This window comes from Labrus bergylta, chromosome 11, assembly GCF_963930695.1.
Source record: "Labrus bergylta chromosome 11, fLabBer1.1, whole genome shotgun sequence".
NCBI lineage: Eukaryota > Metazoa > Chordata > Actinopteri > Labriformes > Labridae > Labrus > Labrus bergylta.
The window spans coordinates 13,514,931-13,800,436 of NC_089205.1; the positions used below are offsets into that span (position 1 = coordinate 13,514,931).

A 285,506-nucleotide genomic window follows, 5' to 3' on the forward strand; every position below is an offset into this window, starting at 1 on the left:
TTTCAGCTCCCATTATGAATCAGTCCAGAGGGTTTATGGCTCAATCTGCTTTGTCTTCTCTCCTGCTGTTCCCTGAGGGCTTCATTTAAGAAAATGATCACAAACTTAACACTACAGCTGTTTAAATGGGAGATCTCTTGCCACTGAATGAAATTAAAAGCTAGTGAAATAGCCTTATGCACGTGCCATTTAAAAACCTGTTACCTGAGGTGCTCATGATTGATGTGCATAATCTTTTTTTTTTTTATAAAACTGGAAAAAACACTAATTCTGTCATATTAGAGTCGGACAAAGGATATACAGCTATGCTAGCAGCTTTCGGAGGCTGTATTCAGACACAGTGGTGCTATTACCAGTAAGCTGATCTGACAATGATACAACACACTGCTGTTTAGCAGGTAGAATATTTACCACTTTCACCATCTTACTTTAACAAGTTAGCTTACTACTTAATGGAGAACTAGATGAAACCACTTTTCCGTCCCTTGAGCCATCTACGGATATATATTAACACACATCAAGCAGACGCTACAAAGTCCCTCTGGCCCGGAAAAACATCTACAAAAAGAAATCCTTAATTCCCTCTGCTATAACAATTCTGAGCAAAGTCCAATAGACCCACCCCCTTTTTAGAAGCTGTTGTTTTTATCCATCTATGTTGGTGACAGTATATGAAATACTGGCTTAGAGATCAACAGAGGAGGAAACACAAGACAATGTTAGAAACAACATCATCTAATCTGTCCATGGCTTGTTCTTGCTTCTGCACACTCACAGTGCAAGAATTGTTATTATACCTCTGAATCCAAACTGGACATTTGCAACAATGCAGCTATGTGCAAGATACTGATGCTCACTTATTGCTTCTCATCTGCAGTTTATACCCATTTTATTTCTAAAACCCTCAGAGATAGACACGAACTCACAGAGCTTCAACAATAGCTAGATATACAAGATATATATATACGGTACAGCTGTACTGCATATATGTACGTAATTCTATTACACACTAATTCAGCGAAGTCAACAGATGAAGTATGGAGATGGAGATTGAGATGGGTGGGTAAAAGAGAGTTCAGAAGGGTAAAAAAAAAGAAGGTAGGGAAACAGAAAGGCAGACAACAATACGCATGTGTTTGCTGATTGTATATTTCTTCATGCCTGTCTCAGGCCACACTGTGCCCACGCAGAATACCCAATGACCTCTGATGCCTGCATCCACCCCCTACAGTTCTCTCTACCCTTTCTCACTCACTTTGTTCTTTCTCTGTTATTATCTCTCTTTTGAAAATCTGTAACCTCTCATCATTTTCTTCTCTGGGTGCTGATTGTGGAGGTCAATTAGGTATATATATATATATACACAATAATTGACAGAGAGAGAGAGAGAGAGAGAGAGAGAGAGAGAGAGAGAGAGAGAGAGAGATGGGTGCATTTGGGACTCACAGCTGGTCTGCCCTGTGTGGCAGTAGGGGAGAAGGTAAGCCCCAGTAGTTGCCAGTATACAACTATCTGTGTACAGCTCTTCAAATTATTTAATCAAATAAAACCAACTACACACTGATCAACACACACCCACACATGAGCAATGTGTGTGGCGGAGTCATGTGCTAACAAATGATATCGTGATGATATCATGATGGCTGGTGTGAGTGATTACAGCTGTGATATGGAAGTCACTGTTGATGGATATATCACGGGGAAATGATTACAATGATAACGAGTCTGCTGATAATTACACCGCTAATGATAATGATGATTGCCCGTCTGTTCTCTCTCACTCTCTGATTTGTATGCGTCGCACTTTTTTCTTTAGAGACATTTATGCTAAAGCAAAGAGGGTAACGTAAAGAGCGGAAGAGAGCTTTAAGTCTCAACACTCACATTAATCATTCCACATGCATCAGCAAAGATGCATGCTTTTATATGGACTATAAATAGAGGAGCTGTCTCTGTGGCATCACTGAATGCCCCACCCTTACCAACACAATATTAATGAGCATGATGCATACACACTGCTAACATTTACACGCAGCTACAATAGATGTTAAAGAGGACATTATTATTATTATAAACATTGCCACCTCTTAAAACAGTCCCCTGTGGTCTAAATGAAACATCTGTTCTAAAATATAACATGAATCAAGCACCAGAAGAGGTTTGTGACCCTGCGTAAACCAGCTCTCTCAGAATGCTCCGTTTTGGTGTGTGTGTCTCTTTAAATGCAATGAGCCCCCCCCAGTTTTCCCGGTAGACATCACTCCTTCGCTAGAGAGAATAAAAATGGCGGACCAAAAGTTTTGCTCTAGGCCGGGGGGGGGGGGGGAGCCCAGAGGCGCTGTTTGTCAACAGGCATGGCAGGTAACTGCTTGGTGTCCCAGACCAGTAGGGGGCCCTGGAGGACTTACGAACTTAAACCAAAGCAGTGGCTCAAAATGTGCAAATTTTAGAATGACAGCAGGAAACCTCCCTAAGGGGGCCCCAACTGACAGCACTCACCGTCATTGCCCTGCTAACCGTTGCATACATTATTGCAGTGAAAACCAAAGTTTGGCAATGAAAGTAAACATCAAAATGAAGAGGAATGATCCATCTACAGGAGAGAAAAAATAAACAGGAAAAAAAAAAGGGGTAAGCGTCGGGACACTGGCAGACAAAAAGGTGATGAACGCTGGTTGGAAGGCCCCCCCAAATTGATTTTTGCCTAGAGCCCCATCATATTTTACAATCTCCACTGGTGGAGTCTATGGGTGGATATCCCAGGGGAGGAGAGGGACTTTATTTCACATTTTGTGGGTCGGTTGACACTCAGGTTACCCAAATATACTGTATCTTCAAACACACTGTTAAAGTGGATTTTTAATAATTTATTCCGTTTAAGGTTGCCTTCTTTTTAAGGAATAAAAACATTTGAATTAAGTCTGGGTTTGGATGAAATGACCAGCAGGTTGTCTGTATGCAAAATAAACGGACAGAAAGAGAATAATGCAAAATCCAGCTCCTGTAACTGTAATATTTACATAAAGATAAACTGCTGATAGAAGACAGATACCCCACCCCAACTTCAAACATATGTGTGCACTTTCTGCTTCTGTGTTTGCAGAGCTGCTGTGAGGAAACACACCTGTCCTGCAGGAAAAAGAATGAATAAGCAGAACCTTATCCTCTGTGCACACACACACACATTTTTTCCCCCTGCTGATGCAGACATGATACAGTACACCTCTCCTTCAGCACACACAGGACTTACCCGGAAGAATCACATGGGGCCATTTAAGCAATCCTGATTGGCCACTGTTGTACACTACACTCACACAAAGAACCTGTGTCACAGGTAAAATGATAGGGTTATGGGACAGAGGGAGTTTGGAAAAGCCCTCTGCTGCTGTGGCCCCTTATGCATACAGAAACACACCCAAATACACACACCACATTATTTAACAAAGTAAACACCTGGTGGCTTGCTCGTGCTCCCCAGACCCGGATACACCTACAGGAAGCATGCGCACAGATATTTACCCAGAGGAGAATGGGCTTAGCTCCTCTCTCTTTATACAGGAGGATAATGTATCCAACAGCAAGTGACATTAACCAGATTTTTATGTCAGGTCAAATCAGTAAGCACTACAAAGGCTGGAAGTGTCGAAGAAGCCCTTCAAAAACTGACAGCTGAAACGCTGTATCTGTTTTAAAGTGACAACACTTCAACAAGTTGAAGCACTGAATTGTGTGACAGTCTGGTTTAAGAGATTACATTTAAAGCTAAATTAAGACTAAAATGTCCCATCAAAAATGAATCAAAATGTGTCAGCTTTGATATCCTTCTTTTTACAGTTTGGATCATCTTTGAATTGAGTGTAAGTAGACTAAGAAAAACATAAGACATACTTTAATTAATGTACATGACTCTGCCTTTAGCTGATTCTTCTTTAACAATATCTTTTTTTCCACAATTACTTTTCAAATTTCGACCATTTCCATATGGCCGTGTGGAACAAGTCAAACTGTTTGACTTTTTATTTATCTATAAAAGTATACCAAGATTATATACGTATAGATGAACTTTCAGCAGGAATTAATACCATCCTAAATCAAACGGGCAGCTTCAGCCAGTAAAGGCTGAGAAAAATGCCTAAAGTAAATCAATTATATCTGCGCTCCGGCCGTTTAATTTTCCTGAAATAAATGATTGGGGATTATCTTAATAACAGTCTTTCAACAGTTTAATTAGAAAAGGGAGCTGGACTCACTTTGTATCTTAATATTTCAAAACACCTCTGTGTGTATCCTCACGTATTCAAGAGATAACAGTGTTTTCAAGCAATGTGCTGTGTAGGCAGCAAATGCATTTGTTTGTCCTTTGGGTCTTAAGACACAAACAAAGCATGAGTAATGACTGCTGTCAAACATAATGGGTTAGAAGGTACGCAGCAGTTTTTCCGTGGCTGTAAGTGACATCGCTGTCCTGATGACACCTCCGCACCAACGCCAAAGACAAACATTCACATTTGTGATGAACTACCATGGCTGGTATTTGGCTCAGTTTGGCTCAAGTCATCAAGAATCTTTTAATAAGTTGGTCCAATGTAAACAAAGAGCAGGAACTACAACATTTTCTGTACAATCTGTACTAGGATTATGCAATATGAATGAAACACGGGATGTTCTATAACATTGTTCAGTATTCTGATGACAATATGAAGATCTGTAAACGAGAGTATGTTGAAGAGTGCATATTAGCTACAACTCACAGTTTCAATGTGTTTTTGCTGTTCTTCATGTTTTACATAAAACCTGTTTCCAACATGTCCCTTCTAAATCCAAAATAAATACAGAAAGCATTTTTCTTCACCAATAAATTGGAACCAATTAATCTTAGGGTAACTGATAGCTATATCAGTAGCTGTATCTTAAGCTTCATCTGACTGCATCAGAATGGTGCAAAAGTATAGCTATTATACTCTGGGTTCGATTCCAAAATGTTCAAATGCTGAATGAGGAAGGATTGCTTGATTATGTAAAATAATTGTTTTATTTATTGCGATAAATTCAGACTTTTTCAATGTGTTTTTATTGTTGAAAATGATCATGCTCATTGTGATAGCAATGATATTGCAGAATATTGTGCAGCCTGACTCTGTTGATCTCAGACTGTAAAAGAATGCACTTCTGGGGCTAGTTGATGATCTAGATATGGAAAAACTTACCAGTAGCAACAAATGTCCATCACAACCTGCATATCAACCTATTAAACCCTGAAAAATATGCACTTATTTTACCAGAAATCTATTCCTAAACAGCAGCCCACACAGTAAGTTGCACTACACCGCCGTTTTGAGTCTAAAAATGGCTGCTGCTAAAAACTAATCTTTCAAAACTCTGAAGACCCTGACTTCTGATCATTTCTAACCTCTAAAAACAGAACCTACATATGAATGCAGAATCTGTGGGCAAGTGACACGATTGTTGGTCTCATAAGAGTTTTAGTTTCTGTTAGTTGTTGTAGTTATTCTGCCAACTAATGTTCCCGTGGACCTTGACTGCATACAGGAAACAGACCACGTGGAGACCAAAAGAAGGACACACAATGCTGTAATCCAGGAAACCATCAGCTCACTGCCCACACAGAATACCCACTGACTGCTGACCCCTGACCATCAAACCCTATAAACTATCATTCCCTCCCATTCCCCTGTCTCACCTGCTTCGTTCTCCCCCCTGCTGCTCTCTCTTCCTACACCATCCAACCACTGTAATCACTTGCTCCTCTGGTTGCTGTTACATGATTGCAGAATACAATTAGGAAAAACAGGAGTGCTTGTGTGACTGAAACAGCCTATTTCCATTGATCTCATGATGATTTAGGCAGACATCAGTATGCAAATATAACAAACTGCTCCTAGAAGTCGTTTCTGGACTGTTAGTCAGAGAGTAAATATTGAATATCACAGAAAACTAAGTTTGCGTCAACAATAGCGTGTTTTAGGTATTCATCTTGTCTATTCTGTCCGAGAACTCCTTACATCTGTGCACATTTGTCCTATGGTCTTTGCTGTAAGCAGAATTATGTGTATTGGTTGTTAATGTCATACACAAGGTTAAACATAAGCTAAAGCCATTCAACAAAGTTTGAACTGGAATCTAAATGGTTCTTGGCCAATTTGCAAATTCATGTATTGGAGCCTGTGTTGGGGAAGGAAAAGAAGGCCAGAAAAAATAAAAAAAATATTCTGACATTTAACACAAAGGTTTTTAATGAGTGAGCAGGAAATCCTAAGAGTTGAGTCTGTAAAACTGAATCATAAAAGTATTCCATTTCACGCATTCTGTTTTTTTGCTTATTAACTTATCAGCCAGCCGACTATTCCTGTCAGTTCCAATGTCGACTGTGCTTTTCCAGCACGTTTTAAATTAACTTCCCTGAGTGTTACACGTCTGACAGACTGTAGGAACTCGGCACAAAGTGAACTGACACTTGTCATCACTACACTAATGTGCTTTTAGAAAGCGCTGAAAACAGCTTCACTTGCAGACAGCATAACAGTGTTAAACCCTCCTTCTGAGCCTGCTCTCACTTCTCTCTACAGCGTGCATCTGGCAGGAATTCACAACCCCCAAAACTATACATACACTTATAAATAGATGTTTGAATCTAACACAGGATGCATTAACTTACCAGGTGCAATACTGCCTATTGTACACTAATGTTACTCATACTGAAGCCTAACATGGGCCTTTAATGTGCTGTGTGTTAAGAAGTCTCTGCACCAATGCAGCATAAAGTGTTGCATGATAGCAGTTAGAATCATTTGGGAATTTGCCAACTGGATTATAAATTAGTGGTTCTCCCAATCCCCTTTGTGTTGCAAACAATATTTGGCTCTCAAGTTTGCATTATTCATGTAGATCAGATTATTCATCTTAACTAATTCACGGCAATTGGGTACCCTACACCAAACTTGTATTCTGGTGTCCTTGGAAGTACTGAATGTAGAAACTGTCTCTGTCTCACCTTAAATTTGTGGACGGACTTCCCCTCCTCCAGACGCTGGGTCCACACCGTCAGGCCCTCCTTGTTGTATTTTATAGTCCAGCCCTCCTCGCACAGACACTCCGATTCAAAGCTGGCGAACGCCCGGTCGTCCGGGATGGTCACAGTCTGGTCAGACATGGCTACTCACCGAGGGGTGGAGGTGGGAGGAGAGTGTTGGGCTAGTAGGAGACAAGTTGGGTCGGTGGGGGGGGGGAAAAAAAAAAGAAGGGAGGCCGAGAGCTATAGTCGCCTGCGTCCTCCTCTTCTGTGGGAATAACTTGTCTAATTCAATTTCCTCCTTGCAAGAAGCTTTTGGAGGCTGCGCCGTGTCTTGTGACGATAACTGTGCGCGTGTGTGTGTGTGCGCGCGCGCTCGGGGAGGTACAACAGCCGCAACCCAGCCTGCACAAACTAATCAAACACCGCACACAGCTGAGAGAACAAGAGGCAAAAAAAAGTGTCCAAAAAATGAGAATGACGAATCAAATCTTAGTTGCTCGCGGGTGGATGAATAAGTTTGCAAGTCAGGCTCAGCAGTCCTCAGAAACAGCCGCTCTTCACACAAGCATATGTTTCTGTGTTTCCGACACTCGCTCCCCGTTCCTCTGTCTTTCTCTCTGCCTCCCTCTTTGTATCTCCTTTCGTGCTCTCTCTCTATTTCTATCGCGAACGTGGTCTTCCACGGGCTTACATCAGCATGCAGCAGCTCTCCATCTCTGCAACGCTACTGAAGCAGGTGGTGTAGGAGATGCGGGGAAGAAATAAGAGGAAGAGGAGGGGTTGAGGAGGGGAGAGGAGGAGAAATCATGCTCAACGAACAGGCAGGAGACGCAGCGACTGCCACAACGGAAACGCCTCCCTGTGCTGCCTTCAAGTGCTCCCCCGTAATATTCTAATCTCTGCCTGGAAAACTTTCTAGGTTGAAATACCAAAAGAGGATTTTCAAAGAATATCCTTTAGCTGCATGTTGACTTGCTTTAGTGTTGCTGCTTCACACGGTAAAGGTAGCCAAATAAATCTGTGATACGAACATTTTCTACTTTGGCTGATATTAGGCTACACAAATTGTAGATGCATATAGCAAAAATATCGGTTATGTCATGTAACATAGGGCTAATTAATATGATACCATTAAGAAAAGTGACATTTAAAGGTAGTTGTGGCTTCCATGTTGTGTTGGCTGATTTAGTTTAGGTTTTTTTAAATAAATAGTCCTACTTTCTAAGCTTACCTTTTGAATGTAGCCTAATAAAGGCCTAGTCATTCTTAATGAAGTTGAGGATAAACATGTGGTTGAAAGGTAGGCTAATCTTTCATTTAACAATACTTTAATTACGTTTCTCTCTAAATTTGTAGCTCATATTGCTGAACTGAAAACTTCCTACGTTTTTTCAATTAAGACATAGGCTATGTGCCTATTTATCACATTCCCGATAGTATTTGAATGCACCCCACCAATCCAACCATACACACGCGCATGTATTTTGTAGTGTAGCGGGGTCGCGCGTTGCTCCTGTTGGCTGACCTGTGCAGTAGGCCCATAGTTTATGTGACAGTCCTCTCTTGTGGGCTTAAATGAACTGAACTTTACTGCAATTTCCTTTTCGGCTACAACAAGGCAAAACTCGCCCGTACTTAAAAAACTAAGGTTTTCAAATATTTCTTTCTGGGCTAGTTTAACTTGTGTCACGGTCTTGAATAGGCTAGACATTCTCTTAATCTGAGTTATTTTTCACGAGTCTTTTTCAGTTTCTTGGCTGTCTCTGCTATTATCTCGGCGTGTGTAAACCCAGGCCTCCTTCACTCCATTTCATTTGTGGGTGTTCTCACGACGTCTAGATGTCTTAATAATCTGTAGGCTTATTGCAACTCGTATAGCCAACTTTCTTTATATACAAAGTCGTGTATTGATATAAAACAGGTATTGCATGTCTTTTTTACACGTGCTAAAATGTTAATCTTGTGTTGGGTTACAGGTTGGCTACTATGCGGTGTCCCAAATGCCGTTACACAGTCTAGAAATTATTATTTCTTAAGGAATTTGATGAATCTCTACAAAGATGCAGTTTCAGTCTCTGCTTTGTGCAGGATTGTTGCAGCTTTTTGAGTAAAACCCTGAAATAAATCCAAGAGTATAAGCTTACCTTGAGCTATGACCTCATGTGATGGGGGAGTGACTTTCCTCTTCAAGATAAAGAATAAATAACACAACTAATTCCTACATTGCAGTGGTCAACAGAGACAGAATCATAAACTCATTGGTCCAGCTTGAGATTTTTTATCTGTGCTAATTGCTGCTCTGTTTGATGCATTATCTTGTTCTTCACATCAAAATAGACACATTTGACTGGGAGAAAAAGAAAAAAACTGTGTTCATAATTTATCAAGGACAGCAGGCCATCAAATATAAAATCTGAGAAGAAGTCCACCTTTCCTTATAGTTTGCTGTCTGTACAGTTTTGTCTGGACGTCATTCCCCCGCTTTTGGAACTCCCTCAGTAGCTTTTTATTTGCAGGTTGAAAATGAAGGTCTTCACGTATTGACAGAGGTGTGGGTGAGAATGAAAGTATTGTCAGAGTCAACCACACTGACACCACAGTAGCATGCATAAGATGTGCTGTTAAAGGTGGAATTGGATTTTTGATAGCTTAGCAAGATGTCCCATGATTCATGACTGGTTAGGCGCAGCAAGCCTGCTGCCAGTACACAACATTCCCACCTAATAATTTACAGCTCTACTCCATTGCAGGAGGCACTTGCATGAATGTCAGATTGGTTCTGCTAGTTTTTCCAGTCAAACGAAAATGCCACTTTGTGAATTTCTTTCTGGAATATAGTACTAATATTAACCTCATTAGCTAGTAGTAGTTGTTAATGCAAATTCCATTGAGTAGAACCATCATGCAATACAATAAAGTCCACAGCTGTAACACTTAAACAGGTAGGATAGATAGAAGAATGATTCATCCTAATGTTATAGCTAATGTAGATTTTAATGTTAATGGAATTTATGGACGATCACCGTAAACAATCTATCCAGACAATCATTTTTTTCTGCTAACATTGAAGACATTTGAAGAAATAAGGACATTGGCTTCTGCAGTTACTATTCAGCAACAAACCTTAATGCCATGTGCTTTTACCGCCATCTGGCGGCCATGACTAATGCACTGTCAAAAAAACACTTGCATCATCACGTTTTCTGTTTAAGAAAGGACGAGAAAACCAAACAACCATGACCGTGTCACGAGATGGGCTGAATACCAAGTTAATCATGAAAATAGAATACATAGAACCTGGCAAAAACAATAATTTAGGAAAGCTGCAAACATTTATAAGCCATGGGAATAATTTTAGTAGCAGTAGTAATTGCGCTTGACACACTGAGCATGCGCAAAGATGACTGACTGCAAGCTTCCTTAACCTTTCTGTCTTGAAGCCTTTCATTGAACTTTTTTTTGCAGAAATGTCGCCCCTAAAAAGCAATAGAAACATGACAAATCACTGAATCATGTGCACCTCATTAATTACAGTTCAAGACATTAAACACGGAAGCACGCCTCAGTAAAACACCATTTCCCAGAATGCACCGCGCATTCTAGTGACATCTACGCGACGATGAGGTGAAGCAGTTGTTTTCGTTGCCATAAGCTACCTGTTTCTTGAAGTGTAGCGGCAGATACATCGCTAGTTACGCGGTGTCCCCGATCTGTAGGGAACCCGTTACCATCTGGAATTACTTCCTGACTGAGCCTTTCATCCCTGCCTCTTTTTCGGTGAGTTTACCGCCATGTTATCATCAGTTCCCACCAGGCTAATTGCGCGAAGGTCGCGCAGCCTGTCACCATGCAGCCGTGTGCTCCAGACCAGCGCAGGCGGTGCCGCATGTCAGGGCATCCGAGAGACACCTACGGAGACTAACCGTAACCCCATCGTGTCCACCTCCCGGGTCTCCAGAAGGGGTATTTTGTCTGATGAAAGTGCTGGTTGTAGCACCAATCTGAATCCGTCGATGCAGTTCCACAACCTCGCCCCTAGATGGCTGTCCAACCTGGAGAACCGCCGCAGCTCCTGGGCGGCTCTGGCCAGCAGAGGGCGCGGCAATAACCAGTACTGGGAGGAGAGCGGGCAGAAAGGTGGAGGTGAGGGCAGGGGAACAGGTGGAGGAGCCAACCGGACAGGAGTGGCCTCTGTCGGTGTTCTCTCTGCTGCAGCTGTTGCCTTCTGCCTGAAGAAGGATTCAGATAACAAAGGTATGCCCAATCAGCAGACATGTGCTGTCTGAATTGCTATTATTGTTTCGACTAGTATTGAAGCCATAAACGAGTTTTGTATGAAAATATTTTTAAATTAATTACAAAAATAAGTCACGCAATAGTTTGGCATTTCTAAAAAAAATAGATTTGAATTGTCATACTTTTCAATTGAGTTAGGAAAAAGCATAGCAGAATTGGATATACACAAAAGATATAATTTATATATCCATAATGAGATACTGTGTTCACAGCTTCAACTTGTACTTTGCTGTAAATCTTATTCATGTTTCTTCTTTTGCAATAACAAGGCGATACACTTCTGGAGGCAGCAAGGACCAATAATTCTGAAGATGTGGCAAGGTAACATAAACACACCCACTCAGTAACAATCTGAATGAATGCATTTTACTATTTGTGTATTTAATGTTTGTCTACTTCTACCCCAAACATGAAGTGTTCATATCCAGTACTTATATTAGTTAACTTCATGCATTTGCATTTATACATCACACATGGCGAACCATCCCTGGATCCATCAGATAGGTAGCTGGGAAGTATATGCGTTAAAACTTTAACTAATATGTATAATATTTTGGGGCTTTTGCTGCCTTTATTTGGAGATAGGACAGTGGATAGAGTCAGAAACCAGGGAGAGATAGTGGACAATGTGGACAACATGTGGGAAAAGGAGCCACAGGTTGGATTTGAACCAGGATGCCCGCTTGGAGGACTATAGCCTCCGTACATGGGGCATGTACTCTAACCACGAGGCTACCAACGCCGCCCTTATAGTGCAGGCTTTTATTACTCAATTCTATAAAATTACCCAACTCTTATTTGCGACAGGTTTTCACACAAGAAAGGCCTTTAATTATTTTCAAACAACACTCGTTCACAGAAAATATGAGAAAGAACATTTAATTTCATTTAACTTACACTGGAAAGAATATTTAACAGAATGAGGATATGGAATAAACAAATTAAATTACAAATCACTAATTTGACCTTGTTTTGTAAGTCAGCGTATCTATGCCAACCTGCTGCTCTGTGGGGGGGGGGGGGGAGAGGAGAGAGAGAGGAGAGAGAGGGAGAGGGAGAGAGAGGGAGAGAGAGAGAGAGAGACCCATACTGATATAATCACAACTGAGTGCTGTGCTGGCCTAAAGAGCTGTGTAAACATATCAGAATGTGTTAATGTGGTGTTTTTAGAATATGTTTAAGTGTTACAAATTTGCATTAGAGATGGAAAAAAAACATACATACATTTATTTCCATATCTAAAGCTAGCACAAGCAACAGAGTTCTCCCCATCCCTCCTGTCTCTAACTGAGGTTTGCATGTCTTTAGTCTTCATTCAGACAATTAAGCAGTAGACTCTGAGAGGCAGTGCTCACTTTCTGTTGATAGACACAATATCCAGTTGACCTTAACCTTCAGGATACATGTTGATGGTCATCTATATTTTTTGTGTCTTGCTGCTTTTTCTCCTTATTTTTGTTCCGCAAACTAATTCAACACTAAATGCATTTGGGCCTAAAATAGAGACCTGCCTTTATTTAGTGAAAACTTGGGAGTGGGCCTTAAGTTGGGATGGCCTTTTATTTGAAGTTTGATTGTAGTTGAATGAGAAAGCACTTGGCCGTTTAATGTTAATCTTACCTGGACTTAGTTTTATGACATTTAGTTGTATAAAAAAAAAAGAACTGGTTCCACTTAAAGTGGGCATCAATGTAATGCAGTATAATGTCTCGTAAATCTGTAATGAGCTTTCCTGTGAGAGCTTTTAGCATTTTCTGGCTGCACAGCTCTTGTACGTCGATCATGTTGTGCCTTTAGTTTTGTTCAGACGTCATAGCCTCTGATCAGTCATGGCTCTTCAGCTGAGTCCTGTTTCTAGAACAACCCCAATAATCTGCAGTGAAGAAAGCCCATGCTTTTAAATCAACAGCAGTTGTAGTACAACCAATAACCACTAGGTGGAGGAAGAGAATCATCTGTGTGATTTAACGTCTCTCTGAGGAGCAGGTGATTACAGGGTGGATGTCAAACTCTGACACTCCTATTACAGTACACACACCTATTTCAACAGTGTGCCTAGATTTGTTTTTGTTGTTGTTCTTTATATTTTTTCAGCTTCTTTGATAATATTTCCCTCACATCCTTTATGTATTTCTACCACAGCTTGAATGACAGCCTTTCTCTGGGGCTAGTCTTAAACTAAGATATACTCAGAGCCAGTTTGAGCCACACAAAAGGATTGTGCTTTACAAATATTTAATAACTTTAAAAGCAGACAATGTGCCAAAGATACAACCATAATATTGCTACTTTTTATTATATGAATTACAGATAGACATATGTTTCTTCATATTAGTCAACTGCTACATTAAGGCCTTTATTCCACAATCACTGTTGCCTTGTTACCTGTTCTGAACTATATGTTCAGTGGTTAAGTAAAGGGTACTTGTATCATTTATTTGAGGGCAGCGTACATGTGTTTATCCACGTGTGTCCCTCTTTGTAGTGTTGGGTTACCTGCGCCCTGTGGCAGATGGTGTAGGTGTGAGTGCAGTGAGACAGACAGCCACACAGCCAGTCAGCATTTACCAGATGTGTTAAGTGCTTTGGTTAAGTTTGTAGAAGTGGTAGAGTGTCAGTGTGTGTGTGTGTGTGTGCTCACAGGCAGCTGAGGATGGGATAGAGGTCTTATTTCACTCATGCTTCATAAAAGCAGCTGTAGTGAAGTGTGGGGAAAGTTAGCATTTTCTTTTCTTTCACACTTCACTTTGGGATGTGTATTCGATGTCATGACAACTCAATATTTTCAGTATTTGGAATTTTTATAGAATAAGATGAAATAAATAAGTTCATCACCAGTTTTATTTCAACATCGTACATTTTCCCTTAATTTCTGTGATCTTGTAACTCACATTCTCGACAGATTACCTTGATGCTCACTTGTCTTTTATCCAAATTGGAAAGCAATTGACAATTACAGTTCTGTCAGATACGTTTGCTCAAGCACTTACAATGTACAGTTGGCAAAAATTAAAAAAAAATTGACGAGCAAAACGTCAAATCTGTAGAGATCACAGAACATTAATCAAGTTGTATGATTTACTGAATTGAGCCTTTTATTTTCTTATGTTGCACATTTCATTTACGATGCTTTATCAGCTACTTTCAGGACGTATTTGTTTGTTGCAACTCATGTCTATTTTTTTCAACCCAACCTTCTGGTTAAGTTTAGTAAAGTAAAGGGATGCTCGAGCTGCCCTCACTCACAGAAGCTGTGAAGTAGCTTCAGCACTGAGCTTCCCCCCCCCCCTGCGCTGATGCTACGTGCACACCAGGCAGTGAAAACAGAACCACGGAGTGTCAGAGCTGAGTGCAGACTAGATAGAGGCCACTCTGTTGACTGTAAACACACACACTGTCTGCCTGCTCAGCATTACAGATGACAGACGGATCACACACACACACACACACACACACACACACACACACACACACACACACACACACACACACACACACACACACCTACCTACCTTGTCACTCTAGTACCTGCTTGGTGTCCTAGCCTCAGGCGGAAAGCCCTACACACACCTGGCTCAGAGAGAGAGAGAGAGAGAGACATTAACTGGTCAGGGAGTAACTGTTTCACTTCAGATAAAGACAAAGACGACATGGTTTCATGCTGGTGTGTCTAACAAGGCATGTCTGTGATGCCATCACATATACAGCTATCCACTATATTGCTGATTTAGAAGAAATGTGTGTTTCAATGTAGTATGCAAATATGAAATCACTGTTATTTAAACATCTCTGTATTCTCCTTTTGTTTTAAGATACTCTTTTAAGATACTACAGATCCACACCACTACTTTATGAGCAGTTGTCAGAGGTGTCCTTTACCATATGTTGATGTTAAAGCAGATTTCAAATAATAACCATTTCTTTTTTCTTTTTCCGTTAGGCTGTTGAAAGAGGGGGTTGACCCAAATCACCGGCACCGTCTTGGTTGGACTCCTCTCATGGTGGCTGCAATAAACCGACAGCACAGGTCTGTGTGTTTTGTGTGTGTGTGTGTGTGTGTGTGTGTGTGTGTGTTTTACAGCTCTGAGATGCCCTCCCTGGTGAGCATATGTTACAGTAATGTAGCGATTCCGGTACCGTGCAGCTGTCTGCATTAGTTACCGTGTGAGCATATGTCATCCATGTCCACCGCTCGAGTTGTTACAGTAGGTCTTCAGAAGTGCAAAGTGCGACTTTCAGACCAACAGACGGTCTTTACCCGGTCCCCCATCTCTCTGTCGGACAAATTAAATTAGCCTCCTGGCCCCCAGAACACACACGACACAGAGGGGCCGAGGTTAAGGCCGGGCCAAATCCAATTTACAGAGCTTTTATTTTCTCCATCAGGACTGTGTGGCCACTTTTTGTTTAAGGGCCGTATGTGTCCGTGAGAAGCATAATGTGATATTTGAATATGGAAAAAAGCCTCAAATGTGCTTATGTTAAATCTAGGGGGTTACAGTTTATCCATCGTAAAGCTCGTGACATAGTTAAGCTAAACTGGAAACATAAAGAGATCGCAACACAAGAAATAAGAGACAAATGTCTGTCGGAACATGGAAGTTTCCTCATTGTGAGTATTGTAGTTATATGGAGAATTATGTTTGTAACTTGTTTTAATGTGAGGATTAGATTCTATTCTTTAAATGTCTCAAATTCTGAACTAGTTGATTGAAAGAAAGCTAAATGATTTTTTCTAATAATATGTTACTAGTTCAAGTTATTTATGCAGAAAAAAATGAAAAAACATAATTCCGGTCTGTAGGAAGTTGCTGCTTCTTTACTTGACTGTAAAATTGATATTGTTCCTCCTCTGCCGTGTCAAATAAGGTTATATGCTTTGATTTTGAAAAAAAAAAAAGGTGTTATGATGTTTTACCTCCATTATGTCGTCATATTTATATGAGATGTGTGGAGGGGTCGCCAGTGTTTAAAATATTGTTGCATTCATGTATTTTTGGATATAAATTCAGTTGTGTGTGTGTGTGTGTGTGTGTCACTGCACTTGTCTATTTCTTGTGTGTGTGTGTGTGTGTGTGTGTCACTGCACTTGTCTATTTGTCGTGTGTGTGTGTGTGTGTGTGTGTGTGTGTGTGTGTGTGTGTGTGTGTGTGTGTGTGTGTGTGTGTGTGTGTTATGAGTGCTATAACTCAGCGAGGCAGTGACACTCCTCTGTGTTTAATCCCGTCTGTAACCCCCCAGTGAGCCGTCACTGCTGCAGGGAAGACAGAACATCGGTTCACACACATCAGTCACACAAAGACATACACAGTCATTGCCACGCACACAAGTGAGGATGCATGTGTGGATACAGACACACACACACACACACACACAGACAAGGGGAGTTTATACCAAATATCTTAGAAGCCAACTGGCTATTACTCAGTCAACCACAACTTTATTTGCAGGCGATAAGTGAAAACACAGGGAACATCCTTCATGAAAGAGGTTTAGCCCGTAGCTACAGTGTCAGCATGGATCTTATTGTTAAATCCCCCCGCTCCCTCTTAGAAGTGAAAACTATGAGATTTAAGCTCAGTGTGATTTCAGGGGAAACGTTTTCTAGGTGTAGCGTCCAGCCTTTCCTGTGCTCAGAGGTCGAGGTGCGTCTGTGTGAGGGAATCAGGGGTGGAGTAGAGGGCTGTGTGAAAGAATTAAGGGTGAGACTCTGGGGGCTTGTGTTTGCTTAGCTTTGATGTGAGGCTAAATCAGGGAGGCGCAGGGCCTGGCCCACTGTTTGCACTCTTTAACACACAATACCCATCTCCATCTCTCTTAGAATCCGTCCATTCCCCCCTCGCCGTATTCACGTGCACAATGAGCGCTCAGCCGAGTGTAGCGCCTGTTGACCGTTCCGACCTGTCGGCCGAGCGACTCGAAGGGAGAGGGGGGGGGGGGGGGGGAAGCAATGAGGGAAAGCAGAGCGATGAGTGGCTCGTTGAGGAAAGACAGAGGGGAAGAGTTAAGCTTTGGAGAGAGTCATGTGGAGTAGGATTATGGTTTTGGGTCGGGATTAACTGAATTGAAAAGTGAAATTCAGCAGAGAGCTCGTGGTGAAAGGCTCTAATGAGATGGTCATGGTTTAACATGATTGGGATGGTAAGAAGTCAGGATGACTGACAGAATGTGTGAACATTTATGGGATATCATTATTTCTGTCTTTTACTCTTCCGCGTACCCTGAAGTAATATTGCCCCAGTTAGGGAATGGTGATCAAATAAATATTAACTTGAAGGATATTATGAGCGATGCAACATTAAAGCCTCATTTATGGGTTATCATGTCATTTTGAAGCATTTCTCGTCTTTTCCAGGCTTTTGTTCGCACTGTCCCAATTTTAAAAAAATAATAATGTTGTCAGCATCTAATTTAAATTGGGTGTATAATTTTCCACAAATATTCAACATTTTGCATTCTGCTATTTTCTGCCAACAGTGGGCTTTCAATGTTTTGCAAATCATCACATTGTGTTTTTTTTTTTATATTTTGCACATCAGCCCAACTTTTGATGAAATAGGGTTTCATAATATCCCCCACTCTATAAAGAACGTCTAACTGTACTGTTATCAACATTTGCTTCAGAATGTTTTTCACTTGGAACAAACTGCAGCAGCATAGCGTTACACCCTGACCAATCAGATTATTCGGCTGAAATAAATAAAGTGCCGTGAGCTTCTCTTCCTGGCATCTATTTGACCCCAAGTGTGCACCAGGTGACATGAGGTCCAATGAGGTCCAGCGTCTGGGCCAGGTGGTCACAGACATGGATGGTCAGTTCGGCTCGGGTGTCTATTATAGCATGGGAGAGACGGAAGTGTCTGTTTCCTGTCTTCCCTCCGGGGCAAGGATGAGAAACTAACACCTGCTCCCCGCAGTAACACAGGTCACCTGCTGGCACGAGCTAGAAGGTCAAAACTACCAACCTCAGCACCGGCTTGTTAAGTGAACATTAACTGAAGGTTTTGACACATGTTGGATGCTTGTAAGCAAGCAGGGAGAATATACTCTTAGCTGTTAGGGTGACGCCAAGGTTTTTAATATCACGGTAATGTAGTATCAACTTTTGTGCTCCCTCCTTATTTAACTAAAGCCCATGTTTCTTCGTTAAGCTATGAAAGTAAAATAATCTTGTAATTTACTGATAATATTGTTTTGATACTCCCAGGATCACATTACCAAGTATGTAATTTTAGCTTTTGGCCTAGTCGTTCAAACTGGGAGTTTAACTGAATTAACCTCTGCATGCCTTCAGTTTGGCCTCAAATTAGTGCTGCAGCTCTCCTCCTAAACGTCCCAAATAAAGTTAGCCACTTGATCATCAGTTGATTAGTAAAACTATCAACTGTTTAAAAGAGCTCATTAGTTTTAGCACTATCTGTGTAATTAAATCTCTCCCTCTTTCATCTTTTTAGCCGCACTTCCCTCTTTCTATCCACTCCTCCTCCCTCTCCTCCTCCTCTCTGAAGTTTTGCTCTTTAACTCGTTTCTTTAGCCCTCAGTGTTTACCTTTCTGATGCCATTAACCCTTTTCAGACCGCCACATTTCTTCACACAGTCCTGCCCAGCCTCGTGTGACCAACTTTAGTTTGGGTTTGTGTGCGTCTGGATGTGTCTCAGAGGATGCGCCCACATGTTTGTAGAAGTGCTTGCAAGGGTGAGAAGAGAGCCCACTGTGGGTCACGGCCCCACTGCCCCCCCTGCCCCCCCCCCCCCCCCCCCCAAGCCAGAGTGATACAGTAACAATGGGGGACCCCCTGATAGTCCTTTATGCCCCCTCAGCAAGGTCAGACACAAAGACCTGGCCAGGATCGTTCTCAGCAACAGGAGCACATATGTTCTGTAGTGGCTACAAAACTACAAGGAGAATGAATCTTGAGACAAAGGGGGGAACTGGGCGTTATTCTGCATTTTCTTTTGTGTAAGTAATATGCAGGAGTATTTTTTCTATCCTGTTTTACTGTACTATAATTTCTTAGCCTGTACTGTATATCACACAATAGTTCAGGACTATATTCAGGGTGAAAACAATGATTTGATACATTAATCACCAACTACCTTAATATCAGACCAGCATTCAACAATGTTTAAATAAGAGACGTTCATTTTTCCGGCTTCCAGCTCCTCAAATATAAGGATTTGATGGTTTTCTTTTCCGTATGTAATAATCTAAAGTCCTAAGGTGGTATTTTAACTCTGTCTCGCTGCTCTGTATAAATGAACAAACAAAAGATGGTGAGGGATGTTGCTGATCCACCGTTTAATGCTCATGTGAGCAGTGTTTAGCTGGTTATGGAACAGAATGAAAGTAATCCTGATGCCTCTTTATGAGCTACAAAAGCAAACTTGTCCGAGCCAGATTTTAAATGTATTACATTAAACCATTGCCTCAGATGTCAGGCAAAGTGCTTAACAGCAGCAGAAACATCCACTTTTACTTTCTCCAATCTTTCCTTTGCCTTTGACATTAGAAAGCATCATGAGATCTTTGTTTAAAAAACAAAATAACACTTCTTATTCATGTGAAGGACAAGTACAGCAAAGAGCTAAGACATCCCCGTTTTTCTGTCGGGTGAAAAAAAAAAAATGACGCAAACAGAATGTTTCTCATTTAAAAAATCTGTGCAAATACTAACAGTGCCGGATCAACATCTGTGTATATTCAGAATCTGAATAAATGGTAGACGCCTTTCTGTTTGTGTGTGTGTGATGCAGACATGTTACACGTCAGACATGCTACCTAAACGCGGCATGCATTGTCTGGTTCTGTGTAAAAAAAAAAAAAATTAAAAAAAAATTAAGTGGGAGTATTGGTTCGTTAGCTGCATCATTATTTCTGCATCTCTGTTCAAAAAGAACTTGTGTGTCTTTTGGTTTTCCACATATTAAACAAGTGATTAGAATTGTTCACAGTGAGATCTGGGAAGTGGGCATGGTCTCTATTTTTTTCTTTTTCTTTTAATGCCTGAAATGTACCTGAAACATTTCAGAATAATCTGGATTCATAGAAATGTTTTTTAGTCTATTGTCAGAGGAACGATGATTGTTGGACTATCTGCTGAAGGCTTGTTTATTTTTACACCTCACCTTCAGATTAACTCTGACATTAGAGTTGTGCAGAACTTTTCTCCATTGTGCCTCATCACTTTTTAAGGGTCTGTTCTTTCCTGGAGGGAAGCTGGAGCCTGTTCAACATTTATAACAATTTAGCTCCATTTCAGACACTGCAGACCTCTGCTATAACCATGTAGCTGAACAGCACTCAGTCACAGGCTTAATGTCAGCCTGCAGAGTTCTGGCAGGGTTCATGTTTCGGCCATGGCTCTGCCTCTGCCTCTCGGTCAGCACAGACTAACGGGCCAGCTTTTGTGTGTGTGTTCATGTGCACGTCTGTGTCTCAATGTCAATGCCAACACTCACGTTCATGGGGGGTAAATGTAAAGTGTGTTCTGTAGACAGAGAGACGGTACCTGGAATGTCCGTCGGGTCACAGTGAGTGGTGTTGCCGAGGTAGTTGTGTTTGTTCTATAAGGCGGTACGCTCCAATGAAGGGCTTCACCAGCACACACAAACACACAGACCCCTTCTCCCCTCCAGTGGCACCGGAAACAGGCCCGACCCTTGCCCCCTTCCATGTGCACACGTGTACATGTTACGAAGCAGACAAGTGTGTGAATAAGAGCGTCATCCCGATCTGGGCGGGGGGAGATTGTATGAACTTTCATGGATGCAGCCTGGCTCTGTTGAAGGTGGCAAGTGGTAACGCTGTTTGGGCTGTAATGGCCATTCGGTAGGGTAGGTAAGATATAGAAGTTGTGCATATGGGTATGGTGGACGGTGGGAGCTGCCACTGAGGGGAGTGACTCTGAGAATCAATTGGATTTACAATCTCTTTGCTGAACATGATAAAGAACCTTCACTTGTGATTGTTTCACTGTAATTCACTTTTCATTGTAAAGAAAAACGAAACCTGACAGAGTCTTTATCAGAATTGAAGGGAATATGCTTTATGTTTATATATGTTGATATGAATGAACATGTTGTAATATAAGACTTTACCCGTACATTTGTTAACATTTATGCTGCAAATACTGAGTTCTCACAATTGAAAGGCTGCCTGTTGGCTGGTTGATTAGTGCGGTACAAGTTTGAGTGATTGCATGTATTTAAATGTGTCTCTGTGTCTCCTGTTGTCTTCTAGTGTGGTGAAGGTTCTGCTCGAAGCCGGTGCCGACCCGAACACTGGAGATCACTTCAACAACGTTTACGACACCTCACGGGAGAAAGGCATCCACTCACTGGAAGGTGAAGAAAGAAGAAAAAAAAAATAATAAACACTTTGAGCCTGTGTTTTTGGGTGTGCAGAAACCACATGTGTGTGTTTGTGTGTGTGTGTGTGTGTGTGTAGTAACAATATTACACATATGAATCCTAAGTGTTGAGCCAGATATTATGAGACATTATGATTTGCATAAAGATTTGCATATATGTACATGTTTCATTTCTTCTGTATAATTTATTTTATATGTTCTGTGACAAGAAGTCTTTTTTTTTATTTGTTTTTCTTCAGAGCGGCAAAAACAGATAGGATGACACACACACACACAAACTCCTCCTCCCCCCCCCCAGTCTGTGTTAGGTTTCTGCCGACATATTTATATGGGATATGTATATTGCAGACATTTATATGGCTGTCAGGTTTGGGTCCACGTGGGGCCGGCGTAGCGTGGGGAAGCGTTTCCCAGACGCACACTGATGGATGGGCTAGGGGGGCCTGTGCGACGCTTTATTGGGTTAGCTATGATTATCCTGCCCTGTCTCTCTCTCTCACACATACACACACACACTGCAGAGAGACTGCCAGAAGAAGAAAAAAAGAGTGGGATGGGTAGAGGAAGGGAAAGACTGATGAAGGAAAGAAGAATGAGAGGAGGAAGGCAGTGAAAGAAAGCAAGGGGGCAAAGAAGGAGGGGCGACAGACGGAGTGAGAGAGAGTTTAAAGATGGAGGAGAGGAAAGAAGATTTGGATGTTGCGAGGGATGATAGAGGGAGGGAGGCATTGAAGGAAATGGGTGGGATGATGAGGGAGGGAGAGGAAGTCAGGAAATGGATGAGACACAGTTATCGGGATAGAGGGAGCAGGGAGGGAGGAGAAGAAGAGGGTGCGAGTGATGATAGGAGCTGATGGGTAGGGAGGAGTAGAGGAAGGTGGCGGAAAAAAATAGAAATGGATGATGGAGGAGTGGCACGAGATGAGTGCGCTTATGAAAAAGATAAGTAAGGAGAGAATGATAGACTATCTCTATTATCTGTAAGGAGCGAAGCAGAGCAGACCCTAAAACTAAACGCACTTTATTCAGATCATGTTGGACAGTTTGAGCTTAAATATGTGAAAATGAACAACTGCTCTGGAGCTGGAAACAGCAGGAACAATCTTGTAGTCTGCAGTGTTATTATTACAACATGCTACGAAGCCTAACCATTCGTTGTGAATCGATTACAGAGAGGCTTCCAGAAATAAAAGCTCAAACAATTATTCATAAAGTTTGTAACTCATCTCTCATCTCTCGTTCGGATTTGGACGTGTTCTTGTTCTTTTCCGTCTGTAAAGGGGAAAAAAAGTTTGGAAGATTTTGTCGAATCTATGTTAAGTTAAGTAAAAAGACATCAATCTTGGGCAGCTGATAACATAGCATTTATATTGCGCGCTCCATGTACAGAGGCTACGGTCCTCTGAGCATGCAGCCGGGGGTTTAACTTCAACCCTCGGCACTTTGCCTCACGTCGTTCCCCACTCGGTCATCCACTGTCATCGCCACATTAAAGTCAAGACGCCACAAAAGCCTTGGTTGGATTGAAATACAGAAAAGGAGAGTCAGATAGAGAGGGGATCAGACGTAAGTGCTGGTAGCCACAGTAATAACAACAACATATCATTTATTGAGAGATCAGCTAAATATTAGCAATTACAACTATTATATTAATACAAGTATGACATGTGGTAATGGGCCACAACACTGTAACAGAAGCACTCAAAATCTTTGTAAATTCTATAAATCAACTATGTCTACATCAGGCTTTTTGTGTGTCTTGTTTTTCTTTTTTAAATTCATCTTCTGTTTGAATCTTTTCTCGTCTCTTCACTCACTGTACTCTCTCACGTCTCACAGTCCTTGTGTCCAGAGAGGATGAATTCAGCAGCAGGCTCAGCAGCAGGGCTGGCTTCCGTGGTTGCACAGCGCTTCACTACGCCACGCTGGCTGATGACACACTCGCTGTCCGCATGCTGCTGGAGGCTGGTACGTCGAACCCCAACACACACTGAACCTAACCCCACCTTAAAATCCACCTCTGAGGGGCTGCATATCAATAAAAGACATAGAGTTGTTCCTTGCACATTTAACATAACAAAAACTCTGTATTTTTTTATTACAGCTGTGGTATGAGCCAATTCTCAAACATACATCAAATATTGAAAAAATGATGAGTTTATCACATTCAGCGGTAGCTCAAAGGTTAAGCGGGTTGCCAAAGTTTCATTAGGCAAAACTGTGAAACCCAAAATTGCTCTAGAAGGCACAAACATGGAGGTATGCCTATGATTAGATTAGATTCTGATGAGCAGGCTGGCACTTTGCAAAACAGCCTCTGCCATCAGAGTGCGTGTGTTTGTGTGTGTGTGTGTGTGTAGTGTAAATTGATTTAAGTGGTTGGAAGACTGCAAAAGCGCTACACAAGTGCAGCACATTACGTTCATGATTTTATCCCATTGATGGGCTCCCCTGACAGAATGAGAAGAGGTAAAGGAGATTTTTCAAGTCCCAGTGATTTAACACAGTGTTTATCCTATCTGTGATATTTGACTGACAGTTACTTTGCTCATATAATCTGCGAAGTGGGTTTGTTATCAATCCTGTACATTCATGTGGTTGTTACAGAAAACAATTTTAAGTTGGTGGAGATCGGCCCAAGACTGAAGAATACTTTTCACTCATAAATGTAAACAATGAAAGGCAGGGTTGGTAATTTCCTCCAGATACACTTTTTAAGATTTTGTTTGAAATTGTCTTGAGGTCCTGACAGAATTGAATAATTAATGTGCTCTGAAAATCCATCATCTGTAGCAGTTGTAAGCATGTAAAAACGTTGACCAATGTCTGCCACGAGGTACCAATCTGATGAACTAATCATGCCTCCCTGTTCGTTCTCTACTCCTTGGTGCACTAACCCACACTTAAAGCGGGTCACAGATGATGGAGAATATACTGTTAATTTGCTATTGGCTGTTTTGACTCGTAAAATAGTCCAGTGTATTTCTGGAGCTACAGTGCTCGGGCATGTAAGTGAGGGCCGTGGCTTTTGAGGGAGTACAGAGGGGAGGGGGTGAATGTATTGTGTGACAGATTTTCTTTGTATTGTTTTATTTTTGGGCATTTCAAAAGTACTAGTTTTTAGTATTTCTCTGACAATGTATCTTTATCTAAATGTGTCCCCTGTGATCCATCATGTTTTAATGTAGTTGCTTGTGCTTTCTTGAACTGCTCTCTGTTATTGGATACTAGTGTTTCTGCATTGTTGGGCATGCACAAATGGTTAATGGACTTGGACTTGTGTCGTGCTTTTCTGGTCTTCTGACTACTCAAAGCGCTTTTACACCACAAGTCACATTCACACCACATTCACAGTCTGATGGCAGAGTATACTACGTAAAGTGCCCAACTGCCCTACAGTACTGCTCCATTTACACGCTGCAAGTGTAGCAGTGGGAACAATTCGGGGTTCAATGATTTGCCCAAGGACACTTGGACATGTGACCCGACGAGGCCTTACCTTCCAGTTGAGTGATAACTGACTATACCGCAGAGCTACATCCACCTGTTAAATAGTTATATGTATTTCATAGGGGGATGAAGATTCAAAAAAAGTTAATTTGAGGAAAACAAGCGACTAATATAAGCACAAGTTTTATCCAGGCACATGTCAGGCTCCTTGCTTTCATGTTCGCTTTCTAAACTAACTGTTTCTTATAGTGCTATCAGAGCTGGAGGCAGAATCGTCTCCATCAGCTTTAATAAGCCTCCATGTATCATCATCTTAGTGCTTCGACCCCGAGTAATATAAACAGTATTACAAAGCTCATTTGAAATTGATCACTCGTTCATACCCCCCCCCCCCCTCCATTCAGCCCCATTACGCTCGCACCTGTCGTTGACTCAGCTCCACACACACACTCATACACCCTCGGGGCAGAATATCCCCCTCAGTTTCCAGACGAGCAGATCTTAACCAGGCCAGGCCTAGTTGAACTGTGACCCCTGAACAGAACATGCCCTTGGGGTAACTCCATAATCACAGGATGTGTGTGCCTTTGTGTGTGTGTGTATGAGAGAGAGAGAGAGAGCATCTCTGTGTTTGTGCACTCAAGCTTCCTTTTTATTTATAAAAATATTTAAATATTCATGTATGCTTTTTATCTTTTTGATATGTTTACGCACGCCTTGTTGAATCACATCTTGGTCATCTGAAGTTTTTAGACTGATCCGTTTTTAGTCTAAAAACATTTTTTTTGGGGGGGGGGGGATCATCCGCCCAAACCAATATCATTATACACAGTCTCACACACACACACACACATACAGAGACTTGTATTAATGTCTTGTTTATGTTTATGATGGATGGTGCGTCCAGAGCTCTGTCTGCCCGTCTCACCCCTGCATCTGTGAGTGCTCTGTACGCTTAAACAAATCACTTGGTCTAACTCGATCAAATGTTCTGCAGACGCATTTTTGAATTAAAAAGGTACGAAATTTCACAAAGCAGAGACATTCGTTATAAGACAATCGTATTAAAGATGCAGCGGGTTTTTATTTATCCAACTGGGCCGTTGCTGGATTGGCGCCACTGTCACGCCCAATCACAATCATGACATCACATTCTCTCAGCCATGGACATATATCTGTCCATGTGCCGTGTGAGTCTGTCACTCGGTGCAAAAATCCAAGGCTTTGAAGTGAATGCTTGATTGTTTTCTTGACAAATCTTTGTGCCATGTCTTCTTCGTAGACTCTTCTTAATCTTCTTTAACATCATCACAAAAAGTCATATAATGTGACACAGCTTCAGGACATCCATTTGGATTAGTGTGTGTGTGTGTGTGTGTGTGTGTGTGTGTGTGTGTGTGTGTGTGTGTGTGTGTGTGTGTGTGTGTGTGTGTGTGTGTGTGTGTGTGTGTGTGTGTGTGTGTGTGTGTGTGTGTGTGTGTGTGTGTGTGTGTGTGTGTGTGTGTGTGTGTGTGTGTGTGTGTGTGTGTGTGTGTGTGTGTGTGTGTGTGTGTGTGTGTGTGTGTGTGTCGTCTTCCCTACATGTATGTGCATCTTGTGTACGTTCCTGTACCAAGTTGTGTGTATTCTGTACCTTGTTATTTCCCTTGTGTTTGTATCTGTCAATGTTACTCTACTAGCCGTGGGTTTGCTCTTTTGGCCTTAGCCGGCCCTTAACTCACATGTCCATCCATCACAGTCTCCAGGCCCACCCTCGGGCCTCTCCTCGGCCTACAGTCCCTCACATTACCTGAAGATCCTCTCCAGCTCCTCCCCAGGCTCCACATCAGGCCCGCAGCCAGGGGCACTCGGTAATAGACCGCTCAGTAGGTGGTGGGAGGCCAGAAGAAGACACACATGCTCACAGACACACACTTCACAAAAAACAAGGACACACACACACCCACAAAGAGCAGCAGGGGCTCTCTCCCACCAGCTGCAGTGAAAGAGAGGGAGGAGGAAATAGGAAAGAGGAGGGGACTCCTAATAGGCATAACTAAAGCACTCCTAATGAAGGGATCCTGTGTGTGTGTGTGTGTGTGTGTGTGTGTGTGTGTGTGTGTGTGTGTGTGTGTGTGTGTGTGTGTGTGTGTGTGTGTGTGTGTGTGTGTGTGTGTGTGTGTGTGTGTGTGTGTGTGTGTGTGTGTGTGTGTGTGTGTGTGTGTGTGTGTGTGTGTGTGTGTGTGTGTGTGTGTGTGTGTGTGTGTTGATCCTGTTATAAAGTGCTATGGCCCAGAGGGTTGGCCTGATATTAAAGCCCTAAATGATGCTATTTATTATGTCCACTGTCTGCGTGTTACTGTGTGTGTGAGGGTGTGTGGGTGCTTTATTGCTTTCCTCCCTCATGTTTTTGGTGGTTGTGTGTGTGTGGGGGGGGGGGGGGGGTTTTAGTGGTGTATTGTTGTCAGGATCGATAGCCGTGTGAGCAGGTTGCAAAATTTAGGAGTTTATCGATAAACGTTATCACAGTGATTATTAGTCTCTGTGGTCAAAGCAGCAGGAACAGTCTGCATCTGTGTTGATTAAACAACCTGATACATTTTCTCTGAGTGCAGCTCACTCAGAAAAATTTTCGATGGGTTTTTAACCTCTTAATCCACCATTCCACCAATGACCTTAAAGACCTAAGTCTGCCCTGCTAGACCCAGTTTCAAAAATATCTTTAGCTGTTTTTTTTAACTGGAAATAAGTCGTACTGTTTTCAAACGCTTTCCCTGTAACTGTATGAAGGCCTCTTGCAGATTGTTGTAAAGTGCCTCATAGCTAGACCAATTGAATCCCCAGTAAGATCTGAGTCCAAATGAATCCAGCCTAATGGACCTGCTGTAACAGTTATGTCCTTTTGACAAATGTTGGGTCTGGATTAATGTTGTTTTTAAATCTTTAATTAATGTGATAAGCGTTTGAGGAGTAGAGACATTTTTACAATCATTTCAGAAGGTTAAATGCTGTACAGTGTTCACAATGCCAAAATAAACAACAGCCTAAAACGGGCAAAGTTTGTATTTAAAATCACAGAGGCCAAAAGAGTATCAAACAGATTGACAATTTGTAATGATGCCAGAGCATTTGTGGTCAATTACACCCTCTCCCAGATGTGAGACACTTATCCCAACACACCAACCGGTGCTGCAGCGATGGCAACGTGCAGCCGACCTAATAAACCTCTGCACTTTTCTTATAAACTCCATGAACAGAAACATGGTAAAGCTAGGATGAATATTGGAGATGCTTTTGAACAATGGAGAGATGATAGAAAGCAAAAAGGTTACAACACCAATGCAGAGCTGGTTTAATACTGAAGCTTCTGTGTCGGCGACATGGCTACCTGTGTGCGCATCGGCTCAAGGGGGAGGGGGGAGACAGCTGCTTCCAATGTTCTGAATTCGGACTACAGTAGCTATTTTCAACTCTTGTGTCAGAGTTATATATTCCTCTAAGTGCAATGGCACTTGCTTTTTGCATATGTAACTGATTTTGCACACAAAAAAAAAAGCGTTCAATTCTATTTTGTCTGACGCTGATGTAGTGTGAACCTGCACTGGGTTTATGTGGAGGCACGTGTGGTTGGGTGACTCCGGGTGATTGGTGGCACAGGTCAGGGCAGGAAGGCACTGCTAACCACCCCTATTGACAAGCCCATCACAGTCCAGTCCTGGCACACTTCACACATGCTGTGACATCATGCTTTTTCCTCAATCATACCCCGACCCCTCTCTTCTAACTAAACCTTTCCTCCATTTGACCCTACCTGCTGTGTGAAAGTGTGCTGGTGTGCCTCAAAAGCCCACAACCTGCAACAACCTGCAGTGTGTATAGATTGTATCATAATGCAGGGTCTTTGTTTGAGGGTGTCGGGGTCAGAGAGTGTGATTTTGGCACGCGTTGCAGATATGAAACCCCCTGTAGGGTCATTGCATTGCCCTCTTGCTTTAATGCGGTGACCATTGTGACCCTGGTGACCTCTCTCCCCTAGCTTCTCCATCGACGTCTTGACCCTCCCGCTGAGGTCTTGTTCATTTTCTTGCCATACCAAAAAACTCTAAACAGGTTTTGTTTTGTTTACAGGTGCAAACCCTCTGCAATCCAACGGTTTGGGACACACGGCGCGGGCCTACGCTAAGGAGGGAGACGTGAGTGCAGTGCTGCAGGAGTGGGAGGGCAAGGTACATGACACTCATCACAATCATACACACACACGCACACATAAACGTTAATGTTAATGAAAACAACATTATTTCCCATGCACGCTGATTGTTTGGATACTGCAGTTGTTTCCTGTTGCCTAGACTGAGTGACTCGGCAGAATTGACTCAGCAGACATCTGCGTCATTTCTTTGCTGTCATGCACGCAGACACACACTCCTCAGGAGGGCTGTGTGAGGCCGGTGATTGACTGACAGGTGCTTTTGAGGATGAGGAAAGAGAAAGCTGGTAGGGGTTAACCAGGGTTAATATGTGCTGAGGAGTTAAGTTTAATTATGTACATTACTTTTATCACAACTATTAAATGGATGTTGATACAAACTGGAAATATATGTGTGATATTGAGATTTTAGAATTTGGGGTTGTCACTGAGGGGTCTGCTGTATTTTAAAATAAAGCCTGAGTTTCCGTAGTTATCTAGCAGCGTGACAGCAGGACAGAGCTGAACAAGATGGAGGGAGAGAATGAACCGCCTGCCTCCACTGCAGGGTGGAAACCTGGAGTAAGAGGAGACAAAGAGGAGAGGATGAATGAGGCTTTGGGAGCCTGTACGAGAAACAAGGAGAGGAAAAACTAAGGGGGGGCAAATGAGAAAATGAGACATAAGAATAAGGACAACAAAGAGATTCAGGGGAAGAAAGATAGAACCAGTAGAATTGGTTGATGACAAATGTTTTGTTGCAGAATTAGCTTGTGTTAAAGATTCAAGCAAATGTTATTAAAATGTCCATAAATCAAATCAAATGTATCCCACAGGTTTTTACAATTTGCACAACTTTTGACCTTTGATAAGGAAAAACATGTTTGATGAGTTTTTAGGTCTGTCTTTCTCCCAGATTTTCCCTTTCAGTGTCCACACTATCTTGGTTTATAGATGATTTCTTCCCTCAAAAGTCTCTCTCCTCTTCCTCATTCGTTGACTGTCTCATCTGTTTTCTGCATGTCGCTCTAGTTCCAGGAGGCACAGGCTCGGCGGGAGGCAGAGGAGAGGAGAAGGTTCCCCCTGGAGAGGAGGCTGAAGGAGTATATCATCGGACAGGAGGGGGCCATCAATACTGTGGCCTCAGGTAAACACACAGACCCAAGACACACACACACACACACACAGGTAAAACTGTATTGTATAAGCAGCTAAACAGATGCATACACAGCAACTTTATATGAGAAAAAAAATACATAAATACAAGCAGCCCTGTCCCCCTCCTCCTCCTTTTTTCTTTCTTTCTTTTCAGCATATTTCTTTTTATTCTGCTCCCCTCATTTTCCTCTCTCGCTCTTGCCTTCCCTCCCACAGTAGGCGGGTTCAGACAGACCGGCAGAGGCTGTAATTGGCTAATTGTGATGAATGAGCTGTCTGTCAGGCATACACAGGTGCTGTGTGTGTGTGTGTGTGTGTGTGTGTGTGTGTTTGTGTGAGACTAGGCCAGGCTTGGAGCCGCCAGTTAACTGGATTACAGCGAGAGGAGACATACTACAGACCCCCCCATCACCCTCACCCCAACCCCTCCTCCCCCTGTTTTCTCTTCCTCCTTTTGCTTTCCCCCTCTCCATCTCTATTCTCTCCCCTCTCTTCATTCCCTTCCTCCATCCCTCTCTCTTTCTTCCACCCTTTCTATTCTTCACTTTGTGGCCTCTGTTTGTTTGTTTGTTTTTTGTATCCTCCCATGGTTGACCCACCATGCCGGGCCGTCCACCTGCCTTCATTTGAAAACTCAAAAGAGTCCGGGATGGACAAGTGAAAAGCTAAATGATGGAGACAGGAAGAGGGAAACAGATGACACAGGTGTAAAACAAACCGAGGCGGTGGGGGACAAAAAAAGAGACGTGGACGCTGATGAGAGACGATGGCAGAGTAGCTGAGAAGAAGAGAGCTCAGAGCACCGACAGAAAGACGAAGAGAGCGGGTGTAATGCATGAGGAAGAGGAGGGTGGATGAGTTAGAGCACAATAACACAGCAGACAGTAAAGAGCTGATATTACACCAGGCATCCACGGAGGCCATGTATTGATCCGTAGCTGTGTGTGTGTGTGTGTGTGTGTGTGTGTGTGTGTGTGTGTGTGTGTGTGTGTGTGTGTGTGTGTGTGTGTGTGTGTGTGTGTGTGTGTGTGTGTGTGTGTGTGTGTGTGTGTGTGTGTGTGTGTGTGTGTGTGTGTGTGTGTGTGTGTGTGTGTGTGTGTGTGTGTGTGTGTGTGTGTGTGTGTGTGTGTGTGTGTGTGCGTGCGCGTCTGTGTGTTTAGATTCTGCAGTGAAGAAAGAGGCTGTGTGTTATTTTTATGATCTCAGACAGATTTGTGTAAATAATCAACTCACTCCCAAAGCAGATATTATAATGTGTAATGTTCATGTGAGTGCAAAAACTGCAACGTTTACAACAAACAGGAGAACAACAACTCGGATACTTCTAAACTCTATGGGGAAAAAAAACATGACTACATTATTGGCAATTACCAAATATACGATTGCAAGCTAAAATACAAACATATGTACTTCTTAAAGGGTGGTTGAAAGTGTCTGTATGGGTTTGCTGTGAGTGAAAGAAGAACAAGGGAAACATGGGACTTATTGTCTTTGGAGGGGGTGATGAATGATTGTTGTTATCATGGCAAATTGTCCTGAAAGCCATAGAAGACATCAGCAAAGTGATAAAGGAACAGCCTATTGATCTCTTTAGGAGTATTACAGTGAATATATCACACACACACACACACAGAGAGAGCATGTGAGTTGTTGTAAAAGAAGAAGTCAGACTAAAGATTTATAAAAGCACACATTAAACATTCACAATTTGTTTGGTTTATTGGGTATTTTTTTCTAATACAAGGTGAAGGGAGCAGGAAGTCAGAGATGTAGAGATGGACCAGGAGAGAAAGAGGAACATGCAGATAAGAAGACAACAAATGAGAAAGGGATGTAGAGATAAGTAGAGAGGAGGGCGGGACCAGATTATGTCACAAAAGTAGCAGCGCATACAACCACATGTTTTTACTAGAATAACTAAAAAAAAAAAGCTAAGATTGAAACCCCTCATTACTTTCCCGGACTACTGTGTTCATTTTTTATATGATATTATCAGTCTGTTAAATGTCAGAAAATATATATTTTTTTATTGTGGAAATAGCAAGACATGACTGCATCGTTCCCAGTTTGATGATAGCCAGACATCCTTTGCTGGGTGTTAAAACACATTCTCCATTCAGTTCAGTTTATTTCAGAAGCTTTTAGAGATGCAACAATGTAACGGTTAAACATCTGTATCAGATGATGTTGGCCCTGTTGACAAACATTGGCCCTTCAGTGAATAATATGGCATGCACCAATGTCAGTAACTGATGTGTATCTGTTGTGTCACATCAATTTAAATGCTGTCAAGTTATTTCAGATCACTGCTGGCTCAGAGAAGAGGGTTTATATTGGGCAAGAGAAGTCACCTGTTGGACAAAGTCTGATTTGTTTTTAGAGTCGAATGTGAAAGAAAATGTCAGCAGGGTGGAAGTCTTACACCATCTCTGGGAAAGATCGGTGACATGCAGTTTAAAGACATGTTCCACAGACAATTAAAGAAGAGAGACTACTAACAACAATTTAGATACAGCAAATAGCTCATAGCTCATTTAAAACAAATAAATCACAAAGAAGACATAAAGAAATGTCACTATCTGCAATCAGATAGTTTTTGTTTTAAATTGATATCAGTATTGTCATTGATTTTCACAAGCAATAATCTCTCGACTTTTTATTGGCATGAAAGGTTAAGGAATATTTTTGCCAAAGCACAACAGTACAAAATGATCTGTTTTGTTTTGTGTTTGTTTGTTTTCCTCTCTCTCTTTTTTTTCTACTCGACCGACCTGGCCAAACACAATCACAAACACATTACAAGACAATAACCCACCATGGGAAAATCCCACTTATACATGTTTAAGGTTTGCAGAAATCATCTCTTACTCTCTGTTTCCCCTTCCTAATGAAAATCATGAAAATGACTATAAAAAAATGAAATAAGAACTCAAGTTGTGGTCTTGAAATCTGTTTTATTTAAAGACAAACTTTCTGAACAACAAAGATCTTCAGCTTTGAGTGGTAAAAATCAGAGAAATTTGAACTAATTATATTTTAAGTAGCAGGACATTGATTTTTTTTTTCTTGACTAATTACTTGAAAGGCAGATAAATCAGCTGATTAATCCGCCCTTAATTCAGTGTCTGTGCTGCATGATGTCAGTGCAGAAAAGGATGGATGTCCTGAACGTGTTGCAGATCAGAAGTTTAGAAAATAACTTTAAAAAGTTTTTTGTTTTAATTTTTTTGTGTGCTGTCATGTCTTCAAAATGACTGTTTTCACCTGAACTCCATGTGAAGAACAGCTGGCCTGCAGCAAGATATACACACACACACACACACACACACACACACACACACACACACACACACACACACACACACACACACACACACACACACACACACACACACACACACACACACACACAGGAAGGAGGTTAGATTGATCCAGGTTTAGCTCTCAGGGCTAAGAGTTATTGAAGAGAATCATCCCTCTGTAATCATGTTAGAGCCAACCAGACCTGCCCAGTACACACTGCTCCCTGTGAGTGTGTGTGAGAGTTAGTGTGTGTGTGTGTGTGTGTGTGTGTGAGAGAGAGAGAGAGAGAGAGAGAGAGAGAGAGAGCTTTCATTTCTTTTGTGTCTCTTTCCTTTCCTTGTTGTTGTCAGGGTCCTCTGAGAAATGTCAATGTGCCCTTCTGTCAAAGTCGCTCTCAATCAGCTAAAACACAAACACACACACACACACACACACACACACACACAGAAGGTTACGCTGTCATTCACACAGCCGTTGATAAAGCAGACGGAGCTTTGGAGCCCCTCTTGTCACTATTCATCTGCCTGTCCATCTCTGACACACCGGTTTGTTTCTCTACCTCCTCTGTCTCCTTATCTCCATCACTCCCCTCTCTTTCCCCTCTTTATCTCACTTCCTTACTCCCTCTCTCTCCTCTCTTTATCAGTGCTCCTCCTGCCGCTGCTCCCCTCATCTCTCCATCTCTCCACCTCCTTCATTCTGCATCTCCCGCTCTCATCCTGCCAAAAGTCTGTTCTCTATGATTATCAGCTATTAGAAGCTGGTTTAACACTCGCGCCTAATGTCTGTAAAGTATTTTAGCCTCACAACAACACACAGACACAAACCAAGACACTTTATCACCTACTGGACACATTTGAATGCTCTAGAGTAATAATAGTTTGGACTTTCTATTTTTTTCTGGTTGTAGTTGATAACATGAGAAGAAATAGACATCTCCTACTTTTATCAGTTAGTCATATTTAGACATATATACTTAGAACTTAGGATTTTAGGGACAATGGAAACTCTAGAAGAATAAAGGATAAATCAAGTGTTTTTATAAGGTTTGTGTTCTGGCATTGTTCAAAATGATGATGATATGACGTGTCAAATAAACCTCTATAAAAGTGTGACTATAAGCTATACGATACATTCATGTGTCCCCTCTGGGAAATTGGCCTCAGACTCCTGTGCTGCCCCCATGAAGCTGCCTCTACAGTAGAATCATAAAAAATAGAAACAAACAACAATTCACATTTAACAGGGATACATGTATATAATCCACAAACAACACATATTGCACATTACACACAACAGACAAAGAGCATCATGATGCCGTAGCACAACCCATACAGCCTTTGATCAAGGTGGGCACAAATGAGTGTTTAATACAAATACCATAAAGTATTCAGGTCCTTTTACTGTTTGGCATGTGTTCAACAGTACTTCATTTCTCCTAAATAATAAAAAATAATCATTTCTAACAGCTGACGGTGTTCTAGTCTTCACCCCAAAGTCTTTGACAATCACTATTTTGTTGCTCTTTGCTCCTTCCTCTGCTGTCAGGCTGCTGGCTATCCTCACAGCGGAAAAGTCATCGACATCAACTTATCTGAGGGTAGCTGAATCACCCAAAGCTCTACCTGATACATCAAATGTATAAATTGATGGCACATGTACATGAATGAGTTTGTATTATTAATGCAATTCAGGCAGTTTTTGTCACTGTGTTTATTGAACACATTCATATCCCATTGATTGTAAAAATGTGATTTACTTGCAGCCATGGATGCATGCAGGATCCATGGCCCAAAATTGTAACTACAAATCGCAAACTCGTGTAAAGAAAGTTTCCATACAACATTAATAATTTGACTTCCCATTAGGCTTTACTTGTATCAGCATTTATCCTTCATTTGACTGATGGTTACTAAAGACATCGTGTCACACTGTTGAAATATTTAGTATTTCTAGTATTTACAATCAGGAAGGAGGCTGCAGAGTGCAGGATATAAGACTGATCACACCTCGTCTCAGTGGTTAAGGTGTAACCGCCCTGCAGCACCGTGTCTGCCATTATCACTTGTATTTAAGAAGTCCTGACGTGGACGCAGGGCTTAAACAGGAAATTGTGGTCATTTCTGTGTCAGCTTCGTCCAACATTTAAACACTTAACTTCCATGAATATCACAATCAGGATAAACACATCCACTTCCTATACCTGCATATTGATTTGAGAGCTCTGGTTTTGGCTCTGGCCTCTCAGCAGTTTCAGGTATGGATGAGTTTGTGTCTGCTCCTGAAAACCACTGCCAAATACACTCTTTCCTCCCCTTCGGCCCACCTCATCATCTTGTCTTTGTGTATGTGTGAGTGTGGTTGCTGGGGTGATGGCAGGGCTGGGTAGGCACTCTTCTTTAAGCAAGCGTGTTTGTCTGTGTGTGTGCGAGGCTGCGATCCATGCTAAACTGATTTTGCCATGGCCGCGCCAGGGAGGCTAACACAATTACCGCCGGCTAATGGCCCCACTGACTGAGGGGGGAAGAGAGGCGTCGTGGGTAGCTTTCTGGAGGTCTCTCATCTTGCTCTCTTGCTCTGTTTTCTCTCTGCTTTTTCACTCCAAATGTCTCTGACCCCTTTCTCATCTCTGCTCTCTCGCTCTTTTATCATAGTTTCTGGGATACCCTCCGCCCTCAGGTCACCTCGGTTCAGCCGAGACTTAGAATAATTACAGCAAAAGCAAAGTCAACAAATGCAAATGACCACAATACTAATCCTTTTCTTTTTTTTCCCCCTTCTAGCCATTAGGAGGAAGGAGAATGGTTGGTACGATGAAGAGCATCCTCTTGTGTTCCTCTTCCTCGGCTCATCAGGAATCGGTAAATCACTCTCGCATCTTTCACACCCCACACTTCCTCTCTAGTTTGATCTCATCAACTGATAGTTACAAAAAAAAACAGATCTCCACAGTGTGCCAAAAGCTGCTGCCAAAATAAACAGAGCACTTGAGTAAGTGAAGTTTTTGAAGTTTGGTGAATGAGCGTGGAGTGAACTTTCCTCCTGCCAGTCTGCTGAGTTCAAAAGAGTCCGAATACACAAGACCACAAAAGCATGCGTCACACTGTCACAAGTAAACACAAGTGAACACAAGTTGGTGAAACTCCTTTCAGTATTCAGCTAAGGGGGATAGATCAGAGTTTAGACTTCCTTTAAAATGATTTCGAAATAAAATGGTTAAATTACATAAACTAGATAAAATTCAGACTAAATGAGAAAGAAAAGTTGCTCTGGTTAGTTTGCCGGGTAGTTAAGTTAAGTAAATTATTAGTTGATGTTAGTACTCTCATTAATATGAAAGATAAGTTTGGTAGTTACACAATGTTTTTCATTTATATAACGGTGATGACAAAATTGGGGTGCTGTTGGCCGTCTTGTTAGAGTGTGCGCCCCATGTACAGATGCCATAATCCTCAAAGCGGGCGGCCCCGGGTTCAAATCCTACCTGTGGCTCCTTTCCTACATGTCATTCCCCTCCAAAAATATTTATACATTTTTAAAAGTCACAAAATCAAAGTCCAACTCTCAAAGCTTCTGATTGGCTCTCTTGTCTGTCAATCAACTTTTTTTTTTGCGATAATAAAGTTAATCAAACGATTTTCAACCTGAGAAAAAACAAACAAATCTGGAGATAATTTTTGTAGAGTTGAGTCAGCAAATCTGATGCTTATGTGCTTTTTTTTAAACACTTCTAGAGAAAGCTGCGTATAGACAACGATAAGCATTCAGCATGTGAAGCCAACTTAAGTATTATGGTAAACAGTATTCTTGGTCTGCTGCATAAAACATGTGCAGCGATAAACCACTCGTACTGTATGCATAATTAGAAAGAAAACAAATAAACAGATAAGCCATCTCTGATATCCTCATATACTAGATGTGCCACCAGAACAGAGAAGATTAGCTAAGTTGTAACCATAATGTTGACTGGAAACATGCAGCTGTTTTATTTTGTGGAAAGGGAAGGCGTCTCTGAGCTGCTGTAGATGAATGAAGAAAGCAAATAGATATCTGGGGCAGATCCACATAGTGCTAAAAAAAAAAAAAAGATGTTTTATTCACTTAATGTTCAGCACTGGTGTTGAAGTTAGCTGTCGTACAGACACACTCCTGATGACTGATACTCCGTAACAAGAATAGCAGCTCCCTGAAAAAAATGGGGCGTGTCTGTGACAATGCCAGTTGTGAATAGTGTCTTGTATTCTAGTGCCTTATTTTTGCCAGTGTTCTTTTATATTAAAATGCAATCAAGACATTTTGAGTTGACCAGCAGTGGTTTTATCAAACTTAAAAAATGTCTAATTCTTTTATGAAACACAGAACACTGAGAGTGAAGGAAATTCAAAGAAACACTAACACAACATCACACAGCATTTTAAGTTTATACAATCTACAAGGGACACTGAGGATGAATCATAACTGTCTAAACTCAGTCTGGACCTTTCTGCTACAACAGACTGACACTCCTCCTATCAGACGATACAAAGAGATATAAAATGTTTTTTTTGTGCTTTGAAGGAAGATGTACGTTTTAGTCTATGTTTTTTATTCATTATTTATAGAAACTTGAGGGGACATCTGTAGTTTTTGAGAAAAGCTGAAATCAACTTGAACAGGATAAAGAAGCAGAAGTGTGTGTGTGTGTGTGTGTGTGTGTGTGTGTGTGTGTGTGTGTGTTGTGTGTGTGAGTTAGAGAAGGAGTGGAGGAAAAAGAGGGAGACAGCAGGATATTACGGGTCGGATGGATGGCTAAAAAAGAAGGGAGAATGTGAAATGACAGGCCAGATAGATAGATGGAGGAGAGACGGTGTTCATATTCTCTGTTGCCTTCAGCGACAAACAGTGGCCATAAGACATCAATATTAAACACAGCAACAAGACACACACAGTCTATTCAACACACCCATATGCATACCAAACACAAGACATCAATATCATATATGAGCATTTCTATGCAGAATATTTTACTGACAAAGACAATGTGAGCTTGTGGAGAGGAGGAGATGATTAATAGCTTTAGAGAGGAGAGAGAGAAATAGTCTTCGAGTTCCTGAAACCTTTGCACACTGGTGTGGGTTTTTTTTTGGTTTTTCTAAACAAAAAAATGACATGACTTCTCTGTTTTCACAGGAAAGACAGAGTTGGCCAAACAGGTGGCTCGCTACATGCACAAAGACGTCAAAAAGGTTTGATATGTCCAATCACAAAACACACACTTTACAATAACACACTTGTTAATACACACGCACAGACACACACACACACACATGTTCCGTCAATAGATGAAAAACAGGTCCTCTCATAGATATATGAAACACAAACATTTAATCTTCAGGCTCAAAGAAATGAAAGGGAATTCAATTTGTGCTGGTTTCCGTGGTAACTATCAATAGCATGTCCAGTACAACAATACACACTGATGCAGTGTTAGTTTGTGTCTCTCCTGGGGGATATATGGTTAAATACAGAATGTGATTTCAGGGATTTATTCGTATGGACATGTCGGAGTTCCAGGAAAAACACGAGGTAAGAAGCTTTTGATCTTCTCCAAATACTCCCGTGTGAAGTTTAGGGGGGAGGGGGGGGGCAAAGTTTTTTGTTTTTTTTCTTTTCTAACATCTGAATCACATAATGTGTTGAGTATGTCTGTGTCACAGAGGTTCATTTTACAGTGTCTGTTACTGTGCTCAGATGACTTATTGGATGAATTGTGTTCATCTCCTCATAATGCTGCATAAACTCAAATGAATGTTGTTTTGTTCCTCTTAGTGAAGTCTTGTGATTCATACTTTAAATCAAGTTAGTTCAGAGTTCACACAGAGTTAAGTAACAACAGTTTCAATCAAATCCAATCATTTCACTGTAGGTTTTTTTTTTTTTTTAATTCTGTTTATTTTTTTTTATTATTGTTCCTAAGTCTGGAGCAACAGAAAGCTTGGTAGTTGAAGAGTGAACCTTATGATATAACTGTTGGATCAATCGTGCCCTCTCTTTGTCTTTCAGGTGGCAAAATTTATCGGTTCTCCTCCGGGGTACGTGGGACATGAGGAAGGGGGTCAGCTGACCAAACTGTTGAAGGCGTGTCCCAACGCTGTAGTCCTCTTTGATGAAGTAGACAAGGCCCACCCGGACGTTCTTACCATCATGCTGCAGCTCTTTGATGAGGTGAGTATTACATCCATAAAATACTGAGGGGAGAAAAGTTCAGTAATGAATTGACCTCTGTCATTCCTGCTGCTTCTCTCTCAGGGTCGCCTCACAGATGGTAAGGGAAAGACCATTGAGTGTAAAGACGCCATCTTCATCATGACTTCTAATGTTGCAAGCGACGAAATCGCCGAGCATGCTCTGCAGCTTCGCCAGGAGGCCGAGCAGGTCAGCCGCAGAAAGCTGGCCGACAACCTGCGTGAGAGAAACACACAAACGTTTACATATTTAAAAACACAAACTCAATACTTGGATGTACTCTCATTAGCTCGTATTTGTTACATTCATCAAACCCTACTGCGGCGAACATTTAAAATTAGAATCTGAAGTTGTGAATGAAAGTCAAAATTTCAGGTAATGGTCCAAGTGTCAGTGGTGGTGTCTAAAGTGGGAACCAATTAAAACCACTCGGACACATTGTGTTCTGTTCCATGTGATGTATTGTGAAATGATTGGTCAGTTTTGTGTTGATTTGCTGTCAGGATTTTCTGGATTTGGTGCCACACTGTGAAGACAAACAGAGCAATCAAAAAAGAAAAGTTAGGTAAAAAGCATCATGAGTTAAATCAATGCTTTTTTTTTTTCTCTCCCCCAGAGGACGTACAGAAAACTGATGACATCAAAATCTCTCGGCAGTTTAAAGAATCTGTGATTCGACCAATCCTGAAGGTAACATGAAGGTTACAACACTAACAGGAGTCAAAAAAAAAAAACACACAGATAGATTATAATCCACCTTGTTTTTTAATATGTGACTTAAGGTAAATGTTGCAGTTTTAAGTTTTTGCTTTGTTGTCATTGTTTATTATTTTCTCCCTCTCCCAGTCTCAGTTCCGGAGGGACGAGTTTCTCGGGCGGATAAATGAGATTGTGTACTTCTTGCCGTTCTGTCACTCAGAGCTGCTGCAGCTGGTCGGCAAAGAGCTCAGCTTCTGGGCTAAAAAGGTAAAAACACACTGTGAGCACAGGCAATAACATTCCAAATATCTATCTATTTGACAAAAACAGATGACATACATGAATTAAAAATTGTTCCTGTTAACTGCAGTTTGTAAAAATGTATCAGACCTGGTTGCACAAAAGCACTCTATTCAAAATATAATCGATAAAACTAACCTTAACCTGCATTATATAATCTCTATACCTGAGACCTAGCTCTAACAGGCTCGCCTTTCTCTGCGAGTCATAGGATAAGATTCCGTCCTTTAAAGCACCCTACATTTATAACATGGGTGTCCTGGAGGGAGAGGGAGGCCCTGCTGCAGCCGCCGAGCTGTGCAGGAACTATCACAGATCGATATAATGTGCCACTACTACTCACTGTAATGTGATTAAAGTGTTTAACATGTGGAGCCTTCATCAATACTTAATTATTAATATTCCAGCTGCTGTCTGGACAGCCTGCAGCCGACTCGTAGGGACCTGACTCATGACTCTCCCTCTGTGCATTGTGCGTCTGTGTTTTATCGTGTATTTATTTCTCGGTATAAAGTTATTTAAAGGTGTGTCTCATGAAAACTGTGATCCGTATTAGATAATGAAATGCTAAGTGCTCTCATCATTGCCTTTAATGTGGTATCAATACTGCTGTAATATTTGTGTTTATTTCTCTGGAGTGAAACATGACATTGTATTTATTGAATGGAGTGTTAACATCAGCAGCTAAATGAGCAGCTCAGAGTGCTGCTATTGACTTGTGTTTGATTAAAACGCATCAAGGGCCTGTTGATTAGCGCTGTCAGACATGCTGCATGACAGTCTCTCCTCACAGCATTTGTCTCTTTCTAACAATCTCATTACTCCTCTTCATCGTCCTCTTTGAGGTTTGACTGTTTATGAGACTGCTCTCACTCTCGTCCCTTTTTAACATCAACTCGCTTTGTATTTCCGTCCTATCCTGCCATTAGGCTAAGCAGCGCCATGACATCACTCTTCAGTGGGATCGCCCAGTTTTGGACCTGTTGGCGGGCGGGTATAACATGCACTACGGAGCACGATCTATCAAACATGAGGTAACAACTTGAGAGTTTTTGAAAACAAATTCAGAACAATCTGGGACTTGATTTCATGTTGTAATACATGATACCTAGCCATAACAACGTTTTCCACATTTTCCACAGTAAGCCTTCAAAACAAGATTTTTATCAGATGTGTAGAATATGTTGAATGGACCTCTAAATCTGAAAACATGGATTGAGTACTTAAAGTTTAAGAACATGCTATGACTGTGGTTTGGTGTACCGTATAAAAAAAAAAAAATAACATCCCTAAATCTCATCAATAAGAAGTTTTGGTCAGGTGTGGTGAGAGTTATTCACTTTCTTACACAAACAGTAAAATAGAGGAAAATTGAAAGCAGATAAATCCATAATGAGTCTGACAACGTTGATGTTCATTTGTGAGATGTCAAATATTCTTTCAGCCTACAAACATACGATACGTTATCAGGGACACTCTCAATACAAAGACTGATTTTTGTTATCAGAGTTGTCCAATATCACCTGTGGCCTCGTGTCCACCCAGCAGTTTTTTGGTTGTGCTCTGAGAAGAAAAGCACTGCACGTCTGTCCTGTCTCTATGACAACGGCGGCTATATGACCGACACTGCTCTTTCGCTTTTTACCATATGTTTTTTTTTTATTATTATTATTGTAGATCGTATATGATCAGACACGCAGAAAAGAGGATGTGGGTACAAGACACGATCCGTAGGCAGCAAATCCACAGGGAATAGCCTACATTTGAAAAAGAGCGGTGGTTACATCAACAGAGCCTTTATGAAAAGTAGAACAATTTCAACTTGAGCACTCCGAGCGGCCACACAAAAAAGGCGAAGTGCTCGGAAAAAAGACGTTGGGCACAGATCCCTCGGGTTGAGGGAAAAGTTGGGCTTTTTCCCCCGGACAGCCGCCTGCTGCTGTGAACGCTTTCTACTCATTGAAAACAATTGAAAAAAAGACGCTGGTGCTCTTAAAAAAAAAACCGCTAGGTGGACACGGGGCCTTAGATGTTGTTTTAGGAATAAAACAACCAAACTCAAGAAGAAGAGACGTCGAAAGCAGTGATGAATAGTTAGTGTATGTCTGGATGCTAACATGCAGTGTTATGTTCTTCATTCTGCTGTACCACTAACCTCACCGCGGATCCCTCAGGTCGAGCGACGAGTCGTCAACCAGTTAGCTGCAGCGTACGAGCAGGAGCTTCTACCCAAAGGCTGCACCCTGCGTCTGTCTGTCCAATCAGAGGATGAAGAGGAGCGGAGTGCGCCCAGTCTGCGCCTCGAGGTACTAGGAGAGGATAGCTCTTCGAGAATGCTGGACATTCGACCACCGCTCAGTCCTGAACACTAACACACACACACAAGAACACAGAGGAAGTACACAGATATTTATGCCCATATGTACAACTACACCATACCATCATCATCATCATCATCGTCGTCATAACCTATCATCCAGTGTCAGGAGGATGGATAGTTTTTGGTTCTTATTACCAATAAAAGTACCTCTGATAACACATCACTGCCTCTTTGTTTTAGTTAACACAACAAGTTACAACAGCCAACTTTGCAGCACACTTTCTGCCAACACGGTGCTGTATTCAGTCAATTTAGTTCACCTACAGCTGGACCTTTTACGTTTATGCATCAATGGATGTTTATATCAGTTGGGACTTGATATCAGGAGGAGGAATATGTCACAAGAGATTGTCAATGTAGCATCGAGGCCTCGACAACATCAACATCAAACATGTTTTCATCAGTGTGTTGAGTCATCATATCAGCTGAAAACAACTATTTGCTAATGCATGTTTGTAGTGGTTGAGCTTAGCTGTGACATATGTATTGTCTACTGTATTGTGTAGAGCACTAAAAAAATAAAAAATAAAAGCCAAAATATTTATTTAAAAGAAATATATGGAAGATAAAGGCGATGGCAAGAGTGGTAGTTATGTGATCTGGAAGAGAATGTCTTAGAAAAAAGTCGATGTTTATAGTAGAATATGAACTAGCAGAAACACTTAAATCTCTTGAATATTAAGTTTCATTTAGAAAAATGACATGTTTGGCCAGTATTTGTCCATGTTCTGTGACAGAACAGGGAAGTATGAACGACCAAAGACAGTTGTCCTCAGATTGTTATTGTGTTCACTTAAATGCACATTTCCTTACAGCAGACCTTCACTGAGAAATGCCTGTAAACACAACCTGCTTCTTCATTTCATTCTAAGTCGAGAATAAAACACCAAGCAGAAATGCATAGCAAGCCCATTGAATGATGGGTAATATAACTGCCATGTAAATTGTGTCTGTTGATACATGTTAATGTGAAGAAACCTCGTCCGTCATGACGCCGTGCTCTGGTGCTTTTCAGGCTAGTCTGTCAGACGTTTAGAGAAATTTGGAGTCATAAAGAAATAATATTCAAAGTGTTTTTTCATAAATGTTTTAAGAGCATGTTGACGAGAAGCAAACGGTAATCGAGCGACATTTTTCATTCTTGTATCCCAACCTCCACCCTGTAAATAAAGTCATCACAACAAAAAAGGGAATTCCTCTGTTTTTTGTGCTGTTTGTGTTTCACTGACACGCCTGATGGATGGATGTGTGTGTGTGAGGGTTTAAGAGAGAGACAAGTCCCTGGGTGGGAATTCTGCAACAATAACGCTTGTCCACCATGTAAAGCAGCATGTCAGAGGAATTTCCTTGGAATTCTGCTCTGTGTGGGGGTCTGTGTCAGACGTCAGAAGGGAATGCAGCGCACTAAATGCCACAGAAATGTAAAGGATATCACACAACACACACACACACACACACACACACACACAGCAGGAATGACTTCCCTATGGGGAGGGGATTAGCATGCTGTAGAAAAAGACACATTTCACTCTTACTGTGCTCTGTCTGGACCCCCCAACAACAGCTCACAGTCACACACATATACAGTCTGTTGAGCTCCTTTTTACAGCTGTTTTAGAAAGAACGTGTCACTGCACAGTTTTCACATCTTTCCCCTGTTGTAGCAGTTTTACATGATCACACAGGAGGCTTTTTTCTGAACATCAGGAATGAGAAGTTGGCTGATTCATAGACACTTTGTTAACAAATTAATCATCTATTCTTATTTTTTTAAAAGCCTAACATTTCATTGTTGCTGCTCCTAAGAATAAGAATTTGCTGCATTCATCCTTTTTTTTTTGTATCAGAGTAAATCAAAAATTTTGTTTTCCATTGGGTCATTCTGGGCTCTTGCATTGTGACACTTTTCAATATTCTTTCATATATTATATAAATGAAAAAATAACAGATTAATCTCTGATAATAATTAAAGAAAAAAACCTTACTTGCTGTAATTTAATCAAATAATGATTTCCTCAGTTACATGTCTGTGGTCTCAAAGCTCAGAAAACTATTAAAAAGACCTGCTTGAAATCCTCTTTCATGAATTCCCAATATCCTTTAGGACTTTTATAGTTTTAATCATGGAAATCAATAAAGTTTAGTGGCCTTTACGGTCGTGCACATCATCAGCGAGCCACAGCAGAACTGTCCTTTATATTTTGTGCATCCTGCATTTGATTTGTTCAACTATTCCTACCATCTCCTACCATGTTTGTCTGCTACCTACCCATGGGTCTCCGCTCACTCTGTTGTGTTTCATAGCTTTCATTGCAGACAAAGTGTCTGACATGTCTTCTGCATGTGGTTAAGTCTTGACACGCCCACAGAAAAAAAGGAAACAAATGTGAGGAGATTTTTTTTTTTTTTTTTTTAAAGTGGGATTCTTGAAGTGGCTGCATCTGGACAGTAGATCAGGTTCAGTTATGATACCTCAAGGCTTTTCCCATCTCCTCTAACCCTCAAACACATCTACGCTTTATGGGTTTAGGAAGTCAAGCTGGCGGGTGTGTGCGTGTGTGTGTGTGTTGTGTGCACACGTGTGTATCCATTTACCCTCCCCGAGGAGGAAGATGAGAATAAGAGGAGGAGGAGAAAGAGAAGAGGCTCTTAGTCTGTCCGTCAGGCTATTTCTGACTGCTGCCATTTCTCTGATTAGATTATGGAGAAACAGAAACCTGGCCCCGCATCGTCCTAACCTCCCTCTCACTCTATCTCACTACATTTCCCTCACCCCCTCCCTACCTCCACCTCATGCTCCTCTTCTTTCCCTCTCCTCCACCTTTCTCTCAGTCCTTACCTCTTACTCTCCTGTCCATCTGTCTGTCTGTCTCCTCTTGTCCTGGTGCTTCACTTCGCCTTCTGCTGCTGGTGGACAAAAAGGAGGCGAGGTCACGATGCAAGAGGGAGAAAAACAGAGGATTGATAAAGAGAGGAAGAAGGTTGAACAGAAGAAGAAGACCAGAAAGAAGGGATAAATTAAACATATTTCACTAGTGTTACCTTGTGGTATTTTGATTAGGAATGTTAACTGTATTTGCATTTTGTGTGTCCTACAATAATATTGAATTTGAAATTGATGTGAGAAGAAACTGTTTTGGACCAAGCTATGGCGGGGGGGCCCTGGTCGGGTTCAAGCCACTGACAGCACTAGGGGTGGGAATGGCCTGGTACTGTAACTCACAATAAGATATGTAATGGGTGGCCCAGGTAGACGGTTACATCAGGATACCGCTATTATTGGATGATTGATGCAAGACAATCATAAAATGACAGGCCTACATCATGATATCTGACTTACTGGAACATTTGAATTGTCCCGAAAAAAAGGAAAAGTGCAGCATTAATATATGTATGCAGCTTTGGTCAGTTTCACCTCTTGCAATGCTTCACATTTCAACAATATCCCTCGATAATAATTAACCGATATGTTTCTGATATTTCGCTGTATCAAAATGTTGTCCCACCCCACACAGCAGCCTTGTTTTTTTTTTTCTAGACTGAGAACCTTTGTTGAGTGTGTTCACTCCCCACCTCTCTCCCCTTTTTTTGTTGTCTCATCTCTGTTAAGCTGTCTAATAAAGTAAAGAAAATGTCCTAAAAATAATAATGAAAAACATCTCACAATAGAGCCTTTCTTAAGCTTCAAGGCACTTGCCTACTTTGCAGAGTTGATCAGCCATACTGGTAACTGATAAAACTGACACCATACTGTGTTTAACCAAGTTAAGATGATAAAACTTCCACATATTTTATCTATATGAGAGATCTACTGCCTATGAATACTGTCATAATGTGTTTGATTTCTGTGCAGTGGCACTGCAGTCCATTGAGCAGTTCAGAGAGGTGCAGCAGCAGCAGCAGCAGCAGCAGCAGCAGCCAGGTGGAGGTGCTGAATGATGAACGACTACTAGCGGCTCTCGCATTATCATATCTGTCCCTGCTCTTAACGGGGGATTTTCATCCGTGTCCCTCCGCACTCCACTCATCCCTCCCTCCATTTCTTTCCTCATTGTGTTCCCCCAGGAAAGCGATCGATTTCACCTCCATTACCTTTCTCAGTGCTCCTCTCTGCTCTCACTTAAAGATGCTCCTCGTTCATGCAGCTGGAAAGAAGAACAATAACAACAACCTGCCCTGTTATTTGTTTGAAATGTTTGAAATGAGACTCCTGGCTCTTGTGTTATTTTGAGGCGGATTTGGGGATGGACCGGTGTTGTTTCTCTGTGTATGTGTGTGTGTGTGTGTGTGTTTGAGGGGGGGGGGACACACCGAATGCTGTCCGGTTACCCACAAGGCAGTCACGTGAAAGTCCCCTGGGAGAATTTGCATAAAAGACGCATAAAGAAGCCCACCAAAAACACACCAGTCTGTCCTCCTTTCTTTTAAAGAAAAGGAACAAATCCATTTCGCCTAATTCGAACCTTGCTCAGGGACAGCTCGCGTGGCAGATTGCAGCCTAATTAGTTTAGAGGGAATTTAATTCAATTAACTTTCCACAGCTCCGCGCGCCCCGCCGCTGGGCTGCTTTCAGAGCGCGGGGCCAGAGCTCGAGATCTAATTAGCGTGTTTGGAGAAGCTCTCCTGCGCGCGGCCATCCCTCGCCGCTCCAGCTGTGGCGTACGTGCGCGTGCGTGTGTGTGTGTGTGTGTGTGTGTGTGTGTGTGTGTACTGTGGTCTCCTGGGACCTGTTTTTTTATCCTAAAAAGCTTCTTTTTTAAGTAACATGCCGTTATCCATTAGGGTAATACAGGTCTGGTGCTGCAGTGGAGGGATGTACGCAGCATGAGAATCAGCGCAGCTGCTCTGCGTCATGTTCTGGCTGCTCAGAGCGGGTTTGACTGATGTTCCAATGGATTTACAACTGGACGAGTGCAAAATGATGCATTATTATTAATGACCAGCCTTTGAGCTGGACAATTCTTTTCTTACATTAGACAATGTTGCATTTTGATTCTGTCACATTTTTGTAACCAAATAGGCACAGCGGTTCCTCTACAGGCGCTTTTACAGGTTCCAGTGATGATTTATGCAGCTTTTATGCACCTTTTGCTGCAGTTTAATAACACTGTTTATGAAAAATTGTTGCAATATGATGACATTTAACATGTCCAATAAAGCACAAAATAGCAAACAATTTGGGTATCTTTTCTCAATATTCAGCTGAATCTGGGCATGTTTGTAGGAGTTATTTCATAAGGTTATTTTTTGTAATTATTATTAATGCATAAAGACGCCTTTCAGTTCACTTGGTGCACTTTGTCCAGACTTACAGCCTTAACGAATACAGTCAACGTGGCCTAAATGTAAAAAGAAACAATGGTTTAAGGTAGTCATATTTAATATATTGACACTGTTTGGATCAGTTATTTCCTGTCCTTAGAAAACGAGCTGATTTTGATGTGGTGTATCAACACAAACGGAGGAGTTGAATGTTCCTACAACACACTGACTGCCTCTAACCCGGTTAGGCGCGCGCCGTCGTCTCGAGCCGGGGCGTCATGGTACATTCCGGTAATTGGGGATTGAAATGCGGGGACAGGCGCACCGACGGGACCACCACCCCCTGCAACGGGCCCCACCACCACCACCACCACCGCCTCCTTCACTTCTGCACCGGCTCTCATCCATCACCGGGCAAATCAAAGGCACCACGTGCCTCTGTTGCTGGAAAGACGCGGGCCGGATGTTAACGGTGATCTGTGATTTCTGATTTCATTTTATGTGCGATCAAATCCACCTCCGATGCGAGAGGGTCTGAAGGGGGGCGATGACATAACACATTTCAGCAACACAGCATGCGGGGCTGTGTGGATCACACAGGCCTGTCGGCTTTTACATAGTCAGCAGTCTTGAATGAAGTTAACGAATTACAAGGAACGATTGATCCTAATAATCACATTCGATTTCAAGGATACTTAGATTAAAAAACACTTTTCGGGTTGTAATTTCACAGCAATAGATACATTAATATGAAAAGTAAACCTGTTGAGAGTTGTGAACCTGAAAGAGGGAATTCGATCATTACTGTTTTGCTCACAAGCGAAATGTGGCAATCAAACCAACATTAGAAAAGTCATTAATAACGCAACACAGCTTTGCAATCTGTATCTTTACTTAGCTCGCTGTGGGTCTAATCACTTCTTATGCATCATAGCAAAGTGTCCTATCAAATTAATGTAACCTTTTAATACGGCAAATTATTTTAATTTCAATATCATTTTACGCAGGCTATTATCAGAGTTGCTGCTGGTTATAAAAGGTAAACGAATGCCATATAGGCTCATTTAAGGGTCTTATCAACAGCCTGATCGGAATAAAATGTAGATTTATAGTTAATTGCTGAAGCTTTGTGGTTTACATTAGCTGGACGAGCGGGTTTTAATGCATCGTAGGTTAATTCAATCGTTATTTTAAAAATATGTCGAGCAAACCATGCAAACGATTTCGTTACAGAGAACACAGTCTGCAGTCTCTGCAGGGACTCAATTTGCCTGGGCCTGATTTTCTTTTGTCCTCTGGTTGCATTTTTTTTTTTTTTTGTTGCAGCAGATAATAGCTCTGCTCACTTCATGACATGCAATATGAAACACATTTGATACGATAGAGAGGACTCCTCGTGCAGCAGCAGCAGCAGCTAACCTATATGTACTCAGATGCCGGTCGGTTGCAGGAGCATACAATCGTACAATAATAATAATTTAAAAAAAAACAACAATCAACCGCACAAAATGACTTTACTGTTACTTTATTGTGAGCTCACAATTCGTTTCGCCTTCAGCTCCCTCAGGTTCGCCCAGAGTCAAATCACATTTTCAGTGTTCGGCCGATAATTTATTTTCTAAATGAGAAAAAAAATAAAAACTTGATTTGCACGATCAGACCATTATCACTCATTGTTAACTCTGAATAATACAAAATAATTAGCCCTATAATACTCCATTCTCCCAATGTACGCACACATTTACGGACGTGTAAAGAGGAGGTTACACCCATAAGGACCAATAGCTGCATCACTCTGAAGCAAGAAGAGAAACATGTTCCTCTCTGAGCTCTAGTGATGGATGAACCCGGCAGGCTGTCTCTCTCTCTCTCTCTCTCACTGACAGCTTCACTCGGTTTGCAGACCACCACCGCGTGTCACGGGACAGATACCGGACTGGGCCTCCCGCGTGGCTTTTCTTTCAGCCAGTGTGGCCAGTGTCCCATCCTTAACTCATCCCTTACCCCTTGTCTCTACCAATACACCTCTCTATCTCTCCATCAATACCATCCATCAAAGAGACCAGTCACTCAAACACCTCCAACACACACCGCTTGTTCGTTAAGACCGATCTGCATGCAGCCCTGCTGAGCTCCAGCCGGTGTCTTATGGATGCAAGACCATCGAAAACAATTACAGTGGCAGGGAAGATGGGAGCAGAGAGAGGACAAATGTCGAGAATGAATTTACAGATCATGGCCCTGTCGTGTTTGAAATGAGCAGAGGAAGACAAAAATTATTCATGGGCTCATGGCAGTTTGCTTCCCCCCCCCCCCGAAATCAGAAATTGTTTCATCACTGAAAAAAAAAATCAAATCTGCAAAGTGCTTGATTAACAATCCCCTCGATTTCCAAATAAAAACCTTTGAGCTAGATGTAGGTTGTAAAGTGATGAAAAGAGACACTCGATGAATCAACGATCAATTGAAACGACAAAATAAACAAAATTCAGATTAAACAAAATGAACTTGATTTTTTTTCGATTTAGTGCAGTTTTTCTGTTTCAATTAATGTTTTGCTATCTTTATCGCCGACATGGTGACATTGCCTTTTAATGTCCACTGAGTCATAACTCATAACTAAAGAAAAGGGCAGAATAAGTCATACAGGCCTAACCCAGTCCTCCATTGGCCTATAATCCCTATAGTCGTGGTTCCCCTCTCAGCAGCCCACAGGAGCCTCTAGGGGACCATTGTGTCCCCCTCTGTTGACTCAGACGTCATGAATGCCAAAGATCTCCGTTACTGTTTCCGTCCATGAATGTAAAAGTCCAAAGTTAAAGCCTCCGCATGCAGAGGAGAAGTCTCCCCCTGCGCAGGAGCACTAAGGGCGGATTAGTGGCCTGGAAGAGAGCGCTCCCCTCTTTGAAGGGATTAAAGTTTAAATGCTTTAAAGCGGTAGAGCTAGGGTTGCTCCTGGATGCTCTTTTTTTTTTGGCAGCAGAAACGGCCTGCAGAGTTTAACTTTGAAACAGTTTAAGTTTCTCGGTAAACTCACCTCTGAACCCAGCAGACTGGACGAGGACACACACCAGTCGACACGGCCTGGGAGCTGCTGCTTCATGTGGGAGCCTGAAAAGTCAGAGGGCTTATGAATGCACCATTTTTATAAATGGATTCAATAAAGTATAGTGAGCGAATAGGAGATCTTAACAGTGCCCTTATGTTAAAATGTGGTGCTGCAGTTAGAGGGATGTAAGGCACATTTTTATGGAGATTTAAAATTAATAATGTTTGTTTCCAATTGACCGATTGACATTTTTCTTGTACGAGTTTAAAAAATTCATGTGCACTGGTATAGCTCTTTGCAATTTACCTAAATGTTTGATTTCATGTTGCATTTAAAGCCAATGTTTCTAGATTTATAGCCAGTTATAGGCTAAAATAGATTAATTGTTATTTTTTAGGGGGAGGCAGGTGAATACAATCTCCAAATCCTTGTTGAGTAGATGCACTCAGGTGCAAAACTCATATTTCTAAAATTGTACATACAATTGGGGTCAATATTTTTGGATGAGTTGTTAGTTATAAGAAGTCTATAAGATTAAGCATTTGACAGGCCGATTCAAATGAACGTCCTTCAAAATTACAAATAAAAACGTGTTAATTACACAAGCAGTTCAGATGTTGTTTTGACATGTCTGAGTGGACTTCATCTTCATTGAGACTAAAACATGCGTCAGACCCTCCGAGGGAGCAGCAGGCAGGGAGTGATCACCATCAACAGAGACGGACATCAACAGCTCCGAACCCAAAGTTTCAGAAATCGTTCAACAACCACATAATAAAAGCCTTAAATGAATCTTATTATTAATACTTGTTTTCTAGTTGATGTGAGTACAGAGCGGATAATGCACGCATGCGCTCGTGTCTGGTGGCTTAATGGCATTAAGGGAGTATCTCCTCTGGTCAGGCTGAGAGAAAGTATCTCCTCTGGTCAGGCTGAGAGAAAGTATCTCCTCTGGTCAGGCAGAGAGAAAGTATCTCCTCTGGTCAGGCTGAGAGAAAGTATCTCCTCTGGTCAGGCAGAGAGAAAGTATCTCCTCTGGTCAGGCTGAGAGAAAGTATCTCCTCTGGTCAGGCAGAGAGAAAGCGAACTTAATTAATTTATCTCGTGCATGTTCAACGTAATCTTTGGTTTGTGGCTTAGACTAGGCCTATACAAGACTATTTGTTGAAATTCATCCACAGGATAAAAAGCTCTTTAATATAAAGAACAATGACGGAAAAAGAGCATGCAGTTGTGTGTTTTTTTTTTAAAACACCAGATTTGGAAACCGCATGAAGCGAGCCTGCTGAATTCAGCCCTTGGTGTGTGTGTGTGTGTGTGTGTGTGTGTGTGTGTGTGTGTGTGTGTGTGTGTGTGTGTGTGTGTGTGCGTGTGTGTGATGGGGCCGTATGGGATATGACTTATCACATTGTGACACCGAACAATAAACTTAAACCAATTTATGAAGCGTCAATGCGTTTATGGTTAGCCTGTCGCGGTGGCTCAGTTGTCTCCGCTGTTCCCTCTCTCGTCCTATATATCAAACTAACGCTCACTCTGGTGACATCTCCGTGAAAGTGATCGGAATCAAATCAAAGCTTTTAATCTCAGCAATCACCGTCACATCTGGACGTTTTCCCCACATAAAGACTTCTGTAGCTGAGCTGCACTTACACGAGCTGTTTGAGGGGCTCCTGGCCGGACACAAAGCATAACTTTGTGGTTCAATTGTCACCTGCTCATAAACTGCAGTAGCACACAGTAAAAGTTGAACAAGCCTGTAGTATTTATGCGTGAACCTGTATCACATAGAGAAAAAAAGAAGAAGTCTCGTAGCCTACATGACCATGTCAGAACAGAGGAAGAATATCTGCTTCTCCTTGTGGATGTTTCCAATATCGGACAATTGTGAGCCCCAAACCCATCGCCTCTTTTCTCTTCCTTATCTTTACATATGAAATATCTACATGCTTAATAAGCGTGTTATGATGTTTAACCTAACACATCATTCATATTCTGAAACCTCCAAAACTACAAAGCATGGGTAATATTTTTCCCCCTTAATTGGCCCAAAAACACTCAAATTTTATTTGGGGAAAATAGTCTACAGAGGCTACAAATATAGACTACAAATATAGACTACAAATATAGACTATAGGTTACAAATCGATATAAACAGGGAATGGTTTATGAGCAGTTTAAAGGTTTGTGGACGGAATAGGCAACCAGCGTGGCAAATGAGCTAAACCCACAGGTGCTTATCTTCCTTAAAGTGGAATATAGCCTACATGGGGAAACATCATAACTCAGCCAAAATCAAAGGAGGAAAAGAAGTAGCACGTGCTGGTTTTGGCTGAAAAGGGTTCTTAAATGTCCACTTGGAGTTTGTAAATTATTTTTAATTAGGCTGAATGTAGCCTAACGAACGTAATTCTAATCTAAATGCTATTAACGGGGCTACATTCGTTCTGAACTTTGGTCGTATTTGGCCTTAAAGAAGAGACTGGACTCACTAGAATGGTCTTATAACTGTGTTTTTAGACTCATTATTTAACTCTGTTGACACCTGCGAGTTCGTGATGCTCTGCAGCGCGGGGGCGGTGCAGAGAGCAGGGGGGGAGGGGAGGGGCGGGGGGGGGGGGGGCCGTCCGTGTCCACGCTCACTCACTGGTGGCATTGTCATGGAAACTAGACCACCGCCTCGCTATTGTCTCGCGCTCTGCCAAGTTTATTATAAACACCGCGCGAGCCGCAGCGCGCTGTCAAACGGGGCGCGAGAGCAGAGCGAAGCAGAGTCCAGAGGGCGAGAAGTAAAAGACCCGGAGTCAGAGAGGTAAACCAGGAAACAACACAGAGTGAGGCTGAAGAGTAAAGAGTGTTAACATCTGGATTATTTACAAAGGAAAAGCCGCGTGACTGCGAGAAGAAAAAAACAAAAAAAACAAAAAAACACCGAAAACCGGAGGAGTTTTGAAAGACGAGTCCACAGTCCTCAGGGAAACCGGAGAGAAAGACCAACTCTGACTAATTTGAACAATATCACCGCTGTCTTGTGAAGCATCAAAAAAGGCTGAAGAGTCACCGAAGCGTCTCAGACTCAGAGTCCTCTTCGTCATTTCTTTTGCACCCCGGTGTTTTCACCGGTTGAGCTCCATGTATAAAATGGATTACTCCTACCTGAACTCCTATGACTCCTGCATGGCAGCCATGGAAGCGTCGGCCTACGCGGACTTCAGCTCGTGCAGCCAGGCCAGCTCCTTTCAGTACAACCCGATCCGGAGTGGACCCTTCTCCAACCCGGGCTGCACCCCGCTCAGCACGGCCAGCTGCACCTTAGGAGCTCTGCGGGAGCACCAGCCCACACCTTACTCCTCAGGTACAGGGCACTCTATTTTATTTCTCCCGAAGGTCCACCGCGATTAAAACAGATGTTTTAGCATGACGACATTAATGAGCGATGAGGTCAAATTAAAGTCCTATAGGCTATAAAAAAAAGGAAAAAATGCCTTTATAATATGTTTTAAATTGTTACATGGTTTACATCTAGACTCTTGATTATTTAAATATCTAAAAAGTGGATGCCTTGATTGTCGCACATGGATCTGTAATCTAATAGATTTTAATTAGATTTCGATTGAATAGGCCTGTAAAAAAACGGCCTGCTACATTTGCATGGAGAATCAATGTAATAATTTATATCTTAATGTATGTTCATTTTTAATGAGGCGTTGAGATCCTTGGATAATTTCTACCTTCTACACTTGTTTGAACTAAAGCAAATACATGATGTATATGCATATATGCCTACGTAAAACATGATAACTAAAGAAATAGGCCTGAAATATAAAATAAAAAAAATAAAAAAAGTTTTTAATCAATTACAAAGACAACCATAATAAAATTATAGATAAATAATAATTATATAAAACATCGTCTATGAAAAATTCTAGGTGGACTTAATTAATCAAGCGCGCGCACACCTGTGACGTGCAGGCCCATGTAACGAAGAATTTGGGTCTACAGCTATTTTTTTAAATTATACAACACTTCAATCACTATCATTTCATTAAACAAATTCTTCCAGGCTGACGGATAATGCTCCATTCTGTGACAAAGACATATTTTTCTGCAAACACTGAAACTGAAAAAAAAAAAAAAGTTAATGGTACATGGACTGCACCTATAATCTTACTTGTTTTTTAATCACTTCTCTAAATCAACATCCAAAAGCTTTGAAGCTTAAACGTATTTGTGTAATTCGATCAAACTATGTCAAAGAACCAAAAACCCTAATTCAGCATTGTCAAATAGGTCGGCCTACATGTTTTTGGCTAAAGGAAAAAAAAAAAAGAAGATCTAAAAACTATTCATTATTGTAGCACATACTGTCTTTTTATTATTTTATGTCTCATAGGCTCGGACCTTTAGTTTATCATATTTTTTTCTCTCTTTGTCAGTTCTTTCCGGCTGTTAACATAATTCATAAATGAATGAATAAATGAATGAATCTGTTCTCCACAAATAAGTCACTCAAATAAATAACACAGCAGCTTGTTATAAAGGATTTGTATTTATCTTTTAATGCAATTAAATGGGCAATAATTCTGGATGATCGCCTGTGAAAATAACTTAACTTGTGTTTCAGATATTTGACTTTGCCTGCCTTGCTTTATTAACACTGAGCCTCTTTTGTTTCGGTGTAACTGTAAACCTTGTGGTCTCTGCTTTTCTAATGCATCAGTCAATCTGTATTGATTGATTTATTATCTGTAAATTTACTCTGAACCAATAAACCAAATATATTTATCTCTTTTAGTTCCTTACAAGTTTTTCTCGGACCCCTCTGGCCTGAATGAGAAGAGGAAGCAGCGGCGCATCCGGACCACTTTTACCAGCTCCCAGCTGAAGGAGCTGGAGAGAGTCTTTGCTGAAACCCACTACCCTGATATCTACACACGAGAGGAGCTGGCACTGAAGATAGACCTGACCGAGGCCCGTGTACAGGTGAGAGGATCACTACAAGCAGATTTCCCTAAAGAAAAGCTTTAATTTCTTTGTAATGACACTTTTATTCTCATTTCCATTCTTTTCTAATCACATAATTATTTTTGTCTGTGTTAACCAGGTGTGGTTTCAGAACCGACGTGCCAAGTTTCGTAAGCAGGAGCGTGCAGCCAACGCCAAAGCCAACAACTCTGGGGGTCCCAACGGCAGCACCAGCAGCAGTAGCAGCTCTGGAGGGAAAAAGAGTGGAGAGCCGAGATCTTCATCAGATGATGATGAATCCAAAGAATCCACCTGCAGCCCGACACCCGACAGCACGGCCTCCTTGCCGGGCTCAGCCAATGGCAACCTTGGCAGCCCCGCCAGCCTGAGCCCCAGCCCTGTTCCTGCCAACAGCATCTACAGCAACGCCTCCAGCTCTCCGGTTCTCCAGGGACTGAAGCCGCCCAGCTGGTCCAGTCTGGGGCCGTCCAACCCGGCCGTGGCTCAGCCTGCCGTGCAGACTCAGGAGATCCTGAAGGCCTGGCAGCCGGCGGACAGTATGACCGGGCCCTTTGCCGGAGTACTGTCCTCCTTCCATAGAAAACCCAACCCTGCCATCAAGACGAACCTGTTCTGAAGCACAGAGGGAGAGAAAATGAGAACCAAACATTATGTGGTACTACAGGATCAGTGTTGGGACAGTCTGGCCGAGTCCAGTGGTTCTAGTCTGATGTAGTCCCGCAGGGCCCTCTTACCTTCTCTAAAAACCTCTACTGTTAAACTGATTCAAAGCTCAGATGAACTCAAATGTCTGGTCATCATCGCCCACTAAACTATCAGGTGTGTCAGTTCCTTTCCTACAACACTTTTACTCTTCACATTTACCCTAAAACCAGAGCTGCTCAAATAGCTAATAGAAAGAGTATCGTCAGCTCTACATAAGATGTTAAACTCTTCATGCTCAGGCCATTTTAACTTCACATTTTTGAGTGTGTAGCCGAATCAGAACTGCTTTTGGCTGAAAAACCACATTCCATTGACAACACACATACAAATCTCCTTTTTTCTGCTTTTCTTTCACTCAAATTCCCACACTGGCTGCATTGCAAACTAACCCCATCCTGCATGGCGGTCAGGTACGATGTTAAAGCAGAAATCCAAACATCATGCTCCAGTTTCTGCTGGGAAAACAAAACAAACAAACTTTTACCCTCAAGCACAACTTCCTCTAAGCCCTCTGACACACAGTACCACCGTAAGACAACAGGGTCCCCCTTAAATCTCTTTGCCTAACAGAGCAGAGCAACCAGAAATCCAATTAAAGCAGCCGGGTCCAGACCAGACACATCCCCAGTTCATCCCTCTTCCTTGTCCTTCTTTACTGTATCAAGTCATGAATCCTTCACAAACATCCTCTATGTGGTCCCCATCCCTTCACTCCCTCTGTCCCATCATGCCTTTCTCTAACAGTGGGCACTTTGTTTAAATGCACCAAGGCAAGGAAAACTATAACGGACTTGGTATCATGGTACTACTTCTGGTTTCTCACTGTCGTTGAGAGTTTTTGGATGATTTTTCTGCTTGATTAAGAAAAATGACTGTCGCATCAGTTTTGTGCTTTGAGCTCAAGCCGACCTACAGCGTGTCCCCCACTCTGACTTTTTGATCAGTTTATGAACGCTGCCACAATATATATTGGGCAATCTTTTGCCGAAAATTCCACGAGCCAGTCAGACATTGGCTGTAGAGAGAGACAGCATCTCTACAAAGTTGCTTGTGTATCACCCGTTGTTTCTTTTGTGGCAAATCACTGAAAAAAAGACTGATTTCTAAGCTGTTTTTTTCCAGAAGAGTTTGCTCCAGATATCTCAAAATGGGGAACAAAATGTATTTATTAATATTCTTTAATATGTCGGTGAAAAACCCACAGATTTCGCTGGACTGCTCCTTGAAATTTTGTGACTGTAAATCCCGTATTTAGTAATATAAATATTAGGTAGGGTTTTGATTTATTTCTCTCATGTTGCTTTACAGATTGATTTCATTGCAGAGCGCCTGTGTCCCAGACCAACATGTTCATGAAATCTAAGAATTGACGGACGCTCTAGTGAATGAGAAGTTATAGCACTACTCTGAATATTCTAATAAATCTACATTATGGAAGCACTACACGAGGAGTTTAATGATCTGATTTCTTGTGTGTAAAAAGTGTGATGAGTGTGATGTGTGCAAAAGTCAGACCCCAAAGATTGTTAAATCTGTGGAAAATTTGAGGTACACACTTGTGATATTATGGTTAACTTTAACCTTAGAGGACTATGACTTATTAAAATATTACCTCACACTTTCCCTTTCCTGTATTGAGGTGGGTCTACAGCTCACGGATTGTAACTGTCTCATCCCCTCAGCTTTCCCTGCAGGCGATAACAATAAACAAAGAGTGAAAACAGAGTACACAATTTACAGGGTAAGGAAAGATGTTACATTTTAATAGAAAAAAAATGGCATGGTTCAACAACATACATTAACTTAACATAACCGAAAGAAAAGAGACGCCATGAAGGGAAAAAAAGAAAAGGAGTGTGTTAGAGACCATGAGCCTCTTTTTCAATCTCACACACACGCACACGCACACGCACGCACGCACACACACACACACACACGCACGCACACAGATAAGGCCAAGAAGGCTCAGAAGACTAGATTGTTAACAAGATTGCAAGCTGAATTTTCTGCATTAAGGTTGCTTGGCTGTTGATGATAAAACAAACTGTTTAACAAAAACCACAACACACAAGTAATCAGGAGCCCCCAAAAAAAAAATGGGTCACAAAAAAGAAAACGAGGATCATTTCCAGACATGAATTAAACGGTTACAATTATTTAAACACGTTTAGACATGTGACGTGTTAAAAAAATGTTTGTTTAATGCAACAACACATTCATTTAGAGTTCTGTTTTCTGGCAGTGTCTCATAAGACGTCAATAAACTGGCTCATCTGTTTAGCTTCTAGTCACAAAGGCAGAAAATGAGGCAGGATTTGAATGAAGAAAAAGGCAGTATGAACACTGACAGGTTATATAACTCAGGTTTTAACTGCCTAAACAACATATTGATAAACCAAAGTATAACTCCTTTGACTTGATTGTGTGTTGTTCTGATAGTTTCCAGTTAGCGTCTATAGCAGAGGTTTATGGAGCAGCAGCGCCTTCTGCTGGTGAAACCAGCGAATAACAACAGCCCTTACATCATCTGTATCCTGAAGAAACCTGACATTTCTGTTTTCAATGTATCATGAGAGGTGAAATCTTCGTCCACTAGGTCAAGTCTTTAGTTATATCACAAAAAGAAAGAAACCAGACTTTTTCCAGACTATTTAAAAAAAAATGTTTTGGTTTCTACATGATTATGATAATAAAAAAACCTTGTTAAATCTTTCCCAGAAGAGCATTAGCTTATCTATTTGGCTATGCTAACCAGTTGCCTAAACACCGCTACATTCACACACTGTGATGAGAAATGATTGAAAAATGTGACCCATCAAAGCTGGGTCTTATTATTCTAAATAAAGATTTGTCTTCTTCTGTCATGAAATGTTTACGTCCTTAAACGTGAATGTTGAACCGAGGTGAAATATGCCAATTGAAGCTTGTCTGGTTTGGTTTGTTTGCTCCAAATTCCCTTTATCATTGAGTAACAACAAACAAAACTATAAACACATCACAGAAACAAGGGTTGAAAATGCAAAACACAGGTGGTGTGTTTTCAAGGCTGTGGTGTCACACAAAAAGTCCTCGGAGGAGTCTTGTACTCTGTCACTCCTTAGTTGAGGTTTCTCAGGACAAAGAGAGGAAAACAAACATTAGCTTGAAGACGCTTGAAGTCAGATCTGATGGAACGAAAATACCTCTGAAAATAACAGTTTCTCATTTGACATCTCGACACTAGTTTTATAGCTGAGGGTTATGTAGTTATGCTCGATGGACTGTGTTGATAATAATTAAATAAGGCCGCCTATATAACAAAAACAACACACATACAGTACATGTGAAAAAAAAGGATGGTGGTTCAACAAGTGTTTTTTTTAAGTACAAATGAAGTGCAAATTCTCTTGTAGAAGGCACAGTCTGGCATCAAATGGCACGGTCTGCCTCAGTTCAGTTCAGCTCAGCTGAGCTTTAGCCTCTTGGTATGGTAACAGGACCAGTTTGGACCAGTCAAAGACCAGTTTGAAAGAGTTTATTTCTGTTGCTGCTGCGGCTGCTGCCTGAGGCTCTCCAGCAGGATTCTCTTGTGGGCAGGGTCAAGCACTCCCGCCTCCTCAAGGTCCTCCTCAGTGATGTCACTGGAAACATAACACAGGAGGTGAGAACATTTCTCAAAAAGAAGAGACAGGATTTCAAACAAAACCCATTTACCAAAATAGTGAAAATATCAGAATAACTTTAGGATTACAGGTGGATGAAAGGACACACTAATCTGAATGGATGTGAACATGTTGAAGTGTCTTTACCTGAGGAACTCCAGGTCGTCCCAGCCGTTGTGTAGAAGACCCTGCTCATACCTCTCCAGTCCGAGTCTCTGCAGCCACTCCCCTACTGATGACTCGCCAACAGACAAAGACGAGCTGCTGCTGCCCCAAAGTGCCTGCAAAAGGGAAATACAACATACGATCACCTAAAACATGCTAAAACAAAAAAACCTGAAAAAAAAAAATATATATATTAACATCTCATCCGTAGAAAAGAATGGAATTTAAGGGTAGATCTCACCTCCTCCGGCATGTCCTCTGCGATACTTTCTGTGATGGGATTTCTGGGCGGGAAAGTGCGGCAGGCGTCCAAACCTAAACCCATCGGCTGCCCTCTAAGAGGCGGTGGTGCGGACGGAGCTCGTGGAGGCTGCCCAGGAAATTCACTCTCACTCAGTGTCTTTGCCATCTGGAGCACAGAACACGACTGGTCGTCCAGCGCTCCTCCTCCACCACCACCACCTCCTCCTCCTCCCCCTCCTCTTCTAAAACCTTCTCCAAGTGCCAGTGGGTTAGCAGGACTGGCTGCTGGGATCCTGACCTCGGCTAGGTCTGGGTAAATAGGACGGGGTTTGGGAAAAGGGGCCTCTGCAACCATCTCCAGTGCTCCCTTAGGTAGAGGAGGAGGGGGGAAGTCAGGAGGGGGGCGAGTCAGTGTTGTCCCAACTGTTGCTACGATACCAACCACCTGTGCTCCTGCTGCACAGGTACCTCCATCGTCCTCTGAGGAGCCCTCTTCGCTTATAGCGCGCACTGGATGTCCAGTCATGGGCCTGCGTGCGTGACAGGATCCTGAGGCCCCATAAGGGGGTTTGGTGCGAGCTACAGCAGAGGGAGGAGGGGGTTTAGCTATCTGAGGGTTTGCAGAGTTAGGAGATGGGAGAAGCTCAGGTGAAAGAGCAGCTGCTGATTGGTTGGGAACACCTTCCAGGATGTAGTAGGCGGGATTATTGTAGCTGTTCTTGCAGATCGATGAATCCCCTTCAGGTGCTTCCTGTTTAGGCCTTTATAATACACACAAAACAAGAACAGGTGTTTGATGCCCTAAGCATGATCCAGCATGATCCACACGTTTGCTTGGTTGATAAAACATGTTGAGGGTTTTTATTTATTGTGTTACTAATTAGAGCATTTGGTATCAATGTGTGTAAAGTTCATTTTTTGCCTTACCTTGCAGCGGTTTCCTCCTTGCAGCTCCTTTCAGCCTCCTCGCTGACCTTTCCAAGCTCTCCAAGCTGTTTACGAACCACAGATGGCCTGTATTGATGGCACATTATAACTGTGTGAACCTCCCTGGTGCAAGTTGCAGGATATTTTATCAATGAAGACAAAATGGAGGGCATCTACACACTACATTCTACACAAGTTCCAAAAACATATACTTAAAACCAAAAAAAAAAAAACACAATTTCACTAACACTGGCTTTAACTTCAGAACAATGCAGTTTGGAAGCTTTAATCTAGAAGATGTACTTCAAAAGAAAGACGCCCAAAAAATGTTTATTGCTGGATTTGGTCTCCACCTAGACTTTTTCTGAACAATGATGCATGCATTTCAAATCATTTGGTTATCCATATCTACATTTAGAACCCTTTGTAAAGGACACATGGGCAAACATACAACCTTTTATCAGGCTCACATTCATTTTATTTTCTTTCAACCATCTATTATGGAGATATCTTATCTATTGAGAGAGGGAAATCTATTCTACCTATATGTAAAGCATGTTGATAAGACATTTAGGTCTGTGAAGAAGGTGTGAAAATGTCGAAAAAGAGAAAAGCGTACTGACTTGACATATTCATGTCCCACTCTGGATACCAAAGTGGATTTCCCTTTAGGTCCACCTGTCTCGTCCTTGTCCACACTGATCCACTCTGCAATACAATAAAACAGTTTAGATTCTAAAAGAACAATGAAAAAAGTTCAGCTAAAAAACATGAAAAGAAAAGCTGTGACCTTTGGGAAAATGATCTTCAAACAGAACATAAACATTTTTTTTTTAACTAAAAGACATTTCTGAAGTCGAAGAACATTGGAGACATTACTGAAGTAAATCTTTACAGACATTTTTTTTAAATGTAGAAAAAGAGGGTTTTATTTGAGCAGCTTCTTCAATCATTGTGTTGAAATATAACCAGTACAGCTTACCTAAAAACAAATACATTTCTCTACATCCTTAAAACTGAAGCACATATTGCCTTGATTGAAGACATGACCTCTTTATTTATCAACACTTGTAACATTGATTGATTTCAACCTGCCATATTTGTACAATACAATTTACATGTTGATACTATCTCTTGAGATGGTAATGGTGTTTGTATAACTCTCAATCTTAAACTCCCCTGTCTGTATGCAAAGAACAGTTTATTCTCCCCACAGTAAACTATATTGTTACAACCTTACCGTAGAGTCTCTCCCTGGTTCCCATCCTCTCGGAGGGGACTCGGACCCTCATGGACCCCCTGATATTTCCTGTTTCCTCCCCACGGTGAGACAGGTAGGTGTGGAACTGCTGTGCTGTGCTGCCAATCATAGACTTCAGCGCCAAAACACACTCTCCTAACAGGAGAAAAACAAATAAACAGCCATTTGACAGACAAAATGAGACAAGGTCAGCTTGTCATCGCCTAAGAATGGCATAGCCACACCACAATCATGAACGCTCTCTTTATACCGTAGGACTCGTATCCATCCAGTGATTTCACAGTAAGCAGCAGATGTTGGTCCTGCAAGTATTCAATCTCTGAGAGAAGAGGTTTGAGCGTCGTTAGCTGCTTGTTGGACCAGCCCACACGCAGGAAGTTGACATTGTCGCTGCTCTGACTGTCGTTCTCGTAACTCTTCTTAAACTCTACAGATGAGAAACAGAGAGAGAGGGGGGAGAGAGAGATGCAGGGCGGTGTGGATGGGAGAGGAAACAAAGGGAACAAGGCGGGAGGCAAAAAGAGGAGGGAGATGTTTCTATTGCATTTCATTCAAAGGTACATGGTCAACAGGAGGTGGGGGATGCAGCACAGGTAAAACATGGATTTGAGCTTTAAAGGTATACTGACTGCCTGAGATAGGGAGGGAGGGAGAACATACAAGAAGAAGAAACAGAAACAATTTTATTACATCTATTAAATCCACCATGTCTGTGCTGTATCGCCAGGTGGATTTTGGTGGCTCTTTCCCTCACCTTCGAGACAAGTGGAGTAGAATTCAATGAAGAACTTGGTTCTGCTCGCCGTCTTTACTATGGCCTCGATGCTCTCAAACTCGATGTAGGCCTGCTCTGATGACTTTGGCAGACCTGCAGAGAGTGACAGTAGGCCAGGAAGGATTGAGGGGGGTTGGAGGAAAATAATGATAGAACAAAAGGAGACAAATCTGAGTAAGGTGTGTAGACTAAACATCTGTTTGTAAGTGTGATATTTTTCTAAAGTAGAAATGAGGATTGAGTAAAAAAATAACAGGCTTCAGTTTCTTTCCTCTGGTCTGCTCAACTCATTGCTTATTTCTGGCTTCTGTTCAGCCATGAGTCAATGACTGGACTACCAGAGGTTACCAAAAATGTCTGGATTGGAGGAGGAAAATAAACACATCATCATCAAGTTATTCTAAAAAGCACAAAGTTCCCTTGTTTTGAATATCACTCCCTATGGCCAAACAGTGTTGTCTCTGCCGTGTTAAAAAGAGTACAGAGGAGGAAGAAGCTGAGAGGGAGAGGGAATAAACAAAGGAAACAAAGAAAAGGTTTTTTTTACTGAAGGAAGTTAACCTTTCTTGGAGACAAACTGGGACGTCACCCCAACCTCGAAGGTACCAAACACAGGGGAATGATCACTGGTCACAATATCATCTGTACAGCCTGAAAAACAGAAGAGCAAACACTGAAATTTGTTGTTGATCAACCATACTAACTGCTGTACGACATGAGGAGGTTTGTAAAGTCTCAGTGACATTGCTCGTAGTGATCTCTGTTACAGTGTGTTTAATCAATTGTTTCTTGAATGAATATCTCACCATAGGAGTTGCAAACAATGTGTGTCTCTGGGTATGACTTCCACAGGATCCTGTCACACCAGGATGGAACATTAGTCCTCATCTGGGACAGACACACAAGAGGAAGTTATCAAGCACAAACTCACAAAAATAATGCAAGAGTGTGTTAGGAACAGCTGGGTTTAGATCTATCTAGGTGTCGAAGTAAAGTAAACCTACCCCTGTAGCCTTTTGTTTTTGCCAGACATATGTGTCCCTTGAGCCACGTTCATAACGGTAGGTTGGCGGGAATGAGATCTCCTCCTCCGCTGCATACAGTTAGACACACAGTCACTTGATTTTTCAGGTAAAAAGTGCATGTGGAAGTATATATAATACCCCAAAAAAAAGACAGATGATTGACACATTATTTTGAGCTGTTGTGAGATTTCCCATCATTTATCTTCTACTAACCGAAGCGTAAGAAGACTTTGTTCTTCTCTCTCTCCAAGTTGAGCTGGTCCACCTTGAGCAGGGGATCAAACTCCTTCCTGTTAATGTAGTTTAAAATCTCCTACACATGGACAAAGAGAGAAACAACCACTAATGAAGGCGTCTGCTTTATATCATCGCTCTGTAAATGTCTCAAGAGTATGAGCTTTACCTGTATGTCCATATCCAGCCTGTAGTTGAGGTCTCCCAGCCAGAAGAGGTGTGTGAAGCGGAGTGAGATGTCAAAGGAGCTCAGCTGTTTGTCTCCCAGTGACAACAGGCGGAGGATGTCTAGGTAGTTCTGGTTCCTCCTGTAGGACACACACACACAAAGGTCACATGTACCAGAGACAATCAGAGGAAAAAGAGAAATATGTGTTGTGTTTAAGATGTTTTCCAAAACAGATGTCTTAAGAGGATATTGCAATGTAAGGGTAGGAAAAAGAGCCTGAAATACAACGGCCATATTAATGTTTGTGTAGGACTGTGGTGAGTACCTGGCAATCTTCTCATTCCCTGATGTTAAGTGACAATTCACAAAGCCAAAGGACGTCCCATTGAACATGAAGGACACGCCCACTGCTCCTTTGTTACCTAGGAAACCATCAAGACATACAAACTTATAACCAATACCAAAATGATAAACAGCTATTTCAATCTTTTTACATTAAAAAAATAATAGAATTATCTGAGCATTGGAAAACGTTTATGCTGATACTGGTTTGTACTAATGTCATTCATAACTCATATCGGAATATACAGGTATATATGCAGAAAATATTCTATTGTATCATCAAGATCATAGTAGATTTTTCATTGTGTTGTTTTTGTGACTCACGTGGAGTGTCAAGAGACACTGCTTTGGAAATCTTGAAGATAAATCTAGTATTATTTTCTTACTTGATTTTACAAATACCTAAAGATGTCTACGTAATTCTAGCCACATTATTTAGTGTGATTAAAAGAGATCCTGTACTAAAGCCATAATAAAGCCTTTTAGTACCCTTTTTGTCAATGGAAAAATAAGTGTATGTGTTGAACTTATGCCAGTATTCAAGTATTTCTCCAGATTTCAACCAGGAAGTTAAGCATGTGAAGAAACTAAAGAGTGAATACTGATGTTACCGAGTGTGTTGGCGATGCCCGTCTTGACACTGGACATCCCCACATGGCTGATCCTGTTCTCATGTTCAGGCTTCACCAACACAGCTATTTTTATGTTCCACAGAGTTTGTACTGCGATCTACGACCAAAGAAGACAACAGACAAGAAAGAAGATTAAGTAAACCCTTATGCACAAAAGTAATGGCTATCTTTCTACATCTTTTGCTTTGCAAATTTCACTAATAATCCAGTTTTTAAATCTATCTAAAAAAAAAGGTACAAGCAGGCACAAAATACCCAATAAAATACAATACCAGTAAATTATTACAAATAAGCATAACAGTCCTACATTTAAAACCATTATTTCTGTGTGCTTTTACCGGTTTATAATCCAGTTCTGTCTGCTCCTTCAACATGGCACGCAGCGACTCCACCCACTCCCGATCGCACACTGAGTTTTCTTGGCTTCCGAACACATAAAGGTCATGGGGGATGGTGACCGTCATCTCGTCTAGAGTCTTCCCGAGGCCGCGACACAACACCCACGAGGCCACAGACTTGGGAGAAGGCACTGAGCCTAAACACAACATGCATTTGTGTTATTTTCTTAATACATTATAAAAAGTTTTTTATAATAATGTAGTTTATAGCAGTGTGTGTGTCTCACCCATATTCCAGGTGCCTATAAAGATGGAGATCATGTCTGGCTCGTCCTGGTTGGAATGTTTGTTCTTCATCAGTTGCAGCAGCTGACAAAAGGCCTCCCGCTTCTGAAATACATGGACACACACACAGACAAACAGACACACACACACACGTAAATCATGGATTCTGCCACTAAAGGGCACCCTGTTTTGACATAGAAGTACTGTAAAAAAAAAAAGAGCATTTTTTTCTCAAAAGCACAGTTGTCAATCAACTCTTTTAGGCATTTTCCATCATATTTTTTGTTGTTGAGAATTACACAACAGGAAATTTAGAGAAGAGATCTGTGCCCGTCTTCTTATTATGAATAAACATATTAAAGAGAAATTAGAGAGTTTTTCAGTGTGACTATGAAGGTGTAACCTGTGTTGTGTTTCCAGATGAGAGTTTTGTGTTTGAATAATTATTTGTTAAAGATCCTACAAATATTTTGGAGTCAACGTGAGTGTGTGAGTGAGTTTGTGAGTTTGTGCAGACCTTGGCACTGGCAAAGATGAAGTCCTTCCTCTGGCTCTTGTCCTTCTCCTTCTCAAAAACAATGCCCAGTTTATTCTGCACCCGCTGTGACTTGATCAGCTGACGGACTGAGACAGACAAAATAGACGATGAGATGGGAGACAGAGGGTCGGAGATAAGGAGGGAGAGAAAGAGGTAGAGGCAAGGTCAAGGAGTAGATTGTAGGGGGTGAAGTTAAGGAAGAAGAACAATGAAAAAGTAAGGGAAATAAAATGAGACACACAATTCTAAGCAAAAAGTCCTTATCCAAGTTTTTATGTCTTTACCAAAAAAAGCTTCTCACACAGTGATGTACCTCTCTGACATTAAAGTCATAAAAAAGGAATATACTTGTACAATATTAAACTTTAGCCATCAAGCAAAGGGTGTTTGTATGTGAAGTGATTATGCAATCCTTACTCTTGTCATGTGTGAACGTGGTCCAATCTTCTTGGCTGTCCTTCACCTTCTTCATCACCACCAGTCGTCCTCCCTCCACGTCCACAGAGAGCGTGTACTTTTGACTCTTTCCAATCTTTGTCAGCTCTGCCAGGTAAACATCCATCTTCACCTGAAGACAAGCAGAGGAGAAAAACACACAGTCGCTGTTGTAAGTGCACATAAAATGTCTGTGACGCTCTGAGTCATTTTTTTTGTGGCTGTTCACTACATTATATGCTTAAACCACCTCCAGGGACAGTGGGGGTCCCCTGTATCTGGTATCCTTGTTTTGGGGTTGCGAGCTGAAAAGATTGAGGACCCCTGCTCTAAGTGACACAGTTTTCACATGGTATCAAATCCTCATTCCACCACTAGGGGTCTTCAGAGTCGAAATATTTGACTTGTCAGCACTCCTGTTCTCATCACAGACATACGTGTACAGAGGTGTAAAGTAACGAATTACATTTACTCGCGTTACTGTAATTGAGTAGTTTTTTGCTGTACTTACTACTTTTTAAGTAGTTTTTTAAATCTGTACTCTTACTTTTACTTAAGTAGGTTTTCTGTCAAGTATTGTAATTCGCTACATTTTAAATCACATCCGTTACTGAGTAAAACAAATAGGCCTGCTATGAATGATGTTCCTTCATCGCACCGGAGCGACGAGAGAGAGAGAGAGAGAGAGACAGCGAGAGAGAGAGAGAGAGAGACAGAGAGAGAGAGACAGACAGACAGAGAGAGAGAGACAGAGAGAGAGAGAGAGAGAGAGAGAGACAGCGAGAGAGAGAGAGAGACAGAGAGAGAGAGACAGAGAGAGAGAGACAGACAGACAGAGAGAGAGAGACAGAGAGACAGAGAGAGAGAGAGAGACAGAGAGAGAGAGAGACAGCGAGAGAGAGAGAGAGACAGAGAGAGAGACAGAGAGAGAGAGAGACAGACAGAGAGAGAGACAGAGAGACAGAGAGAGACAGAGAGAGAGAGAGAGAGAGAGAGACAGCGAGAGAGAGAGAGAGACAGAGAGAGAGAGACAGAGAGAGAGAGAGACAGACAGAGAGAGAGACAGAGAGAGAGAGAGACAGACAGAGAGAGAGACAGAGAGACAGAGAGAGAGAGAGACAGACAGAGAGAGAGACAGAGAGAGAGACAGAGACAGAGACAGAGACAGAGAGACAGAGAGACAGAGACTCTTTTCTTGGCTGGGTATAGTGCAGCACGGATAAGTTCCTCCTCTACAGCGGGTCTACCTGCTGAAGGTGTTTATAAACTGATGTCTTATTGTCTTAAGTCTAAGATGATTTAAATAAGTTGGCTGTGGTTCTTACTCTTGGGCAAAGAAGTGGCTGAGGATGCTTTTTCTCACTGCAGCGTTCGCGACTACAATCGCCGCTGCAGCTCCGAGCGATAAACACATTTAGTTCCGGAAAGTTTTTCACAATAAAAGTCCGTAATTGCCATCTCTCTGATGTGCTTTTATTTTGAAGCAGACTTATGTGTTATAAGCTGCTGCAACTTAACACATCTCAGATGTATGAAAATAAATACTTAGAAGCTTCAGTAGCCTGCTAATAGCAAACAAACAGTGACTAAAACATTTCATATTTAAGTTCATAAAGGCTCATTTTAAAACAATAAATGTATTATCTTTCATCTCAGGTTTAGTTGCAGCTAAGTCAGCCTTTGAGGCTGTCTTTGAGACTAACCAGCCTCAGAATAATAAGACTAAAAACACCAAAATACTCTTTACACTGTTTATGATTGAGACAAAGATCCTTTTAGTATTTTCTTAAAAAGTTTAAAGGCTTAATATGCGATTTTTCGCACTTAAACGTAATAGAAATCAAGTATATCCTCTGAAAATTCTCTGTGAGTCATGACCGTCTACAATGGGTGTAACACCCGAGTCCCACTGTCTGTGACGCTTTCAGAGTTTTCTGAGTCCTATCTTCAGTTTGTTTACATCGCCAGGACGGCAGGCCAACTCCTCCCCTCACGTATAAAAGTTTTTTAATTGAGGGACTAGAGAAAAGAAGAATAACATACTGTACTCACTGCTTAGCTGTGTTTCTAGATCACGCTCATTTCAGGTAAATTTACGTGCAGTGTGACGATACGAGCATAATAAAGATCACTAGCATTAGCATGCTAACACAACAATGCAGCGCGAGTTGTTTTGGTTTCATGCTGGTGCTCAAGGGCGACATCTGCTGGATCAAAAAAATCACATATAAAGCCTTTAAACATTTCCCTTCATAAAACAGCTGATTACTTGAACATATAATCCTTGATTATTTATTCATCATTATGTGTATTTTGTTTTTGTCAATGGGGTAGAAAAGAAAATGTTTATCTGAAAAGATAAATCTTCGTAAAGATTTGATTAAAAAAACTTTGAGATTAATATCCTCTCGTCCTTTTTTATGACACACAAGAGACGCGTTGTTAAAAAAAGTAACTAAGTAACTTTTACTTAAAGTACATATTAATGATATTAATATGTACACGAGTAACACGAGTTACTTTTTACTTTTACTTGAGTACATTTTTAAACTGAGTAGAATATATTAGTACTCTTTACACCTCTGTACGTGTATGACATTGTTTTAGAGTGAGTGAAAAGCAGACAGTTTTTCATATTTCTGTTTTATCACATACTTTGCTAATGATTTGTGCTCTGAAGGGTTGGGCATTTAGGTTGCGAATCCCTTCGGCTTTAAATAAGACACATACATTCATAATTTGTCAGAGCAAAATAAAGACTAGAAGATAGACCCCATCTTGGTATTACTTAGTATGACTCAAAGTCAGAATATATCTCTGTTTGTGAGTCAGTGGGTGAATCAGGAGCCACATCTGAAACTTTACTTATCAGAACAACATTTATTTTCCTGTGCAACAGGAAGCTGCTGAACCACCAAACAGCATGAGGACTTTGGTGACATTCAATATTTTAAATAGTTCATTCTTTCTTCTTTTCTGAGCATACTGTATCCCCAGAGTTAGTATCCCTGTTATGGTCTCTTTACCTCTTGCCCAGTGCTCACAATCTCTTTTCATTCATAAACTTCTGACTTTCTCATCTTTTTCCCCTCCCACGCTACACCACAGTCTCTTAATGTGTAGTACTGGTAAATGTCAGTTGCACATTCATACTTGTGTACAGAGTGTGGATATTACAAACAATGATGATTACTAATCACATCCTGACAAAGCCACTGATGCTGTATGACGACGTGTATTTCAAGCATTTCTTAGGTCTCTCATCAGCACGGTGCCAAAGTATATATTAAATCATAACCTGCTTAATGTAATTCAGTCTGTGCTCTGTTTAACAAATCCATCACTTCCTGACAGAAGCACGTGTTACGTCTAATCTAGTAGGGATTATCTAGAGTATTTAAACACCATTAAAGTGATCTATTCATTATGATTTTATTCCATATCAAAGAACGGCCTAACCGATACATTTTTGAGACCAAATCTGATTTTACAAATTGACAATTACCAAATGCTGGCCAATATTTTGAAATATTTGACTGAAATCAAAATAAACCTTTTTTACACAGCAACTGTCATCAGATCCTGCAACATTTTGACCGTGCAGAGTAAATCTGTTTTCTACATTATATGCTGGAGTAACAGGTTTTTATATCTGCACATATTGTAAAACATATGAAAATACTGTTGCATCCTGATGCATGTAGCAGGGTAGAGCTTGAATGTACCATTCAGACAATTTGACTTTGAAATCATTTAAGAGTCTTGTTAATAAAATTGAAGTTTGTGTAAATTTTGGAACAAAGCATGCCTCCAATCTCTTTGTTGATCTTGTCCTGTACATGTGTAAATAATGTTTCTGGTGAGAAATCACACCCTGCAATCTTTAAGCAGTCAAACGTTTCACTAATTCAAATGAAAAAGCATGCTTGACGGACAACTACACCACCGCAGCATTTACATATTTATTTCAGTCACCTTTAAAAAAAAACTGTTCTCAGTTTGACAATAACTGATGATGAATGCAGATTTTATACCCACCCCCTTCCTTACATAAAAAGACTACTAGTTTTCATTTTATTCACTTCCTTGAAAAACCAACAGCCAGTAACAAATGACATCATCATCATTTCCTTTATACTGACTTCACCCTGAAGTGTGACTATTTAATGCATACCTCAAATGCCTGCACAGGGATGGCTTTGCTGTGACGCATGGAGAGAGGAGGAAGGGAGCATGGAGAGGACAGACTCATGTCCTGTAGAGCTTTTAGAGCCTGAGGAGCAAAAAGACAGAGAAGGGCAGAAAAAAAAAAATGAAAACGGGAAAGAACACATACACACACACACACGCTAAAGGAAAGACAAACGGACACAAGCAGATAAATTGGATTGTTTTCAGCTCCAGTGTTAGTGTTCAAAAGGAAATAGTTTCCCATTTCCTGGATGTGACCTAGCAGGAGCAGAGAAGGTGGAGCCGGTGACAACACGAGTCAAGAAGTGGAGTGTGATCGCACTGAGGCCTTTTCCTTCCTTGTGAAGCTGAAGCCCCTCCTTATATATGTAGCTCAAAACTTTAATTACAGAAGAGCTGATACAAGGAAACAAAGTCTTGTTGGTGAGGTTTACAGCCGGAATATTTTTTTGGAGCTAAAGACATGGACAAATAACTGCTCTACCAAAAGCCCCCAAACTGATCTTTATCTAAATGTATGTGTCTTCAAGAAGTGTCAAAAATAAAAGGCAATATTTTCCACACACACACGCACACGCACACGCACACGCACACGCACACGCACACGCACACGCACACGCACACGCACACACTGTCTAGCCTGAGCCTGAAATCATCATGCTGTGAAGCGAGCTGGACTTCTAGACAGATGATCCATCATACTGGTAGGGTTATCAAAACTAAGCACTTCCACTCAACAGCTGCCAGTGTCTGTTTCTGTGTGTGTGTTTGTGTGAATCTGAGACGGAGCCATGTGATCATGTGTAAGGATGCACGCCTCCAAATGACTGTATGGTGAATGTAATTGACTGTGTACCTTCTTCTCTATGGAGGACAGCAGGTCTTTGAGTATCGCCAGCTTGGTCACAAGGTTCTCCAACTCCTGGTCTCCACCCTGATTCACCGACTGATGGAGGGGGAAAAAAAAGTGAGAACTATTGCAAGCTATTAACAAACAGAAAAGGACTTAGGTCTGTTTTCTAAGGGATGCAGTAAATGTTTTTACAGAGGAAGACATAGACTATCATTTATTGAAATATGCAATGAAATTATGCATTGACTTAAGACACAAATAAAACATTCAACACTTCTGCAGTGTGTTAAACTGCACAGAAAAAGAGATGCAGACTGTTCTCAAGGCTGCACAACCAGTCTTCCAATGTTTACATAAATCAGTTTTTATTCAAACATAAAACAACATGTGTGTGCATGATGACAAGTGACTGATATGACAATTAACAGGCCTCATCTTATTTCTGTGAATATATGATAATCTTCAGGAAATTCAGACTTTCTGCTGGGAGCATAGACATCTTGTCTAAGTATTAAGAACTGTGTTAAGAGCAACTATTAGAAGACCATTACAATGAAGACAGCCTCACACACACAGATGAGAGTTTCCTTGTGATATGCTATTTTAAGATCAGTGTGTATGACTGTAGTGTGACTAAGTCGACCTCAGCTGTCCTAAAAAGACCACAAAGAAAGAAAAAAAAAACATTTCCTCAGGATACCCTCTTGTGTAAATGTGTTGGAAAGCATGTATATATAGGTTCCACTTTGTGTTACAACACACAGTCCATTCAGTCTCTTTAAACTAAGTGTTTCTCCAGGTTTTTTTAAGAACTTGTTATAGAGTCTCAGTCATGTATTCTGATTGGCTGCTCGGCACACGAGGAGCTTTAGGAAGACTTGATTTGTTACCTGGGGACATTATGTCACATATTTCATCATCTGTGAAACTGATTAAATATTCCCGTGGGACACACATAACTCAGAGTGAAGAATGTTATGTGATGATTCTCAAATGTGAAGAAAAACCAATGAAGAAGTGAGAGAACTTTAATCGATATTCTGCCCAAGTGGCCGGTTATTGAAACTATGAAATTAACAACGGTTCACAAAAGCTTCAATACAAATTCAGACGGCTTATGTTCACATTTTGAAATCTCTGTAATGGCAACATACAGTGTGGACATTCAGTGAAGTGTAATATGTTTGATATATATATATACACACACCAAACACATGCAGTATGCTGTACAGCACACGTACAGAAAAGGGGTTTAATACTGGCAGGACAACAGAAACAAAGGATTACCTTCACTTGTTTCCACTCTACACACTGACACAAACACACATGAAGTAGCAAAGATGCGTACCTGCTGGATCATCTTGGAGACCATGAAAGCACTCTGCTGATCAAATACTTTGGACAGGATCTCCAGACCAGACAAAACCTTATCCACCTCTCTGCATGGGGAAACAGAGAAAGAAAAACAGCTTTTGTTTCAAAGCTTAAACGTCCTGTCATGTCTTCCTTTCGTTTAGGTTTATAGAAAACATATTAACGATGTGCATTAGTACATGCAGTGGCTGTGCAACAATTCCCAAATTACACAGCTACTTTTCTTTTTTTTTTAATTCAAATGAAAGTTAATTTACCGCGGCTAAGCACTCTGTTTAAATTTACAACAAATGTCATGTGGCCATAACAAAAGCTGTGTTTAGATAGCACGCACGTCTTCAGGCTGTTAATCCTCACATAGTTTGTCAGTATCTTTGGACAATGTGTCTCTACTGATGTACTATTGTGTCCTTCTTACCCATTTAGGCGCTTGCAGGAGGCCACTAGTGTCTTGTTGAGGTGAGGTAGGGAGCTGGCTCCCTGTTTGACTGCCTCAAGGTCCAGAGCGTAGCTGCCCTTCAGGTAATCATGGGAGATTGTGCTCAGGCCGTTAGCTGCTGGGGCGCTAAAACAAATTCAAATACAGTACAGTGAATACATATATTCAACCACCTTCATTACATGCACATGCCTCCATCAGAGAAGAATACAGATTAAAATGAAAGCAAGTTATAGCAGAATAATCGTAGTTTAATTCACATTTTATACAAGAAATGGTCTACATTGTCAGTGCTACTGCAAAAGCTACAATCCTGAAGTCAGACATACAACTTTACAGTCTGTTTTTCAGATTTTTCATGTGTTCTGTCTTTCTGTCAAATTCTATTTCTTTCATACATACAGTAAATCTCTTATAAATGTTATACCATTTCAGTTGATATTTGGGTTTCACAGTTGCATACTGCCAAAGTAGAGCGTAAGTCTGCTAGCGTTTGTGCAGTCAGGATTTTCAGAATCACACACTTCCTCTGAACAGAGCGCTGACTTATGTCTTCCCTGCCAACCACAGACACGCACACTCACTTATGCAAGGCAGCAGGACCCCCCTGGCCTCACACGGTGAACAACCAACTACACCTCTACAATGTAGAGAACTCTATCCGATGCTGAGAGATTATACACCTGGTTTCAATTGTATTGTTTCTTGCATCCCATACAACACAGTTAAACAGCCAATTAAAAAAACCACATCCAGTTAAGCCTCTCTAACTTAAACATCTATTTTTGCAACTAGAACTCTCTGCACTTACGTTCTTTTAAAACAGCTCACACTGTGACTTCTAATTAGGCTAAGAAAACTTGACTGGCCCAAGCTTTATTCTATCATGAAAAGTCTACCAAAAAAAAACTTCCTATCAAAAAAGTATCAACCATCCCTGAAGTAGGATGTTCTTTGACATTTTGGTGGTTTCACAAATGATTCATATCTGTGTGCTTGTCATACTACAGCCAAAGTAAAAGTGTTTTTTTCACATAATCAATAAAAACTCTGCTTAAACTTTTATTTTTTCTGAACACACCATTTGTCCCCATGATGCAACATCTGTCCTCTGTGTGTGTGTGTGTGTGTGCGCGCGCACGGTGTGGTGTGTGTTGACTAAGCCTTGCAAATTATGCTTGGATACATCGTCTGTAAACATATTCGGGTCTGTTTTGCCGTTCTTCCGGACTACGGTCAACTTGGAGTTGGTTTTCATTGGGGTGGTGGAGTAGCCAAGAGAATCCCTCCCATGATTTCCCGCCAGCCTCAATGTCATATTATGTTAGTGTTTTGAATGAGAGCCTGCTGGCGGTGGAAGTTATATACTGTACTGTGCGTCTAAGATGCCCAGCAGGTAGTTTGGGATTTCAATTGCAGCACTTGTAGACAACCTCATGAACGGGATTCCACAAAACTCCTCATGTAGATCATGTACCTTTCAGTGGGTGTTTCTGGTCCAGGAGAAGTGGAGGTGGAGGCGGAGCGAGGAGGGAGGGGTGGCTTCTCATCCTCCCCATCTACCAATCACAGAAGAGAAAAGTTAGCGTGTGCATAAAGTGAGAAGAACACAGAGATCCGGCTCTCGAGATACCTGAATAGTCCCGGTCATCGCTGACAGCTGTTTCCTCTCTGTCCACAGGGAAAAGCAGGGTGGTGACCAGACCCTGGCTGGGCTGAAGGTACAACAAAACCAACTCTGCTAACGTTTTAAATCGCTTAGGCTGCACACCCTGAGATGTCTGGTAGAGAGAGAGATCGAGGAAGAGGAAGGAATACACAGAGGAAGAGTTATTTTCTACATCATATCAAGTATCAACATAACAATGACATCCTTAATTCTAGGCAGTAAGTTATCCTGTTACTGAAATCTCTAGTGGCTCCTATTGTTCCACATTTAATGTTGGGTAAGGAAACATGACCCAGTAGTCTAAATATACTCGAACCAGGAAGAGGTGTTTTGTTAAACATTACTTCCAAACATATTTTGCTCCAGGAAGCAAAATTAGACTCCCTTAAATGTCACAGCTTAGACCCTAAAAATCATACAGTATGGAGTCGGGGCACAGATGTCTGAAATGTGGCCACATGAATCGAATGAAGCCCCATCTTGAATGTGTGTGTGTGTATGTATGTGTGTGTGTGTGTGTGTGTATGTGTGTGTGGTGGGGACTTCACAGCTGTTGGCCATGACGCACAAAGAAGCTGCTGTTAGTGTGTCTGTGTGAGTGAGAGCTCACAGCCAACAAAAGCATCTCTGCCTGCCAGCTGCTACTGAAGCAAATACAGCTTTTGCTGCACACATGTACACACACTTAACCTTTAACTCTGTGTGTGTGTGTGTGTGTGTGTGTGTCTCCTCTTTTACCTGTACAGCCAGAAATCCTTCATCATCTGGGAGGATCCTGTATGTGTGGACATGCTTCTGAAATCTGTAGAGAAAGAAAAAACAAGTTGTTAAGAGAGAGCTGGCATAAAGAAAGAGAAACATTCAAAAGAAGAGAAGTAACTCAGATATTTGGGGCGAACGGAGTGAAAAGGGGGAAGTAGAGAGGACTTGTAGGGTATTGTTTTGTTTAACACACACACTTGTACTTGACCTCAGTGGATAGGGGAGTGTGTATCCATGTATGAGAATGAGGGGGGTTTAGACACGGTAGAGAGCTTCAACCTGTTGCTGTCTGTCACAGCAGTGAGCGGGCTTTATCCTTACAGTAGTGCAGATCAGAGTGGCTTTTTTTTTTTGACATATTAGAAGTTAAGAGTATAGATTATACAGTCCTTCCTTGAATCACTCCCACAATTAGTTGGATGTAATTTAATGTATCTACTGTGTGTCAAAACATAGCCGGATTTGAAGTTCTGATTGGACCAGCAGCATATTTTCCCTGAAACCTATTGCAGATCAATGCTCTGACATTGTGATTGCCGCCCTGACTACAAGCCTGCAGCCACAAGCTGGAGTTTAATGATCTCCATGTCTGCCTTTCTGCTCAGTGGACCGCACGCAAAATGTTCAATTTGCAAAGCAAATGTTGTTCATGTCTGTTTACGTGTATTACATGCAGTGTGTTTGTCACGGTCGTGCGTTTGTCTAGATGTGTGGGCGTTAAGGAAATGCAGGAACACAAGCACTGCTTTCACCTCAGCTAATACACTGCCTTTTTACAGCATGTGCTTGTGAGAGGGAAGGGTGAATCCATGCCACGTATTCATCCTGCCCTGTCCACTCAGCTGTTTTTCCGGTCTTTCCAGGTCAGTGTCCCATGGGAACTAAAACATGGACTGGATTCAAGTACCCACAACAAACTATATGAAGAATTAGATGATTTCTGTTCCCCCCAGCATACACACAAAATGTAATCGTACCGGACAAAATGTACTTGAGCGAAGCCATTTTAGTCTTTAAATATGGTCTCGCTGTGTTTCAACCTTTGGCCTCTTCCCCCCAGAAAACAAAAAAAAAATAGGGCACTGTTTGTTTGTTTGTTTGTTTGTGAGCAATGTGTTTTTACAGTCTGCCTCTGGCTTATTCTTGCTGTACTTATTCTGACACCAAAATACAAAAGATTGGACGGATGTTCTTCTTTTTTTTTAATAATATTGTCTTCATCTGAAAACTCCCAGTGGACAGGAGGGAAGACATGCAACAAAGGTCACGACACGGATATGATATCACAGCATCAATACATGATCAAACCGCCACACTGTAACAGAACAGAAGTTGCCATGATTGAATGATTAATGTGCTCTGAATGTATCAAACTGATGCTAATAATAGCTCCATATACAGCATGACTCCTGCAGTAAATGTGATGAATATTTGCTCTTGTATACCGAGATCTTGCAGTTAAGACAGTCAGTAAGATCATGAGATGCTTTTGTCTCTCTGGCCGCCTATATACATTTAGTCGCATGATAAACACAATGGATAGTAGATCGAGTGGCACAGGATCCATACACAGGAGTTACTACAGTGTACAGTAGTGTCTGTGTGTGTCTGTGTGTCTGTGTGTGTGTCTGTGTTTTTATCTTCCTGTTGGCAGCTGAGGAGATTCTCTGCAGGCCTGGGGAGTAAATACTATTGTTTCAGAAGCAGCAAAGTTATAATGGGGGGAGGGAGATGAGGAAGGAGAGGGAGATGTTTATTATGGGATGGATATACACCCAAAGCACACAGTGTGTGTGTGTGTGTGTGTGTGTGTGTTAGTGTGCGAGTCAACAATGGTATGTTTTGAGTGTAACGACTGCATCACAGACTCCCTCTGTCCTGTTAAGGGTGCCACCTCCTCCTCTTCTGTCTCTTTCAATCTCTATTTAGCCTGTAAATGCAGCAGCTCAGTGCAGTGCAGTTTTAGATCGATTTAAATCCATATTTACATCCCGTATAGCCATTCAGATAAAAAAAATATCAAGATATGGGTTTTGGTCCACATCGCCCCAGCACTAAATGATATTTGAACCGAAACCAAACTGCAGTATATAAATACATTCACTCAGCATTTAACCTTTGAGGGGCATTTTATACTCTAGAGTTAATCAGATATCGTGATGTATCATATGATTTTCTTACACTATATCAGCATTGCAGAAACACAGTGTTGGGATAGTATCGTTATCTGAGGGCCACGCATCCCCTAACCCCTACCCCAATTCCTACCCACAAGTGATATATTGTTTGTAGGAAGAGAATGTTTTTCTTCTGGTCTGATTCTGTCTGTTTCATAAGCATGTATTTATATGCTCTCTCCTCTATGTCTCAGTTTGTACTGTATCATTGCAGAGGACCTAGTGATAGGTGGAGTTGGATTCAAACACTGCTGTTAAGTTAAGACACAAAATGAATCCTCCACCATGAACCCTCGCTGGTTAACCGCTGATTTAAACTTTCACAGGCACTTTTACATTTCAGACACACAGAAACACAGAGGGCCATGACTGAACCCCTAACATGTTAAGACGTGCTCCACTGATGCTAAAGAATACCTTCCTGACAGGAAAAACAGAAGACAATTCATTATCTCTGAAGCTGTCACAGTGATGCCATCACCTTATGATTGGCATCTGTTGCAATGGAATTCCAAGTGATACTTAAGTGATACTTAAGCTGGAATTAGATGTGAAGATTTCATGCTAAGGAGCCTTGGAGAGCTACTCTGCAGTTTTAAATACCGGAATAGTTAAATCCCAAATGTGACAGCTATCTGTAGCACACAATTACTCAACACGGAAACCAGTCTGCTGTGGCTATAAATATTTTTATCACCAAATGTTAAGCCTGGCTTTGTGTTCACTTCCTAAAAAAAGGTCAAAGAGTATCATCTTAAAACTTGCAATGCAGTCACACAAAACCCAAAGTCTCTAAACTGAAAGGAACTCAGGGAGGAAGTGAAAGGCCAAAAAGACAGACGGACCCTGATCAGAGTCAATCGCACTTCTGCCACAGCTTCTTTCTTCGGAGTCGCAACCACAAAAAGACACTCTTGACACACACCCGCCTTCCCAGGCAATAACAGAGAGGAAACACATAATCAACACAATGGTGCCTCCAAAGCTCTTAAAAAGGAAGTGCAGTGTCAAAGTGTCAGTTTACAGAAGTCACGAGGAAAGGCTGGACAAAAAGCCATGTCTGGTAGACGTGTTTCAGGTCTGAAAAAAATAAACAAAATCAACATTTTTGGCCTGTATGTTTGATGTGTGTGCAGGGATGTAAAAGAGGTCACCTGATTCACATAGTTTGAAAGAGCCAGTTTCCATGTTAAATTCTCAGAATGACCCAATTTCGAGCCATTCCTCCACTGTGCCATCTTGTTGTCCTCTGGGCAAAGACGTCTGACATGAAATCATTCAGTATCAAACAGTCAACAGAATTACAGTTCAGGAAAACAAACACTTCACTGAAATATGTCATGGAATTGACAAAAATGTCAATTTTAAAAGGAGATAAAACACAGTCTTCTCTCTTTGACGATATTCTCCAAAGTGAACGGAAAAAAAAAAAAAAAAAAGATATTAGACATCACAAGGACAGAGTAAACACATCAGCCTGTGCGTCATATAGAGCCATAACTTAAACAAGTTTGCCATAGTCTAGAACATTATTCACACTTCTGGGGATTTGGATTTCACTTCCTGGAAATGCATTTTTTTATTCATTAATAGAAGTGCACAAGCCTGAGATTCCACTGCTTGACCATGTCATCTTTTCCTGCACAGCTTCAGGGGTTGTTGTGAAATACTGGAAAAACCTGTTCTAAAACATATCATTTATGAAGACAGACAGACTCTGTCTCTGTAACAACAGTGATCTGCATAACCGATGACAAGGCGTCAAGATCAGGCGATATTTACTGCTGCTTACAATTAAGGGGTATGGATAAAGACTAGAAAGCACATACTTATTCAACGGATTCCTGAAATACAATTTAAAGGGCCAGCTGACGTCAATGATCATAGTGAGACTGTGTTTACCTAAGATTCCCAGTTGAATGACACTAATGTTTCATATGTTTCAAAGGTTATAAACATTTCCCTGAATTGGGCCTACTTGAATTTTTATTTCTAAAAGGACAATGAATCTATTCCATGAATTATACATTTTCAAAAGAAGGAAAACTACAATTCCCTTTACATACCCTCTGGTAATCAGTGGAGTTTAATTGATCTATTGTCGATAATGTTCATCACACATGGCACGTCACATGATTGCAAAATTCACATATCAAGTCCTGCAATGTATCGCAATGTAGAGCATATTGGAGTATTGAATGACAATAACTGTGTCATGAAAGAATGCCTTACATACATGACTGAAATCAATGAAATACAGAAATGTGTAAAAGCTGCAAATATATCAACTTGTGTTTTTGTGGCTGCTTAAATCTAAATTTTAAACACATTAGCTAAATCTAAGCTCTCCTTTCTCTTTTAAGTGTAAATATGTGGCATTTATATTTGAACATAAAAAAGTAACTTGCTTATTTCAATCAGTGAATGCATTAGCTTCTATTAATATGTTACTAAAAGAAAGTGATAAGAAAAAACAATAACATGCCCACATTAGAAGATTACAGCAGTCCACCAAGTTGTTCTCCTTCGCTCTATGACCACTACAGAGTGACAACAAATCCAAGGCTATAGCTAATATTCAGAACAGTTGTCATTTTATTTTACATTAAGGTAAAAAGTAAAAGTGACACTGGATTTATGTAAGTCGAGGCCACACTTTAAAAAAGAAGTAGCATTATTTGTTGAGACGCTTTGGCTGAAGCCTGTCCATAAGATGAATTAGGTATCATGTAAGGAATTGTCTTAAGTCCATGAAAGGTGAAAGAGGGCAGGAAGGGAGTAGTGGAGGTGGAGGCGTGAATAAATCCGGAAACAGATGATGCATGGATGTGAGGAATGTTGCGGGCAGAGTGACCTAATGAATTACTGGTGCATTCAGCAAAGTATGAAAAAGGGATATTGTCTGCACCCCTATATAGTAAGCTCTCTGATCTAGCATTTCTTTGTATATATATTCCAGGAACCAAAATGATTTTTTTCTTGGTTCTGGTACTGCAACGCATTGGAGTCTGTCAAGCTGGCAGAGTGAAAAGACTTCTGTGTGGTGAGTACGTAATTAAAAGTGTAATCAGTTACATATGTAGGCGTTGGTAGGTTTTGGTGAACATGTACACCCACACACAAACACACACTGAACTCAGCATGGGGTAAACATCAGATAGGGGATGTCATGTAGGTCAAATCAATGTCAGAGTGTCACATGGCAGCATAGACTTTTAACTCCTTTGACTCAATTTCTATTTCTTCATTTAACATCCCTTTTCCATGGGTTATTTGACTTGTCAAGGACACAGTGAAGTGTGTGTGTGTGTGTGTGTGTGTGTGTTATCTGCGTAATGGCATGTGTCTTGAAAGTTAACCACGTGGTTGTCAGAGAAATTGTACAGATCATTTCGGTTGAGCAGATAGCGGATGATTTCATTTATGATGTTTGATGAACATAGAGGTAATGGGTGGCAAAAGTTCCCTTTTAAATACAAGGATGGTCAAAGACTCCACCTCCGTCTAATCAGTCAATACAGCCCTTATATAAAGATTAGGCTGTTGTATATTTTTTTTTTGTTGCTGTTTGTATGTGAGAAGAAATAGGCTTTGTAACTCCACAGCTAAGCCAGCTGCTCCCCTGCTGCGCTCATTTTACACGAGTCTTCAATTAAAACATCAGCCAGGCTTTACCAGCCCATAGATGCTTATATTTACCTCCACCACCATCCAGTTTCAGTGCCCTGTAAAAAAAAAAAAAAAAAGAAAAAAAAAAGCGGCTGCAGGCGACCACATCAGACACAAGACAGACATGGACAGCCCTAAAGTTGTGTGCCATGCTGGGAGTTTCACTGCTGGGTAGACAGACAGACAGTCTCTCCCTCTCTGCCACTCACTCACATACACAAGCAAAGTAAACAAATGCGTCAGGTTGAAACCTTTAACGCAAGCCTCAATGATCAATTTGAGCTCACAATGATACCACTTCGCAGCTGACTGGGGGAGTTTAAAGAGCTACAACTTGACATTTCTTCGAGGGTTACAAACAAAGCAGTGACAACCCTGTGGATATCTGCAAGCTGTGGACTCTAAAAAAAAAAAACACGGTTCAAACTAAAACCTCAGCAAAGCCTTAACCATATCAAGTTAAGACAAAGCAACACTTGGTTGTACACAAGAGTTTAGAAAAGCTCCAAAAACAAGCCTCTCTTTCCCGTGGTAAAGTTACTTACAGGACACACAAAGCGTACGCTCCGTTCACACTCTCGCTGTCCCGCACCAGGAAGCTGCCGTCTCTCCCGGCTCTGGCCAACAGCTCTTCGGCCGCAGCTCGACTCAGGTCCCGGTGATACCACATCGGAGGTGCGGGCCCCAACGGAGAAACCCCTCCACCACCGCCCCCGGCCATGGCCACAGCCCTTAAACCTCGAGCTGTTTCCAGACCTCTTCGAAAACCTCGCCGCACTCCTCCAGCCTACAAATTCATCCAGTCACGCAATTATTGAGAGCAGACAGGGAGGAAAAAAAAAAAAAAAAAAAAAGAAGCGTAAAGTTAACGTTATTCCGGTGAATAGAAGTCACAGGCCAGCCAAAGACGGAGCTAAAAGTTGTCCATTTGTTAAATTGCGCTGTTTGTGTCCGTTTCCTCAGTTCCTGGAAGTCTCTCTACCCTCCTCTTTCACTTCCCAGTCCCACGGAAATCAGGGTATGTAAATCCACATAGGAGACCGGGAGCAACAGTGGGGGCGACCCATGTCAAAGCAAAAATAGTGTCGATGAGATGCATTTCCTGCCGGGAGGTTCAAAATAAAATAGGCTTTGAAATAATTTACAGCGAGGCGCTATATTTTAAAGGGAAAGTCGCCAACGCAGCTTGTTTCCGGATTTGATGTATCTTCCGATAGCTTGACAGGACTCTACTTTAAGGGATGAAACCATCGACTGAAGTCTATGGGATAACCAAAAACTGTGATGGATACATAGAGAGTAGAAACGCATTGGACGGAGAAGAGAAGTGAAGGGATTGTGCAGGAGAGGAAAAATAAAACAAGCCTATTTTTACCCATCTAGTCTAACACATTTCTGTAATTTTACACAACTTATAATTCACTTTAAAGGTAAATAATGTAGCCTACATACTCTACATTAAACTTTAAGCTTCAGACAAGTCACTATGCAGGATCATATTTTGTATCGCCTACAAAATGTAACATCAGCAAATAAAATAATGATAATAATGTTAGGGTTTGAACTTCAAAACAGTGGATACAATAAGTTCTGTCCCCGTCTTTGTTGGAGTATTAACAAATCCTATAACATGGGTTCTTGGCATGGGCTCATATTTCTGTGATTTTAAAAGCTCTATGTAAGATTACACTTGATTTAATAATTGAGGACTTCACATGGCTTAGATGGCTTTGAGCTACCAGTTTGAATGAAGAGATATCGCAGCTAAAATCTGATCAGACCTCAATAATATCCTTATTTATCCACACACACACACACACACACACACACACACACACACACACACACACACACACACACACACACACACACACACACACACACACACACACTCACATACACACACACACTCACATACACACACAGGGAATAATTGTCTTAAGTAGCAGAAAACCCCTTTTTTTAATTACTTAAACCTTTCCTTAAGAAGACATCACACAATCAGACTCCTGGGCATTGATGCACTTATCCGAACAAAGCCAGAGGGGAGGGAGAGTAAAAGGGAGGGAGAGAGAGAGAGAGAGAGGGCGAGAGTTGGGCAGGGTGGTTTGTGCTGTCAATGACCTCAGAAACGCTGAGTATTAATAGCCAGAGGGACAGCAGCCATCCCAATGCTATTTCTGGCTATGGCATCATACTGTGTATACTCATGTGTGTCTTTGTCTGTGTATGTGAATGTGTATGTGTGAGTATAGAGCAGAGTGTCAGACTGCTGAAAAAAGATGTGGCTTGACAATACGTCTGCATGCAGAGATCGTAAAAGTGTGCTGCTGCATGTCACATCAACATTAAAATACTATCCAGAAATTAAATAAAAAAAACTAAATTTGCACATTTTCTTCTTGCCTCTTACCACAATTTCCTGCTATAAAGACAAAAGTCTATAACCAATGTTAAGAGGGCTGAAATACTCATTATACACTCAAAAGCTCGATTGTTGAGTGGATGAACAGTGAGTGTAGTATGGTTGTCTATACATAACCAAGGCTTTTAATGCTTTTTCCCAGTTCTATTTTCTAATGATAGGATTGCTTTAGGCCATTGTATAAAGGCTATGCTCTTTGGACATGACAAAGTAAGTTTTAAATGCAACTTCATCAGCTTAACTTTGACAGGCATAGCAGCCCTTTTAATGTTACCGCCTCTATATCTACAATCTTCTTAGTGCAAAGTCCACATGCTAGCATAACTTTTCGCATTTTATGCAACATGCAAGTGCATCGATACAGTATATGACTAAATTGTTAACACCAATATCCTTATGCTACAATTTCATATTATATTCAATACATATTGTATTTCTATATGGTAAGCAGACAGCATTGAGGTCTTACATCAACTTATGCCTATCATCCATTTAAACCTGTAAATGTATATTTTTGCACTTATATAGCCAAATCACACAATCCTTACCCATGATAATTGTGTTATTTTTTTGTGTTGAATACAGCGCATAGAAATGAGACAGGAAAGACAAGTGAGGAAGGACGTTCCTTTCAGCATCAGAAGTGGAGCAGCACTCTGACATGTTTGAGCTCAGTCAGAAGGTAAAGTCAAATCTTCAAATAGGATACTGTTGACTGCACCAGCGTTGTCTTTGTAAAATCATGAGACTACTCATCTCAAGCCTCGAGTATAACAACCCAGAGCATATACAAGAGATGCAATAAATATCTCAGAATTATCTCTTGATCAGCCAATGTCCTTCCTGGTTGCATCACAGCAGCTAACCAATCACAAGGTTTCAGCAAGAGATCTGATGGAACACATTCAGACGTGGCACCCACACACACACACATACACAGAGCTTGTGTGACACAAAACACACACACACACACACTCTCATACTCCATAATTACCGAGCAGTGGGGCCCACTAACCACTAGCTGGCCCAGGTTGGTCATGTGATGGAATGATCACAGGAGCCAAAACTTTTCCCTGGATGCAGGTCTTTGGTCAGTTTCACTGGCTATTAAGGTTATGAAGGGGTTATTAAACTGATCCCTTGTTTGTAATTAGAATAAATATCATGCCAGAGCTGTGCAGTAATACAGTATGCTGCATGCGCCTTCATGCCCTGTTGAGAAGCCAAAGTTTATTCTAGTTTTTATACTTTACCCACAGATTTGCAAATCTGCTACCATTTTCCAAGTCTTAAAACTGCTGTGCTGCCTTCATTTACATATCGGTATTGATACTAGGATTGGGTTATTTTTATTATATATTTGTTCATCCTGATAAAGAAAGCAAAATACCATGTTTCCAGAAAGGTTGAATTTGATCTTGTTTATTCATATTATGTTAAAATGTTCTAATCCAGAGTAATGGAGAGAGGTGTTGTGGTTGGCTGTACAAGAAACTATTAGAACAAAAATGAAAAAAAATATTAAAAGCAGGACAATATGAGTTTTGTTCAACTGGATTCAACACAGAGGGATCTTTTTGATAAAATAATATTTTTGATAAAATAATATTATTGTTATAATAATAATAATAATTAGTAAGAGAATCACATTCTTCCTGTCATATGTTAAACCAACCATGCACACACCATGTATATATTAGAATTATAAGAACAGTCAAATGTAAATGGATTTTTTCTTTCTGAAACTGTAACAAAGAAATGAACACAAAGGATTTGGTGCGGGATAAAGCTATGATTGCACTACAACATCACAAATAAAGCTGAGAAAGCCATAAAGAGCAGTGATATCAAGGCAAAGCTCTGGTGCTGCTGTGCGCTGTTCAGGTAGTACTTTGCCACCTCCTTGTTGGGGTTTGTCCCGTTGAACCAGAGCTGCATGCAGCGACCTGAGCTTTTAGAGTGGGTGGTATAAATGTAGGAATTGGACCAGATCTGTTCGCACATATCTTTGGCTGTTGGGTAAACATCCGTCCACTTTCTGCATTTACTGTCTGCAGGGCATTTGTTAATACCTGTAGGGGAGAAGGGGAGAGAGAGAGAGAGAGAGAGAAGGAGAGAATTTTGGACTGAATTGATGATAACAAACAGTCACAGGATTTCATCTGAACGCAGAAACTTCCTTACACTCAGCAATGAAAGATGTCAATGCTTTTATGAGTAATTGCATTTTGTTGAAAGTTTGTTTATAGAGGTGTGTGAATATATGCAATAGATAGGTTTTTTTTTTTTGATTACATATAAAAAGTCAGAAGGTCTGTATTTATTTACCCTCTTGTATGTGTGTTAACATATGTGTGAGTATGTGCATGCATACCTGAGCTCCAGTCCCATCCCTTGTGCCAGTCAGTTTTGCAGGTCATGTCATTCTTGCAGTCTTCCCACCATTCATGGCAGTCCTCCTTACACAAAGGCACATCCAAAATACGCTCCTTGCGCCAGGACTGATCAACCTTCAAACAAACAAATCGCACATACAGTATATTAGTTTATATGAGTCGTTAGTCATGTCAACCCATTAAAGTTATTTCTTGAATTGAACTCCTTGGCCTTGTAGATTCAGTGCTCAGATCCATCTGGTGAGTTATAAAGATTCAGTTATACAGATTCAACAGGAGAGCAGTACAAAGTCCATCTTCATAATACAAAGTAATTAAATTCTTATGACTGCAATTACCTCAAAGTAGTTTTAACCATTCTGGCATACTGTTTCTAGGTCTCATGCTGCCCTCTAGTGTTGCAGGCACACACATACTGGAGAGATAAAGTGCACAACAGCAGAGAACACACCTTTTGTATCCAGGGGCCCAAGTGTGGCGAGCACTCATAGAAGCACGTGTCCTGGATGAAATGTTTCTTGCAACTGGGGCTCATGGCACCACAGTGATTCCAGTTGAAGTTGTACAAGTAGGAGTTATCTTCGTGGGCTTGTTCAGTGGTGTTGGCCTTACAACATGCATTTTCTCTCCATGGAGCACACTGTGGGAAAAAAGGAAAAGAAGAAAGTATTTTTTGTCTCTGAGTCAGTGTGTACAATATATTCAGAAATTTTAGACAACACAAAAACATTACATAAATTGATTTGGTTTTCATCTTTGACGTTTTGGCAATAAAGTAGGCTACTAATTACCTGAAGGTACAGTTTTCCCTCAGGGCCAGGTGACACTTTGTGGTGTTTTGCATCCATACACATGTTGAGTTTGTCCAGAGAAAGAGCCCCACTGGAGAGGGCGAGCAACAAGGCCAGAGCAACCCACATGGCTGTGTAGCAGGGAAGGCATTAAAATAAATCAGTGTGGAGTTAGTTATAAGTCTATCAAGAAATTGGGAAAAAAAAAATAAAAGGTCACAGCCAACATACATCTAAACAGAGTCAAACAAAAAAAAGTATGCTACATTGTCCACCTTTGTAACTCTTTTTAAAAAAAATAATTTTGCCTGTAAAGTAAATGAGACTTGGAATACATGTTGTTATTACTTTGCCTCTATATGAAAGTATGTAAAAGTGAAAGAATTATTTCCTTCAGTCGTTATATTCTTAACTTGACACACTTGATAAAATAAGTAGGATTTTTTTGTATTTTAACATAAAATGTAAAAATTCTCAGACTGAATAATCTGTGATGGATTCTATATCTAGCGGTTAGGATTGCTGTTTTGCTCTTTGTGAGTTCTTAGTCTAAATCACAACGTGGAAAATTAGTTGTTGACCGCAAATACACATTTACAAATAAACTATGTATACTATGAGCATTTCTCCTGAATCACACCTAAATAACACAACAAAAAGAAGAAGAAACAGAGAACAAAACAGTTAATCCTCAATTACAGATACATGATCTTTCATTTATTCTACACTGTATGTGGAAACTTTTCTACAGATTTTCTTTTAAGCAATAATGAAAAATTACTATACCTGGTTAAATTCTGTGATGAGTCCTTCCTGGACTGATCCTAAAAATTGGAATCTTCTGTCCCCTCTTAAACACTTCGCAAGATTTATGAGACACACATGAATTCCCGATGTTGCCTACATGTGTCTGAGTGTGTGTTAGTGGAGTGTGTGAGCATTTTTCACTAATAGGTATCCAAAGTCCAAAGTCAGCCTTGTGTGCTAAGTGTGTGATTGTATGTGTGTGATTGTATGTGTGTGTGTGGCTGTGTGCATATGTGATAAACAGAAAAAAACAGAAACAGGTGGTGTGTATTTGGTAATCTGTTTTATAACGTCTTACTGAGAGCAAGGTTGGTCTTATCTCAAGGTTCAGACAACTCTTTGACACACACACACATGATTTGGCCTTTTGCTGTGAAAGGGCAGCGTGACCTTCGAGGTAATAAGAAGAGTAAAGAGCTAGCAGTTAAGATAAGTTTCTGCTGCACCTGTATTGTTTATCATCTGATTCAACTTAAACTATAACATAACTAGCATGTTTACGTGGGCTGTAAATCCGCTTTACTGGAAATTTGGGTGTAGGCCCGATATCTCAGGAGATGCAACAATGATTCAGAGCACACATGGGGATGTAAAACTTATCTGTCTTTTTTTGTGTCAATGTTTGAGGTGGCTGTTGTGTAAAGGGGCTTTGGATTTTTCACATGTAGATGTATCCCTCCCCCTATTTTGTTTGATTTCGCAGCAGTTTAATTCACTCGCATTTATCGGATACATTCAAGGTTTTTCATGTTATTTTACAATCCAATTAACACAATTCAAACTAAGAAGGCAGACTTGCGTTGCAATTCTCGCCACTCGCTGCAAATAGAAGTCTATCAGCATGTATACTGCTAATAGCCTTGACACATCAGAGCACAAGTGAACAGCCATAATCTCAACACATAAACCAACTTGTACACATGTTTTTTTTTGTTGATAAAATCCCCAGGCATGAATGAATTAAGCAGCCAACACCGCCTCCCATGCGGAACCATTAAGAAATGACACAAGACTAAGACGACTCCGGAAATATTAAAAGTGAACACTATCGGTTTCCGGTTAATTTTTATTTTGAATTTTGAAAAGCTTGAACGACGACTAGGCAGATTAGGGCTTACTATAAGGTAAGATATAATGTCGCTTGTGCTGCGGGTGAAATGTTATTATTTATTGCATGGCGTCATTTCTCTCTTAGAGTAATCATCGAGTCAAAACAAAAAGTTTCTATGTTTGAAAACAGCCAGAGCACTTCTTCTTCACCGGGTGTTGCAATGCCTCGCCACCCACTCGACTCGTAGCCTGCTCTGGTTTTCACAAGAGCTCATCAACAGTATCGTCGTGAATCATCGGGTTTAACCGCTTTAATGTTGTCGTCTATGTGTTTCTAGTCATGTCCACGCTGTTCCCCTCTCTTTTCCCTCGGATCACTGAGTCCTTATGGTTCAACCTTGACCGACCCTGCGTGGACGAGACCGAGCTGCACCAGCAAGAGCAGCAGCACCAAACCTGGGTAAAATGTTTTTTGCTTTTTTTTTGCTGCTGAAACAGTTTCCTACTCACTGTCTTGTAGCTTGCGTTTTCACATGTCCCCTCTGTATTTACCTCAGCTGCAGAGCATTGCTGAGAAAGACAACAACCTGATGCCCATTGGGAAACCTATTTTCGATGTTTCGGTGTGTAACTTAAAGAAAAACATAAATGCTACTCTTAGTTTCAATGCCATTTTAAATAAAAAAAAGTAAATAAATAAAAAAACTGCTTCCCTAGCTCCCTCAATCTATGTCATCTCAGTCTCTGTCTCTACTGTGTTGCAGGCAGGATATGATGAAGAAGAAGAAGAGGACGATGAGGACGAAGAGGACAGCGAAGAAGACTCTGAAGATGAAGAAGACATGCAAGACATGGACGAGATGAATGACTACAATGAGTCACCTGATGACGGCGAAATAAATGAGGTGCTTTAGAGTATGATTCAGAAAAGAAAGTATTTGACCCGCCTTTATTGAAGCCAATAAAGCAAACGCAGTTAAAGTCTGATGTCAACTAGATTGTAAAACTTTTTATAGTGACATTAACGTGACTGCCTTAAGACGTTAAATGTGTGAATAACCCAAGAAAACGTATTTGAAAACTTGACTTAAATCTGGTCACGATTAGATTGACTTATTTTGGGCACTGAAATTACTCTTAATCATTAAACTTGTTTACTTGTTTTTGCACCCTTAAACAGGGAAACACATGACTTTAATCTGTTTCTTTCTGTCAGGTGGACATGGAGGGACCAGACCAAGACCAAGACCAGTGGATGATATAAGACAAAAGACTATGTTAGTCTCCATTATGCTGTCTGGCAAAGGATTGCTGCCTCCACACTTGTACCTTGAAAGCTACCCCTTCAGTCTTGGATGTAGATATTTTTTTTATCTTTGTGAACAGGACAAGTGAAACGTAGAATCAAAGTGTGCTACATGTCATCTTAGTGGGTGATGGCCATGAAGGCTATGAACATTGTTGGACTTGGTTGTGAGTGTTGCTACCTTAACACAATCACATTGTTACAAAGTGAGGGCAGTTAAAACTGTGGCACAGGCAGATGTTCAGGCACCTGAGCTGTGAGCACCTGTCCTGCTGTTTGGTTTCTCTTAGTGTGAATGCTCTATGATGGACACACACACTTACACATACAAGCTCCCACTTCAGCCAGTTGAACAAGTACACACACAGTGGCAGCAGTAGGCATCAGCCTATTCATCTTTTTAAACTTTAACTTTGTCATGTGCCACTTCTCAAGAGTTCCTCCGAACAGCTGACTGGGCACAGACAACAGTTCAGTCAGCTAAAAAATGTGTTATCTATTTAGGAGACATGTAGAAACTTCATTATATTATCCAATCCAGTGTGTTTTACCCTGCACATCTTTAGTTACAAACAAATGGGTTTTTTTTGTAAAGATTGCAATATTATGTTCACAAAATGCTTTTTAATATGCTTTAATTATGCTTAAAGTAAAAGCCATTACCACTGAAAAATACTGATTGAAATGTGAAAACAACAGTAGATATCCATCTTCTTCTCTCATGTGTAAGACAAAGGTTTGCCCACCAAAGCTTTGATTATTTATACTGAAATAAACCCTTTTTTAAAAAAAATGAATGGAAGCTGACTGTGTGTCAGGTAACACATACAAGGTGCTCTGTGGTTGGTGTAAATTGTCTGGGGAAAAAAGCCAACGACAGACACACTCACCGCAGAGCAGGAGTGGAGGGATACCTGGAGCTGTTCACAAGCACTTGTGTAGGAAGGAACATTTCAGCCTAGTGACTTTCATCAGGTGCATTGTGGCCCTGAGGAGGTAAGCTTGTCCGTTGTTAGCATTTTTTCTTTTTCAATAATTTTGATGGAGCTGTTTTTTCTGCTGTCTGTTCTCTTAAAAATGAAACACAAAAGTAACATGTTAGAAAATGATGTGTGTTGGATTAAGGTTGACTAGCTTTTCCAAATCAAAGAGCTTTAAAGTCCCGTACTGGCACTAATTTGAATTATAAATTAATGAAATCTTCATAGTCATAATTTGTTATTTAAATCCTATGAAGACACAAAGAAAGAACTCTTATTTACAATCGTGCTGAGGTTCAGACAACAACAGAGCAGGAAAGAATAAAATCAATCTTTGAGGTTGGGTGGTAAAAAAAAGTCCACAGTTCATTTTATGTAATTAAAAATGAATACCAGGAAATGTTGAACATTTTATGGCTACGTACAGCAGTTCTCCGTATAAAACATAATTAAAAACTTTAATTAAAAAACTAAATATCATGTCATTTGGCTCGATTAGCCCAGCATAATTAACTTGCTCATTGTTTTCTTTTTTTGTTACACATGTAGTTTTTGGAAAAACATTTATGTGTAACAATCCCATGACAGGGATTGTGAGGAACAACAAAAATCAAACGAACAAAAAGGACGAAACATGTGGATCTTGTTTCTTCATTGAGATCAGTATTGTGTGACAGTCAAATACAGTCATGCAGTTCTATGAGTTGGATCAAGTGCAAATGGAGAATACATTAATGGAACTTTTCAGGGAACACTTTTTCAAAGTTTGCTTTAAAAAAAAAAAAAAACGTAGTTTGAACATTATTAATTCATCCCTTGTCACTTCTGAAATCGGAACCGGTTTCATATAATGTGATACCCCAGCTGGCAGGATCTACTTGATACCCTCATACACCAGCTCGGCCATCCCGTCTCTGATGCCTTTGCTGTACTCCAGTGTGGCCCGGTGGACCTTCCATTTGTACAGACCGCTCTTGCGAATGTGTCTCAGAAACTTTGGAGCCCCGGGGAACAGCACATTGTCAGCAACAATCATGGTCCCTTTACCCAGAAGGCCAGAGCCCTCCAGCATCTGAAACACACACAGAGGTAGGATCATAACAAGGTGAACGTAGGGAGGATCTGAACTATATTTAAACAACCTTCACAAACATATAATTCTCTTCAGCGCAGAAATTAATACATTTCATTTAAATTGTAACCTTCCTTTCCGTTGATTTATTCTAGTCACCTGTAAATCTGGAGCGTAGCATTTCTTCCAGTGATCCATGAAGACAAAATCCAGCCTTTCCAAACCATATTCAGAACGCAGCCGAGGGATAACCTCATCAGATGGATCGACAATGAGTTCCACCTGGAAAACACACATTGGATGTCACATGGGTTTTTTTAAACTTCATATATATAATACATGAAATCTAAATATTGCAGAAAATAGGCCTAATGTAAAAGAAAATAATGGTGGCAGCTTGTTGTTATGTGTCTGGGAGGTGGCTTGGACTAGCATGGGCCCCCCATGTGCCAATTAATAGTCCTAGATCATGATTGACATAGTATTAAGCATGGAAGATATATTTTTCATGCCATCCTTGAATGAAGTCAGTGCCCCACTTGTGCCCCCCAGGACAAGAACTCTGCACAATCCTACAGTTCTACAATTCACTTAGCAGACGCTTTTATCCAAAGTGACATACATCAGAGAGTAAGTACAACATAAGCAAGGGTCTAGAAAAAAAGGGAACAATGTCAGTAAGAGCAAATGATCAGCTTTAGGTCCGATTGGACACACAGGTGCTGACAGGAAGTGACCAGAGGCAAAGCACAACATTGACGGCAGTTCTCGAGAGCTCTAATCAGTATAGAAACCATCTTATAAGTCATCATTATCAAACAAAAACAATCGTCATTACCATCATCATCCTCATCATTAAGTTAGTAGGTATTCATGAAAGAGCTGGGCCTTTAGCTTTTTCTTAAAGATGCACTCTGACCACCTCGAATGGAGTTTGGAAGTTCATTCCACCACCACCAGGGGGCAACAGAGGAGAAGAGTATAGTCATATCCCTTGCTTACTTACACAATCCCCAAAAACTTGAATCAAAACCTGAACTGGATTGACAATGACATAACCTTTTTGTAAATATGTTACAGGTTTAAGCTCTCTCACCGTGTCATCATCAAAACCTGCCAGGCGGATGACTTTCTCAGTGATGGCAGCATTCCTCTGGTCCATCTCTAAGCTGTAGAGCCTTGCACCCAGGGGAAGAGCTCGGGCGATCCGTACAGTGCTGTACCCACAGTGGGCCCCCAGCTCCAGCACTGTGAGAGGGCTCTGCTCCATCAGCAGCCGATCCAGGATCTTCCCTTCACACACATACAGGAACAAAAATATGTCAAATCACACATTTAGACATATAACCTCTCTTTTAAGGTAACCACTCATTATGTCCCCACCTTTTTTAGGCCCGATGTTGCTGATGTACTCCACCTTGCTGCACCAGTCATCGAAAGCATCCAGGATGCTGTCAGGGTCTCCAGGGGTGGCATGAGTGAGAACATACTGGAAGACTCGCTCCTCTCTGCTCAGACCGGTAACACAGTCCTTCCATATCCTGACCAGGACCGCCCGATAGAAGAGCACAAAGTAGTAACGGTACCTGATGAGAAGTGTCAGCAGGAGGGGGAGGAAGGCCAGAGCGATAGCAGGAGACACCATCCTAACTGGTATGAAGAAATGCACAGAACCAGGTGGATCATTAGCCTCTTATGCTCATTTATTTTCAGAGTGATGTGTCTGCATGTGACTTTTTAAATCAACAATGGCTTAAATGCTGATCCATTGATTCACACAAGGACATCAGCATGTGGGTCTTCTGAATCTCTATTACATTCAGGAGTTATAATTATATTACCTGTCTGCATTTAAAATTGAACTTTATCAGACAACAAATAACTTCATTTCGGTCTCATTTCTTCAAGCAGCAGTAGGTTATGAGTCATATTTCTCACTGTGCATTTAGATATATTTATTTTTTGGAGTGAATGTGGTTGCTGCTTGCTAATTTTCACATCACGGCATCTTTTCTTCTTCTGAGATTTTTAACATTTAGTGTACATATACAAAGTAGTATAGTGTGTGTCTACATATATGTATATTATAACTGCATGTTTACAGGCTACAGTGACTCCACAACTCTTCCTGTTGTACATTGTGTCTAAGGCAATGAAGCTTGTCTGGTCCTATGCATATTCCATGCATTTTTTTTATTTTATCAAAGCCAATAATGAATACAATAAACTACAGAAAGATCCCTCATAGGAACTCTAATAATGCAAAGAAATTAAAAAAAGTATACATCCTTGTAACTAAAGCTTGCAATTATCAGCTCATTGTGAGACTGAAACGATAGTGATGATCACTAATAATCACAATAACTAGTGCGCATTTTAAGACCAGTGCTTCTAGGATTACATATGAAACACACAGTAGTGATCTTTTAAGTCCTTCCACATGAGAAGTGTCGTCTCTCTGAGGATGTTTCCCCTACTTCAGGTTACTCTAGTCTGGACTACACGCTGAACCGAATCTATGACAACCTATTTAATCAAAAGTAAAGTCTATCCAACAGTCTCATGAAAAACAGATGTACTCACATGGTCCGGCGAACTAAGATGAAAGTGTTAGTTCAGCTGAGGGGAGTGCAGAAAACAGAGAGCGCTGTGTGAGTGTGTTTGTGTGTGTGTAAGAGAACATAAAAGATCTGGGGGTTTGAATAATTCATGCATCACGTGCAAGACAGCGTATGTTTTATATTATTTACTATTAAAAGACATTAACAGTATCATGACAAACATAGCCAGTAAGCAGTTGTCATTGTTGACTATACAGCCTTTTCTAGATAATAAGAGATAAGATAGTGATGATAGGAGCAGAGATAGTGAGACAGAGAGAAGCAGTGTGAAACAGATATCTGATATATCAAGTTAAAGTCAACAGGTGTGCGAGCGTGTGTGTGGTGGAGAGGAATCAAATGTCTTTCTTTGCAGAGTCATGATGGAAAGATCCAGAAAAGCCCCAACAAAACTGAAATAATATTTAGTGTTGATACAATTTTTTTTAATTTAAGCTTTTTTTTTTAAAAAAAAAACACTGAAGCCTAATCAATATTTAGCAACCTAAAATAAGACCATGAGAGCTACAAAAATGTAATCTTAAAATGTAAAAAATAGAGAAGAAAAAAAATACAAAATATTTATTTTTCTGTGTCCTATTTCAGAAGATAAGATTCTCAGAAAAAAACGGTTGGTCTATTAAAGCCATGCACAGGGTATGCTTAATGTGCATACAAAATAGAATAATACAATGACAGAAAAGACAGTAAACAAAACATTCAACATAACAGAAAACAAACAAAAGTGACTCTGAAACTTGTACATGATGTTTTAATGGAATATTTGTAATGAGAAAAGCCACCATCCTTGCAGTTTTTTAATACAACTACTCAGCACTTTGATTAATTGGTAACATGTTCTCTTTTATATAGACAAATGTACACAAAAATACAAAAAAACTCAATAATAATCTTTACATGCTGTAGTAACTTTTTAATAATGCCTTAACATTACTTCCATCCTGTGTGTGATTTACAGAAGAATAAAGATGATTCAAGAAAGTGGCCATTATGCAGACTTGCTGGTATATTAACTGATCTTTTAACAACTGTTCCTTTCAAATGTATCTTCTGCATTCATATGGTTTACTCAGTGGTATTCCACTTGTTTTTTTATTAGCTGCTTATGGCCATGCATGCAGTTTGTTAAGTCCCCGTCTACAGCACTTTACAAGGCTGTTTAATAAGAGCTCTGATAAACTTCTTCAGCTCTTTGTCCCCTCTGCTCCACCTCACCAGTCGAGTCAACACCAGTCTTCCCTCTTCAGCCTGAGCCAACGCCAAGTACCACCCGCCCGGGGCCCCATTACCCTGCTTTCCTTCTTCTTTTCCAGGTCTCTTATCCATCTGGTCTTCCTGCAGCCCTCTGTTTGTGTTCATCTCTGCAGAGTCTAAACCAGGACAAGCACAGGTGCCGCCTTCTTGGAGCCACAAAGCGCTGTGGGCCATTGCGCCCCCAATCCCTTCTGCCCTCTCTGCACCTCCCCCTGCCCATCTTAGGATTCGGCTGCGGGCCATAGGCACAAGCTGACGGTCTCCTCCCACCGTCGACACACTGCCCAGACGCATCTTGAAGGCTGTGGCAAACAGAGGAGTGCTCTTTAATTGGTGAGATTTCAGACACATTGTAAAACAAACATCTATCGCCACACTTATCTGTTCTTTGGTTGGTTTAGTAGAACAAAGATTTATTTTAGAAGTATTAACAGAGAGTGTTTTGCTGTGCTCTACTTCATAATGTCACTTTTTGTTTTTTTTATTGGGCGACATGACTTTTTTTACTCACCATATGGACTGTTGCAGAAGTTTTCCTGGATGTCGGTCTCTCCTTCTGCAGCCAGACTGCAGGCATCACAGATAACACTGCCTGGAGGGAGGGAATATATGCTTACAAATGTTGGCAATTTTTATGATCAGAGCATGCCAAGCAACTAAAAGATAAGATAGAATTGGACCTAATTACACTTCACACAATTCCAGAAGGAAAACCCAAATGTTACAGCTTTACAAAAAAACAAGCTTAAGAGCTTGGGAAAAACTTTAACAGTTTTTTATTAAACAAAACAAAATATAACAAAAGCTTTATGCATTTCTACCTTGAGCCATATAGGCTACTTATGCATGCTTTTAATTTGCTTAAATCAGCTATGATTTGTATTTGAACAGAAACACCTGACATGAACAAAAACTGAATACATTTAAATTTAGGTAAATATTGATGTGATCAAGATTTTTAGTTTACTTGTGACAGTGACATTTCCTACCACATAGCCTAAGCCCTGATTCTTATGATAAACTAACATTGGCCAGTAGGATATAATTAGCATGCTGATATTTGTTTGATTATTTTTTTAAATGTACAGAATAAATCACACAGGGATGTAGCCTACATTAGGCTATGCGCAATGAGAGCCACTTACCATTATGACTCTATGGCCTACATCTTTAAGTCTATGGAAATATTTGGCACATTAATGTTATTGTGACATATTTGTATGACTGTCATCGTCAGAGCTAATTCAAGTATACGACAATTTTTAATTCAAACGTATGTGAAGCTGAGAGTTTTCCTATAGGCTAGGCCTCGTCTTGTTTCACTCTGGTAGGTTAACTCAACAACATTCAATCACTCCACTGACCTTTCAACGCCTCTTCGTGCCTGACCTCTTCGGGAGTCCTCCCCTCGTGCTCACCGGTTGCCGCGATACAGAGGCCGGTCCCGCGCGGGAACCGGCTGCAGTTAAACATCTCTGGCCAGGGGAACCCGAACGCACTCATCACGGGCACGCAGCCGTCCCGCACCGCCTCGCACAGACTCCTACAGGGGCTGACTGGCCCGCTGAGCTCCGGGAGACACACCGGAGCGAACAGAGAGCACAGGAACTTCTTGGTGTCCCGGTGGCACAGCTTGGAGATGAGGGGCAGCCAGGCTGCCGACTGCTGCTGGGCCTCCTTCAGGGTATCGTGGCCGAGCAAGTTAGGGATCCGCATTTGTCTGTAGCCGATCCCGTGGCACAGAGAAAGAGTGCTCGGAATGGGTTTACACACTGAGCGGACCGAGGAACTAAACCCGAGAGACTGCGGCTCCGGAGCCAGGGTTTCAGAAGAATGTGAAACCCCAGAGAGCAAAATAAAGCTGACCACAGAAAGAAACATTTTCCTGCAACAAGAACAAAGTGAGGTCTGCGGAGCTGCCACACTTGTGCCCGGACTTGACCGGCCTGAAGGTGTAAACAAAGAGGTGTGGAGGAAACGGGGGGTTAATGAGAGGGCAGGCGCCTCCCATCAGACTGCCTCCCCATTTCAAAGTGCCAGTGGGGGCAGAAAGTTTGTTTTTGTTGTTTGTCATTCATGAAGCCATTTTAGACTGTTGTAAATAGAACAAATTCAGGTTATAGATGACTAAATAAAAAATAAAAAATGACTGATAAAATGAACGTTTAATAAGTCAGTCATATAATGCCTATAATGTTTGGTTGAGGTTTACAAAAAAAATGTTCAGACACATAGCCCATGAAAAGATACAGTTTCAGAGACTGAATCTTCCTTTATTGAGAATTCAACACTGTTTTGGTCTCGGTCTTAGAAAAACATTGATGGACTCTATTGTGATATTAGGGTACAATGTAACTACAGTTTGTAGAGAAGCTGTGGGTGTGTGTCTGTCATCTTTACTCAGCCACAGGGTGTCCCTTTCATCTGTGTCAAGGGGGGAACATGCCCCATCCTGCATCTGCTGCTGTCTACTGGATTTTACTCAAGACTATCACGTTATGAATATACCCTACAGGGAGAAACGCTGCATTTTTCTGTAGAATTGACACTTTGATCAAGTACGGTGCAGTGTGTAAGCTCTGTCTCAGGGATGGGCAACTGGCGGCCCCCCATCAACCCTCAACGTGGCCCTCGGGTCAATTTTTACACATCAATGAATTGGAAACATGAAGAATAACATGACAAAATCTGCCATGAAATCATGAAAACCAGAAATATGTCCATGATAATATTTGATCACTGGTATATGTTGAGTTAAATTTGAGACATAATTGACTGCAATCGTTTTTGTATCCTACAATTTGGCCCCCCTGGCAGTGGGAATTTAATGAATTTAATGATTGCTGTGACCAAAGTTGCCCATCCCTGCTCTATCTCATAACACTACCACCAACATACCACAACGTAAGTGTGGAATTTGTTTATTGTAGGCAAATACTAAACAAGTGTGGAAGTAGCTTACTAATTACTTACTAACTTACTTAATACTTAATTCTGTACGCCCCATATCAAAATACTTGCAAGTTAATGCATCAATAATATACCCATATGGTCCGTGTGTAACAAATGTAACATTAATAAATGGCCGTAGCGTTTAAAAGCTTCCATCCAAAAATATGTAATCTTTATTCTAGTATTTTTTAATGTTTATTTGTGTCACACTTAATGTAGTTTATCCATGTTTTTTTTTTTTTTTTTGTAAACAGCTCCGGTTTTGAAACTCCTCCGTCACGTGACAAAGGCCACGGGAGCCTCTGAAATACCGGAAGTGCTCGCTGTGTTGTTTCCTCACCACCAGAGCTGCTGTCATGTGATAGCTCGTCCTAGGAGTTGCTGCTGTTGACAGTAGCTTCCTTCTTTTGGATGAAGCTGAAGTGAAAACGAAGAAGGAAGAAGAGAAGTTGTATGTGTGTTTCGGGAGAAGATAAACGTAGACTTGTTACTGACGGAGACCAGGGGAAGCTGGGGTCGTGTAGTGTCGCCCCTCGGACGCCGTCATGGGTTGTTGTTACAGCAGCGAGAACGAGACCCCCGAGCAGGTAGTTAGCTGGTAGCTAGCTGAAACTCTCCTGATAAATGTGTATTTTCTTATTGAGTAACAAACTATACTGGAAGACTTTATCTACTGACATTGTTCCATACATAACCTGCTTACAAGTCACGATGGACAACCTACTAGTGAGGTGGTTTTAAAGAAGTTAGTGTCATCTTAAAAGAAGTAGCTTTAGCTGGCTGGTTTGAGCCTTATGTAAAGGCCCGGACCCCTGGACAATGCTTAGTAAGTCAGATCATGCATGTGAGGACGACAAGAGATAAAAAGCAGGGGTCAATGTCTGTGGAGACTTGTGAGCGATGAAACAAACATTCACTCTTTAGAGGACACTTTTTTTTTTTTTTTTTTGTGGTCCACGCTTCATTAACAACTATGTGAATGTTAAATTCTCTCCTGGAAGAACAGATGTTAAACTGCGATATTCAACAACAAAACAATCAAATACACATCTGTGACATAGACAGGCCCGAACAAGTGATGTGTATTCTGGATACCATGATTTTGTGTGTTTTTGTCATGTGACACTCAAGATCCTGAGCTATTTTTAGTTTACGGAAATAAGGCAGATATTCTTTTATGCTGAATAGCTTCCCTTGTATGAACTAAATCTTACTAATAACAAGATAATGAATGCAGTGAAACTAACTGAATATAATTTAGTAATGGGTTTATATTATCAGACTTGTTTTTTTTAATAATGTAAGTATGATAATACATACTTTTTCATACTATCAAAGCATCGGATAAACTAGTTAAAGTGTAAGGTTTGACTAAGTGTGACACTGATTATTTAAAGTGGTTTGCTTAGAAGTCCAATTTTACTGGGAACAATTAAACTAGTGTTGGATTACAGATTAATGTTGGTTTTAGCTGATTGTTATTATCGATATGGTGAGAGTGGGTTGGTGGGTAAAGGTTTGAAAGTTATGTGACAACCTGTGTTAGCATTCTTGCTGTAGAGAAATTAAACAATATAACTGAAATGTGTTGAGCTGTCATGAATTGACAACTTTTTCCTGTTGTAGGACCATGAGGAACGCAAACCGCTGATCCCACCTCCAGTCAGCAAACCCCCAAATGGGGCAGACTGGACCACTACCAGTGTCCCCTCAGCGCGGACAGATGAACAGGCTCTCCTTACATCCATTCTCACCAAGACAGCACAGTAAGAACCTTCATCACGTGTTCATAGACGAGCTGGATTCTGCACATTTTCCCTGATGTTAAAGCAGTTCTTCATTTTTTGTATTATTTTGTCGTCTGTTAGGAACATTATTGATGTCTCAGCAGCTGACTCTGTCATGATGGAGCAGCATGAATACATGGACAAAGCTCGGCAATACAGGTATGAGGGGGAGCAGTGGTGTAATATTTATTGTGGAAGGCTGTTGCTCTTTTTTTTTTTTTTTGCAAGATTCTGTTTAATTTTCAGTGTATATGGGTATGGTTAGGATGGGGGTCTCTAAAATATATTGCACTTATCTAAAGATGGTAAACTTTACCCAGCTGAGTCATGCATTTAGGTCACCATGTAAAGATAGCATGGGTGTGTTAGTAAATAGATCCATATAATCATAAAATTCAAAGTTTATAAGATCTTTAACTTAAATTAACTTTGTGCAATAAACTTGCAACCAGTTGGAAGGAGATTTCTTTTGTAACTTGTATATTGTTTCAAAGTTTGCCAGATGTGCATGTACTGGCTACTTTGGACATGTTGTTGTTGTTGGCTTAAAATGGAGGTTGGGAAGATAAGAGCTGTTTGTAAAGTTGGGATTTCTACATCCAGCAAAACTACCAAGATAAGATTACTACAGACACAGAAGCCATTGTATGTTTGAGCTTAATAAAGGTGCAGAAACATCAGGTTCTCATTGCAGAAGATTTAAAAGAAAATGTTACATGTTGTGAACAAAATGTGAAACTTGACCATGAGCTTAATTTAGCACAAGTTAGCTTATGTTTTCCTTTTTCGTTGCAGTACCAAGCTGGCTGTTTTGAGTAACGGTCTACCCCAAAAGAAAGCCCTCACTCTCCCCTCCCTCACCAGCCAGCCCCACCAAGTGCTTGCAAGTGACCTGGTGCCATACTCAGATGTTCAGCAGGTAATGAGACACCAGCACAGGCGGAAGATTCTTTGTGTTGCCATGTGTTCATTCCTTGTTGGCTACATTTAGCATTTAAGAGTCACTCTTTTCAAAGTGGTTTGCCACAAGTTTAGCTGAGTACCATATCAGTGTGTGAGGATTGTTAATCACAATTTTTGGCTAAAAATAGATCTCAGTGGGTGTCTAATGTGCTTTTGGTGATGCTGTTTTTTGTCTGTCTTCCTTTGCAGGTGTCCAAGATAGCGGCGTATGCTTACAGTGCAATCTCTCAAATCAAGGTGGATGCAAAAGAAGACCTGGTGGTCCAATTTGCCATTCCTTGATTTTGTGACTCTGGCCTGCATACTGTTTTTCCCATCCTGCCAATTTGTGTCTCTACTGCATCCTCTCCCTCCAGCCCACCCATATTCGAGCATCTTGGTCTTCGTGCTTTTTAGCTATGCCTCTAAATGCTACAAAGACAAAGATGATGTTAGACTGCACCTTATGGCTGTACTATGGTGTATTTGTAATGGGTCAGCAACTAATTCTCATCATAAGCAACCATTGGGGCTGCTTGCATATATACAACAACAAGGCCTCTTTTTATACAGTATAATGTATAGAACAATATTTGTCTGAACCAGCTGTGGAAAATTGTTCATTCATCCTTCTTGGTGATATACTTACTTAATTTTCAACGGTTTTATGGCTGTTTAAGTGTCTTATTATTTTCCTTTAGGCTGTATACTCTAGGCAAGCAGAGCTAGCTACACACCCCAGATTGTTATCCAAAACTGCAGGACTTTTAGCACAGAGCAATAAGCATTGACTTTGTGTGTAAATTCTTGTTACAATCTGCTTGAATAAGAGGTATGAGGAATCATTCTGTCTTGGATCATTGGAAATTAACACAGTTCCATGGGTGTGTCTGATGGTTGTGTATTGAAGCCACATGCCAGGAAAAAAATCTTACAACAATACCCCAAGTTTGGACTTAATTTTGTCCGTAACTCTGATTTGTTCCCTGAAGCGACACTGCCCATTCCTCAGTGTTTCAACTTACAATAACAAAGGAAGCTAAAACAGCCTAAAGGATGTCTTCTTTTAAGTTTAATATGTCATCATAAATAAGAAGGTAGTTACATTATTGTGATGTGTTCATGCACCAAAAACATGTCTCAATCAACATCAACCAGTAAACCAACCGAACTTGATTACATTTCACTGTAATAATGTTTGAAAAGTAACTGAAACAGATCATGTTGGTTTTTGTTATTCCATGTGAGGCCAAATCATAAAAGACCTGTCAATGGGTGGAGTCTTCTGGTAGGTGAGGATGCAAACACAAACGAGGAGGAGGGCACTGTATCCTGCTGATGTCACTGGGGGGTGAGAAATGGAGCTTTCTGGGTGCAGAGATTTCTCCTGTTTACAGACAGTAATATGTCCCCTTACAGTTTTCTAGCACTAACAAAATGAGTTGGCAGACTCTTAGAATCAAATCAAAGAGCTTCACATAGCAGCATACAGAGATAAAGGGGGCAGGTGTGTATGGAGGGGGCAGGGAGGATTATCGCATATTCATGCCTTTGTACAGAATTTTCTGATTGAATATAAAAACTGATGATGGATTGTATGAAGTTCCTCTTTTAGTTGAGAAGATTTCAATGTTCAGGATTGGATAAGAACTTGTGGTGATGACAATAGTTTTTATGAAACTCAAGAACACTTTTAAAGGCTTGCCTTTGTTAGCTTTTCAGATCTCATTTTGTTAAAAGATCAAGTTGTCCATAATAATCAGAAACTTACCGTTGTAGCAGAGTGGGAGAGCATTAACAATCTATGTACCATCGCAGATAAAATGATCTGAGACCTTTTTGTGATAATTTATTTGTGTTTTTTAAATGTATATTTGCTCTTTGGAGGAGAGCATGTGACTACTCGTGGGCAGGGAGCACAGTGAGTCGCTCTTGAGTCTCTAAGAAGGGATGATCTGCAAGGCTGTGATTATTTCAACTGCGCTTCTGATTTGAGCTTTTTTGCAATGGGTTCTTGGCATTTTTTTCTGTTTTGTTGGTTACTCACATGTGTTCTACTACCTAAAATATGTTTGTAATATCTTAGGCTAGTACCAAAAAGTTTTAAGATTTTGTGTTTATTTTTTGGTTTAATAAATTCATTAAAGATTTTCAACTGAACAGTTGTGTTTTAAAAACAAATCTGCATGTGTCTATCTGAAGAATAGTTGCTTTAGCAATGATACACAGTCAGTGATTCAATTAGCTTGTATGAATCTTTGTAATTATATACTTTGATCCATAACAATTTGCATTTCTGACAAAAACGGATCAATTACAGCATGTCAGAGCCAATTTATATCAGGATCCTTTAGGGGCATTTGCATCATTTATAAAACTTAATGGCAGTTTCAACCAGTTTACCTCTTTCATTCCAAAAATAAAATTGTCCCACTTCGGATGAACAGGGCTAATATATTACACAGTAAAACTGATGATTCCCCCACAGATGCACAGACAGAGTAGCAGCAGTAGATGTGGTGCACAGGACATTTGGGTGACTTTGAACCTCCCAACACACCATGATGGCGATCACCCAGCTGTCACTGGAGAGTCTCCTTTCTGCCGCGGCTGCGCCTGTTGTTGCTGTGACACCAAATCTTTGCCAGCACTCGCTCCTGTTGTGTTACTGCACTGAAGTCCATCCTCTTTAATCCAGGCAGAGCAGAAATGATACGAGTCCTACATGTATACAAGACATATTCATGCATGAGCAATACATACTTTATAATAAATTGTGTGTGTCAACATATACAATTATAACTGAATACTTTAACAAAGGTCCATATATTTATCTGTACTTTACAGACATGTATACTAAAAAAAGATATTTAATTAACAAACTGCATTGGTTCATGAGAAAACAAAATCATTGGAATAGACTGAGTAACTAGTATCTTTTGTTGTGTGTGCAGTGTCGCTGAGCAGACTAGGATATGTAATATGAACTTGTTCTATGTTTAAGCACCTGTTGCAGTGTTATACCTACATACTTGCCAAGCATTCGTCCTACACACTCTAACTGTTGGTTCACTCTTGTGGTACAAGTCCTCCTTACTCTAAACATAGTAATGTATGACAGTGAAATGCTGAATTTGTGTTCATTTGCTTCTGTTCTGTACTCAGCTACGACTTTGCTACTGCAAAGTGCTTATGGTGAGGAGCATAATTCAAGTTAAGTTTTTTATTACACAACATGTGTTCCGACTTAATTTGTATGTTTCCACCTGTATGCCTTGTTGGTCTCAATGACATTTCCATGCAGCGTGAGGGTGTGAAGATGTGGGAGCAACTCCAGCCGGTCCACCTCTGACTGAATATAAATGCTGTTGCCGTGAAGATACAACACACGCAATTCCTTGAGGTCGCACAAAACCTGGAACATAGGCACACTCATATTGAGAGGAGCACTGTGACTGAGGGATAAAAGGAAGCGCAGATACAGTAGTTGATAAGCCAGGGCGAGAGGAAACGTACTTGATCTATGTGTGAGATTTTGTTAAAGGAAAGGTCCAGCCAGGTGAGCTGTGATGGCTCAGCCAGGAAGTGACTGACAGTCATCTGGAGGTCATGAAGTTCAGTGATGTTGTTGTTATTGAGACGCAGTGAGCGGCTTTCATACTTCATCTCAGAGTTTCTCTTTGAAGGTCGCAGACCCCTGCATGGCTCCTCTTTCCATGTGTCTAAAATAAAGCAATATACAAAGCAATTATGCTGTCATTGATTGGTTCCACTTTTGTAACTATTTTTTCTACTGCACACTAAATTGCCTTGATAAAGGTGTGCCTATGGCAGTAGGTCCAAACCTTTTTTTCCTTGGTGCGAAAGACTGAATTAATAAATTTTTCCCATCAAAAATGTAACAACATTTTAAATATGTTTTATTGATAAAATCACAACAGAATAGGCCTTCACTATGTCTCACCAAAAGACTTTTGTATAAACTATCTGGTTGGCTAAGTCTGTAATCATAATTGGATGTGCAAATCTAATTCGTAGTAGACAAAGCTTCACGGGGGTCCGGTACACCAGGTTGGGACTAGTGGACCATGTTATTATCATTTACAGTCGGCTATACTGAGCCCTGTAGTATGCAGACAATTCAGTAAGAAATTACTTGCATGAATTTAAATGTAGCTACTTTACCACAAGGAGCGAATGAAAGATAAGATAAGATAATATAAGATATACTTTTTTCATCCCAGCAGGGAAATTGAGGTGTTCCAGCAGCCAGCATAGATACAAACACACAAACACAACACATAGATACAAACATATCCCACCCATACAAAAAAAAACATGAGCCCACAATACAGTTTGAAAACAACACTTCTGACAATTACAGAGAGAGTGCATACCTGCCAAACAGATGATGTTTTTGAAAGATAAATCCACTGGGGCTTCATTCATATTAACACCTGTAATCGATAATAATGGTGAATTATCTAATGATGAATGAACAATAAATGCGATTGAATCAAACTGCCTTGAAAACACAAAGCTTTGCGCAAAGACTATCAACTATCAACTAGGCTACATTTATTTGGCATGGTCGAAAAAATCAGACTAATTTGGCCGATAACCTGTTTAGAAAAGAAAACTTACCATCAAGCTGCAACCTTTAATATTTACAGTCTGCGAAGGATAAAAGTACGTCGCCAAATATTTACTCGTCGCAGACACAACAACTCAGTTACCGTGGCAACAAGCGGTACTTTATGGGACTTGTAGTTCAGCTCTTGTGAAGTTATAGCTTTCTTGGTTAATACTGAATTGACCGCAACAGAAACCACAAGAAGAGTTTATTTTACAAGTGGATTTGAAAATGTGTATCTTGCCTGCTGAAAAAGCTTTTTTTTGTCAAAATCCGGCGTATGCTGAAATACATCCTGAAGGGCGGGGTTTGACAGTACACAAAAAAAACTTGCATGCGTTAAGTACTTTTTATCCTATAACCTCTTCGTAGATTTAATTTTAATTCAAAAATATTTTAACCTCTTCGTGGATAATAAAATCGAGCGCACCCGTTGTGGAAAGTAACTCACTTCCGGTTTTTAAACGAATCATCTTCGCCCTTTTTGAGATGCGTCGACATGTGCAAACGGATTGGCTGGTTCAGTCTTCATATACCGTTTTGAATTTTGAGTGGCATCTCATGGGACTGTTTCTTTCGTAGCAGACGCGTGATATAAGCTGTCGAAGGAGTTGTTTTTCCTCTTCCAATAACTGTTTTAGACGACATAGTAAAACTGGACTAAGTTTTTAAAGATTTTAAGGTGAGTCAGTGCCTAGAAGCGTCTTTTGTCTTACTTATGTCTACGAATAAGTTCGTGCTCGCTAAGTTAATGTAAGCTACAGTTAAAGTGTTTACACAGTTACTGCGTCATTAAAACTACATAAACGTGTTACTTACGGTTGAGTTGGATTAGGGAGGGTTATGTTAAACTTTAATAACTCACTTATTCCTGCTATTTGTGGAAAAAGGTGTGCTGACAACGTTGGCCTCTTAATATTAGCTGCATTTTTTTCCAGACTTGTTTTTTTCTGCTTCCAGGTTGAAATCCTTTGGAGAGAAAGGCTCAGCCAAAATGACGATTAATTTGGGCGTAAAGGCTCTTCTCGGTTGGGTAAGTTGATTATATATCTATTGTACAAATTTGAAAATAAGGCTTTTTTTTATCCATCTTTTCACACACAATTTTTATTCTCAGGTTAACAACATAAAACTGTCAGATCGAGAGTTAACCATTGACGACTTACAAGATGGGACTATCTTATTGAAAATCATCTTTATGCTGTAAGTAGGAGCGATATGTTTTCATATGTGGCCAGTGTAAACAAGTGAAGGTCAATGACTTTAGCTCTTTTCTACCCTTGCTCACCATAATGGCGGATTCTTTGATGTTTAAAGATACTAATCTTGTTGTGAACCTCTGTTTATTCTTGTTTCATCTTGACATTATCTCAGGAAAAAGGAATCTGGCACCAGCTTCAGCAGTTGTATCGATGATAACTTCCGACTCATTGCAAACTTTATTGAAAGTAAGTTTCCTGGCCCTTTAAAACATCTTTATACATGTATTTATTTTTTATTGTGATTGTGGGAGGTTAGATGGACTTAATGATTAATATAATAGTGGCCATAAGTCTAAAATTTTTACATCTATTTGAAGATCACAACATTGTAGCATAGTTCTGGATCTTTTCATCATGTTACTTTCAGTCTTTTATTTTAAAAGATTGGGTTCTCTGGCTCCAGACTTACAACTGTGCAGACTGCAAACTGAATTCTGTATTTCTTAAAATGCATTGTGTTTGCTGTAAGCCAGCACATGTCCAGACCAGAAGGAACTGTTTCCTTTGATTTTCAAATCTGTTGCACCTTTGCCACACCTCTCATGACTTGTTGGGTGTGGTCTGTTGTGGCTGTAAAGATGCCAGATAATAATGCAAGGGTGTAAAAAAAACAAAACAACAAAAAAAAAAACATGAATCTCACTTTTTCCTTTTATGTAAAGTTGTTGTTCTAGGCAGATGTTGAACAGAGCAGAGACTCACAGTAATGTTCTTTAAAATATGTTTTCTGTTTTAAGAGGATTGCAGATTTAGTGGAACCAAAGGCACTTCATTGTCTTGGGACAGCATAAGAGATGGAGTCAACCTTACAATTGAAATTGCAAAGGTATATAACAAATTTTAAAATTATGTTTACAAAAAAAAAAAAAAAAAAACAGGACCCATTCTAACTGTTTTTTTTTTTTTTTTTTGTGTTGCCACCAGGTGCTTTTGTTGCTGGTGTACCATGACATCATGAATGACCGCTGTACTGTGAACTTGCTTGACTGTGATGTGGAGGTAAACTGGGATCTGTGTATTTTTATACCTTCTATTGGTGCACACGTCAAATTCTATTTATCGTGTCGTGACTTGTGCTACCATTTAATTCTGTACTAACGTATGTGTATGCTTATTTGAAAGCGAGAGATAGCAAACCTAACTGCTTCCTTTGTGATGGAGAGCGACGGCTGTGTTAATCTGAGCAATGGACTTGATGCCTATTTGGCAAGGAGATGTAAGTCACACAGTTGCAAAAAATGTTCCTTCCACTCATAATATGCCAAAGTAACAGTCTGTGGTGTCTCAAGGAATTCAACTCCGTGTAACGAGGTTTAGTTGTTGAGTCTAAAAGTGTGTCTCTATGAATTTCAGATTTACCCGTGTCCCGTGAAATATTTGAGCAGTCGGCAACCACCTCCAGCGTGTCTACCTGTACCTCCAGTGTGTCATCTCTGTCAGATGACGAGTCCCCCATGTTCTTCCGCAAACAGAAAATAACATTTGTGGACATGCAAACTGTGGCTTCTTCTTCAGTCAGGTACCAATGTAGATACACATTTCAACAATTCAGGTCAGCTTATTGTTTTAATGACCAAAAGTCTTAGAAATAAAATGTAGCTAGTGATCCATGATAAGTCACTTGGACATTCAATAATAATTTTTTTTATCTGTGGGATGGTTTCAGCATGATTAGCTAAATGTGTTTTCTTTAAAAGACCTTCAGCCTGATATGATAGAAAACACATGTGATTGTAGTCTTTGTAATGGCTATCGTTATAGGATTTATATCATTGATATACTATATGACTTTGTCTAGTACCGTACATGCACTCCATGCAAGTTATTCAACAATACTGTATATGTATGTACGTCTAAAGGATGTCTTTATCTTTTCCCAACAGCAAGTCTCCTCTGCAGGATATCATGAACACACCTAAGTTTCAGTTGAGGAAGGTGCAAAGACAGATGATCAAAGAGAGAGACTACAGGGATGGCTTGGAGAGGGAGCTGGCCAGCAAGCTTGCACTCATCTCACAGAGAGGTAGAACATTTTAGTGGTTGTGTTTATATAAAATCCTCTTTAGTAATGGGGGAAACTTTTGGTGCCTAAGTTTTGTGGTTTCTTTTACAAGTCAGAAAAACATATTGAGTATACTACCAAGAGCTACGGAACGTTTAGACTACAGTTTTAAAAGTGTTTCTTTGAATTAACTTTGCCTCACACTTGATTTCTTTCAGAGTCACAGATTAACCAGCTGCAGTACCGCCTGGATAAGCTCAAAGGAGAGCAAGGTGACCAGGAGCAAGCTATCAGGGATAAAATCAATGAGTTTGAGGACAAGAACAACACGTAAGTACCCAGCAACAGGGGTGGGGAGTTAGAACATTTTCTATACTCTTAAATTAGGCCTATTTATTGAGGCATGGCAAACATATTAAATCAATTTCCTTCCAAAGAGATCCCTTCATTTTTAGTTTGAGAATTATATTTACTTCTACTGCTAGACGTCCACATGCTACTTTTTTATGGCTCAGAAAATACACTGTTCTGTTGTTAATTGAGCTATAAGTGAGATGGGCTGTATACAAATAGGATGTATGGCTATTGATTGAATTAATCTAACTTTTTGAGAAAATAACACAATTTCATACCATAACTTTAAGGAATTTTAAGTCAACGTCATTAAAAAATTGTTTTGCTGTTCTTTTTCCTGTCTTAGGTTACAGATGCGTCTTAATGAGATGATGAAGCAAAACAAAGACTTCAAGAGTACCTCCGCTCTTATGGAGCGGAAAGTGGATGAGCTGACAGAGGAAAATGGTGTGCTCTCTTCCCAGGTAATGCCATTACACACAAACAGCATTTTTTATCAGCAAGCTTTTCCGAAACTAGGTCATACAAATACACTGTTTTTACATAATCTTGAGGGAGGCTTTCTGTTTTTCACACAGATGAGAGCAGTGTGTTCACAGCTGGCTGTCTATGAGGCAGAAGTTGGCAGGCTGTCAGAATCCCAAGCGTTTACTCAGGAGGAATGGCAACGCAAAGAAATTCACCTCGAGTCTGAACTCAATGAAGTTACAGCTCAAAAGGTAGATATATCCTCACATCAGAAAATGTGTTGGCACCTGTTTGTGGTCTTTGTAAATCAATTACAAAGACCACAGTTAAGATTGCAGCCTCAAGAACTACTTGCAGTTGCATTTATGAGCTTTGTGTTCATTCTGCATTAAGAGTATTTAATGTACTATCATTCTCCTTATTCAGGAGCTTCTGACAGAACAGATCCAGATCCTCCATGGAAAGATTTCCTGTTTGGAGGATGAAATAAACAGGGCCACCCAGGAAGAAGTAGGAGAGAACATGGGACCAGTGATCGAGGTAAAGTCCGCAATCCTATGTAAAGCTGATGATTTAATTATGAAAACTTATTTCACAATAATTTTAGAGTTCAAGCATTTCTTGATTTAAAAAAAAAAAATATATATATATATATATATATATATATATATTCTGGATTTAATAGTTCCTAATGGCCTTTTGTATTTCTTTAACACTCAGAGAGAAAAGTTTGAGACTGAAATAAACAGTTTGAGGAGTGAGTTGGAGAGCACAGTTGACTCCCTGAAAAAGGCTGAGGTGGACGTTCATGCCAAAGCACAACAGCTTTCAGAGTATCAGCAAGAAATTTCTCAACAGAAGGATCTCCTCAAGCAGCAGAAGGCCGAAACAGAAGAAATGCTTGAAGCAAAAGATGAAATTCTTGATCGTTTGCAAAAGCAGATCACAGAACAGAGAGCCGTCCTGCAGGAAGAGATCCAGGATCTAAAGCTTCAGCTGCAGCAAGCTGAGCAGCAGAACATTGAACAGATTTCAAGACTGCAGGAGCAAATAACTGCTTGTGAACAAGATGTTGAAAAACTAAAGGAAATTAAGAAAGAGAAGGAAGACCTTCTTCAACAGACTGAGGAAAGAGTTAAAGATCTTGAGACAAAGTTATCTGCTGCAAGTTCTCTCTTGGCTGATAAAGAGCAACATATTACTGGTCTTAGGGAAGAAATTGACATTCTTACAGATGAAACCAAAACATCTAAAAATGAAATTCAAGCCAAAGAGGAAAAGCTTGCTGAATTACTTTTGGAAAAGTCTTCTGAGCAAGAAATCCTTAATAATAAAATACAGATTTTGACAGCCAAAATGGAAGAACTCGACTCAACTCTCAAACTGGCTGAGCAGGAAATCCAACTAAAGCAAAACCTCCTGACTAAAACCCAAGAAGAAAATATCCAACAAAGAGAGGGACTCCAAAAACAGATTGTCACCTGTGAAGAGGAGGTTCAGAGGTTAAGCCAAGAGATTCAGGTAAAAAATGATCAGCTTGTTGTTCTGAGGAATGACAGCTCTCTGCAGTCTGAATTGCTGGAGCAAGAGATAATAGGTCTAAAAGGCCAACTAGAAAGTCTGAATGAGTCTCTCAGAAAGGCTGAGGTACAAGTTCAGGCTCAGGAGCTTTTGCTAAATAAGCAGGAGGAGGAAAGTGCACATCAGGCAGAGCTCCTGAAGCAACAATTGTCTGCTTCAGAAGAGAGGATAGAGAACATGAAGGAGGAGATCAGGACTAAAGAGGAACAGATGAACACATTGAATAAACAAAGTTCCGAACAGTCAGAAGAACTACATCAAGAGATCCAAGATTTGAAAAAAGAATTTGAGACTCTTAGTTCATCACTAACAAAAGCCGAGGAGAATTTGCAATCAAAGGAAAATCTGTTTGCTGAACAGCAACTGCAGCGCACCCAGGATATTGAGACACTCCAGATGCAGATGAAAGCATCTCAAGATGAGGTGAAGAGGCTAACGGCAGACATCCATGCAAAGGAGGAGAAGTTAATTCTGCAACAGACAGAGTCCTCCTCACACTCAGAAGGGCTACAGAATGTAATACAAACTCTCAGGGACCAAGTTCAAAGTTTGAATGAATCTCAGAAAACTACAATGGAGCAGTTACAGGCTAAAGGAGACCTGTTGTCTCAGAAAGAGACAGAGATTTCTCAGGAAAAGGATACATTTCAGAACATGATGAAAACCTGTGAAGAGGACATAAGAGGGCTTAGGGAGCAGATCCAGACTAAAGATGACCAGCTGACCACCTTAAAACAAGAGGGCTCCAAACAATCTGACAAGCTACAAGAAGAGATCAAATGTCTCACAAAACAACTTGCCGATATGGGCGAGTCTCTCATAAAGGCCGAGGAGCAGGTTCACACCCAGGTAGCTGTGCTTTCCAAACAGGAAGAAGAGAATGCTCATCAGATGCAGCGTCTGTCAGCTTCTGAAGAAGAGGTGAGGAAAATGAATCTGGAGATCCAAGCAAAAGAGGAACAGATGACACTGCTGGAGACTGAGAGCTCAGAGCAGAAGGAGCTACTAAATCAAGGGATCCAAGATTTAAAGAAACAGGTTGAAAATCTTTGTTCCACTTTAGCGGAAGCTGAGGGAAACTTGCAATCCAAGGAAAATCTGTTTGCTGAACAGCAACTACAGAGCACCCAGGATATTGAGACACTCCAGATGCAGATGAAAGCATCTCAAGATGAGGTGAAGAGGCTAACGGCAGACATCCATGCAAAGGAGGAGAAGTTAATTCTGCAACAGACAGAGTCCTCCTCACACTCAGAAGGGCTACAGAATGTAATACAAACTCTCAGGGACCAAGTTCAAAGTTTGAATGAATCTCAGAAAACTACAATGGAGCAGTTACAGGCTAAAGGAGACCTGTTGTCTCAGAAAGAGACAGAGATTTCTCAGGAAAAGGATACATTTCAGAACATGATGAAAACCTGTGAAGAGGACATAAGAGGGCTTAGGGAGCAGATCCAGACTAAAGATGACCAGCTGACCACCTTAAAACAAGAGGGCTCCAAACAATCTGACAAGCTACAAGAAGAGATCAAATGTCTCACAAAACAACTTGCCGATATGGGCGAGTCTCTCATGAAGGCCGAGGAGCAGGTTCACACCCAGGTAGCTGTGCTTTCCAAACAGGAAGAAGAGAATGCTCATCAGATGCAGCGTCTGTCAGCTTCTGAAGAAGAGGTGAGGAAAATGAATCTGGAGATCCAAGCAAAAGAGGAACAGATGACACTGCTGGAGACTGAGAGCTCAGAGCAGAAGGAGCTACTAAATCAAGGGATCCAAGATTTAAAGAAACAGGTTGAAAATCTTTGTTCCACTTTAGCGGAAGCTGAGGGAAACTTGCAATCCAAGGAAAATCTGTTTGCTGAACAACAACTACAGAGCACCCAAGCAATGGAGGCACTTCAGACTCAGATGGTGGCATCTCAAGATGAAGTGAAGAGGCTAAATGCGGAGATTCTTGCTAAGGAGGAACAGCGAATTCTGCTGAAGACTGAGTCCTCGTCACACTCTGAAGGGCTACAGCAGGAGATTGAAAATCTGAGTCAACAAATAAAAACTGTGACCACTTCTCTTGAGCTAGCCAAGGACCAGGTTCAAGCCAAAGAAGACATGATGGCCAAGCAGGAACAGGAGAGCACTTTGCAGATTGAAGCACTCAGAAAGCACATTTCCCTCCTTGAGGGGGAGGTTAATCAGCTGAGGGAGGAAATGCAAACTAAAAAGGCTGAGGTAGAGATCCTAAAGACACAAACTTGCAAGGAGTCTCAGGAACTACAGGATGAAATACAAACTCTCCAGGTCCAAGTTCAAAGTTTGACTGAATCTCTGAAAACTTCAATGGAGCAGCTGCATGCCAAAGAACACCTGCTCATTCAGAAAGAAATGGAGATTTCAGATGCAAGTTGTAAATTTCAAAACATGGTGAAAACCTGTGAAGAGGAGATACGAGGACTGAGTGAGCAGATCCGGACTAAAGATGAACAGCTGACTACAATAAAACAAGAGGGCTCCAAACATTCAGACATGCTAAAGCAAGAGATGGAATGTCTTACAAACCAACTAGCTGATATGGGTGAGTCTCTCTCAAAGGCTGAGGAGCAGGTGGAGACTCAGTTAACTGTGCTTTCCAAAAAGGAAGAAGAGATTGCTCGTCACAAGGAACTTCTCTTGGCTTCTGAAGAAAAGGCTAGGAAGATAAAAGAGGAGGTACAATCTAAGGAGGAACAGATGATGCTGCTGAAGACTGAGAGTTCAGAACAGTCAGATTTGTCACACCAAGAGATCTTAACTTTAAAGATGCAGCTGGAGACTCTTGGCTCCTCATTGAAGAAGACCAATGAGGATATACGATCCAAGGAAGATCTGTTGGCTCGACAACAACTTGAAAATACTCAACAGAAGGAGGCCCTCCAAGGTCTGCAGGAGAAAGTCAAACAAGTGGAGATTCTGCAGGAACAGATGAATTCACGTGAAGAAGAGATTCACAAACTAAGAGAATCACAGAGTGAGAAAGAGAGCCTTCTTCTCAGGGCTGAGGAGAAGCTTCAGATCCTCGAGACAGAGCTGTCTGCTGCCAACACGCTTCTATCGGATAAAGACCAAAATCTGGTCACTCTCAGGGAAGAGGTTGCTGCCCAAGCTAACTTGGTTCAAAAAACAAAAGAGGAATCTAAAGCTAATGAGAAACAGATGGCTGAGATTAAAGGGGAGAGCTCCAGACAGACAGATTTTCTGCAACACGAGATCCAGGATCTAAAAGGGGACTTGGAAACGATTACTCAAAAACTTCTGGCCAAAGAACAGATGTTACACGAAACTCAACAGGAAGCTTCTCGGCAAATAGAAGTCCTCCAGAAACAGCTTGTCTCAGTAGAAACAGAGACCAACGCTGCACAGGAGCTACAGGTTGAAACTTTAAAGGAAAAAGAGGCTCTTGTTCAGGAAAAAGAAGCACTCATGTCCCGGATACTCCAGGCTGAAATGGGCCGGAAAGTTCTTGAGACACAACTTGAAGCCACAGTGGTTGAAAAAGAGAGACTGTCTCAAAACATGCAAGCTACGGAGCGGGAGAACCTAGCTTCTCGTAAACTGGAATCTGCGCTACAGAAGGAGCTGGTATTATTGAAATTGGAAAAAGACAAATTATTGAAAGAGAGAGAAAAAGCTGATGAAGCTGAGACGCAAAGGCGTGACCTGCAGGAACAGCTCTCGGCTAAAACAGAGGCTGCCGAACACTACAAAGCACAGGTTAGTGTGTCCACAAACACAATTCAGTTTCACTACTTGTATTGTTGAACATATCATTTAGATATTGGAAAAACTTTTCCTTTGCATACTTGATTGCATTATCAGACCATCTCACAAGAGTACTCATTGCTTGATACTAAAATGTGTTTTATGCTGATGATGCCACAGATGGAGAAGGCAGTGAGTTTCTACAATAGCAAGAAGCAGCTTCTGCAGGAAAGCCAAGATCAGGTGGCCGAACTCAAGAACTCCTTGGAGGTTAAAGAGCGGGAAGTCAAAGGCGTTACCATGGAGAACAAGATACTTCAACTGGATCTGGAGAAGGTCCAAAACAATGAGAAGAAACTGAGTAGCACAGTGGCCAGTTTGGAGGCACAGGTTAGTATTGTTTATAGAAACATTATAACTGAATATAGAGGGCATGAACACACAACTGGAACACTTAGTAAAGAAAAATGACATTTAAGTCCAAGAACAGCGACAGAAAACTTGCATTTCATGTTGAAGTGTATCTCTGTATCTTTATACATTTAGCTGGCCTTTGCTGACCGTAACCTGCGAGCACAAAATAAGATTCATGGAATTGAAAGAAGTGCAACAGAGGCCTGTTACTTGGAGATTCCCAGTGGACACTCAAGTGTTCATACTAGAGCAGAAGTGAGGAGGGTCATGAGCTCTGACAGCCTGGACCAGAGCTCTCTGGAGGACTCCCTGAACACCACAAGGTAAAAAAACATCTAATGTTTCTCTTTCTTTAAGGCTGTGACAATCTTGCTATGTCATCAAGAAACCTTGGATATTGAGGGCAGTGTATAAAGACAAATCTGACGTTAAATCCGTCTGCCAAAGTTTTTTTTATTATTGTTCCAGTTCTCTATAAATTTACAACGTAATCCTTTTGTTGATATTGAAATAGTTTGATATAAATCTACATAACTAAAATTAATCTCGACCGAGCAAAGGAGGTTGCATTGATTTAATGACATTCCTAAATATGGCTGTTTTTGCCTGTTCCTCAAACAAAATAAATCTTTAGAAAAGTAAAGGAAACAATGTGAGTTGCAAAGTAGGAAAATGTGATTGTAATCTAATACTTTCACTTGTTTCTTAACTCTGCAGGAAACTGTCTGCACCTGGTGAATCAAGCACACCGCTTGTTCGCAGTTCGGAGCGCTTGGCATCCAAACGTCAAGGCCTGCAGGCTGAGTCACTAGAAACCCTGTACTTCACACCAATAAACAACAAGCAGATCAACAGGTATGTCCCACTGTTGTGGCAGACTTGGTGTTTCATACATTACACTTTAAAGCGGAGGGTGTAGAAGAAGAGGGTTCTTTAAAGCTTTAAATTGCTTTCTTCCTTGCGTATTCTGTTATCTTGAATTTTATTCTAGTATATTGTATTGTATTTTTCGTCCCATAGGACTGGTACAGAACACAGAATGGAATTTGATTCGTCCTGTAAAAACCCAACTTCATCTGTCAAACGACGCAGGACCACGCAGGTTATTAACATCACCCTGACAAAGGTGGAGGAAACTCACTTGCACTCTAATTGCATGTTTTGCCATTTCACAAAAATGCACAGTGTTGAATGCGCTTTATTTGGGATATCAGAGCTGTCTCTTTCTTGTCATTCATATTTGGTGTAATAGATGAGGACATTATCTTTCTAGTTTAAAACAAGTTACACTTTACTGGTTGTTGCAAGCACTTCTCTTCTCATTACATGGCAGTAGTTTGAAAAATCATTCAAATGTTTGAACTCTTGAACTGTAGAAAACTCCGGGCGGCGGTGGTGACTGTGATGAGACTTTCTACAGTCTGGCTTCAGCACGCTCCCAGCCAAACCTCTCCGGTGCCCACTCTGCCCGACCTGTGTCTACAGAGCTGTTTGAAACTCCTGCCAAAATGACTGGCGCAGCTAGCGACCAGCTCATTGGTCTTCCAGGGTACAGAAGGAGCACAATTCACTCACAGTGTAAGTGGACACACATGGTATGGTTTGTAACATAGAAGCAGGGCTGCAACTGACAATTATTTTTTTTTACTATTTATGAGTTAGCTGAATATTTTCTCCTTCAATTCGTTGGTCTACAAGTACACCTGAAAACCACAAAAGGCAGATATCAGGATTTTTCTTCTTTGAGAAAAATGTATTATTGGCCCATGGAATATTCCCGCATTCTCTATTTCCATTATCTTTTTCTCAATAAAAAAAAACAAAAAACTGAAAAAGCAAGACTTGGGTTTGAATTCAAACCCAAGTCTTGCCGTTCGGTCAACAGCATGTGCATCTAAATATTTTATTGGTGCAGAGAAAAGCTCAGCAATTCCACTAAGATTCAGTTCTTGAATGTCTTGACTAAATGCTGGGTTTTCAAGGGGGCCCTATCTAAAAGTGTATGTATTGTAAAGGATCCCAGATAGGTTATAAGATTAACTTTATTGTCCCAATGGGAAATTTGTCTATACAGTGTCAGCAACTTATTATATTTCAAAGGGTCTGTGTTTAACTTCTTGCTTATTTTATTTTTATTTGACTGTCTTCAGCAACAGGCACATTCTGTGTGGGGGCAGAGAACGAACCAGATGGTGGACCTGATGATTGGATGAGGCTCGCTGAGCTTCAGGCAAGGAACAAAGCCTGCCTCCCTCATCTAAAGAGCAGCTACCCTCTGGAGTTTGATGTAAGTGGAGGAGAAGCTTAAAAAAGCACACACTGCAGGCATAAAGTTGCATTTACACACATTTTCTTAATTGGCAGTCAGAATGATACTAAATTTGAAACTTTTAATACATGGGGATGGCTATAGCTCCAGACAAGGATTAATACATAATGACCACTCTTAAAGGCGAATATCTGAGGATTAACTTTGGTGCACCATCCCCAAATGGGTTTGGTAGGAAAACTACCCCCAGACAGATAATAATAATTAATAATACATTTTATTTATAAGCGCTTTTCAAAACTCAAAGACACTGTACAATAGTACAAAAACAGAAAGAACAGCACAGTAAGGACAGACTAACACATTGCAACATTCCACACAAATTATAAAGAAAAAAACAATAAAGGTAAAACTACAGAAAATACATCACAATCATGCATTAAAAGCTTGTTTAAAGAGGTGAGTTTTGATAAGTGATTTGAAAGTAGGAGGGTCGGTGCAGTGTTGAATGTGTGTAGGGAGTGAGTTCCAGATGGAGGGGGCAGCTATGGAGAAGGCTCTGTCCCCCCCCAGGTTCGATGCTTGGTTCTAAGAGGGGGAGATAGCAGGTCGGCTTTTGAAGAACTAAGGCTGCGTGCAGGAGTGTGAGGGTGAAGGAGAGCCGTGAGGTAGGAGGGGGCCTGGTGGTTAAGGGCTTTATGTGTGAGGAGAAGGATTTTGAAGAGTTTTGGATGTATTGAAGTTTATTAAGGACTTTGGATGATGTGCCGAAAAGGATGCTATTGCAATAGTCGAGTCTGGATGTGATGAATGCATGGATTAGTGTTTCAGCAGCAGAAAATGATAGTAGTGGACGGAGGCGAGCTATGTTTTTGAGGTGAAAGAAGGCGGTTCTTGTGAGCTGGGTGACGTGGTGGTCAAAGGAGAGCTGGCTGTCAAAGATGACTCCAAGATTGCGGCTATGAGGGGAGGGGGAGAGAGTGGAGTTGTCTGTTGTGAATGGAATTGGTGAGGGATTTGGGGCCGATGATTATTATGTCCAATTTTGCATAGTAGAGAGAGGAAGTTGATGTGCATCCATGTTTTTATTTCATTGAGGCAGTTTGTCAGGGTAGAGCAGGTTTAAGTGGTGATTGAATTAGTGGAGATGATTAAAGCTGGATGTCATCTGCATAACAGTGGAAATGGAGACCATGCTAGCGGATAATGTTACCAAGGGGGAGCAAGTACCGAACCCTGGGGGACGCCTTGGGACAAAGGAGCTATGGAGGAGGAGCAGTTTGATAAATTGACTTTCCTGTTATTAACAATGAACACAATATACCACTAGTAGAGAAGTGGTGGTCCAACAATCCGGAGCTATTTAGGCTTCAATGTCTAACTCACGAAATGTTGCCAGTTGGGAAACATTTAAAAGCAGTTTAAAATATGTTTTAAATTATTCAGATTTTTTTCTTCTTCATATTTTCCTCTTGGTTTAATGAGTTTCCTCCTTGTCTGTTCCTCTAGGCGGGCAATGTCGGTCCTTACCGTTTCACAGATGAAGAACTCCGTATGGGCGACCCGTCTGACACAATCCGTCGGGCATCCATGATGCCCGGCCAGCTGCAAGACTCTCTCACCTCCCATCGGCATTCGCTCATGTTAGGACACTCGGCAGCAGCAGCCAATACTCGCTCACACCGTCTGTCTTTGATGCCAGGACAACTGCCATCTAGAACTGTCAGCTCCTCTCAGCTGAGAAGCCCGAACGGCTCGAAGCGGTCTGCATCTACTCTGTCTGTTCATCAGATGTCACCAGAGGTTGGTTTGCATTAGCATGTATTGGGACACATGATACATTCTGTGTTACTTATTGTCTGAGCCACAGTGACTACAGTATATCTCATATTATCTTCTATATTAGCTTTTAACAATGTATTTAAAGGCTTTATATGCGATTTTTCACACTTAAACGCAATAGAAATCAAGTATATCCTCTGAAAATAACTCTGAGTAATGACTGTCTACAATGTGTGTAACACCCGAGTCCCACTGTCTGTGACGCTTTCAGAGTTTTCCGAGTCCTATCTTCAGTTTGTTTACATCATCGGGACGGCCGGCTGACTCCTCCCCTCGTGTATAAAAGTTGTTTAATTGAGGGACTAGAGAAAAGAACAATAATATACTGTACTCACTGCTTAATTGAATGTCACGTAAGCATTTCTAGATCACGCTCATTTCAGGTAAATTTACATGCAGTGTGAAGATACGAGCAGAATAAAGATAGCTAGCATTAGCATGCTAACACAACAATGCAGCACAAGTTGTTTTGGTTTCATGCTGGTGCTCAAAGGCGACATCTGCTGGATCAAAAAATCGCATATAAAGCTTTTAATCTTTACACTTTTCCTTCAAATGTTTGAACTTTAGTCCTCAAGACTTACTGTTTAACAAAACCTATTGTTACTGTACAGTGTATCTTTGTCATAATATCTTTGCTTGTCTCTGTAATTCTCTCAAGATCAGAGCATAAACATGCTCGTTTTCCAGTCATTGGACATTAGAAATGTTGTAAAATGGTTTTAAGGTTGTTGTTTTTTTGGGGGGGAAGATACATTGACATGTTTATTTCTCACTCTGTTTGCCTTTCTTTTCCTGAAATGTGAAATGCCTTTCCCTTTCCCTGTCTTAACACAGAAAAAGGTGAAGGCCAGCTGCTTCCCCCGTCCTCTAACTCCCAAAAACAAGAACGTGATCAATGGGTCGTCCAGCGCTCAGCTTCGCCCTGCTCTAAGTCCCGTGAGTGAAATAAAAAAGGAGTCAGAGTCAAAATAGTTATCTTCATTTTGTCATGTAACCCTTACAGCATGTGTTATTTTTGTTTTTCTGACACTTCAACAGGCTGACCGGAGACAGTCTATGATGTTCTCTATCGAAAACACCCCTAAAAACAGTAACTACCTGAAGAAAGGGCTGAACAAACTGCGTGGCTCCACTCGAAAATCTCCAGGCAAAAGCTCTAAAAAGTCTCCTGCTCAAACATCCTCTCGTAAGAGCCAGGAGAACAAACCATCAGGAAATCCTCGTGCTAGGGTCGGAGGGGCCGGCAGACTAGGCAGCTTCAAGTCACCCCAGGTGGCAACTAAAGGACAGAGAAAGTCTCCACGAGCAACCAGCTCCACTGCGAAGTCCCCTGGGCTGACTTCAAGTGCTCGCAAGGTACGAGACACACACAGAAAAATCCATTCAGGAAATTAAAAGACACAAATAATCATGTTAAGGTCGGCTGTGGAGTTTTCTCCTTCAGCACGTCATATGCACATGTAACCATACTCCTTGTTGTGTAGTAGCAGCAGGTCTGATGGAGAATCTCTGTCAACTGATAACCTAACAGCAGCAGATTATGGAGATTATGTAGTTCACTTACATGTCACCCTATTACAGATTTAAAATGTTAAAGAGAAAGGAGAGCCTGTCTTCCATGTGGTTTTCCACCATGCAAGATATGATAATAGCCTAAATTGTTCAACTTTTTGTGTGAAAATATGGCTTTATGTGTGTTTGTGCCTTCACTGAAGACAACTACAGTATACTATACAGCTGAGCCTTGTCATAATCTCAAAAATTGTATTTTAACAGAAATACACACTTAATTAAATGATAAAATTCCCTTGATCAATGTTAAAGGCTTTATATGCCTAATGCTAGTGATCTTTATTATGCTTGTGTCTTCACACTGCATGTAAATTTACCCGAAATGAGCGTGATCTAGAAACGTAGTTAAGCAGTGAGTACAGTATGTTATTCTTCTTTTCTCTAGTCCCTCAATTAAACAACTTTTATTCACGAGGGGAGGAGTCAGCCGCCGTCCCGGCGATGTCAACAAACTGAAAATATGACTCGGAAAACATCACAGAGAGTGGGACTCGGGTGTTACACCCATTGTAGACAGTCATGACTCACAGTTATTTTCAGAGGATATACTTGATTTCTATTACATTTAAGTGTGAAAAATCGTATATAAAGCCTTTAATTGTTGAACTAAGTTAGATAAAGTAGAAATACTGCACAATAGGCAAGAGGAAGTGCTTGAAAGATGTTGCTTCATAACATCTCAGTAACTGCTGAATTTGGATGCTGTTTTTTTTCCAGAAGCATGTGACTATAAATGAAGAAAATTTTACAGGAAGTCTTAAAAGGTCAATATTATTCAGTCCATTTATTTTAAATTTAGCTTTTGGGTTGTTGTGTCTTTCCACTGGCTGCTTTACCGGTCACAACTTTATGTCATAACTACTAATGGTGTGTTCATTTCTTTATTATCACATAAAGGGTGTCCACATGTCTCTGTATGTACCAACACTACACACTGGCAGCACTTGGTTTCAGCTTTAATTAAAGGTTTTAGTAATTGGTTTTCTTCTTACTATTTTTGAGATCTTATGTTTATTCCATTTTTTTTTTTCTCCACAGATGATGAGCAGGATGAAGGTGTGAGGACTGGTTTCTAAACTGGAGTGGTGATCTTTTAAGGTTCTACGTTGTATCAATTTTTAACAATCACAATCGCTTTTTCATTTTATTGTATATCTGGAGTTTTTAAATCTTGTTTTAATCTGTTTTTTTTTTTTTTCTTCTCTGTATTATATTTACATGTTTGTCAATAAAAAGATTTCAATGACGCATTGTGCCTTTGAACTGAACATAGCCCCACGGATAATTCCATAATTAGCTCTATAAATCAAATGTTCATGGTACTCATGGTTATAGTTGGGAGCCGGGTAAAAGCAGAGTCTCCTCTGAATCATTAGTGGGTTGTTCAGAGCAAATCTATTGAACGCATATAAGCAGAAACGATCTTACAAAAATTGTTTTCTAATTGAGCAAGCTCATTCTCCTTAAACTAACAAATACAAAAATTGCCACGTGTGATATTTAAATAAACAAAACATGATTCATTTATTTTTATGGTTTTTTATGGACTTCATAAGATTTGTATGTGTGTTTTTAAAACGGTAGTTGAACATCTGCATAATGTCAACATTTTTCTATTTTAAAGGTAATCAGCGCTCGATTTTTGATGAAGGTTGGTTAAATGCGTCTTCAGTTATTCATGAGAGCAACCCATCCGGGTACTTTGCCCAAACGATGCCGGCCCCGCCCCTTTCCGGGTGAAATCATTCCCTCTGAATGAATGTCTACCGATTTAAAGTCTTAAAAAATGAAAACCGTAATTTTAAACTGCAAGTATGAGCCTAAATCTGATGACCAGTGATGTAAACATTTAAAACATGACATTTCTGAACAGAGATCGGCATCATAACGGAATAAAATTAACCATGTACCTGAGTGTCTGTTCAATCTCTCTGTCAAACTGCTCTAACGAGTCATCAGAGGAAACTGACTTTAAACACCTGATGAGTAATTATTAACCGTGTTACCTGAGATGGATCCTTATTTTTAAATATGTATTTGTAATAGTTTCTAACAGTGTTCATAACTGTAATGGAGATGTTATAAACGTTTATTTTAGAGAAAAGAGGACAAACTCTGAGTTATCAGCTGATTTAGTAAAGAATAACACATGTAAAGTCCCCTGGATGATATTAAAACATTTTGTATTCATACGTGAGTGTAAATAATGATGAGTGGGGCGAGACGAGGTGTTATATCGAGCTAGAGAACTTTTTATTTTGACATTTATTTTTCAGTAAGAGGATTTGGTGTAGTGTTCCTTCATTTAGAGACATTTTCACCAACATATTTATGTGACGTGACAGTTTTAACGTTGTTAATACGTTAGTGAGTGAATGTGTGAAGAATCTGTTCAGACTTCTCTTCTGCTTTAAAGCAGGAACATGACAGCGGTCCCACAATTTACCACTTTAATCCTCTCTAGTTTCAGTCCAAACACACAGAGCTCTTACCCTCCGGTGTCCTTTGTAAATGAAAACCCGATACTAAATTGTGTTTTTAATAGTTTGAAGTACAAAAAGCTTCGCAATCGTGTTTAATCTCACGGTTTCCAGTGTTTTCTAATCTACCGCTGAAACACTCTCAGGGTTTATTTTCACCGAAACGGGGGCGTGGTCTCTCTGGCGAGCCGGAAGTGACGTTCAACTGCGCTTATGAAAAGAAATTTGTCGGATGTCAAAAAAAAGAGTTACTTCATACATGAAAACGACAACAATGACTATAGATTGGGGTTTATATTTTTTTTAATTAAAAATGATGGGCAAGAAAATTTCATAACTATTATGTGTATTTAAATCTAAGGGTTATTTTACAGTGTGGTGCACAATACAAATTTGTACTACTGACAACATACATTACTACTGTAATGTTTACAGTCTATGGGTGAACTATCAACTCCGTGGAGATTTCTGAAAGAAGGCTGTTCGACAAAACTACACAATTGTAAAAGGCTGTAAAGATTTTAGGATCTAAGCGCTCATGTTGCACATATAAGACAAAACAGGCTCGTATTTTTTCCTTCATAGATTTTGAAAGATAAGAAGTACACACCTTTTTTTTTTCCTACTTAATTTATACACTCAATGTCGATTGATATGGTGGGTAAGCTGTGTATGTTTCGCTATTTTCATAGCTTAGTGTTTTGTAGATATAGTTTTATTTTGAAGGTGTGTATCCGGAAGTTGTCTCGCTGTCTGCGGAACAAGAAAACCGGGCGAAACCGAAAGTTTGAAGTAAACTTGTCTAATCGAGGCAGATAAGAGTTTGACACTTCGTATATTGATACTTTTCTATGAAGTGTTTAATTTTCTAATTCGATCATGTAATTATTAACCCATTATTTTGTATCAGAAGTGGATGTTAATGTTAGCTTTATTTAGCTCGAATAACGTGAGCAACTGGATTCAATGTTTTAGCTGTACACTTTCTGCGATAGTTTATATTTGAGTCGACACAAATCAGCTTTAAAGCTGCGGAGTGTTACACTTTTGAATTCAGAGTATGGACCCGGACACTGAAGTGCAAAGGTGGGTGTTTTTGTCAACAGATATGAGTTAGACTGTCATCATATCTGTCAGGTGGTTTACATAGTTTTTGACAAGCAAAGCTTCCGTACTTTCTTGATTAACGTTAAAACATTTACTGAATTACATGACTTTTTGTTGTTAAATACCTAACGTTGTATTGGCTGTGTCAAGTATTAATCGACCTTTACTTGGTCAGTCTTTGAAATTTTTAAAGACAGTATAATTAAATATTGCAACTCATGCTTAGTAAGCAAACTCCTGTGACTTGATACCTATTATTCTTTCTCACAGCTTCTTTAGGCAGGAGGATGATAAGGAGGATGATGATGAGGAGGAGGAGGAGAAGAAGAAGTGGAAGAGGCCTTCCTCCAGCTATGGTTCAATGAAGAGTGACAGTGATGACATGGAGGAGGAGGATGAGGAAGAAGGAGAATATGAGGAGGTTGAATATAAAGATGAGGTTGCTGAGGCCTGCCCTCCACCCTGTCCTTTGGCACCACCAGATTTTCCTTCTCCTCAGGGGACAGGGTACTGCTTTTATCTATCCCAAACTGAACTGCAGAACACATTGTCTGTATGCACTTATGCAGAAGAGACAGAAAGTTACTAGAGATGCAAGAAGCACCATGGACTGCTAATAAAACAATGTAAAGTCAAAGATTTTAATTTAATTTTTTTAAATAATTGGAGCCACCATGTTTAGGAAAGTATAAATGGCAGTGTTCTGCTAAAAGTTGTTTATTTAATACTAATACTTCAATTAACTCCAGAGGCATACCCAGTATTGGAGTTAACTGTCCTTGCATTTTGAAGTTTAAGTTTCTTACGATGACTCAGGCATAACTAATAAGAGGTAAACAATGTCTTACCTAGAATATGTTGTCCTGTTTTTTTTTTTGGTAGGTTGCAGATAATTCGCTCAGAGTCTCCAGAGACCCTCTACACCATGACCACTCAGCTGACCAAACCACCAGGAGCTGTTGTCATTGAAACCAGGTGGAGGACCCACACACACACACACACACACACACAAATGCATGCATACTATTGTCTGTGATAAAACGGACCAAAGTGAGGCAATAGCTACAATAGCTTTAGTAACTTGTTTTTTTTATTGATGCCTATGAATGCAATATTATATAGTTTATTTTGATTTACAATAATAGCGTCATAATAATACTCATCCGAACCCCCTTCATATGACAGGTGTAGTATGATTAAGTAACCCATTAAAAATAACAAAATTATTAATGGACTCTGAAAAAAAAGTTGTAGGATAGTTTTTTCCTCTATCTTTCTTTATAATGCTGTCTGTGGCTGTCATGCTGTTGTTGTAGGGTTTGAAAACATGTAAAATAGACTAAATATGCTCTAGGGCAGTGGTTCTCAACTCGTCTAGCCTCAGGACCCATGTCAACTCCTCTGAAAAATTGCAACCCAAATTTTTGATATTTTTCAACCAGTCAGATTTATTTACTGAAAAATTGTGCAGCTTGGACCTCAGTCGGTACAAATAATGTGACCGAAGCAATAAACTGAACAAAACCAGTGTTGTTTTTTGTGTTAAAAAAGTCTGTGAAGCGTTTTTTCCTGGCACACTTTCGCGACCCACTGAAAATAGCTCAGCGACCCACCTCTGGGTCCCGACCCACCAGTTGAGAACCACTGCTCTAGGCTATTTAAATACTATTGTCTACAGCTTAAAATTTAAGCCAAATCGTATGCAGAATTGTGTGTAAAAATGTGTTTTACATGAGCCCAATCAAGTGTATCAAAACAACACGGTGACCCTCTGCTGATATTTGCATTGCCTTTTCTTACCATGCTGTGGGTTTCTGTTGATGCAGGTCTTCTGATCTTGAGGGGTGCTCTGAAGCAGACGATGAGGAGGAGGATATGGATGAAATTTTGGTCAATCATTCCCCGGAACCACCTGAGCTTGTTGAAGTAGATGATACGATGCAGACAGATGAGAACAGTCAGCTGGGCAGACTACACCCAGAGCAGGACCTTCCTCATATATTCAAGGTCAGTGCTGCACAAAGTCTGCAATGCAAAGTTATTGGTATCCTCACAGAGAAGGTTGATTTGGTCTCTGGACTCTTGACCTAATTTACTTACTAAAAAAAAAAAACTGCCAATGTTAACTCCATTTATGTTTAAAACATTATGGAGTTAACATTTTTAATTTTCTTCCGTGCCTGCATCATTGCTGCACAACAACATGTAGGAGAACAACATGGAGGTTTTGTGTCTATGCTTTTTGTCTGCAGAGTATCCAGGACACAGTGACAGACCTCACTAAGGAAGAGCTTTTCAAATTTAAGATGGGGATTTACCAATGGCAATCCAGCACTTCCTCCATCACCATGACGCATGTGATGGAGGGAGATATTCTCGATTTTGTGGACAGACTCATAGAGATCCTCGGTAAGTAAACATGATTGTAGGGCAAACGGTGTGAAATGCAGAATCACAGCGGGGAACAAAACTTTGACTTCTACATGCTCCGTGCGAAATAAACACTTTGACAACTTCGCAGTTTTAAAATTTAGAATTTTGCTTTGAGATAATCCTCAAATATGAGACTTTGCTCAGTTTGCCAACAGAAAAAAAGCTTTGTTTAATTAAAACTGAAATGCATTGTTATGAATATGAGAAATAACATAAAAGTCACAGAGATTTGTAATTGCTTACATTTCTCATATTTTAAATTTTAAAATGTTTTGAAATTCTGTCATGCAGGAGTGGATCGATCTTTGATGCACACTATAAGTGCTCTTGAAAGTATCAACAAGAAAGAGGCGGCAGAAGCACTACGGAACAAGTGCAAAAGAGGCACGTAAACACTTGATTTATCCCAACACACATTCTTGTTCTGGTGATCTGTGTTTTGTCCTGAAATAGTTTTATTGAATGTGTTTTTATTTTATTTCCATACCAGTCATTTTGACTGAAGTGGACAAGCATTGGTTGCTTTCTCTTTCAGTTTGAAGAAGTAAGGTGTGTTCTAATGTACTTTTGAGCGGCAGTAGCTCAGTCTGTAGGGACTTGGGTTGGGAATCGGAGGGTCGCTGGTTCAAGTCCCGGCACGGACCAAGTCCGGAAATTGGCCTGGTAGCTGGAGAGGTGTCAGTCCACTTCCTGAGCACTGCCGAGGTGCCCTTGAGCAAGGCACCGAACCCCCCCACCAGCTCAGGAGGTCTCACTCTGAGACCTCTTCATTAGTGCATGTCCATAGGATCCTGTTAGTGCATGTGTGTGTATATCAGCCTATGTTTGTGTAGCATGTTAACTAGACAGAGTGTAAAAACAAATTTCCCCTCGCGGGATCAATAAAGTATACATTATTTATTTATTATTATTATTTATTTAAAACAGATAAACAATTTTATACTTTGTCCCAATCTAACCTAACTAATCAGTACTTAATTCTTCTCAATGCTAGTTTTAAAGGTCACATATTATACTCCTTTTCAACAAGTTAAAATACGTTTAAGAGCTTTCCTAAAACATGTCTGTGAAGTCTCTTGTTAAAAACCCACTCTGGTCATGTATTTGATCATACCTAGAAACCCCTCTAAATCAGCCCTGCTCAGAACAGGCTGTCTCTGAGACTCTAGCTGTGAATGCAGTGGCTTGGGCTTTCTGGCATCATGCCCAATTGTTTATGGTAGAAAGGAAGACTCAGAGGGCAGAACAAATACCTGGCTGTGGGAGGGTCACCCACCTGGGGGAGGGGTTACTGCCGATTGTGAAGGAAAAAAACTCCAAAAACCCTGTTTGAGCAAACACTTTATGAAAAGTGAAGCCAGCAAAAGATGAAGAGGATGTACTTTTCTCATAATTGGGGGTCTGTACACAGGCTAAGGACACATGTTAGTGTTAGAAAATTCTGGTAAAGTGTATTTTTCATCATGCGTGACCTTTCAGACAGTGGTTAAAATAGCATCCATGATTGAATATGTATCACTTAGCAGAAAGAAATAGGAATGTGGTAAAGAGAACTGGTTAAGGATCTAAGAATTTTGCACTATGCACCACTGCACTGTTTCATGTTTAGTCATGTAAATATTAGTCTTTTCTTATTATGTTTATTGTTGGTATTTAATGTTGTACCTGTACATAAGAGCACACAGTTCACGGAAGTTAAATTCTTTGTGTGTGTAAGCATACCTGGCCAATAAATCTGATTCTGATATGAATGAATGCAAATGTTTGTCTTTTCCCCCCCTTCAGCATTGTACCGTTATCATCTGAAGCAGTATTTAATCAGGAAACATCATGTCATCCGTGAGGGGGTCGTTCGAGCTGGAAAGCAGAATCTTCTAGATACCATTTACGTTGAGCCCCAGATTTCCACCTGTGGTTATGGAGGAGTCGACCCCACCCACGAGCTCAGACTCCACTCTCCGTCACCCCTCCAGGTCCCCAGCTCCGACACCTTCGTTAGCTTGAACGATCTGTTCCGACTGCAGAAGGAAGGCGGCTCGCCGGTGAGGACGGTAATGACAACGGGGATCCCAGGAATTGGCATGTCTGTCTCTGTGGGGAAATTCTCCCTGGACTGGGCAGAACAGCGTGCAAATAAGGTAATTCAACAAACAGAAAACTGATATTAAAAACTCTTTAAAACCAAATTAACCCTGCCTGCCCTGCTTCAAATGACATTTTCTTCCACTTGTGTTTTTTTTTTTTAAGGACCTACAGTTTGTCATCAAACTTTCTTTCCGAATGTTTTGGCTTCTACGGAATAAGAACCCTCCACCGATGATGTCCGTCATGGAAGTGATAGAAAACCATCATCCTGAGTGCAAAGACATGAAATACCTGGAGGAAGACGGCTGTAAATTTCTCATCATAATGGACTGTTTCGATTGTTACCAAACTTCTCTGGACTGGGAGGTATTACATCAGCACACACACACACACACACACACACACACACACACACACACACACACACACACACACACACACACACACACACACACACACACACACACACAGAGGTCTGTTCACGGTTTTTACTGTCAAACATCAAGAACCTGAATTATTAAGAAAACACAGACTCTACCTAAGAGCACAGATTCAAATCACACAATTTACAGAGCCTAGAACAATAAAATAGAAAATAAATAAATAAATACCTAAACCAATAAGAAGCATGACATCAGCTTCCCAGCCTGCTATCTCGGTCCCTCCCTTACAAGACCTTCATGAAACTACCAACAGCCACATCAAGCAGCAAAGAGAAAGAAGAAAGAAGAAAAACAAAACTCGATTCACACAGATATCCTATGACTTGTTCTGCTGTATAATAGCTGCTGGGACAAAGCTTCTCCTATGTTCTGCACTTTGGAATTAAAAGTATTCGTCCAGAAGGAAGAAGCTGAAACTCACAATGCAGAGGGTGGGACTCATGTTTTAAGATTGAGCTGGTTGTCCGCTCCAACTGCCTGGTGTACAAGGTCTCCAGACTCAGCTGTTGCTCTCCGATCAGCTTACTGGACCACCTCCCGATCTGGTTCAGAGAGTTTCCACGACAAGTTTAGAAATCACTTCACTTGTTTATGTACATGTGATGTTGACCGCACTTTTACGCTGAGCTCTGACAGCGAACTCAACGAGTCTAAATGATGGATTGTAAATCATCACTCATAAGACAGAGAGGCATTTTTCATGTTGATAAGAAAGTGATGTATTTGATGTACTTTCTCTCCAGAACGCTCCAGTAGTAAATGACAATAACACTCAAACACATCCAGACGTCATGATCGTGAATATCATCAGAGGAACTTTGCTCCGAGGTGCCCGCGTCTGGATCTTGGGAAGACGTGCGGCTGTCTCACAATTACCCTCCAAATTCATAGACCTTGTCACAGAAATACAGGGTTTCAGGTGAGTGTGTAGATGTACTCTGCTTCCATCCTGTGTGATCATGTGTGTGTTTTCATTGAAGCCCTTTCTCTTGTTTTCCTGCCCCTCTTTTCTCCAGTGATGACATGAAAGATGACTTCCTGAAGAAACGCTTCAGCGACCCGGAGCTAAGTGCAAAGATAGTGGCACACTACAAGCGCCTCCCGACGCTCGCTATGCTCGCTCGCCAACCCTTCGTCTGCTGGATGGTGGCCACCGTGTTCGAGCGCTGCTTCCGTTACCAGGGTTACGGGGTGCACCCGCCCAGGCTGACACCTTTCTACATCAGCATTTTAATCGTCCAGACCAATCGCAGACTGCAGTTCTACTGTGGAAAGGCGGAAAACGAACTGGTAAATAGCATTTTGTCACTGTGTTAATATTTTTGTTCTTTAGATCTGTCTTACTCCACAGTGAGTTAATTTACATTTTTGAAACATAACCATAATGTTACACTGAATATTAATCACATTTCCTAGATGTCTTTTATCTATAATTCGTAAAGTCTGTTTTTAAAACACTGATTGTAATATTATTGATGTCTTGTTTGAAGTGTCTAAATGTTCTTTGTCCAGTTGTTTGTTGTTTTTTGGCTTTGATAGTCTATCTGTCCATTTATCGAAAGTATAGAATATAAGAATAAAATGCTCAACAATACACAAGTTTTCTCAGCTTTTATTTAGGGCCCGACCGATATCCGATTTTTGGGCCGATACCGATATGTAGGCCGATATCTTTCGATCTTTAGAGATAGATAGATAATATAAAGAAGACAGATCACTCAACTGGATAGTAGCTGCGCATTTACAAGTGATAATGCTTGTTGTAATCCAATTAACACACTCTTCTGGTACCATGATACTCAAATGAAATGCTTTTCGACTGCTGAATAAATCTCGTAATATCAGCGGAGATAAAAATGAGCAGATACGATAGTCACTTGATGTGCTAAAATCGGCCGCTATCATCGGCTGAATCCTTTGGGTTCTACTTTCATTACATCTTATTGAATACATTGCAGTTTAGATTGGTCTTTTGTTTTTTTTTAAAGAGCATTTATTCACTTATTTGGACGCTACAATATCATGAACAACAACTCGTGATGCATTGGCCTACAGTTAATCCTTTTTTTTCTGAAAGGAACCTCAATATAACTTGCGTCTTTTTTTGATGATGTATGTGCCTTCCTTCAAACTCCAAGAATTTGCATGTCAGTAAAAGCTATTGAATATCAGAACGTTCAGGTTTTGATTTGTAATTGTATTGTCCTCTCTTCTTTCAGAAATGGTTTGATGAGGACAGAAACATGTTGAAAAAGATTGGGAAGATGGCTTTTAAGATGCTGGAGAGAAACACCAGTGTGTTCTTCGAGGAGGACGTCCAAGAGTGCGACCTAAAGTTGATGGAGGTGACGGTGTTTTCTGGCCTGTGTGCTGAGCTCCCCACTGCAGCCTCAGATGGAAGGAGGACTTACTGCTTCATACACCTCACCTTTCAGGTAAGAGGCGATATTTGATGTGTTAGTCTAATGAAAGAAAACAAGATAGTGAGGAGGGGAGGTGTTTGCTTGGTCACAAAGGAAACATTCTGAATATAGAATCAATGCAAAGCCTCACAATGTATCAGTAGGAAGACAAACTTATGTTATAGAACGAGTATTGTTTTTCTCTGTTTGTGTGAAAGATGTGACTCGCATAAATGAAAATGAAATGCCATAGGACATGTACGAACTTTGAACTTTATTTCTTGGATGTAGCTGCTACTCTCAGTGACAGTGAAATGGAAGTCAAATACCTTTATCCCCTAATGGGATGTATTTCTGAATCAGCTGAACCTGGGTGGAGGGTGAAGTTATTAGAAGGCACAGCATGTAGATTCTGCCACCAGCGCGCTTTCAATAAAAACGTCATGGGAGTTCTCTTTGTGATTAAAACAAACTCCGCTCATTTACATGACGGTTGTATCAAAGCAGCACATACAACAACAGTACAGCAGCTTTTATCAGCAATTCCTGCTTCCTTATGTAGCGGCCTTTGGCGTAACATCCAGTGTTTCCATGGCAATGATAAACATGTAGTGTCTGTCGTGGCGGCAACGTCCTGTTACAACTATTACATTTAGAATTTCTTTGGCTATTATAACTTTTGGAAATATTTGAGGTAATATAAGTAATCAACAAAAAAACAATTAGAACATTTAGTTTAGACGTTTAGTCAATTTTTATTTAATTTAGATATTTGAATGGAAACATTGTAATACAATTCTACATAATGTACGTTTAATAGAATGAAACGAAAAAAATCTTCCCATATAATTGAATGTCTCAGGATTGAGTGGGACTTGGTGAATAATGTAAACACCTCGCTTACAATGCTGTTCCAAACACACAACTCTGAAACAAGATGTCAAGAGAGGTTTAAGTTCAAATGCAGGTTTAACAAGTTGATGAATTGTATTTTTCAACAAGAACGTTTTCAGCTTAATACAAGAGAGAGGTATGTATAACCTTCAACAATAACAACACCTTTACCTCTGGGACACAGAGCTTAGAACTTTCATAATGTTTTAAATGTTCTAAAAATGAAAACTTTTCTGCTACTTTACTGCAAAACTCTGCGATTATTCTTAAAAATACATACACGCCTTTTCTCCTCCAGGAATTCATGGCAGCACTGTACGTCTTCACAATGTTTCGCACGGAGTCTAAGAACATTCTGGAGTCGGCGGGGGTGCACATGCCCAAGATCTTCGCATCCAAGGACCAGGCCAAATCAGCCGCAGCCCTGGTCCACTGTGCTCTGATGAGAACTTTAAACTCCCCGCTCGGCCACTACGATATGTTCCTGCGCTTTCTGTGTGGCATACTTTCCCCGGACTGCCACCACAATCAGCTGAGCCGGTTTCTCTACCACTACAACGCGCCGAAGCTGGGTGGGCTGGACGAGGTGCGGCAGCTGCTGGAGCAGACGATACAGAATGTTGAGGGAAACAACAGAGACCGGCTGGAGAACTTAAAGGAGTGTCTTAGAGAAATGACCCAGGAGGATGAGTGAGGGTGGGCTGGATGGAATAAGTGTCAGGGTTTTGTTTTTAGTTTTTTTTTTGGAAAACACTCAACAGAACTTGAAGAAAGTTACAAATTATTGGACTTTGATTTGCCTCGATTTTCACGCGCTAGAGAACAAACCATATGACAATATTTTTCTAGGCCAACCCGGAAGTAGCATCGCCATGGGGTCTAATGAGAATTCGCCTATGGGATTTTTGCATTGGATTTTGGATCATCAGCTCTGTGGCAAACACATGTTGCTGATGCGTAGGCGTTTTGTTCAGCAGGATAATCTTCACAAATGAAAACCATTTTTATGATGTTTGAATTTTAAATGCGTAAAAAGCTAATGTTATGCTATAGCGAACTACACCACGGTCGGATGATATTGACGTCACTACCGTTATGCTTCAGACGATCTCCGATAAACTAATCCACATATCTTAATAAATTGTTTATTAACCTAATATTTGACTTAACCCAAAGATTAAACCTACAGGAGACATCACAGAGTAGTGAGAGAGTTCCCGGCGTTTGTGTCCGGCCTGATGGCGTTTAACATCCCCGACAACCACTGTAGTCACATTTAGCCACTTGCTAGCAAAAGCCTTTTTAAGGACGCGTAAAAACTTCAAAATTCACAAGAGGGGGTATTACCTGACGTAGTTTATGTGGTCTAACAAAACGCCAACACCTCTTAAGCTTTTCTTAACCACAGACCTTATGTCAGGTCTCTAACCACAAAGCCATTCATAATTCCCGTTGACTTTTAGACGATAAACCCCATGGCGCTCAAATGCTAACTTACTTCCAGGTTTTAGGACTCATTCCTGTGGCGCCCTATGCACTTAATAATTTGTTGTTCTGTGCTTTTTTTGTACAATTGGGATAATGCAATTCTGCGTTTCTTGAGTGTGTCATATCTGTTAGAGAGCGCACACACACACGACTCAAATTCAGCTTGTGTTCATCCAGCTTTCATTTCACATGCAAACATGAGAACTCAACTAAACACTTTTAGCGTGACTACAAGAAATGAAATGTCACAGCAGAGATCAGACTTAGAACAATGTTGTAATGAGTCAAACTTAATAACCATGTTAATGTATAAAACAGATATGCCTTTGTTTATATTGACTTTACCATTGAGATTGTCATGGAAACAACCTGTGAGACCTGAAAGAAGATTTTTATTTATTGGAGGAAATTCAGTCACAACTTTACAAAAAGACATCTGGATGCAACGCCATTTAAGGAATGAACGACAAACTTTATTTTTTTAAAAGGTTTATAGTTTAAATCGTACTGTTTTTACACATGTCTGTGTGTGGATCTTTTGAAGCTTAGTATTATTGAAGCAAAAGTAAACATGTTCCCATATCATGTTGTTTACAACACCCAAATATAAATGTGTTTTTTTTTTTTTTTTTAGAGCAAAAGCAATGAAACAAGTCAAGATAAAAGAAGTTCAAGTAAAGGACAATGTGAAATGATTAAGCTTTGTATTCAATGAACACATTTTAAAAAGGTTAGTTGGATTGCCCCTGTAGTTTCCAGATCACCGTACAGTCTTTATGTAGGATCTGCTGAGTAAAAGACATGTATTAAAAAAAGCGCTTGTGTTGTTAAGCCTGAAAACAACCAGTTTTTAAATCATTTATGCTCACCATAAGTGCAAATCTCATCAGTGGTCGTCGTTTAATCTGGAACAGAATAAAAACATTTGATTTAATGAAACAACCTAATGGCAGATTGGATTCTATGAAAATAAATAAATAAATAAAAACATCAGCCTACTTTGGCAGATGAAGGGCAGTTTCAAATGGCAGTTAGCGTCCAGCCACTTAGATTCATTTTGTACCCAGATGATCTTTCCACAGTGGTTGTTAAAGCAGTCCACAGGATGGGACTCGTTCCACTGAGTTTTTTCCCCAACTTTTTGTCCTGTAGTCCAATACCAGGTGATAATGCAGCCGAAGATGGACCGCTCCAGACCAATCCAAACTCCATTCTTACTCTCGAGGGTTTTATCTTTCAGGAGATGGTCCACTTCCATACACACAGACCGATTATGGATTTCAACCAGAGAGGAATTGTTGTTTTGGCAGTGCTCCAGGGCTTTAATCCAGCTCTTGCATTCACTGAAGAACTGGAGACCTGCACAATCTTTCAAAGTAAAAAGGTGAAACTGAAAGTTTGTGCGAGTTGCAAGAAAACCCACGGACACATTAACATATAGCGAACGTCACACACACTCGAGCTCTGCATCTTTCTGGGTGCAACTGTCTTCATCCAAAGTTTCCCTTAATGTATAAAATACAAACTGTTTGTCAAGGGTATTTTAAAAGTCTGTTGCATTTGATTAACAAGGACCAAATAATATAAATAGCAATGTCAAATATAATAAACTACAACCCACCATTTTAAGAATGCAGAAGTGGGAATGATTTAGAAGCTTTTTTGGATCCCTTCAGATCTACATCAACAGACACCATTGTTTGTAAGACAATGAATAAGCCTCTTTTTTGTCCTCTACTATGTCATATTTTCTACATTTATTAGCATCATGGAAGGCAGAATTATAAGTTAAAGAGTTTATTTTTGATAACTGCAGTCTTCTTCAGATGCTCTTTCTGAATCAAGTGCTTTGGGCATCTTAAAATACAGGATGCATTTATTGTATCTATGTGAAAGAAAATATGAGGCTGATGAAATACCCTTACTGATTCAGATTAACACACGGTTGTAATGGTACACAGTATAATTTCTGTTAACATATACTAGCTTGCACAAATGTGCGGGCTCATTTTGTTTACGTCAGCGGCCTCCAGCAAAGGCAGCAGCTTTGTACCTAAATGTGCTGTTCAGGCAGGTGGGTACTTCAGCACAGAGACTCTTACAGTCTTCTGCACTTCTTGTATTTAGAAGCCTGTTGAGTTGAGCTACTGGAACTCTAACATTGGCAAGACACCACACCATACCTGAAAGATGGAAAGCTAAAAGAAGCCACACATATTGTTAAAATTCAAGTGCAGACAGAAACCATCATTTTCCTCTTACATTTCTTACGAGGTATGCTAAATAGTCTTGCTCTGCGTGGTGACATGGCAAATATAAACTAAACCATCATCTGAAAAATCATTCCTGATAAATTGAGCTACAAAAATGTAATACGCCTCTATAAACAGTGTCCTGTATAAATATGAAATCACAGCTAAAGGCAGGTAACAGAACATACTGAGCAGCAGGGATAGATGGAGGATGTGTGCCATGGTCCAATGCTAAAAAAAGAAGAAAGAAGTTACAAAGTTCACATTTTGCATAATTTTAAATAACTGGCTGTCAGATGTACGTATCCACACGATAAGACTGTGTTTGTGTTCTAATGCTTTGACAGTCAAATATTGTTTCAGTATGATGTCATCATATCACAAAAGTAATATCACCGAAGAACATTTATTCAAGCATCGCAGTTTGTTACATGACCAACATTACTTCTGCATGTAAAACAAAGAGCTAATAAGTAATAACACACAGCTTAATTAACTTTTTTTTTTACAATCAAATATTTCCTCATCTGAATCATAGTACCTCTCTGACTGAATATGCAAGCATGTTATTAAGTAATTGTACAAGATTAAACACCAAATTAGCAGTTAATGTTAATGTTTCAATCTGACAAAAACTTACCCAGTTATTGATGACTCGTCGCCCAGTTATTGATGACACGATAAGACTGTGTTTGTGTTCTAATGCTTTGACAGTCAAATATTGTTTCAGTATGATGTCATCATATCACAAAAGTAATATCACCGAAGAACATTTATTCAAGCATCGCAGTTTGTTACATGACCAACATTACTTCTGCATGTAAAACAAAGAGCTAATAAGTAATAACACACAGCTTAATTAACTTTTTTTTTTACAATCAAATATTTCCTCATCTGAATCATAGTACCTCTCTGACTGAATATGCAAGCATGTTATTAAGTAATTGTACAAGATTAAACACCAAATTAGCAGTTAATGTTAATGTTTCAATCTGACAAAAACTTACCCAGTTATTGATGACTCGTCGCATTCCAAACATTTTTTTCAGAGGGTTTGTAGAGAAATGGGAAATAGAGTCTTCAGAGTGCCTCTCTTTATAGAGCTGTTTACACGCTCCACCCACTCCCACTCCAAATACACCCACTCCAGTTTCATTCACCTAAAATTAAGCCATGTATGTCTTTTTGATTAGCAGTCCAATTACAGTAAGATTCTCACCCAATTTAAAAGTTTAAAAAATGAATTATATATTTCAAAGGAAAAGGTAACCTCATGTTATATCGTTAATGTGTTGAATGTTAAGGGATATACCCACTTCAGATGAGCCAAAGTCACCTGACAGCACCGCCTTAATCACTCTAAAACATTTTTTATTTTCCAAACTCTAGAAGTTCTGTAGAAGAGGCTAGAGCAGTCGCCTCACAGTGAGGAGGTTCCTGGTTTGAGTCCCCGTCGGACAGGAGCCTCTCTGTGTGGAGTTTGCATGTTCTCCCTGTGCATGCGTGGATTCTCTCTGGGTACTATGGCTTCTTCCAACAGTCCAAAGACGTGTGTTAGCATAGGTGTCATGCCCATTAAAACTGGGGTGGCTGGAGCCCCCCTGAGATTTAAAAAAATCTGACAGGATTTTATTATTTTATTATCAAAAATAATATGTATTTTTATATAATTTGTAGTAATGATAAATACTATTTCAAGCATGGAAGAGATCTGATATGAAAAGCTATGAAGAAATGATCAATTAGAATGTGAGGAATAATACCCATTTTGCTTTTGATTATAAATGTTTCAAAATGCTGAAAATAGCATAATTCTTCCCTTTTTTTCAGAGAAGGACCCCTGACCCAACTCTAACTTAGCCCCCTCAGAGTTTTGGCTTGCATGACGCCCCTGCTTGTTAGGTTAATTGCCGACTCTAAAAAAATAAAAGTGCCCGTAGCTGTGAGTTTGAGTATGACTGGTTGTCTGTCTCTATATATCAACCCTGTGATTGACTGGCGAACAGTCTAGGGTGTACCCCGCCTCTCGCCCAATGACAGCTGGGATCAGCTCCAGCCCCCCGTGGGACCCCGAACAGGGAAAGCGGTAAAGATGATGGATGGATGTTCTGTAGAGTTTGTGTCTTGTGACTAGAGGTGTCCCTGTGAAACAGTTGTCTCTCTACATTTGTTCGACAATTTTGGCAAACCAAACGTGTAGAATGTTCATATAGCAGTGGGTTTGAAACTGAAGGTTCATAGTTGTTTAGTATTCCTTTGGGTTATTTCATGCATCCAGAAAAGTCAGCAAAACATGCAGTTTGACCCCTTTTTTTCAAAATGTATTAATTGTATTAATCAACATCACAGCCATTCATAGTGTTTTAGTTCATATGTGTGATGTTTCTGTCGTGCTCCTAACAAACACTATTTTCCACTGAATTTAATGTTCAAAGCAGGAAAGCTCGAGACACATTGAACTAATATAAAAATGATCTGTGTGTCCATCAAACAACTACTCCCTGTTTCCTCGAGCCACATTCAAATCCAGATTCAGATCCATAACAGTGAGAATGGTTTGTTTAGTCATCCAGCATGCAAATAGCAGTTCTCTAGAAGATGCATGTAAATGTATCTGGTGAGATACAGCAGCATTGTGTCTTCTATGTTTACAGTGCATTACAGAGGTGGAAAGTATCAAAGTTTTAACTTGGTTCCAAATGTATCTTTTCAATTATCGATTCTTTCACAAAATTTGATTTTATTCTCAAATTGTATTATTTATGGAAAATGTGTAATATTTTGGTCATGCTCATAACAAGTAAATATGTAATATTTTCCTGGTCCATAGTTAAACAATGCAAAGGTCTTATTGGAATTCAAACCTTTTTTTTATAGAGACCTGTCCACAAAGTTAGCACTGAAGATTATTACCAAATGAAAACAAACAACCTAAACAGGCAAGAATATTAAAAATAAAATCTTCATGGCCAAGATACAATTCAAAAACAAACTAGAGCACAAGTTTAGCAACATGAACACAAAAGAAGCCTTTCAAATGGTAAAAACCCACACCGGATATGAACCCACTCACAGCAAAACAAAATCACACACCACAGATGCTCTCACCACTGAACTGAACACATTCTTCAACCGGTTTGACACACAGGATTTTTCAGATGAGTGCATGAAAGCACTGAAGGCGCTCCCCCCAATAGATCCCAATGAGCCTGCCCCGTTCACAGTGGAGGAAGTTCGCCACCAGCTCAGCCGATGTAATCCATTCAAGGCCCCAGGACCCGACAGCATTCCAGCAAGGGTGCTGAAGACCTGTGCCACAGAACTGGCTCCAATTGCCCACTCCCTCTTCTGTGAATCATACCTGACTGTATACCCCAATACCCCTCCTCTGGAAAAGTGCAACCATAATCCCTGTACCTAAGAAACCACGACCCACCGAACTAAACCACTACCACCCCATTGCCCTCACACCCATAATAATGAAATGCCTGGAAAAACTGCTGCTCAAGACCATCTTCCCATTTGTAAAACCTCAACTGGACCCCCTCCAATTCGCATACAGGGGAAAAAAAGGGGCACAGAGGACGTTGTCGCCTGCCTGCTGCATCTTCAGCTCCGCGTTCAACACCATCCAAAGGCACCTTCTCATCCAGAAGCTACATAACCTCAACACTCCACCCATTCTGATCCATCTCCTGCACAACTTCATCAGCGACAGACGGCAAGCTGTTCGGGTAGGCACAACCACATCGCCTACACTCAGGGGGACCCTCAGGGCTGTGTGCTAAGCCCTTTCCTCTACACCGTGTACACCAATGACTGCACCAGCCCCTCTCCCACCACCACCTACCTCAAATACTCTGACGACGCTGCCATCCTCGCCCTCCTATCAGACAATAACTCTGTATCAGACTACCATAACACTGTCACACATTTCTCCCAATGATGTAAACAGAACTTCCTCCATCTCAATGTAGCCAAAACAAAAGAAATAACAATAGGTAACCCATCACCCCAGCCCCCCACTCACATCAACAACGATACAGTTGAAACAGTTGACAGATTCAAATACCTCGGACTCACACTAGACAATAAACTCAGTTTCGACCAGCACACAACGGACATTCAAAAAAGGAGCCATCAAAGACTGTCTGCCATCCTTAAACTCAAAGGACTCTATGTTGCCCCCCATCTCCTCCTGCTGTTGTATCAAAGTATTGTCCAGCCCATCCTGCTCTACTGTTCCACTTGCTTCTTTAACATGCTCACTGTCAAAAACCGGGTCAAACTCACATGTGTCACAAACATAGCTGCCAAATTAATTGGTCTCCCCACTCCCACACTGTCAGAGCTGAATCTCAAGGCCATCTCACGCATCACACACAATAGCACTGGACAACACACACCCACTCAACTGCCACTTCTCCATTATGCCCTCTGGACGCAGGTACAGGTCCCTGTTGTGCAGGAGGGCTCGATATGGCAACATCTTGTTGTGTTTGTCCATCTGTGATTATCTGTCGGCGTGCTGTCCATAACTGTACTGTGAAGTGGAAAAGAATTTCCCCTTGGCGGCAATACAGTAAAGTCTAAAGTCTAAAGAATGAACTAAAAATAAAAGATTATTGATATCCACTCAAAGGGTTAGGTTGCCAGTAGTGTATTAAATAACAATAACGTGAACAAAAGCTTCTTTTATTTTTCTTTTCAGCGTTTTTTTTTCTTCTTCTTGCTGCTGCTTTGTTTTCACACGCTTGTATCCTGATAGTGAACAACTCTTATTTGTGTTTTTTTGTTATTGTTATGAGGAGCGGGTCGACTGAGACAAGCTGTTGAAAAAAGGTTATGTTAAGTACGACAGAGGTATAAAGCTGATTCTGTCTCAGTGTTAAAATCACATCATTTATCATTTACGACAAAGACTGGGTTAAAGCAAAATATGAGCCCAAATAAAACTGACTCATGATTTCATTTTTGTCTGTTTCCTTTTTCCCAAGCTGAAAGGCTGCACCTTCTGCAAATGCCACCCTGGGGCTCCTGTGGCAGTAAGAAAACACACAGAACAAACTGACCCCTAAGTTTAAACAACAAAGGGTTTGGTCTGTATTGTTTAGTCTACATTGAGCTTCAATCAAAGTGAAAGAATGGAGGGTGAACATAATTCTTCCGATGTGTTGTGTCCTTGCTGAGTCTTCATCAACCTTTACCTCTAAACTCCCCGTCTCAGTCTCCACATGATGAAGATGATGCTGTGTGGGTTTTGACTGGTATCAGAACAAGACAGGTCATCATCTGAAGATGAGGCCATCAGCACCTCGGGTATAAACGCTCATGTACAGGCATGCAGACACGACAGCATGCTCATAACAAGTATTCTCACATGAACTCTGTGACATGTCCACATAACTCTGCTCTGTGTCTCTGACTGTTTTAGATGAAAATCCAGGAGATTATTAAGATCAAGGATTATGGAAGAAAATGCATTTAAAAAAAAGTGGTTTAAGAGGATATTTGGCGCCTTCTAGTGGTAGTATGGAACACTTTGGCTTCAGGCTTTGGATCTCTACATATAAAGGTATGTATAGTTGTAATGTTTGAATCCTATAATAATAATAATAATAATAATAATAATAATAGATTCCTTTCAAGGGACCCTAGCTGACCGGGGTCAGGAAGCAAATGATGGGAGACTGATGGAGAGGCAAAGTGTGGAGAACAGATGGTGTTTGAGAAGACTTTAGAATGAGTCCAAAGATGAGGCATTCAGATGTCTGAAATCATCATTCAGCAAAGTATGAACACAAGAAACAGAACTTGAGTACTCAGACTAAACAGCTGACTTATCTATATGATGGATTATGTAGTTTATATAAATGTCAAATGATTGCCTTTGACACTTAAAAAGTGTAAATGGTCCTACAGTGTAAAACTTTTAATTTTGAAACAAATGACTTTAGTCTGCCTCTTATAACAAACATTATGTTGGCTTATTCGTGTAGCTGGTATATGGACAGCACTTATTTAACCACTCAAACACTTATTTGCTCACTCGTACAAAGCCAGATTTCCCTGAATATAGATTCAACATTCAGTTGACTGTCTCTTTAAATCTGCAGGAAAGTCTATCAGCAGTTGCAGCTTTGCAAGCAATACAGTTACAACGAGCGATAAACAAAGGGTATCTTTGTTAATCCATTATCACAACACAGTAAATAATCTCTGATCTGTATAATTCATAACTCTGAATGCTGTTTGGAATTGGACTGATGTCTTCAGTGAGATTAAGGTTAATATCAAATGTTAAGTTTATGATTTTGTTAGCTTATAGTAAAGTGACAGTACAGCCCGATGTGAGCTGATGAAAGTACCACACAATGTTTGGTGAGAGACGCAAGGAACACTTCATTTCTTTAAGGAGCCTAAAGACAGTCATTTATTAAAAAAAGAGCGGTAAACACGTATATAAAACTCAGTGCCATCCCTGTCATGTTCCACATTTTTTTTTCCTAGAGTCATTTCATGCAGGAGATATCGGTTGTCTTTTGTTACAAATAAAGGAAGGATTGATTTATTTGGCTGTCTTAAAGCTAAATAATATCATCAACAAACAATCAACATCAAACAACAACATCAACAAATCATAAAGTATTACTATTCTGTAGCAGCGTAAAACAAATAAAACACTAAGAGTTAAATGACAGGTGTGTAAGTTATGCTCCAGTAAGGACACTTCGAAAAACACACAAAAAAGTCATCGTATTACTGAGCTTTGGACGATCAGAAAACAGCGCTTGTCAATGCTTTGTGTGTGTTGCAGGCGATGTGTTGTTCTCTTCCGGTTTTACAACATAATTCTTAAAGATTTCTCAGTCAGGCTATGTGTGCTTCATGCAGGTGGTGTTAGGGTCATGGCAGCAGCGTGAACGGTGAATGCCGCAATGCTGATTTGACGCTTGACTTCCTCCCAGGACTCCTGCGGGTCAGTTGAGTTCTCGATATCAAACAATGCATCGTAGATCCCGGGGAAAGACTCGCCTGCGTATTTATTATGGCTGCTGGGAGCAAAGATCACATGTCTAAAAAAGAGAGAAAGATATGTTATATATATGTTATGGATTACACTTGAGGTATTACAGATTCAATATCTTACCATAACAAGGTCAAAGGTCATAGTATTGAAAGAGAGGAACATATTTTTGGCAGTATTTCACAGATGATCAACACCTGAAAACAGTCATACATGCAGCATCAAAACAATAAACAGTGCTCTTCATGAAAGATGGTGCCTGTCTTTCCCTAGCTGTGTTTGAAGTCACCAAGACCACAGTGTTTCACGGGACAGTGCCTTTATCGTCACCTCTCATATGACAAACATCCAAAGCTCAGTTTTGAGTCAGCTGCCAAAAGCAGGTCTGCTGATAGAACAGAGGTCAGTAAAATGAAGAAACTCTAGGCATTAATGAATGAATGTGCAGTCTGTGAAGCTTATGAGAACACTATATTTATGATATATGGATTTGTATTCTGATCATACAAAGTCAAAAATAAACAACACGGTGCCTGGTAAGTCATGTTAAACAGTCTACTGTTTGTGTTGTTACTAACCGGTAAAACGGTCTGCCGGGTAATCCCAGGGGGTCAATGAAGGCTCGCTCCAGATACATGAGTTGATCATTCATGACACGTACCTGCAGAGGACTGATATACACGCGCATGCGCACACACACACACACACACACACACACTAACGACATTAGACTGATGGCCTTTACTGGACGAAACATTCACAGTAGTCATATCGAAGGCACACCCACACAATCAATGCATGCAATCCAATAGAGGTCGGCCATAAAGTCTATGTTTCTAATGACTTTTTGTTTTCCAGTTAAAGTCATTATTAATTAAATCACATGTTTTAGCAAAGGTCTTTACTAATGGTGGAGATGTATGCTGTAATGATAATTATATGATTTTTATTTGATATTCCCTATCAGGGTGATTGTGTAACAGAAGTCCAGGGACAACAGAAATAAGAAAAATGGATGCACACTTTCAGCTATAATCTCATCACAATAAAAACAAATAAAAAATAGTGTTCATTGGAAGCTTTGTTACAGAGTAATATATGTTGGAGGTGTGATATTTATTATTAAATTAAAATAAAATTGCAATTAAGAATTGATTTACTCAGTACAGTGTCATATATGTTTTGAATATGTGAACTTAAAACATGCAAAAAAACACATTTTATTTTCTTTAACTGATTTAAAATGTAACAAATGTTAAACCCAGCCTTACTCTGCTCTATTGAGGGTCTGCAGGCGCTGATGAAAGTCGCTGGCTGTAACAGTGAAGTTCTCCACAGCAGAAAACAAGGAATCTGAAAATAGATACGACAAAGGCTTAAAATGATGACAGATTTATCGAAAAGTCTGCTGGCTGCTTTTCTCCTATTAACATTTCAATTTGACCTTAACTTAATATTCATTTTTCTTAATCCAAAGCACAAAGTGACCAGAATCCACTCACCAAACGACACCTCATATATCCTCATTTCCTCTGGGTGCCTCTGTGCCAGTTGTGCGATGCTGTGAGCATACTTCCTCAGCGAGTCGGCATACTGGATTACATCCAGCGGGAGGAGCTGGGAATCAGCCAACAGGAAGATAAGCCCACCTCTCACCTGGGCCACAGCCCGCAGCCTCTTAAAGGAGGGGTCGTAGTACTTCTCCACTATCTCAAATGTTTCATAAACACTGTGATAGACTGGATAGCTGCTGTACCGCTCTGTTTTCTGAATGGACAAAATAAGACACTTTACATAGAGGCAGAGATACTTTACAAAAACCAGGTTGTCATGCTCTAATTACATTCAACCATTGAGTGAAGACACAAACGTGATGTCAAGCAAAATCTAACCGTCATTGCAAACTTTTTGAAAACAGCAGCTTTGCCTCAAAAAATTCAAAGAACATACAATGTAGGTCAAACAAGTCAAATCTTAGCCAGTACTCAAATAAAGTTATTAATAGCTAACCAACACATATATAACCATATATACACAGGCTTAATGAGAGGAGCATATTCAGCCAGACAAGTAAAATTAGTGTGGCTAAATACATTTCACCCAAAACAGTTCCTTCAAGAAGATGTAGTAGAATGGATATGCTTTGCATTGGACCCCCAAAATACAAACTGATACTCACAAAGACATAAAAAATCAAATTAAATCATAACAATGACTCATTTTTATGCAGATCAGTCTCTTAAGTGCAGCACGTCTCACCTTATTCTTGGTGTATCTTGCTCTGCCTGCGGCGATTCCCAGCCGAATAAAGTAGGCCTCGAAGTCGCTGCCTGACCCAAGTTTACTGATTCTGCAGCACAACAGAGTGGAGCACAGGCAGATGTTATCATTTGTTTAATTTATATCTACATCACTTGATTGAACAGCTATGACTGACCGATGAGTTTCAATTGTAACTTTGTACCTTGGTGCATCACGATCATTCGTCCAGTTGTCCTTCTTATGCCAACTCTCATAAAGAGAAACTCCCTCCTCTCCTTCTTCTGGGCTGACGATCTACATGCAAACACAGAAACAAACGACGGACAGACAGGCAGGGAGCGAGTTAGCAATAAACACCAAATGAATTCACCCAAACCCATTTAGGTTGTTCCATTTCTTTAAGCGTGAATAACTCTGCTCACCTGTTTGGTGAGATCGTACACCAAAGTGTGCAGCGACGGTGTGCAGTCAACCCTCAGTGTGTACATACCTGAAATCCATACATTCACACACGAGCAATATCAAGTAGGCCTCAACATTGCCTATACTGTATGTTGTGGAGAGTAAGCAGACACACTAACCCTCAATGGCAGAGTCAGCGTTGATATAGGCAACAGCTCTTTCCTGCAGCACTTTGGCGTTGTCCTGTACAGACGGGTTAACCAGGTCAATTTGTGTTTTTGTGTGCATGTATTAGAATGTGCAAATGTGTGATTGCATATAGATTAAACCTCTGCCCATTCTGTAGATCCCAGCAGTCCGAACTCCTCTGCATCCCAGCTGGCAAATATGACAGTCCTTCTAGGCCTCCAGCCTATAAACATAAAAACACATACACACATGACGCTGACTTTGTGGCACTGTGGGGACACCAGACCAGAACGTGCTTCATAAAAGCCAGCAACAACTAAAAAAGGCTGTATCCTGAGGATAGAATCAATAGAAATGTCACTAACCTGCACATAAGCACACACACATTGAGTACTGGTCATAGACACTATCATTCACTAATTTCACACTAGTAGAGTTGTACCTTTGCTTAGCTGCCTTCCGGCGCTCCTCACAGTTTCGTGAACCACCGCAGCACCAGACATGGGATCAATTCCTCCAAACACCCAAGCATCCCGGTGCCCTCCCAGAATCACATACCTGTCTATACATACACACACGCACACACATCATACACACAGTCAGAGGCAAAAAGACATGATGGAAGGAATTGCAATTGTCCTTTGTCCATTTTGTTCTAGAATCCTCCTATTCTAACATGTTTTTCTTTTGGGGATCATAATATCAACCTGTGTCCATATTCTTATCATAAGTGGTTCTTGTATGTTGCTTCAAGTTTAACTGCAGGATAAGGACAGCACAGGTTAGGACGTTGTACCTGGCTCCAGAGCTCCTCTTATCCGGCCAATGACGTTGTAGATCCTGGTTACCTGGTTGTTAGTGTGGATGTTCATACGCACCTTCCTGTGTCAGACATATTACACACAGGGAAGACATGAGACTCAGACGGAGAAGAAATAGTTAAAAAACGTTCACATAACATTACTAATGTTTCAAGTCTGGAAAGCATTATGAGAGCAAAACAACTACATGAACAACATTCTAAAGTACATTTTGTTTAACTCATTCGGTTAATGACACAATAGAGAAGAGGAAGGAAGAAGGCAGTGATAGGGAAAGAAATACAAACTTCTCATTTTATTTTGTTTAACTTTTAACCACTATTTTAGGATCAATTTAAATACCGATGACAAAGTAGGAGAAGAACAAATTTGATTGATTCTATTTGTTTGTAATTGGGATAGTGTTATGGTACATACTACGTGCTTAATTTGTGCGGCCTGGATTTGCATTTACGTGTATTTATGTCTCTCACACAGATACAAGGGCCTCTATTGTACTTCATTTGGCTACTTGCCACTGGGCCAATAAAGCTTAGCAAGAGGAAAAGAGCTTCAAAAGGGGAGCCTCTATTCAGACACTTTAACACTGAGTGTAGACGTTATTGTAGCATAAGGAAGGAGAGACTACTAACTGGAGAGGAACATTTGATTGCGACGAATAATGCCATTACTTTGTAAAGTGGACACAAGTGATCACTTATTACACCGTGGACATGATTAAAGCTTCATGCAAGCACTTACTGGATCTTTGACCCCTCCGTAAATCCGGGACCGATCTTGTAGGAGACATTCAGAGCTCCTTTCCAGTTGTTGGGGGGAGTCTGTCCTCCCATGTTCCTGTTGAAGGTAAAATAACCATTGACTGGATGTGTATTAAATTTGTTCAACCCTCTCTGCATGACAAATTACCTTTAAAAAAATCCCTGCAGCTAGAGCTTTTTTTTTTTTTTTTTTTTTTGCATTAATCAGAATATTATCTTGCAAAACTAATGTTAGCCCTAAACATAACTTAAACAATTTGTGCATGGAAGCATGTTACCGTCAGCTACACAGAAGCACATAAAGAGCCAAAAATTACTTCAGTAGGTGTATTGCATCATGGAAGCCTATTGGATGCACAGGGATCTTGGGAAGTCCCACTCCATCCTCTAGACTGAATCTGTAGGTATATTCTGTAAATGAGGAGACAAGACTTTAATAGATAAAGTCAAACATGTAAACACTTTGTCCAGGTACAAGCACACAGAGACACACACCTTTAGCAGGGTACCCTGGTGTTAGCGGGTCTCCTGCTCCATTCAGGTTGAGAACATTTCCTCTCTGAGCTCCTCCACCAGGCAGGTTCCAGCCTTCAGGGTAGGGCTGCACACACACGGTTTAAAAAATAATGATTTGAATCCCCAGAATGTATTTCTCTCCTGAATTTAAATATTCAAAAATAATATATAATTTCTTGAAGGCTCAGCAGTCACTTCTGACGGTAATGAATTAATGTTGTTATTTTAGTTCCTTTAATTTATAAGGTTTGTTTAGAGAGAAAATTATGGTTTCAATATTTAGTGCATTGATTGTCACAGTTTCTAACACAGTTTCACAGATTCTAAACACTTTTGTTAAAATGTTACAGATTGTACTACCTGGACTCCGGCAGCCCAGTAGTCTGCTGGGTCTGAAAACATGATGATCCCCTTAGCTCCGGCTAACACGGCGTTCTTCACCTGGTGGAACAGATCAAACAGTTGAAAGTAAGTTGTTTTGATTGTGTACAAAATTTGTTTGTTTTGCATGTCCTCCTTTTCTGTGTGAGTCACAAACTACATTTGATTGAGTTAAAATTTCATGAATAGCATTAAATGTCAAAAGATGCTAACCAAAATGAAACCATCTAAACAATGTTTTGAATGAAAAAGAAAAAAGGCTAATTCAAATTCAGCCGTATTTGAAATGACATTTCCAGGACGTTTTTTGTTTTGTTTAATGACAACACTCAGTCACAAACAGGAGTCCTTTCACATAAGACAAAAGTTTTTCTTACCTTATTGCCTCTAAATATTTTGCCATATCGGACAATAACAATCTTCCCAGTAGCATTGATGCCCATCTCCCTCTCTAACTGGAAAAAGTCTTCTGTGCGACCATAGTTCACATAAACCAACTCCCCCTGAGGAGAAAGACAAAAAAAGGAGAGGTCTTAAGGCACAGTCAGAATGAATACAGGTGATACAATGGATTTGTGTGTGTGTGTGTGTGTGTGTGTGTGTGTGTGTGTGTGTGTGTGTGTGTGTGTGTGTGTGTGTGTGTGTGTGTGTGTGTGTGTGTGTGTGTGTGTGTGTGTGTGTGTGTGTGCGCATGTGTACCTCAGGTTGTCCCTTGGCAGAGAAGGCGCTGTATGGAGGCACAATGTCAGAAACGTCTTCATACCCCTCTGGAACCGGCTCAGCCAAGGACGTTTTGAAAACCTGGTAAGACCAAATTACCAAGTTAAATAACATATTAATACTTGTCCTATTTAACTTAGTAAATGTCTTAAAGTTGTATTATATTCACTGTCAGCAGTGCGCAGGGATGGATTCTACATGAAATCTACATTCACCCAAAAACTAAATTTAGTTCAAATTTGACGGTTCTTTTACTTGATCATCATCTTCATGTAGGGATTTTCTGCAGCATTACATTTTAGCGCGTTGTAATTGGGCATCTGCATCTTGTTGGTTTAGAATTTGTTTAATACAAGTGATACAAGGGTTTGGCTATTAAGATGCTGTTTAATATTCCAGACAACCCAACAATATGTACAAAAAACATAATTACATAATTAAGAAATGTTTGTTGATATGCAAAAATACTGAATATTTCAGTATGTATTATATATATATGAGGATTTCTATTAAAGGCATGTTTCTTTTGACTGAACTTAAACATCTGATATTTAGTTATTTGATCTATTATCCTGACACTTGTTACGACATTGCCCACAAATTGCAGTACTCTTGATTTTGTTTGCTTACCAAAGAACACATTATGATCCTTTCTGATTATGTTACTTTGGAATGCAGGTAGTTCTTACAGCTTGTCTCCTTTTCTGAAGTTTTAAGACTCAAACAATCAATCAATCCAATAGATAATCAAATCATTAAAATATTCCACCATAACAATTCAAACCTGAACAAGCAACAACAGTAAAATGATTCCACAATCAGAGTTAGAATCATATTGATCGTGTTTTAGTCTAATATTTCAACTACATTTTCTTTATTTGTAACCTACTTTTAAATATCTTTTTTACTTGTAAATTAGTATTTTTTTACTGAGAAAACGTTCCTAGTGGTTTTCAGATTGTTGTCTATACATCAAAACAAATTTGGAGTGATTTGCAGATCCCATATGATTCATTTTTGCTTACGGTTGAAAAGTGGCTTTCAGGATCTGCAGCTGTGTGTACCATAGGGCTAGGCTAACCAGGTTACTGTGAGAAACATGTCGTAACCTCTAAATGTGTTTGCTAGTCTGTGAATGCTTTTCAGCTGAAATATAGCTGAAGTGTGGTCTCACATTGTGGTTTCTACATTCTCCGCTGCATAACGGCAGTGCAGTAAACCTTTGTCTGTTTTCCCCTGCTTGCCTCTGCGCTGTATCATTATCTCTATTTATTAGTTTTATCTCACAAAAAGGCTATTAAAGGACCTTGGACTTGAACCAGCTGTCTTGCAGTTCTGTGTTTATGCTAGGTAAACATGAGGCCTAGTGCAGAATGTGTCTGTGTTTTTAATATATTCATGATCTCGATATAAATGCTGCAACTTTGCTAATCCCTGATAGCCATCCTAAAAAGAGCTTTTGTTAAAGTGCGTGAGAAAAAAAAAAAAAAAAATCCTGAGATTTAGGGGGGTGAGTGTGGAAAATCGAGTTCTCATCAGAGTGCTCTCAGTGGAAAACTTTGTTAGTTTAACAAACTTTTTGGCATTTATAAAACTAAAGCAGAGTTACTCAATATAAACATGAGGCAATAGTGTTAAATTGCCTGTATGAGGCATGACAGCCCGCCTAATGCTATAATAGATGGGCGCAAACTATAATGATACTATAGTACCAGAAACAATTTCAAAGGCTGCAGACATGTAGAAGGAGAGGCTGACATGATATGTTAGGAAAAGTGTGGAGCTTAAAGGTTCATTAAAAGTCATATTGCGTATGGACTGTACCTCGTTGCCAAGCTGATCTAATATTGAGATGTAATTTGGCTGTGATTTGTTGGGATAGGACAACAGGACGTCATAGGGCACCATCTCCACGGAGTCCAGTCCAAACTCGAGCCACTCTTTCTTGATCTGCTCTGCATACCTCAGGTTCTGCTCTGTGCCAGCCAGGTGGGGAAGTCGTGTAAATTTCCTTTGAAGAGGACGTCATCAGTCAGTGAATGGTGTCATGTATAATATTGGTTTGATTATTATTTCCAAGGTATTGATAGTTCTTTGTGATTCCTGTTTCATTTTCTGCTTTAATTCCTTGTGTTTCTAGATTTTCCTTTCTGAGCATTTTTCTATTCCCTAGTTCCTGAAAGTAATTTCCTGTTTTATTTTGTTATTCTTGTTTTAGTGTGTCATTTCCTGCCTTGGTGTGTTTGCCTCCACTGTGTCACAGCCATCTTGATTACCCCAGTGTCTATTTAGTCACTGTGTTACTTCCCTTCAGTGTCAGTCCGACCTCAAACTTTCTCCATGTCTCCTTGTGTGGATTTATCTCTGAGCTCGTGTTTTGTTTGTCCCTTTGTTTGGACTTACATTGGATCTTGTTTTATTTGCATTTTGATCTTTGGAAGAAAAAAGGAAACTTTTGCTAGAGCCCTACAGATTAATCGGCCAGCCGATAATATCGGCCGATATCAGCATATCAAGTGACTATCGGTATCGGCTGATTTTATCGCAGATATACACCGATATAACTATATTCATTCACCTGTCAAATAGCATTTCCTTTGAGTATCATTGTATTACATGAGCAGTTCTCTATCACCAGCAGAGTGTGCTGTATGGATTACAACAAGCATTATCACTCTCCAGTGATTCAAGGGGTGATGCAAGTACATGTCATGTAACATGTCTTGTCTTCATCATAGTTTACACAAGTGTTTTATAACTGCATTTGAGGGATCCACACAATAAATGTGTTTACCTATATTTATCTATCTCCACAGATCGAAGATAGATCAAAGAAAGATATCGGCCAATATATTGGTATCAATTTCTCTCTATCCCTAATATCGGTATTGGCCTTAAAGCATATCGGTCGGGCACTAGCTTTTGCCTTTTTGCCTTTTGTTAAAAATAAATAATTTTAAGTCTGCACATTGGTCCTTTACCTTTATTTAGAGAAACAAGTATCAACCAGTGATCAAAAACTAGCTTTTATATCGTTATCTTATTAAAAGTTGTCTGACAGCATCATTTATGACCCCCTGCTGTTCTGTAAACACAGTACAGCAGGAATTATAAATCATGCTTGCTGTCTTTGCAGTTTTTGGAGAGCAAGTTCTGGGGGTTTGAACGATGTTTGGCAGCACGGCATGATTTTGCTTCAACTAGCAGGGGGTCACTGGGGTTAAAGAGGTGAGGTCGATGTGGGTATGTGTGGTTAACCTCAGTTAAGCTTCCTGTCAAGACCTCAGTTGCTGTGCATGTGAAAAGACTTGGCCTCTTGTGGGAGTTGTTACATGAAAAACGAGGGGATTACCACAGTCATCCTCATGGGACTATAAACATACTTACTTATTATTACTTTACATTATTACTTAATTTACAATTTACTGTAAATTGTCAATGTATAATTCAGAAGAAAGTGTAGGACATATGGACACCTTTCTGCTTGATTTAAAGAACTCTAGGATGAGATCTGGAATGTTTTATCTGGCATGCAAAACCTTGCTTTTTAACTACTGACCTACTAGTACTACTTCGCATTACTTGTAGTAAGAAGATTTTCTGTAGGTGGTGCTTTTTTTCTCTTTACCTGAGATGCTCTCGGATGTTTTCTGGCTTCATGTCATCCAGAAACTCTCTGAGGTACTTGTTGGATGCACTGTGGTTTGCATTGTTTGGATTTGTTGGCTTTGCAAACCAGCCTATAGTACACACATACACACACACACACACACACACACACACACACACACACACACACACACGCACACACACACAAAGGACAGGCATACTTAGTCAGTAAAACATCAGTTTTAGTTCTACTTACGATCTCATGGCTTCAAGTGTGTGTTAACCTGCTGTGAGCGAACAGATGTGAAATGTATCAGAGTAGTGACAAACTGAAGCTCAACCACAAAACTGTGAGCCTTTTGAATTAGCTTTAAACAGAAGTGAATAGATTTGTGTTATCAGAATGATTATTTCAGTACTTTTAATCCTGCAAAACAAGGGTCTTTTCAGAAATATCAGACAGGCCGAGCATACAGTCTGATCACTTTTGTATTATTTATGTGCAGTGTTTCTGTTAGCTATTATTACGTACCTATGATGAAGCCCAGTAAAAACAAAGCTGTCACAACCACAATCCACCAGATCCACTGGATTAACCTGCTCTCCCTTCTCATTCTAATGCAGCACGTTCCACAGGCTCCCACACTCTGACACAACTTAGTCTGCAGTGCACGTTCCCAGAGATAGAGAGAGTAATTTGTTTTCTGCAGTGCAAAGTTGGGGCATGGCCGAGCGATACGGAGGGAGGGAGGGAGGTAGCGAGGGAGGGAGGAGGCCGATGACAGAATCTGTGGCAAAGAAAGAGGCAGTGAAAAGTGGGAGAGGAATACAAAAAAGGGAGCTAGTCATTAGTGCTGTGTTGGGCCAGTGTAATGACTGTGTTGTGCACCTTGGACATTTCAGTGCTGACTCAGTGTTACTCAACCTTTAGTTTGTCAAGAATACACTCAAAGGACAGTTCCTCCTATAGCATTAACATGCATGTTTGACTTGAGAAGTAACGTGTAGTCTTCTAAAATGATGTCAAGTTCATCAAGCTGTGCATGCAGGGCAGGAAGAGCAGAGTTGGGTAAAGTTGTGTATATAAAAGTAAATATAAAAACTTATCACACATCTTGAAGCCCATTTCTGTCAAATGCATTTCTTTTCTTTCTTCCCACCCCTCACCTCCCCTCTCACATGCACACTAAACTGCAACTCAGGGAAACTATTTAGATGACACACACACACACACACACACACACACACACACACACACACACACACAATTTTGTCCTGGCTTAATGCTTACTATTGTTGTTTCATTTTTCTTTTTCTTTTTGTGCGTGTTTGTCTTTTTAAATGTAGAATCAAATAGTCTAAATTTTGACTTACAATGACATCAATTTGACTCCTTTTGATTGTAATTTCTTTCTCATAATTAACTACTCATTTTGTCTTTTTTTCTGGCAGAGCTAGGCCTAAGTACACATCTTGCTTCTACTCTTTAACTTCAGCTTTAGTCAGTATAAAAGTGGACTTATTAAGTGGGTCAGTAATCGGAATGTCTAATCAACCAACAAGACAGCAACAATATTTCAGAAGGCGTCATGTTTGTATATAGCAATAACATGTTTCTCTTAACTTTTAGTTCACCTTATATGTAGTTGCATTGTTGACATATTTTCCCACACTAACAGACACACGAGCCCTGGTCTTTCTGACCCCTCCTGGTTCTGCGAGCAGCTGTGTGGGGTTTAGGACGTCTCTTTCATGCGGTGGGCTGGAGCGTGAAGTGGGAGGGGGCTTTCTGCTCTCAGGAATGCTGGGAGGACACAGACCACAGATCTGCCTCATCCTAATCACGCCGTTTGTCTCGAGCTTATGGCGGAGGTTAGTTTTGTTTGATCTAACTGTGACGTTTTCGTACCTCAATTGTTCCAAAACCTATACACTAGATTTAAGTATTCTTACATCATCTGGTGAGCATGACTATGTTTTGATGATTACTTCAATCAGACTGATATTTGGTGCCATTAGAGCTAATGCAATTCATGCAGAACAGTATAATACCCTCATATTTTCAAGGATTCTGATAGTCAATAGGATGAAAATCCCAAATCCCCCCTCCCAAAAAACAAAACAATTGGGAAGCAAAGCTTCCAAAGATACACATCTGCAGGTTACATGAGCACAATAAGGAGTGCAGTTTGATGAAGACCATATACGTTAATGACCAAGAAACCCTAACTTCATCAAACTATGATAAGGACCAACAAAGATGTAAAACGACTTCAGTCCTGGATTGAGATAAGAGATCTGCAGGCTAGTCAAGTTCTTCCAAATAAAACTCATAATCCCATTTTTTCATGGAACGGGCTTTGGAAACAAGGGAACTGTAATATTGAAATAGCAGAGGGCATCCCTTGACTGTTGCCACAGAGTTAAAGAAAACGATAGTTAATAAAACTATTTCAGCCAAATGTCTATTTTGAAGATGATCCAGAGCTTCATTTCTGTTCTGATAAAGACAATGGGATGTAATCCAAAGTGCATACAAAACTGCTGGAGAGAGCTTTGAGGAAAATGGTTTGACCGTTCATGATTTCTAAAAACAAGAACTAACATCAAAAACTTAAAAAAAACTCAATATTGTGGGTTATAAAATGTGTTAAGTTGTATTGCGTTTGGTAGAGTTAAAATTTCCCATAGTCTGAATTTAGTCCACTATACCCCAGAACACGAAAAAAAAAATAGTAGATAAGAGTATTTTACACATGCATAAATCATGTTTGTCATGTCCTTAATTTCAAAATAAAAGTCCTGTTTGCCAGAAAACTGCAGCTGCATTTCTGATCAGAGACACGAGATAGCGCTAACAGCTTTAAAAGACTTCATGATGGTGCACTTGTGAAGATCCTAAACTTGAACTCACTTTGCTAATCCCCTAAAAACAAATCAGACTATTGATCTAAAGATGCCTCAACTCTATTACAACACCAGATATTAACACTTACAACCAGTAGTATCATTGTTGATACCACTTTCTAATGAGTAATCCTACACAATTTGTTTACACATTGAAACAAATGAATGGGTTTATGAATGATTGATTGATTATTTCTTTCGATCAGAATTATGCCCTTAATAAAAAGCTAACTTTGGTTCAGCAGGTTGTGAACGTCCCTTTGGCAGGTGTTTGCTATTTTAAAAAGCTAATAAAGCAAATGTCAGTCATCTCTTGATAATCCATCTCTCACTTACCGGTGATATCATACCTGCAGTTAATGTTAATGGTTCATCAACAAAGAGTTTTTATCATCAAATCCTCTCTTCAATTTTACTCAAGTAGTTCAAGTACTGTCAGTAACCACATTTTATTAATATTTAATACCTTTGTACTATTAGGTGAGCAAAAGCATGGTTAACTGGTTAATCAAGAAGATGATCAGCAGAATGAAAATAGCTTTGAGTTGACCATTTTAAATTCATGCAAAGAGTTGTGAAATGCATGTATTGTTTCCGCTTTGAGCACATCAAACGTGTAAAGGCCTCTAGGTTGGAAATGTTCTGATCATACTTACATAATAAACTTCTTTACTTGAGTATCATTTTAAATGCCGGAGTCTTGCGTTGTGCAACAGGGTTTGAATGCTTCACCGCTGGCGGACACAACTAGCCCTTGTAAAAGGTGTCATATATTCAGTTTTACCTCTGATGAAAATCATTGAGGACAGGTCCTAATTGAGGATTAGGAGCTGTTTGACTGTGGCGCCCTCTAGTGACAGAGAGGAGCGGTGAGGGAGAGTGGACTTAACGCTCATTGTTCTCCTGTCTTTTTTCGGTGGTTACCTTCACTCTGCCCACTGTCAATTTAACCACAATGTGTTTTACACTAACTTAGCGTCCAGCGCCCGCCGTAAAGCACGCAGAAAGGCGTCAGAGATGCGGTGAGTGTTTCAGACAGAGCTTCTCTGCTTGTTGCGGGGGGACGGGGGGACGGGACGAGGAGTGAGAATGCGCCCAAAGCAGAAAGGAGCGGTGTAACGGAGGAGTGCAGGGAGGACGGAGCAGACACCGGCCGGTCTGCGGAAGCTGCACACAGTCAGTGATTAGGAAAGACACAGACGAGGAGTCTTCACTTCTCAGCCACTCACCACAGGCTCTGCTGGGAAGTTCGGACAGCTGCTTGAGCCAGTGAAGGCATCATGGTTGTTGTGTCGGTTCGGAGTTGGGTCGCCAACGAGGGAGGAAAGCACTTCGTCCTGGTGGGGGGAACTTTCGTCAGCTACATTTCAAAGCTCTTGCACTTTTTTATAGCAGGCTGCTCTTTCATTCGCGTGTGCTAACAAATGGTTTTTCATGAAAACTTGAACATGAAGTTCAGGTTCTGTAGCATTTACCATCGACCGCAGCTGACAGTTTGACTAAACTTATTTGTGGCCACTTGAAATGCTGTGTCCATACAACCTACAGCAACGAGGGTACCATTGATAAGGAGTTTCAGTTTGTACTAAGTGTAAAATGACAATCCTGCAAAATGTAAATCAACAAAAGGAGCATTAGTCCAAAAAAAAAAAGTTTTTGGGATGCTTTGTGCATTGTCTATAGGCTATTTTAATTTCTGTAATTGTAAGTTTAGACTCTTCTGTTGGTGTGTACAGATGCTGTGGTTGGGAGCGAACATCTGGCTGTTCATGAAGACCTTCTTGCTGTACTCCACTGGCAAGCAGTACCACTACCTCTACAAGATGCTGGGGGTAAGACCTCCAACATTATCATATAGGTCAACTTGCATTCGATCATTTCCTTTAGTTCGGTGTGAATCAGAACACTCATCCTTTACCTCATATATATGTATTTTGAATATGTTCAAATGACCAGTAAAACAAAACCTTCACAGAAGAAAAGTTCAAAGAAGATTCAGCTTGAGGTCTCCTTTTGAAAAGGAAGAGAAGAAAAAACATATTTATATTCCTTTATTTTTAAGAATTGAACTTGTAGCAGAGGTGTTATTTATCAGGATTAAGAAAAGTGTTACTCCAGTGCAGTTTTCATTAGAAACACGTCGACATGTCTCTGCTGCTTTCTGCTTCCACTTACTCTTACACACAAAATGCTGATTATTCATAAAGTCAAGTCAATCTCTTATCGCTGTATTACTCACTGCAGCCAAACTGCTGTCTAATATAGGAAGGAGTTAGAGAGTCATCAACTTCTTTTAGCCTCTACTCACCTGTCATGGGTAGATCTGCACTTTGTGTGTGTGTGTGTGTGTGTGTGTGTGTGTGTGTGTGTGTGTGTGTGTGTGTGTGTGTTTACAGTGAGGGCGCTTGGGCAATAAGGTCTGCAGTGCCTCAGCAGCATAGACTTGTAGGTTTTGAAACACATCCAAAAACTGTTATGAATTAGAAGTCAGAAGGAGGCAAATCAATCCGGTTACAATCATCAAAAGCAGTATTAAGTGCATCCTCAACTGTGACTCTAACTCAAAAGACAAAAAGAAATACTTCTTGATTATGATATTTGCATCCCTATAAATGACCTTGAATGTGAGCCTTTCTGGTGTCTTCATCAGTGCAGTGACTTAATCTCTGTTTATTAAGAGACCTGCTGGCCCAGGCTCCGCAGACCTCTATTTATATCACAGGAACAGGCTCTGTGATGGATGGCCGACTGTCACATGAAGGTTTTAATGAGTCTAAGTTGTGACTTTCAACTCTTTGATGGCAATTAAACGTGCGAGTGTTCACAGGTTGGTCGGTTTGTGCTGGCCTACATTGACACGGGCAAAGGGTCACAGACAGAATCAGGAGTTACATTTTGCTTGTTGAACCATGTGAGTGCTGGTTTAATTGTTGTCACAAGTTCATGATGGTTTGCGCATGTTTGTTGACGTTTGTGCCAGTAAAATTGTCTCTTGCTGTCAGAGAAGACCATTCAGATGAAAGTGCATGTTGCTCTGTATCGATTATTTACTCCCTCATATTCAAGGCATTGCATTTGTAGTGTCAGTGGTTGTTTCCTTATTGCTGTCTTTTGCACATTAGGACATTTAAACGGATTAATCTTTGATCTCAAACATTCAGTTGTGTCGAATAATAATCACACTGCCAACGTTGTTAAAGCAAGGACACAGTTTTCTCCATGTCCACCTTTTCTCTCCTTGTACACTTATTATGTCCCAGAGTAAATAGTGTCACTACATGTTATTAACAGTGCCACATGCTTCATTCTAACCATGCTCTTGTGAGTTCATTTTTTTTTGTTATAGCAGCAATAGCAATGAAATGGTACATAAAAACACGAGCTGATCATCAGGAAATGTTAAGCACATAGGAGACAAACTCATATTGTTTTGTTAATATTTTTCTTGATAATTTTAAAGCATATTGAGTAAAAAAAAAATGACAGTAAGAAAATGGATTTAGAGCGATGTTTGTGAGTATGAAATAAGATGGAAAATAGGATGTGGCAGCAAGCAGCATGTGTGAGCTATTCATGCATCGCCTGTACAGTGGGAGGCACGGGGGAGAGAGAGGGGCAAGTGTGGGCACGCCGCTGGCCTTGACTGAATGCCTTGCCAGAGGGCTTAAGTTTGTATGTGTGTGTGTAGCTACACTTTTTGAAATGTGTATGTGTGTGTGTGTGTGTGTGTGTGTGTGTGTGTGTGTGTGCATGCATATCCAAGGTAGAGATGTATTTCAAAGCTCAATGCTGCTGAAGGGAATTAAGATTTGACTTCAAAAAGTGTCTTACCTTGTTCGCCTATGTGGTTCTGTACATGCATGTGTGCACATGTGTGCATGTGTGTACAGAAAGCTGGATATCTGATCTCCTGCTTGTGGTTTTGCAATCAGCTGCTTTTCTATGGAGGCAGTGCTGGAGTGTCTGTGCAGGGGAAGTTTTTAAATGGTAAAGCTATCTGACTTCTCAGTTGTTAACCTTGACTTGCTAAATGTAGATTTGTTGATCTGTTTGTGGGCTAGATTCTTATATGTCAGGATTCTTTGCACTTCCTTCTTTCTAATTTAGACGTACAGCGTATAGAGTTTCCTTTATATATTTTAACATGGAAATTAGTGGTGACTGTTTGTTTATATTTTTTTTTAGCTGAACCCTTTGTTGAAGCTATTTTAAATGATTTGCTGCCAAAAAGTTGTTTCCTGCCATCACTTGCACAAAGACATGAGGACTGACTGTGCTGTGCACAGGGCATCCATGTTTAAATTACTCTCTTATGATAACACTATCAAATAAAAAGGTTACCTGTAGAGGTGAGCCTACAGATAATTAACACATGGATTTGCAGCTTCCCTCGGCTATACAGAGGTTAAAAGTGAGTTTCAACTGGCCGGTCTGAAACCTTTAAAAAAAAGAAAAAAAAAAAAACTCTTTCAGCTCTAAGTTTGTCATTTTGGACACATCAGAAAATGTAATGTAGCTTTGAGGCTCTAAAAACCCACTTAACCCTTCTTTTTCATTACAAACAGACAGACAGAGACAGAAGACAACTGGTGGTGATGGAGAATTTAGTTGTTAAACAGCCAAGAATCATCCTCAGGGTTTGGAAGAAACCAAAAACTGACCCTAAAAAAGAGCGCCAAATCAGTAACATTGCTGCTGCATAACTGCAGGTTGATTAGAAATTAGAATTTGCTTTGCTTAGCATGTACCTTTGAATGGAAATAATATGTTCATCTCTGTTTGTAATTACTTTCTATTAGCCCCAAATCGCCAGAATAATGGTTGCTTTTTGCACAAGGGAAAGAGGATTGGATATGTGTCCTATGTTAAACTTTCAGAAGAGATTCTGAATCTGGGCTTTAGTAGTAGTACATCTAGATCAAGATCTCCCTCGATCTTTCTTTGATAAGTACACTCTTCTTCATCTTTTACACCAGTTGTTTCAGTGTCTGAGGGATTATCAGAACAGACAGCACCTGCAGTGCTCACAGAGGCTGTCCAAGAAGGTTTTTTTTTTTTTAGATTTGCTGAATTAAGTAGACCCCCATCTCTTGTTTCTGCATGAACCAGTTCTGATTATTAAGCTGTAGCTCAAGATTTCTTCAGCCTCATTACTGTACATAACAAACATCAATCCCATTTCAGGTAACCTGCGCTCTTTCATTCTGTTGTCAGCAGATGTATCAGACATACGGGATGTTATGAGATGTCCAAGAAATCTACAGTTTACATTTCATGATTTTTCTGTTACTGTTAATGAAAAGCTTTGACAAATGAAATACACTTCAAAGTAGATAAAGGACAGGCCTTCAGAGTGTTATTAAGAACTTAGCAAAGTTATTCTTTGAGAAATATCTAGAAAATGATTGGACCAAAGAGAGAAAGAGCATAATGGGTGATGAGCTACTCTTGAAGGAGGTACCACACTGTGAAGGAAGTGAACCTTGAACTATTCCTTCAAACTACTTCAATTATCAGCTTGGGATGTAAAATGTGAGAAGTATGTTTTCAGCTATTCCTACTACTGATAAGTGGATTAGTTGATTCATTGTGTTAAATAAAGTAGGCAGGTCAGGCAACGTTGTAACTGATGACAGGGCAGCCCTTTCTGCTGACCTCAGGCTTTAAGCATTAGTGTGCTTAATTTAGGCGCCGGACACCTGAAATAATCAGATGACAAAATTTAAAACCTCCTTATTTTTGCAAGCCAGTGAGTTGTTGTCGGATGTCAGAAATAAAATCTTGCCTCTGTCTTAACACATTTGACCATTGACAAGTAGAATCCACAAGAGTTAATCTATTGCGTAGGTTTCCAGCTGGTGGTCAGAGTTGAAGGGTTGTATGGAAGGAAAAGCAAGAGGAAAAGATGCTTTGTGCTGATAAAATCAGGTTTGTGTCGATTCTGGCGACCCCTGTGGACAAAACAGTCTGTCTTATCTGTTGGATAATGTGAAAACAAGGAACACAATGTGCTTTTTTCTTCCGCTTTCTGAAGATGTTGTCATTTTTATTTTCATTATCTACAAAATACCGTTTATGAAATGTGCTGAAAAAATGGTGAACACCCTCTTCTAAAAACTGCAACGATTTTAAATGTATCCAAGAAGGGCCAATAATATCAGACTCTGAACTGAAAATGACTTGTTTATTGTAGTAAGAAAACACATTATTTCTCAGAGACATTTATAAATGTGCGTTTGAAAATGTTTTTTCTTGTTCTTAATCATTTTAAATGGATCACCCTCAGTTTTAATTAATTAGTCATTTTAAGACGTCGTTTTAAACGTAAGTCAATAACCAGTAAGGTCTCTGTGTGTCATCATCTAAAAACAAGTAACAGAAATATTACATTTAGAGGAAATCCTGAGCAGATAAACACCTTAAGGAGAAAAAGTCGGAGCTCCACATACTGAGAAGGACAAAGACAGTTTGAAGTAACCCTATGTGGGGGGAAGTCATGCCTTAGTCCTTCAGTGAACACATTCAATACTCCAAATCTAAGCAGGAAAGGCTCAACAGTTTATATCTTTCAACACAGGAGCCGTTTCGCTTAACATCCGCTTAAACAGACCCAATCTCAGCAACATGCCTTACAATGTGTGTGTGCTTTTGTTTTTTCTTTTCTCTACCAGCTAGGGCTGTGCATCAGCAGGGCGTCTGCGTCAGTGCTGAACCTAAACTGCAGCTTGGTGCTGTTGCCCATGTGCCGCTCCCTGCTCACCTTTGTTCGAGGAACACACACGGTAAGTAAGGCAAAAGAGTGTAAAAGGGGGGAAAGCAAACAGAGAAGCGTCCGAGGAAGAACAACAGAGCATTCAGTTAGTTTGTTAGTAAAGTGGATTTGGAATAAACACAAGGTATTTGTGCTCTGATAAAAGGATAAGCACTCAGTGAAGACCTCCCTCATCCAAATTGTGACCCTATGTCAGACTGATAAGTGACATAACTGACCCTATGCCCCCACAACCAACACAGCATTGCCACCTTCTACAGAGCCAGGCTGTGTTGATGCGAGCTCCAGGTAGTGACAATGCCGATACTCCATACTCTACCTCATGGCCACTTCTGGCCCACACAATTATATTTTAACTTTGGCCCCTATAGGTGATGAATGAAGATGGAACATATACAGAAAAAAATAGGGGGTGTTATTTGGAATTTTACTTTAAAAAAAGCTAGATGATTGTAAGATAAAAAGATATTTCAAAGGAAAAACAATTGTTCGAGTTAAAAAGCGAGTTTTTTTGCTTATGTCAGCTAGTCGAAGATGGGGAGCTCCAGTATTAATGAGAGCTGCTGAAATGTCCTGTTTCCCACGAAGAAGAATGCCCCACATAAACCGACAGAGGATATTAAGTTTAGTAGAAAATGAGTCGTGTGTGTTTTTGTTTCCTGAAATAGCAGCTACAAAGATAAAACAATAACAATGTTGTCTGTGATACAACGTGTACTCTTGCAGGTATCGAGCAGAAAGACTCGCAGACTTCTCGACAAGAGCAAGACCTTCCATGTGGCATGTGGGGTTGCCATCTGCATCTTCTCTGGTAAAAACTGTCACTTATCACCACAGCTCATATGTCCTCGTGTGTGTGTGTGTGTGTGTGTGTGTGTGTGTGTGTGTGTGTGTGTGTGTGTGTGTGTATAAAAAGTGTGCATAAATGGACCCAGGCTGGCTCAGCATTCCTGGAGTACCAGCTGTGATGTCCGTCCAGCTGGTCATGTGTGTTTTGCAGTGTAGTTGTGTGTGTGTCTGTGTTGTTGCACTCGCGAGCCTGTTCTCATGACATCATGGGAGATTCTAGCAGCTGTGTGTCCTCTTTGGTTTACATGCTTCCTCTTCTTTTTCATTCTTGTCGGGAGTTTTTTTTTTCTTTGAGAAGCCTGGCTTCAGATCTGTACAGTAACACCTTACTTATATTTTCTCTCAAAGAAATACAACCCAAGTCAACAAAAGAGACATATTTCCACATGCTGTGTGCTCGCATCGATCTGAGTTATAAAGATCTATTGGCCTGTAATATAATGACTCTGGTTGATGAGTGTTGAGATGTAACCCTCAGTGTGGCCTTTCGAGAAAAATCATATTGTCACATTTCTGTCATTTCTAAATGCTCTAACGTTCAAGTAGGAACTTTGAATGAAGACGTTCACTGTCTTAAGGGATGTCTGCTCCAGAAGATGACATATGGGGAAACACCTTTGTCAAAGTTATAGTAGTTATTGCCATAAATGTAGGTGGATCAAAAAAGACTAAAGCAGCAGAGACCAAGGTATCCACTTTTCTCATAACGCAATAGAAAGATAGTTCTTGATTTATGCTCTCTTTATGGTTAATCTCACTTTCTCCATATGTCCAATTTGACTTTATGTTATGACAATGCAGCCCAAGGGCCAAACAAGAATAGCAGATATCATATAATTGTTTCCACAGACTGAGAGGAAAGTAACAAAAGGAGCTGGATTGCTAAAACTATTTACAATGAACACTAAGCCTTTTTTCCACACATGCCATTATCCATGCTAGCCCATCTGTGAGGCTGTTCTTACTGTTAATGGAGGAAAAGTTTACATGCTGATGTTTGACATTTAATGGTAAATGGACTGAACTCGTTTAGCCCTTTTCTAGACTTAAGACATCTCAAAGCACTTTTGACACCGCATGTCACTCCACACTCACCCACTGCTGGCAGAGGCTGATGTAAAGTGTCCATCAGTATTAAATCATCTCGTTCATACATATTCACATGTAACAGCGGGAATGTCTGATTCAGTGTCCAAGGACACTTCAACGTGTGCTTGCTGGAGCGTAGGATTGAACCCCGAGCCTTGTGAGATGGCGGACTCTACCACTGACCCACAGTCTCCTCTTCTCTTGTGTTAAGTTCCTTTTAATCCTAAAATGTACCAAACACAAAATAATTGGAATTTATTCTCTTGACAAGTATAGGCAACCTATTGAACACTGCAGACATTTGACTCAGAACCATAAAGGTGAAACTCATGGTGGTGCAAGATGTAAAGGATTACATTTTTGGAGATCATCAACATCTGTACCAAGAATCCTCTCGAAATCCATCCAATAGTTGTTTGGATGGTTCAGTTTTGTTTGGATGTTTCAGTACTGGATCAACAGTTTGATAATGCCATGCATAGACTCAGCAGAGCCACATACATTAAAAACTGCAAAAGCTGGTATCTACTTCACTGTTACATCTTCTGTAAGCTCAAAATGTCTTTCATTCTTACTGTTTTATTGTCAACCAAATGAGACACACTGAGAGACACACATGCACACACACACAAATATCCTCTTCAGCAATACACAAAGCTCTCATGGATTAGAGTTGAAAACTTTTGAGACGACAAGAATCTGAGATTTTCAAGACAGAGACACCATGGATCACTGACAGAGATACTAAGAGACTGACGTGAGAAAGAAAGAAAGAAAGACAGAGGGGGGTCGGTAAGAAGTGGGAGTGGGAAAGGATGTAAGAGAGAAAAAAGGACCCTTGTGTCCCGTGATTACGCCCTCTTATTCCATCAGCTGTCGAAAAGCTGCATGGTTAGCCTATGATGTCAGAAGGGAGTGTGTGTGTGTGTGTGTGTGTGTGTGTGTGTGTGTGTGTGTGTGTGTGTGTGTGTGTGTGTGTGTGTGTGTGTGTTTGTGTATGTGTGTATGTGTGTGTGTGTATGTGTGTGTGTGTGTGTGTTTGTGTGTTTGTGTATGTGTGTTTGTGTGTGTGTGCCAATGAGTCAGGAGGATGTTTTGCTGACTTTCTGCTGAATAGACAAAGAAATGTTTGTAAGAGTGTCTGCCAGCAGTTCATTTTGACCTTTATAATTAACTCAGTGTGTGTGTGTGTGTGTGTGTGTGTGTGTGTGTGTGTGTGTGTGTGTGTGTGTGTGTGTGTGTGTGTGTGTGTGTGTGTGTGTGTGAGGCAGCAAATATGCTCTCTGTTGTGTTTCAGATCACTATTGTGTAACCCTTTTCTATCGTCCGCAGTTGTGCACGTGTCTGCCCACCTGGTGAATGTTGTCAACTTCAGTATGAGTTACTCAGATGACTTTCCTGCGCTGAATTTGGCTCGCTACAGAGGAGAGGTGAGACCCATGTACTCACACATTTATATGTTATGCTTGAGATTGTCCCTCAATAACTTTTCACATTCATAAAAAACATTTTGGAACCATAAGACCAAATTATAATCAAAACAAACCAATGAATGCTTGAAACATATCATTCAACCACATCTCAAATCAATTGGGTTCCAATGCGGTCTAATAATCGGAAGAAAAAATGGCTCAAGTCGCTGCTTGAAGAATGATAAAAGAGCTTAAGAGAGAACTTTAAATTCTTACTTCTTACCTAGCACACCTAATCAATCACTTCATAATGCACATATGCTTTCATATTGTCTGTTTCAAAAAGGTACAACAATTGCAATCCCATTCTGAAGTAATAAAAGTGCAAAGGGTCCTTCGTGGTGGCTGCCACTGGAAATCTAAATAAAGTATCACACAAAACAGACAGAAGATTACATTAACAAACAGTTATTTGTTTCTTGTTTTCTTTCCAGGACCCAAAACTCATCATATTGACAACAAGTAAGAAGGAAAATGACTATTTCAAACATAATTTGCATTTGTATGATTGCTGTAATACTCTTTATTGTGCCAGAGTGAATGCAGTGACGGGATTCAGATTAGAGTGGTGTTATGCCAAAAAGAGAAGAAGTCATGTTGTGTTTAGTCCCTTCTGTCTGTTAAGTACTTATTTTGTATGTTTTTGTAAACTACTTTAAGTCTTTGTTGTAAATGTAAAATGATTGATTACTGTTAGATAGCTTCAGATTATGTATTCAAATGTATAAATATCATAATGAGGAGACATCCCTTGTTGAACTTGAGTACAAACATCTGTGTCTTAGGATCTAAATTTGTCTCTGCTCTCTGCTTGGCTGATTTTCTTCAGTCCCAGGAGTCACTGGCGTCCTTTTGGTTCTCATCCTCTTTTTGATGTTTACATCCTCCTCATACTGCGTGCGGTAGGTCAAAGGAAACCATCATTCACAATCACAACTGTCATTGTTGGTGTGTTTGTCATATGTTGTGCTGTGGATGTATTAACAGAGTTGGGCGGCCCGGGTTCGAATCCAGTCATTCCCTACTCTCTCTCCCTGATTTCCAACTCTATCCACTGTCCTGTCTCTCCATTATAGGCACAAAAAGCCCAAAAATAAATCTTAAAAAAAAAGAACATTTGTAAAAAATTCCTGAAGCCTAGCAAACCCATTTTCTTTGCCATGTTTGTCTTTTCTTTGCCATGCCTGTTTGCTGGTGTCTTTCTCTCTGGGTGTGTGTGTGTGTGTTTGTGTGAGACAGAAATGTTGGAAACCATGAAGAGACTTGCCAACAGAGGTTGGTGTGCTGAGAAATCCCCTCTTAGTGTTCCACTCACAGCTCTGTCATTACACAGGTCATAGTGGGTCACCCACTCTGCGTGTGTGCATGTGTGTTACCTTGTGCAGGTATGTAAGACTTGAGTTGCGTGTGTGCATGCATGTACTCTCTCTGCTTCCTTGAGTGATAGAACAAAGGACAAGAGGCTTTTCCAGACATCTCGAGGCTAGATAAGAGTGAGGATAAGTGGCTGGAGAGGTGGGATAACGGCTGGCGCACACTGGAAGAAAAAAAACACCCACTATAAGTGACAATGATACAGAACACATTCACATTCTCACAATGCTGTGTGTGTGTGTGTGTGTGTGTGTGTGTGTGTGTGTGTGTGTGTGTGTGTGTGTGTGTGTGTGTGTGTGTGTGTGTGTGTGTGTGTGTGTGTGTGTGTATATATATATACAGGCATGCCGTTTAGTAAATTAAAATATACAACCATGATGTCTAAATATATTGAATTAAGTTTATAAGGGTTTCCTTTAATCAAAATAAAAAAAGCCTAACCCATGTATTATTAATTAACCTCAACTTACCCATGACCTACACACAATGTGTTGACAATGTGTTGTTGAAATGTATTACTTTTACTCCTGTTTTTCAGTCGTCTATAACCCCTGATAGAAAAGTACATATCAAATACTTGTCAAGCCCTTTACACGTGCACCAAACTCCAGAAAGTGTCTGGAAATTGCTTCGTCTGCCATCTTGGATATGTTGAAAACATCACACTGTGACTCACGTACTCACCAAATCTGACATGGAAAACTTCATGCTGTGAGTGATGTATGAAAGAGCAACTCAGGTAGAATTCAGGGGCAGCATGTCCTGAAAATGTCTTGGTGTGCATGTGTGAAAAGGGCTTTGGTGTGGTTTAGATTCAGACATTTGAAGGGATTTAAACAGAAGCTCTTCATTAATTGCTTTTAAGAACAGACACAAAGAAGAACACCCTGAGCTGTGTTCTGCTATTTTCATTTACTCTAACGCGTTACTCACTTTGAAAACACATGAAGAAAAAAAAAGATGGTTGGATAACACTAATTAAAAGAGAATCACTTTGGCTGCATGTCATCGCCCACTATCTCTCCTTGCAACATTTCCTGTCTCTCTTCAGCTGTCCTAAGCAATATTCTAAAATTTTGAATAATTGGAATTCTGGGTTAAAAATAGCAATTTAAAGCTAACTATATATTTGTTTTGTTTGTTGTAACTGTGGCGTATAAAATAGTGAACATGTTAACCAAGACATCTGTTTCCTTAGCTTTAAGTCATTGGATTACAAAGCACTGACAGCTCATCGGGGGGTGAGCACACAACAGATTGATCTGTGGTGACGCTGTTCAGTAACAGATACGTTAAGGAAACAAACATGAAAGAAATTTCAGTCAAGAGGATGAGTAGAAGTCCTGATGATGTCCACTGTTTGCAGTGTTTATGGGGGGGGGGTTGTCGTGTGTAATGACCCCTTAGTTATTGACCTCTGATGTCCTGCTTACTTAGACTCTGAGCCGGGAGTCTGTGCGTCTGGTCCCGAACAAACCCTCACCTCGCTTTTTTCTTTCTTTGTCTCAGCTCTTTTTTTTTTTGTTTCTCGCTCTCTTGCTTCCCTATGAGATGTTACTAGTTTATTACTTACGTCAGCGTTTAGTCAATATGTCTGCTTTAAAACATCTTTGGTATGACTTAGAGGGGACAGTTTCTTTAAAAATAACCACGTGTTTTGTCATTTTTGTTTCAGGGTGTCAAACTATGAGATCTTTTGGTACACACACAACCTCTTCATCGTTTTCTACATCATCCTGATGGTGCACATGGTTGGGTAGGTAGATCTGATGGTAGAACTACATCTACACGTGTTTGTTTGTGGATAAAGTTCCATATCAGACAGTGTAACCGCACTGTTAATGTTGTCTGTACCCTAACCACTACTTCCAGAACATAACTTATGAGCCGTGTTACACATGAACATTAGAAAATATTTGACTCCCAGTTAAAGCAGAATCTGTCTCAAATTCAGTCTCACTGACAAAACAAGAATCTAGCTGTACACATGTTTTGATTTCAAGAAAAAATTGGATCTTTCAACTCATTTTATTGATTAATTCCAAACAGAATATCACATCAGCTACTCAAATAAAATGCCCGTATTTGTATTATTCTTGCATTCAAACTCAATCATATTTAAATGACAAGTTCCCAACATTTTACGCAAGTAACACTACATACAGCAGTTGGTTTTCCTGTATTTTCTACATTATGAGGAGCTCTTAAAGTTTCAGTATAAAGGGGACAATCCCTAATGTATACATTCCTATTAACTATGGTGTTTCTTTATATTCTTTCAATCTCAGCAATCAAAGAAACAAACTACGTTCACATTGATTCTTATCTTTTTTTAGAGGGGCTCTAAAGTATCAAACAAACCTGGAGGCCCACCCTCCCGGCTGCCTTCGAGCCAATCAGAGCAGCACAGAGCAGCACGGTGAGGAGCTGGGGCAGAATGAGGACGAGGAGAGGAGATGCAGAGAGGAGGCTCACTTCCAGCCACACTGCCCCCAGGTGTGTGTCTGTGTGTGGGCGATGTGCCTCAGTTTCTTGTACCTTGGCATTTGATCACATCTGCTTCCATGTTTGTTTGTTTTTTTCTCGTGTCTCAAAGTGTCTTTTGTTGTGGGTGTGGAAGTGTTGTACTTGTGTTTGAGTATTTGGGAGGTGTCGGAGGGAGTTGGTCCTGTTAATAGAGGTGTTGTGCTGAAGGGAGGGGCAGACATCCTCTTTCTACTTCAAGGCCCGTGCTTGTGTATGTTTCTTCCTGTGATTATGTGTTTGCACATGGTCGTTAAGCAACAAGCTGGCTCCATAAAATCCCCCTTAAACCTGATGGGCTGGGCAGGCTTTATGGGAGCTGCAAGCAATTAGTCAGCTACAGGTAACAGCCAAAATAAGGCAACAGAAATACCACACATGGGGATGGAAATGTTGAGAGACTTGACATTTATATATCCTTACTACCTTCTCAGTGTGAGCGAGTTTGATTCAGAAACCACACTTTTTTTTTAACACAGCTATATTAGGGCTATCACTGCAGCCTTTCCATACCACACAGACAAAACTAAGATGTGTTCACCTTGGAGTTAAATCCAAATTTTGACACAAATGCAGAATTTTTCCCTTAAGAAAAAAAAACTGTTGTTTCACAGTTTCATCTTTATAGAAATCTGAGTATTCCCAATAAATATATCGCAATATAATTTATTTGTGATATCACAACAAATAAAAAAAAAAACTATTTCATTTCAACAGATGATGCTTTCTCACAAAGCATGCACACATTTTTCTTCTAATGGAAGTAGGCCTGAGTATCGGCCATGCTTAAAAACAGCTCAAGCAGCTATCAGCTGATTAGAGATTAATTGGTGCAGATTAAGTGGTGAAAAAAAATCCCTTTCTTAATTACTTTTTATTCAGGAGAAACTTGTTTAGCAACACAGGTACTGTGTAAAACATAAAGAACAGCAGATAGACAGGGTTAGGGTTAAGCTGTGAGATTTAGCTTATGTGCTCTCTTAACATTTATCTTTGGCACTTTATATCATACTTGCGCTGTTATTGCAAACTGCGTATTTTTCTCACTTCACGCAGACTTGTTTTTGTTGTTAAGGTTGTCAGCTTTTGTTACTTAATACTCATCAAAGTACTCAGCTCTCTGAACTGTTAAAATATCTTATATTACTTTGTGTGATAAGCTCTAAAAAGGATTATATTGAACGTCCCATTATCATTACTTATAAAGCTTGTGCTCCCCTCTATGTACTTGTAGACTTGGCTTTGGGTGTCCGGTCCTCTCTGTCTGTACTGTGCTGAGCGTCTCTACCGCTATATCCGGAGCAGCAACCCTGTTACCATAGTGACGGTCATCAGGCACCCCTGCGATGTCATTGAGTTGCGCATGCTGAAGAAGAACTTTAAGGCTCGACCTGGACAGGTGAGATGACATGTCTTCATCTCTAAATGTTAACTGCTCCGTTTTGTTTAATCATGTGCTTTGCTAGTTAGTTCATCAAATGTTGTTCTTTGACGGATTGCTGTAAGTGGTTTATTCCTGACGTTAAAAGGCTTTTTTACTTTTCATTTTTTTCTCCATATACCTCCTCTCTAATCCTCTCTTTGTTCCCCATCCCTCTGTCACCCTGCCTTCACTCCGTCTCTCTACGTCTCTCTCTTCTCAGTATATTGTTCTTAACTGTCCAGGTGTCTCCTCATTTGAGAACCATCCTTTCACGCTAACAACGGTAAGATTTTATGCAACACATTCCTATCTAATGACACAATGCAAACACACACACATGCGCGCACACACACACACACACACACACACACACACACACACACACACACACACACACACACACACACACACACACACACACACACACACACACACACACTGTATACACATATGTTTTTACAGTTTCCTAAACTTTCATCCCCTCTGGCAAAGAACATGCAGTTCTTTGACTCTCTCAACATCTCATCCCCTCTCTTGCTGGGCGGCACTTGAGTGACAGTTTGGATGTCCGGTAGTTCTCAGAATGTATTTGTGACCGTTATTGAAGTTTTTAGAATTTATCAAGGTTATATAAGAGAGAAAAACAGAAGACAAAGAACAATCTTTCTGCTTTGACAGCATACAGAGATGGTGCATGCCTGTGCATGGTGTGTTATAGAGCTCTGAGGAGCACGGCAGAGAATTACACTGACAGAGAGCAGACAGACCCCTGAGGCTAGTAACATCGTCTGCCAACAGGAAGACTGCGCGCGTGTGTGTGTGTGTGCGCGATGTTAAATGTTAGCCATGTGCTGCCCTGTGTGTGTGTGTGTGTGTGTGTGTGTGTGTGTGTGTGTGTGTGTGTGTGTGTGTGTGTGTGTGTGTGTGTGTGTGTGTGTGTGTTTGTGTGTTTTGCTGTGAGTCATTGTCTGCTCTCTCACTCCTCGCAGTGTCCCACAGAGATCAAGGCAACTTTTGGCGTCCATCTCAGAGTCGTGGGAGACTGGACTGGTGTGTACACACACACACACACACACACACACACACACACACACACACACACACACACACACACACACACACACACAGACACACACACACACCCACCCACCCACAGTGCAATCCTCTTTATTCTCACTTTTCTTTAGGTACAATGCATTTCTAAAAACAACCCTTATTTGTGTGTGTGTCCACCTCTCTCTCTCTCAATATCACAATTGGAACGTGTTTTTTGTATTCACTATTTGTATCTGTGTTTGTGACTTCTTTACTATGAGGCTAGCTCAGTCCCCACAGTTTTATGATTTACTTTAAAAACTGTATTTTCCACACACAAGAATATACATTTTACATTTTATTAATACACAGTTTATCATCCTTCACAGAAAGTGTTGAAAAAGTAAGATTAGCAGACATTTAAAAAAAAAAAAAAGATGAATTCCAAAGCTAGCTGGCACTGACACTTTCTCACACTTTTATACTGTGTCCAAACAAAGCCACATACTAACTCACTGCCCACTACATACTAAAACAGTATATTCTGCATCCTGCCTACTAACCTCACAGTTAGTATGCCCTTCAGCATACTAATGCACCCTTTAGACTGGCAAATTCTCTTGCTTTTGTTTTTGCAACCTTTATTATTTGACTGCAGAACCTGCATTGGGATGCAGCAGACTCGAAAGTGACTTGGAGAGGAAGCTGTGGCCTTTTGGAGAATGCAACAAAAGCAAGAACATGAACGCTCATTTCCACTTGCTACTGTACACATCCATACACACAAGCTTTCAGAGCACAGGAAGGGAAGTGGGTTTGTTTGTGTTGGCCCCTTAATCTGCCATGAGTGCATGTTGTGTGTTGGAAAACATTGAAGTGGGACATATAGACACCTCTTAATATGGCTGTACAGTATGGAGAACACATGTTTGCATTGAAGTCTAAATGATGCTGTTCATTCTTTGAGAGTTAGATCAGCGGATAATGTCACGTGCAATTGAAATTATTCTTCTCTCCTTTGGTTAGAGCGGTTCACACAGCTGTTGCTTCCTGAATCGAGGCTAGACATGGAGATCCTTCCCATGGTGCAACAGAGGAGATATCCCAAGTATGTTTCTGTGTGTGTGTGTGTGTGTGTGTGTGTGTGTGTGTGTGTGTGTGTGTGTGTGTGTGTGTGTGTGTGTGTGTGTGTGTGTGTGTGTGTGTGTGTGTGCGTGCGCTCGTGCATGTGTGTGCGTTAATAGTGATTTGGCTGACATGATTTCTCATGAAGGCTCTGAATCACAGCGGGGTCAGAGGTTTTGAACTCCTGATCTTTGACCCTGTGCCCTTCCTGCTCCTGAGATAGAGAGAGAGAGAGAGAGAGAGAGAGATGTGGGTTAGGAGGGAATGAAAGTTTGTTTTGTGACAGAAAACCAGAGCTAAACAAACTATCAAACCCACAGTCCCCCCTCCGTCTCTCTCTCTTACGGTAAGGGAGATGATATCACTTTGGTTGCTCTCTGCAGTTTTCACTACTAGACACCAATTATTCCTTCACACTAGTTCTTTAATTTAATTTTTTTAATTAATTTTATACAAAAGTAAAACATTCCGAAATCTAGAAAAGGATCTGTAAAGTTGATACTAGTTTTATCTCCGTTTCTTCAGTACAGAGAAAGGCTCAAAACATGTTAAGCCTTGCTTAGCTTGAAGACAAAAACAGAGCATTAAACAGGATCATGATCTCATAATTGTTCCTGAGATCACAACGCCTGTTATGATGTGACAGTCATTCTGAGCCAAGCCTCCCTTAACCTTGTATTGTGCGCCAGGGTGTGTTTACAGTGCTTTAGCATTAACAGCCATTTTCTGGTTTTCATTTCAGAAAGTATTTGCAATAATTTAATAATGCAGAGAAATGTTTCGGTTTGACTCTCCTATGTTTTTTTTCTATCTCTGTGTTTGTCCATGACACAAGAGTTTGAGCAGCTGCTGTAGAGATGATGGCTGTGTGTGTGTGTGTGTGTGTGTGTGTGTGTGTGTGTGTGTGTGTGTGTGTGTGTGTGTGTGTGTGTGTGTGTGTGTGTGTGTGTGTGTGTGTGTGTGTGTGTGTGTGTGTGTAGGACCTAATCATCTATAGGGGGCCTCAATACATATGAGAAATATTGCTAAGGTAATGAACACCCAGCGTTTCCCACTCATCTAGCTGGGCGTCACAACCAGGTATAATAACATTCAATAGGCCGATCTTCATTCACTCATTTTATATTGGAGAGACGACATGATTAACCGATTAGTGCATATGCCGCTCGCTCTGCCCCTCAAGCTTCTGTTCACTGTGACAGACACGCTATGTGCTGAAAAGCTCTCTTTTTATGTTCACCCCATTGCCTGAATATAGCTGATACTAGTATTATATTTTGTCTCAGGTTGAAGTTAGTTTTTATTTATTTATGTGTGAATCAGAACAAGGCATTTATTTCACATTTATTGACCTCAGATCAAAGTTAGACAAATAAAGGATGATAAGTTTAACTTACATTTTGTTATTTTGGAGGGGAAACATACATGTGTCGTGTGAGCCGGCCGGTTGAGCCTCGTAAAAATTCTGCCTAAGGCCCCTCTTGGGCCAGGGTCAGTCCTGTGTCGGGGGATAACTTGTTGTCCATCCACACACAAACAAACACACACTGGTGCCGGCTGCAGGATGTTGATCTCTCTCATGTCTTTGTCCCTAAGGGGAGAGTATGAATATACGTGTGTATATTTGTCCAGTTTCTCTGGTAATTGTTGTGTTTTCTTCCACACTGTATGTTCAGTCTTTACGTTGATGGCCCCTTTGGAAGCCCATCAGAGGAAGTGTTCAACTACGATGTCAGCCTTTGTGTTGCTGGAGGAATAGGAGTCACGCCGTTCGCCTGCGTTCTGCATGCTCTGCTGTGAGTTATAATAAAAAATGTCAACTGACTTCTGATGAACATTTAGAGTATTTTGCTATTGGTATGAATCTTTTCTTCCTTTCTTCCTCCTTGCTGTCCACCCAGTGACGGCTGGACTGGTTTCAGGTTGCAGAGGTTGTACTTTGTGTGGGTCTGCAGGGAGCTCCAGTCCTTCTACTGGTTCGCTGAACTCCTGTGTGCTGTTCATCATAAGGTCCGGGAGCGTTTTTTATTCTAAAGCCTTCTCTTTATTTTAACTTGAACATATGAGAATGTAAATTGAGTTAAAACTGTGGCTTATCCTTATAGTTTGATAACTGCTTGATCAGAATTAAAGTATCATGATGCTTGAATGTCAAAATAAGCACAGAGGGTTCACTTTCTGGAATTTATATTAACTGAGCCTCTGCAGCTTAAAATGTCTGTATATGCCCCTAAACTCAAGGTTAACTGGTTAAATGTCGCCACTTTTCAGCAAAGAAAGTCCACTTGCCGTAGGCTATAACAGTTAGAAACTTTCCATACCGGTGTGTCTCTTGTCCCAGTCAGGTCAAAGACAGTTTTGTGGGTTGAAAGGGGAAGAAGAGGGTCAAAGGTGAAAAGTGTAAAAGACTGCAGATTAGCAGGGAGTCATAACTGTGGCACCTGTGAATTCAAAGTCTAAAAACATCAACCTCTGTATACTGTTGCTTTCACTGAAACATTTACTGAGTGACAATAAATCGTTTTTTACATTTTATATATACATGAATGTAAATACACTGAAATGTCAGACTGTTGCCAGTGTGAGATTTATTGTATCCGGCGCCATCTTGTGGCTGTTTGTGTATTTTTCGTTCTTTGTTTTTTTTTTTATTAAGAAACAAATGTTGCATTTTAACCTACAAATAACTTTATTTGATCATACCGGATTTGTCAACGCCCCATGAAACATGAAATCTGTGTTTGTCATTTAGCTTTGGCAGGAAAACAGACCAGACTACTTTAATCTGAAACTGTACGTCAGTCAGCCGGACAGCCTACAGGTAGGAAGGACACACACACACACACACACACACACACACACACACACACACACACACACACACACACACACACACACACACACACACACACACACACACACACACACACACACACACACACACACACCACACACACACGCACACACAAAACAGTCTAAGTTTTTATGTACATCATTTCATTTCTTTGCGTTTCCTAACCTGTTCATACAAACATTCATTCATCATTCATTGAAAGAGTGTATGTAAGTCCTTCTCCACTAGAGGACAGCATAAGACAGAGAATGACTATCCTCATAAATGACACTGACACTTTTTTTTTTGTGTGTGCCAGAGTTTAAAAATGTATGAACTTGTTAAGTAATTTATCTTTTTCAAATCCACATTTTGCTCAAAATGTCTAGCTTTGGCAAACAGCAATTGGAGACAATTTATAAAATCCTTTTACAATACTTTTTTAATGCAAAAATGATCATACAAAAACTTTTTTTTATTTGTCTTCCTCAGTTAAAAAATAAAAACAGATATAGAGAAGAGCTACAGAGGAACAATTAACAAAACTGTTATCGATTTCATTTGACACACTTGTTTGGTAGTAGCCTACTGTTAAATCACTGCTAATGTTTCCCCCTTAGTGTTTCTAAAATGATCTAACTCTTTAAAAACAATCCAAACTCTTTTGAACGTCTGGTCTCGGAATGAATCGTATAAATAAGTCAGCCCAGATCATTTTAGTCGATTGAGAGTATTCCCATGGATTGCTGGCTTCCCTTCAAACTGGGTCTCATGATCCGAGAAGCTCAGCTCCTCGTTAGTATAGTGGTGAGTATCCCCGCCTGTCACGCGGGAGACCGGGGTTCAATTCCCCGACGGGGAGAGACATACCTTTTTAAAGGCACAGAGTGTAGAAGAAGCTGTAGAACCAGCCTGACATGACTCAGTGGATTGTCAGGGGGAAGCAGCAATACTGCTAAAATGTAAAGCACTTCATACAGTTGTTGTTTTTTTTACTTTTAGAATCTCATGGTCCTGATGCGTGAGGCTAAAAGCTTCTACTCTGCACAACCGTACAGATGTATTGATCTTGACTGTAAGACAGGCCTCGTATTTTATATCTGTTGGTGTTTCCTCAACCTGCCACAGAAAGAACTGGACCTGGATCAGAGTTTCTCTGGGCCAAAAGCATTAACCTAAGACTTGTCACAAACTGACTGGCTATAAATAGACCACAAGCTGACCTTAGTGTGTCACACCCATGTCTTGAATGGCTTGAGAGATATTTAATTTACAGGCCTCTTACTCACAAACTGAAAGATCAGTCCTTAAGTTTCTTTGCTGATAGCTGAGCACAGCTGCTTTTAATACAGATAACATTTAATGGCTCTCAGATTGCATAGACTGCTTTAATATGTAGACTGGCAGTGGAGAGTAAGGAAAGTGTAGAATCTGGAGACAAATACTGAAGCCTGTAGATTGCAATTTATCAATGTCAGCAGTGCTATTCTGATCTTTTGCACTCATCGCCACTGCACTATTGTCTTATTTAGTCATGTCCATTTAGTCTTTGTTTATTTGATTGTTAATATTTAATTTGATATTTCTGTACATGGAGAGCACAGTTCATCAAATTCCTTGTATGTGTGAGCACATCTGGCCAATAAAGCTGATTCTGAGCTGAAACAAGCTGCTCTGTTTTTGGAGAATTTCCAGTAAAGGAGGTGCATAGGCAATCTTGTTCATTGTCTTGAGAGTAATCATTTGTCTAAAAAGATTTTTTTTCCTTTAAAGCTGTTGCCAAGGTAACATGACTTTTTTTCTATATCTCATGTCATTAGATTTTTTTCCTGGTTATCAAATAGTCCCAAATTAACACTGAAGTCTGACCTTCAATGGCAAAGAAGACCTTCAGCACAAAGATTGATCATTTTATATTGTTATTTTTAACTGAAACTGCAGCCGCATGGTACATGTCAGAATTATTGATAAACTAAATGCTACAGAAAAATCATTTTTTTCATTTTTCGATAGCTTAAGTTCTTGGTGTGTGATACGTTTGTTAAAGGAGGATCAGATTTTTCATCAATACACAACCCTGATACCCTATACAACTAACCCTGTTAAAACATTTACATGCACAGAACAAAATCATAGACCTTATGAATCATGGACATAGTCTCAGCGTGCATTCACACCTAAGCTGTTGATAAAATTGTCTTTACATTTTTTCCGTGTGTGATGTTTGTTCCAGTGCATGTCCGAGGAGAGGTACCGTCCGCTCACATCGAGACTGCTGGTTGGTCGTCCCAAATGGAAGTTACTGTTTGATGAGATTGCAAAGACTAACAAGCAGTGAGTAAAGCGAACGTTTTAACCAATCCACTATGACCCAAGTTTTATATTAACTGTTGACATCCTGCTCACTCTGCCTCTCTCTCCCTCTGGTTTCAGTAAGAAAGTCGGGGTTTTCTGCTGTGGACCTAAAGGCATCTCCAGCACTCTCCACAGACTGTGTAACTCAGCCCGATCCTCTGGAACCACCTTTGAATTCAACAAGGAGTCCTTCAGCTGAACAATCATCGATAGATGGACGCATTTTCAGACATTTTTGTGGCAAATCTTCTACATTTGAAGTCAACCTTGGTTACTTGAAAGTTTTTTATTTACCAACTTGATATAAGTAGTGCCAACAGGCCAAAAGATTTTGTAAACACTGTATTTTTATTCCTATATATCCCTACTCATGATCCAGAAAGGCTCAGCAGGACACTTCAGCATTAGAGCCTTTTCCTCTCCTCAGACCAGCCTGACCTCCACCTGAGGGCGCTAGAAGCTACACCTGAAGCATCTGATCAAACCAACTCTGAGAAAAACCAAAGAGACCAGCTCAATGGTTTGATATGCCACTCTGCTTCAGATTTAATCCTTTCTGTGATACACATCAGTGTGGAGCGAATTCGTTTTTCTCGCATTGGAGTCCAATATGAGATAAAAAAACCAACAACATAACCTGCAATTCCATGATGACAAACATGACAAGATGTCCCACAGGAGGTAATTCATCCCTTAGTGGATCAGAGCTGCAACAGCATTCAAGGATCTGACAAACTGTTTTCTAGCCCAAACTCTAAAGAAACACCTAACTGGTACCAAACATCAACGCTCTACACTAAAACGTTTCGGCTATAGAGGGCGCCACATATTATCATTTCATAATTAAGTTTTTGTCTCACTAGCTTTCCAAATCAATTGGTATTAGGTACAATATGAGACACTTCCAAGTCATTTTAACTGAGATAAAACTCATGTTTTCTTCACATCCAGAAACTACAGCTCCCACACTGTAGGTCATGATGGAAGAGTGCTGTCACAACCCCACTGGAGATTTTGCCTTTTAATGCTCAATTAAAACCATTATTTCACAATCGTGTTTGAACTTATAGTTACAAGGAAACCATACACAGTTTGAGAAAACTGTCAAACCAAAATGGACTTATCATGGACACTTCTTTGTTTTTATGTTTTTAATGTTGCTGTTCATGCTCATGCACAGTATGTTGATTTAATATCTGTTTCGATACAAAGCAAACCACTACACCTCATGCCAGTATATTTGAGTTTATTACAATTTATTTATATTGTTAAACGTTGTTTTATATTGTGTGAAAACCTTCTGCAGGGCTTAGGCAATTTCTAGTGTCATTTTCCTTTTTTTATATCTTCAGAAAGTAAAGTTTCTGATTTAAAAGAAAAACTTGGATATGGTGGAATTTCAACCAATAGCGTTACATTTGAAATGTTATTTGTAATACTTAAATGTTGAATGGTGTGCTATTATTTCAGAAAGCAACGTTCTGCAAACACTGTAAAATAATACTTTTATGACTGAAACACATGTTTTCTCCCAAAATGTAATCAGCTACAATTTATTTCCTTTTTAAAATTTTAAATGTATTTAAACTTTGAACTGTATGTCTATTTTCAGGATCGTCCTCTTTTTTTGAAGAACAAGACAAAGCCTGAAATAAAACACATTTTCTATTATTTTTGAATACTTTGACATAGTCAGGGAGACAATGTGTATTTTTCACCCATTATGCATTATTATTATGACATTATGCATAGAGTTATAAGGATATTTGAAAGAAACAGTGTTATTTTGACATTAGCTTGACATCTTGTAGCATTATTATCTCATGAAGCAGCCATACATATATTAGCAGATGCTATTCAATATTACAAAACCCTTTTAGTGTAGGCTGTGGCTAACAAATTCATGACCAAACATATTCAATATATTATTCCCAACATGACCAACGGGCACACACAAAAAATCACACTGAGGGAATCTGTTTTGATCTTTTTTTAATGTGTTATGTACCAACTTATGATTCATCCTTGTCTTCATCATATTGCCTACATTATACACACTGTGTACCGCACACTGTTGTTCTTTAGCACCGGTGATATTTCACAAAAGAGTGTTGAAGTGATGTCACTTCAGCTTAATAGAGCAGGGTTTGAAGTAAATCGTAACTTGTTTTAAATTGAAGAAAATCTGGAAATTTTCTGACCTATAGAAAGTTACACTGGAGATTTACATGACCATTCTACAGACACATATCTACAATGCAGTTTGGTTCATAGCTACTTTTAAAATGACAAAATGCATTCATCATCATCATTAATTATCTTCAATTTTATTCTAAAACTGATTTAGTAACTGTGTAGGTGCAAAGAACCTGACTTTTACACCCTAAGATGACACTAAATCTAAATGATCTTAGATACTTCCCTCCATCTCACTTTTCAGATGAATTTTATTTGGTTCTCTCACATACAGCATCCACATTTAATATGTGAATTCTAAATAGAATCATAGATAAGCAGAGCTCCATTCAATGGAAAGAAAAATGAATTTTGCTTTGCAGTTTGAATCTGTGTTTCAGGCTGGAAGGGAAAAAAGTTGCCAAGGAGCTCAGAATTCATTATTTGATGACAAGACAACAACATCGTGCACATAGATGTACTCCAGGTAAGTGCTTTAACCTGACACAAGTCACAGTTTGAGTATACATGAGAAAATGTTCTGTGTTATTTAGACATCCTACATTTTTACGTCCTATTACACCTAATGGTTCTAACGTCTTTATATACGTATCCTAAATATACTATCTAGTTTTAATTTAGAGACTTTATCAGGGAGATATATCAAATATACTTCCCTATCTATCTTCACATTTGGATAAATTAGTTAATACTGTATTTGTTAAGTGAAATCATTATGAAACAAAGTCTTTCGCTGGGATCCATCTCATTCATTCTCCACGTATATAACGAGTGTCCCTAATGGTTTGTGCATTCTCATGCAGCAGTTGCTGTAGGCTCAGTATCTGTGTGTTTTTTTTACAGAGTATTCTGATATGAAGCTGATCCATCATCTGAGCTGCTGTGCAGGAGCGGCTGTCTCTCTCCGAAGCTCGGCACCCTCTTCCTCCTCTGGTTTCGTTTCCATTTCCTTCGTACGACAACAATAATTCCAGCAATGATTGCTGCAATCAGTGCTCCGAGCATCCCGGCTCCCAGCAGCCACTGCCAGATGCGCTGCGCCTGCTCAAGGTATGGTGTTATGAACTCTTGAAGGAATCTCTGCCCTGTAGTGAAGAAACAAAAGGCGAGACAGTTTTGCTATGCATGACATTTTACGACATGTTCATTTACTGAACATGAACAGTGTTTTGTACATACCAGGGTCCAACAGGTAGGTATACTCAAATCCTAGAACCTTGTTGGACAGAAAGTAGTCTCCGTTTCTGTAGAGAGGCAGGAAGGGCACCATGTAGTAACCGTCGTTATGGCCAATAGGGGCATTGGCAGTGGGGTAAATGGTCCGGGGAGGCTGGTGGGTCCTGAGCCAGCGCTCAAAGATGCTGGAGAAGAGAAGGAGCACAAAAAAAAAGAGAAGGAAAAATACATTTTCATGTCTAAATTTCCGTAACAAACATCTTTATTTAAAGCAGTTTCATTTTATTTATTTAAAAATAGGGACAGTAAACATTAATGGACATAAACATGTAAATATGCCAGACACACAAATACATTTCTGACTTTCTGAAAAGCACCATATCATTTAGATCTCATCTGGTGGCGTCAGCAGAGTGCTCATATAGTGAGTTGAGCTGAGTGGAGAGTTGTCGGAATTTTGTAGGCATGCATTCGTCCTATACATCATACTTAGAGAAGTTTGTGTGTTTCATCACCGTTGTACCTGTCAATAAAAGCGTGATGCAGCAGGAATATGGGGTCATTGGCTGACCCCTGAACTGAGGACATGGTGCCGTTCATAAAGAGGTGCAGGGCGTTGTGCATTGTGCTCTGACCCGGCACTGCCATACCGGTCTCTGGACTGGCAAAACCTGCAGCAGGGTATGAAAAGAGAAAGAAAATAACACATGAAAGAGGATTGAGGGACATAAGGGCTTTAAATACATTAACACTAAATGTGCGCACAGACTGCCTCAATATACTCAAAATGAAGCAAAAGCATTTACTAGCTTAGACCAAAGATTAATGTTTGTAAGATAAAGCATTTCTAGTTTTGGTGCTCCTTTTTAGTGTGTGTGCTCCTTTGTGTGAGTGGGTTAGTGTGTGTCTGTGTATGGTGTATGATTCCTACCCTCCAGGGCATTTCTAAAGCTCATATTGGCGAAACGGTCCATGGGTCCCGTCTCGTACTGTTGGAGGCCCACAGTGAAGTCCACGTCACCTGATGTCGGGAGACGGGATACACGGGAAGGATCGTGATTACCAGGGTTGCGCAACAGTGGACCCTCCCCAGAAGCATTGCACAGGACCTCTCGGTTGTTGTAATCTTCTGGCTGAGTGCAAATCACCTACACACAAACACACAGACACACAGAGACACACACACTGAGTGAGCTACATTTACAGTGGTTAACATAGATGTTCATCGACTCCATCCATCTATTTGGGTTTAATGATCGGGACCTTTCATAGGAACATTTCTTGCAACATTGAAACGTAGGCAATACGCTATTCTGTTGTTTACATAATTTGTCATAAACTTCAGTCTGCATAACTTGTAGTTAGTGATGACAAATGGAAACCAAGTAGATAGTGAGTGCTGGTTTAAGTTCAAACTACAGAATACTACAAAATGTGTGATAACTTTCACTATTTTGCTTAGAATTAAGAAGCTGTCTTTGGAAAAATTGGATTTTTAATCAACTGGATTGACACTTAACAACACTTGAGAGTGAATTCAGATATAACATGTTTTGCTTTTGAAGGGAAAATAAACCATCCAATGTTTTCCAGTTGTACGAAATACATTTCTCTCTAAAACACAAGTTAGATCTCCTAATGTTCCACACACACTCAAATTTATGCTTTAACTCACATCAGCAAATGTTTCTTACCTTCCATGAGGAGAAGACTGAAGCAGGGCTGATCTGGTTGGGATTAAAAGAGCTGCGTGCACCCATCAGAGAATCGGTGCATACCTCACAGGTCTTGGCGTCCCTCCAGTCCCAGTATGGAAGGGTGAAGTTAAAATCTCCTGTGAGCTTCCGAATCTCGCTCTCCCACATGAGCAGGAAAACTCTGTGCCAGGGTAGAAATGCTGCAGATTCGTGGGCAAAGTCAATGTCTGCCCAAACGTTGCCCGGCCCTCCTAGGAGGGCATCCCGGGACACATAGTAGTGCATCCAAACAAATAGGTCATAGGTATTGATGTTGGCGAACAGGGGGTTCTCTCCGTTTTCACCCATCTCTTTTCTTGTTCCTGTGGTGATGACAAACTCTCTGCTGACGGTGTTCTTGGCCAAATTCAGATAAGAAATAAATTTCTGTTGCTCAGCAGTCGACATGGTCAGGATGTTCCTGCGCACTGACACCCTGTACTCAGCACAGTTTGAACCCCAGTAACCAAACCTGCATTCACCACAATTATAACCTCCATAGTTTCCAGCACAACGACATGTCCTGTTGAAGAAAGCTAAAGGCCAGCGCTCTCTGTCATCAACCCCCCTGTGCGGGTACTGGGGCCCATGCGGCTCTTCAGAGACCACCACATTAGCACAAAACCCACGGCCTGACAGGGCACCACAGGCTGAGCCGTCACCCTCCCACACCGGGCAACACACTTTGGTCCGTAGGCCCTCTGAGGTGGCACATGCGCGAGGAAATTGGCAGAAACAGGTCCCAATGAGCTGTAGCAAAACTAAAGATACACATAGTATCCTCATAATGAAAAGTGAGAGCAAGTCAAACCTCAAGCACAGCAGAAAGGTAGAGTCCTCCTGAAAAACTGAACACAACACTCACAAACTGTGCAGATGAAGAGGATCTACTCAAAAAGCAGCAGCACAGAGGAGAAGAGTCACCTCTCTCTAGTGGAGAAGTGGAAAGTTCTTGTTTCAACCAAATCTGATAAAAGAAAAAGCATCTAAAGTTGAATAAAAAAGTAAAAACATCTACAAACTCCTCTGGCACTGAATTTAAAAGAAGGAACTGATGATTTTTGAGACAGGCTAATCCTCTATTCTATCATCTAAGTCACTAGAAAACCTCCTTCCAACTCTTTCTTACACCCAGCCAACAGTCTCTAGTTCTCCCCCTACTCATTGAGGCATTTTGGGGGCCGTCCTCTACCCAAGTGTGTGATCTCATTGTGATTTCACACACTTAGTAAGGCACACACACACCCACATCCACATAGAACAAGCATGTGCGTTCACGAACCATCACATGCTCAGGATAATATTCCTGATTCCTCTTTCATTTTGTCTTGAGACCAGCTGACCTCTGCTCCACTATACCTCGGGCAGAAATGGGGTTGTGTTAGCTTGTGTATGTATATTTGCACACGACCCCCTCCTCTTGGCCTGTCTGGAATTTCTGCACGATCATGTGTGAAGTTGATAGGCTGTTGAAACAGAAAAAAAAAGTCATAGACAAAAAAGAAATTGAAGATAAGGATGTGGAAAATTGTTATTACATAGTTAATTAAGAGAATGTGGTGTGCCACAGGCCTGAGGTTTATCTCAGTTTGTCCTTGGCTAAAGGAGTGCTGACTTGTGTTATTTTATTGAATTCTTTATAAAAAAGCTTTTTGTTTGTTTTTGTTTTAAGAGAACCCTTGAAAGACATTTTTTTTCTAGCTTTGTTGTTAATTTCCATTTAAGATTGCTAATATGTGTGTATAGGGACACTATTCTGAAATCTTGAGGGACGATTAGAATACAGAAATGTAGTTTTGTTGTATTTAAATAAAGCTAATGTTTGACAATTTAAATGTATTAAAGATATTTAATACGAGAGCAGCATAAAAAGTCTGCATAACAATTTAAAGTAGCAGAGAAAATATTATTAGTGTTTATGGTGAAAAAAAGAGGACTAAGAATAGACCCTTGTGGGACATCTAATAAAATTAAGATCACTTAATTTTAAACAATGTTAAAATACAGAGATTTTTAAAGAGAAATAACCATAAAACCATTAAATGTGCTGTTCCTCAAGTCTTCACAAGGATTGCGCCTCTAAAAAAATATCATGACCCGAGAATGAAAAGTCTTAGCTCTGTAAAAAAGTGCATCACAGTGCTGATGATTGTCCAAGGCATTAACATAATCTAAGGGAAAAAACATTTTGAAAAGCACAATACATACAGATCTTAGATTATTAGTCACACTGGGCCATGGATTAAAGAGTTCCAAAGATCAAAGATGCTATTTGTGCTGGCTAATAGGGTAAATTCTGACATGGACGAGAAAGGGCAGAGTAAACATTTTTAAATATATAACCATAAGCATTTTCTTAAGGCTATTTGCGGATAACAAAGCTAAAAAAATAAGTTGCAGAGGGTTAATATCAGTCTGAGCACAGTTTAAACACAAACAAAGTAGTCAAAACACTTGATAAAAAGGTTAAGCTTTCTTGGTTATATCTTGATGTTAAAGCTGCAAATTACAGCATTTTGTGTTGCAGGTAACCTTTAAAGTAACTGAACAGGCGCGCTCAACCAAAAATGTTTGGTAATATGTATAAAACATGTGTTCAATTGTTTAAAAATGATATTCCCTTTGATGAAAGTAATGATGCCATTATAGATATTTACTTGAAAAGGAGGCGCCTCTGCCATATATCCAACAAGTTAGAGTTGGTCATCATTATAGCCTTGATTTTTGAGTCCATATGTTGTGCATGCTAACGTCAGTTTGACTCTCATTTAATGACACTTTGAAATTAAGTAATGCCCCCTGATTCTATTATGGAGACATAAATTAAGGATAACTTAAACATCAGCAACATATCATTGGTATTGCTGCTATCAGTCTGTATAATTTAAGCTTTGTTTCTGTATAAATATGTCTGTCCCCTGTCTGCTGTCTTCCTTCTTGGCCTAGCTGTCTGAGATAGCAGCTAACCAATAATTTTGATTCTGCTTGAGGCTTCATGCCTCTCTTGCCAAGTGCTCGCTCAGTGAAGAATTAATGTCTGGTCTCTGTAATTCTCAACACAGAATATTGTCTAGACATTCTCTCTATGGGGCTGATAATTTAAATAATTGTGTTGATTGGTTGATGGATTTTTATCTCTGAAATAGGCTACTACTCTTTCATCAAGATTTTCACGAGTGACTGATGGATAGCAAGCTACTAACTTAGAAACTGTGAAGTTGATGAAAAGCAGCATATTCTATCAATCGTTTTTATAAGCAGGAGTACCCTAAATGGTATCTGTGTTAGATCAAATGTGTTTACAGTATTAACAGTATGGAGATCACGGTGGCATAGTCTTCTGTGATCACTTCTGTTTAACAAGTTAGATTAAGATTAAGCCTATTAAATGTAATCATGTCTTAAACTAATACTATACAGTAAAATAATACTATACACTGTATTTTTAATTGCATTCCAGTACTTTGCAGTCTGACAGTGTTGTACACAAAGTCTGCACAATGCAAGGACGTAGGCCTACTACCTAAGGAACCTTCCAGGAGGGTAAAGAGAGAGAGAGAGAGAGAGATTACTTTCTCATATTTTTTGTCTCCTTAGGTTCTGCAGCCTCGCATACAGTCGGGCTCAGGGGCAGACAATCATCTGCGCAATCCTAGGGATCACAAGCCGGTCACATGCTTCCGTAGCCAGGCACGGGTTGCAGCTTATCCCGCTGCAGGAACGCAGTAGAGCGCACAGGAATGACCATCACAGGATAAACCTGTCCGCAGGGCTCCTCTGCAACAGACAGCTTTTTCATTGAACCTACTGAACATTTCACTTTCTGTTAAGCCCCCAAGTACACCCAAGTAACTCCTGAAAACTTCAACAACCATGTGAGATCACGTATGCACAATTACTCTTTAGTCGCCTTTTCTTTTGTCCCTACCGGCCACTAGAGGGCAGCACGACCGTATATAGCACAGCAAGACACTACAGGTGACTGGCTGTCACAACACAGTTGGTGCAACCAGTCAAGAGTTTTCTCCTCATCAGCTGTTATTAAATACAGGAAAGGAGGGAGAATAAAAGATCTGACCAGCTGGTGGTGTTTCAAGATCATTACTGTTAAAATAGATGATAAGTACATTTATACCACAGGGGAGAAACACTTGCACCAGTTTGCCTTAGGAGATCATCTGTTTTTCAGCAAAGAAACTGTTTTTCAGCCAAGTCTTGAAATCAGAAGCAGCTAACTGGTTTGGCACTTTTGGCACGAGAAATCAAATGAACATCTGGCTCACAGGGGTGATGTAGGGAGGACATTGTTGGTATAAATGTATTGATCACGAGTGTGTGCGTACTTCAGGAAATAATATGAGCTTTAGATGTGGTTTTGTGGCTCTGAGTCAGTAAACGTTTGAGGGTATAAACTCCTGACCCCTGACTGGATGCTCCTCTTCTGAATCTAGACGGAGAGAGGAAGATGGATTGAATGTAAATCAGATGATCAATAAATTGATGGACAGATAATCCATCAGCAACTACTCTCGTTCATTTATTAATGGTTTAATATCAGCGGGTTTTATGCAACTTTTACAAGTTCTGTTGACTTTTTTTTTGCTATTTATTGCTTCATCAGACAAAGTAATCAATTAGATTAGGAAAATACACTAATCAATCAATGGTGAAAATAACCATTATTGCAGCCCTAAGATAAATATTTAAATAGTGTCTTCCAATTAATTTCTGATGGGTAACATTGCTGCAGCATCCCCAGTTTGTGTGCTGTCCCTGTTATCAGGGCGTCTAGAGACAGCATGGCAGCTTGTCAACCTGTGCTGACAGTTAACACAGACACTGAGGCGGCTTTTAGTTTGTATGCACCCAGACTCTGGAACAGCCTGCAGAAGGATATGAGGACATTCTCACTCGATGAAGTGCGCTGAATTTGCATTTCTTTGCTTAAAGTGTGACAAATAAACAGAGTGATATGTATTACATATACTAAACGTAGGCTTGTCTCATAAGGGAGATACATGTAATCTTTTCCTGCAATAATAAGGATAAGGATCAGGACAAACTTTATCGTCCCCTAAGGGAAATTTATCTTGGACAACATTGCAACACAACGCTGTAATCTTACTGGTAATCTTATAATTTGGTATAAATCTGCCAAAGAGGTAAGACTTTTTCACATTTTTGCAGTCTCTTTGCATAATGTTGAGGTAGATGGACATATCTGCCTTATTGTCAAAGTGTCACTTGAAACAAGCTTTTTCATATTTAAAAAATAAACGTATGTCATAATCATGATTACATTTAATGTTTGTGAAAACATGATGACATGAGCAAAACAATTGAGATCATCGGGTTTATTAGAATAAAACCACACAGAGTGAATCTACTGTTGCACATTTTTTGTGAGTAATATTCTTAAAACAAAAACACATGAATACTCAAATCTTCACTTGTTGAATGAAGCAGGAAAGCAGCGGCATGTGACAGTGGATGTTTCATAACCGTTTCTCTGTTGGCATGATGCAGTTATAGTGCCTTTCTTCTCTATTTGTCCTACTTAGAGTGGGAATATCACATTCAAATGACAACCCTGTAAATCAGCTGTGTGTCTATGGCAACCATGGGTATACACTTTTTTCTGAAATACCATTGAATAATTGATTTTCAAACTGTGACACTGCTTGTGTTGTGCTTGTGATTTGCGGAGGAGTGTGGTGAAAAGAGAATTTTACCCTATAGATGTTAAGATGTGTGCTTTACACTTGTACACGGTTACACACGCACGCACGCATGCATGCAAACACAGTACAGGTATGTTTCATATGGTGCCCTTGTACAAGTTTTTATGTTGCTGTAATCTTATTTTCTTCCAACCAGCAGACCTGTCGCTTTAATGATGAACTCCACCGTAGCCCACACACTCGGCTTAACAGTGTTAGATTACACACATACAGTGTGCTAACTGGATGATATTCATCTCTCATTCCCCACAATCCAATTCTCCATGCTTCTCACACTGCCCTATTCCATGTCTCAATATTAATTAAATTATTGATCCTAATTTGCATCAATCAGCTCCAAGTGTCCTTCTTAGCGATTGATGAGCAGCTTGTGTTTGTGTGTTACTGTGTGTGTGTTTTATTGTGTGTCAGAGAGAGAGAGATTTTGACGTGCATCACGTGAAAAATTGAAAATCGAGCTGATCCATTGGCTGCTTGTTGATTTTTTGTTTCAGTTTGTTTGTGTCGAATGATGACACCAAACATTTTGACATTTTATCAGTCTCAAACTGCAGTTATTTAAGGATAAAGAACATGATGGGATGACAGCAGGTGCAGAAACTCTTAAGTGTTCGAGTGTACATGTACTGTTGCTGTGTGTTAGAATGATCAAGTAAATCAAGAGATCTGTGTGCAGTTATTTGTTTGAAGAGATTCACTGATGGAAAAAACAACAGTTCTATTTATTTACTGACATAGAAAGATCTTCCAGGTCTAACCTCTAATATTCTAACAAGTGTACATTTTCAACACAACTTGTTTCTTTGCAGCACAACAGCTGAAGAATCACTGCAGCCATCAGAGTCCCATAATCCATACAGTATATTCATAGTGCAGTCAAGTGATTATGTTAATGTCATGGTCATCAGTCAATGTGACATCATCTGTAGGAATAACCTGGAAATTACTCGCAAATTCCAGTGTGCTTGCATGCATACTCATTATGTTGGTCATGATAATATTTAGATATTTATGTCGATACAGTCACCAATTTCAGTGGGAATGATAAAGCTCGTACATTGCTAACTCGTCCTCGATCAGGTACCCTTATGGAAATATTCTGAGCATCCACCTTTCTGGATGGGTTCCTTCAGAAGATCCAGTTCTGTGATTGACAGGTTCAGTGTTACATTTATGGGACATCACCATGGTTACGTAGTTCAATTTAACAACATCATAATTTAAAGATATAATCTATACCCAACCCAGCTTTATTCTTAATACTTCTTGAATGCACTTGATCATTATGTTATATGAGTATACTATATTGCAAGTTACCTTTTTTCTGTCTCATTTTCGGGACCATAGAAGAAGGTCTAAAGGCACAGAGTGGGCAACAGGAACCTTCTGTGACCAATTTGATTAATTGTAAGTGTACTCAGGATTAGGAGACAAGCCTAAAATACAATTGGATATTATAGCTATGCAACAGTTTTTTTTGACTCATGGCCCCTTTAAGCCTCAAAGTTGAAGGTAAATTTAAAAGCAGTAGGTGCTTCAGGCCCATTTCATTTCAATTTGCACAGTCAAGATAATAAAAAGTAATCAACTTTGCCACAGAGTTAACCTGGGGTCCTTGGGGTCCATAAAGGGAAACAGCTTTGATGATTCTTTACCTTAGTGATGGCTCTTGGAAATATAAAACACACATCATTTTTTATTAGATTAACATTGATTGTGTTTATGTGAGCAGGTACATTGGTAGTCCTTTGTTGTCCTGTTTGCCCATGTTTTAGCTTCTGAACTGGCTCAGAAAAGTGAAAGGGATCGACAGAGAGGGAGAGATATAGAGGTCAGGGTTAGTAAGGCTATCAGCTAAAGCCGAGTGTGTGCGTGTGTGTGTGTGTGTGTGTGTGTGTGTGTGTGTGTGTGTGTGTGTGTGTGTGTGAGAAAGAGGGTGTGTGAATTAGAGTAGTTGTGTACGTGAGTGCGTGCTTGGGTCTATGTCTATGCTCTTTTAATGGTCTACTAATCCCAAATGCATTTGGCTGGCAAATTAATCCAAGCCTTGTCATTGCCAAGCTCTAATACTTCCTCTCCTACCCAAAGCCTGCATGCTCCCCACCTCTCCTTCCATCGTTACTTCTTCGTCCCGGGCTACTCTCGAGTCTCGACCAGTATCTTTCTCCAGATGGTATCTTGGAGGTAGGTGTGATTTAGAGAGAGAGACAGACAGAGAAAGAGATAGAGAGAGAGAGAGAGGGGATGGCTGACCTGTGACGCGAGCGCAGCCTCCTCATTGGAGCGCGTGGCGCAGCGGTGAAAGAGAGAGAGAGAGAGAGAGAGAGAGAGAGAGAGAGAGAGAGGGAGGGAGGGAGGGCAGGGGGTTTATTTGTTGCCATAGTGAAAAAGTAGATTACCCGCTGCCAGCATGATGCCGTGATGGACGCGTGAGGGATGCTGCGTTTCTCCAGGAGCAGTCACCTGTTCTGCATGCAAAGGTATGTGCTCTTTGTTTTTTGTTTTTGTTGAGGGAGGCTTGACCGGGTGAAGGCGTTTACCAGCAATTCATTCGTCCTGAGCCAGCGAAGTTCGCGTTTGGGAATGCATTGCAAAGTGACAACAACAGCAGGGGGGCTGGCTTCTCCAGAATCCCGCCTTTACGTGTTATTGACCCATAGGACTGGTCAGTAAAATAATAAGAGACTTGATAGTTTGCACGTGTGGTAGGCCTATTTTACATGTCCTAGGCTACTATTATTCAACGTGCCATGGTGTTGTTTTAGCTACTAAAGCTATTAATGACAAGCCATAAAGTGTCAAATTCCCCTTAGTGGATGCCTTAAGTAAGGGTTGATTTCCATTCAAAAATCCATAAGCGCATGCAAGTTTTTATTGGGCTTTTTGATGATAAAAACGTAGGCTATTGTCACTCATGTAAGCCAAATAAAATAACTAACTTAAATGATTAAGAAATGATTTGGACCTACCATGCCTTAAAAGGCTGCACAGACCAAACTGCATTCAATATAGGCCTACCTTGGTTGCATGCAGTGGGCAGTGACAGTCTGTGTCCGTGTCATACGACTAGAGACGTTTGCAGGAGGAGCAGCAGGATGTTTCTGCAAGATTTGTATTGATTTTTAATCTTTGATGATTTGAGCTCTGTGGGGTTTTTAAGTTGGCCGTCAGTTGAAGCTTTATAGGTTAATGGCTCTTCACTCCCGTGACCGCTATGAAACTTCAGATGTTATCGATCTCTTCCTCTGTCTCGTTTTCCCAGAACGCGGTGTCACCTCGGATGTCTATTTGATTGGGGGTGGGGGCAATAAGTCCTAATGCAAGAAAAGCAATACATAAAGCAATTCACAGGATTGGTGTCTTTAATTCTGATCAAGTTCATCAGAAGGCTATTTCAACTATAGGCCTATACTCCTATGCCGAAGGCGTTTGTGAATAAACCCATTTTTAAAAGGCTGTGCATGGGGCCAACTGAGTGCAGAACGGTGCACATGATGTGAAAAACAAGTTTAGGCAGACAGAAGAAAATAGAGACAGTAACAGGTCACATAAATCATATTGAGGAGAGATGGTTATAGGTCTGGAGGATTCATTTTTTTTTTTTTAAATATGGGGAGTGGGAGAGGGGATGAGAAGGGAACATGAGGGAGGGTGAGAAACTTGCAGAAAGCAGAGGTGGGATGGGAGAGGGAGAGAGAGAGGAGTGGAGGGAAAGCGGGGAGAGGGGCTGAGGAGAGGAGGAGCAGAAGAGAGGACAAGGGGGTGGGATGAGGTGTTTGGAGAGAGACTCAGGTGTGCGTGACTTGAAAACGGAGGAAGGGTCTCGGAGGCTGCAACAGCAATCAGAGGCAGCTCCGGTGAGTTGACATTGGATTACACAGTATCGGCATTATTTTATAATCTGTGATTATAACTTACAACCTAATTATAAAGCGGGACCTTGGTAATGACGTCAGAGAGAATCGGAGCTTCCAATAAGGTAAGGACTGTTAAGATTTCACAGAATTGTACCCTTTCCACCAAACTCTAAATGATTTTGTCGCACTTTGTCATCTCGTGTTATCTCGAGCTTCCTAAGGGGGGCATACTTGTAACGACATCTGGACCAGTTATCCTTGAAGTATATGCTGCGAGGTTATTCCCCACAACTGTGTAACCCAGTTAAAGGGAAACAGCCAGTTGCACAGTTGAGTAGGATAGATAGCCTATAGTCATGCCAAGAAGACAGAGAGAGATCACAAACGAGCATTTGTTCGGTGCACGCGTTGGCAATGTTCATTTCAGACGGTGTCTCTGTCATGCCTTGCACCAGTCGCTTTAACAAAACCGTGTGTGTTTGATTCGGTGCAAATGATAGACTACGATCTCCCATTGCGGTTGACGGATGCAGCGCTGCGCCAGTCGTTGTCGTCTCCGGGTTTTTATTTCCCCTTGGAGAGAGGCAGTTTGACCAGACGCTGTGTGCATGCAAGTGATTAAGTATTTCCATAATATTCTTCATAACAGAGATGATGCATGGACGATTAAAGTAACCTATAGATATAACGTGTTAATAACAATTGACTTGGTCACCAGTGAAGGCTGCAAGACCCTGCCGAAACAATGCTCAATGAAGGGATTTAAGGTCAGAGCTTGTTTGTGGGACTTGTGCATGCTCTGTCTCACCTTGTCTGATGTGCTGCTGCAGCAGGTAGAGCTGTTACTGTGTTGGCACTCCCTGGCAGCATCAACTAAAGGAGAGTGGGTAACGTGACATACTTTTTTTTTTGGCTATCTGATGTGAGAGGCTATATTGGCTTTGTCTCCACAGTGATATGGGCTCAGAGAGATTTAGATGGTATTTGACATTGGCACACCCTTAACTGTCTGAAACGGTCCTTCACTATCACACCAAATCTATTTATTGAGACGTTTTTAAACTGGATGTTTGGAGTACGTGCACCTCCTGGCCAAATGGATGCCCTTCACCATAAGCAAGATCAGCTCTCTACTGGCGCATGATTCAAATAACTAGCAATTGATGGAAATGAATCACAATGCATCCCGGGGCTGAGGAAGAAGTGACAGTAACAAGTATACTGCAGTCCAGTTTTGAACAGAATTGTTGCATGCCTCAGCAAAAGCTTTCCCAAAATATTGCTGCTTCCTTAAATTGTGTAAACATCGTGAAGGCATATGACTCCCTTTAGTTGCAAGGTGATAATTGGAGAACACTATATGATGTAATCGGTTGATGATGCTTTTTTTTTTTTTTTTTCGCACCATGCGTCTATGGAAAATTCTGAATTTTCTTCTGTATTGGCAAGTCGGAATGTTACTGAAAGGCTCAGACATTCTCCATTATCTTCACTGGTAGATAGCCTATGTCCAAACTTTAAAGCTTGTATTCCTTTCAAGGGATGACCAAAAGACGACAGATACAAAGCATGTGTGTGAATGCACATCTCTCATGGTGGTGCACACAAGGTGCTTGCATTTGCTGCTTTCATGTTACCTGTGCTGGGCCAATTATTTAAGTCAGTATGTCCTGATGGAAATGTATCCTTATATGTTTCTTTCTCCCTTGATGAACGAATCATGAAGGGCAGTCTGTAAAGTTGTTCAGCTGCTCAGGTTATAAAACAATTAAATAACCAAATAATCTATTATGAAAACTGCAGACCCGGCCCCCTGCCCTGTTATTAATTACAAATACGAAAGTCTGGTGTGTCATGCAGGTCAAGATAGAGCAAACAAATGTGTTTTCACCTCAGGGATTCTTTCATATGAATTATAATCCTCTTTGTCTGCTTTTTATGGGTGGTAAATTAAATGCCCTCCAATATATAAACATATCTGTCATCATCTATTGAAACATACTGACCTGAAAGAGGGAAGACAAGGACGCTGAATGTTTTTCTCTGAGATTTTTGTGTGTAAATATCTGTATAAAAGTTGAATAGAAAGGTTTTTTAACACCGTTGTACTTTGGATAGAGATGTAGATATAAATGCCTAATAGTGTGTATGTTTGCTTGAGGAATCAGGATTTGAGTCAGGCCTATGCAACAAGAGCTGATCACAGAGGGGCAGCATGACAGAGAGACACACAGTATGTGACTGTGAGTGTGGGAGAAAGACAGACTGGAGGGCTGAAAATGAAACAGTGGCTTGTGGAGAAATAAATATTTTGTATGGGGGGGAAAGTGCTGTTTCTAGTTGGAAGAGTTGAAATGATATTTGAAACTTTAAATGATTGTGCCAGTCGATGAAGAGAATGGGAGATGGAGAAAGTGTGTGTGTGTGTGTGTGTGTGTGTGTGTGTGTGTGTGTGTGTGTGTGTGTGTGTGTGTGTGAGTGTCGGAGGGAGCTGAGTTTGATTTGTTCATTACTGGCGCAGTAGTTAGCCCTGTTGCCATCCTGACACTGTCATGTTAATTATGTTCAGTGAGACTCTCTGTCCCTCGATACCTTTTTTTCATCACTCTCACCTTCTTCTTCTTCTTCTGTTTCCTATCTTATCTACTCCTCTTTTCTTCTCTCTCTTTCTTCCTCTGCCGCTTCCTTCAAACACATCCTCTGTCGTCTCCAACCTTTCCCCATTTCTTATTCTCTCTTATCATGTACTTTCGTTTCTTTTTCATCTACCATTCTCTTTTTCCTTCCATTCCTTTATTTTTCCTTACATCCTTTTCTTACCCTCCACTTTCTTCTTCTGCCTCAACGCACTCAGCTTACCCACCAACTCCCCTGTCACGACCTTGATCCTGTTTCGCAAAAGCAATGGAGGCCAACCTCTGCTGTCTAAATGGTCCCCTGCTGTTTACGGTCAATTAAATTGCTCCATTGCAGTAAACTTAAGCATTGGTGTAGCCCTGAGGTTAAGAAAATTATAAGACTCACACATTAATGCAGAGGGATGGCTACTTGAAACTTTGCTCAAGGGAGGAAAGTGATGTCCCTCTCATTTGGCTGACTATTAAACACCATGTGCCGGCTGTATTACTTCTTGTTGTAGCTTGATGTGTCTCGTATGTCTTTCTGAACCATCCACTAAGGGGGTGACCTGCCCAAATATTGCAAAAGGGATTATTCACTGTTTTTTTTAAACTGTCCTAGTCTATGTTTCAAAATTTGAAACAATTAAAATTCTAATGAGAACAATGCGTTCCATTTGAGTGAGAAGACCCAAAAGCTCGTTTGAAAGTGATACCACTAAAGCAGCAGGAGGAAAGCATATAGAACATACCTTTGATTTGAGTAGGGGATGAGGGGCAGACACTAAAGGAAGAACATCTGGTATGATGATGGCTTTTTTTGTGCTAGTGGAGTTAATTGTCTAGGTTTCAAACTAATTGAAAATTAAGCAAAGTATGTGACTGCCAGTGGTTTTAGGTGGCCTGGTTGGCGTCACAGATTTACGCGTGGGTGCTGTAAAAAGCTTGTCGGACAACCAAAGATTTCTCACCGCAGCTGTGAGGTGTGATCTGATGTTGCGATTGTATTACTGCTTTTAGTGTTGACACAGTGGTGGTGACTATGGTGATTTTAGACCCGACCAGAGCCAGTACTCCAGTCATCACATTAAGCTTCATTAGAGAACAAACAGTAACTGCTCATTATGTTGGTCACCATAATGGCTGATGCAGCGGTCATTATCTTGATTTCATTTGCGCAGTTTGCATTCCCATTTCAATTAAATATAAAGTGTGCTGCTGAGATTTACATTTATGGTGAAACAGGTGCACACGCTGTCTAGGGAGAGTGAACAACATGCACAGGCTTTAAATGACTCAGTATTCATAGGAAGTATAGTTGCTGAAAACACCAAGTGTGGATGGAAATGGGTTGTAAAGAAAAGGAAACCTTTTGAAAATGTTTGCATGCTTAAATTCTTTTAAACTTTACTTATATTTAAGGTGTTCTTTTCTGTTGAAGAAATTTGTAAGACTTGACTTCACACAAGAATGATTCAGGAGACTCAGATGGCTTCTGTTGAAGAAAGTTTATATAAGATGAATACTCATGAGGGGAATGACTTAACAGAACACATATGAACTTGTGCTCTGCCAAACCAAATCTGCCAGACCTTCACCAGAGGCTCTCTATATGTCAAAAAGACAATACTAATGTCAGTGCCATATTACCCCACCTAAATGAGGATGTGATGTCTAAAAGAAAGTCCTCAAAGGTCCTCCAAACATTGCAGATATGAGAGTGACTGACATCAGGAGCAGTGAATAAACAAAATGCTGTCTGTGCATCTAAATCTAAATAGGTACAGAAATTAGAGACTAGAGACTAGCTATACAAGCGCAAGTCCAGTCACCACTCTACCGAGCCCTTTTGTTTATCTGAGGTTTTAATGTACATTAGAATCCCTGATCGTAGTGTTGAATATATTTCCTAATTTTACTATGCAATGCACAATATCATGAAAAAATTCAAATGCCATACTTCTCAGAGAAGCACAGGGAAGCGTCCATATTGAACAGGGAGCTGATGAAAATGTAGAAGCTTATTCCCTGAACAATTTGAATGCATATTTGTATAAAATGTATGTTCAATGTCTGATCAGCTAACAGTAACATATGGGATTGAGTCAACAGATCATTGTTATATACAGGTAGAAGCAAGTCGATTAAACTTTTGTCTCCAGACAAGTGTGAGGGGCGTGCTTTAAATATTCTGCGCCAACTTCGATGTTCAACGTCTTTTCTGCTCTCAGGTTTATGTGAACATGTCTGACTTCATCTTCTACTGTGTAGAGTAACTCTACTTTGTAATTGCCAGCCAATTCTCAGCCAATGACACTAAGCCCAGATGTTTTATTTTTTTAATTTCCCCAGGTTGCACTGCGGCACCTGTCTCAGCTGTTGCAGTGATGGTCCCGTCTTGAAATCTGAAGAAAGGGAAGTTGAAAGGAAGGAATATATTGAAATCATCCATTTTCAAAAGTGTTTCTGAGCCTGGAGCGCCTGCCTTTGCCATGGCCAAGAAAAGTATTTCTAGGACGAGTGGTTTCTTGTGACGGCTCTATCAGCAAATTTGTGAGCAGCTTCTCCTTTGATACCTCAGCCAACCAAGATGATTCTTCGGCTGCTGCTAGTTCTGTCCATTTGGATGGGACCTAATCGAGTCGACTCTGCCCAGTCCAATGAACGGCGAGTTGTAGCTCACATACCTGGCGACATCATCATTGGAGCCTTGTTCTCTGTCCATCATCAGCCTCCTGCCGACAAGGTATTGTTGCAATATTGTGACTGAATATGTCTGCAGGATGGTGTTTGTCATATTTATAGGAAATTCAGTTTTCTATGACCATCATGTGTGAACCTGTCTGAATTTGAAAGAAGCACTTTGGAAATATTCCACACGTAAAGACAAAAATAACACATTTTCCATTCTGTTGTATAAAGCGTCATTATGATTCTCTGCCTATTAAGACCAAAGAAAACATTCAATTTGTAGAATGGGTCCACGAACCTGCTGCCCCAGGAACTCGCAGACACCCACTGACATGTATCATTTTTTCCCATCTCATTATAGATAATTGTCCACCCTGGAAAAAAAAAGTTTTAACATGGCATCCATTAAAATAAAATCACTGCTAGTCCAACAGTGAAGCACCATATGTGTGAAATGTGTAATTTAAAAAAACGTGTTGATCCAAATCCGCTAAAAAGTTACAATTGTGATACCATTATTGGCATTTAGACTATAGATATCTAAATGTTGAATTGACTGGATTGGATTCCTTCTCTCAAACTTGTTTACCCTGAACAGGTACACGAGCGCAAGTGTGGTGCAGTGCGAGAGCAGTATGGCATCCAGAGGGTGGAGGCTATGATGCACACACTGGACCGTATCAACGCTGACCAGCACATTCTTCCCAATATCACCCTGGGCTGCGAGATCCGAGACTCTTGTTGGCACTCAGCTGTGGCTCTGGAGCAGAGCATCGAGTTCATTCGGGATTCGCTGGTCTCCTCCGATGAGGCTGAGGAGTGGGGTGGAGGAGTGTCCTGGGGAGGGGGTGGAGGGGGAGGAGGTGGAGGAGCAACGATGAAGTGCTCAGACCCCTCTGCCACTCCAATGCGGGGAAAGAAACCCATTGTGGGTTTAATTGGACCAGGGTCAAGCTCCGTGGCCATCCAGGTTCAGAACCTTCTACAGCTGTTCAACATACCACAGATTGCCTACTCTGCCACAAGTATGGACCTCAGCGATAAGGTGAGGCCATGTAGCCTGTGGACTTGTACAAATGTAGCCCCATACATGTAAAAGAACATCTGAATGTTACATTTTCATTTTGAATAATTAACTTGATTTTATTTCCAATGCCTTTCCAGAGCCTTTTTAAGTACTTTATGCGTGTGGTGCCTTCAGATGCCCAGCAGGCACGAGCTATGGTGGACATTGTCAAGAGATACAACTGGAGCTACGTGTCTGCTATAAACACTGAAGGTAAACCACCTACACACTCTCCTGTCTCTTTCATTTAAACATCTCATCCAAGCTCAGATTTGTACACACTCCTCCGCCTTATTATACTGTTTCTGGTCCTCTTTACATGTATTTACCTGGATGTTATCCAGAGTGAATGTCAATAAGCAGAACTGTGGTCCAAATGGAAAGTCCTTGATTGCTCTAAAATGTCACATTAAGGAAGACATTTGTGATTCTTCAAAAAAAAGGAAACTCGAGCTGAGGAGAAAATCAGTATTTCTGGTGTCAGGACAAGTAGAAAGAGGAAGGAAAGGGACAGAGAAATGTTCCTGACAAGAGTGTTTATAGCAAGAGTGAAAAGAAGTGTGTTTTTTTTAAGAGAGATAGAATGAGAGTTTTCAGCTCCCCGAGGTGAATGTGATTTAAATAGGATTTATTGTTGCCAGGTTGAAGCTAGCTGTTGTAGGAGCCAAGAAGTTGATGAAGCAGTGTTGTCAAAAAAAAAAAAAAAAAGCGGTATATGTCATCAGCATGTAATTATTGAATACAGGGGCAAATGGGGTCACGAGATAAGCTAGTGGCCACACTGCTAGAATATCTGGAGGTGATGGAGGGGAGATGAGGGACAGTGGAGACAAAAGACAGTGGAGTCCCAGATAAGCTACACACTGCTTTGCATATTGTAAAAAAATAGAGTTAAAAAGACTCCTTTATTATTAATCCTGGCATAAGTACAAATTAGTTGTATTTCTTATATTGGGGCGGATGTGGCTCAGTTGGTAGAGTTAGTCTTCTCTCAACCAGAAGGTCGGATACCCAGCTCCTGCAGCCAATGTCTGATATGTCCTTAGGCAAGACACTTAACCCCAAGTTGCTACATCAGTGGCGTATGTATGTGTATGAATGGGATTAGTTGCTTCTGATGGTCATAATTGTAGCTCTGTCTTCACTTAGTTTGCATAAGTGATTGGGTGCATACAAATCACTCTGCATATTGATAAACATTTTGTATTAAAAATAACCTTTGTCATGGGTAAGATATTTAATTTTGCCTTGTCATACGGCCAGGAAGATCTTGACATGACTGTGTATGTGGTGCGTTTGTCTGCATGACGGTGTGCTGCTACAAATCTCAGTTGCATACAGATGGTATGTATGTTTCCATAAATATGTGCTTAAGAGAGGTTTTGTGCTTCTGAGTGCAGATTTGTGTGTTTGTTATGTAAGTATTGGTCTTTCTACCTCATCAGACAGGCGGGTTTCACCTTGAAACTGGTCTTGAAGGTCGGCAGCTGCCTTCTCTAATACAATCATAATCAAACACAGAGAGCCTGAGAGGGAGGGTGGCAGAGAGAAGAAGCAAAGAATTAGGAAGGGATAGGAAAGGGGAAGGGAGAGATTCAGAGAGACAGACAGAGAGAGAGAGAGAGAGAGAGAGAGGGAGGGAGAAAGAAGGAGATAAGGAAGAGAGGCAATGGATAGGGAAGGCATTGGAGGAATTATAAGAGAGGACAAGCAGAGGGGGTTGAGTGAGAGGGGGAGGCTGGGAGGAAATTGAAGAAGGAAGGGAGAGAAGGAGAAAATGAAGGGTTTTAAAAAAAAGAAGAACAAAAATGGGGGATGAGAGACAAGGGAGAGAGAATGAGAGAATGCAATGAAAGGAGTGCTAGAAAACCACAGAAGACAGAGTTCAAGGTGTTTGTGTGGCTGTGGATGGAGATAGATGTGCTTGTGCTTTGGAGAGATAAGAGAGCATAGAGGAGCTGCAGATTCAGAGAAAGATGGGAGTGAGTGGGGGGAGTTTATAGAGACTCATTAATTCTCTGCATTAACATTTGCATCTGGAGGCAAGACACGAAAGAAACTGATACACCAGAAATTAAATAATACATGTAATATCAGCAGAGTAATTACACTGAAGTAATGGAGTAGCATCATTGGAGGGAGAGACACTGCGAATATTATTTTCTTATTGGGAGATAGTAAATATTGTACATGCCTGATTATGTGTATGTTAGGTGTAGATTTTACAGCCCTGGAATACATATGGATGGATGGATGGATGGACGAATGATTGGATGGATGGATGGATGGGAGATAGTAAATATTGTACATGTTATGTGCATGTAAGGTGTAGATTTTACAGTTATGGAATAACAACCAAGTCTCTTGAGGCTGGACTGCATCTCTTTCAAATAAAGGTCACTATGCAAAAGACGATGCACAGCCTAGTCCTGTCAGGGTTATCATGATACCAGAATATACATTTCACAAATTGTACTTTGCACAAATACGATGGAACTGTTCCGGTACCATTTGGTACAGACGAACACTTTTTCCAACCTTACTTCTGGAAGGAAGTAAGGTTATCATCATTATCTCGTCGTCATGCATTATGAATACAGCTGTATCCTCTCCATAAGTGATTTCAATTCATTGCTCAAATGCATGATATGGTATGCAGATTATTGCATTCACTTGAAGTAGAATAGGTCTGTAATAAGCACCAGTTCATTTTTGTTGTTTTTGTAACATCATTTTGTGGATGGATGGATGGACGGACAGACAGACAGACAGACAGACAGACAGACAGACAGACAGACAGACAGACAGACAGACAGATAGACGGATGGTTACGTGAATGTATATAAACCATATTGTAAAGAGATTATGTATGCATATTATGTAGCCTACAATATCGAAATCTTTTATCAAAGTTTGTGGTCTGCTTAATCATAAACAATCTTATAAAAAGCCACACATTCCTGCAATTTGCTTTCATTGTTCAATGCTGTTTCTTTAATGAGAATCAACAATATCGCCCTCCATGCAGTTTTGTATTCCTTAGTTTCACTCTGCCTCCCGCTCTCATTCCTTCTGGTGTTGCTTTCTTCAGTTCAATTCAATTCAGCTCAATTGGTTTTATTGACCTGAAATGTGACATGTGTCACCAAAGCACGCTCCAACAGAAATTGATCAGTCTCTCAATAACTCTAGATGTCAACCTTCTCTCCACCGCTTCATCTCAACTCCCTCCCTCCCTCTCCCTCTCATTTTCTCTCCTTTCTTTTCGTCATTTTTTTCTTTATTGGCTCTTTTGATCCTGCAATGCTGATTTTCACATTCGTCTACCTTGTCCGTCTTCTCTTCCTTTCTTTTCCACTCATACTTTTCTCTCTGTCTGCACTTGGGGGATGACATGCCATGGCCTTTGCAGGACTGGGGAAGATGAAAGTGGGATGGATTTGGAAGGAAGTGTTGAGATAGGAATAATGAATGGGGTAGAGATGATTGACAGAATCTTCTCACATTTTACTGCCGTCTCTGGCACTGTTGACTGAGGTTGACAATACAAAGTGGGTCATGGGCCAGTTTCTGATGGGTCCCCATATAACGAGAACTGTACTGTGTTTGAGCCTATAGGACTAAATCAACTCAAATTGGCTCGGGCACAGATTAAAAAACTTATGTTCTGGGAATCAATGTAACGTCTTCTGGTAAGATAGATGGCTCCTGTTGCCCTGGCTTTATCTTTGGCATAAAATAAGTTCAAGTCCAGAGAGGGAGATTTCTGGGGGTAATGGCCACAATTGAAAGTGGAGACTGAGTAAAAACTACACTTGTTGGGGTAAACCTAAACCATGGTTATGCTTGTATAACTGCTGACATGTAGGCCTACAGGTATGTATGCCTCCTGTCTGTAGTGTGCAGCTTTTCAAAGGCAGAAATGTGGGGTAATGGATATTACGCATATCAATTTAAATATGAAGAAATGAAGACCTTACTTTAATTAATACTAGTCCTAATGTAAAATAACTCCTAAAGGGTCTAAGGTTAAGAGTTTTTTAAAAATATTTTTTACTAAACCACTACCTGACATTATAACCATCAGGCATTACTTGCTGGGTTATAAATCAAAGTAATTCATGCAGGGATAAATATGTGTTTTAATGTCTTTATTAGATAGACAGGGCAGTGGATAGCGTTGGAAATCAGGGAGAGAGAGCATGGGCTATTATTAGGTGGTAAAAAGGTCAGTAAAAGTGGTCTAGAACCACGACTGAGAGAAGAGAGAGAGAGAGAGAGAGAGAGTGGGCATTGACTAGCGGCAAAGGAGCCACAGGTCAGACTCGAACCTGGACCGCCCGTCTGAGGAGCGTAGCCTCCATACACAGGGCGTGCAAACTAACCACTAGGCCACCAGCACCCTGGGATAAATATGTTTCGACAAACTAAGTTATGGATTGTAACTACAGCTTCATGGTTCTTAATTTAGCTCTTTTCAGCTTAATGTCTCACCAGACCAGAGAAGTGCATGCTAAATGGTTGCAGACCCATCTTCAATCTCCAGAAAAGATTTACATCCTTCATCGTGTATGTAGTGATGATCACTGTACTTGCCTTTGATAGAACAAAGATGAATCCACTATGTCCACAGCAGTTTGAGGTTTCTCTCTTCATAAAGAATGTTTTTGTCACTCTTACAGTCTGTTAGTTATTGACTCTCTTCATGTCTCAGTGCTGATGCCAGCTGTTATGTACGTGAGTGTTATATCAGCAATGTTATCTGTTACCTTGTTGAACTCTGTGCTCGACACATTATGAGTTTTAGTGAGCGTCTTCCCCGGGGTATTATTGTATTTGTCACTTAATTGCACATTGTTTTAGCACCTCAGATGTTATATGGGGTAGTGGTATCAATGTTGAGGAAATAGAAGGAGGATGCCCATCACTATGTTCGCAGTTTTCGTGTTATTTTTCAGTGGGGGAAGCTGTGACTTGGGGGGAAGAGGGAGAAAAAAAGGGGAAAAGAGGGGGAAGGGGAACGGGGGGGGGGGTGCAGCATGTAATTGCATGTATTAGACCTGATAAGAGTGACAGAGGATAGTAATTGCGTAGGGTGGAGGAAATGTGAGAAGTAGACGGGAGGGATGCAAATGAGGTGGCAAAGAAAAAGAGCAACCCCTGTCTGTATTTAACAATTGACTTCCATATTTGCACTATGAGAGCTAGGGTTTAAGAAGCAAGTAGCCCGAGGGGGGTGATAAGGGGCTTCACAGACAGTCAGCCGAGGACCCTTCAGCTTTGCATTTGATTGCATGTTGTAAAGTATTGCAAAATACCAGATAAGAAGTAGAGATCAAAGAAGAGGAGTGCACAGGGGATTTTGTTGTTTTCTTGTGTTTTTCAGTTCTTCCCCCCATTTTAACTGTAAGTTTCTGTTCTTGTTTATCTTTAAAATGAAAGATTTAAATGCAGGGATTAAAGAGAAACACATTTGTGCAGTGAGGTAAAAGGGACGAGGGGATATACTGTATATGAATCAGAGAAGCTGTAAATATGGCATACTGTATGAGCACTGGAGATTCCAGTTGTTGTTTTTTTTTTTTAAGATTTATTTTTGGGCTTTTTCAGCCTCTAATGGAGCAATAGGACAGTGGATAGAGTTGGAAATTAGGGAGCAAGAGTGGGGAATGACATGCGGTAAAGGAGCCACAGGTGGGATTTGAACCTGGGCCGCATGCTTGAAAGACTATAGCCTCCATACATGGCAATAACCACTGCGCCACCTGCGTTTTTTGTTGTTTTAGGGGAAAATGACAAAGCAGATGACATCATCTCATCTGAGAAGGGAGTTTAAGCGCTCCACCTGTAGATGTTGACTACACACCAGTAGTCGTATGTAGGTGAACGTATTTTCTGGAGTTGTGTGTATGTTTCTGTGTGGATCGCAAATAACAATCAAAACTAAACAAAACAAGGGGTAGAAAGGTAGGTAGGAGACAAGGAGCACAGAGCTCATATAGCTATAAACACAACGGACACATGCCTTGAAAGAGAGTGGGGTGCAATTTATTGTCTTGCTAATATGGCAATCTAGGAGTATATTGTACACATAGTTTTGCTAGAGTCTGACTAACATGACATGTTTGAGATATCAGTATCAGGTCAGTGTTGTTTAAAATTCAGCACCAAACAAGTCTGCGAGTGTGTGAAACCTAGAGTGTTTCAGTGTTTACTGGAAGGCATCCTGCAGAGTGAAGTAGATTTTGGGTTCAGCAGTGAGGGCGAGAGGACAGACAGACACCTTTTTTTTTTGTTCATCTGTTAGCCTACAACGGATCTCAAACTGATGAATGTGTGTGAGGGTGCGTGGGTTTATGTTTTGGAGAGATTTGGGCAACACGTGTATTTGTGTGAGTGTTCTAGTAATGTAAAGTAGCACAGCGAGTGTGGATATAAAACTGAGTGATAAAGAGACACATGACAGGCCTACTGAGCTACGGAGAGAGAGACGTCTCACACATAAATCCCAGTTGAGACCAGAGTGAAGTAGGTTACAAGCTTTATCGATTTTGATGAGGGTAACAGTATGGATGTGTGTGTGTGTGTGTGTGTGTGTGTGTGTGTGTGTGTGTGTGTGTGTGTGTGTGTGTGTGTGTGTGTGTGTGTGTGTGTGTAGGGGAAAGATAGTCTGTTCCATCTGTCTCCCTATCCTCTCACTGAGACACTAATTACAGGACTTTACACTTCGCTCTACCACACTCATCATTGGCCTGACTACACAGACACACACACACTGTGATGCAGCAGCAGTCAGGGATTGTGCGACACCCTCTACTTTTAGTCTACATTTCTTTTCCCTCCATTTTCCCCTTTTTTTCTCTGTGTGTTCTCCTTTTCCGCCATGACTTACCACCTCTCTCCTTTTTGTTTCTCTTATCTGTATCCTTCCTCATTTTCTTTCTATCACTTTTTCTCCTCTGACCTCTTCTTTTTCCTCATCAGATTAAGCAGAGTGCAGATCAATGCTGCCTAATTAGACCTTATTCTGCTCTTGATAACACCGCCAGTATAAAGGAGGAAACATTAGAGTACAAAACAACCTCATTAAGCGTGATCGAGAGGAAGACCGCTAAAAACTGTGAGAAAGAGATGTTTTTGATCTTTCCTTCAATCAACACACTGAAGAGAAAGCGATAAAACGGGAGGGAGAAAATCAAAGAGGGGAATCCTATCAAATTCTTTGCCAGTGTGTACAACCCGTCATTAGCATAAATTCCAGGTCACCCACTTTCTCCGGCAAAGAAATGGGTGCCACAGTGGGGAGACGCTTTCTCTGACATAAATTTGAGCATTTATGGGTGGTGCGGGAGCAGACGGTTTTCTACAGTGGGCCTTCATTTGAAAATCAGAAGAAAACATGACTTCTACTGTTATTATTTTGACTAAAATTAATTGTCTATTAGGAGCAATTTGTGATATGTCATTTTCTAATTCAGTTTGCGAGAGTCAGTCATGACCTGAATTGAATCCATAATGCTCATCGGAATTTTGGACGTCTTCCTTTTTCTATCTGTCCATTTTACTCACATCCATCCACGTTTCTCTGGTTTTTACAATTTGTTGTTTGAGGCATAAAAAACTGCAATTAATCAAACCTCCCTTCTCATTATTTCCAGGCAACTATGGTGAAAGTGGGATGGAAGCATTCAAGGACATGGCAGCGAAGGAGGGCATCTGTATTGCCCACTCTGGTAAGATATTCAAGAATCTCAAACATTAAAGTGAAATCAAGTTGGAAACCACCACTGCATTTCATACATTAGCATTTCCACACAAACAACAATAAACAGACACCTTTAATTACCTCTAACATTTTGTCAAACAAAGACACCACAGCGACAGCAGCTGTACAGAACTCTCCTGCAGTCCTAGCCTACATGCATTCAATAAACAGGAAGACACATATTTTACAGAATAGGTGGACCTGTTGTTTTATTACCTTGTGTTTCACACTTAGGGTGTCAGGTGGTTAACACCTGAGCACAACGATTTCATGAAGTTGAGAAAGTGTGACACATAATCAATTGAACCCAAGACTATAGCAAATGAAGATATATATATATATAACAGAGATGTAACAGTCCATGTATGTGTCTGACATGTTTCTTTCAGGCAAAATCTGGAGCAATGCTGGAGAGCAGAGCTTTGACCGTCTGCTGGAGAGACTCAGGGCCCACCTGCCCAAGGCCAGAGTGGTGGCCTGTTTCTGTGAGGGCATGACTGTCCGCAACATCCTCATGGCCATGAGACGCCAGGGACTGGTCGGGGAGTTTCTCCTCATCGGCAGGTCAGTTGAGCCATTATGTGATGTTTTTCTATATTAAGTTGGTATCACAATGTGGAAAAACAATGAAGACTACATCATTTTAATACAGAAAAAGGGCAAAAACAGAATTCAATTACCAACAAAAGTTCCAAACAAATAATCCACAGAAGGGGGAGAAAAACTCAAGGAGCCACAAGGAGAACTTAAGATAAAAAGAAGGCAGGTAGACATAATGAACACCAATTATACACACACACAAGAGAAGGAAAAGACAACATAAACAACAACAGGAAACACAAACAACTATAAAATACATTCTAAATATATTATATATCTAAACAAGAAGGCCTCATCCCAGTTGAGCAGTAGGTAGTTTAATTCCTTACATTAAGAATCCACAGTGTTTCCCCTGAAAATAACCTCATTACTTCAACAACATAGCTGGGATGAATCAATTGCTTCTTTTTATCTTCATTTATCCTCGCTTGTTTGGTAGTTTGTGGCATTTGAATAAGATTGGATAAGTGAAAACAGTATGGGATTGCTTTTCCAATTAGTGTGTTCCACATTAAAAAGCCAGGCAGCTGTACTCTAACCGTGCGATCCTTTGGGGATTTTAACCACTGGATGTTTTTTGAGGGCAGATGGAGAAGCAGAGCTTTATGTCTGCACTGTTTTCAAATATCCCTCTTATGAAAGCTGTTGCTTGTGAACACAGCACCCTGACAGATATAGGTGTACAGAAGGGGTTCATTTCTGTCCCACATGGTACAATTTTCAAAAATGGATCCCCCCCTAGGGCTTATTATTGGACCTCAAGTAGACCCTTTTTGCAATTGTTAGGCCTTAAAAGGTACATTTATGTTGAAAATGTGAATTGCAAATCACATGTAACTTATAGAGCCACCAAACTGAGAAGTGTCATTTCCTGTTTTTGATTAATTATGATGTGTTTCTTTTTATTTATTACTTAATAACCATTAAGGAAATGAATGATAAGCCATACAATCCATTCACTATAATTGGCTGAGCTGAGTTTGACCAGTAAAATAAATGTTTTTCATTCCTCTGGTTCTTCTTTACAACAACAAACAACAAGGAAGGTTCACCATGTGGCTGGCATTCCATTATGAACTATAAGTAATCTCTCTCACTTCATGGTGAAAAAGCTTCAGTTTTCTGCCATGTGTTTAGAAATGGCAGCGCAGAGTCTGTAACACCATTACTGAGAAACCTACTGAATGGTGACCAAAACAAAACTGCAACCAGACTTTACAGCAAGACTTTTGCCCATTATGCATTCACAAAAACACACACAGACACACACTTTTGATAATGTTGGAGGTGGTTTTCACTTTGCCTGAATTCCTCCTACAAATCCCTTGCAAAAAATAACCTTCCAAACCTGTTGGATCTACATCTGTGCGCAAGAGAAGTAAGCCTATGAAGTTTTTGTTTCCATAACAACTGTGTGATAAATAAAAGATGAATAATTATTTTAGCACCTATGCCAGCCAATACAAAGAGAACAAAACAGCCCTTGAATAGATTTGAATCATCATCACATGACCATTAAATGCCACAAATGTATTTCTGTTCTACTCTTCCTACAGTGATCTACGCTGTGCAGCTAAATTGTAGCCAGCGTCATTTTCGTTTTCATCGCCACCATGATGCTCATTTTCACCATGCTCATCTTCTCATGCTCATCTTCATCTACATCATCCTCGTCATCCTGCTGAGAGCCAGGTATGGTCTAAATCCATAATGTAATATGCTGCAGAACATATGAAAACAGAGACAAAGAGGTTCAAGTGAAAAGTGAAAGGGATCAGCTAAAGTTCAAACTCTGAAACCATGACATAAGTTGAACTTATTTTTGTCATACCTATCCATAATACAGAAGGTGTGATGGGTAGTGTTGGTTCAAATACTATAACACAGCAACACATCATTTTTAAATGCTTGCCTGAGGCTACAAAACAAAGGATAAGCCCACAACTGTGCTCTCCCCTCTGCTAACAATTACTGTGAATGCTGCCTTTGAGCAAAACACTTAACCTCCAACTGGCTCTTTGGAGCTGCTCAATGGTCTCTAGAAGAAATAAATGGAAGCCCCCAAATGTGAATATGTGGATTGGATAAAAGTCAGACTGGAAAGATAAACAAATCATAATCAGAGTTAGGATCCTAAAACTGCCATTCAAAACTGCAGAAACCTTGGAGACACACTGTGTATACCAATGTACCAATAAACTTGTTTTCTTTTGTTTTTTTAAAGTGAGTTGAGGATTCTTATCCTTGTCACTTGTGTCTCAATGTCATCAACAGGCGGGGGATAATGGGAAAAAAAAGAGCAGCTGGATAGCACATGGCTCCTCCTCAGGACAAAAGTTAAATTAGCACGTTATGACAACTACTGAAGGTCATATTTGACAACATGAAAGCAATATTTGATATTAAATCCTTGAATTCAGGCTGAAATTTGTTGCTGCTCGGTGAAAATCAACTTAGTCCTATTTTTTTTAAAGCATGCATCTCCGTCTTATTAACAGTAGACATCCCTCTCTTCCATTTAATACTGAATGGTTATTTGTCACATTTAAACATCTTGCACTAATTAAAAAAGCTGTTAAATCAACTAGCGCTCTCAAGCCATTAGTTTTCCATTTATGGTTTTCTAATGCTTATAATGTGCCGAATGCACAAGATCTGAAAGGTGTTTTAAACATGTTAATTTTTGCAGCACATCTTGTAGTCTCCTGCCAGTCAGTTTCGATTAAAAAAGGGTAATTGAATATCAGCCTTCGTTAGTATCAGGACCATAAATGGGCCGTGTTGTAAATTGGAGATGGTCATGGGTGGGTGCCCTTATTACTGGGAGAGTGTTAAAGGAACTTCTGATTAGCCCAGTTGGTCAAACACTTGTTTGATACCAGGATAATTGCATTACCAGGAGAGCATACAGACAATGATTTAGTTACCTTGGGTTGATAACTAAAGTAATTAATGGAGAATAATATCAAACCATCTCCAGATCTCAAGATCACATTGTCTCACCGTAGAGATGGATGTGGCGGTGTGCTGGATGCCAAATAATGATTTAACTTAATTGTCTGATCCATCTGGAATGCTCTCTGTCGTCATTTTCTCCTTTTTATTGTCTGTGTCACTCTTCAAATGATTTTAATGATGGTCAAGATGCTTTTATTTTTTTTGCATTTCTTTGATTTTCATACATCCGCCACCTCTCATGATGTCTGGGATCCTAAATAACAAAATTAAAACTTTGATGCAAATGTTGCATCAATTTTTCAGTCTGTATAAACTGATCAATATAACACATTTGCTGTGCATAATTATTTAAAAAGGTATAATGCAACGCTGTATTTTACAAGTGTTGTTTGTGGACCTGATAAAGATAAATGAACATAACATCTAACCAAAGTGTATCTTGGTTTAAAGTATAACCAGGAATACTAACCCGTATTATACCGGTATTCTGGTATTATACATTAAATAACAAGGGAAGGTAATATAGAGGGAATGCACTTGTCAGTGTCAGTTTGTCAGTGTTTAAAGCCTCAGCAGACATAAGTTGTCAAAGTTTTTTTTTTTTTTACATGTTCTTCTTCTAGAAATAATCCTAAAAACCCACATCAGGTCTGGAGGCTAACTGTCATACGACAAGAAAACTATGTCATTCACACACACACACACACACACACACACACACGCACACGCACACACACACACACACACACACACACACACACACAGTCTGGAATTGGAGCCGGAGTGTATTGATTGCTTCTGTCCTATAATTCCTCATGGTGCCAGCAGGCTACAGACCCATTAATGAATAGCTGGGCTGAGATAAATATCTATTGCCTCATGGGACACACAAACACACATCCACACATCCCAACATACACACTTCCCTTCCAGCAAAACTTCAAGCGCTATTTTGTCATTAGTTTTTCACTAAATCATCTTAATGATCTCTTTATCTTTATCCAAATGAAAATTCCCCTTCATTCTCCAACCAGGATTTATCAATGATTGACACACACTGTTCTGTAATACTATCCTCCAATAGTTTGAAGCCATTCATAAGAACATGTTTCATATATTCATATTGTGTTTGTAGAAAGATGGACCGCTACGCTGTCCCTCTTTGCTATACATTTCAGTCCAGACAATGAAGGGCAGCCAGTGGTCATAGCTTTGACTTACAAAGTTGCCTTCACAGCAACAACATCTCTTTGTTTTATGGTCAGCCATTACTGCTTGAGTTATGTTTCCATTACAAGCACTGTCTGCCTTTTATCTCTTACTGTAAACCTCATTAGTAGTATTCATAAATGGCTGTTTTTTTCTTATGAAACAGATTTTAGGGAAACATAAGCTCAAACTTAAGTTAGAAAATAAAATTAAAATGTGTCCACCTGAACAAAAGGTTCTAACTAATGTATAGGGCCACACGTTTTGCAACCTTACAGATCAAGTAGTGGAGTTTCATGTCCAGCCAACATGAAACCAAGCCTTGATCCTCTATGTTCTCATTTTAGACACATACTCTAAAAAGTCTCCACTGTTGAATGAACTCACAGAGAATAGTTTGAATCAAAAGTTAAAAAAGCAGACTCTCTCTGGAGATCATCCAGCACAAGTCTGCACCCCTTCTGCCTGCTGTTGCCATGGAAATATCCCCGACCATATTTGGATGAATCCAGCATAGCAGCTGTGGTGAAATGTGGCGCATGCGCATGTGTTTATATGAATGGCTTTGTGCATGTGTGGGTGCATTTATATGAGTGTGTGTGACCGTCAGGGAAGGTTTACTGTTTTCTGTCATATTTAGAGTACCAATCAGCAATATATGAGAAAGGTGTTATTGCTGATGCCAATGGCCAATTCAGTGATATACATCACTCTGTTCTTTTGTTACACTCCTCTTGTATTTCACACTCTCCCTCATACTTATACTCTCATGCTTCATTATCGGTCCCTACTTCTTTCTTTTTCACCCCTATCGTATGTGACTGAATCTCATCCATTCTTTCTTTCTGTTACTCTGTCAAGCTGCTTGCATTTTGTCAGCTGGTAAGAATGTGTTGTACGAGTACAGAGACCCTGAACTGACCGTTCAACAGAGGTCAGCCCCCTGCAGTGTCCCACTTCACACCACAGCTGTCTGTTAAGGCTGCACTTCCTTGTGGTTTCATGTCGAAATAATTTGAAACAGAGAGGTTGAAGGGCAATCCGATGGCAAAACATCTGAGCGCCTCAAGATGTCTCAAACTGCATGCATTTAAAATTGATTTTCCGTGGTTTGTACACCTGCATCGTCGTGAGCAAAGATCAAAGCACCTCGTCAGGGCAGAGCAAAGGAAACAGAGCGGTTAGGGGCAGGAAAGCTGAAGAATGGCAAGGAAATGGAAAGACGGGAGTAGATGATTGAAAGGAGGAGAGATTTGTAATGGAGGGTATAGAGTAGAGAGAAGACAAGACATGCATGTGTAGTGTGTATGTGTGGCATTCAAAAAAGCAATGCAATAAGACATTTCATGTTACACATAAAAAGCACATCGCACACTGTAAGAGAATAATTGACAGAATTCCCGTTTGTCCGGGATGCATCCGCACTTGCAAACACTTACACAAAAACACAGAGGTGCTGTAAACACTCACATATACGCTACATGCACACACAAACCAAGTCTAATTCAGTTTGTGAGTTATTGGTTTGTGTTATGTTTGCGCCAATCATGTTAATTAACCCTTGATTAAAACAAGAGATGCTTCATGTCATTTAATTGGCAAAATGATGGAAATTAATTCTGCTCGGTCTTTTCATAGCTTTGCAATAAAAGCCTGCAGGTAATTAAACACATGGGAATATGTAAGAGAAGAAAGATGGTTGGATGACAAAGGAGGACGAGAGGGGGGATATGAGAACAAATGCATTGGTTTTTTCATATAAATACATGTGTGTTTGTAAGACTTTAGAGTACACTGTATGTGTTAAATGGCCAACATAGCAGGAAGTGCATTTTACTTGACTCAGAAAGAGAGTATGAGATACAGTGACTGTGTGTAAATCTAGTGAGTGATTGATCTCTCTATTCAGTAGTGTTGTCTCAAGGGTAAAGGTAATGAGATCAATAGACGGTCTGTGGCTTCTATGCTGAGGCTGTACACCTGTACATGCACACACAATGAATGTGTTTGACATTGGCGCTTAAACATGAGTTCAGAGTACAAATGGGTTGGAAGTGGGTTCAAAAACTAACAAGGCAAAATCAATGAATGATTTTCCATATAGTCTGGACAATGGTCTCTGGCTTTAAGACTGTTTTGTGTTTTCTGGATATGTTTGAATTGATGGAAGTGCTCTGTCTTATCAAGCCTAACATTGTCTAAAGATTGTGGCTCCTTTGGGCAAAGAACAAGCCAAATCTGTTCTTCAATTGTGGCATCTTAGTTTGATTTTTAGATCAGACAGGCTTGATTTAAAATGAAAAAAGAAAAAGATGATTGATCCAAAGAGCCAATATCTGACCTGTCCTCTACTGTATTTTACTTTGTTCTGTGATGCAAGCAATCTCTAACACTTATTACTTTGAAACAAAAAACTGTAGCTACTACAGAGAAAGTGCAAGCAGAGCAGAGCAATCATTTTTATTGTTAAGCATTTTTCACAACTTTTTGCTGCAGTTTCTGCTTTACAGTGAGAAAACCATCTATGCTGTTTGGTCCTCTTTATGCTATTGTTTCGGACATGTCTGAACTAGTAGCAACCCCTGACCTGCAAATTGACTCAAATTATAACTTAATTTCATTCAGGGCTGATGGGTAATTGTGTCTATGGAAGATATAAATATGAAACACTAACTTGCTATTTTGCGAGGCCATACTTAAAGTTATTACTTTACATCTAAAACAAAACTTGGTGGTTTCACTATTTTGTTCTCCAACTAGTAAAGAAACAATTTATTGAAGTTGCAGTCAGGTCAAAAGCTTTAAGGGACTCAACTGGTCTTGATTCAAACCAAGGTTGGGGGGATAATTCTCCATGGCTCTTTCTTCCCAACTTGAAAGGTCCATCCATTCATTTGATATCTGACTTATCACTGATTTCTCTGTTCCATGTTGGCCGTTTGGTCATGTCAACTTTTTGTTGAACCTCTGATTTCTGGTCTTGGTCTTTTATATCAAGAACCTTGTTTTGTCCTCTCTTTCATTGAGTTTGTTGGAACAAAGTCACGCTGACTTATTGTAATGGAATGTCAATAATTTTCACATTGTCTACGCAAAGGGAAGATTAAGTGTTTAACACCAAACATGACAGATAATGTATTCTAAATTTCACTAAAACACCATTATAAAAGTATTAACAAAACTCTTAAGTTGGCAAATAAGCAGTTTTTGTGTCAGAAAAGGAGCCATCAGCCTGCGTGTGATGACAATATATTTTTTGAAAACAGTGGTTTGTCATTAATATTGACATTCTTTCGTTGACAAAAGAAGAAAGTTACAAAGCGGAGAGGCTTAGATGTCTTTCTTTGTTGGAGTCACAAGTGTCAACCACTTATCAAAGAAGTCTGGCAGCAGGTTTTTATCTTCACAATAAAAACCCCGGTGAAACCTACGCTGACTTTCGTTTTCTTTCATCAGGTTGGGTGAAGTCCTCAAAGACAGGTGATCAAAAGTCTGCTGAAGTGAAACGACCAAATATCATAGACATTTTTATTCAACTCGCAGGTTTTTGCTGTCAGTAACTATCTGTCTCTTCTCCTCCTTCTCTTGTTTTTGTGATTGTACTTTTCCCTCTTCCTTCCATCATTTTTCTGTGCTTCCTTCAGGTGTCTGAGTTTAACATGAGACGATGGTCTTATGAATGTCTGAGTAGAAAGACTCATGGAGATATCAAGCACAATAGTTTTCATTTTTCTCCCCTGAAACTCTTTGCACATAAACAGTTTTGAAAAGAGACTAACTTTAAAACTCAGGAATCTTTACAGCAAACTGCTTCTTTTCTAAACTTAAGGCCATTAGGATGAGAGCCTGCAGAGGCCCGGACAGATAGTACTTTAGCAGTTTTATCAAACAATACAGTATGCAATATTCAAGTATTTACTGAGTTGGTCATAGTAAAAAACGGACACTTAATGAACAATTTTGTTTTAAAAACTGCAGGCTTATTTAGCCTCAATAAAGAGAAAAAGGCTTAAAATCCAGTGGAAACATTCAGCAAACACACAAGAGGGAACATGTACACTCTTCATTATCCCTAAAAAAACAAAAGACTGTTCCCCTGATTATTGTGCATATTTCTCTGTTTGTTTGTAATGGCAAAGCATAAAGCATACAATTAGTTTTGCTGTAGATTGCATATACATTGCGAAATATATTTACGCAATAACGGGAGTATATTCTAATCTCAGGCTTTGTTGATGAATTTGTGTGATCATTTTCATTTCGGCGTTCCCTTTGCAGTAGGTAGTTATGTACCTGCAGCAGGATTTTAGCTGTGAATATATAGGATATGAATGGACACTGAAATACAGTTCTTCATATTGCACCAAGAACTTAATGGACTTAGCAAATTGGATTAAGGTTTTCAAGCAACAGAAGTTGAACACTTTGAACTCTTTTAACCTACCCTACCCACACTTGGTACAACTATTAACATTGTGACAGAGAACCAACAGATGACAGTTTGTTTTTGACCTCAGTGGAAAAGAAAGGGAGTTATATCTATAGTAACTATAGTTAAAAAAAAACCCTGTCACAGTTCTTTCTTGTTCCTTGTTGTAAAGAATATCTCCAAGTCATGATTTTTTTTAATTTTTATTGCATTTTAAGAATGTACACAACATTTAAAGAGGATACTACTGAAAAACTAACAAACAGACAGAAACAAACAAAACAAAAAGGAAAAAAGCTGGTTACATAAATTACATAAAAAGACACATCTGTCATAGACAATGAAATCTTAACAACTTGTCTCTGCTTAAGAAAGCCTCGTCCATCCACCCTTCATTTACTTTTGGCCTCAGGAACTGTCAATCTGCTGTGAATAAAACTGAATTCATCCAAGCACTTGCAAAAATGTCAGACATTCAGGCACTTGCCCTTACTGAAACCTGGATCCGCCCAGAAAATACAGTCATACCAGCTGCTCTTTCTGTTGACACAGTGTTCTCACACACACCTCGCTCTGTTGGACGTGGAGGTGGTACAAGTATCCTCATTTCTAATACCTGGAAATTCAATAAACTCTTCCCACTGAGCAACAACTCCTCATTTGAATATCATACAATCTTGGTTACTGCTCCTATTAAAATGTACATTGCTACCATTTACCGCCCACCAGGGTGTAATCTGAATGATTTTGTTGTGGAACTGGACATGCTACTCTCAGAAATCCCTGATGATGGAACACCACTGATTGTAATGGGAGACATGAATATACACACTGATAAAGCCCAGGCAACAGACTTCCTTGCTCTCCTATTCTCATTTGACCTCACGCAGGTCCCAACTCCTCCTACCCACAAAGCTGGCAACACTCTTGATTTAATTCTGACTCGGAACTGCTTGACAGCAAACCTTAACTGTCACCCCACTGCATCTATCAGACCACTTCTTTATTCAATTAACAATCTCCTTGCCAGAACTCCCTCAGGCACAGCCACAAATGGTGTCATACCACCAAAACATGCGATCGCTCAAGCCAGTTCAGCTGTCTAACGAGGTAATGGCTGTCATGCCTGCCCATAAGGTCTTTACCGCACTCTCTACAGACGAGGCTTCAGACATACTCTGCTCCACACTAGCCTCATCTCTGAACAAGCTCTGCCATCTGGTCTCCAAACCCGCTCGCAAAACCCACCAAGTCCACGGCTCACTGAAGTCATAGGAGAGCAAAGAGCAGGGCTGAGGTCAGCAGAGAGAAAATGGCCAAACAGTCCGCTGACCTCAATGACGATAAGCAAAGACTTGTCTCATTCTCCTCCAGTCTGAAAACAGCCAAGACAACATATTATCAGAACAAGATGTGCAATGCTAAAGATACAAGAAAAATGTTTTCTGCTTTTAACTCACTGCTTCAACCACCTCCTCCTCCACCCTCCGATCTGTTCACACCAGACATGTTTGCCTCGTATTTTACTGAAAAGGTTGCAACCATCAGCAACCAGTTTTCTAAGCCTGACCAACTCAGCCCAAAGGCCCCAACCAAAAGTGCCTCACTCGACTCATTCTCCTCTCTGACTGAGGATGAAGTCTCTAAGCTTGCTAAGCTTGTGCTAGACTCTCAGCCCACCACCTGTCCTCTGGACCCAATACCATCAAGCCTCCTGCAGACCATTTCCTCTCCGCTTAATGCTGCACTTAAGCATATCATCAACTCCTCTCTGTCAACGGGTGTGTTCCCCACCACATTCAAGCAAGCTCGGGTCACCCCTCTGCTCAAAAACCCCACACTAAACCCAGCCCAGGTTGAAAACTACAATCCGGTTTCTCTTCTGCCCTTTCTGTCAAAAATACTTGAGCACACAGTCTTTAAGCAAGTCTCTGAGTTCCTGTCCAATAACAGAATCGCTACGAGCTGCCAGAGCTGCGGGTCAGTCCTCAGTTCTATTACTGCTAGACCTGTCTGCTGCCTTTGACACAGTCAACCATCAAATCCTCCTATCCACGCTCTCTGGACTTGGCATCTCAGGATCTGCCCTCTGCTGATCCTTTAGAGTGTCGTGGAAGGAAGAAGTGTCCAAAGCGCACGGCTTATCCACAGGGGTACCTCAAGGGTCAGTGCTTGGTCCCCTTCTCTTCTCCATATACACAAGCTCACTTGGTTCAATAATCTGCTCTCATGGCTTCTCATACCACTGCTATGCTGACGATACCCAGCTCTTCCTGTCATTCCCGCCAGACGATGTTACAGTCTCAGCAATAATCTCATCATGCCTTGCTGATATCTCTAAATGGATGAATGAACGCCACCTTCAACTCAATCTTTTAAAGACTGAACTCCTTGTCATCCCAACCAGTCCCTCTATGCAACCACAGATCAATATCCAGCTTGGAACAACCAAACTCATGCCCACAAAATCTGCCGGAACCTGGGTGTCTTGATTGATGACCAGGTAACTTTTAAGGTTCAAGTAGCCTCGATTGCCCGGTCATGTCAATTTGCCCCGTACAACATCAGGAAGATCAGACCTTACCTGTCAGAGCACGCTACACAGCTCCTGGTACAGGCTCTTGTGATATCACGCATCGACTATTGCAACTCTCTACTGGCAGGTCTTCCTAGATGCACTATCAAACCCCTGCAGATGATACAAAATGCAGCAGCACGACTAGTCTTCAACCTTCTTTAAAGAGCACATGTCACTCCGCTGTTCATCTCCTTACACTGGCTCCCAGTTACTGCTCGCATCAAATTTAAAACTCTGCTGCTCGCTTACAAAACAGCGACAAAAACGGCTCCTCCTTACTTTAACTCTCTCATCCAGGTCTACATTCCCTCCCGCCCACTACGCTCTGCCAATGAAAGGCGTCTGATCCAACCTTCACAACAGGGTCCTAAGTCTCTGACTAGACTCTTCTCCTTTGTCGCCCCCCGGTGGTGGAATGAACTTCCAAACTCCATTCGATCTGCAGAGTACCTCTGCACCTTTAAGAAAAAGCTAAAGACCCAGCTCTTTCATGAATACCTACTAACTAAATGATGATAGTCTCGATATTATTGATGATGATGATGGTAGTGACGATGTTTTTTGTTTGATAACGACGACTTACAAGATGGTTTCGATAATGATTAGAGCTCTCAAGAACTGCCGTCAATGTTGTGCTTTGCCTCTGTGCAATGACTGTCAGCACCTGTGTGTCCAATCGGACTCAAAGCTGATCGTTTGCTCTTACTGACATTGTTCCCTTTTTTCTAGATCCTTGCTTGTGTTGTACTGACTCTCTGATGTACGTCGCTTTGGATAAAAGTGTCTGCTAAGTGAATTGTACAATTGTAGAATACAGTAGCTAATCAATGTCTGATACATTTATGTTAGAGGGATACAATGTAGTGTATCAATGGCAACCAGTTATTGTAAATGCATGTGCCTACATACAATCAGAGCTGTGTGTACACGTACACACATCTGAATTCACATTTTAGTTAATATGCACATCTGTAAATATACATATTTAAAGGGACACACTATCTATTACGAACACACTATCATTTAACCAGAGGATCATTAAAGGTGACAGAAGTTATGTATCTCACACATTTTTCACATCTCTCTTCAAAGATATGAACCTGATTTCTAATTCTCATGATCATTTTTTCCATTCCATATATTTCATTTACAAGATCCTTTCATTTTGAGTTAAGTAAGTTGTCATCTTTTAAACAAACTAAAGAGTAGACATTTCAGTGGTGTCGTTTACATCATCATTGTACAGTATTTCAGGATTGGACAGTATGTATTATGAATTCAACAAATAAGGAATTTCAACTTCTATCATGCGCTCAACGATCAACGAAACTAGTCATCCTTTTGTAGAACATGACACTTGAGGCATTTCATGATAAAAAAAAATCAAATCATGGCTGTTTCTGCACATTCCCTTAATCTTTTTTTCTCTCTGGTCCCATTGAACTAGACGGTCTGTTTGATGAGCGTTTGCGCTTGCTCTGCAACATGAGAAGAAAACATTGGCTGATTCAAGAACAAAAGAAGAATTAACAGAAATTGTTAATGGGATTCCAACTCTCACAGTCTCTTGACGGGGAATTAAGAGGTTTTCCATATGTAGGCCAGACCTGCGGGCATGCCAACATTATGTAGACAGACAAATATACTAACACAAATCTATAGATCTATATGTACTATGATGCACATTTGTTTACCAATATCTGCAGCCTACAAAAAAATATACATGTGCATGCATGTTACACACACACTTAGGCATGGTCTGCCCCACAAACAGATCTACATACACATATTCATCCTCTTACTGCTCTCACAGGGAAGGGCCTCATCCTCTTACAGCACTCCAATGGGAATAGTGCTGCGAATTAGAGGGAATAGGAGGTGGAGACAGGCAGACTGGTGAAAGAGACAGGGACATAGCAACAGTAGAAAAAGGAGGTAGAAAGTAGGTTATTCCGATTAAATTGATGTCTGTGGTTGGGTGAGTGTGTGGTTCTGACTCCCGTGTGCTGGTACAACAAACTGTGTTGTTTGCGCTGTTAGTCCGTTGAAAGTTCTCAATTTGGCATTTTGCTGCTCATTTTCTGAGATTTACACTGTGGGATTAAACCCACTGTTACGTCAGTCAGCCTGGTGGCTCAGCAGCACACACACACACACACACACACACACACACACACACACACACACACACACACACACACACACACACACACACACAAGCAGGTGCACAAACAACATTTTTTAGTTGCCTTTTATAGTCGTTGCTATGATAATCACACAAGAATATAAAAAGTTTCTTTAACTTTTTCTTGATTTAATTTATTTTACCTGTACTTCTTACTGTACGCAGGTTTTTTTGTGAATAACTTGATGACAACAAATACCTCATCATGACACAAATAACCTTTATTTGTTCTCAGTAGACTTCATGCCCTCCCACTGTTTCCATTACTATCCTTCTTTTTCTCTTACTCTCTCTTATGTTTCAATAATCGGCAGCACCTTTTCCACCTCTTTCTTCTTGGAAATACACTTGCATCTCATCCATTTGACATTTGAAAGGCTATCTATAATGTGTTGGCCCACTGTCTCCTGAGGTACCTGGACAGGAAATGAATTGGCCTCAAATTTAGCTCTGACTCTGGACTAAGTTTAAGTAATTTAAATAGGTAATTAAAAGAAATATGAATTTGAAGATGAACTGAGAAACGGCCTCTGGTTTCACAAAAAACTGTGATTTTACTGAAAAGGGAACTGCAGTTTTTTCAGTAGCAATATATAGTTTTTTCTTCGTCTACTGTATGTAAACTGAAATGATGTTGAAGAAATGCAATGCAATCTTACAGTCCGAGACAAGAATGCAGCGAATCTTCTTAATGTAACTATTCTCCTTTTTCTTTTTGAGTTTTTTTTGTTAAATGATCTCTCTGCTTTGGAAAACAGATGCTTGTAGTGATGCACCATGCATTATGAGTTGCCGTCTAGTGTGTTAATAAGTAACAGCAAGAAATCTGTATTCGATTTTCTAATGACTGAAAATGGCTGATTCTCACAAATATATGAGGAATTGGATTGAATTCTGCTTCAAGCCATGTTCAAAATGAACAACTCTGACATCAAATACTGTAAGTGTTGGCTTTTGGAACAACGGAACATTTGAATATACACAACTACAACATAAATTGGTGTGTATTATGCAAGCAGAAACCTCAGCTTTGCTCAAACACACATTTTTCTTCCACATGCAGTAGATTGTGGTAAGAGTTTTTCTCTGTAAAGGGTGACAGTGTTGGTTTTGCATGATGAAGCCTCTGGGTCTTTTGGGCCTTGATGACTTTTTTCTTTCTTTTGAATCGTAACAGACTACTTTTAATGGTCATAGGTTCAATGGTCTAGCATTGTACTCTGGCTTAACCTTGATTCACCAACAAGAGATAAAAGCTCAATCATGAAAAAAGAGAGAGAGTTGAAATATGGGGTCATGACCTACAGATTCTAATCCTTTAGTGGAGGTTGTTGTGCTGCTAAATGGACGAGATGTCAGTGACTGTATTCTAAAGTGGATTGAAAGTTGGACTTTCCTGTCTGAAACTTGGCTGACTGATGTCCCTGCAGTTTGTTTTGTTCGTTTGAAGCTTGGTTAAGATGATGTCAAGGGTCCTTTCACAAAATTGTACGCACCCTGTTTGTTATGTTTTGACGACTTGACACAAGACCCTTTCACAAACTAACTGCAAACAATTTCCAGACAATTTTCTGTCATTCACGTCCTGATATTTTCCTCCCCCTTCAAACTTGCCCAACACATCAGGAGATAGCACGACATGCATTCCCACCTAGAAATACTTTACTGTGTGTCTTGGTAGAGCACACAGAAGTAGTGTCCAGGTAAATATCTTTACAAAATACTAAAGGACATCTTCACGATACACAGGAGTGAAACAGTGCGCCATGAAATGAGGACGGCAGCATAAAGAACATCATCAATATGCCCATTAATGGGTCGTCATTGCAGCGATTATGACCTTTTTCTTTCTGCTCAAACAGCTGCTATTGACATCATGCAGACTTTGTGCTTGGAGGATGGCAGAAAAAACATCTGCTTCAAGCCTGGATGAACAGATTCAGAGATTTGCATTCTAACATAACAGCCTACTGTTATTGTTGGGACATTTTCTAGATTGCAGTGCATGTGTGAAATGGACTAAATCTTCCTCAGTAGTCATTTGATGTTCCAGAGGTATCCAATGATCAGATGAGGCTTTATTTAAATCTCTTTTAATGGACCTGGTTGTAGCATTCACTACTTACTTATATACTTGGTATATATTTCTGTAGCATGCCTTATCCTTTGATTAAGGTCAGATTAGTTGTGGTGACCTATCATAATCACAAAATATTAAACGCATGAACCACTGACTCATGAGCTATTATTTTCTATTTAGCAATAACACTCCATCGAGTCACATTTTTAGGTCTTAGATAACCTGATTGTCTTCAATGTGTAGTTATATTTGCACCAGTGACCTTTTTTGTAGATCAGCAGGTTGTAGCCAGGTATTGGATGAACCATTTCAAATTGATATAAAGGATACTTTGGATAAAATCTCTGACTACAGATCTCCATTCTGTTTATCCATGCAACCCATCACCCGTTCGTTTTCTGTCTCCCTCACTTTCACTCTCTTCCGGTGAGCTCAGTGAAGATGGGTGTGATGTGTGCTGCATCACAGCCCCCGCACAGCTTGTTACCATAGCAACACAGGAGACAGAGAGCCAGAAAATTATAGAAAGTCAGAGATTCAGTGAGAGAGCGAGCGAGAGAGAAGTTTGTCTGTGACAGAGAGGGGTATTAGGATGTTTACTTGTGTGCTATTTAAATGCTTCCATCTGTGTTCTGTTACTATAATGAGGTCAGTTTTTCAAATCTCTGCACTTTCATCCTTCGCTTTCGGTCCGATAAGAGTAGGTAGCAGATTATTTGAATACACATTGTCTTATTCTGTCACTTGTGTGTACCTGACAGGGTAATGGTCACAGGCAAAGTCATGCCCTCCAACAAGAATCATCTGACTGCAATTATTAAAGTCATTGCTGTGTTAATGTCTGCGTACGATCTGTAACTAGCCACATTATAGGTGGACAAACATGAGCCTCCTCCACTTTTGAAAAGAGGCTCTATCCATCCAATGCAATCTAAACTAATTCTGTGTAAAACCTTAACATCTTTTACCGAAGCCAGGGTCAGGTGTTGTTTAGGAAAACCAAAAACATCCTCACAACAGTCGACAAATGTTTTCCCCATGCAGAGAGGAAGTAGAATCTTTTAGCAATGAATGAATGAATGTCTTAAGTAAAGGCTCGCTCACACCAGCTACACCAATCTTAAGTGAATGTATTATATCATCAGTTTAACTTTTCTTAGCTGCAAAAGAAAGTTAGAGCAACACACATTTCATTGTAAGATAATTGTGACCAAATGTAATAGAGATTTGCATATAACCACCTTAATGTCTTACATTTATGAGTTAAAGCACCTATAGTTCTTAAGCAAGCAAAAACTCCAAGGAGTTATATTTGCATGGAAAACTTGCATGGATAATTCAATGAAAAATACCAAAGTTAGTGGAGAGCAGAATCGGGCTCTGGGTGAAAACCACATATCTGCAATCATCATCATCATCATCATCATCATCATTATCAGAACTTCTGTCCCTTGTAAATTCACATGTATGTGCTTAAACACTGTCTACATCCATAGTGTGTATACGAGTTGAAATGAGTTACATTTTTGTACTTGCAGTGCATTTTTTTATATTTGAGTTGTACTTTCATCTGGTTTAATAATTACTGGTAGCTTCTTTTCTACACGTTGCATTGTATTTGTAATAATAGCTGTCACACATTAATGCAAATGAAGCTTATTTACATGTATACCCAAGAAACACAGAGACAGAGTGTGAGAAGGGGAAAAGAGGAGAGCAGTATCTGAGACATCAGCTACAGAGCCACCAATGAAATGTTGGAAAATGTTATAGAATAACATGCAACTAATATGCTGTAGATCCGTCTTCTACTCTCCTCTCTGTCTTTCTCTGATCACATCTCACACACACACACACACACACACACACACACACACACACACACACACACACACACACACACACACACACACACACACACACACACACACACACACACACACACGATTCTGTGGGCGATAAGCAGGATGTCTCGTTACTGGGCATTAGCTGCACCTCTCCTTGCTAATCCCTGCTGTCAAACAGACAGGCTGGTGGTGTGTGTGTCTAAGTGTTAGTGTGGGCATGCATGTATGTGTGTGTGCGGACAGACCTACCATTATAATTATTGCCATCGTGTAAAGCAGGGAACAGCTCAGACTGCTGCTTCTAAGTCACCGGCTGATCATTAGGTTACACAAGATTGTCCATTAACGGCTGTGTGATTATTTGTGTGCATGGTGTGTAAGGGCTTGCACATTAACATACACTGACTGAATACTTGGTATAACATATTCTGTTCCCTCTGGTTTTCGAAGGTCTCTGAGTTGATTCAAATTAAATCACTGCAGCAACTCTTTTTATTCTCGTAACTTTATTTTTTACTCACCTCTTGTATATTGTTTGTTTTATTGTTGAATATGCAGGACAGTATAAATGTACAACATGCATAGTGTTTGTGTATGTTATGAGACATTTTTCAAGTCTTTTGATGTGAGTATGTTGACCACATGCTAGGACACTGCCTCTGAAACTCAGTGAAACGACTAACCTTTTGGCACATTGGACTTTAAATCAAATGTGCAGGCTAAAAAGTAAGGGACTGCCGGAGGAAATATAAATGTGAGGGAGGAAGTTGGAAAAGTGGAGAAGGAGAAAGAGGATGAGGGCCAAAAGACCACCATGGCGATAAAGAGAAAACAGAAACAGTAGACACAGCGAGGGAGAGAGTAATGTAGCATTGGTGGTGCATTACTTCGGCAGGTGATATTCCAATGTCCGCTGTGCTGAATATGAGAGATAACACTTTTATGTGTGAAGCAATAAAAAGTGATGAAGCCAGACCTGGAGGAATAGACCGAATATACAGCCTGTATCTCTCTCTCTCTCTTACTCATTCCTCCTTCGCTTCTCCTCTTACGCTTCTTTCTCTTCTGCTCAACTCACTTCATTGCTTTATATTCTTTTCCCGACCTCGTCGAGAACACGCGGTTATCCAACCTTACAAAACACTGCCGTCTACTCGTGATCCTTGATCCTCCCCTCTCTTTCTCTGTCACTCAGTCTATCTCTCCCCCAAGAGATCGTATCTGTGTCACTTCATCCTCTCTGCGACTCATTCTCTCAATCCTTTCTTATCTCGGTGGTTTTACTTGTCTTTAACCTCTCCCCCTCTTTCCTGTGTTCTTTCACGACTTTCACTCTCTGCCACTCGTTGCTCCGCTCCTTTTTCTTTAATCATCCTCATGCACTGCTCTGTTTCCCTGTCTCGGTTACTTTACTCTCGTTTGGTTTTCTGATTTTTATTCTTCTCTGTAGCCATCGAAAGGTTTGTGTGGTAATGACCCACTTGACCCACCTAAATCAGTTAAACAAAATAAAAAATATTTCTAGTTAACTAGAATATTTTAAATTTAAAAAACCGTTGTTTTTTTCGCTTTTTTTTTTGCACACCGATGTATGTGTTTGCGTTTGCCAGTCTTCTTAACATCCCTGTGTGTTTGTGTTGCTCTCACAGCTGATCACATCCAGACACAGACCCCAGCTGGAGAGGAATAATGTCTGTTTTCCACACTCATCCATCTTCTTCCTTTGTACCCTCCTTCTATTCCATTCTGACACCTTACCATCCCTCTAACTCAAGTTATTTCCATCTTTCCCCCTTCTAATTTGAGTGCATCCCCTGCTTTGACCTTAATTGATATGTCATCGTAACCTCTGTTAGAATCTAGCTGAGTGATTCTGCTGCAATCAAATGAACATACAAATAGATAATATTCACACATAATCAATTAAACTTGAATTCTAGCTGCATTGAAAGCTAACAGTTAGCAAAAAAGGGTTCTGTCAATATACAAATGAAAATACACTTCACAACAGCAGTTCAATTCCAAGTGTATGTTCACAGGATAGTGACATCATTTAAGGGATGTCTTCATTGTACTTTTTGTCAGACATGTGTGTGAGCCCTATAATCTATGATGCCAAAACAGAAATGTAGATGTGACCTTTCTTCACAGATTTCTGATTTCATGGTCAACAAAGATGATTGCTGAATAGGTAAAAAGCTTAAACTTGAAGTTGAATGGCATACTTTTGCCAATCAGAGACATAAAATGTTTCCAATTATGCTTCAGTAGGTGGAGCATGGGATAAATTAATCATCAGTTTACACTGGGGACACACTGATGGAAATATAAACAGTGATAGTAACAAAATGTGAGACATGCTTGAGGAAGAAAAGTCAAATGACTTGAATATAATCTCGGTTTAGTCATTGTCTGTTTATTTATATTCCCTCTGTCGTTTTCTCTCTTTGTTTATGCTCTCTTTGTCTAAGACATGACTAATAATGTCGTTCTCCTCCTAACCCTCCTCTTTCTGTCTCTCTTCCACTGATTGAAAGTGAATGTTCTCTGTAATGAAAACAAATTGAGTTGGAAATTTTCTTATGAGTTGCCTCCAACACGACACGCTCATAGTTTGTCCTTGTCGGTAGAAGTCTGAAATAGCAGTCTCTGAAGTCATTTTCATGGTTCTCGGATGGGGGGGGGAGTCTCCCGAAGCAAGACATGACGTAAAAAGAGCGACACAGAAGTGGCAGACAAAGCAACAGAGTCTTTTATACGACGCTATGCAACGAGAATATTGCCATATATATATATTATAAGATAGTAGTAACTAGTAAGAGTCCAAAAATTGGAAATGCAAGGAACAGATAGAAAGAGTAGCCTAGAAGAAAGTGATGTGTAAAGTGGTCCGATCACTCACATAATTACACTGTTGGGTTCACACATGGACAGGGCTTGCATCCACTTTATCTCACTTGGTGTTATACACACACACGCACACACGCATGCACACACACACACACTCACCCACACAGAGTTTGGTGGGTCTGTGTGTGAGACAGTTCTGACATTTGGCTTAATGAGTTTTGTTTTGTCATGATGAACTTTGACCTTTATTTGGCTGAGGCTATTAATAGATGTTTCTCTTCTTGGTTTGGGTCACTTCTCTATGGGCAGCGATGGGCGAGTTGCTGAAAATATGTAACTAGTAAAAATTACTATACTATCAAAAAGTTACTGAGAGAGTTACTGCATTACAAAAGTAAAACGTTATTTAGGTAAGTAACTTAAGTGTTACTTTTTTGCTTCAATACTACCTTGCTATCCGTCTGTTTAGTCCTAGCTTTCATGATTTTAAATCAAGCTGGCTGTTTGGGTGGAGTGGCTTCTCCTTGGCCTGCCGGGCTAACATGACCTCGGTCGTCAGTGTTTGCAGCGCCCGGCTCTCTGCCAACTAAATTAAAAGTGTGTTGTTTGGCTAGGTGCTTCGTGAGATTCAAATTACTATTCTTGGGTGGTAGACAGAGTGTTCCTTCCTGCACACAGACTTCAACTCACAGCTTTATTCTTGTCGATAAACTCAAGCGAGGAACAATAATGTATGCTCCCACTAAAACATGGCAATAAGTGTCATTTTGTGTCAGTGCACAGTCATCTACAGCCCACCCTTTCAACCAAAAAGGGGACTCTATTAGAAACACTGGTAGCGTGTGTTTTTCACTAGTTCAACTGTGTGTGTTATTTACTGTATCTATATATATATATATATATATATATACACACACACACACACACACACACACACACACACACACACACACACACACACACACACACACACACACACACCATTTTTCTTGAAAGAGTGGGCTGTAGATAACTTTGTTGGCTGACACAAATTGGCACTTATTGACGTGTTTTAGTGGGAGCAACTATAACCGGCTTTTTGAACTGCAACCAACAATGAATATTCACATAATTCTTTGACAAAGACTTTATATTGGTGTTTCTTTATTGTTTGATATTTCGGGGATTTAATTTTTACTAACAGGCTGTGCATGTACAAGTCGGCTGCCAGAGTTTTGTATGTTCAGGGACATGCAGAGCAGCTTACATTACTTTGGTATGTATTCCACTTTTCATTTTTCCCTTCTGTCAATTGTTACTGTCTGTCCCTGTGTGTTCCCTGTTCACTTTTGTTGTCCATTCAGCTAATCAGTGTTGTCAGGTTTGGATGGTGGACTGCTGGTGTGTGTGTGTGTGTGTGTGTGTGTGTGTGTGTGTGTGTGTGTGTGTGTGTGTGTGTGTGTGTGTGTGTGTGTGTGTGTGTGTGTGTGCAGTATGGTTGTAAGCAGCAGATGCTCATCTAGAATCTCTGCCAGGTTGCCATGGCAGCTCGAGAGTGGGTGGGTTGGGGTCAGCTGGCATGTTATTATTGAACCCCAACATTAATTTCGAAAGTGACCTCTTGGCAGCACAGCTTTAGACCAGCTTCAGATATTTTGCCAATACAGAATCTGACTGAATGCTTTTTGTTAGAACCGAAATAATCTTCAATGTTAATAGAAACATGTAATTCTGTACCCAAATATACAGTAACAGCTCTGAAAAATCCTGCTACCAATATCTAATCACTTATCAAATGTTCACTCCTGTTCATTTGCCAAAACAAATCTAAACATGTATTGTGACAAAGCCCAGCATGACTGAGGTCAAAGGGAAGCAATATCACAAATGAACATTTGCTTTAATCCCCAAACACTGTTGATCATCACTGAACAAATACCAGGAACTGACTTATTTCACAAGAAATGTTTACCGGGGATAGCTTTGTACAGTGAGCTGTAAAGTTCAAAATGTGCCATTTTCTCTTCATTTGGTTTGATTCAATTACAAAACTCACTGTTTTCTACACTTACAATAATTTGAATTTAGACCATTACCATGTGAGATTTTATGTCTCTAAAATCAGAAATTTCAAGGAAATAATGTATTGTTTTTTTTTTTTACATGATTTTCATTTAAAAAAAACATTTTAGAATGGGGTAGGATACAATAAAGTTATAAGAGCTTTACAAAAAAACGTCCATCAGTCAAAACATGTCACCCTGTCATGAGCATAAATAACAGGTTATGAGCCGACCCCTTACTGTAACCCAAAATGTTCCTATTAGTAGTGACCATAATAAGAAAGAAAGAAAGAAAGAACTGAAAATTCCTAATCACAAGCAAATGTGTTGCAGTTTCTATTTCTACTTGAATGAACAGAGGAGGAGGATAATAGCCTCAGGGCTTAGCATGCAGAATTGTTTTGCTAAAGTTCTGCTTAAGGTAATGCTGGCTCAAACACTGGCACACTGTCCAATCATGCAAATAAAATTTCAAATATGTATAGATGTCTACTGTAAATTGAATAGTTAATTGATAACTAAGTGTGTGTGGATGTGTGTGTGTGTGAGAGAGAGAGAGAGAGAGAGTGTGTGTGTTTGTGTGTCTGTGTGTCTGTGTGTGTGCACTTAAAATCCAGTGTGCTCTAATGAGAGACAAAGTACAGACAGCAGGTTGAGCGTGGGCAAGAAACTATGGCAACGGCCTTGGGATTCTAGACATGTAGAGAGAAAAAGAGAGAGAGAGAGGTAACCAGGATGTCATTAACAATAGTTCCATATAACCAATAATAGAGGGATTGATAGATCAGCGGGATCTATGATGAGACACGTCCATCCCCCCCTTAAATACAAACACTGACACACACAAACCGATGCTTTGCATTCTCATAAATCAAGATTTCTTTTGAAGACCTCTTATTGTAAAAGCAATACTAGCACAGTTACATATTGTAAATGTTAATCTATAGACATGCATATTTTTGTGTATGTATGTGGTGTTCAGAAAAAAATTCATATAGCACACAAGACACTATAGGCTGCAGTCTTTTGAATTGAAGGCAGAAAGGGAAAAGCCACCTCAAAAAGCACAGTTTGAAGACAATAATAATAATAATGGGATGGTAATATGACTACACGTCATCAGTTACCATACATTATCAGTGTGTAGGTCAATCACATTAGCTCCTCTCATCTCTTTTAAAGCAGTGTCATCCCATTGTTCATGTACTGGATGATAAATGCTTTTGTCCTTGAGGTGCAGAGTTGCAGATCTCCCCAACTCACTAGCACACATTTCAGATGAGCAGGTGCTATATCTTAAAGCTAAATGTATGTTTTTTGGAGATACTAAAATACTGCTTCTTACTTTTGGCAGCCTTTGTAAGTGGTTGTATTTTTGAAACGCTTATTAACTGCAAGTGCTTTTGCTATTTCTGGGCTACAATTATCAGAAAAGTCCATTTTCAAGCTCTGTGTTAAGCTTTGACACCCAAATTGTAGTTTTCGGTCTGAAAGACACAAACATTCAACTCCTACTGTTCCTCTCTGCCTACTGTGATGCGAGTCACCAAGATACATCTGAAACAGACACAGGTGGATACTGACCTAATTGTGAGTTAGGAAAAAAGCCCTGTTGTCTACCATGCTGGGTGAAGTGGGCAAACTACCACTTCATGTAGTTAGGACACAATTGAGAACTTCCACAGAAAGCCAAAATGAATTATAGATAAAGAAACAAAAATAAACACTTAATCATGACATAAATATGTGTTTTGAAGGAGGTTGCATTGTTGTTGCACTGTTCCAGTATGTGTGGGAGTCATTGTGATAACTGGTAAATGTATCATGTCTCAATGTATTGTAAGATAGAGAACAGAAACAACGTGATTTTCTAGTTTAAATATTTTTTATTGAGTTAGCAATAATAAAACATTCAATATTACAGATGTTTTCCTCCTTTTAAATTAAATTAAGAAAAACGAAGATAACAGGCAAACATACAAGTCAACAGGTGTAGTGAGTAACACTAAATGAACAACAACAACAACGGCAACAACATAAAATAAATAAATAAATAAGAAGATAAAACAATTCACACATACCACATACGCTTTTATGCCCTGTGTAGAGGCTGATGTTCTGAATAACAGCGAGTTATACAGTAGGGATAAGAAATGTCTGTCCCTGCCCCTCATCTGAAAAAAAACTATCAAACTTTGCTGATTCAGTTTTCTCCAATGTCGGTATATATTTTTTTAACATAGTTCCTGACATGCAAGTATCCAACATGATTTTCTGTCAGAGATCTCATCAAACATTTCTTCCTTTTGGGGATATTAGAAAATTGTTGATTAAACATTGTATATTAGTTAATCAGTGATGCGTGCCTCCACTTGTTTGTTCTGATTTTCATTAGATGAGAATATGAAAAAAGAGGAATATGTTGTCGATTGGATTTAAAACCTTTGCAGCAAAAGAAGAGTTGGAACTATCATTCTAGAGTTTTTGTGACACTTTGTCGATGACAAATGGATATGTGGTCGTGAGTATGTTTGTGTCTATGTTGCAAGTGTTGCTTGTCAATCTTGGCCTCTGAGGAGCTGCAGGTGTGACCCTTTGGGAAACTCACCAAACATGTGATGAGTTCAAGAAAGAAAGAGAGGAATGAGTTATAAACAACAAGCAAAAAATAACTCTGCATTTGTATGCGACAGACATATCAATGGTTAGAAAGTGTGTGTTGTTTGCTTGTAAAAGAAGATACGAAAAAAACTGTTCAAAATGAGAAACATGTATTGACAGATGGAGTGCATTGGAATGTGACAGAGCTGGAGCAATGGGAAAAGAGGGACGATGGAAAAACAAAGTGAAAGGGGCTCAAGGGAAAGCTGGAGGTGTTAATGAGAGAGGGTGAAAGAGACAGATGGAGAGAAAACTGTGAGAGGAAAAAAAAGAAGAAATCTATTGGCAGGAAGATGGTGCTGATTAATGGTCATTGATTGTTTACCTCTGGATGAGTTTCCAGCCCCATCGCCTGTCAATCTCTTTGATTTCCTCTTGACTTTTTCTCTTTTCTCCTTCTTCTTACTTTCTTTCTTTCTTTCTTTCTCATACTGTCAATAACAACACTTCGATAATGACAGAGCATTGTGACACTGGAGACTCAAATGGTCAATGGATTGAGCAGCAGTGTGAATGTCTAAAAGTTACAGCAGTCAATAGTCCTACTTGAAACTATTTCAAGCCCCATTGATTTACCTTTTATCCACATGACTCATTTTACAGAGAGGTGGCTTTAAGTCGAGAACGTGATGCAGCACACTAAAGCAGAAAATGAATGTACCAAAGTCAACATTGTTATTAAAATGGTTACGAAAGCGTCTACAGCTTCTTTGAAATAACAGAAAGGCCCTGCACCATTTTGATTCTGACCAACTCTGAAGACTTGCACTTGAAGTGGTGTAACTTGAAACGGAAATAAACAAAGATATACATGTGATTTGTCTCTTGTTTTGACAACAACCCCACCAACCGCCCTAGAAAATATGAAACTATATACACACACACATCACATGCTAGCAGACATTTTATTTGGACTGTTAAAACTGCAGCCTGCCATGTACAGGTAAACCATGTAGGAGCTTCCACCCTGATTTATGACTCAGCTTGGAGGAAGAGGGGGGCAAAAAAAGAAAGAGGGACAGTTAGAAGGCACAAATAGCGATAGACAGAAAAGGCAGTTTACACACAAACACACACACACACACACACACACACACACACACACACACACACACATTTTGGGTCTCCAATCAGACTGGAGCGGGTTGCACTGCTGTAAGAGAAAATTAGTTTTGTTCTCTGGAGGCTCATAGAGAGAGAGAAAGAGAGCGAGAGAAGAGAAGAGAAGAGAAAGATAGAAAGAAACAAGAGTTTCCATTGGAAGAGTTGAGGATCATTGTCTTGCTGGAGGCCATGTTGGCAGTTGTCATGAAAGGGGGAGAAAAGATTTGTCATTCACATCCACTTTCCTCTCCTTTCCTTCCCTTCCTCTCTTTATCTCCCCCCGCCTCTCTCTCTCCCACACACACACACACACACACACACACACACACACACACACACACACACACACACACACACACACACACACACACACTGTGCCATCTGTGTCTCCTAGAGGAGAAGAAAACCCAAATTTTCCTCCCAAAAATGCAAACTGCAGGGATATGTTTCCACAGTTAGTGTGTGTGTATTCATTGTGAGGTTGGTTATATTCATCTCGCTGGTGTCTGACAGGGTATGGCTGCTGAGCTGCAGCCAAAACCCTCCATTTGACCTAGATCATCGCAGCACCCGGCTAGTGTGTGTGTGTGTGTGTGTCTCTGTGTGTAATGTAGATGCTTTTTTTGTCAGCGATAGGAAAACACTGCTAATCGTTCTGCGTGCCTCCTTCCAAATTTTGGTATCCACTATTTGCTATCACTGATGTCTCTCGCTAGATTTCCCTCTCTTTCTGTTCTGTTGTTGTTGGCGTTGACTTGAATGATCTTGGCCGTCTTTTTAAAAAAAGACAGCCAATCAGAAGGCAAAGGCCATCCTGGAAGACCCTCAGCACTCTCTGCATGCAGAGTTTAGACTTCTGCCGAAAGGGAGGAGGTTCACTTATGTTAGGAGAGCCAAATCAAACAGATATCTGAGGCCCTTTGTCCCATCAGCAGTTGGGTTTCTAAATAAGCTGCAGGCATTGTTACCAGTACACTTCTACTATGGACTGGTGGTCTTTGTGTCTCTTATCCCACTCATGCCCATCATGATGATATCCATGGGACCTATGTAATATACTTATGTATTTATGTCTTTCTGATGTTTTTATGATGTGTATTGCCTGTATGGAACTCTGCTGCAAACCAAATTGCCCCTCTGGGACAATAAAACCATTTTCCAATACAATCCAATCATTTTTCCTCCTTCTGGACTGTTCTATATATCTGAATAGAAGTGGGAGAATTGCAGGTTAACTCATGATATGATACAATATGCCATACATGGCCCATGATACAGATAACATCTTAATACCACTTCTCTGTGATTATTGATATGTTGAAGACAATAATGATACATCACAATATCCAATGAACTGAAGAATACAAAATGCCCCTACAATGGTATAGTGCAGGATTTGTTTTCCCCACTAAAATGTCAATATTTGGCACCTGCGATTCCATAATTGTATCATAAGAGTCAGGAGACAACATGATTCCATATTAATATTTTGTCTCTAACCTTAGATCTAGTTAAGCTCCCAAAAGAGCCTGTTCTCAAAAATGTATGATCAATGATTTAGCACTGTTTCCCCTAGACAATGCAGATTTTGTTTTAAATATGAAAATGTCATCCTCACAGACAATGCAGTCTTTGAGTATGCCTAACCCTTTTCCTTTTCTTGTGTTTCTTTGCAGTGATGGATGGGCGGATCGGTATGATGTAACAGACGGCTATGTTAGGGAAGCGGCTGGTGGTATCACCATCAAGCTCCAGTCAGCCGATGTGAAGTGGTTTGATGACTACTATCTTAAACTCCGACCTGAAAACAACCACAGGAACCCCTGGTTTCCAGAGTTCTGGCAGCATCGTTTCCACTGTAAACTCAAGGGCCACCCACAGGAGAGCACCAAATACAACCACTCCTGTGGCAGTGAGTTAAACATACAATATTCTTTGATGGCAGGTTTTTCAAGTCCTCACAGACATACTGGGATCATATGTGACACTTTGAACACCTGTAGCAGTGTGTGGACATTGACATCACATGGTTACAGTTATTAAGTGCTTCTTATTTGACAATGACCATCTGTTGTACACAGAGAAAGATGCTGCAATGTTTAAAAACAATACTAATCTGCAGTTTTATTGACAAGCTAGTACTAATATAAATAACATACACTCACAAAGCGTACAACCTGACTGGCTTACAACACATACACCTACACAAACAACATATGGATGCACTCTGCTTTCTGGTTCATCTGGAGATATCCCTTGTGGCTGTGAGTGAAACCTCCCTTTATTTCTTTGTATTCATCTCCCCCCATCTCTCTCTCTTCCTCTTTCATTCTCTCCATTCATACTCAAAGCATTGTGTGAGAGCAGCATCAAAGGGAGTCATGTCTCATGTATTCTAATGAAATGGGACATGAAATACTAATGAACAGGACACAAAAGAGGCAGAAAGAAATGCAATGCGGAGGTGGGAAGTGGCTGATGAGAAGAAATGAGAGAAGAGAGAGGGGTCTTTGATGTCAGGGGGGAAAAAAAGCACTCTGCGTGTCATAAAACTCAAAGAGAAATTAAGAGTTTCTCCGATATACCTGCCTTTCTCTTTTCAACCCTCCTCACCAACCCAATATATTTCCCTCCCCTTTTCTCTACCCACCCACCTCTATGCAGAGAGGGAGTCGCTTCGGCAGCAATATGCTCAGGACACCAAGATGGGATTTGTCATCAATGCCATCTACTCCATGGCATATGGCCTCCATAACATGCAACGGGCACTCTGCCCAGGCTATCAGGTAGGTGCTACACTGATGGATGAATGGAGGGATATGCTAGAACGGAGATAAAGGGATATCATGTACAAATGGTGGAACCAAAGGGAAGTCCAAGATATTTATCATTGAATTAATCCATAGTTGTTATATCTGAATTATTATCACACTACATAAAAATTTAAGACCAAAATGGGAACCTGGATAAATACATACACTATTTAAACATCTTCTCTTCTTTATGAACCAGTTAAGAAATTAAGACAGAAATATACAAAACCGAAATATGTTAGACAGAAAATACAGAAGCTAATACATCAGCCTGTATCAGTTTCTGCTTGCTGGTTTACTTTAGCATTAATTGTAAACAATGTAAACTGGTACATAAAATTAGCAGGCACAAGGATTCTACTGAACATAATTTCCAACTTGGCGTATGCCCTCACAAACCTCCTTAAATGAAACGATGATTTCAGAGATGTGGGTCACCAGGTTTCTGACTGTTAATATCTTTTAGGGCCTATGTGATGCCATGCGGCCTATAGATGGTTCTACACTGCTGGACTTCCTGATGAAAACCAACTTCACAGGCGTGTCAGGAGAGGGTATCTTATTTGATGAGAATGGAGACTCACCTGGCAGGTACGTACTGTAACTGAACAAAAGATGCCATTGATTTTTATTTTTTTGGTTTTATTAGGTTTCAGGTTCATATGACAAGACTTTGTGTGTTAGCGTGTCTTTTTCTAAATTTGCACGCGTCCTTTTAATCAACAGGTATGAGATCATGAACTTCAAAAAGATGGGGAAGGACTACTATGACTACATTAATGTTGGCAGTTGGGACAACAGAGGCTTGAAGATAGATGATGATGAAATCTGGCCGAACAAAGATTCAATTATTAAGTCAGTCTGCAGTGAACCTTGTGACAAGGGACAGATTAAGGTAAGATGACAAGTATTTTATATGTTCACTTTGCTTGACTTAGTAACAGACCCCCCCAAGTCCATAAGGTCTTATAGGTTTATTGAATTCTGATTAAGACTGGATGGATGTATGAGATATCATTTTTAATAATTAGTGAAAAAGGGCACAGGTATTACATCACTTTAGGAATGTAATGAGCAAACATACAGCTACGATCAGACATTCATGTTCATGTCACCTCTTCCAGGTGATCCGTAAAGGAGAAGTAAGCTGCTGCTGGACGTGCACTCCCTGTAAAGAAAATGAGTACGTGTTTGACGAGTACACATGCAGAGCCTGTGAACTCGGCTCCTGGCCAACTTTTGACCTCACAGGTGAGTCGCTGATTCATTCCCCCCCACACACACACACACACTCCCACCTTTATTTTTTTATTTGGTATGGGCCACCAGGGCCGAGTGGAGCCTGCGACCAGTGCAACAAGGACTGTAGCCTCTTAACATGGGGCAATATTTTCACTCAAGAAACTTGAATAGAAATCTCATAGGAACAACAAAAGTGATGCAAGTGAAAGAAAACTGTACCATGATCATTAATATGTGTGTGCCTTGAATGTTTGTGGGGTCAAAGGACAACTAATGGTTTGTAGAATAAAAGAAGCTGTGTTTTACCGGATACAGTGTTCGATAACACTCTTATTTACATACAGTTTGTTCTACCATCATTAGGGGAAGGAAACTAAGTGAGGAGCCGTCTGTTTCATCCTCCCCTCCTCTTTCCCCTCTCCTCCTCCTCCCCCTCGACTCTCTCTCTCTCATCACTCGAATTTGCTACCAACATGGTCACCAGTGTTTTAATTATTCTGCATCAAGAGCAGCTTTCAATGCAAATACGCTTTCTGTTGCAATGAAAATGTATTTCCCCTCCATTGCGTTGGAAGCGGTTGGATATTGCCTTGTTATGCTCTCAGCTGCTCATTATACTGCTTGCTAGCTCCTCAACATGCTCAATGATTAAAACATGAATCGAGCCTTGCTGGAAATTCAGATTGGGCTCCACAGCCAGGAACAGACGCATCCTTAAAGTGAGCCAGTGAGAGAAGGACAAAGGGAAAGTTGAGAGTAAAAGCGTGATCGGGTTTAACCATGTGATACTTTTGTGTCCCTCTGTGCATGTTCATGTGTGTGGCCACGTTAAGTTACTTGTATGTCTCCTTGCGAGGCTATATGGAACAGTAATAATGAGGTGTAAACAAGCTGGTTGCACAAGCTGGGAAAGAGGAAGAGAGAACAGAGGAGACAGAGAAAGGTCTCAGCTGGTAGGGACAGAGGTACAGTGTGTTTGAAAATAATAAGCAATAGGAGAGGTTTAGAGACAGCAATAGCTCGAAAATAAGGAGAAAAGAAAAGTTAACCAATAGTGGCTTAGAGGGAGAGGGAAGAAGTGGCTCAGAAAGATAGAAAGATGGAGATGAAAAGAGGCTCTGACAGAAGCAGCAGCCAGGGAGAGTGAAAGCAGCAGGAGAAAGGGAGGATTAGCTTTGAGATTTGAGCCTCTTCACTGATTGGTAGAGTTCCAGTCCAAGTGTTAGAGTTTGAAGAAGTTTGTCTCTAAACTTTTTATTGACTGAACCCCACCAAATGGTCCCCCTCCCTTACGTAAATGCAGCAGTTTAGCTTAGGGTCAAACACAACACCCTTTTCTGCTGGTTCTGCAAGCTAATTGAGTATTAAAATGCAGAAATAGCCGATATGTTTAGACTGCTCTGGGAAAACTATTGGGCAATACACTGATCTGGGATTTTTTGCCACAACACTTAAGATATATGTGAGCACAAATAATTGGGGATTCACAGCAGGTTTGGTTTCCTCAAACTTACATGGCCCTCACCCCTTAATAAGAGTAAGTACAGTTACTGTTGTCCTGCTGCTCCAGTTTTACTTATTCATGTGTGGTTCCCTCTCCATGTTTTAGATTCTAACTTGTATTTTACTAGATTTTTCATCATGAATGGTACTTATAGCTATTCGGTTATATTTGGCTGCAAATGAGCCACATCCTCTGCAGAATACATCCTTGTGACTAATTTTCTGTCTGATTGTTACCATCCCATTTGCTCCCACTCAGCAATTAAGCTGTTGTTTATGCCCCTAGACCTATCCAAATTGCTGATTTGATAAACTCTATTGACTGAGTTAAAGACAAAGTCATTAAATGACTCCAGTCTTTTTCAACGACTGCTCTCTCTCTCCCGCTCTCAAAGATTTGCAGCACTGTACAAACAGGTGTGTGTGGGTTTGTGTGTGTGTGTGTGCGTCTGTGTGTATGTCTCTGTGGGAAGGAGAGAGAGAGTGTGAGGGCAAGGGGGAAGAAACAATAGAAAATGGAGAAAAGATAAAAGGGCACAAAAAGGGAATAAGTGAAGATGTTCGAGGACAGAAAGCTTTCTTAAGAGTTTACATGTGTTCCTGCAGACCTACCAGCGAGGTAATTTCATCAAGGGTACAGACAGATAGTAATTAGACCTGTCCCTTTAATTAATGACACTTTATCTCCTTGCTGGGAAGAGAGAGAGAGAGAGGGAGGGAGGGAGAGGGCGAGAATTAGTTGTAAAGGTTGGAGGGATGAGGATGAAGATAAGTAGGGGAGATATTAGTGGGATACGAGAGGAACAGAGTGATGGATGTGGAATTAAAAAGAAAAAAAGACTGACAGGAAACCGATATGGAGACTGAATGACAGGGGAATGAGGGAATATTTGAGAGATGATAAAAATAGTAAGTGTAGACAACATTTGTGTTGCTGGATCAAGAATCATTGTTTGTTTAGTCTGTGTGTCTTTATTATATGTTTTACACTAAACCTGTCCAATAATATCCAGTCTGCAAGCTTTACAGTATTCACAAGGTGCAGGATTTGAGTGCAGGCAATGCAGGACATAGTTGAGACCTTCCCACGTGGGTCCAATATGCACTCATCTGACCCTGACCTGTGGAGGTCACTGGTCACTGGTACAAGTGTTTGTTTGTTTGTTTGTTTGATGCTCCTCCTGCATCAAATGTAGGTCAAAGAATGATGTAAAATGGTATTAAAACAAAAGAAAATATATGAAATGACGATAAATTCTTGTTTTAAATACACGTTCAAGCTTTAAGATATAATCCAGATGCTGCGTTTCACATATTTAAAATAAAAGTCCCTTATTAGTAACGATGTCTTCACTTACTATCCCCAGGCTGTGACCCAATCCCAGTGGAGTACCTGCGTTGGGGAGACCCTGAACCCATTGCTGCTTTGGTCTTTGCCTGCCTCGGTCTGATGTTCACATTCTTTGTCACTGCAGTCTTTATCAGGTAACCAATCTCTTATATGAGTCAGAAAATATAGACAATAGAGGAAAATGCTGCTATATGCAGTTTTCACATTTCTACTCTTAATCCTTTATTTTCCGACTGTATGTCAAAATACTGAAGATATTCTGCATATTTGTTTCTGATCATAATTGTTTGTCTCAATGTGTCTGTGTTCAGGTTCCGGGACACCCCAGTAGTGAAATCATCCAGTAGGGAGCTGTGCTACATAATACTAGCAGGGATCTGCCTCGGGTACCTATGTACCTTCAGCCTCATTGCCAAACCCCACGTCATCCACTGCTACCTCCAGCGGCTGGGAATAGGACTGTCACCTGCCATGAGCTACTCTGCACTTGTCACCAAGGTAAGGTGTGAGTGAAGGATTTGTTATGAGGTGTATGGTGCTGTTGCAGAGAGAGATGCAGGGGTAAAGGAGTAACCTCTATAGGCTTGGTATAATCCTGTGATTAAATCAATGCTTACCTGCCTTTGATCATTAATGATCCGTGGGGAAAAGCCAAAGGAACAGCTTCAGATGCTGGAGAGTTAGCAGCAGTGGTACATCTGTGGACATAATCGGAAAGAAACGGGGAGAAAAACAACATCTTCAGAGTTTTATCCCTTCTGTTTCATTATTCGTTACAGTGAGGGAATGCAGGTTTATCATTAAAAGCAGCACATTGGTCTATCCATCCTTTTCTCTAAGGGTTTTGCAATAAGAGCTGAGGTAACAGGGAGGTTAGATTAAACCCAGGAAACTGCAATTGCTTTGCTATAAAAAAAAATATATACCTCAAGCTTATTGCACTAGATTTAGACTGCAGTGTGCAATATTTCTCTTCAAAGTGTTTTTCACTAAAATAGCAGCGGCAGCAGTTCAGAAATACTGGAAGCAGATGTTTATCATATAGGAACAGGGTTTACGGTATATAGTTTATGAAAAGGTCCTGATTGTGGTTGTTGTGTGATTCAAACCCCCAAGACAAATCGCATTGCTCGGATCCTGGCAGGCAGCAAGAAGAAGATCTGCACAAAGAAGCCTCGCTTCATGTCTGCCTGTGCTCAGCTCCTCATTGCCTTCCTCCTCATACTGCTGCAGCTGGGCATCATTGTGGCGCTCTTCCTCATGGAGCCACCTGAGGTAAGCTGAGTGTGGCTCTGTGTTGGTTTTTCAATGGAAGTGGGAGAGGCAAATTACCAGACATAGAACGAGGCATAAAAGAAAAAATAAATTACAATGTAATAAGCCTTTTTATCTCTATTACATAAGATGTTTTGTAAGACTGTTTCAATAGAAATGAGTGAAGTAGTTAGAAGTTCAACCTGCATAATGCCGTTAGAAGCTAGGCTTGTTAAAACATCTCAAGACTAGAGTTTTCTTGAGACAGGAAGCTTCATAACCATGGTAGTTTAGGGGGAGGAGCTTAAAGGTAATTTAAGGGCAGGGGGGGGTGTGTTTGTTTTAAAATGAGATATGGTCAGGCTGGTATCGTTCTATCATATCATGAGGACGTAAAAAAATGACTTCACCTTAGTCCACCTCAAAACTGGTCAGCAGTCTGTGGGGCAGTATGTTCCTGCTATGGGCATACATCAAAGAGTTCACAGTGCTCTTCCACTGAGCTTGTTCCCCACACACAGGACGCACAACAGCACACATACTCGACAGTTTAGCGGAGTGCATTTGCTGATACATTCAAATTGAGTATTCAACAGAATAGGGGGACGGAGAGCTTCTGTTTGTTTCCAAGCTCGCTCCAATACGCGTTCTGTCTAACACACACAGAAACACATGCAGACGCACACACACTCATGCTCCTATTCCACAATGAGCTGGATTTATAATAATTGTTATGAGTGCCACCGATAAAATAGCCCCCAGCCTACCTTCATTTGATGTTGAAATATAACTTCAGTCAGCCATCAGCATATTTCACATAGTGTCCTGTGTGTGTTTTGCGTGTTCAGGAGCACAATATAGCGAGATAATTTAAGTTATCTAGTCCTAGTTTGGTCTATTTAAGAAGACTGAAATCTGCCGTGTGAATAGCAACACACCAGCCTGCAGGTAAACCTGGCTCTTACTGGGAATGAGAGCTGACACTCTGATTGGTTTGATTTATGTTTCACCCCAAACACAATCAAGTGACTTGATCGTACCTCTTTGCACTCTGCGCCTTATTTCTATTAAGATGGCTTGTTTACCCCCCCCCATGTCTTTACAGGTAATCCATGACTATCCCAGCATCCGGCAGGTATTCCTCATTTGCAACACCACTAACCTGGGTGTGGTCGCCCCGCTCGGATACAATGGCCTGCTCATCCTCAGCTGCACCTTCTATGCCTTTAAGGTACAAGCTTGATTTGATACCAGCTTGGTCTACATTAATGATATCTTGCCAGTAATTCCTTCTTTTAAAAGCTCAAATGTTGGTGGAGAGATAGATGTATTATGTACTGTTCCTGTTTCACTTCATGCTGCCATAGGAAAGAGAGTCACTCAGACAATATTTATAAAGCAACGATTTAACCACATTTTTTTATCTTTGGTGCTGTACAACCTCAAAGCAGTTAAAACAAACTTGTTTTTTTTTACTAAGCACATTATAAAGCAAATGTTTGATTATTGGCTGCCTGAAGCCATCCATTTTCCATAGAGTGTGAAAGCAGAGACTGCAGCTGAAATAAACTCAACAAATAAATTCAACGTGTTTGTTAATACAGCAGCAGAGAAACTATGCAACCCTGCTGGTGCAATGTTATGACCCCATGTTTCAACTAATTAACTTGCAAATAATGAGGTTAGCATCAGACTGATAGTGGTAATACAAAAGCAGATTGTTAGCTGTGTTTATTGGGGTGCTGTAAAGGCTAATAGTTTCCCTCTTTGCTTTGTTTTCCTAATTTAAAGCAGAAACCAAACAGTAAATTAGCTCCGATGAAGAAATGAATGTAAATATTCTTACACTTCCTCTCTCTCTCTCTCTCTCTCTCTCTCTCTCTCTCTCTCTCTCTCTCTCTCCAAGACCCGAAACGTCCCCGCTAATTTCAATGAGGCTAAGTACATTGCCTTCACCATGTACACCACCTGTATTATCTGGCTGGCCTTTGTACCCATCTACTTTGGTTCCAACTACAAAATTATCACCATGTGCTTCAGTGTCAGCCTGAGCGCCACTGTGGCTCTATGCTGCATGTTCGTACCCAAGGTAAGACTTTCAAATCCACAGTTTCTACCTCTCACTCCTACACTGCTTTGATCTGTACATTTCTTCACAGTTTTCAGTCTCCTTAAATGCTAAGCTTCTGTTTAAACCTAGTCCTGCTTGTCAGGGATCCATTAATAGTGTATATTAGGACACACTCTGTGGTTGAACTCATTTCAAATCAGTGCACAGACTTTATTATACTGCAGGTAACCATAGCAACATTCTTAATCATGCATTGAACTCACCACAACATTTTTGTATGTGGTAGGTATTCAAGTTGATGGGTTTATTTTGATATGTTATGACACTTTGTTGAGAATTCAAATTATTTTTTTTATGAATTGTTAGAAGGCAAATTGTTACTCCTTCCTGAAGGGGATTTTTTTTGTTTTTTAAACATAAAATAATTTTTGCCTGCTTATTCTGTCTCATACCTTAACGTTGTGGATGCAAATCATCCATTTTTTTAAACCTAATTTGTGATGCTTGAGGAAGTCAAATTATATTTTTTGTGTGAGACCACTTTTCCAGTCTGAAAGTATTCCTTTTGTCTCAGCGGTTGTGCACAGGCAGTGTTCAGAGTAAACAACATCTAATTGAAAGTGAGACTTCAATTAAAGTTTTTAAATAAATAATTAGAAACTTGAGGTAGTGTCTTCATTAAAGGCCTGCATTGAAGCATAAAGCTTATTTAAAACAGTATTAGGTTTTCTCCGACCTAGATATTCCTGGGGGGCTTCAGAGAGAAAGTTTTCTCTTTAAACAGCTGACAATCTATCAATTAAAAATAATTAGCTGTTCCTTTTGTTGAATTGTCTTCATACATTAAATTCCCATCAGGTGGTTTTACCCTTGATCACAGAACATTAATTAAAGCAGGGTTTTGTATAGACTGTATCATATTCAAAATGTCTATATATAACCAAACCTTTTCAATGTTCTCCTTTTAGAAATGTATTTAGATAATATATATGATATCATATTTCTTTTAGGTGTACATTATTCTGGCTAAACCAGAGCGTAATGTGCGCAGTGCCTTCACAACCAGCACAGTGGTGCGCATGCATGTGGGTGATGGAAAATCGTCCTCAGCCGCCAGCCGTTCTTCAAGTCTGGTAAACCTGTGGAAGCGCAGAGGCTCTACTGCAGAGACCCTCAGGTACATCTGAGTGTGTGTGTGTGTGTGTGTGTGTGTGTGTGTGTGTGTGTGTGTGTGTGTGTGTGTGTGTGTGTACTCCGGGGGGGGGGCTTATTGGCTGGGTTAATTCCAGGTTACTCCTCAGTTACAGTCCAAGGCGCCATTTCTGTAATGGCCCCACTTAGAGACTATTTATGGTGTGTGTCCATATGTGTTTGTGCGTGAGTGGGTGCGTGTGTGTGTGTGTGTGTGTGTGTGTGTGTGTGTGTGTGTGTGCATGTGGTGTGTAAGTCTGTGTTCGAGCCCTCTGTGAGATTGATTCTCTGAAGTCCCCCGAGTCTGCTTGACTGTTCCTCTGACCCTAACATGAACTGCGGACAATTGCCTAATGGAGACATGGCAAAGATGGAGAGAGGGAGGTGTTTACTGAGAAAGGGAGGCTGAGGAGAAACTTGAAAAGAGAAATTTAAATACATTGAGTTGAGAGAGGATGGAAGTAATGGACAGAGAGATGAAAGGCGGAATGATGGAATAGAAAAGAGAAGAAAAATGCTCATTGGAAAGTGTGAAAAGGAAAGACATAATAACTTTCACAACACTCTTAAGGCCATCCTCAGGTCATCTGCGGTGACAGGGAACTTATCAAAGGACACAAAGGATGTGACGCGTGGCCACTTGCCCAAAATGAAAAGCGAGAAAAATATTTATTTTTCATTTGTCAGCAGGTTACTCTAACTCACCACGCTTGGCAAGCAAGATTTCAATCACACTCCTATGAGACAAGTCAGGAATGTTTGAATCGTTCTTCCTTTTATCTCCCCCACCCCCCTCTCTCGTTTGCTCCTGTCTTCCTCTGTGGGTGGTGGTAATTGGCAAGGCTGTCTGTCTCCTGAGTGCAGGACTGACAGCTGTTGCCATTGAGCTCCTGCCATCGTGTAGTCAGAACACACACAGAGACACATGAAGCCATGCAGAAATAATGATGTATGAATCAAATGTTTGATTTACTGAAGAGTGCATGGTTTACATTCATCAGACATTTAAATCACCCACAGACGTGGAGAACATGTACATGTATAACAGTATGTATCAAACAGTAAAAATCAATTGCAGGTTGACTGGGACAGCATACATATAAATATGTTATAATTTAAGTATATGGGTATGTCTGCGTATGTATGTGCAGGTGGCTGTGTCTTCAGGGGGATTTGAGCTCTCTTCACCTCCAGCCACGTTGGTGTGAGGTTTAATCAGAGCTTCCTACATAGATTAATCACAGTAATTAACCTGACAAAAGGATGAGAAAAAAAGAGAGAGGGGGGAGTTGGGACAGAGCACTGTGACTGATGATAAGCAGAGAAAAGTGGAAAGAATTGTAATAAAGAGGGAGAAATGGAGGAAAAAGAACCTGACAAAGAAAAATGAAGAGCCCTTTTTTGGGAAAAAATAGAACAGAAAATGAATTGTAATGGAATAACTCCACATATATAGTCTAGCTGGTTTTCTGTGGTTGAATTATGGGTCTACTTCAAAATGTCTTCATCAGTTAAGCTTAATGTGTTTGAACTAATGCAAAGCAGGCTCAGTAATTGTTATAATTTTCTGTATTCTGGCCTCCGATGCTACTTAACTGCTAACAAGTGCTGATTTGATTTGTACCAAAAACATGTCTTTTCTTTGAAACACTTGATCAAGACTTGATCAAGACTTGATCAAGTAGAAAAATCTTATTTCATGCATACTTAGACTTGAAATGATAGACATCACAATATATTTATGAAAAATCAAGCTGAAATTTGCGTATGATAATGATACATGTCAAATATTTTAATAAAGCATTAAAACTGCAAAGAAAACCAATTAGTGCAATTCAAATATCCATCCATTCATGATGGATTTTCCCGTTCAGGGTCGCAGGGGGCTGGAGCTGATCCCTGAGCTGTCATTGGGCATGAGGCGGGGTTCACCCTGGAATGAATGCCAGTCAAAAACAGGGCTGACATAAAGAGACAGACAACCAGCCACAGTCACATTCACACAAAGCAATTGTGTTGTCACACAATTTAGAGTCACCAGTAATTCTAACGAGCATGTCTTTGGACTGTGGGAAGAAGCTGGATTACCAGGAGAGAACTCACACATTCACGGGGAGAACATGCAAACTCCGCACAGAGAGGCTTCAGTCCTATGGGAGTTCTATCCAGGAACCTTCTCGCTGTGAGGCTACATCGCTCACCACTGCACCACCATGGAGCCCTAAAATATAAATGACTTTTTAATCTTGAAAGAGCTTAATTAATATCCAGTGTGTTTATAATGCATACATTTAGTTGACAGTTGTTTAGATGTGGGTTGATGAAATGAAAATAATTGTCAACTGTCAACTTTTTGCTGAATTAGAATTAAACATCTACTGTACCACCAACTATGCAAATCGAAAATTCCCTCTTTGCTGTGGCTAAACTCATAACACCGCCTTAATTATCTAATCTTAAAACAGGTATGTAGATTTTTCACAGACTTAAGGGTCTCTATCATGCACCTGGTGCAGAACGTCTTTGCATGCAGGTTTCTCTCCTTTCTTCTTCCTGATGCAGTAATCGTTTTACGCCCAGTGTTCACTTGCACCGGGTGAGATTTACGCGCTGCGTAAATACCAAAATATAGTGGGACACGCCCCAAATCCCATGGCGCCACCCACTTTAGCCAATATACCTCATGCCTTCCAAATATGGCCCAACGATGTTAGTTTTTTTTATATAAAAATAAATAAAGTAACTGAGGGTGGTTTAATATCCTCCAAACATCACCTTCTTTCTTCTCACTCTCTTTCACTTCCTCCTTGTTTTCCAGCTCCAACGGTAAATCAGTGTCCTGGGCACAGACTGAGCGCAGCAGCACACGTGGTAACCACCTGTGGCAGCGGCTGTCCTTCCACATTAAGAAGAAGGAAAACAATCAGACTGCTGTCATCAAGCCCTTTTCTAAAACCTCAGAGGAGCGTTACTGTGGAGGAGGGGACCTGCCGCCGCACATCCCACTGCCCTCGCTCCCCTCAATGTCCTCCCTGCCCACTCATCTCGAATCGGTCACAGACAAGACCCTGTATGACCTCTCCGAGGCTGAGGAGCGCTACTCCATCTCATACCCGCCGCAGACTCCTTCACCAATCAGCACGATCAGCCAGAGGTTTGGGGCAGGATTAGTTGAGGAGCCTCATATGGCCACTATCCCAACGTACCAGAGCAGCATTTGCAGCGCCGGCAGCGGCAGCAGTTGTGGTCTTGCCAGCAGCGGCTCTCTTGTCACTGGGAGTGATGGTCATCTGGTTACCCTAGACGATCACCCAGGCGTGCCACAAAGCACACTGATGGATCAGATCAGCTGTGTGGTAAACCGCTTCACTGCCAACATCTCCGAGCTCAACAGCATGATGTTATCACCCTCTCCAACGCACTCACACAAACACACGTCTCCTTCTCCTCACCCTCCTGACCCCTATCTGCTACCCCGCGAGATCCCGATGCCCCCCACTCTCACGACATACGCTGACGTCCAGCCCCTCCCGCCTGTGGAGTCCAGCCTCGGGGGACGAGGTGGCTGTCCCATCCACTCGATTCCTCATTCGCCTTACCCCCTTCCGCCTCCTCACCCTCAGGCTTCCCCCTCTCTCTCCCCCATGCGGGGAGGTCTGCTCAGCTCCTCCCCTCTGAGGAGGTCAGAGTTGGAGGAGGAACTCATCGCTTTGACTCCACCGTCGCCTTTTCGCGATTCCCTGGCGTCCAGTAGTGGCTCCCCTATCTCAGAGACAGGCCTGTTTCTCCCCCCAGTGCCCTCGCATCCACCCCCCTCCCCCCCGTCGCCCAGGTACAGCAGACTGACGCTCAGAAACTACAGCCAGAGTTCATCCTCACTGTGAGCTAGTGTGAAGAAATCACAGAAATGAAGAGGAGCACTTAAAACAACTCGGCCGATGAGAGAAAAGAGTGATGGGAGGACTCCCTGAGTGGAGTTAAAACCTGAAGTTCAGGAGTCATCGAGGGCGGGTTGGTGAGGACGCCGAGCTGTGACAGTCTGCTGTGTTCGTGTTTACATGTTTGCAGTGAGGTGCAGGTTTCATAAACTTGTGCATGTTGTACTTTCCTAGTGCGGTTTCTCACATGGGGGATCAAGCAGGACTGCAAATGGACCACTAGCTGCAATGTTTTGGTGTCTGTAAAGCCAGAAATCGTTCTTGGAGGTCTAGAGCAGTTGAATAGTTTAGGTTTGGGTAGTGGCCTTAAGGTAACATGGCTATCAACTAATTAGAGATTGTGAATGTGTGTATGTACGTGTGTGCATTGGTGTGTATGTTTTTGCTGATTCTTTGTTATTGAGAGGTAATGGCGACATGACAGTGAAGAGTATTGAAAAGCTAAGACTCCTTAAGCCTGTGAGGACTAAACCGAGGCTATCAAGGGCAAATACATATTTTACACACACATACACACTCTCACACACACAAACACACGTAAGTGTGAGCACACTTCTATATGAGAGGTTCTGGATTTTTCTTTTGTAATGAAATCCATCATACTTCTGACAAAGTGCATTGTTTTGACATACCAGGCTGTCTGTTACTTACAAACTTTTTACACAAAAGCATCTTTTTATTCAGTCATCTCCAATTAGTTCCATCTACATGGCTCCCCCCCTCCCTCCCTCAGTCCCTCTTTCTCTTGCTGCTTTCTTTTACCTGCCAGTGTTTCCGTTTTTTCTACTCTTGTATGTTTTATCTTCAGAAGTTTGAATGTATATTTTCTACATGATTCCTGAAGTAGTTGGGACCAAACCTATTTTTACCTCTCTCAGACTTGAGAAGGGGGGAGAGAAGAAAAGACCAGGCCTTGTTTTACCATAAACATCTTAGATCAGGTGGTATGTTGGCAGAAATGTAACCATGAAGCTTATTTTTAGAGTGTGACATTTGAAGTATTTGAAGCTAAGCTGGATCCCAGTTATGACATTTCCTTTGTACAGAAAGGTAGGACACAATTGTCTATGTGATTCTTAAAGACACTACTTTGAATGAGTAATTGAAATCCCTATAATCTCTGACGTTAGTAGACAGACTAATTAATCCATGCTATGAGGGCGCAGCCTGCTCCTCCTCAGCCTCCTCCTCTTCAGCCTCCGCCTCCTCAGCCTCTGCTAGATAGGTGTTCAGACCTTTTCAGACTTGTTGGCTGTTTTCAGACAAAGAGGGGCAGAAGTTCATATTGAATGAACAGATATTAAAGTAGTATCGATCCCCTTTTAAAGCAATGTCAAAGTGTCAATCTGTTACTTTAAAGAAAGGTCTGGCCTTCTGAGACTTATTCTAAATGTCATACTTGCTGGATTGAGGAAAAAAATGTTGCAAGGGTCAGAGGAGAGATGACTTTGTTTGTATGAAAGTGATTCGAGCATAGATGTCAAATCAATACATGATGCTGTTGAATCTTCATATGAATATTGAATCATAAATGTCAGCGTAGATGGGCAAACAAAACTAAACTCACAAAATACGGCGAAACTCAAACATAATTCAGCCATTTTAGGTTTTTCTTTCAAGCATATCTTATAAACAAAGTATTGTACCTACATGTGCCAACACTTGGGCAGAATTTGCGAGCACTTCTGAGAAATTCAGTCAAATGTGCCAATGGATGCATTCACTATGAAGATGCTTTTGAGAATTGGGCTCCTGGCTCTGTCAGCTGCCTCCCCAGAGGCAAACACTCAGCCAAGAAAAGGGAAAGAAGAAAGACAAGAGTCAGAAGGTCGTGATACACAACACACATTTCTAGACATTTCATATGAGGAGCGTTGTCAGCTGCAACGGCACGAGGTGGTATATTTGACCTTATTAAAGATAATTGGGCTATGCTATCACAACAACAATCAGTCATTGAATATGTTGCCTGTGTATAATCGTCCATAACAGCCTCCGTTTTCTTTTTGCAGCATAGGCATTCCTCAGCTGTGACAGCTGACTGATGTAGATGCAGTCCATGGTCTCATTTGTATTTCTGCTCTATAGTAGCCAGCAAGAACAAACTCAGACAACGTGATTCTGTAAATACTAAGGGCATGCAAAGACAGTTCCGTTTTGTTTGAGATGAGAGTCATTTTCTTTACATATCGAGAAAAAAAAAGAGATAAAACATGTTTTTGAAGTATGTTATGAAATCAAACAGTAACAATATGTGTTAAGACAACCGAAACTGTGTTACTACTATGAATGTGTCAATGACCATTCCTATTCAAATGTCTTGTAATTCAACTATATGATAATAATTGATATTAATATGATTATTGTGCCAAAGGGGTTAGGGAGGGGTTTAGCTTATACTAGCTTGTGGGTAAATCTGTGTTTTTTTTTTTGTTGTTTTTAAAGAAATGTAAATGTAAAACTGTTTCTATTGTTTTTTGATATTTTCTATATGGATATTCCACATTTTTCCAGTGTAAAGCAATATAATCCATGCGTATACAAGGTGCACATGTGAGGGGTTTGTTCATGAACAATGTTTCAGATTGTTGGTCATTTTCATCCTTCTGTGATCTTTAATGGACCGTTCAATGAAGGGGAGTGGTGTGGAGATAAGATCACATTCATTTCTGCTGAAGCTCACAATAATTGGAAGGACATATGAAAGACATGGTCAGTAATTCATAATATCAAGATTTTAATTTTGGGCCTCTAGTAAATCTTTTCCCCACTTTACTACATGAGAGGCAAACCTGTTGGATTCTGTTTGAATCACTATTAATCCGATAATTGATCATTTTTTGCTTTTTTCTCTGTGTCATTAAGATGTAAGCTTGGTTTGGTTTACAGTTTCTCGCTACAATTCAGAGGAAGCAATTAAAATCTTTTCTTCTGCTTCTAATAGAAAAGAATAACTAAGGCAGTAAGCACATTCAACATTGGAGTTTGTACTTACGCTTTAGATTATGACTAGACAAAAAACTTCAACTTGTTGACACTATTGGTCCCTGCCTCAAATACTGCCTGTGCAGCTTTACCCTCTTCATCTCCTCTTCTAATCTGAACGATCTGGGCCCCCGACCTGTGCTTTTGTCGAGATAGTTGTAGGGAGGAGCTGGTTTTTATCTGCTGCTGTCTCTGGCAGTGTTTTAAACACGCTGAGAGAGTAACGGGGGAGCTTGCTTCAGCACTTGAGCCACGTGTTATGAGCCCCCTGGGTGAGACTCCACAGTTTCAGTGCAACCTCTGCAGAAAGAGGCAGGATCAGCGCTTTCATCGCCTGCTCCCTTATTCTCTTTAAGGGCCCAGGCCTGTGTCATCATATCGCATTCAAATACAAATGAAACAAAAAAAGGCTGTAGGAGTAGAGAAACGCTATGGCAACATTACAGGAAAAGGAAAATCCCCAGAATCAAATATCCCTGACTATAATTGGCAAAAGAAAATAATGCTCATGTTATTTTAAAATTCATGAACTTGTTTAACCACACAGACATGATCTCATTATTTGCAGTATTTTGACAAAAATGATTTCAGGTTTTCAGGATTTCAGATTTCAGATTTGTATTTTCATCTCTAAAATATTTATGGGGAAGGTCCAGCTACAGTAGAAATGCAGAGAGATTATTTTTTGATACCACTACTCCTCCTTATAGCCCTTCAACAAGGATCAAACAAATCTACGACCCATTGAAATTTAGGGTGATCTCAGTCAGAGATGCTTCCCTTTGTAATATAGCCAAAACATGATGAGTGAAGACTTACACTCACCAGGATGATGATCTGATGATTTCTATATCCCCCCAAAAAATGCCGTTGGCTGACTTTAAAACTGACGTTTTATAAATGCACTCGAAAGAATTGGATTGATAATCCCTGTGTTCAAAAATATTTTTAATCTGGACCTGCTCGTCTGCCTATCAGATAAAAAAAGACACAAGGTCACTTATTTTGTACCTTGGGAGTGAATTTGTTAAAAAAAAAACAAAAAAAAAAACAGTGGTTATTCAGAGATCTCTAAGCCTCCTGATTCTGAAACCAGGTCTCAGAGCCAGACAGGCTGTTTCAAGTGTTATTTATAACAGCCTTTAAAACAAACCTGGGTTTCCGTGCAATATCATTACATTTCACTCTTAAGGCATATTATTGACCTAAGTTTTATGGAGAAACCGCACTCTAGTGGTTTCACAAAAAAAACAAAAAAAAAACACATTTAACTAGTGCTTTATCAATCTGACTGGCAGTCCTGTGATGGAGCAGCCTCTCCTACTCTCCTGCCTGTTTGAACTTTTTATTTGAGACAGACACCAGAGCTATGTTTACCGTGTAAACACCACAAGGTATATGGTTATATACGCTGCAGGGCATGCGGGGAGAGGTTTTGATTCATCAGAGTACTGTCGGCGCTCACATAGTTATTTCAAACATGGTGTCATGATGAACAGCTTTTGTGTTGAGTGGGTCCTTTCTTTCTATGATTCTGGATTTTTGTTCTATTTCATTAGATACTATAAGCAGAATGGATAATGTGCTAACAATTCACATCCCTGGGAATAATGCCTCATGATGTTTTATGTGTTTTATTTCAGAGATAGGCAGATGATTTATAGCAAAAGCAGTTAAGTTGGTTAAATTAAAAAGGTTGAATAATATTGATTATTTCCAAAGGTTTACCCAGACCGTCTTGCACCTACTTTGTAAGATGAAATAAGAATCAATCGATGCACGTAATGTGCAGATTATTTTCTCCTCTGCTTAAAAAGAATTCATATAGACTCTACTTATCACGGTATAGAGCACTGAATGATGTGTGCATATCAATCAGCTTATTGTTGAATTCCTCTGGGGTTGACAGTATTTTTGTACGTTTGTCTAAAGCTGCTAATTTGAATGTTGCTCTTTTATAACTGAGTAAAGCGTATGTGTGTTTGGATAAGTGGTTGTTTCATCAGCCAATAGATTTAAATGAGAGATATTTAGTTGGTCCGTGTAGATTATAAAGTGCAGAGGAGATGGAGCTGTGTTATAAGAAATAGGTTCTGTATTATATTGATTAGGAGCAAGAGAGGGTTTTGTCTTTGTGTTCATTTGGCTTCAGAGTTTAGGAGGGAAATAAAATAGTGTATTAAGGCGGTCTGTGTGCTTCTGTAGGGCAGTATTGTTTTGCATACATATCTGGCAAATGGCAGAATTTAAGTATTTTGTGTTGATGGTTTATGAAATACAGTTAGTTTTACAAACACATTTCATGTTTCTATCATTAAGAGAACTAAGCCAAACTGAGCTGTGATATCACCATGTTACTCAGAGGTGTCCCTGCAGGACATGATGTTGGTCAAAGAAACCTCAATATGGGTGATTCCTTAAACCAGAGAACGCAGTTACATGCTGTGTGTTTTATATTCTTGGTAGATAATTGTGGTGGACGCAAACACAAGCAAAATCTCCTGGTTATACCCCGGATTTAAATTCTGATAAGAAGTGTGAGTGTTTCACATGTTGCTCAGAATCGATGTTTACATTCTTACTGATGTCTTCAGCTCATCAAGATTTTCATGTTTAATCACTCACTTCAGTTATTATGTTTTACAAGCTTGTAGGCAAAACTAAGTTCTGCATTTATTCATGAACACCGAGGCAGATGATCGGAACGAAAAAGAATGCAAAAATGCATTCTGAACAAAAAGCAGCTCATCAGCATCGAAACGAAGACACTGTGATGAGTACAAATTGTGTTTACAACGTCAATTTTTGAAAAACCTGGATTGATCTTGGTTCATTGGAGCGATTATCTCTGGCTTCAGTTTGATTCAAAACAAAAGATAACGTGTTATCATAAATACATAATATAAATTATAAATATAATCAAAGAGAAGTTAAATGAGCTGAATTCTTATACTGAGTGTGCAGAATGTACAATATTCTTTTTTGTTATTTAGTATTTATTCACCCAGGGCAGAAATGACTAATGTAAACTAGTGATTTATTTTAAAAGAGAACAGCAAAATCAGGCAGTGTATCCCGAGACTCCAGTAGTGTTTCATCACAGTGTTAGTAAGATATGAGCTCCTTCACTCAGTGCCAACTTTCTTTCCTTTTATTTAAAGTGCTTCTGGATTTTCTATCCTAGTGAGATAAACGCCACAAAAATGGAATTAAAATGGATTTGAATCTGAATGAGATTCTGGGGTGAAACTTTTTATTTTATTTAGCTGTTTAACAAAGCGAACATTTTGTATACATGATTAAGTTTCAATCCATCATTTTGTAAAGGAAGCCTTGTAGTGTTTATCCACTCGGAGGGGACATTTGATAGTTGGCATAACTTTTTAAAGCTTTGTTGTTTTGCTTTTTTTTTCTCCCTCTGATGTTCAGAACTTTAGAATGTAATTTCATGCTTTATATAAGTGTGATAATGGAAGACGGTTTTATATTTGGATATTTCTCTATTCAATATTTTCACTCAGCTTTGTGAAGTGTGCAATGTGAGATTATGGCTCTAGCTGTTTGGAAAAATTACGTATGTTTCTAAGTGACTTTTTAGTGGGAGTTCATGATGGGTGATGTTGGGGGGGGGGGGGGGGGCTGTTGATGTCTACTTCAGATTTATATGTTCAATAACTGTTTTTGCTCCCAAATGTTCAATTTGAATAGCAGCAACCTACCCAATTAGAGACATGCTGGTGTGATTTGAGAAATATTTGATTTTCTAATCTATTGCAGTCAGATTGTGCTGGGCAACATTCTTTGTCACTGACACTTGGGCCTCGATCACAAGCTTTTTGGAGGCTTCCAACAGACCTGGCAGTAAAAACAACAAGAGTAGTTTTGGCTAAATAGAGCTATTCTCATCTCCTAATTAATGAATCTTTAGCTCCTCACTCAGAATTGGCCCACGGTGATGCCTGTGAAGGCACTTCTCTGGTTTGATCTGTGGTCACTGGGAACCAAAGGAGTGGGCAGTGTTAACAGGATGCTCCCTGCACTTTAAATATATCACTACAGTGTTTGAATTTATCAAAGGAAGGGTTCAAAGATACATCCTTTGTTGATTTCTTTAATCTTGGAGCAATAAAAAATCACACTGTTGAGATTAAAGCACCAGCCAATCAAACAGCTTCTCTACTTGCTTTTTATTAAATTTCCCCAAATCTTCAAATCTGAAACAATTGAATATGTTTAAATTGTACATGAGCAATGTTTTTAGAATGGACCATTGGTTTGAAAATAAGATCAGCTTATTCCAGACGGTACATGCTTTACTCACCGTTCATTGATAGAATCTAGGATGTGAGCACTGATGGCTTCTTCTTGCCAAACGTTACACCTGGCAGTAGCTCTGCAATTTCATAACCATGTTGGGGAGGGGAAGACATTCATTATTTGTGTTGGGCACTTCTCCTCTCCGCAGAAACACTGTGCTACCAAAGTACTTTGACATTAACAGGTGGTTTGATTCACCCACTATGAACCAACGAAAAAGGTAGAGTAACCTTATTAAAATAAGATTTAAAAGTCAAAGTGAAATCACAAACTGACCGACATCTTTGAAATGACATGGTTCTTTTTCTTAATTTGTTTTAACACTGTTCTGTGCCAATCAATTCTAAGATTCTCCAATGTGTAACCACCATACAGAAGGAGATTGAGTATGCAGTGGTGAAAAAACTAATGATGAAAGAATTGTTTTCCTTTTTATGTTTGCCATTTATAAATCATTGTGTAAGTGTACTAAAAAGTACCTTTGAATCATTATTGAAATCATTATTAAAAAACTATGATTGACCTCTTTGTCTTTTTCCTCTTTTGACTCAATCAGAAAGTACATACACATTTGGCCAAAAACAAGACCAATATGCAGATTACTGAAAGTTCAACATGGCTGATGGTGCAAAATGAATTATACATGTAACTGTCAGAACAGGTATACTCGATTTTGATCTGCAATGATTACTTACTATAACCTGACCTTAAAAATTCTGATAACCTTTGAATTTGAAAAAGTGTAACAGAATGGTGCGAGGCTCTGCATAAGCAGATGGCTTTCAACCATGCTCCTTAAGCCACCATGATCATTTGTGAATTCCAGTTCCAATGTCAGGAAATAAGCATGGCACGATGTACAGTTTACGCTTCCATTCACGTTTTTTTAAATAATTTTTTGGGGCATTATTGTGACTTTCCTGGAGAGACAAGCTAGTGGATAGAGAGGGAAATCGGGGAGAGAGAGAGTGGGGAACAACTTGCAGGAAAGTAGCCACAGTTTGTATTCCAACCTGGCCGACTGCTTCAAGGACTACAGCCTCCCCATGGGATGCGCAAATCAACCATTCAGCCAGCAGTGCCCCAGGATGTTTTTTTTTTTTTTTTTTTTACACCTTTCATTTCCAGCCTCAGTTAACATTATGTCAGGCAGCAGTTGGACCATGTTGCAGTTTTATCGCCGACGAAAAATGAACTCAACAGCCTGTGAGTCTTTTAGCCTATGTGCTGAACCCAGTCAGCTAGACATTACCATGACAGCTCCTGAGATATATTCTTTATCCTCCATCAACTTCAGTGTCACAGTGACACTGCAGCCAGTATGACAGAGTGAAACAGATAACAACTGCAGAAAACATTTCAGTCAAACAGAAGGCATAAAGGTCATGGCAATAAAATTACCTGCTGTCTTTCATTCTCCCTCACCATCCCCACTTGGTATCCTTGATTCACCATCTGCTACAGTTCTTTATCAGTCTTCTCTGTCATTTTTCCCCCTCCCCCTCTCAGTGCTGACACAATGTTGCTGCACTCAAATGGCCTCATATTCAAGAATGGACGATCACCCATTAATCCAGAATCGGAATCTCCCCTGTCTACTCAATTACAACCTTAATGGAAACCTTGGTTGTGTTCTGCCATCCACACTTTCTGGTGCTCCAGGCTCTCATCCCCTAACATTGTCGCTCTCTGACCCCCTCAAGACCAAAGCGCCCGAACAACAGGCAACGCCACTGCAACCTGAATTGACCTAACCGATACTCAGACCGCCCCAGAGCTTCAAACACATTCAATCAAATCCTAAAGCATGACTTCACTAAGCTTTAAGAGATCTGCAGCCACATTGTTCTTATTTCCCTACAAAACATAGCTTCATCTGCACTTTCAGGTTACTAGAGTACTCAGGCCACAGCTTAATCGATGATGTCACTGCACATCCCTCAACTGAAGAAGCCCACCACCAGCCCTCTCGGAAAGCCAGGTGGTATCACAAACCCCTCCTGTCTAAGAACCATCCCATTCACCCTCTTTTTTTTCCTCAGGCACCACATACAAACTGAGCAGATGCGTCCCAGAATCCTTTCCTCCTCTCTTTCCTCCACCTTTCCTTTTCATCCTCTGCAGTACCACAGCTGCTCTACTGTGGTGTATAGCCTTAACCCTTTGTTAACCCTTTGTTTTCTCATGTTGCTTCTTTTCACCCTCTCTCTCCCCACACCTCACTCTTCTTCACCATATGTTGACCAATATTAATGCACCCCTTTCACATAGTTCCACCCGCAGGGGAACCCCCTGTGCTCTTCACCAAACAGCTTCACTTCAGCAAATAGACATTACCTCCAGTGCACTTAGCCATACCTGTGTCAGCCACACTCAGGCATGAGATTGTAACTACTTTGACCTCACCCAACTTACCTTACGGTAACTGTAAATTGTAACCTTACAGTTCATACACAAACAGTCTGAGGCCTCAGTTATTAGTGTGAGTGTCATAGGACAGCACTACAAACAACCACGACAACAGTGACAGCTCATGAGAGGGCATTTTTCTACTCTCACATGTCTGTTAGTCGACATTTCAAACAAAAAAGTTTTCTAGCACTAAATGCATTTTTTTTCCACGACTAGGCCACCTCATCTGTATCCTCTGCTCAGATTGATCCATCTTGTTACTCATTCTGTCCATGGCATCTCAAGTTCTATCTCCCTATTAACGCATTGTATTGATAGAGCATAAAAGATGGATCTAATGCCAAGGAACTATAGTTGCTGTCCTCCTGATAGCAAATCTCCTTCTTCTATGATGATCACATCACTTCACCGTTAGACATCCGGCTATTCGCGGCTCTGGCTACTAATGCAAGTTTTGGTAGCTTCTGCAACAGCAGGTGGTTCTCATCTAAATGGTCACCCAAGTTGTCCTATATTCCTTCCTCTATAACCTCTATCGCAATTCTGTGATGGCATTGACACAATGGAAGACTTTCTGCTATCTGGTACACACTGGAAACAATGTTACAACTGGCAAAATATTCTGGTTTAGAAACCTCTGCTTTAGTTCTTATCCAACTTGCCACGTAACTTAGTCTGATATTTTTATCCCCCTGTCTGATGATACTATACCTACCCAATACATTAACTCAAAGTTTACATGTAAAGCTTCCCACTGAGACCCATCCTTCATTTATGGTAAATTTGAAAGCGCTTCTGCATCCCCCACCATTAACCTGACCCTGAATGTCCTCCACTCAGGGCATCAATATTAAGAATCCTTGTCCCCTGGTCTACTCAAACATATACGGTAATAGCCGCACATTTGCAACGCTCCAAGTGATAGCAAAAACGCTCACACACATCTCGCAACATGAATTTTTTGGAGCCCCTTCCTTTAATCATCCTGACACCGACACCATGCAAAATATCTGATGTGAAATTATAAATACCCACATCTTCTTGTAAGCATCCTTGTTAACTTAGCTGCAACCTACTTTTATCTTTTGTGACTACAAGATAATCTGTGTGTGTTAATGAATATGCTTGTGGTGGGAGTAAAGCTTAAAAATAGCATGTCATAAAACCAGGTGATGCAGTGAGTAATCCTCTTGCAGAGCCCCTCGTGGTGCATTTATATTGTCAGTATTGAGTGTTTCTTGTTTTTATATAACATACATGTTCTGGGTTTAGTGTCATTAGATGGACCCCTATATATAAAGACTGTGTGGGAAGGGGTGTCATGGTAACGTGATTTACAGTAAATCCGGCTGTATATGAATGTGTGTGTATAGTCTGTTGTGTGCATATTTTGCATATGTAGGCCTGGACATATGTATGAAGAAGGACTCCAGAGGACTTAACATGTGAAGGATGTAACATTAGCGGCTAAGGCTGAAGTGGCCAACCCCACTCCATGATGGAGTGGTTTCACCCACACCTCCAACTTAATGACAGGCTGCTCTTGCATCCCCTTTCAAGCTGATCAATTCAGATAACAAAGCACATGCATGGCAGAAAAAGGCAATGAATGTACTCAGTGTGTGCCAAGATGTATTGGTTTAAACACAAATATATGAAACGTTGAAATTGGACTAAAACACGATTGACACACTGGCTGAGGTTTTATTTATTTTTTTTATAACCAAATAAGGAGCCAAAACAGCTTCAAAAATGCATTTTATTACAATATAAATTAGAATTCAGTCACAGACGATAATCAAGTATTAAACAAATTCTAACACGACTAAGCAGGTTTGAACAGAGTGAGCAATTTCGTAAATCACATTTACCATTACCTTATACTTCTTTCAGCAATGCATTAAGAGTTAACTTTTGCACCTCATTGTCCAACCTCTATCCAGCTGTAATGTTGTGTTTGCATTATTTATTGTTATAATCTTGACATTTTCTGCTATATACATTTATAATTTACGCATGTTTGTCAAACTCAGTTTACATTGTTTTTAATGTTCTACACACAACAAAAAAGGACTGGACTTGAATGAATTCAGTATTTGATCCAAGTACATTCAGGCTCAAATGGCTGCAACTGACTAATACACACTTCTTTAAGCACTGTGGTTTTTTAACTATGGGTTTTGGGACTGTTTAAGGACATAACTTTTGACTTTGGTTATACATTTTTTTAAATTTGTACAACCTCTTACAGACCAGGCAGAAAATTGCGGTTTTGAGTTTCCTTATGTTTAGCAGCTCCAGAATTTGTGTATGCCTGTGTTTATGATGGGGAGAGTTATGCACAAGAAATTAAACAACCAAAGTTAGTATGGAGTGCAGTTAAGCCAAGGAGACAACAGACTGAGCAGGGAGAAAAGGAACCAAAAAGAAGAGGAGAAAGTGTGATGAAGGCAGCGAAGGAGCGAGCAGGGAACAAATCTATGGGTGCCAATATAGCAGAACTGAAAGTCACTTGAGTTTTAATTTCCTGCCAGTGGAAGCGAGAACAATATCAAGATTGGAACACGAGTTTCAATGAGTCACTTTTAGAGGGAGCTCAGTGGGCCTAGGTTGTTAACATTCATAACACCAACCCTCCATCTCCATCTCTCTGTTCCCTGAATCCTCTAGTTTGCCTTATTGTATAGATTCACATCAAGGCAGTGACATACACATGTGCCCACACCAATGCACACACACACATTTCCATACAAACACATTGTAATGGCACTAATGAGATGGCATGACTAATACCTCTTCAGTCCCTTCTCCAGATGAGTGCTTATTATGGTCTGTCAAAGAGATGAGTCAGTCTATGTCACGGTTACTATGGTGATCAAAGCATTCAGCACTTCCTTTTAAGTGCCTGCTGGCTAAAATAAGCTCTTTAACCCCTTTAACCACAGACGTATCAGGACGAGGATACAATTATACACACGCTCTTTCGCGCTTTCTCTCTCTCTCTCTCTCTCACACACACACACACACACACACACGGTCAAGCTGACGGTCTAACCTCCATAAGAAAACAAGTTAAACAAAATACCCATTTAATACAGCAAAAAAAGATAGAAATCAGTAAGGCCTTTTGCTCTTTTTACATTGATTTATTGAAAGGTCCCTTTTGGGGCTCAGCATGTTTAATAATCACTTTCGGATGATCACCACAATTAGTTGGCCAATTTGCTTCTGCTGCATTTGGTGCCACCTCCTGATGTAATGTTAGTAATGGGTCTGGCGGGAAAAACTCCGGGTAAAGTCCATGCGAAATAAATGCGGCTGTTTGCGTTCACACATAACCTAAAGTCCCTCCGGGTATCCAAATCTCCGGAGTTTTTCAGGAGATTTCCGTATGTGTGAAAAGGGTTTGGCTCAGCACACCGGATCCCAGAACCATGTTTTATTTTGCTTTGGTACATTTGGTACATCGTATCACATTTAATTGTGAAATGTTTTTTAAATGGCAGTTTCTAACCTGTCAAATCCCAATACTTACTGTTCATGACTTTCATTCATCCCTGACAGGTTCAGTGCTGCACAACTCTAATTATAGCCAGAGACACTTAGTCAAGAAGTTAACCATTTCAGTAGTACTGTTACTGATACAGTTTGAGTTGGACTGATTTGTTGAAAGTGACTCTGCTCTTAACAGCAAATCATCCAAAATTTAAGTTCAATCAACAATACAAAGGTATTGGTGTAGGCAGTAGGGAGTTAGTAGCTAACAGTGCTGGTATGAGCATGGTTATCGGAAAAACAGTGATGAGTTTAAGTCTAAAAATGTAGGAGTAGACCCCTAGAGAAATCCTAAGTGGGTAGTGAAATAACTCCCACAAACATATAGTAAAAGGTGCAAAGACAGCAGACACTCTGCTGTGCAATAAGAAAAGTTGTTACTCCGTGTATTGACCCTGGCTAGATTGGACCAAAGACCCCCTACCTTGATCAAATTCTGGCCTAGAACACAGAAAGAAGAACTGCAGCAGGCCGATGCAAACACATTTATTACTTCAAGTCAAGAGAAAAAAAAACGTATAATGATATAAAACACAGTTAAATGTGCTATATTATATTGCCTATTGACATCTTCAACCTTATACGGCTTGCTTATGGTGACCTGGCCTTTAAGGTGGCCAAACTGTGCTTTGCTTGAAGTAACACTACTTGTAATTTCTACATCTACACATTTACATGACATTCGTTAATTTAATACTGAGATTTTTTTGAAGGGAGCCAGCACATAACACAATAACTTTTGATCACACAAGTCACTTTAAATCATCACTGGTCACTTTAACTTGCTATTCCCCGCACATAACTCTTAAGTATCCTGTACAGTTCACCTCAATATTTATATTCTCTGTATGTACCTCCCATTTTATTTTTTTTATTTGTATTTATCTTACCTATTCTGTGAATGTTGTATTACCTACTTCTCTGTCTTGCTGCTGCAACGCCTGAATTTCCCCCCTGGGAATCACTAAAGTATTATCCTATCCTACATAAGTCACTTTGGGCAATTCTCATACCTCTTATAAATAAGGCATGGCTATACTTTTTCAACAACAACAAAACTGTGCACAAAAAATGACTTACATGTTACCAAAACTACAGAAAAGAGAACCCAGCTTCTAAAAACACAGAACCTTTGAGCATAATAATGCATTAACAATTAAAAAAAACATTCACAGACATTGTTTAATATTAATCTGCAAATAGAAGTTAAGCAAAGACAATCTACCCAGGAAGAAATCTCCATTAAAACCCAGCATACATTTCATTCCAGATGTGTCTCTTCGTTCCTATGGTCCCTATGCAGCTACTTTGCTCTGAGCCTAAACACGCTTAATGCGCATGCCCGGCAGATGATGGGTCACATGACAAGGAAAGCGAAACCAAAAAGGAATGAAAACAAAGCGCCGTCGAGAGTGAGAGTTTTCAGTGTGTACTTCCTTTTTCCCTGACTGGTTGGAAGACACAACAGAAGTGGAGTAATGTAAAGTTATTGTAATCAGGCGTACAGCTCGCTGGTCCATGTACATAAATATTAGAAGAAACATCAGCTGTACATGCTCGGGGTATTCATTGCCGAGGACGTTAGCAAGCAGGCCATCCCTCTGGCTAATTCTGCGCATGCGCGTTATACATTTCGCCTTCAGGGATCTATCTTGACCGTAGAGGTTTGAATCGGGATCTTTGTAAAAGAAAGTGAGCATAAATAGCGCGCAGGAGACAGGGGTCAACGGAGAAGTGAGCCAGGGAAGTGACGTTTTAAGATCTGACTGTGGAAATCTTCAGGTTTTGTTTTGTAGGCAGGAGGGCTCGCTGTGATTGAAGATGAGGCTGAGTGGTGTGCTAGTGTGTGTTTTCATGCTCTGGGTTGAGGGGTCGTGGGGTGACACACCGGCCAACTGCACCTATGAAGACCTCCTGGGCACATGGGTGTTTCAGGTGTCCAAAGGAGGACAGGATAAGACCATCAACTGCTCGGCTCAAGGTAAAGTCGACCATCCACCATTAGTAGTATTGATAGAGTTGAACTGCTGAGTCACACACACACACACACACACACACACACACACACACAACACACAAAATGACTTTGACTTTGAACACAAGCGATGATAGTAGGAAAGTCTAGTTTTTTAAATGGCACATTTCAGCAACAAGGCAATCAGTAGTAATTTGTAAATCATGTGATATGTTTGGACCTGTATCAGTTTGTGCTATGAGGAAATCAGGTGATTTAGTGATTTCTTCCTGCTTTTAGTTAGACAAAGGCCAAAGTATGAAAATAAGCATTAGTTGAATGTCTTAATATTACACATTTCTGTAGGAAGAAAACAGACAATTCCTGCACTCACATGTCATATCTCCCATTTATTTCAACAGAACAATGTTGAAGTTAATGTCACGAGGAATCTTTTTCAAATACTTGTCTATCATGGCAATGCTTAAAAAAATAAAATAAAAAAAGCTCATAATTTCAGGATAGTCCACATCTGTGTTTTGAATTTAAATATCATATAACTGCTGATGTATTCAAAACTCATTGTACTCGTTTCCCTATGATACCGGCAAAAGAAGGAACAAAAAGACACTGCTCACATCTGCTGTATTTAAAAGTTTCATTGGGTCCTATGACTAAAAAGTAGGAAGACGATTAGGGCCAGGCATTGTGCACTTGGAGAAAGAAAAGGACACGAATGAAGTTGAAATTTTCACGAAATTGTATTTCAATTTTATTCTCGACATTTCAACTTTTTGTTGTCATGTCATCCTCTTCCGTTTTAAAGGTTTTCAAGTCCAAAAATACAAAGTCTATTAAAGGACCCTTTAGGAAGACGGTTGCACTGAGTTTTTTTTTTCTTTAAATTAAAGGAGTAATAAAATATTCCTGACTCTTCTATATTATATATAAATTTGAATGGAATTCTGTCTACAGACTAGAATTAACCCTTTAAGTTGACATTAATTGTTGAAGTACATTGTGTGTTGTGGTGTTGCTTTTCAGCTACAGGTGAGAGTGTTGTGACTGTCACCCTGGAAAAATTGTCGGTAGCCACAGATGAGCTGGGGCACACCGGCTTCTTCACCCTCATCTACAATCAGGGCTTTGAAGTGGTGCTAAACGGATACAAGTGGTTCGCCTTCTTTAAGGTAAAAGATGGATGGACGTTATTACATTCATGGGAACAATTACTTTTGTGTTGGGAATTCTGCAAAACCCCAAAAAGTCATTTACTGGTTCAGCCTTCACTGTGGTTTAATTAAATTTTTTACGCTCTTCATGGTCCTTTAAGTATCAGCTGACCACAAACTCTGAACTCAAAGTTAACCTTGTCATTTCAGAGAGGAAGAGTGTCAGAGATTATCAATATGTGGGCAGGAAATTGCACTTTGGGTTAACAGATCTTCAGGTTCTATTTAATGCTGCGTGTCATTAGAGGGTTAGTTTCAGAATTAATCAACTTCCTCTGCCTTTATCTTATTTGATGGTATCTGGGATCATTTGCATATCTTTTACATACAATGGTTGAAATGTATCAATGATGAGGACTATTTTAAAGACACTTAGGGCTAACCGAAAGTCATGGGTTCCTTCTCGTCACTCACATGACACTGAGTTGAAGCCCGTCTATCAAACCCACATTATGATTCATTCACGCCTCGTTAAACTTCCCCTTTTGTGTTGACTTACTGTAACAATGTGTTAGGACTGGGGAAACTTTCTTGTACTTGACGTGTGCAGGATGTTTTATTTCTATTCTCAAACTCAAAACTTGTTGATTTCTGTCTGAATCATGAGCTTAGGTTAATGAATAAGCTCGTATGTGCATACTGGATAACACGCCTGATGGTCTCACTCTGTCCTCTCAGTACACTCAAGAAGGCTCTAAGGTGACCAGCTACTGTGACCAGACCCTGCCAGGGTGGGTGCACGATGTCCTGGGTCACAACTGGGCTTGTTTTGTAGGGAAGAAAGTGAAGTCAGTAACACCTCAAACAAACTACAAACCGTTCTACAGCAGCAGGTATGTAAATCACCATCACCTGTTCCATTCTCCAAAATGCAAAGTTGAGAAACATAAGCTAACAAAGAAACACAAACAAGCTAGACATCAGTGGACTTTAGCCTATGGAAAAGTTCTTAATCTTGCCATAGGTGGTGTCATTGATCATTGCTTTTTTTTTTTTTTGTACCCGACAGGCTGCTCCAGAAGCCGTACAGAAACAACCTGGACTTCATCGATTCCATCAGCTCGGCTCAGAAATCCTGGAGAGCTGTGGCATACCCTGAGAATGAGATGTACACTCTGCAGGAGATGCACAACAGAGCAGGGGGGCCCGCCTCCCAGATCCCTATGTGAGCATTTATTTATATTTTCAAACTGTGGCTACAGAGTCCTACGTGGGCAATGCAGGAATAACTACTAGAGGCGATTTAGAAATTTGATCCCTCAAATAAGCAAATAGTATGCTCAAAATGTCAAATATTAATGAAATCAAAATTTATCTGTGACTCTTGCTAGATTATATCTAGTGCTTTAGGTTGGGAGGAGTATTGACCTGCTTGTAAACACAGTATCAGGACTCTTGGGGCGTTTTCCAAAATCTATGTATTGGTTTGCACAGAGGATAAGAACACATACAGTTGGCTTAATAGTTGAGATTGTACTGTGGTCATCCCGTTCCTGCCTTCTCCCGCCCATCCTAATAAACCCCGCCCCCACCGGAAGGATTGTTTCGTATCGTGTCCGAGCATGTTTTAAAACTGTTGACAAATTCCAAAAGTTTTACTAGAAGTGTATTTCTGATTCTTTCTTTCTGCTTCAGGCGTGTTCGCCCTAGGCCTGTGACAGCTGAAGTAGCCAAGATGGCAGCTGCTCTGCCTGAGCGCTGGGATTGGAGAAATGTGAGCGGTGTCAACTTTGTCAGCCCTGTGCGAAACCAAGGTGATCTTAATTCACTGTGCTGACATGAACAATTATCCAAACAAGAATTCACTTTAAAGTGAGCAGGCTTTTTTTTTTTCTTTTTTTTTTTTTGCATGTATATTTTGAAATTGAAAAAGAAAATGCAAACAACATAAACCTGTACAAGACTTGACCAGAAGGAGACACAGCTGTACCTTTCACGCATGAGCAGCTGTCTGTTAAGAGCACACAGCTCCGAGCTCCTTTGCTCCCTTTTGGTAGACCTGGGTCTGCTTTCTGCTGCTTCTGTGTTTCTGCACAGCCTGGTGTGTGAGTGGAGAGATTATTCTTGCTGAGTAGTATTTGAGTGTCTGAGAGGGCCTCTGTAGGGCTGGGTTTAAGGAACTGGAGAGGCCTGAAGTGTTTCAACAGGGGCCCTCTAAGCCACTGCAGTGCCGCGCAGCTTATTTTCCTTCAATGTTGCGAGGCAGGTGGGTTTTATAGTTTCCATTCCAGTTAACAGAAATGATTGAATTACGAAAAAATTGGTCTGGCCGGCTTGAATAGGAACATAGCATATTTCCTAACATGACATTGAAGTCGGTGTGGATTTTTTTTTAAACAAGACCTCACACATTTCCTTCTATTAGAATCATCTAAAAAAAAAAAAGTCACTACATCATTTAAAAAAACAATGGGCAGCTTTTTATATACACCTATCTTTAATTTAAATGAATGGTTGTTAAACCTCTTAAGTCTTAAGAGTCTAGAGGTGGTGGACCCAAAGACAACCTGTTCTTTGTGTCACCCTGACTTGAATCATCACTACAATTAAACCTCCCTACAAATCCCCACAGCCTCTTGTTCTCTGACCCAGTTTGTGTCTTCGGAGCTCTGTATTAAAAGCCGTGTCTTTCACTATGGATGGAAACGGTTGGCTGTCATCAGTGTTATCTGCCTCTGTTCCCTACTCCCCTAGTATTCATTACATCTAATGAGGATAAGTAAAGTGGGGCAGAAACATTTAGAAACACAAACGTAGTCAAATACAGTCAAATGTATTCTTGAACATATAACGATATTCAAGGATTAACCAATAATGAAGACTATAAATGAGTTGTGTGTGTGTGTGTCTGGAGGGCTCGTCCATTTTGGAACGACCTCCCTAAGGAGACAAGGCGTGCAGAATCAGTAACCGTTCAGGCGAGGACGCTAGGGATCGAGCCGGAGCACTCATCTCGCTGCTTGATGGCCGTACACACCCACTGAAAAGTAGACCTCCTGGACCTCCACCCGCTCTTTTATAGCCAAGTTGCAAATAATAATGAAAAACGAATGCACCTGATTGGATAAACGTTCGGCTAGTCCAGGCAGCCCCTGGACTCAATTGCATAGAATAGAAAATCTCGTCTATTCTTCTCCGGTGAGCACGCCGGAGCCCCTCCCGAAACTCGCCGCAACGATCCCTTAATGCATTGTGCGACTGCCTCTCCAGCTCTCCATAGGAAATGAATAGAAAGCGTTCAGACGCTATCTGTCGTTGTAAATCAGTGGAGCCGTACCGCAACTTCTTCTTAAAACTCACTTTGACAGACTTGCTTTAATGTGCAGTCATCTTTTAAAACCCATCCATCCATCCATTTTCCTTCGCTTATCCGAGGTCGGGTCGTGGCGGTAGCAGGCGCAGTAAGTCAACCCAGACTTTAAATACGTACATAAAGACAGGATATTAAAAGTACCAGTTAAAATCTCACTTTATTTATTACAACATCATTACTATATTACTTAACCTCTGCGTAAGAGAAAGTCAAGATTGGACTCTGAACGGTGAACAAACACTAAATGAGCTTTATTATTTCAGTGACGTTGTGTGAACATTAGTTTGATTGACCTTGAGCGTATATATTTCTGCCCTGTGTTTCAGCGTCGTGTGGTAGCTGCTACTCCTTCGCCTTCATGGGAATGCTGGAAGCTCGTGTTCGAATCCTCACCAACAACAGCGAGAGCCCCATCCTCAGCCCTCAACAAGTGGTGTCCTGTTCTGAATACTCTCAAGGTAGAGTAGGTTGAGACTCTAGTCTGCTTCAAGGATTACAGCCTCTGCACTTCAGGCACCCAACATATAACCGCTAGGCTTCAGGCGCCCTCACATTGTCATTTTAAAAGTCAATTGTTTCTTCTTGATACAAGCATGTTTGGTAATTATTTTGAAGAGTCCTAGTGAGTCTCGTTAAAACTTTCCTTCTTGGACCCAATGTGAGATTAAACTTGTGAGAACATCAGGACAATCTCCATAGTAGAGATGATTTGAAATGTATCTCTCCTCTTAAAGGTTGTGATGGTGGCTTCCCATACTTGATCGGAAAGTATGCACAGGATTTTGGTATCGTGGACGAGTCGTGCTTCCCATACATTGGAAAGGACTCCCCATGTGGCGTTCCTCAGAACTGCTTCCGTGTGTACACGGCAGAATACTACTACGTCGGTGGGTTTTACGGCGGCTGCAGTGAGATGGCCATGATGATGGATCTGGTCAAAAATGGACCAATGGCAGTCGCTTTTGAGGTACTACAGCCCCTTGTTGTTTCCAAACAGTGTTTCCTTTACATGCAGGATGTTATCATTTCATGATTGTGGGCTTCGTGCTCAATGTTATTTAGAAGTGGTCAGTTTTTAATGAACCATTTCTATTTTGCATTATAAAGCTATGACACTTTTGACCTGAGAAATACAAAACTGACCCATTAAAAAGCTGCACTCTCAAAAAAAGTAACCTCGATTGTTCCCTTCCCTATCACAACTCTGCTCATTATCTTGAAGTACGAGTTTAACCTGTCCGATTAACCCCAAATTCAGAGAGCTATAGTCTCAACAGTGATTTGAATACAGTGCTTATTGAACCTTTTTCCTTTCTTTTTCGTTCTCCTCCACATTTTTGTGTAGCCTCCTGCATCATAAGTTTAGATTTTATTTAACAGAGATAAATGAGCTTACATTTTCTCTCCCAGGTGTACCCTGACTTCATGCACTATCGGGAGGGCATTTACCACCACACGGGCCTGGCAGACGCCTTCAACCCCTTCGAGCTCACCAACCACGCTGTGCTGCTGGTGGGATATGGCCGCTGCCACATGACTGGACAGAAGTACTGGATTGTCAAGAACAGCTGGGGCACCAATTGGGGCGAGGACGGCTACTTCCGAATCCGCCGGGGAAGTGACGAGTGTTCCATTGAGAGCATCGCTGTCGCAGCCAATCCCATCCCCAAACTGTAGACACAGAAACTCGTCCGTGGGAGGAAAGGGTGACATAATTAGAGTCCCAACAGTGCAGCAGTTTTTAATGCGTGTTTGGATACAGACCTCAAATTTTTAATTTTTCACAGCAGGTCATGTCACATGGTTAGCACTGAGCTGTCTTTCTCCTCTCTAGTCAAACAAGTTGCATGAGCATGATTTGTACTGAAATTCATGATTGTATCAAACCAATATAACTCGCATACATGTTACCAAAGTCTATCAAGCTGAAATTACCATGACGGTCTCCAGACTTGATTTGTATTGATCTGTTTTCAACATCTTTTATTATCACCCTGTGAACGATTTTACTTCAAGCTGTAACTGCCTAAACAATGAGGGACTGCTACATACTGTGACATAGCATGATGGTTTATAATGTACCAATTGTAAAATTTAAAGGGAGCTGTCTGCTGAAGAGCTAGTGTTTGTTTTCCTTGCAATGTGCACAGTCCTTGATTCTTTGTCTCAGGGAATCACAGTGGAGATCATTTTCTGTATTTGCATCATTATTGAATCAGTTACTGCCACGTGTTGCTATGGAGTTCTTTTTAAACAGATTTGTTGATCAATTTTAAAAAAGGGATCTGTTTGATTGTAGTGCCTTTTGATTCTGCTGCTCGGTTACTGTTGGAAACTGAGCCGCAGCGTATTTTCCCCTGGAAAAATCGACAGAATAAAATCTTTTAAATTTTACTGTCCGTTTGATTTGTGTGTGTGTGTAGCTCAATGGAAAACACCTTTGCATTGTGTTTTAGGTGTTAACCAAAGAAATGGTTAATTTACTGTCAATGTGTCTAATTAAGATAAGTTATTCACAATTAAATTAATTATATGTAGTTGTGAGGTTCTTATTTTTGTGTAATGCTACTTTTTTACCTACAATATATTGAATACATGGGCTTTTTACTCCTACATTCATCAGAAGTGAATTTTGCAGGTCTGTCTTGGATAATCAACCAAATCTTCAAATGTCCGTATTTGATCAGTTAGCCTTTCAAATCAGTAAACTAAATGGAGAGTTAAAATAGTTTAAGGATGTCATGATATGCTCCTTTCCGCTTTACATTTGCCTCTGATTTTTTTTTTTTAATACATAATTTTTAAGAACGGTAGTTTAAAGCCCAAGACGCATGTGCAATAAATGTGGTTATATCTAAACAAAAGTTTTCATCCTCAGATTTGGAGGTTGGAAACCGGCGTGACACCACCAGCACGCAACTGCGCTGCGTCAGTCACAAGGTCCAGACGTGTGTGCTCCGCTTCCCTGCGTGGGTCAGGGCGTATCTCGCACTCCCCTTCTCTCCTTTTCCCAACTCTCTGTAGTTCTCTGTGCGCTGTCCTGTGCTGCTCCCCTTTCCTCCCCTTTGGTCCTTTCCATTACGGAGGATTCATGCTCAGCTCTCGCCCTTCTCGGTCGCCATGCAGAACAACCACCAAAAGGAGCATCTTTATAAGATTCTTGTAATAGGGGACCTCGGGGTCGGCAAGACCAGCATCATCAAACGTTATGTCCATCACAACTTCAGCCCCAACTATCGAGCCACTATTGGAGTGGACTTCGCTCTCAAAGTCCTCAACTGGGACCAGGAGACGGTGCGCCTTCAGCTGTGGGACATTGCAGGTACGCTCCAACTTTTTACGCACTACTCATTGTCTCCAAAATAAATTTGGAAATTCCCATTAATGTTGTTTAAGTGACTTTTTTTTGTTTCTTCCATTGAGACAAACTTTCCACGCGTTTTTCCTAAAGTGAGCTTCAGGATGGCCTTAGTCAACTTTGTTAAAAAGTAGAAATAAAGGACAGGATTTGTAAAGAGTTGGAACACAATGGCCGTAACCAAAGTTATTTCTATACAGATCAAGATGGAATTGCGTAGGGATTATATCTGTTCTTAATCTTCATAGAGGAATTATAAAATAAATCGGAATAGCCTAAATACACAACATCTATTTAAAAAAAAAAGTTGGTCAAGTCAGTTACATACATGGCACTTTTGGAAATTAATTAGTTTGGAAATCAAGATTATTTTACACTTTCATTTCAAACAGTAGGCTAATTGTCGAAAGGAATGTGCTTCACTTTCACACAGTGCTGTAGCACTAACATATAACCCACTGTCTATTCTTCAATACAGATCATTTGAGGTTACAGCTTTCCAAATAATATATTTCAAAGAATAATGTGTTTTGTTTTTTTTATCAGTTTTTCTGCTGAGAAAAAGATTAAAGCCCTTTTTCTCTAGCATAGGCGAAACACTGAGGCCCTCTCCAAGGATTTGAGATGTTCAGATAATTTTGGATGAGTCATTAAAAGACAGTGATCCAGGGAATTAACATGAGACCATTTCATCACAGTTGTTCTTTCATTTTTTGTGGGTGATGTTAAAGGTTATTCAGGGTTAATGTTCCTCATGTGCACCAGCTGACCTGTAGGCATCACATTTTGAAATCGTTTTGCATTCAACACATTTCCACGATTACATATTTCGCTTTCTTCAAATACAAGACAAGCACACACATTTAAAAATTCAAATATGATTAATGTGCTCAATGCTGTGTAACTATGCGTTAAACCACCATTTGGTCCACTTAATAAACCTTACTGTTCATGTCACGTGACCTTTTTCCGGGTATCATGACCTCATGTGATGTAACAGAGAGAAACCATGGCAACAGTCAGCCATTATGATCGTTTCTGGTCATTAGTATAAACCAAGTTTTAAGCTGGACTCTTGAGCTAATACAATGTTTCTATTCCTTCTATTTGTAAGACCAACAGGAGCCCAGTTTTCAACTCGGCACAACATTTATGAATGTTTATATTTCTTTAATATTTCCTCCGTACAGTAGTTAGCAGCTAGCATAGCCAGTGTTTCCAAAGTTCTGTCAAATCTACTGGAGTTTGTCTGCTATAAAATGAGCATATTACATCTCAAAGGATATCTGAACAACCTAAACAACCAAATAATTCAATCATTCATTCATACATACATGTATATATTTCAAATTTGCTGTACACTTTGGCATCCCAACCTTTTTTTACTCTTTTTCTTTATTTATCGGATTGTCATATGATTTTCTTTCTCACATCTGGAGTGTAAAACAGGCTATTTAATGAATAAAAAAAGGAAATATCTTGTAGGGATGTTGAAATTGTAACATCTTTTCCCCAAGCTGTGTATAAATCTTTGCTGTTCATTGTTGAAAACATAAAGAGGAAATAGTCAGCATTTTCCTGAATGTACAGGCCTTTGAGTGGGATGCTGCTGGGGTGTGATAACAACTCAAAAGGCTACAGCAGTCTCATCTCACATGAGTGTCTGCTGAGGTTTAGAAGAATCCTCTGACCTGCTGCTCTCTCCCCTCCTGTGCGCCCTCTCCAGTGAGCGCAAGCAGTCATGTGTCTCAAACTCATGTGAGGGAGATTTGAGGCCCAAACTCGTGTATACAGAAAGCTTTTATTGTGAACTAAAGATGAGTGACTCCCTCAGAGGAGAGCTGCTATAGATTGGTACTGTAATTTCCCACCGTTCACTCGCTCTGCGGTCGTAGAAGGCTTAAGGTGGGAAAGACACTTTGTAGATGATATTCCTGTGAACTATGGGAAGTACAGTTTTATATTGGCTCTTCTTTGAGTCTTATTAGAAAAGCCATCTGAAAATAAAGCACATGGACTTTTTTCCATGTGACACACAAAATTCACATCCAAATTTTTTTTATTTTTGGTATGTTTACTTGTTTGCTTTTCTAGTTGTCTTTAGAGGCTGATGATAGCCCGAAGTTTTCTCATGCCAAATATGTAATAAATTACTTGATTCTATGAAATTCCCAAGACAAATAATGAGTTCAACCAGCTCTATTTTTAACTGCCATTCATCTACGTCCAAGGTTAAAGAGCTAGCTGCGGGAAAACATCATGACAACTTGAATGTGGATGGTATAGGCCTTATTTTGAAATGACTTCTGAAATTATTTAGTTATTAAGCTGTGGAAGTCTGTGCTTGCCAACCAGGTTTAAGTCTTGATGTGTTTGGGCCTCTGCTTCAGCACTCAATTATTGCAACATTTGATCCCTGAGAATGAACCCAATGACTCTCCTTACATTAGGTAACTAATCTACCTACTCTCTCAATCAGGTTCTTATTTCGAGCACTGGGTCTTATATTAACACTCCACATATGGTATATATCTTTCCTCCCCATTCTTGTATTTTCTTTTCTTTTTTTTTAGCCATTTTTGAGGTTCATAAAGTTGGTTTTCTCTACACCAATCAAACCAATCAGTGTTGAACATCTTTTGAACCTTATTTAGTTGTTCAGTTGTTTTATCGTTGATGTATACAGCAATGCCAGTGGCATGTAATCAAACCTAACCCAGACAATCATGTTAAATAACCAAGGCATAGTTTTAAACTTTAAATGTCATAATTGATGGAGAGGAACTCTAATTTACCATGTTGCTTTTTATTCGATTACATTTTTTGTTCAATAGAACAACATTTTATTTTGAATGGCTTTATACATCCTTTGTAATGTCATCACCCACATAACACTAGATATGATGCACAAAGACGACAACAAATAAGTAAGTATATCTTTGGGAGCCATAGTGTTGAGAGTCTTTGTGCATCATATCTATTTTTTTTTTCTTTTTATGACTCAGCATCTGAATAAGTGATGTGCTTGTGTTTGCCGACTTTTCCAGCACCCAGAAAACACCCAGTATGGATGAGTTGGTTTACACACAGAGGTAGAAACAGTTAGTTGGGCAATAATACGACACTACAAAACTTTTTAACATGATACAAGGTTGTGTATGCTGCCTGACCTTGGTGCAGCCGTGTTTCCTCAGCTGTTCTGCTGCTGACCCCGTGCTCTCAACCACCTGTGCAAGAGAGCGTATTAACAGACGGTGGACCTATACACAGCAGCTTCTGAATTAATAAGAACTCCCATTCTCTTCACATAATGAAAATATCCTACCTGGGAGCAAATTGTATTCTTGTATGTGAGACTGGTGCTGATGGTGTTCTCACAGAAGTAACAGATGGGAAAATGAGTGGGGATACAACATTCCAACCGAGCTTATCGAATTAATTTCACCCTCAGGAATTTTTTTACAGGCTATTTCACAAGCAGGCACCTAGACACATACCAAAGACATCTTTCTCCTCTGGGTTTCCTTTTATGTATCCATTTCTAAACCCTTTTTCTAGCTTTCTGCTCTTTTTCTGGAACAAACATGCATGTAATTGTGCATGTATGTGTAACTGAATGGCTGTTTGAAAGGAGGGTATAGGTATGTTGGAAATGTTTTCATCCTGGTACATACAAGACAAGAATGTGAGAGATGAGGGAAACAGATGATTCAAATTCAAGCATCTTTGGACCTGTACCCCGCATCCAAAAATGATTTTCTTTGTGTGTATACATCTGTACTTTTGTCTGTGTGTGTCTTTCAGGTCAGGAGAGGTTTGGAAACATGACCCGTGTGTATTACCGGGAGGCCATGGGCGCCTTCATCGTGTTCGACGTCACGAGGCCTGCCTCCTTTGAGGCCGTCACCAAATGGAAGGAGGACTTGGATTCCAAACTGACACTAGCTAATGGGAAAAATGTAGCCACTGTGCTTTTGGCTAATAAATGTGACCAGGGTCGGGAAGTACTGACCAATAACGGAATAAAGATGGAGCAGTTCTGCGAGGAGAACGGCTTTGTCGGATGGTACGAGACGTCTGCTAAGGTAAGAAAAGGTGGTGTGACACCCACCCAGCCCACACACACACACTCACGCTCACACTTACACACACACACACGCATGTAAAGCAGTTATCTTCTAACAGGTGGGTGCATCTGCGTCTTTTGGAGTGTACTTCCAGTACAAACGCTTTGACAAGCTGCTGGCTCCCTACCAGCTCCACTATATAAGACTCAGCATCTCGTCACCCTTCAGAGATGCCACCACAGAGGCACACTCAGAAGACATCTTTGAAAAACGCTGAGTTCAACAGTCTCTCCGTCTAGTTCTTATTTGCATATGAAAAAAAGCCTCAGTCAGTGAGCGTTGCTACTTTTTTTTTTTTTTTTTTTTTTACAGAGTTGAGTTTTTTCAGCACACTTTACTGCTATCATTTCAGGTCAGATGCATCTGCATCAGGTGTTCTATCATCTACACAGGATGTCAAAGAATGCCAAGGGAAAATGTATTCTATATAGCGTTATTTCTATTTTTTGGGGGGGGAATGTGATTATTCTCTTCTTAGCTTAGAGTTAAATGAGCATATTGATATGTCCTTGTTTTAAATATAAAGCCTAAGCCAGTAAACGGTTAGCTTAGCTTGGCATATAGAATAGAATCACGGGGAAACTGCTATCCCGGTGTCAGCGAAAGATCCAAAGAATATCAGCAGTTTCATTATAACATTGATGTACCTTCAGTTGGTACCTGAGGCAGAAACATACATGACAAGAGGATCAATACGTTGACTAAACGGTCAGGAAAGCTGTTTTTTGGAGATCAGCTATAAATAGATGCAAATTATGTGTCATGTGATTGTGACAGCTTGATCTGAAGAATCACCCTCATTTTCTAAAGTATATGTTATAACGTATTTATGAATTAAGGTTGACAGTTTAACTGTATTGTAGTTTGTCTTAAAACCTCAATGTAACTTTTACATTCTGAACTGGACTCATTACAGGCACAAACATAAACTGGGAGCATATCAAACACATATATAAAACTTTATGAAACATTTAAAAAAAACTTTTACAGACTATGTACAATGTAATTCCACAGTCACTGCTGTCAGACAGGAGTGTAAGAAAGTTGTGAGTGAATTCAGACTGTACAGACTTAACACACTAACACACAGAGACACCAGTAGCCTGTTTATAGCAGCTAATGAGGAGCAGGAATCTCACATCTGCATGAGAAAAGGAGGAAATAGACACAGACACACTCATCACCAGAGCAGCAAAGTCCTCTTTTGAGCTGACTTGAGACCTCCTGAAGGTTTTGACATGTGTGTTGTCACATGCCCATGGTCTATTTATTCAAATAAATAAAAGCTCCTTAAAAACAATCATAGAACAGCGGACTCCTAATTTTGCATCAAACTTGACCCACAAACATGTTATACAGAGATTTTGAAATAAAGGCAACCAGTATAAACTCTTGCAATTGCTGCAGTGAAAGAACAAGGGGGCAAGGGCATTTTTCAGGCTTTAGGCTTTTCAAATAAAGGCAGTTAACCAGGGAAAAAAAAAATCAGGCGCTACTTGATCTAGTATTTTGAAAACATGAAACGCAGCCTGGTTTATATGCAGAGTCCGAAGTGAAGTCCCAAAAGGCCTCTGTGTTGTTTTTGTTTTTCAGCTGTTGTGTAGCAAGAGCCCGAGCTGAAAGAGCGTCTACTCTTATATATTTGTCATACTGTGAGCCCGCTGCTAAATAACATGCCAGAAGAAATACTTCTAACCTTTATCTGAAAGCAACACGGGGCGCGCTCTGCATGCACCAGAACACACAGAGGAAGAAGTGAAGTCGGCAGATAGCGGAGATGGTGTTATTTTGTTTTTGTTTTTATTTTAGAAGAGTCTTTTGTTTGAGATCTAACATCTATAGCAACAGAGAGATACTGATAAATCATGGCACACAGAGGGGTTCATGTGCAGAGACGACAGCGCTGTGTAGCATCCTACTGAGCACGCTGTTAGATCGAATGAATATTCAGTGTCTCTGCTGCTCCTGCATCACGCCTCACATATTAGGAAAGTGTGTGCATGTGTATCCGTCTCATCAGTACTCTCTGCAGGTCCTCTCCTCATGTGAACCTGACTTTAACACCCGGGGGCCATTCATCAAGTTTATTCAGCTTTCAGCTCTGCTCCAAGTGGCTCTAAATCCTTTGTATGAGTGCTGTCCAGAATAGACATTTTGCTTGTGTGTTTTATTTTGAAGGGTACAATAGGTCTGTGAATCAGGCCAGACAGGTTTGTCAGGCTTATCTCTCAGCTTTATTATGTTGGCTGTGTTTTTTTAACTTCCAATTTCATAAATTGTGATGCAAGAGGCAACATCATATAAGCGCACCTGGTTTCAGATCACCCTGCTTCCTGTTTGTATCCGTTTCAGACAGGCTGCTCAAAATTAAGAAACGCTAAAAAAAAATCTGCGCTGAAGTGCCATTTCTTTCTGAATTGCAAAGAAAAAAGACATTGCGTTTATTTTATTGTCACAGATTTCATTCTATCCTGTGAACGTGAAAAACTACTCAGCTGTCACAGAAAATCTCTGTTTCTTATTATTGCCTACTTTCAGTAAATTGTAGGACTACACTTTATTTTAGCTGGAGCAGTAATCACATTTTTTAATCGTATTGTCTGTAAAGAATGGAGAAGGTTGTATTATAGATTTTGCTTCTGGAGTGTGCCTCTCTCATCTCCTTGATTTTGTTCCATTTGTTCCACTTATCTGCTCCGACAGGTTTATATTTCTGCACGTGTTTTTCCTTTTATGAAAACATCTGTATTAATCGATATTTTTCTCCCGCTCCTCTCTTTTCCTCCCCACCTCTCACACGCCTGTCTCTATCTATCTCTGTTTCTTTGCCTTTCCAGGAGAACATCAACATTGATGAAGCAGCAAACTGCTTGGTGAAACACATCATTGCCAGCGAGAACGACATGCTCCAGTCAGAAGTCCCTGACACCATTACCCCTCAGTTAGAGAAGGACAAAGGCGGGACATGCTCCTCCTGCTTCAGAGCCCAGTAACACCTCCTCTTTTTTTTTTTATCCCATTACAACACAAAGTTCAGTTTGTCTGTGAGCAGGAGACCTTGGTGGAACTACGTCTGCTGTTTTTTATCCAAGCATGCATAGGTGCCAATTGTTTTCTTGCCTGGTTGCTCAGGTGGGTGGGTGGGGGGGTTGGTGTTGGATTTGGTTAGGGGAAGCGGATGACATCTCGCTGAAGAAATGGATGGAAATAAACCGAGACAGAAAGAGAGATGGATGCAGCTTTGTGCGCTCGTCAAAGGCAAGGTCACTCACTGGGTGACATCGAGCCTTGACACTGCCACTTCAGTTACCATGGAGACACAGTTAATGAACACATGCTCAAAGAGATTGCAGCAAATCACACTATATCTGCTCTTCAGGTCCATGAATGTTTCTCTGTTTACACACCATGTTAGCTGTCTGTCAGTCTCGCTCCTCCTTTCTCTCTTTGTTGTCTCGTTCTTTTCTTCCTTTTCTCAGTTTCTCTCTTTCTGAGTCGGTATCTTCCTGTTTGTTTGTCCTCATCCCTCCCGTACAGCACTAGTTTAGTTCTTCACATGTCATCCTGGGCTTATACTTGGGCAAAAAGCACATTTATATCTCTTAATTCAATGGTTTTATATTAAATTTATACTCCACTGTTCAATATTTGTAATATTTGTAATTATGGGATAAATGCATATATATATATATATACATATATATATATGCAGTATATGTATACAAACATGTACATATTATTTTCAGTATGTTGTGACAGATTATAGAACCAAAGATGTATCCAATTTTCAACATGTTCATATGAATAAACCATAGCTTTACTGACACATGCCTGGGTTTGATTTTATGATTCTGAAAATGCTCTGCACACTTGAACGTTTCAGACCTCTGTTCATGTTGGAGCAGAGTGCATGACTGAGAACTATTTCACATAACCTCACATTTCTTACTCTAATGTTATGTAATGCCTCAGACCAACAGGTGAACTTTAAATGACCATGTAGCAGCCTTTAGCGAAAGAAAAGTTAGCAAACTTTGCGTTGCAATTTAAGCGGGCTTTCACTCTGTTAAGGGCAAATATCTTCAGGTTGGAAAAAACTCCAAACTCATGTTAGTGAGTAAACAGTGTTGGTTAGGCACGTTACTGAAAAATAAAAACTAGTTCCCAGTTACTAGTTACTACCATGTAAAATCACTGAGTTACTAACTGCTGCTTTATAAAAGTAACTAGTTACTTGTGGAAAGTATTTAGTGTTGCTGTTGCAGATTTGTGCTTTAACAGCTCGCACGTTTCAAATACCACTGTAGTCATTTTCAGTATGTAGGGATTTTACCAATTAGATATCTGAAGGCAACAGACTCAACAGTTGATATACAGCACGTCTCCATCAACATACCTGATTGTATAGAGTGTCTCCTCCTTAGTCTGCCGAGCTAATGTGAGCTGCACCTGGATCGCCGGCGTTTGCGGCATCGGGCTCTCTGAAAGCTAGTTTAGTAAAAGCGTGATGTTTAGCTCAGTGCTTCTTTCTTGTGAGAGACGTTTTCCTTCCTGCACATAGACTACAACTTCACTGCTGTATTCTTGTCGTTGCATGTTCTACCCGTGCATGCATGGGTTCTCTGTGGGTACTCCGGCTTCCTCCCACAGTCCAAAGACATGCTTAGGTTAATTGGTGACTCTACATTGCCAGTAGCTGTGAATGTGAGTGTGGCTGGTGGTCTGTCTCTTTATTTTAGCCCTGTGATTGACTGCCGAACATTCCAGGGTGAACCTCATCTCTCGCCAATTGACAGCAGGGATTAGCTACAGCTCCCCACGACCCAGACGGTATAGATGATGGATGGATGGATAGAATATTCTGGAATATCACAGAGAAAATGTTTCACTTCTGCCGTTATTGTTCATGTCTGTTACTTAATTTGCTCTCAGTGAGCTTCTTCTGACCAGCTACAGCCGACTAAACACCTCCTTTAATTCACACTACATACCACTGCAGGACATAGACATCCATTGTACAGTACCTTAAAATTATTCATGATAAAATATAGATTGAACGCTACATAAGCGACATATAGCTAGCTCATTTTAGTGACTATCTCAATCTTACAAAATTAGAGCAATCGCACTAAAACACAAGGTTAGTACCATTTATATTAACCTTAGATTCAAATGTTACAAGGGAAGGAATTATGTAGACCTGCATGTTGTATCAAAACATTATACTTTGGTGTTGTTGCCGAACCTTTCAGCACCAATTCTGTAATCTCTCCTACCTTGCATGGACATGCTTTATTATTCTCAACCTCTCAAGATGACGATTTGCGACATTTTTAATACTGTGCTTTCTTTTCTTCCCAGATACACAAAAAAATCTATCTTTTGTGTAACAGTGTCTCTCTCAGATATTGATATTAACAGGTTTAAAGACA

At 40.3% G+C, this 285,506-nt stretch overlaps 18 protein-coding genes, 2 long non-coding RNA genes and 2 other non-coding genes across 28 annotated transcripts in view; 12 read left to right on the top strand and 10 right to left on the bottom strand.

Annotated features, from left to right (window-relative positions):
* The window catches only part of stard10 (StAR related lipid transfer domain containing 10), a 15,678-nt gene extending 7,825 nt beyond the window's left edge, over positions 1 to 7,853 (bottom strand). The window contains exon 1 of the mRNA XM_020641775.3: positions 7,013 to 7,853. Coding sequence (XP_020497431.1) covers positions 7,013 to 7,171 — 159 coding nt within the window. The 5' untranslated portion in view covers positions 7,172 to 7,853. The remainder of the gene's footprint in view (positions 1 to 7,012) is intronic.
* A 2,210-nt stretch (positions 7,854 to 10,063) lies between these two features.
* Positions 10,064 to 43,537, top strand: clpb (ClpB family mitochondrial disaggregase). The gene is made up of 16 exons (XM_065960072.1): positions 10,064 to 11,287; positions 11,599 to 11,650; positions 15,270 to 15,356; positions 21,570 to 21,673; positions 23,539 to 23,667; positions 29,257 to 29,354; positions 30,347 to 30,461; positions 36,559 to 36,636; positions 38,945 to 39,000; positions 39,296 to 39,340; positions 39,818 to 39,979; positions 40,064 to 40,220; positions 40,617 to 40,690; positions 40,847 to 40,966; positions 41,929 to 42,033; positions 43,174 to 43,537. Exons 1-16 carry the CDS (start codon positions 10,825 to 10,827, stop codon positions 43,369 to 43,371), a joined length of 2,043 nt encoding a protein of 680 aa, XP_065816144.1. The 5' UTR covers positions 10,064 to 10,824; the 3' UTR covers positions 43,372 to 43,537.
* A 10,851-nt stretch (positions 43,538 to 54,388) lies between these two features.
* Positions 54,389 to 58,824, top strand: phox2a (paired like homeobox 2A). Its single transcript, XM_020641768.3, has 3 exons — positions 54,389 to 55,045; positions 56,486 to 56,673; positions 56,795 to 58,824. The coding sequence occupies exons 1-3, from the start codon at positions 54,823 to 54,825 to the stop codon at positions 57,290 to 57,292; spliced, it is 909 nt and encodes a 302-aa protein (XP_020497424.1). The 5' UTR covers positions 54,389 to 54,822; the 3' UTR covers positions 57,293 to 58,824.
* A 299-nt stretch (positions 58,825 to 59,123) lies between these two features.
* On the bottom strand, positions 59,124 to 84,606 carry inppl1a (inositol polyphosphate phosphatase-like 1a). Its single transcript, XM_020641764.3, has 27 exons — positions 84,071 to 84,606; positions 77,656 to 77,719; positions 76,882 to 77,029; positions 76,726 to 76,807; positions 75,228 to 75,374; positions 74,784 to 74,874; positions 73,439 to 73,528; positions 72,566 to 72,664; positions 68,374 to 68,524; positions 67,936 to 68,042; positions 67,421 to 67,523; positions 67,134 to 67,330; positions 66,775 to 66,892; positions 66,147 to 66,243; positions 65,822 to 65,960; positions 65,632 to 65,731; positions 65,398 to 65,486; positions 65,200 to 65,281; positions 64,955 to 65,044; positions 64,373 to 64,486; positions 63,869 to 64,045; positions 63,598 to 63,753; positions 62,981 to 63,065; positions 62,358 to 62,444; positions 61,429 to 62,191; positions 61,170 to 61,303; positions 59,124 to 61,001 (listed from the first exon to the last, which is right to left on the bottom strand). Exons 1-27 carry the CDS (start codon positions 84,244 to 84,246, stop codon positions 60,896 to 60,898), a joined length of 3,792 nt encoding a protein of 1,263 aa, XP_020497420.2. The 5' UTR covers positions 84,247 to 84,606; the 3' UTR covers positions 59,124 to 60,895.
* Positions 84,607 to 87,356: 2,750 nt separating this feature from the next.
* On the bottom strand, positions 87,357 to 90,131 carry folr (folate receptor). 2 transcript variants are annotated; one of them, XM_020641761.3, is made up of 5 exons: positions 89,924 to 90,131; positions 89,138 to 89,320; positions 88,798 to 88,986; positions 88,325 to 88,460; positions 87,357 to 88,022 (listed from the first exon to the last, which is right to left on the bottom strand). In XM_020641761.3, the coding sequence occupies exons 2-5, from the start codon at positions 89,264 to 89,266 to the stop codon at positions 87,751 to 87,753; spliced, it is 726 nt and encodes a 241-aa protein (XP_020497417.1). In that variant the 5' UTR covers positions 89,267 to 89,320; positions 89,924 to 90,131; the 3' UTR covers positions 87,357 to 87,750. The 2 variants fall into 2 exon arrangements, with proteins under 2 accessions (XP_020497417.1, XP_020497416.1); XM_020641760.3 differs by having other exon boundaries at positions 89,138 to 89,268; positions 89,924 to 90,128.
* Positions 90,132 to 90,932: 801 nt separating this feature from the next.
* anapc15 (anaphase promoting complex subunit 15) lies at positions 90,933 to 93,715 on the top strand. Its single transcript, XM_020641751.3, has 5 exons — positions 90,933 to 91,068; positions 91,333 to 91,454; positions 91,552 to 91,617; positions 91,759 to 91,899; positions 92,211 to 93,715. Exons 2-5 carry the CDS (start codon positions 91,335 to 91,337, stop codon positions 92,256 to 92,258), a joined length of 375 nt encoding a protein of 124 aa, XP_020497407.1. The 5' UTR covers positions 90,933 to 91,068; positions 91,333 to 91,334; the 3' UTR covers positions 92,259 to 93,715.
* Positions 93,716 to 94,085: 370 nt separating this feature from the next.
* Positions 94,086 to 97,057, bottom strand: tomt (transmembrane O-methyltransferase). Its single transcript, XM_020641750.3, has 5 exons — positions 96,936 to 97,057; positions 95,736 to 96,002; positions 95,449 to 95,645; positions 94,512 to 94,634; positions 94,086 to 94,352 (listed from the first exon to the last, which is right to left on the bottom strand). The coding sequence occupies exons 2-5, from the start codon at positions 95,995 to 95,997 to the stop codon at positions 94,155 to 94,157; spliced, it is 780 nt and encodes a 259-aa protein (XP_020497406.1). The 5' UTR covers positions 95,998 to 96,002; positions 96,936 to 97,057; the 3' UTR covers positions 94,086 to 94,154.
* Positions 97,058 to 97,708: 651 nt separating this feature from the next.
* On the bottom strand, positions 97,709 to 100,108 carry sfrp2l (secreted frizzled-related protein 2 like). Its single transcript, XM_065960182.1, has 3 exons — positions 99,592 to 100,108; positions 98,739 to 98,819; positions 97,709 to 98,529 (listed from the first exon to the last, which is right to left on the bottom strand). Exons 1-3 carry the CDS (start codon positions 100,106 to 100,108, stop codon positions 98,111 to 98,113), a joined length of 1,017 nt encoding a protein of 338 aa, XP_065816254.1. The 3' UTR covers positions 97,709 to 98,110.
* LOC136180465 (uncharacterized) lies at positions 98,429 to 100,376 on the top strand. The gene is made up of 2 exons (XR_010667116.1): positions 98,429 to 98,560; positions 99,559 to 100,376. It is a non-coding gene; the product is annotated as an uncharacterized lncRNA (long non-coding RNA).
* A 1,127-nt stretch (positions 100,377 to 101,503) lies between these two features.
* Positions 101,504 to 106,068, top strand: lamtor1 (late endosomal/lysosomal adaptor, MAPK and MTOR activator 1). The gene is made up of 5 exons (XM_020641729.3): positions 101,504 to 101,766; positions 102,806 to 102,945; positions 103,048 to 103,125; positions 103,762 to 103,885; positions 104,119 to 106,068. The coding sequence occupies exons 1-5, from the start codon at positions 101,725 to 101,727 to the stop codon at positions 104,209 to 104,211; spliced, it is 477 nt and encodes a 158-aa protein (XP_020497385.2). The 5' UTR covers positions 101,504 to 101,724; the 3' UTR covers positions 104,212 to 106,068.
* On the bottom strand, positions 105,595 to 109,002 carry lrrc51 (leucine rich repeat containing 51). The gene is made up of 5 exons (XM_020641728.3): positions 108,553 to 109,002; positions 108,306 to 108,365; positions 107,425 to 107,630; positions 107,175 to 107,323; positions 105,595 to 106,629 (listed from the first exon to the last, which is right to left on the bottom strand). Exons 2-5 carry the CDS (start codon positions 108,355 to 108,357, stop codon positions 106,491 to 106,493), a joined length of 546 nt encoding a protein of 181 aa, XP_020497384.2. The 5' UTR covers positions 108,358 to 108,365; positions 108,553 to 109,002; the 3' UTR covers positions 105,595 to 106,490.
* A 108-nt stretch (positions 109,003 to 109,110) lies between these two features.
* On the top strand, positions 109,111 to 126,232 carry numa1 (nuclear mitotic apparatus protein 1). Its single transcript, XM_065960180.1, has 24 exons — positions 109,111 to 109,223; positions 109,502 to 109,574; positions 109,659 to 109,744; positions 109,916 to 109,989; positions 110,541 to 110,629; positions 110,728 to 110,802; positions 110,926 to 111,019; positions 111,157 to 111,322; positions 111,687 to 111,826; positions 112,024 to 112,135; positions 112,506 to 112,623; positions 112,738 to 112,878; positions 113,054 to 113,167; positions 113,348 to 117,952; positions 118,121 to 118,330; positions 118,487 to 118,677; positions 119,072 to 119,209; positions 119,375 to 119,480; positions 119,731 to 119,932; positions 120,505 to 120,641; positions 122,133 to 122,426; positions 123,303 to 123,404; positions 123,507 to 123,824; positions 125,079 to 126,232. The coding sequence occupies exons 2-24, from the start codon at positions 109,536 to 109,538 to the stop codon at positions 125,100 to 125,102; spliced, it is 7,575 nt and encodes a 2,524-aa protein (XP_065816252.1). The 5' UTR covers positions 109,111 to 109,223; positions 109,502 to 109,535; the 3' UTR covers positions 125,103 to 126,232.
* A 1,049-nt stretch (positions 126,233 to 127,281) lies between these two features.
* nlrc3l (NLR family, CARD domain containing 3-like) lies at positions 127,282 to 138,067 on the top strand. 2 transcript variants are annotated; one of them, XM_020641770.3, is made up of 12 exons: positions 127,282 to 127,606; positions 127,898 to 128,134; positions 128,510 to 128,602; positions 129,454 to 129,634; positions 129,880 to 130,036; positions 130,352 to 130,444; positions 131,846 to 132,198; positions 132,308 to 132,511; positions 133,332 to 133,507; positions 133,605 to 133,878; positions 134,808 to 135,023; positions 136,183 to 138,067. In XM_020641770.3, exons 1-12 carry the CDS (start codon positions 127,581 to 127,583, stop codon positions 136,576 to 136,578), a joined length of 2,406 nt encoding a protein of 801 aa, XP_020497426.2. In that variant the 5' UTR covers positions 127,282 to 127,580; the 3' UTR covers positions 136,579 to 138,067. The 2 variants fall into 2 exon arrangements, with proteins under 2 accessions (XP_020497426.2, XP_029134698.2); XM_029278865.2 differs by lacking the exons at positions 127,282 to 127,606; positions 127,898 to 128,134 and adding an exon at positions 128,140 to 128,253.
* Positions 137,824 to 138,277, bottom strand: LOC136180497 (uncharacterized). The gene is made up of 2 exons (XR_010667134.1): positions 138,242 to 138,277; positions 137,824 to 138,157 (listed from the first exon to the last, which is right to left on the bottom strand). It is a non-coding gene; the product is annotated as an uncharacterized lncRNA (long non-coding RNA).
* Positions 138,278 to 138,645: 368 nt separating this feature from the next.
* Positions 138,646 to 140,904, bottom strand: LOC109989864 (uncharacterized). Its single transcript, XR_010667133.1, has 3 exons — positions 140,632 to 140,904; positions 139,813 to 139,855; positions 138,646 to 138,740 (listed from the first exon to the last, which is right to left on the bottom strand). It is a non-coding gene; the product is annotated as an uncharacterized protein (transcript).
* A 5,125-nt stretch (positions 140,905 to 146,029) lies between these two features.
* naalad2 (N-acetylated alpha-linked acidic dipeptidase 2) lies at positions 146,030 to 158,148 on the bottom strand. Of its 2 annotated transcripts, none has more exons than XM_020641744.3 (21): positions 157,948 to 158,148; positions 156,845 to 157,100; positions 156,332 to 156,443; positions 154,528 to 154,714; positions 152,683 to 152,784; positions 152,361 to 152,486; positions 151,963 to 152,043; positions 151,582 to 151,687; positions 151,404 to 151,497; positions 151,067 to 151,162; positions 150,301 to 150,386; positions 149,947 to 150,066; positions 149,645 to 149,727; positions 149,495 to 149,558; positions 149,336 to 149,403; positions 149,116 to 149,207; positions 148,911 to 149,001; positions 148,154 to 148,418; positions 147,923 to 148,004; positions 147,230 to 147,322; positions 146,030 to 146,700 (listed from the first exon to the last, which is right to left on the bottom strand). In XM_020641744.3, the coding sequence occupies exons 1-21, from the start codon at positions 158,146 to 158,148 to the stop codon at positions 146,511 to 146,513; spliced, it is 2,595 nt and encodes an 864-aa protein (XP_020497400.2). In that variant the 3' UTR covers positions 146,030 to 146,510. The 2 variants fall into 2 exon arrangements, with proteins under 2 accessions (XP_020497400.2, XP_065816237.1); XM_065960165.1 differs by lacking the exon at positions 157,948 to 158,148 and adding an exon at positions 157,202 to 157,225.
* On the top strand, positions 152,033 to 183,740 carry LOC109989846 (NADPH oxidase 4). 4 transcript variants are annotated; one of them, XM_020641747.3, is made up of 19 exons: positions 152,033 to 152,070; positions 152,688 to 152,787; positions 160,956 to 161,051; positions 165,891 to 166,001; positions 166,718 to 166,802; positions 169,262 to 169,359; positions 169,836 to 169,863; positions 170,231 to 170,303; positions 172,451 to 172,531; positions 173,112 to 173,271; positions 174,533 to 174,697; positions 174,942 to 175,004; positions 175,711 to 175,771; positions 176,783 to 176,864; positions 178,558 to 178,677; positions 178,783 to 178,891; positions 179,634 to 179,702; positions 181,948 to 182,048; positions 182,148 to 183,740. In XM_020641747.3, exons 3-19 carry the CDS (start codon positions 160,956 to 160,958, stop codon positions 182,266 to 182,268), a joined length of 1,623 nt encoding a protein of 540 aa, XP_020497403.1. In that variant the 5' UTR covers positions 152,033 to 152,070; positions 152,688 to 152,787; the 3' UTR covers positions 182,269 to 183,740. The 4 variants fall into 4 exon arrangements, with proteins under 4 accessions (XP_020497403.1, XP_029134695.1, XP_020497401.1 ...); XM_029278862.2 differs by lacking the exons at positions 152,033 to 152,070; positions 152,688 to 152,787 and adding an exon at positions 158,047 to 158,184; XM_020641745.3 differs by lacking the exons at positions 152,033 to 152,070; positions 152,688 to 152,787 and adding an exon at positions 160,077 to 160,559.
* trnad-guc (transfer RNA aspartic acid (anticodon GUC)) lies at positions 180,505 to 180,576 on the top strand. Its single transcript has one exon. It is a non-coding gene; the product is annotated as a tRNA-Asp (tRNA).
* Positions 183,741 to 184,044: 304 nt separating the features above from the next.
* tyr (tyrosinase) lies at positions 184,045 to 188,381 on the bottom strand. The gene is made up of 5 exons (XM_020641774.3): positions 187,136 to 188,381; positions 186,373 to 186,589; positions 185,965 to 186,112; positions 185,445 to 185,626; positions 184,045 to 185,350 (listed from the first exon to the last, which is right to left on the bottom strand). Exons 1-5 carry the CDS (start codon positions 187,961 to 187,963, stop codon positions 185,103 to 185,105), a joined length of 1,623 nt encoding a protein of 540 aa, XP_020497430.1. The 5' UTR covers positions 187,964 to 188,381; the 3' UTR covers positions 184,045 to 185,102.
* An 8,307-nt stretch (positions 188,382 to 196,688) lies between these two features.
* Positions 196,689 to 260,645, top strand: grm5b (glutamate receptor, metabotropic 5b). Its single transcript, XM_065960326.1, has 18 exons — positions 196,689 to 196,897; positions 201,746 to 202,139; positions 202,683 to 203,129; positions 203,249 to 203,363; positions 210,809 to 210,883; positions 211,305 to 211,479; positions 239,135 to 239,370; positions 240,123 to 240,244; positions 240,738 to 240,862; positions 240,998 to 241,166; positions 241,396 to 241,522; positions 244,384 to 244,501; positions 244,679 to 244,865; positions 245,484 to 245,642; positions 246,727 to 246,852; positions 247,528 to 247,710; positions 248,703 to 248,869; positions 251,702 to 260,645. The coding sequence occupies exons 2-18, from the start codon at positions 201,984 to 201,986 to the stop codon at positions 252,765 to 252,767; spliced, it is 3,753 nt and encodes a 1,250-aa protein (XP_065816398.1). The 5' UTR covers positions 196,689 to 196,897; positions 201,746 to 201,983; the 3' UTR covers positions 252,768 to 260,645.
* Positions 260,646 to 267,453: 6,808 nt separating this feature from the next.
* On the top strand, positions 267,454 to 274,983 carry ctsc (cathepsin C). The gene is made up of 8 exons (XM_020649635.3): positions 267,454 to 268,071; positions 269,089 to 269,234; positions 269,955 to 270,109; positions 270,286 to 270,441; positions 270,912 to 271,030; positions 272,916 to 273,047; positions 273,324 to 273,556; positions 274,000 to 274,983. Exons 1-8 carry the CDS (start codon positions 267,912 to 267,914, stop codon positions 274,264 to 274,266), a joined length of 1,368 nt encoding a protein of 455 aa, XP_020505291.3. The 5' UTR covers positions 267,454 to 267,911; the 3' UTR covers positions 274,267 to 274,983.
* A 557-nt stretch (positions 274,984 to 275,540) lies between these two features.
* On the top strand, positions 275,541 to 283,900 carry rab38a (RAB38a, member RAS oncogene family). The gene is made up of 3 exons (XM_020649638.3): positions 275,541 to 275,911; positions 279,752 to 280,032; positions 282,912 to 283,900. Exons 1-3 carry the CDS (start codon positions 275,710 to 275,712, stop codon positions 283,065 to 283,067), a joined length of 639 nt encoding a protein of 212 aa, XP_020505294.1. The 5' UTR covers positions 275,541 to 275,709; the 3' UTR covers positions 283,068 to 283,900.
* Positions 283,901 to 285,506: the final 1,606 nt, after the last annotated feature.

Bases quoted from the DNA above. Each gene is read 5' to 3' on its own strand.
- sfrp2l (XM_065960182.1), bottom strand. From the start codon at position 100,108: ATGTTTCTTTCTGTGGTCAGCTTTATTTTGCTCTCTGGGGTTTCACAT. The intron at 98,820-99,591 runs GTCAGTGGAGTG...CCCTCCCTCCAG, and splicing joins GCACGAAGAGGCGTTGAAAG to GCAGTGTTATCTGTGATGCC. The intron at 98,530-98,738 runs GTGAGTAAAAAA...TGTTTGCCACAG, and splicing joins CTTCTGCAACAGTCCATATG to CCTTCAAGATGCGTCTGGGC.
- phox2a (XM_020641768.3), top strand. From the start codon at position 54,823: ATGTATAAAATGGATTACTCCTACCTGAACTCCTATGACTCCTGCATG. The intron at 55,046-56,485 runs GTACAGGGCACT...TATCTCTTTTAG, and splicing joins GCCCACACCTTACTCCTCAG to TTCCTTACAAGTTTTTCTCG. The intron at 56,674-56,794 runs GTGAGAGGATCA...TGTGTTAACCAG, and splicing joins TGACCGAGGCCCGTGTACAG to GTGTGGTTTCAGAACCGACG.
- numa1 (XM_065960180.1), top strand. From the start codon at position 109,536: ATGACGATTAATTTGGGCGTAAAGGCTCTTCTCGGTTGG. The intron at 112,136-112,505 runs GTAAGTACCCAG...TTCCTGTCTTAG, and splicing joins TTTGAGGACAAGAACAACAC to GTTACAGATGCGTCTTAATG. The intron at 123,825-125,078 runs GTACGAGACACA...TTTTCTCCACAG, and splicing joins TGACTTCAAGTGCTCGCAAG to ATGATGAGCAGGATGAAGGT.
- clpb (XM_065960072.1), top strand. From the start codon at position 10,825: ATGTTATCATCAGTTCCCACCAGGCTAATTGCGCGAAGGTCGCGCAGC. The intron at 36,637-38,944 runs GTAAATCACTCT...CTGTTTTCACAG, and splicing joins CCTCGGCTCATCAGGAATCG to GAAAGACAGAGTTGGCCAAA. The intron at 42,034-43,173 runs GTAACAACTTGA...CGGATCCCTCAG, and splicing joins CACGATCTATCAAACATGAG to GTCGAGCGACGAGTCGTCAA.
- tomt (XM_020641750.3), bottom strand. From the start codon at position 95,997: ATGGTGTCTCCTGCTATCGCTCTGGCCTTCCTCCCCCTCCTGCTGACA. The intron at 95,646-95,735 runs GTGGGGACATAA...ATGTGTGTGAAG, and splicing joins CAACATCGGGCCTAAAAAAG to GGAAGATCCTGGATCGGCTG. The intron at 94,635-95,448 runs GTGAGAGAGCTT...TGTGTTTTCCAG, and splicing joins CAGGTTTTGATGATGACACG to GTGGAACTCATTGTCGATCC.
- anapc15 (XM_020641751.3), top strand. From the start codon at position 91,335: ATGTCCACGCTGTTCCCCTCTCTTTTCCCTCGGATCACTGAGTCCTTA. The intron at 91,618-91,758 runs GTGTGTAACTTA...ACTGTGTTGCAG, and splicing joins AACCTATTTTCGATGTTTCG to GCAGGATATGATGAAGAAGA. The intron at 91,900-92,210 runs GTGCTTTAGAGT...TCTTTCTGTCAG, and splicing joins ATGACGGCGAAATAAATGAG to GTGGACATGGAGGGACCAGA.
- naalad2 (XM_020641744.3), bottom strand. From the start codon at position 158,148: ATGAGGCAGATCTGTGGTCTGTGTCCTCCCAGCATTCCTGAGAGCAGA. The intron at 151,498-151,581 runs GTGTGTGTCTCT...CCTCATTTACAG, and splicing joins ACCAGGGTACCCTGCTAAAG to AATATACCTACAGATTCAGT. The intron at 150,067-150,300 runs GTACAACGTCCT...GTGTATGTATAG, and splicing joins AAGAGGAGCTCTGGAGCCAG to ACAGGTATGTGATTCTGGGA.
- tyr (XM_020641774.3), bottom strand. From the start codon at position 187,963: ATGAGGATACTATGTGTATCTTTAGTTTTGCTACAGCTCATTGGGACC. The intron at 186,113-186,372 runs GTAGGAATCATA...ACCCTGCTGCAG, and splicing joins CTTTAGAAATGCCCTGGAGG to GTTTTGCCAGTCCAGAGACC. The intron at 185,627-185,964 runs GTACAACGGTGA...TCTCTTCTCCAG, and splicing joins CATCACGCTTTTATTGACAG to CATCTTTGAGCGCTGGCTCA.
- grm5b (XM_065960326.1), top strand. From the start codon at position 201,984: ATGATTCTTCGGCTGCTGCTAGTTCTGTCCATTTGGATGGGACCTAAT. The intron at 247,711-248,702 runs GTAAGACTTTCA...TATTTCTTTTAG, and splicing joins GCTGCATGTTCGTACCCAAG to GTGTACATTATTCTGGCTAA. The intron at 248,870-251,701 runs GTACATCTGAGT...CTTGTTTTCCAG, and splicing joins TCTACTGCAGAGACCCTCAG to CTCCAACGGTAAATCAGTGT.
- ctsc (XM_020649635.3), top strand. From the start codon at position 267,912: ATGAGGCTGAGTGGTGTGCTAGTGTGTGTTTTCATGCTCTGGGTTGAG. The intron at 270,442-270,911 runs GTGAGCATTTAT...TTTCTGCTTCAG, and splicing joins CCCGCCTCCCAGATCCCTAT to GCGTGTTCGCCCTAGGCCTG. The intron at 273,048-273,323 runs GTAGAGTAGGTT...CTCCTCTTAAAG, and splicing joins CTGTTCTGAATACTCTCAAG to GTTGTGATGGTGGCTTCCCA.
- LOC109989846 (XM_020641745.3), top strand. From the start codon at position 160,500: ATGGTTGTTGTGTCGGTTCGGAGTTGGGTCGCCAACGAGGGAGGAAAG. The intron at 166,002-166,717 runs GTAAGTAAGGCA...GTACTCTTGCAG, and splicing joins TTGTTCGAGGAACACACACG to GTATCGAGCAGAAAGACTCG. The intron at 166,803-169,261 runs GTAAAAACTGTC...TATCGTCCGCAG, and splicing joins TGCCATCTGCATCTTCTCTG to TTGTGCACGTGTCTGCCCAC.
- folr (XM_020641761.3), bottom strand. From the start codon at position 89,266: ATGTGGGTTGCTCTGGCCTTGTTGCTCGCCCTCTCCAGTGGGGCTCTT. The intron at 88,987-89,137 runs GTAATTAGTAGC...TTTTTCCCACAG, and splicing joins AGGGAAAACTGTACCTTCAG to TGTGCTCCATGGAGAGAAAA. The intron at 88,461-88,797 runs GTGTGTTCTCTG...GTTTGTTTGAAG, and splicing joins TGGGCCCCTGGATACAAAAG to GTTGATCAGTCCTGGCGCAA.
- nlrc3l (XM_020641770.3), top strand. From the start codon at position 127,581: ATGGACCCGGACACTGAAGTGCAAAG. The intron at 128,135-128,509 runs GTACTGCTTTTA...TTTTTTTGGTAG, and splicing joins CCTTCTCCTCAGGGGACAGG to GTTGCAGATAATTCGCTCAG. The intron at 133,879-134,807 runs GTAAATAGCATT...CTCTTCTTTCAG, and splicing joins GAAAGGCGGAAAACGAACTG to AAATGGTTTGATGAGGACAG.
- rab38a (XM_020649638.3), top strand. From the start codon at position 275,710: ATGCAGAACAACCACCAAAAGGAGCATCTTTATAAGATTCTTGTAATA. The intron at 275,912-279,751 runs GTACGCTCCAAC...TGTGTCTTTCAG, and splicing joins TCAGCTGTGGGACATTGCAG to GTCAGGAGAGGTTTGGAAAC. The intron at 280,033-282,911 runs GTAAGAAAAGGT...TTGCCTTTCCAG, and splicing joins GGTACGAGACGTCTGCTAAG to GAGAACATCAACATTGATGA.
- inppl1a (XM_020641764.3), bottom strand. From the start codon at position 84,246: ATGGCCGGGGGCGGTGGTGGAGGGGTTTCTCCGTTGGGGCCCGCACCT. The intron at 77,030-77,655 runs GTAAAAGAGGAG...TCTCTCTACCAG, and splicing joins AAGGATTTCTGGCTGTACAG to ACATCTCAGGGTGTGCAGCC. The intron at 68,525-72,565 runs GTATGCATTAAA...GCTTGTCTTCAG, and splicing joins TCCCTGTGCAGGCATTTGAG to GTGAAGATGGATGTTTACCT.
- lrrc51 (XM_020641728.3), bottom strand. From the start codon at position 108,357: ATGAATGAAGCCCCAGTGGATTTATCTTTCAAAAACATCATCTGTTTG. The intron at 107,631-108,305 runs GTATGCACTCTC...GCTTTATTTTAG, and splicing joins AAACATCATCTGTTTGGCAG to ACACATGGAAAGAGGAGCCA. The intron at 107,324-107,424 runs GTACGTTTCCTC...CCTATGTTCCAG, and splicing joins AAATCTCACACATAGATCAA to GTTTTGTGCGACCTCAAGGA.
- lamtor1 (XM_020641729.3), top strand. From the start codon at position 101,725: ATGGGTTGTTGTTACAGCAGCGAGAACGAGACCCCCGAGCAG. The intron at 102,946-103,047 runs GTAAGAACCTTC...GTCGTCTGTTAG, and splicing joins ATTCTCACCAAGACAGCACA to GAACATTATTGATGTCTCAG. The intron at 103,886-104,118 runs GTAATGAGACAC...CTTCCTTTGCAG, and splicing joins CATACTCAGATGTTCAGCAG to GTGTCCAAGATAGCGGCGTA.